The sequence below is a fragment of the Aegilops tauschii genome, chromosome 7 (genome assembly GCF_002575655.3).
Source record: "Aegilops tauschii subsp. strangulata cultivar AL8/78 chromosome 7, Aet v6.0, whole genome shotgun sequence".
Lineage (NCBI taxonomy): Eukaryota > Viridiplantae > Streptophyta > Magnoliopsida > Poales > Poaceae > Aegilops > Aegilops tauschii.
Window position 1 is genome coordinate 355273927 of NC_053041.3, and position 288358 is coordinate 355562284.

Below are 288358 nucleotides of genomic sequence, written 5' to 3' on the forward strand. Positions count from 1 at the left end.
TCTGCCTTCCATGGTTGTCGGACTCCATGCTAGCGTGGCACCAGTGCCACGCATCAATCGTTAGGTGTGTCTACCGCAATGCGTCAAATATTTAGTTGAGTTAAGGCGCAAGAATATATTGCCAGATAGGCCAAATAATATGGCCCGCATAACAAAGACATTAATGTGCCACATGGATAGACATGTTACATCGTAGTGTTGGATACTTCTTTTCGTAAGGTCCGTTAATTTCCTTCGTAAGGTGCGTTAATTTCCTTTGTAAGGGCATCTCCAACGGCAACTCGCAAAAAACCTCCCGCATCCGTCCGGGGACTAGTAGGACGGGGGGGGGGGGGGGGACTAGTCCGCGGACACAGAAGCGGGAGGACGCCATTCAACGCTAGTCGCATACATTTTGACAACAACTAAAATCAACTAGACGAAATTTGTGCAAACACGGCCATATTTCATATAAACATGGCGGATTTCATATAAAAAAGCCGGATTTTCATATAAACATGAGGTGTTTCAGTACATTTACATCAAAGGTGCTAGTCAGGCTCTTGAGGTATAATTAATACCTTATCTAAATCGCCACCCGCGGATCCCTTTGTCTTCCTCATGTCCAGCAGTCCGATCACCGGACTGCCGGGAGCCCCGGAGGTATATGCTTCAGCGCAAAGGAAAACTCGTTTCCCCACCACTCATCAGAGTGGAACCCCCGGCTGATGCTTCAGCGGGAGGGGAAGGCGGCGCCTCCACTTCCATGAAGCCCATGTGGGATCGACGGAGGTCCTCGAAAGAGAAGAACCGGGCGAGACACCGACTGTGTACGCCGGCGTCGCCTAGGCGGTGGCCTTCATGGGACCCAAGCGGCGTCGGACTCCCGTGTTCTACTTCTCCTGATGATAGCGGCGGAGGCGGAGGCGCCGGCCACCGACTCGTCACTCTCCGCGCACCCGGCTTCTGTCTCTGCCTGCATGGTGCGGTCGCAGGCACAGGAGGTGCGGTCACACGCACGGGAGGCACGGTCGCAAATATGGGAGGCGCGGTCATCGCGACAGCGATGACGCCCATGCCGTCGTGCCAGCGTGGAGCAACTCGCCACTCCTCATCGACTGGCCCTGGAGCGGTGAGTTGCTGAACCACGCGGCGACTTGGGGTGACAACTTTCTTCGACGGGTCAGGCGCGGGAGATGGAGTAGCGAGCTGCCTCGCTCGTAAACAGCGGGCTCGGCAGGCCACCCATCCGGCTTGTATGCTGGAGAAATGCTCTTCGAAAGCCATCGGAAGAGTGGAGAAAATGATGAAGGGGAAGATAGGAGTGGCGGAGGGGGTGCAATTCTCGCCCGACATCTGGCCTCGTATAAATAGAGGGCAGATGGGAGGAGCTCGGCCGGTGTTGTGTTTAATGACGGCCCGCTCATGAGCGGATGTGTGACCAGAGTAGGTTTCTCGGCTTCCACGGGGTTTAATAGAGACGTATAAATGCGGCGAGGAGGCGTGCAGCAGGCGGCGCCCTCGGTTGGCACACCGCTTCAGTGGCGAGGCTGTGAGAGATCGCGTCCGCCCTGAGCCGTCTTCAATGCGGAGCGACGCACTCTACAGCGACATGAATGCGAGCAGGTGGCGCTGAACGGCAGCGCGCGCGGGAGGGGGCAGGGGTTTTTGGTAGGCCAGGGCGGTCAGAAATGCTTGGGATCGGTCCAAACTCCCGCAAACCTCCCCCACTTTTGTCTCCGGTTTGCAGGAGAAATCGTGCCCGAACCGTCCCGCGGACCGATACAAGTCGGTGTTGGATAGCTTCCGCGGTTTGGACGGTTGCAGGAGGTTTATTGGTCCGCCTTGAAGATGCCCTGACATGCTAATTTGATAGGCATGTCTTTGCTCATAGTAAGGCGCCTTGAGATATTGTTGGTCGGGATCAAGGCAAATAGATAGGCGTGTTTCCCTAGCCAGGCACCTTACCTCTTTGATCGGTCAAACGAATCAGTATGACCAATGAGGTATGTACTATGATCCCTTCGTAGTAATTCTAACTAGGCCGGGATCGCGCCTTGGCGTGAGGGTGCCGGTCTAAACGACTTGTCCAAGCGAATAAAGATCAAACGCATGTTGTATAGGTAGGAAGGCAAGTTTAGCACACATCTATTCAAGAGAACAATTGATTTTCAGGTTCAAGAGAAAAAGAAACATTCAGTCTTGTACCAGAAGCAAGACATCATCGAGTTCAGCATGGTCATAAGATTACAATAGCTAATTGCATTTAGTCCGTCCCATAAGCAAGGCGGCATCGAGTTTGGTATGCGTCCCATAAGCAAGGCAACATCTTCATATGGACCATCCACTTGTGCATCATCATCATATGCTGGTGGTGGTGAGGACTGATGTGTCTTTCAGAATCTCCTGCAACAAAAATAGGAAGGTTATTCAGTATCGAAAAATATACAGCAGCGCAAGGAGCTTCCAAGAGAAGGATGACACGTGAGATTCAACAATCCATGTAACGAGAGTAGTTGGCATCATTTGTAGGACTGTTGTAATCACATATCACGTTCTAACTCAATTACATGGAAAGTTAGAAAGTGATATGTGATTACAAAAGAATACATGGATGATAAAAGCATTCTAGTACTTGCTTAATAAAAGCATTTCTCTTTTTGTCTACAATCTACCTGGGTCTAAGAATACAAAAGAAGTTTCTAAGTCCTAATTAAAGTTTCCCTTGAATGAGTATAGTCCTTAAGAAAAAGTTGCAGAAGTAATTGGTTAATAAAAGCATTTTAGTACCGTATACTCCCTACGTACCGAAATATAGGTCGCTGAGCACTTTGTTCCAACCATGCGACCATATGTAGTTGATGTGGAGCATCCTACGGACATCACCATGTCAAGAGTCCATTCGGCAAGTGACACATGCGACATCTACTTCACATACATAAAGATTAATCATCTCCTTTACACGTGTTCACTTGACCCCTTCGAGCATGGTATACTACTTGACATCCCTCCATGCATAGGTATTACCAGAGCTTCATTGACGACGACGAGGAGTTCAAGTGCAAGAGAACATCTACACCATCCAAGAAGGGAGAAGGAGGAGGAAGAGGGACCCCAAGACGCGAAGCACCGGAGACCTCGGACCACCTCGAGTGCCCGACCTCCTACGCCCCGGGTGCCCGGACCCCAGAGGGCGCGGCCCCTGACCACCCCGGGTGCCCCGGGCTCTCACCACCGGATGCCCGCACCCCAACCCCCCGGGTGCCCGGCCCCTCACCTGGGGCTACCCCGGGTGCCCGGCCTCCTCATCCCAGCGACCCCCGGGTGCCCGGACCCCTCCGGCGATGCCTGCGTGCATTAAGGGCCAAATGACCCATGTACCCATGTTTCTCCCCAAATCTTCCCTAGACTATAAGTAGACGTTCCCTAACTCAGAATTAGGGTTAGCTAAGATTAGAACTACACATCGGAGCTTAGCTCATGTACCTCCACTTGTGGGACTCCTCTTGAGAGAGAGAGAGAGAGAGACTCCATTGGAGTTCAAGGCCTCCTTTGGAGAAGATCCCTAGTGGATTCAAGACCCCATCTAGGGAAGGATCTATCTAGATCATCAAGACCTCATCTCCTTTGGATTTGGGATGAACTCTACCTTGTATCTTTGTTCCTCTTGTTGTTCATGTACCTTTGTGGATTTGAGTCTAGTGGATGTGTGATTGGACTTGTCCTTGAGTGATCCTCTTGTGATTTCCCCTTTTGTTTTTCGTGTTCTTCGTGGACCCCCCCTCCAATTCGTGAAAAATCTCCACTTAGGGTCTCCACCCTACAACATCTTGGTATCTAGAGCCACGTTGATCACGAATTTGGAGTCTCCCCCACCGTTTTCTAGCCTAATTTTGTGTGTTTTTGTCCCAATTCAAACATTCCCCACAAAAAGAGCCTCAAAAAATTTCTTGCATTTTGTTGGTACTTGTGAGTTTTTGTTGATTTTGATCCGTGGATCTAGTGTTTGGCAAGTGGATCTACCTCCCTTGGCGTTCCCTAGCCCCAATTTTTCCTTTTCCCCATCCAATTTTGGATCTTGAAATCAAGTTCTTCCGCACCTAGTTCGAGATCTGAAAATTTCGCTCAAAATAGAGTCTTCTCGGCGTACCCCAGGTACCCGGACCCCTTTTCCCCGGGCACCCGGACCCCCGGGCAACTTTCACCCAAACTCCCTGACCACCCCGGGCGCCCGCACCCCTTACCCCCGGGCACTCGGGCCCCCGGGCCACTTTTCCGCCCAACTTCCCTGACCACCCCGGGCACCCGCACCCTCCCACCCTCGGGTGCCCGCATCCCACTTTCAAAAATCGTTTTGACCATAACTAATTCATCCGGAGTCCGATTTTCGCGTTCTTTAGCTTGTTTTGTAGCTATTGACATCCCCCATCCCCAAAAAATCCTAACACCATCATTTGTAATCCTATTTTTTTCTATTTTTGACATCTTTGCATTGGCCCTCTGCCATAACTTTCGCACCACCACATAAAACTTTCGTAACCTAACCCATTTTGGTTCTTATTGCATTTGTGGTTGTTTGAGTTGTGATTTGAGTCTCCTAAGGTGTTTCGTCTACTTAGGGACGGTTACATCTTCATCCACCACTGGACACTTGTATCATTCCATCGACTACATCCACCACGAGCTTCCGCAAACGATGACGATCATCCATCCTTTGAGACCATCTTCAACCGGAACCAAGGCTGGTTACCCCCCCTCGACTTCATGAAAAAGTTAAGTGTGACGAAGGTATCCATTCCGTCATATACTTTTCCTTCCTTGCCATTACACTTTGATAGCCCCACCATCTTTGCAATTACCTCCATACCTATTGAGACTAGCTACCGAGTATTGCCGGGCTTCACGAAAACTTGTGCACCATACTAATCCGATATCATATTGTTGCATCATTTGATATATCATATAGTGTAATTGCTTGCTCCCGTGCATATCTTGTGATACTTGTCTCATGTATGTGGTTGAGGCTCAATAAACATAGTGGAAAGGAAGAGAAGAGCAAAAATAATACAAAAAAAACTTTTAAGCAAGAGAAAGAAATATCAAAAGCTTATTGATGCGGCACATCCTACGGTAATCCCCATGGACCTACCATCGTCTCAATAAGTGCCAAAGGGACCGATGACACAAGCACGAGCTAGAGCTCTTGAGACCAAGGTGACATCTCTCCTTAGTGATATTTCATATGACCCACTCGAGACATGGCTACTACCTAAGTCCGAAATGTTATGCATGATTAGGTACCAAGAAGGCCCCGTCAAGGACGCACATGAAGACGGACAAGTCCCCAAGTACAAGGATGAAGAGGAACGACAGAAAGAACCGAGAGCAGCTCCCAAGGCCCGGACATCCGGCCCCTGAAGACGCTTACACTTCCGCAGCCCAGCCGACGCAATGCTACAGGGCCCGGGCATCCGGCCCGACGACCCCAGACATTTGGCGCCTGGTCCGGAAATCCGGCCCTCCTTCACAGAACCGCACCAAAACGGCCCCGCCAGCCCGGACATCCGGCCCTCCACCCGGACATACGTCTCCTCGTGAAGGCCCGAACATCCGGCCAGACGCCCGAATGTCCGGCTCCTCCTGTCTGCGCACAGTGAAAGGACCGAGGCCCATGTACCCCTTCGCCCCCTAGACTATTTATACTCCCCCCACTTTCTATGGTTAGCATAGATTTAGCTCATTTGAGAGATAGAGCTTTGCTCATCCACTTGATACTTTCTCCTTCGGAGACCGTGGCCTCTATGGAGAAGATCCCCCAAATGGATTCAAGACCCCTCACAGGAAGACTCCTCAAGACCTCCTCACGGAGAAGAACTACCGCCTCTTGTATCGTCCTTTGTTGCGTTTGGATCTTGTATCACTCTTTATGTTCATTGATCTAGCACATGTGTGATTGTTCTCGTTGATTTGAGTGTCTTTCTGTAGCGCCCAAGATGCGATTCTATCCCAATCATGTGATGAATTCATGATTGGGGCACAATTGCATTTCGAGCGCATAGCAAGGTGGATATCATTACAACATACCATGTACTGAATAGATGAGAATACAAGATAAAGGCTTACACTCGCCACAAGCTACACCATGAATACATGAATACATCAACACATAGCAGTCATCATATAGAAGAGCAGGATCCGACTACGGATGAAATCAAACAAAAAAGAAGAACGACACCCACGTCAAAGCATCGCTCTCACGTCAAAGCTTCGCTTTACCTGTACCTTCAACTGTTGTTGTAGTAATCTATGAGCCACGAGGACTCAGCCATCCCATTACCATGGGTATCAAGACTAGCAAAGCTTAATGGGTATGGAGTGGTTAAGGGGTGAGGTTGCAGCAAGCATTAAGCATTTGTATGGTGGCTAACTTACGAGTACAAGAACAAAAAGAGAAACAACGCATAACGGTCGCAAACTAGTAATGATTAAGAAGTGATCCTGAACTACTTATGAGTCAAACAAAACCCCACCGTGTTCTCTTCTCGAACTCACTCGAAAAGAGACAGTCACGGTTACACACACGATTGGTGTGTTTTAATTCGGATCTTGTCGTGGAATTGTCACGGCAGATGTCCTAGAGTGAGGACTTAGTCGTGAGGCCAGCGCATCTATGTAGTAGCTTGAGAGGGGTTGATCGGAATCGAGAGATGCAACACAAGACAAGGGTTTAGACAGCTTCGGGCCCCGGGAAACATCATCCGGTAACAACCCTACATGCTGTTTGAGGCTAGGTCTCATCATCATCACGAGAGAGTCGCCGGTAAACCAGCTCTTTGTGTCTAGCCCTAGGGATTGTTTCTTCTTGCCTGTCCCCCCTTTGGGGAGCCTTGCCGCTCCTTATATATGTTGAAGGGGCGGGTTACATGACTAGTCCTAGTAGGATTAGGATTGCTCTATTACAATTGGAGTCCTAGCCTTACTTCCTTGGTAGGAGAATATTCCTTATGCCTTTCCTCATAAACCGGCCCACCATAACATGAGCCGGCCTTCTGGGCCTTGGGCCCAGTCTTCCGTCTGACCCGCCATTAGGGCCATCCTTGAATCGCTAGGCTCGTGAGTCGCCACTCCGGCGGGTTACCAATGAAAACGCCAAGCCCGGCCGGGTCATACTTCCGGTCGGGTCATACCGCGGGGTATATCCCTGACATTAGCCCCCAGTTTAATTTGGATTTATCCATGTTAAACTGATCCTGTAAAATAAACACAAGAACAAACTTGATAGGTTGTGCTCCGGGTTAAATATTTTCCTGAACCAGCACCTGATTATCTTTCAGTCCTTGTCATTTCCTCCTGGATGCATACTCAAGATCTTATAGCAAATCTCTTTTAACAGATATGTCCAAACCTTGCCAATGCAAAAAATCCAGGCACTTCTTCTAAAAAATCCGGGTCAAGGCCAGCTTTATAACTAATTTGCTGACATTGGCTCTTGTAGAGAAATATTATAAGAAATAATCCATTTGAGTCGGCCTTCAATGCTCTGACTTGACAAAAATATTGGTCTTGAAATATTCAACTGATATTCAGCCGGCTTAAAGATGTAGATCTTGCCGATTTATGATTGCCAAAATTGCCGGGTTATAAATAAATGATGCCGGGTCATGATTGTTGTAGACACCGGGTTAATCTGAGAATTTGCCAAACTTAGAATTTGAAGATTTTTTCTCCCTTATATGCATATCACCTATAACCCCCCAAATGTCGGGTTGTCATGCTTGCAGCAACGCGGGACTTGTAACTGCCTTATGCTTATGAAAACTTCAACCAGTGTAGCCCCCAAGGGCCGGGTCATTATGCAATAATGAGCAGGGACTTTATAAATATGATCATGTAGACTTTGAACAGCAACGTGTAGCCCCCCAGTGTCGGCTCAGTAAGATAATATTGAGCTGAGACTTTATATATACTTCATTGAAAATAACATCATATGATGTAACCCTCATCATGGGGCTTGAACCCACGTCCACAAGGTTAAGAGCTTTGTGCTTTACCAACTGAGCAATAAACCTTCAATATAATGGATTAAGACTTGTGTACCTTGAATTGTTGACATGAGCAATTGGTAGCCCCCAAGGGCCGGCTCATTACAATGTGACGAGTCGGGTCTTCAATAAAGTGAGCAAAAAAAATATGACTTTGCATTAGCCCCCAAGTGCCATGGTGCATGCTGGCAGTGACATGGGACTTGCATATTTGATGTAATCTCAATTTGAATAATGTAGCCCCCAAGCGCCGGGTCGTAAGCCTGCAGCAACTCGGGACTATTCCCTCCATTGTAAAAATAAATCATGTCCATTAATAAAATAATAACCATTGCGCTGAAGCGACTTTGAAGACCTCCATCATAATATTGGCTATTGATAACCATAATAAAAATCCAGCCATGTTGGCTATTAAAGATTTGAATAATATAATCCAATGATTTATAAGCGCATGATTCCAATGGCGCAATCCAAATATATACTGGCGACTTATAGTCGAAAGCCAGGCCGGGTTAATAAACACCGGATTATAACTGATCATGTACTGACAACTTGTAGTTGACAACCTAACCGGGTTGATAAACACCGGTTTGAAAACATCACAAATCTTATCAAAAGAAAGAGAAACTTAGCAAAAGGCAAATAAAACCGTTGTAGTCGAGGCTTTTCACGGGCTGCCAGGCCCCAAATTTGATTGAGAGGTGTAGCTATGGTTCGGGTTCGACCAAGCCCCCAAGTGATGCTGTGGCATTACGCCGATCAAGAGGTGTAGCTATGGTTCGGGTTCGACCAAGCCCCCCAAGTGATGCTGTGGCATTGCGCCGATCAAGAGGTGTAGCTATGGTTCGGGTTCGACCAAGCCCCCAAGTGATGCTGTGGCATTGCACCGATCAAGAGGTGTAGCTATGGTTCGGGTTCGACTAAGCCCCCAAGTGATGCTGTGGCATTGCGTCGATCAAGAGGTGTAGCTATGGTTCGGATACGACCAAGCCCCCAAGTGATCAATAATATGATAAGCCAATAAGGCAGGATAACCATGTTTGAACCGCGCATCATGGCAGCAGGTCCTCTTCGGCAACCTTTAACTTTTTGCAAGAGATAAATTCTTCTTGAACCGGGATTTTAAACCGGATATTGAGAGCTTCAAAACTTTGTGGGAGACATCTTTCACTTGAACCGGATTTTAAACCGGAATCTTTATTTTCAGCCGGAAATTTTCTGACGACATTTAAACTCGAACTTGCGAGAAGTCAATTCCTTTTTGAACCGGACATTGTTAAACCGGATTTGAGCGCTTCAGAGCTTTGTGGGAGATTAGATTTCCCTTGAACCGGATTGTAAACCGGATATTGAGAGCTTCAGTGAGACTGACTTCCCTTGAGCCAGATTTTAAACCGGAGTCATTTCTGATGACCCGGAACTTCTTCATTGAGCCGGGATTTTGTAACTGTCATATACTTTATAAACCGGAAATTTTCTGATGGCCTTTAAATCTTCATCAATATAACAGTAGCCTCCGGGACCGGGTTATCTTTTCCTGCATCGTCCTGGGGTTCTTAAATTTGCTGAAACTGGCAAGATTTGCTGAGTCATGTCATCGTAGCCCCCGAGTCTCAAAGGTGACTCGAGGAGTTGGCTTGAAACTCTCCGTATTTGACCGTGATGTAAACCGGCATAACTTGTATATCATTGGTGTTGATTGCACGATGTGAATCCACAGAAGGTTGAGGTGACTGCGGCGGGTTATAAATGATCCCGTATGAGCCATGTCAGCAACTCGGCCAATGGTTCCTTCCAACTGGCGATTTGAAGTTAACCAAATTGTAGTGGCGACGACTTGTGCGCCTGCCCATTGAACCACCCAGTGCAGATGGTGGTTGATGATAATTTGCCTTCATTTTATTGAAAGAAAACCGGGCTACCCAAGCTGTGACTTGCTCAAACAGCTCATGCAGATAGGTGCGGCCCGGTATGTTGATGTAGACCAGGCTGCGAGAGACGGACGACAAAGACGACCGCAACATCAGAGGCGACTCGGATAGATGGGTCGGCCACGACATTGTAAGTCGGTGCAGACGGGCAAGCCGATCAGGCGGTTCGGCCTCGTCATGTAGATATAAACTGGTCTGCAAAATGGTATCTCGTAGATATGTTCATCGAGCTTGATGATGTGGCCAGATGCTAGCGCATAATGGTGGCGCGAGCTATACATCCATGACACAGCCATAGCTTTTGCAGTGAACAATTGTCCTGCATAAACAATATCGCAGACCAAGGCAAAGATAAACTGCTTTTTGACAAAAAAATATGTGCTAATAAAATATATTTTAGATGGATATCACCTGACGCGTTTAGGCCATAAATAATCTGCCATGAAGTTGATGATCACTAGGTGAAACTGAAATCACCCACGGGTGAGTCAGCCACGGCGGTGTAAACCGGTGCAGTCTGGTGAACCGGCCGCGAGGATGGACGGGTGAGTTGTCTGCGGTGTTGTAAACCGGCGCGGACGCATGAACCGATCGCGAGGGCGGACGGACGAATCGTCCGTGGCGTTGTAAGGCGGCGCGGACGGGCGAGTCGGCCGACGCGTTACTGCAAACTGGACCGTGACACGCAGGTCCGTGAAAACCGCGCGGCACAACCAAACGTGCATCCGCGGTATAATACCACCCATGTTCTTTTTAATAGTCGCCCTGCATAAAAAATATTACAGGCCAGAATAATTGTTGCTTGATGAAAACAACGTGTTAACTACCATGGACTTTAGATGGATATCACCTGATTAGTCCGTATGACAGACGATCCGTATGTGGCATCCGTAGATAACCTTTCAATGCTGTTGCTTTTGTCCTTATTTCTATCCAAAGGATTTTTCGTTGATCCCCTCGAGGATCTCACGTGATGCTGTCATAGCTCTTCTCCTTTATATCTTGCTGATCTTTGACAAATACTTTATCCAGATGACCTCATGCATCAATACTGGTCTTCATCTCTGGATGTCAGTTCTCCACAAGTAATAATATCTGACGTCGTGGTAACTCGGCATGACCCCAATGCATGCGTTCTTATGATCCATTGTGTGTTCAACGCTTTTCCTGCTTGTTTTTCCTTCCTTGGCGAACTGTTGCATCAGGGGCGTCGCGGCTTCAGACGCGTCGGCGAGTTGCCACAGCGGATAGCATGGACAAAGCAAGCACCGTGATGGTAACCGTGGGCGGCGACTCGAAGTGAGACTGCAGGCGGCTCACAATAGAAACGAGTCCAGCTTGAGGCTGCAGCGGTAAGTTTGCGTGGACGACAGAGTCCGGGTCGTAGCAGAAGCCGTGCAGAGTCCGGGTCGTAGAAACGGCGGCTCGGACGGCAGAAACGAGCCGGCGCCGGAGTACAGCAGCAAAGGCATACTAGCGGGTCGACGCCGAAGCAAACCGGGCAGCCCAGCAGTAGATGGGAAGCCGGGTCAGGTGAGGCTTGATCGGCCGCAAACAAGATAACCACTGCGGCAGGCGGGTGGCTACGACCAAAGCAGTGGAGGCGAATCCAGCAGTGGTGCCAGGTCGTAGCAGCGGGTCGGAGGGCACAGGCGTGGGAGACTCGGCAAGGCGCAGCGGTGGCGGTTTGGCGACTCAGACCCGCAGTGCCGCAGAAGGAGCATCGGCTTAGAGGCCAGGCGCTGGACGAGGACGACGCCTGCATCCGAGCTCAGAGCAGGCCGGGACCAGCGAGTTGGCTAGCCGGCGTGGGAACCGGCCGCGGGGAGGAGATTGGCACGGCAGGGCGACTCGGCGGGTCGACTCGAGGCGACCAGGTGAGCGAAGCGAGGCCGTAGTAGCACAAAAAATCCTTCTCTGGGTCGTCGTTGACTTGACCCCCCTTTTTTTCCACCGTAACGAGGTACCTGGCTTTCCTCTTCCTGTACGTGTCGGAGCCCGTGTGAGACTAACAGCAGTCATATCTTCAATCTTTGAACAACTCCAAAGCCTTTCTTCTATTTAATCCTGGTGAGGAGTAGTACTAGTCTCATGTGAGGAGGTGAAGATCCATTGACTTTGGTCCATGTGCCCACTACTAATACAAGTAGTATTTTGCTAATTTAATCCCGATGAGCAGTATAGCTCTAGTCCTTCACGTGTACAGGTAACACTCCGAACCTGATCAGACACGGACAACAGATCCATCCAATCCTGTCGGTCTTGGAGTAGTGACGTGGCAGACAAATCACCTCGTGTAGATCTCGTCTCGGACTTGGCAGATTGAGACGACGTGATGACGACGCATATTATAAATTTCCCATCTTCCACATAACCGCGGGCACGGCTTTCGGAAAGATTAAACCCTGCAGGGGTGTCCCAACTTAGTCCATCAGAAACTCTCACGATCAGCGGAGGAAAATCCTCCATCCCGGAACAACCCGATCAAGCTCGGAATCCCGCTTCACAAGACATTTCGACAATGGTAAAACAAAACCAACAAGACCGCCCGATGTACCGACAATCCTGATAGGAGTCGACGTATCTCATTCTCAGGGAACACCAGATGGGCAAGACGTCGGGTTGGCTGAGACCCTGGTTGCCCAGTGGGTGCTGGACATCGCCTAGTTTGGAGCAGCACCATCAGCACTAGCCCCACCTGTAGTATGTTAAATTACTCCTCGGGTAGCGCTAACTCCCTATGTGCCAAATTCAATATCATGTTTATTATGTTGGGCAAACGTTAAAACCAATGTTGGGCCTTGCTGGAAAAGTTTTATTCAAAGCGAACTGTCAAGGGGGCCCATAAACCCCGACCGTGTTAGGAACGGAAAATGAATGGACATAACACCAGTATGATGGAAACTAGGGCAGCAAGAGTGGAACAAAACACCAGGCAAAAGGCCGAGCCTTGCACCCTTTACCAAGTATATAGATGCATTAATTAAATAAGAGATATTATGATATCCCATGATATCCATGTCCCAACACGGAACAACCTACAACTGCACCTGCAACTAGCAATGCTATAAAAGGGTCTAAGCAAGCGGTAACATACCCAAACAACAATTTGCTAGGGTGGTGGAAAAGGTTAGAGGCTTAACATGGCAATTTGGGAGGCTTGATAAACAAGTGGTAGGTAGTGCGACATAGCGTTAGCATCGAGACAACTAGCATAGCAAAGATAGTAGTGATATCCACGATAACGGTCATCTTGCCTGAAATCCCACTAGGAAGAAGACCGAATCATGAAGAAGACGAACGGGCGTTGTCGAACGAATCCTCACAATCACAACGAAACTGGAACTATCGAGAAGAAGCACAACCGGAAAGAAGTAAACAACATGGTAAACAAACATCACATAAGCATGGCATGATGCACAATCAAGTATGATGCAGGTCTGGTTTAATGGGTCATGGCATGGCAAAGTGCAAGAAACAATATTACAAATTAAGTGGAGCTCAATATGCAACGAGTTGCATATAGACGAAACACCACATTCATTTATTTAGTTCTCTCCCGTTTATATTACTCATCAATATTAAATGTTGGTTAACATGGCAAGAGATGAAGCATAATAAAACTACCTATCTAAGCAATTTTAAATGAGGCCGGAACAACAAACAACAATTCCGGAAAATCCCCATATGCAAATTTCGAATTTGGTACTGTTCTGCCCTAAATCATATTTTAAAGTTGTTAAACATGAAAATAAAGTGCAACAAGTTAATCTATGCATTTTTCTACCCCATTTACATATCAAGTTTATTTAATTCGGAGCTACGGTTATTTAGTTATGAAATAAACCATTTTAACATGTCATTTAGCAATCTTAATGCAAGCAACAATTTAAATGCTCTCAACAGGCATGAGGATGGCATATTGAAGATGATGCAAATTTTATGTAAAAGTTGACATAAGTGATATGGAGCACTTGTCGCCATGACGAAAAAAGGGGTGCCACGGCAACGACAACGGAAACGATGCCATGACAACGTTCCGGTGATCCGATAACTCGTTGAGTTGACGGTGCAAAAGAAGTGTGACGGGAGCGAGTCATGGAAGGATGGTGGGGGTGATCCCGGTTACCGGGTGTCCCATGTCGGTGGCATGGCAAACAAGGAACAACGTGCAACGAACAATTCGGACACGAGGATCGCATACATAACATCCATTCATCCACGGGTGGTCGTCTCGGCGGTATACCTTTGTAGCGTGCGTTTCAGGGCGGACCAAGTTCGGTGCAATGAAGAGGAAGTAGTGGTACACGGCTACGGAGGGGAACTTGACGAATCCAAGGTCTTCACGGGTCGTCATTGAACTTGTCGAATCCCACGACGACGGTAGTGGACGTCATGGAAGTAGTGGTACACGCAGTCTTGGTGATTCCGAAAACGGCGGTAGATGTACTCGGTGTCAATGTGGTCTTCGATCCAGCCGCACCTTCCAGTACGGCTACCTTGTTACGACTTCACTCCAGTCGCAAGCCTAGCCTTAGGCATCCCCCTCCGCCTTCCTTTTTCTGCCCATCGGAGTTATTTCCCAAGGACTTGCAAGAATGGATTTGGGAATGACAAATAATAGTTGGCGAGAGCCGGGTACTTGACGATTCCGGACCGAATATGTCTATTACTAACCGGTTGCGCGCGCAACTCGTATCATCACCGTCGCTACATCATCTGGATCAGCGCCAGCAGGCCCATATGGTCCCACCCATTTAGCCCTCTTTCCCTTTTCTCAATAGTATACGGTTTGAATACAGTCAAACCATATCTGCGCCATGCCTGCTCCCCCCGTACATATGTCGTACCCGCCCACGTGAGGCAGTCATCTACAGCACGACCCAGCTACCACATCCACCCCGAGTCATCCCAGATTTCAAATTTTGAAATCGCCTCAAGCAGAAGCCCCTCATCGCTGTGAAACATCCTGACCCTGAGGCAACCCGCCGGCCCGATCTGAACGCCGGCGGTGGCAATGGATTTTGGATCAGGGTCACTCACATAAGTCCTGTTCAGGTTTGTTTCCATCTCAAAATCTTTTCAGTTCATCCCGCTCTCGATATGGCCTTCAATCTCTCATGCGTTGGACGCCATGGACAGCTTTTCTGCACCTCCGTGCGCTGCAGAAGTGCGGGGTGTGTACCAGATCTGGGATGGCCGAGGATGAAGACGACGGGCTGCCCTGTCCTCCGAATATCCAGATCTGGGATGACATGATTCAGAAGCCGAATTTCCTGAGGACAATCCAGATTTCTCCACCGTCCCAGATGTTCAGCCCAAGGACACCACCGTCAGCCACCGTTCGCCCTCGTCTGATGGCCACAAACTTCCGCTTCGTGGCCATCAAGGTAATTTCTCTCCATCTCTAGGATGTTCACTAGGATATAATCTGGATAGGAGGGACAACTTGATTTTGATGTGCCCAAGCCCTGTAATTAGTCATGTCTTCGATCGATTCTTGTCCAATTTGGGGACACCAAACTATACCTTAGTAGCTGTATAATTGGGGTTTTGATTTTATCTGTATTGTCTGTTTATTTCAGCCACACGTGATCTGCTACTAGTCAGGCATGATGATAAACAGTGCAACAAGGAACTACGTAGAAATTGCCAGTCGAACTTCGGTAGCTGTTTTTTTACAGATATCTGTCACAATTGATAAAAGCCAGTAGCTTTACGGTTCTCAAAAGTCAAAACACATAATGTTTTTTAATGCAAATAGCCGATCAAAATTGTTTTATGCAGGGCATGTAATGGAAAGATACCTGACGTCCGTACTCCCTCACAAGGAAAGTTAATTGTGTTGGTTAAGCCAGAGACAGGTCAAGAGTTTGATTCGTTGCCCGAAGCTTGTACAATCTATGCTATTTATTTGCGACATGGACATGATCTCAATGTCTATATTTTGTATCTGTGTTATCTTATCATTTAAAAACATTACTTTTTTGGGGGACATTTTGTACTGCATGTACTACAACTGCAAGATGTTTGGTGCGTGGTCTGCTAATTAAATTGTGTTCATGTTGACTCCGCATGAGATGTATCATATATGATCAAGCAAACATCAGATCTTATACATTAGGAATTTTTTGTATCAACCCCAAGGATTATAGACAATATCAGTGTCGGAGCTTTCCCATAAAATTCAGAAGAACTTTTGGGAAACTTTAAGATCGATTTTCTCAAACTAAGTTCTCGTATGGTCAACATAAGTCCTTGGTGAGATTTTCATATCATAAGTATCCTGGGAAGAACTTTGGTAATACAGTGTCCGAGCTTTGCCATAAAATTCAGAAGAACTTTTGGGAAACTTTAACATGACACATAGTTTCTTTGGATTTTCCAAAGTTCTTTGGGTTTTCCGATAGTGTTCTCTACTTCCAGGAGCGACAACCACAGGTCAACCAATGAGCAAATCTCCCTTTCTCGTCAGCTACCAGCGGGAAGGCTAGGCTGGGTTGTGGGCTGCTGCTGCGCGCGGCTGGGCTGGGCTCTGAAGCTGCTGGGCTGCGCTACTGCTGCTCTCTTTCTTTTAATTTTCTTCAGACAGAAAAATAAAGACCGAAAAGCACAGGAATATGAGAGAGGGTTGAGAGAGATATGAGAATATCCCTGGAGTCCAGAATTTGTGCAGAATTTGAATAAATTGCTTTGGGAATTTTTAGAGGTAGAAAAATAATCCAAGTTTGAATTGAATGAAGTTCAAACTTGAGCCATTTTTTAACCCAACCATAACAAGTTCAATTGTGCTGGAATTTGTGAGAGAGGCTATAAGCATGGTGTAAGATTATAAGGAAAAAGAAGAACATTTTTCTAGACAGGAAAAATGCAGCATAAAAATAAATGGAATAAAGAAGAAAGGAGAAGTTTGGATGGGATAGAAACTTGGGTGAAATTGATGAATGGCTACTGGTATGTGCATGGCGAATAAAAGAGGTGGAGATAAGAAGAAGAGGGGTTCACACAAGAACACACAACAAAACTTCAATATGCAAACCAAGGCATGATGATCATGATGCAAAGCAATAAAATGACAAGAGACACATCAAAATCATGAAGCATTTAACAAAGCAAGATGATCATGGCAACAACAAGGATGGCATACTATAATCAATGATGAACATGATGCAAGAAGCAAAATATGACAATGGCACTCATCATGAACATGGCATAAACATATAGGAATGAAATATGCAAAATAATTATGCTAATGCAACAAACATAATAAACACACGTCTACAACTAAAATAAATGAAAGGGCAATTGAAGCGTCGGTCTCGGGGCATTACAAACATAGTGACCCATTTCATCTGCATGTCCGTTTTGTATCAGTCCGGACCCATTTTCGGCTTAAACTTGGGTCAGATTTGTGTCTGAAGTGAACACATACCAGAATTTTTTTGTGTCCTCCTTGTTTGGTTGTATCCGCTACATGTGAGTCCTGGCCTATCTGTCATCCAAATAAAAGGAATCCACTCACCAACGGTGGCGACCGCTCTCGTTGGGCCACTAGGCCATGCTGAGACGTTGATCCACGTCGCATGGCCCGGATCCCATGCGTATGCATGCAAGTCTTGGCTGATGCATGTGTGTCCTGCTTGGTTGCGTGTTCATGCCATGTACGACCGCACGACGCAAGTCACTCGTACCTTGTCGTCCATCTGTGTCTACACAGTCTCACTCGCCGTGTCTCCTATCTCGTGAAAATCATTCCCGAGTTTGTACGCCTCTCCACCGATCGAGCAACGGGTTGCCGCTGCGTTGCCCCATAGGGTAGCAGCGCCACCGCCCAGTGGTTCTCCCTGCGGCTGCACTGACCCATGTGCTGCCGCTGCATCGTCACTTCGGGTGATAGCGTCGCGGCACGTGGTCCATGCCACTGCCCCGAGGTCTTCCCCATCGTTGCATCGAGACGAGTACTGTCGTTGTGTCTCCCTACAGGCTGTGGCACCGCAGCCCGCGGTCCACTCCGTCGTCCCCGTGCGCCGATGTTTACGTGGTATGCATCGCATCGTCTCCCTAGGTGGGAAACGCCACCATCCGCGCTTGGTCTTCGTCACGCCAATGGTTTCTTCCTCTCCTACTTCGAGCACCGCCACTGTGCTTCTACAAGTGACTGACGTGGGCCTTCCCAGGCTATGTCTGGTTTCGCCGACCACATCTTCATCTTCATCCAGTACCAGCTCATTGCTAGTGTCACTGTCATATTCCCCACTTCCTCTACTTTGATAACTGTAGGCAACATTAGCACCTTCTACCCTGCATCACAACCGTCGTCGAGTCGTCCTCCGCTGGTTGCTCCAACATGGCGTGCAACTCGTGGTGGTCCCCGTCTACGCATGCCCAGTACGAGCAACAATGACGCGTGCCTTCGTCCATGATGTGTCCCTGGGCTTGGCAAACTTGGTGCGGCACCTTGTCAACACCGATTTCGTCTCTTCCATGCATGCCCGATGCTGGCAACACCGATGCGTGCCTTCGTCCATGACGTGTCCCCGGGCTTGGCAAACCCGGCGTGACGCCTCATCAATACCGACCTCTTTATAGTGCACCACGACACCCCCGACTACATGGTGCTTCCTTGCACCCACGGCTCCATGACGACTACCTCGACACCGGCCACCCCTGACTCGACATCGACCACGACGTCCCACACACGGCTACCTCGACCACAATTGCACCACACTACGCACTCGGCTACCTCGACATCGACACAAAGGGTTACCGCCTTGCTTGAGCAACCTCGTTTCACTCTAGCCACAACTTCTGCGATGCAGCGACCGTTACGACAATGTGTGTGTGTGTGGGGGGGGGGGGGGAGGGGGGATGAGCGTTGGCTTACAATGGATTCTTCTCTAGCCTCACCATCTCGGTGCTACCGTTGTGATTGGAGGGGGATGTTGCGTATCGTGATTGTTTCGAAAATATAGCATAGCGTAGGATTTATTCTCAAAGAAGGTCATGTACTCATTATATATACACCCTCAAGGCTCATCAGTAAATATCAATTGCACCAATCTCCTTTCCAATCTTCTTACACATTAGATCTTCTTCCGTATGAGACGGACATTGCATCTAGACATTCCATTCATTGAGTTCTCCAACATGCTGATGCTTCGGGGTGGCTTCATCAGACAAGCTGCCTCTAGTGACTCGCCACCAAAACAGTCATACTTTCGACACCACTTCTAATTGCCAAAGGTACCTATAGCCATCCCACATCTAGAACATACACTTTTGCTACTACAAAATGAGATATCTCTTATGACATGTCAACTGCGATACGTAAAACTGATTTTAGTCTCCAAAAGAGGGCTCTTGGTGATTTTGATTGTCATGTCGTCCGTCACTGAAGTGCCGTCACAGAAAATAAAATAGTGACAATACCACTTCTTTTTGCCATCTAAGATCGTATCTTTGGCGCCAATTCTAATTTGTCACCTAATCTATTTTGAATAATGACCAAGCTTGTCAAAATTTTATCAGACAATTTGCCACCGAATAGAATTTCCAGTGACAGTAAACTGCCACTAACGAATGATGCATCAGGTTCGACTGGTCAATGGTTCTAACATATGGGGCCACACGGTGTTGACGTGACTTCTTACATGTGGGTCCAACCATAGATTTTTCAATTATGGTGGACGCCACTAACAATTTGGTTCATCATATTTGACCGGTCAACGATGCTGACATATTGGCCCGGAAGGTGTTGACGTGGTTGCTTACATGTGGGTCCAGATGTAGATTTTTTTAGTGATGCTGGTCGTCACTGACAAATTGGTTCACACTAGTAGAAAAAGGGTCAAATGTGAAGCACATTAGTGCCGGTTTGATTTTGAGCTGGCACTAATGTGTCCATTAGTGCCGGATCCAACGGCTAGGCGGGCGAAGATCATTAGTACCGGTTCATGAGCAACCTTTTGTACCGGTTCGTGTCACGAACCGGTACTAATGATGCTGCGTCAGGCTGTGGTCAGGCTGGGGCCCCACGGGCACCTTTACCGGTTCGTGCCATGAACCGGTACTATAGTTTCTTAGTAAGCTGTTTTTTAGTCCCACCTCGCGAAGAGAGAGGCACTAGGAGCGGTTTATAAGCCTTGAGTGCAGAGACGATGAAGGAGAGGCGCAATGCTCATCTGCACGTTGCTTAGCTTTAAGCCTTGAGGAATAGTGTAGACTGCACGGAGCTATGTGCAGTGCAGTTTGCACTATTCTGAAAGGCTTGAATCTAATTAACGAGCATTGTGCCTCTTTTTATCTTTAATAAATTATTACAACTCCGGACTTCTTGTGTTACGGCAAAAACTGGACGCACTTCGTGTACAAACTGGACAATCTCTTTCGAAGTATCAGGCTTTCTGACGAGAACTCATCTGTTACATAGGCACTTCATTTTTTTTAACTTATTACAACTCCAGACTTTTTTGCGTTCCGTACACACCATTCAAAGCGACGTCATCAATTTCCAACACGTTCTGACATCATTTGCAGTTTTTCAGTCATTTGAACTCCAGCCTATTTTTGCATTCAGTATGCATCATTCAAAGCGACGTCATCAATTTCCAACACGTTCTGACATCATTTGCTGTTTTTCAGTCATTTACCGATTTGTTTAGAGAGCTAAATGACGGTGAAATTGAAAATCACTACAAAATGAACTCTGAAAATGTTGGAACTTGGCATGGTATCATCATTTCGCCCGCATAGCATGTGCAAAAGAGTAGAGAGGGTCACGACGAAAACTGGACGCACCTCATGTACAAACTGGACAATCTCTTTCGGAGTATCAGGGTTTCGTACGAGAACTCATCTGTTACACGGGCACTTCAATGTTTTTTAAACTTATTTGAACTCCAGCCTATTTTTGCATTCAGTATGCATCTTTCAAAGCGACGTCATCAATTTCCAACACGTTCTGACATCATTTGCTGTTTTTCAGTCATTTACCGATTTGTTTAGGGAGCTAAATGACGGTGAAATTGAAAATCACTACAAAATGAACTCTAAAAATGTTGGAACTTGGCATGGTATCATCATTTCGCCCGCATAGCATGTGCAAAAGAGTAGAGAGGGACACGGCGAAAACTGGACGCACCTCGTGTACAAACTGGACAATCTCTTTCGGAGTATCAGGGTTTCGGACGAGAACTCATCTGTTACACGGGCACTTCAATGTTTTTTAAACTTATTTGAACTCCAACCTATTTTTGCGTTCAGTATGCATCATTCAAAGCAACGTCATCCATTTCCAACACGTTCTGACAACATTTGCTGTTTTTCAGTCATTTACCGATTTGTTTAGAGAGCTAAATGACGGTGAAATTGAAAATCACTACAAAATGAACTCTGAAAATGTTGGAACTTGGCATGGTATCATCATTTCGCCCGCATAGCATGTGCAAAAGAGTAGAGAGGGTCACGGCGAAAACTGGACGCACCTCGTGTACAAACTGAACAATCTCTTTCGGAGTATCAGGGTTTTGGACGAGAACTCATCTGTTACACGGGCACTTCAATGTTTTTTAAACTTATTTGAACTCCAGCCTATTTTTGCGTTCAGTATGAATCTTTCAAAGCGACGTCATCAATTTCCAACATGTTCTGACATCATTTGCTGTTTTTCAGTCATTTACCGATTTGTTTAGGGAGCTAAATGACGGTGAAATTGAAAATCACTACATAATGAACTCTGAAACTGTTGGAACTTGGCATGGTATCATCATTTCGCCCGCATAGCATGTGCAAAAGAGTAGAGAGGGTCACGGCGAAAACTGGACGCACCTCGTGTATAAACTGGACAATCTCTTTCGGAGTATCAGGGTTTCGGACGAGAACTCATATGTTACACGGGCACTTCAATGTTTTTTAAACTTATTTGAAGTCCAGCCTATTTTTGCGTTCAGTACGCATCTTTCAAAGCGACGTCATCAATTTCCAACACGTTCTCACATCATTTGCTGTTTTGAAGTCATTTACCGATTTGTTTAGGGAGCTAAATGACGGTGAAATGTAAAATTACTACAAAATGAACTCTGAAAATGTTGGAACTTGGCATGGTATCATCATTTCGCCCGCATAGCATGTGCAAAAGAGTAGAGAGGGTCACAGCGAAAACTGGACGCACCTCGTGTACAAACTGGACAATCTCTTTCAGAGTATTAGGGTTTCAGACGAGAACTCATCTGTTACACGGGCACTTCAATGTTTTTTAAACTTATTTGAACTCCAGCCTATTTTTGCGTTCAGTATGCATCTTTCAAAGCGACGTCATCAATTTCCAACACGTTCTAACATCATTTGCTGTTTTTCAGTCATTTACCGATTTGTTTAGGGAGCTAAATGACGGTGAAACTGAAAATCACTACAAAATGAACTCTGAAAATGTTGGAACTTGGCATGGTATCATCATTTCGCCCGCATAGCATGTGCAAAAGAGTAGAGAGGGTCATGGCGAAAACTGGACGCACCTCGTGTACAAACTGGACAATCTCTTTCGGAGTATCAGGGTTTCGGACGAGAACTCATCTGTTACACGGGCACTTCAATGTTTTTTAAACTTATTTGAACTCCAGCCTATGTTTGCGTTCAGTATGCATCATTCCAAGCAACGTCATCCATTTCCAACACGTTTTGACATCATTTGCTGTTTTTCAGTCATTTACCGATTTGTTTAGAGAGCTAAATGACGGTGAAATTGAAAATCACTACAAAATGAACTCTGAAAATGTTGGAACTTGGCATGGTATCATCATTTCGCCTGCATAGCATGTGCAAAAGAGTAGAGAGGGTCACGGCGAAAACAGGACGCACCTCGTGTACAAACTGGACAATCTCTTTCGGAGTATCAGGGTTTCGGACGAGAACTCATCTCTTACATGGGCACTTCAATGTTTTTTAAACTTATTTGAACTCCAACCTATTTTTGCGTTCAATATGCATCATTCAAGGCGACGTCATCAATTACCAACACGTTCTGACATCATTTGCTGTTTTTCAGTCATTTACCGATTTGTTTAGAGAGCTAAATGACGGTGAAATTGGAAATCACTACAAAATGAACTCTGAAAATGTTGGAACTTGGCATGGTATCATCATTTCGCCCGCATAGCATGTGCAAAAGAGTAGAGAGGGTCACGGCGAAAACTAGACGCACCTCGTGTACAAACTGGACAATCTCTTTCAGAGTAACAGGGTTTCAGACGAGAACTCATCTGTTACACGGGCACTTCAATGTTTTTTAAACTTATTTGAACTCCAGCCTATTTTTGCGTTCAGTATGCATCATTCAAAGCGACGTCATCAATTTCCAACACGTTCTGACATCATTTGCTATTTTTCAGTCATTTACCGATTTGTTTAGGGAGCTAAATGACGGTGAAATTGAAAATCACTACAAAATGAACTCTGAAAATGTTGGAACTTGGCATGGTATCATCATTTCGCCCGCATAGCATGTGCAAAAGAGTAGAGAGGGTCACGGCGAAAACTGGACGCACCTCGTGTACAAACTGGACAATCTCTTTCAGAGTATCAGGGTTTCGGACGAGAACTCATCTGTTACACGGGCACTTCAATGTTTTTTAAACTTATTTGAACTCCAGCCTATTTTTGCATTCAGTATGAATCTTTCAAAGCGACGTCATCAATTTCCAACACGTTCTGACATCATTTGCTGTTTTTCAGTCATTTACCGATTTGTTTAGGGAGCTAAAGGATGGTGAAATTGAAAATCACTACAAAATGAACTCTGAAAATGTTGGAACTTGGCATGGTATCATCATTTCGCCCGCATAGCATGTGCAAAAGAGTAGAGAGGGTCACGGCGAAAACTGGACGCACCTCGTGTACAAACTGGACAATCTCTTTCGGAGTATCAGGGTTTCAGACGAGAACTCATATGTTACACGGGCACTTCAATGTTTTTTAAACTTATTTGAACTCCAGCCTATTTTAGCGTTCAGTATGCATCTTTCAAAGCGACGTCATCAATTTCCAACACGTTCTCACATCATTTGCTGTTTTTAAGTCATTTACCGATTTGTTTAGGGAGCTAAATGACGGTGAAATTTAAAATTACTACAAAATGAACTCTGAAAATGTTTGAACTTGGCATGGTATCATCATTTCGCCCGCATAGCATGTGCAAAAGAGTAGAGAGGGTCACGGCGAAAACTGGACGCACCTCGTGTACAAACTGGACAATCTTTTTCAGAGTAACAGGGTTTCAGACGAGAACTCATCTGTTACACGGGCACTTCAATGTTTTTTAAACTTATTTGAACTCCAGCCTATTTTTGCGTTCAGTATGCATCTTTCAAAGCGACGTCATCAATTTCCAACACGTTCTGACATCATTTGCTGTTTTTCAGTCATTTACCGATTTGTTTAGGGAGCTAAATGACGGTGAAATTGAAAATCACTACAAAATGAACTCTGAAAATGTTGGAACTTGGCATGGTATCATCATTTCGCCCGCATAGCATGTGCAAAAGAGTAGAGAGGGTCGCGGCGAAAACTGGACGCACCTCGTGTACAAACTGGACAATCTCTTTCGGAGTATCAGGGTTTCGGACGAGAACTCATCTGTTACACGGGCACTTCAATGTTTCTTGAACTTATTTGAACTCCAGCCTATTTGTGCGTTCAGTATGCATCATTGAAAGCAACGTCATCCATTTCCAACACGTTCTGACATCATTTGCTGTTTTTCATTCATTTACCGATTTGTTTAGAGAGCTAAATGACGGTGAAATTGAAAATCACTACAAAATGAACTCTGAAAATGTTGGAACTTGGCATGGTATAATCATTTCGCCCGCATAGCATGTGCAAAAGAGTAGAGAGGGTCACGGCGAAAACAGGACACACCACGTGTACAAACTGGACAATCTCTTTCGGAGTATCAGGGTTTCGGACGAGAACTCATCTCTTACACGGGCACTTCAATGTTTTTTAAACTTATTTGAACTCCAGCCTATTTTTGCGTTCAATATGCATCATTCAAGGCGACGTCATCAATTACCAACACGTTCTGACATCATTTCCTATTTTTCAGTCATTTACCGATTTGTTTAGAGAGCTAAATGACGGTGAAATTGGAAATCACTACAAAATGAACTCTGAAAATGTTGGAACTTGGCATGGAATCATCATTTCGCCCGCATAGCATGTGCAAAAGAGTAGAGAGGGTCACGGCAAAAACTGGACGCACCTCGTGTACAAACTGGACAATCTCTTTCGGAGTATCAGGGTTTCGGACGAGAACTCATATGTTACACGGGCACTTCAATGTTTTTTAAACTTATTTGAACTCCAGCCTATTTTTGTGTTCAGTATGCATCTTTCAAAGCGACGTCATCAATTTCCAACACGTTCTGACATCATTTGCTGTTTTGAAGTCATTTACCGATTTGTTTAGGGAGCTAAATGACGGTGAAATTGAAAATCACTACAAAATGAACTCTGAAATTGTTGGAACTTGGCATGGTATCATCATTTCGCCCGCATAGCATATGCAAAAGAGTAGAGAGGGTCACGGCGAAAATAGGACGCACCTCGTGTACAAACAGGACAATCTATTTCGGAGTATCAGGGTTTCGGACGAGAACTCATCTGTTACACGGGCACTTCAATGTTTTTTAAACTTATTTGAACTCCAGCCTATTTTTGCGTTCAGTATGCATCTTTCAAAGCGACGTCATCAATTTCCAATATTTTCTGACATCATTTGCTGTTTTTCAGTCATTTACCGATTTGTTTAGAGAGCTAAATGACGGTGAAATTGAAAATCACTAGAAAATGAACCCTGAAAATGTTGGAACTTGGCATGGTATCATCATTTCGCCCGCATAGCATGTGCAAAAGAGTAGAGAGGGTCACGGCGAAAACTGGACGCACCTCGTGTACAAACTGGACAATCTCTTTCGGAGTATCAGGGTTTCGGACGAGAACTCATCTGTTACACGGGCACTTCAATGTTTTTTAAACTTATTTGAAGTCCAGCCTATTTTTGCGTTTAGTATGCATCTTTCAAAGCGACGGCATCAATTTCCAACATGTTCTGACATCATTTGCTGTTTTTCCAGTCATTTACTGATTTGTTTACAGAGCTAAATGACGGTGAAATTGGAAATCGCTACAAAATGAACTCTGAAAATGTTGGAACTTGGCATGGTATCATCATTTCGCCCGCATAGCATGTGCAAAAGAGTAGAGAGGGTCACGGCGAAAACTGGACGCACCTCGTGTACAAACTGGACAATCTCTTTCGGAGTATCAGGGTTTCGGACGAGAACTCATCTGTTACACGGGCACTTCAATGTTTTTAAACTTATTTGAACTCCAGCCTATTTTTGCGTTCAGTATGCATCATTCAAAGCGACGTCATCAATTTCCAACACGTTCTGACATCATTTGCTGTTTTTCAGTCATTTACCGATTTGTTTAGAGAGCTAAATGACGATGAAATCGAAAATCACTACAAAATGAATAGCAGAAAATAAATAATGCAGAAAAGAAAAAAACTATATAATTTTTTTATATTCACAAAGAAACTAAATACAGCAAAAAAAATTACTCGGAAATAAATAGAAGAAAATTATATAAAAAATTGTTGGGGCGCTGCCCGCTGGGCCTGCCAACCCTAGGGTTTGCAAATACAGGCCCAGAAGGGCCAGCAGCCTCAACGGGCAGCGCGCCAAAGTTAGGCCCAGAAGCCTGCTATAGAGAGGTGTTCGAGACAGCAGCCGCGCCGGGGCTTTTAAACTGGTGCGGGCGCCCCTCGGCTAGCGAGGTGGGACTAAACTTGCCCGCACCGCTCCTGCGCCATCGCACACCTTTAGTACCGGGTCGTGGCTCCAACCGGTACTAAAGGGGGGCCTTTAGTACCGGTTGGAGCCACGAACCGGTACTAAAGGGGCAGTTTCCCGCCCCTTGGCCTGGCGAGAATTGGCCTTTAGTACCGGTTCGTGGCTCCAACCGGTACTAAAGGCCCCTCCTATGTATATGGCACTTACGAAAAATTTAGTTTCATCGACCACCACTTCTTCTCCAACTACTTCACGCGACATCGCCGCCGTCCTCGCCGCCCCCGCCGCCCGTCGTCGCCATCACCGCCGTCGCCCTCACCGCCCGTCGTCGCCGTCACCGCCGTCGCCCGTCGCCGCCGCCCCGTACCACGTCGCCGTCTCGATCGCGCCGTCACCCCCGGCCTGCCGCTCGTCGTCGCGCCGTCCCCGTCGCATCGCCGTCTCGCGCCGCCGCCCGTATGCCGCCGCCCCCCCGCTCGTACACACACACACAGACACACACACACATATTGTTTTTACTTATTTTCTGTTTTCTGTTGTTTAGATTAATGTTAGATAAATTACGTAGATAAGAATGTTAGAATGTTAATGTTAGATGAATTATATGGAAAAGATGTTAAATATTAATGTCAATTTTAGATGAATTAGCTAGATATTAATTAGGTATATATATGAGATTTGAACTAGTTGAATTAATATAACTAGTTTATTTTTAGTATGAAAATTAATAGAACAAGTTTATTTTTAGTAAGAAAATTTAGGTATATGAGATTATTTAAACTAGTTGAATTAATATAACTAGTTTATTTTTAGTAAATGCTTAGTTGAACTAGTTGAATTAGTAGAACTAGTTTATTTTTAGTAAGAAAATTTAGGTATATGAGATTTGATGATCTAATTAAAATATTACTATATATATAGCTACTTTATATATTTTAGTAAGAAAATTAATAGAACTAGTTTATTTTTAGTAAATTCTTAGTTGAATTAATAGAACTAGTTTATTTTTAGTAAGAAAATTTAGATATCTGAGATTTGATGATCTAATTAAAATATTACTATATGGAACTAGCTACTTTATTTTAGTAAGAAAATTAATAGAACACGTTTATTTTTATTAAATGCTTAGTTGAATTAATAAAATTAGTTGAACTAATAGAAGTAGTTGAATTAGTTGAATTAATAGAACTAGTAAGTGTTTAATGTTTCACCTATATGAACATAGGAAATGTCGTCTGCCGACAAAAAAGATTTCATTAAGTGCGAATTCTGTGAAGACCAGCGCGGCCTGTGCGACAGAAATTTCCTTGTTGATGATAGGCGCTTCAGCATCAAGCTGGATGAGACCTTCGAAGTGGATACAGTAAGTCACAACGACAAGTCTTTTTTCGTAATTAAGCATGACTTATATATGCTTCATTTGCTTCAACTTATAATTTTAAATTTTCACTATTCTACTAGCGCATCCCTTGCCATGCAAGAACTTTTGTCTTGGATAAGATAGGTTTCAGTGCTATGGAAACTATGGAGGTAAAGAGAGTTTACCTGAAGACCGAGCATGCTGGTTATACTTTCAACGTCAAATTATACAATGCAGACACGTACACCTATTTTGAATGCAAAACTTGGCAAGCACTATGCAAGGCTTATGCATTTGAGCCTGATATGGTTATCACCTTTGATATTCGTCCGGAAGATGATATTGAAGGTAATAGAGACATCTGGGTCGATGTGCAGACGCCTCCAGTTCTACCATTATGTGAGTTTCTCAACCATATTTATGTCTTTGATATTGTTTATTCAAAAATAGTTGACAACTAATTTCTATTGACAGCTTATTTCCATTCAAGCAAACATGTCCGGCGCTTGGTAGACAGGACCTACTACTGTCCCGGAGCTGAACTAAACTGCGAGGAGATAAGTCATTATGTTTCATGGCTTGAGGATCTTGATGATGTTAAGAGAAATCATTTTCTTGAATTTGAAAATCTTAGTACTCAAAACGTGCGACCAATAGTGATCGTATTGAACTACGGTCACATGTATTTAGGAAAGATGGTAAGATTTTTACTATTAGTCCTCAGTGCATCTTTTGCATACATTATTTTTCAAGCTAAACTTTCATTGCTAAGTATATTAATTACTATACGATGTTCTTCAACAGGGACTCCCGATGACAGTTGTGCCTCAGTGGATCGAGACTAAAGGTCGCATGTCAATTGTTAGCTTACGGCCAAGATATCCTACAGTGCACATGAGTGCATTCAGGATTTCTGAAAGCGATGAATGCTTAATGGTGAAAGATTGGAGCAAAATTGTTAACGATCGCAGAGAAGTACTAGGGGGCAGCAATCAGAAGCGCAGCCCACGATTAGGAGACAGGTTCATCTGCATGCTCCAATATGATGAATCAGGAGAGCTATGCATGTTCTATGCTATTTTACCTGAGAGAGAGCAGCAGGAGTGATTTAGCTAGTTATCATGCTCTTAGTACTTGTTGTCCTCTCATGCGTGTCCGTGTTCTTCGTCCTGAACTTAATCTCAAAGAGTGATTTGCTTTTGTGGTGTTATGAACGCTTATAATATGATGATGATGATGAGTTATTATATCATTTATGAAAGAAACCGCATATTAGTTTCAACTGGATGGATCCTAGCTAAGTGATCAAGTATATGCCATATCCATATTACTTAGATCACTTAGTGATCAAGTATATGGATATGGCATATACTTGATCACTAAGTGATCTAAGTAATATGGATATGGCATATACTTGATCACTTAGCTAGGAGTCACATGCATCCAGTCGAAACTAATCTGCGGTACTTTCACCTAATGATTTAACAACTCACTATAATGTAAAACAATCACTAAATTAAATTGAAAACACAAGACTAAAGGAAAAATAAAAATTAAAAGCAAAACACACCCAAACATTTAGTACCGGTTGGTGTTACCAACCGGTACTAATGTCCTACACGCACCCGGGCCTGGTTCGTGCCACGTGGTGGCACGTTAGCGCCGGTTCGTGCCAAACCGGTACTAAAGGGGGGGGGGCTTTAGTCTCCACTCCATAGTGCCGGTTGCAGAACCGACACTAAAGGCCCTTACGAACCGGTGATAAAGGCCGGTTCTGCACTAGTGTCATTAGGTTTCACCGACGAACAATGCTGATATATGGGCCTAAAACATGGTGAATGACTGCTTACATGATGTGGATGGCGTGGCTACTTACATGTGGGTCCAGATGTTGGTGTCAGCATTCATTTTTGTCACAGTTTGTAGACGCGATCAATTTGTTTAATATTGTAGTTTCAACCAAATTTAAATTTAGAAGTTTGAAATTTGAATTTGTACAAAACTTTGAATTCAATTTTTGCTCTCACAACTTTAATTAATACCCAAACTTGACAGTCCTCACATGAATTCATCACACATTACAATAATAAACTATGTGATAGAATACCACACACAAAACAAGATGACGCAGTTTAATGAGGATCGAGCTCCAACATGATGGTGGGTGGTTTTTGGAACCTGCTCAAGGGATGACGTACTAAGGAGGTAACTAAGCAATGAATCCACTTTCTTGTGTCATTTCTAAACCCAAGGTTTTCTCTTGTTGATCCTTTTTGAGAGCTTCAAGTTCTTCATGTTGCTTCCTTCTGACCCCTTCATTTTATACTTGTTGGATAACTAGTCTTGCAACCAATTTTCGGAAACCAAAGTTTTCTCTTTGAGGGCCTTCAGGACAATTTCAAGTTCTTCCAGCTGCTCTTCCGCATTCTCGACACGTTCAAGTTCTTCTCGCTGCTCCTTCGGGGCATTCTTGACAATTCAAATTTTGTCTTTCTGGGTTGCTAGGCTTGCATTCAAGTCAACCTTTGAGAATTAAAACGTTCCTTATAGGAAGGTTGGTTCAATATTTAGGTATGGCGAAATTACAAAATAGAGATGCATTTGTGGGAATATACATTGCAAGGCTAAGTAAAGAAAATTCAACAAAAAGGACACATCTGTGACATTATGGCCGGAATGAAAACATTTTCTGTCATGGATGTGACACTTCTATGACGATAATTGTGACAAAAACATGTATCATCATAGATGTGATGGGCTTCTACTTCCATGACAAAAAGATCATGACAGAAAATGGGATTTTTGTGCTGAGCGGGCGGTAGACGCACCTACATGACATTCTTTGGGCTGTCAATGATGTAAAAAATCATGGTAGAAGTGAGGGCGCGGAAAATTTCAGGGAGTTCCGAGTTATGGTGGGTGGTCGGGGCCGAGTGATGCAGTGTGGTTTGCACGTTTCTCTCGTACATGCGTGTGTGCGAGGCGTTTTCTTAATGAACCCGAGCGATCGACTGATCCCTAGCACTACATACTGAACACGGGCGATCGATCCCACATACATACTGAAGCTGATCGATCCCTTCACTGTTAACTGAACTCGAGTGATTCCTTCGCTGCTAACTGAACCTGACCGATTCCTTCGCTGCTAATTGAACCCGAGCGATCGATCACTACTGCTACTTACTGAAGCCGATCGATCGATGCATTGCATCAAGACCCATGCGTGGTGTAGCCGTCCGGTGTTGGGTTGCCTCTCGATGAACAATGCATGCTGTTGTCGTGTGCGTGATACACGTAAACACAAGTCGAGACGCATCGATCGAGCCGGTTGGTTATCTGTGGATGAACAGTTCCCGTTGCTATCGCGTGCTCGCACGCCCCGCACCGGCCGGTGGGGGTCGAATGAATAGGACCCTATGGTTGTAGGCGGTTGCCACTGGATGAACAGGACGCCGAGGAGGCCGTGCCATGGTATGCCACACCCCAGCCGGTTGGGGGTGGATAAACAGGACCCCGTGGAGGCTCGATGGACAGTAGCCGGTGGAGGCTGGAGGAAGTCGACAATGGATCAACAGTAGACTGTGGAGTCCCCTTGCGGTACGCCACACCCCTCCCGATGAACAGGACCTCGTTTCGACCGTAGGCGGTTGAGAGAAGTCTGTTTCCTCCGTTTTGCAGTATGCCACACCACTCCCGATGAACATGACCCCGTTTCGACTGTAGGCGGTCGAAGAGAGGTCCTTTTCATCCGTTTTGCAGTATGCCAGACCCCTCCCGATGAACAGGACTCCGTTTCGACCGTAGATGGTCGAACAGAAGTCCGTTTCCTCTATTTTGCGGTATGCCACACCCCAGTTGATGAGCAGGATCCCGTTTCGGCTGTTCCATCCAAGCCAGTTGGCTCCCGATGAACAGGACGCATTCCGACCCTGTCGCTTGGCTCCGGATGAACACGACGCTGTTTTCTCCTTTCGGACCCAACCGGTTGGCTGCCGATGAATAGGACACCATTGTTGTATGTGTTCGAGACCCCGCCCGTATGTACGTACGTGGCTGTCTTTTTGCAGCATGGCCATACGGACGTGTACATGATTTAGTCAGGACAACCTAAACTGCTATGTTAGGGGCTCTACTACGACACATGCCGCTCCTTACACGACCATGGTTCATCATTGCGGAGAGACCGATCGACCAGTATATACGTACACATTCGCGACTAGACAGACAACGCTACACACGCTTCGACCGGGTGGGTCCCAGCTATCAGGGAGGATAAGGAGGCACTTCCTTGCATGCGAAGATATAGCTGGCGAGTCCCAGCTGTCAGGGGGAGGAATAAATGTTTTTTCGCGTAATAAGGAGGTAGTTCCTTGCGTGGGAAGATGTAGGTGGTGGTTCCCATCAGTCAGGGTGAGGAAACCTTTTTCCCGTGTAATAAGGAGGCATTCCTTGCATGCGAAGATGTAGGTGGTGGGTCAGCCTCACCGCGTATAGTCCTCTTTCGGTGGCTGTCATTTGTTGACCACGTTAACCACACCACGCCGAGAGCACCAAGGCGGTGAACGGCAGCCAGGCATAGGAAGGGAACGACACAGAGCCGGGGAAGACCAGTGGATGCCCATGCAGAGGGGAGTACGAGTGTTGTCTGGTTCAGCTGTGGTGTGAGGCTGTCGTCGCCGAAGAATAATAGGAGGTGTCGGTGAGTAGAAGGATGGCCTGGCCAGTGGCGGGAGTAGGGTGGGGAGGTGAGTTCTGCCTGGCAGCACAGCCGACCATGGGAGGTGGGAGCATGCGTTCCTGCCGGCGCTAGTTTGGGAGGCTGATGCAAGAAGATCTGAGATTGAAGAAGCACAACTGTCGTTGGATGGACATCCAACGGCCACTGCTGTTAGAATCGTGTGTTGACTATAACTTGACAAAGCCTTCGTACGCGATAGCTTAGTAGGCCCACAAGTCAGCATCACATCTGTGGAGGGCAACATAGATCCCATTTGCTACTTTTTATAATTTACAACCCATTTTCTAATTCTTATGGAATTTATTGCAACCCATTTACTATTTGTTAGAAATGCAACCCATTTTCTACCTAGGACCAGGGTTAAAAATTTCAACCAAATTTCGCATATTTTGGTGGGGTCCAAACTACTTTTATCCAGAACTTTTGAGTCAGATTCAATTTAATTTCCAAATATATTTATATAAGCTTAAAATCCAATGTAATTTTGCACGCGTAAAAAACATCAAATGAAATTAAGAATCTCAAAATCCAAAAAAACAAAAGTTGAAACTAATTGCTGGTTTGCTGTGTTTTCTGTATTTACTGCCCATTTATTATTATTACTTAAGGCCTATTTTCTCGGCAAGCCAAATGCATCCCTCCTCGACTTGGAAGATTTGCAGCCCAGCAGGCCGGAGAAAAACAAGTTGGCCTGGGTTGGGTATTCTTAAAAAAAAGTACACGCGGGCTAACCATTTTCACATAGGAAAAACAATAGCTGGGCTGGTTATTTGGTCAACATAAAATAATTGCCTGGGCTAGATGGGCCACAGCCCCCGCACAACCCAGTTGATACCCTGCTCCGTCTCAATAACAAAAAAACATCGCTAAAAAACTACACGAGTTGCTGGGTCCCAGCCGTCAGCCGCTCCTTGTGCAATTCTCTCGTTTATTGATTACGTTGACAATGGTGTGGGACCCAGATGTCAGGAAACTTGGAGGAAGCCTTTTTTTCTTGTGTAGTAATAAGGAGGCACTTGCCTGTGTACGACCATGGCCCTGGTGGGTCCCTACTGTCATCCTCTCCATGTACATTTATCTCCTGATTCCTCCCGTTTGTTGATCATGTTGACAACGCAAGATGGCGGCGCCATGAAGAGCACAACAAGGCGAAGGACGATGGAGATAGCCTCGCGGGCCCTATGGATGGTCTGGTACAACAACCGCTGTTCATCTAGGGAGCCAAGATCATCAGCCCCTATGTCCGCGATGGCATTTTCATTCGCCTGTTCGCCGGCGATTTGTCCCTCCGCATGCCCACGCTCGTTGAGGAGATAGGTTGTAGCACTGGTCCTCATGCTCTTGCCGGAACGCCAGCATCGGCGGTATTGGTAGCTCTTCCGCCATTACGGCGTCGAAGAGCGACCACACCTGCTCTAGGGTGAACACGACATGAACCGACACGGGCGGTGGCGACGACTCCTGGTCGGAAGCCTCGTCCATCATCCGGTCATCGTCACTGAGCTGGGTGAGCTCGTTGGCGAGAAAACATCTGTCCGGCTCATAAGGCAGGCCTGCTAGTCGGCAGCAATTCTGGCCAAATCCTGCTAATGCTCCGTCGAGAGGCTCTCCCACATCGCTCTACAGCTCCTGGTCATAGCGGTGGACTGTGGGAATGCGGGCGCCAGAGTGTGTTTCTCGGCCGCCGCGCATGTTAAATGGCAGAAGACAAACGGACGGACAACGGGTTTAATGCGTAAAGGGCCGTCTCGGGCCATTGGGTCAAGTCAGTCCGGCATTCCATGGCACGAAGACCGGGACGCGGCGTGTGGGCGGTGGTCTCAGCGCTTCAATGCCAACGAGAATTAGAGGAATGACCTGGGACGCGCTTCAGGTGAGAGCCAGCGGAGAGGTGTGCGCGATGGTGCTGCCGGCCACAAGGTGTGGCAATAGGAGGTCTCGACGGAGCTGGTTTGGGTGGCTGGAGGAAGAAGACATGATTAATTGCAAAAAAAGAAGATAGATTAGAACGGAAGAACTATGCTGCGAAGCAGCTTACGACTACAATGATGGAGAATTTAAGTTATTTTGTAAATTTGTATTAATATACATGGTGATGTTGACTAAGTTGACCAAGATTTAAGTGGGTCCATCATGTAAGAGTCAGCTACTCGGCCGGCATGTGAGCGTCTCAAATAAGCAAACAGGTTCATGGGTGCTTACACAAAACATTGTTGTTGCTGTTGTTGCTGTTGGTGTTGTTGTTCTAGCGTCTGCCTCCTCCAAAGCAAGTCCCAAAGCCTTCCGCTTTGGTGTAAGAAGATCAGGATGGATCAGCGCGCCAGGGCAGAGGTCATCGCCGAGCCCACAAGCGTGTCAGAATGGCAGGCAGGTGAAGACCGCCTTTAGTCAGGATAAGCCTGGGCGCCTATTCCCCTTTGAATTGCCTCCCTGTGCCACCCTTTCCCGCTCATATTTTCAGGGAAGAGAACCAAGGCAAAACAAAGGGGGCAGGGCCTCCTCCATGTAAGGGGATCAAGTCATTCTCTCCCCATGCTCCCTGTACCTTGAGATCCAAGGGCTCCATTACACAACAATCCAACACAAGAAGGATTAGGGTATAACACCGAATGTGTTGGGGAACGTAGCATGCAATTTCAAAAAAAATTCCTACAATCACGCAAGATCTATCGAGGAGATGCATAGCAACGAGAGGCAGAGAGTGTGTCCATGTACCCTCGTAGACCGAAAGCGGAAGCGTTAGGTTAACGCGGTTGATGTAGTCGAATGTCTTCGCGATCCAACCGATCAAGTACCAAACGTACGACACCTCCGACTTCAGCAAACGTTTAGCTCGATGACGTCCCTCCAACTCTTGATCCAGCAGAGGGTCGAGGGAGAGTTTCGTCAGCACGACGATGTGGTGACGGTGATGGTGATGTGATCTGTGCAGGGCTTCGCCTAAGCACTACGTGAATATGACCGGAGGAGTAAACCTTGGAGGGAGACGCCGCACACGTCTTGGAACAATTGGTGTGTCTCCAAGGGGAGCCCTGCCCACGTATATAAAGGAGGGAGAGGAGGAGACGACCACCAGGGGCGCGCCAAGGAGAGGAGAGTCCTAATAGGACTCCTGTCGTAGTAGGATTCGGCCCCCTTTTTTTCCTTCTCATGGACGGGGAAAGAGGGAAGGGAGAGGGAAGAGGAGAAGGAAAGGGGGGCGCCCCCCCTCCCTTAGTCCAATTCGGACTCCCTATGGGAGGGAGGCGCGGCCACCCCTTATGGGCTGCCTCCCCTCTCCCCTATGGCCCATGTAGGCCCATTACTTTCCCCGGGGGGTTCCGGTAACCCCTCGGTACTCCGATAAATAAACCATTCTGGTGTCCAAATATTATCATCCAATATATCAATCTTTACCTCTTGACTATTTCAAGACTCCTCGTCATGTCCGTGATCTCATCCGGGACTCCAAATAATCTTCGGTCACCAAAACACATAACTCATAATACAAATCGTCATCGAACGTTAAGCGTGCGGTCCCTACGGGTTCGAGAACTATGTAGACATGACCGAGACACATCTTCGATCAATAACCAACAGCGGAACCTGGATGGTCATATTGGTTCCTACATATTATGCGAAGATCTTTATCAGTCAAACCGCAATTACAACATACGTCATTCCCTTTGTCATCGGTATGTTACTTGCCCGAGATTCGATCGTCGGTATCCTCATACCTAGTTCAATCTCGTTACCGGCAAGTCTCTTTCCTCTTCCGTAATGCATCATCCCGTAACTAACTCATTAGTCACATTGCTTGCAAGGCTTATAGCGATGTACATTACCGAGAGGGCCCAAAGATACCTCTCCGATACTCGGAGTGACAAATCCTAATCTTGATCTATGCCAACCCAACAAACACCTTCGGAGACACCTGTAGAGCATCTTTGTAATCACCCAGTTACGTTGTGACGTTTGATAGCACACAAGGTGTTCCTCCGGTATTCGGGAGTAATCTCATAGTCAGAGCAATATGTATAAGTCATGAAGAAAGCAATAGCAATAAAACTTAACGATCATTATGCTAAGCTAACGGATGGGTATTGTCCATCACATCATTCTCCTAATGATATGATCTTGTTCATCAAATGACAACACATGTCTATGGTTAGGAAACTTAACCATCTTTGATTAATGAGCTAGTCTAGTAGAAGCATACTAGGGACACTTTGTTTTGTCTATGTATTCACACATGTATCAAGTTTCCGGTTAATACAATTCTAGGATGAATAATAAACATTTATCATGATATAAGGAAATATAAATAACAACTTTATTATTGCCTCTAGGGCATATTTCCTTCAGTCCCCCACTTGCACTAGAGTCGATAATCTAGATTACATTGTAATGATTCTAACACCCATGGAGTCTTGGTGCTGATCATGTTTTGCTCGTGGAAGAGGCTTAGTCAACGGGTCTGCAACATTCAGATCCGTATGTATTTTGCAAATCTCTATGGCTCCTTCCTTGACTTGATCGCGGATGGAGTTGAAGCGTCTCTTGATGTGTTTGGTTCTCTTGTGAAATCTGGATTCCTTCGCTAAGGCAATTGCTCCAGTATTGTCACAAAAATTCATTGGACTCGATGCACTAGGTATTACACCTAGATCGGATATGAACTCCTTCATCCAGACTCCTTCATTTGCTGCTTCCGAAGCAGCTATGTACTCCACTTCACACGTAGACGACGTCACGATGCTCTGCTTGGAACTGCACCAACTGGCAGCTCCACCATTCAATATAAATACGTTCTGATTTGCGACTTAGAGTCATCCGGATGAGTGTCAAAGCTAGCATGGACGTAACCATTTACGACAAGCTCTTTGTCACCTCCATAAACGAGAAACATATCCTTAGTCCTTTTCAGGTATTTCAGGATGTTCTTGACCACTGTCCAGTGATCCACTCCTAGATTACTTTGGTACCTCCCTGCTAAACTTATAGCAAGGCACACATCAGGTCTGGTACACAAGATTGCATACATGATAGAACCTATGGTTGAGGCATAGGGAATGACTTTCATTTTCTCTCTATCTTCTGCAGTGGTCGGGCATTGAGTCTGACTCAACTTCACACTTGTAACACAGGCAAGAACCCTTTCTTTGACTGATCCATTTTGAACTTCAAAACTTTATCAAGGTATGTGCTTTGTGAAAGTCCAATTAAGTGTCTTGATCTATCTCTATAGATCTTGATGCCCAATATATAAGTAGCTTCACCAAGGTCTTTCATTGGAAAATTCTTATTCAAGTATCCTTTTATGCTATCCAGAAATTCTATATCATTTCCAATCAACAATATGTCATCCACATATAATATTAGAAATGCTACAGAGCTCCCACTTACTTTCTTGTAAATACAAGCTTCTCCAAAAGTCTGTGTAAAACCATATGCTTTGATCACACTATCAAAGCGTATATTCCAACTCTGAGAGGCTTGCACCAGTCCATAAATGGATCGCTGGAGCTTGCACACTTTGTTAACACCTTTAGGATCGACAAAACCTTCTGGTTGCATCATATACAACTCTTCTTTAAGAAATCCATTAAGGAATGCAGTTTTGACATCCATTTGCCAAATTTCATAATCATAAAATGCGGCAATTGCTAACATGATTCAGACAGACTTAAGCATCGCTACGGGTGAGAAAGTCTCATCATAGTCAACTCCTTGAACTTGTCGAAAACCTTTCGCAACAAGTTGAGCTTTGTAGACAGTAACATTACCGTCAGCGTCAGTCTTCTTGAAGATCCATTTATTTTCTATGGCTTGCCGATCATCGAGTAAGTCAACCAAAGTACATACTTTGTTCTCATACATGGATCCCATCTCAGATTTCATGGCCTCAAGCCATTTTGCGGAATCTGGGCTCATCATCGCTTCCTCATAGATCATAGGTTCGTCATGGTCTAGTAACATGACTTCCAGAACAGGATTACCGTACCACTCTGGTGCGGAATGTACTCTGGTTGACCTACAAGGTTCGGTAGTAACTTGATCTGAAGTTTCATGATCATCATCATTAACTTCCTCACTAATTGGTGTAGGCATCACTGGAACTGATTTCTGTGATGTACTACTTACCAATTCGAGAGAAGGTACAACTACCTCATCAAGTTCTACTTTCCTCCCACTCACTTCTTTCGAGAGAAACTCCTTCTCTAGAAAGGATCCATTCTTAGCAACAAAGATCTTGCCTTCGGATCTGTGATAGAAGGTATACCCAACAGTTTCTTTTGGGTATCCTATGAAGACACACTTCTCCGATTTGGGTTCGAGCTTATCAGGTTGAAGCTTTTTTACATAAGCATCGCAGCCCCAAACTTTAAGAAACGATAGCTTAGGTTTCTTGCTAAACCACTGTTCATATGGTCTCGTCTCAATGGATTTAGATGGTGCCCTATTTAACGTGAATGCAGCCGTCTCTAAAGCATAACCCCAAAATGATAGTGGTAAATCAGTAAGAGACATCATAGATCGCACCATATCTAATAAAGTACGGTTACGACATCCGGGCGCACCATTACGCTGTGGTGTTCTAGGTGGCGTGAGTTGTGAAACTATTCCACATTGTTTCAAATGAAGACCAAACTCATAACTCAAATATTCGCCTCCGCGATCAGATCATAGAAACTTTATTTTCTTGTTATGATGATTTTCCACTTCACTCTGAAATTCTTTGAACTTTTCAAATGTTTCAGACTTATGTTTCATTAAGTAGATGTACCCATATCTTCTCAAATCATCTGTGAAGGTCAGAAAATAACGATACCCATCGCGAGCCTCAACACTCATTGGACCGCATACATCAGTATGTATTATTTCCACTAAGTTAGTGGCTTGCTCCATTGTTCCAGAGAACGGAGTCTTAGTCATCTTGCCTATGAGGCATGGTTCGCAAGCATCAAGTGATTCATAATCAGGTGATTCCAAAAGCCCATACGCATGGAGTTTCTTCATGCGCTTTACACCAATATGAACTAAACGGCAGTGCCACAAATAAGTTGCACTGCCATTATTAACTTTGCATCTTTTGGCATCAATATTATGAATATGTGTATCACTACAATCGAGATTCAACAAAAATAGACCACTCATCAAGGGTGCATGACCATAAAAGATATTACTCATATAAATAGAACAACCATTATTTTCTGATTTAAATGAATAACCATCTCGCATCAAACAAGATCCAGATATAACGTTCATGCTCAATGCTAGCACCAAGTAACAAATATTTATGTCTAATACTAATCCCGAAGGTAGATGTAGAGGTAGCGTGCCGACGGCGATCGCATCGATATTGGAACCATTTCCGACGCGCATCGTCACCTCGTCCTTAGCCAATCTTCATTTAGTCCGTAGCCCCTGTTTCGAGTTGCAAATTTGAACAACAGAACCAGTATCAAATACCCAGGCGCTACTACGAGCATTAGTAAGGCACACATCAATAACATGTATATCAAATATACCTTTCACTTTGCCATCCTTCTTATCCGCTAAATACTTGGGGCAGTTCCTCTTCAAGTGACCAGTCCCTTTGCAGTAGAAGCACTTAGTTTCAGGCTTAGGTCCAGATTTGGGCTTCTTCCCGGGAGCAGCAACTGGCTTGCTATTCTTCTTGAAGTTCCCCTTCTTACCTTTGCCCTTTTTCTTGAAACTAGTGGTCTTGTTAACCATCAACACTTGATGCTCCTTCTTGATTTCTACCTCCGCAGCCTTAAGCATCGCGAAGAGCTCGGGAATTGTCTTTTCCGTCCCTTGCATATTATAGTTCATCATGAAGCCTTTATAGCTTGGTGGCAGTGATTGAAGAACTCTGTCAATGACACTATCATCCGGACGATTAACTCCTAGTTGAGTCAAGTGGTTATGGTACACAGACATTCTGAGTATGTGTTCACTGACAGAACTGTTCTCCTCCATCTTGCAACTACATAACTTGTTGGAGTCTTCATATCTCTCAACTCGGGCATTTGCTTGAAATATTAACTTCAACTCCTGGAACATCTCATATGCTCCATGACGTTCAAAACGTCTTTGAAGTCCCGATTCTAAGCCGTAAAGCATGGCACACTGACTATCGAGTAGTCATCAGATTTAGCTTACCAGACCTTCATAACGTCTGGAGTTGCTCCTGCAGTAGGCCTTGCGCCTAGCGGTGCTTCCAGGACGTAATTCTTCTTTGCAGCAATGAGGATAATCCTCAAGTTACGGACCCAGTCCGTGTAGTTGCTACCATCATCTTTCAACTTAGCTTTCTCTAGGAACGCATTAAAATTCAAGGGAATGGTAGCACGGGCCATTGATCTACAACAACATAGATATGCAAAAACTACCAGGACTCAGTTCATGATAAATTTAAGTTCAATTAATCATATTACTTAAGAACTCCCACTTAGATAGACATCCCTCTAGTCATCTAAATGATCACGTGATCCATATCAACTAAACCATGTCCGATCATCACGTGTGATGGAGTAGTTTTCAATGTTGAACATCTCTATGTTGATCATATCTACTATATGATTCATGTTCGACCTTTCGGTCTCAGTGTTCCGAGGCCATATCTGTACATGCTAGGCTCGTCAAGTTTAACCTGAGTATTCTGCACGTGCAAAACTGTCTTACACCCGTTGTATGTGAACGTAGAGCTTATCACACCCGATCATCAGGTGGTGTCTCGGCACGATGAACTATAGCAACGGTGCATACTCAGGGAGAACACTTATACCTTGAAATTTAGTGAGGGATCATCTTATAGTGCTACCGCCGTACTAAGAAAAATAAGATGCATAAAAGATAAACATCACATGCAATCAAAATATGTGACATGATATGGTCGTCATCATCTTGTGCATTTGATCTCCATCTCCAAAGCACCATCATGATCTCCATCGCCACCGGCCTGACACCTTGATCTCCATCGTAGCGTCGTTGTTGTCTCGCCAACTATTGCTTCTACAACTATCGCTACTGCATAGTGATAAAGTAAAGCAATTACATGCCGATTGCATTTCATACAATAAAGCGACAACCATAAGGCTCCCGCCAGTTGCTGATAACTTTTACAAAACATGATCATCTCATACAATAACTTATCTCACATCATGTCTTGACCATATGACATCACAACATGCCCTGCAAAAACAAGTTAGACGTCCTCTACTTTGTTGTTGCAAGTTTTACGTGTCTGCTACGGGCTTCTAGCAAGAACCGTTCTTACCTACGCATCAAAACCACAACGATTTTTCGTCAAGTGTGCTGTTTTAACCTTCAACAAGGACCAGCCGTAGTCAAATTCGATTCAACTAAAGTTGGAGAAACAAACACTTGCCAGCCACCTTTATGCAAAACAAGTTGCATGTCTGTCGGTGGAACCGGTCTCATGAACGTGGTCATGTAAGGTTGGTCCAGGCCGCTTCATCCAACAATACCGCCGAATCAAAATAATACATTGGTGGTAAGCAGTATGACTATTATAGCCCACAACTCTTTGTGTTCTACTCGTGCATATCATCTACGCATAGACCTGGCTCGGATGCCACTTCTGGGGAATGTAGCATGCAATTTCAAAAAAATTCCTACGATCACGCAAGATCTATTTAGGAGATGCATAGCAATGAGAGGGGGAGAGTGTGTCCATGTACCCTCGTAGACCGAAAGCGGAACCGTTAGGTTAAGCAGTTGATGTAGTCGAACGTCTTCGCGATTCAACTTATCAAGTACCGAACGTACGACACCTCCGAGTTTAGCACATGTTCAGCTCGATGATGTCCCTTGAACTCCTGATCCAGCAGAGGGTCGAGGGAGGGTTTCGTCAGCACGACGGCGTGGTGTTGGTGATGGTGATGTGATCCGCGCAGGGCTTCGTCTAAGCACTACGTGAATATGACTGGAGGAGTAAACCGTGGAGGGAGACGCCGCACACGGCTTGGAACAATTGGTGTGTCTTCAAGGGGTGCCCTGCCCACATATATAAAGGACGGAGAGGAGGAGGCCGACCACGAGGGGCGCGCCAAGGAGAGAGGAGTCCTACTAGGACTCCAGTCCTAGTAGGATTCGGCCCCCTTTTTTTCCTTCTCATGGAGGGGGAAAGAGGGAAGGGAGAGGGAAGAGGAGAAGGAAAGGGGGACGTGCCCCCTCCCCTAGTCCAATTCGGACTCCCTATGGGAGGGGGGCACTGCCACCCTTGTGGGCTGCCTCCACTCTCCCCTATGATCCATGTAGGCCCATTACTTTCCCCAGGGGTTCCTGTAACCCCTCTGTACTCCGATAAATATCCGAAACGTCCCGAAACCATTCCGGTGTCCAAATACTATCGTCCAATATATCAATCTTTACCTCTCGACTATTTCGAGACTCCTCGTCATGTCCGTGATCTCATCCGGGACTCCGAATAATCTTCGGTCACCAAAACACATAAATCATAATACAAATCATCAGCGAACGTTAAGCATGCGGACCCTACGGGTTCGAGAACTATGTAGACATGATCGAGACACATCTCCGATCAATAACCAACAGTGGAACCTGGATGCTCATATTGGTTCCTACATATTCTACGAAGATCTTTATCAGTAAAACCACTATAACAACATACGTCATTCCCTTTGTCATCGGTATGTTACTTGCCCGAGATTCGATCATCAGTATCCTCATCCCTAGTTCAATCTCGTTACCGGCAAGTCACTTTACTCGTTCCGTAATGCATCATATCGTAACCAACTCATTAGTCACATTTCGTGCAAGGCTTATAGTGATGTGCATTACCGAGAGGGCCCAGAGATACCTCTCCGATACTCGGAGTGACAAATCCTAATCTTGATCTATGCCAACCCAACAAACACCTTCGGAGACACATGTAGAGCATCTTTATAATCACCCAGTTATGTTGTGACGTTTGATAGCACACAAGGTGTTCCTCCGGTATTCGGGAGTTGCATAATCTCATAGTCAGAGGAATACATATAAGTCATGAAGAAAGCAATAGCAATAGAACTTAACGATCATTATGCTAAGCTAACGGACGGGTCTTGTCCATCACATCATTCTCCTAATGATGTGATCTCGTTCATCAAATGACAACACATGTCTATGGTTAGGAAACTTAACCATCTTTGATTAACGAGCTAGTCTAGTAGAGGCATACTAGGGACATTTAGTTTTGTCTATGTATTCACACATGTATCAAGTTTCCGGTTAATACAATTCTAGCACGAATAATAAACATTTATCATGATATAAGGAAATATAAATAACAACATTATTATTGCCTCTAGGGCATATTTCCTTCAGAACGGTGGCCCGAACATGGGTAGCTCGCGTGTCCCCATCGTGTCCGGTGCGAGTGAGCGTGATCTCGTCGTAGTCCAAGTCGGGTCATAGGTTGCCAAGCAAAGCCCCCCAGAGTTTGAACCCTAGTTCTTGGAGAGTTTCGTGGACGTAGATCCTAGACTCCGACATTTGGCGCGCCAGGTTGGGGGACTTCTCGTCTTCGTGCCTTCGACCTCGACATTAACATGGACAACGACGTTGCCACTCGCCAGGAACGCGCCGCATGCCGGGCTGATGCAAGGGTCCATGCGGAGCCAGCCGCCCATGGAGCCCCCGGGAGGCGCCCTCGCGCCGCCACCGAGCCCGTGGGAGAGCGAGTAGCCTCCTCCGTCCACCCGTCGGTAAACGAGCAGGCGCATAGCCGCTCCGCCACTGCCTCCTCGCTCACGCATCACGACCCTCCCGCTCCGCACGCTGTGCTACTCATGGCGCATGAGCTACTGTGCTATCGTCCCATCGGTGATGGCTACGATGCCTGGCTCGGGCGCATCACCGAGCTCGTCAACGCCGCGCGCGATGGCTAGGCGACCTCTAGCTCCCTGCCTGTTCCACTGTCATGCGCAGAGCGGGCAGGGCGCGACGTGCCTCCTCCCCCTCATCTGGGCCATGACGCGACCAAACGACACCACACAATGCGTGTTCCGGAGCTGTCCTACGGCTCGTCCACGCCGACCGACGTCGATGACAGCTGCCAGATCGTCCGCCGCGCACCGGGCTGCCACAAGGGTTAATGCGGCACCCGCCGCCTTTGGAGCCCCCGGGAGGCGTCCTCGTGCCACCACCGAGCCCGTGGGAGAGCGCGTGGCCTCCTCCGTCCACCCGTCGGTGAACGAGCAGGCGCGTAGCCGCTCCGCCACTGCCAGCTCGCTCGCGCATCGCGACCCTCCCGCTCCGCATGCCGCGCTACTCATGGCGCAGGAGCTACTGCGCTATCGTCCCACCGATGGCGGCTATGACGCCTGGCTCGGGCGCATCACCGAGCTCTTCGACGCCACACGCGATGGCCAGACGCCCTCTCGCTCCCTGCCTGCTCCGCCGTCACATGCCGAGCGGGCAGGGCGCGACACACCTCCTCCACCTCCTCTGGGCCGTGACGCGGCCGAACAGCGCCATGCAACACGCGCTCCAGAGCCGTCCCACGGCTCGTCCATGCCGGCCGGCGTCGATGGCAGCTGCTAGATCGTCCGCCGCATGCCCCCGGACGCGTGCGTGATCCTTGAGAAGCAGCACAACCGCTGGGACTGTGTCCTACATGATGTTGCCGCAGCTGGGGGCCAGAACCGCGCGGGCCTAGCTGGCGGCACTGTCACCAATGGGGGCTACCTGGCCCTCACCCCTGAGTTGCGTCGCGTGGTGTGGCCTAACAAGTTCAAGCCTGAGCTACCACCACGCTATGATGGCAGAGTTCCTCCTACTCTACACCATCAACATCTTGGACGTGAAGGGAGACGACCTAGTTCCCCATGGCCCTTTATACGTCTCCAACGTATCTATAATTTTTGATTGTTTCATGCTATCATGTCATCAATCTTGGATGTTTAATATTCATTTACTAGCAACTTTATATCATTTTATGGGACTAACTTATTGACATAGTGCTCAGTGTCAGTTCCTGTTTTTTGCTTGTTTTTTACTTCGTAGAAAATCAATACCAAACGGATTCCAAATGCCATGAAACTTTTTAGAGAATTTTTCCTGCCCAGAAGACACCCAGGAAGACCAAGAAGTTCACCAGAAGGGGCCTATGGGGCCCACTAGGCACCAGGGCATGCCAGGGCCCCCAGGCGCGCCCTGGTGGGTAGTGGAGCCCACAAGCACCCCCTCCACCGACCTTCGCCTCTATAAATAATCTAAAATCTGAAAACCCTAGGGGAGTCGAGAGAAACCAGTTTCCGCTGCCGCAAGTTCCAGAACCACAAGATCCAATCTAGAGGCCTTTTCCGGCACTCTGCCGGAGGGGTCAACGATCACAGAGGGGATCTTCATCATCCTTGTTGCCCCTCCGATGATGCGTGAGTAGTTTACCACAGATCTACAGGTCCGTAGCTAGTAGCTAGATGGCTTCTTCTCTCTTTTTGATCTTCAATACAATGTTCTCCTCGATGTTCTTGGAGATCTATTTGATGCAATGACTTTTTGCGGTGTGTTTGTTGGATCCGATGAATTGTGGGTTTATGATCAATTCTATCCATGAATATTATTTGAGTCTTTGCCGAAGTCTTTTATGCATGATTGTTATAGCCTCGTATTTCTTCTCCGAAATTTTGGTTTGGTTTGGCTAACTAGATTGATTTTTTTGCCATGGGAAGAGGTGATGGGTTTGATCTTGCGGTGCTCAATCTCAGTGACAGAAAGAGACATGACACACATGTATCGTTGCCATTAAGGATAAAAAGATGGGGTCTATTCCTACATGAATAGATCTTGTCTACATCATTCCATCATTCTTATTGCATTACTCCATTTTTCCATGAACTTAATACACTAGATGCATGCTGGATAGCGGTCGATGTGTGGAGTAATAGCAGTAGATGCAGAATTGTTTTGGTCTACTAATCTTGGACGTGATGCCTATATACATGATCATTGCCTTGGACATCGTCATGATTATTCGCTTTTCTATCAATTGCCCAACAATAATTTGTTTACCCACCGTATGCTATTTTCTCGAGAGAAGCCTCTAGTGAAAACTATGGCCCCCGGGTCTATTTTCCTATCATATAAAACCAAAAATACCTTCCTGCGTTTTCCTTTATTCATTTTATTTTGTGTTTTAGTTAGATCTATTTATCAAATCTCACAATTTAATCTATCTCAATACCGAGGAGGGATTGACAACCCCTCTTACGCGCTGGGTTCCAAGTTTTGTGGTTTGTGTGTAGGTGCCGTTTACATAATGTTGCTTGGTTCTCCTACTGGATTGATAACGTGATACGTCGACAACGTATCTATAATTTTTGATTGTTCCATGTTGTTATAATATCAATCTTGGATGTTTTATAATCATTTTATATCATTTTTTGGTACTAACCTATTGACATAGTGCCAAGTGCCAGTTGCTATTTTCTGCATGTTTTTTACATCGCAGGAAATCAATATCAGACGGAGTCCAAATGCAACGAAACTTCGCGGAGATTTTTTTGGACCAGAAGGAACATAATGGGCCCTGGCTGCGCCATGGGGGTGCCCCGAGGGGGGCACAACCCACCAGGGCGCGCCAGGAGGCCCAGGCGAGCCGTGGTGGGTTGTGCCCACCTCGGGTGCCCCTGGACCGCCTCTTTGCTCTATAAATACCCCAACATTCCCAAAACCCTAGGGGAGTCGACGAAATATTCATCCAGCCGCCGCAGAGTCCAGAACAACGAGATCAAATCTAGACACCATCTCGGATGGGGTTCACCACCTCCATTGGTGCCTCTCCGATGATGCGTGAGTAGTTCTTTGTAGACCTTTGGGTCCGTAGTTAGTAGCTATATGGCTTCATCTCTCTCTCTCTGAATTCTCAATACAATGGTCTCTTGGAGATCCATATGATGTAACTCTTTTGCGGTGTGTTTGTTGGGATCGATGAACTTTGAGTTTATGATCAGATTTATCTTTTTATATGCACGAAAGTATTTGAGTTTCTTTGATCCGTTTTATGCATGATCTCTTATAGCCTCGTATTTCTTCTCCGATATTTGGGTTTTGTTTGGCCAACTTGATCTATTTATATTGCAATGGGAAGAGGTGCTTTGCAGTGGGTTTGATCTTACGGTGCTTGATCCCAGTGACAGAAAGAGAACCGACACATATGTATCGTTGCTACTAAGGATAAAACGATGGGGTCTATCTCTACATAGATAGATCTTGTCTACATCATGTCATCATTCTTATTGCATTACTCCATTTTTCCATGAACTTAATACACTAGATGCATGCTGGATAGCGGTTGATGTGTGGAGTAATAGTAGTAGATGCAGGCAGGAGTTGGTCTACTAATCTTGGACGTGATGCCTATATAATGATCATTTCCTGGATATCGTCATGACTATTTGAAGTTCTATCAATTGCCCAACAGTAATTTGTTCACCCACCGTTTGCTATTTTTCTCGAGAGAAGTCACTAGTGAAACCTACGGCCCCCGGGTCTCTTTCTCATATATTTGCCTTTGTGATCTACTTTTTTTTCTTGCATTTATTTTCACATCTATTAAACCAAAAATACAAAAATACCTTGTTGCGTTTTATTTCTATTTATTTTATTTGGCGTTCGATCTATCAATCTACTACAATTTATCTCATGTCCGTCTGGCTATCTTGAGGCACCGTACCCCGGAAGGGATTGACAACCCCTTTAACACGTCGGGTTGCGAGGATCTGTTATCTGTGTGCAGGGGCTATTTACATTGTGTTGCTTGGTTCTCCTACTGGTTCGATAACCTTGGTTTCATATATGAGGGAAATACCTACCGCCACTGTGCTGCATCATCCCTTCCTCTTTGGGGAAATACCGACGTAGCTTCAAGCGACATCATAAGGAATTTCTGGCGCCGTTGCCGGGGAGGATCTTCAACATATACCAGGTTCCTAATCATAAATCTCATCTCCTCGCAATTTACATTATTTGCCATTTGCCTCTCGTTTTCCTCTCCCCCACTTCACAAAAATTTGCCATTTTATTCGCCTCTCTTTTTCATTCGCCGTTTTCTTGCCGGATCTGTTTTTGAGTGCAATCTTGTTGTTTAGTCATCGTGACTCAAGAGAACACCAAGTTGTGTGATTTCTCAAATACCAACAACAATGATTTAATCGGCACTCCGATTGCTCCTCCCGCCACTAGTGCGGAGTCTTGCGATATTAATACTGCTTTGCTGAATCTTGTTATGAAAGATCAATTTTCCGGTACTCCTAATGAGGATGCCTCATCCCATCTTAATATTTCGTGGAATTATGCGATATACAAAAGAAAAAATATGTGGACAATGATGTGGTGAAGATGAAATTATTTCCATTTTTTGTGTGGTTCTGCAAAAAATTGGTTCTCTTCTTTGCCTCGCAATAGTATTGATTCTTGGAATAAGTGCAAAGATGCTTTTATCACTAAGTATTTTCCGCCCGCGAAAATCATTTCCCTTAGAACCCAGATCATGATTTCAAGCAACTTGAACATGAGCATGTTGCACAATCTTGGGAAAGGATGAAAATGCTGCTAAAGAATTGCCCAACTCATGGGTTAAATCTTTGGATGATCATACAAATTTTTTATGCGGGATTGAATTTGTTTCTCGTAATCTTTTGGATTCCGTCGCGGGTGGTAATTTTATGGAAATTACTTTGGGTGAAGCCACCAAATTGCTTGATAATATCATGGCAAATTATTCGCAATGGCATACCGAAAGAGCTCCTACTAGTAAAAAAGTTATTTCGGTTGAAGAAATTTCTTCTTTGAGTGAAAAAAATTGATGCTCTTATGAAATTAGTTGATAGTAAAAGTGCTCCCATTGATTTTAATGATATGCCTTTGTCTACTTTTATTGAGCAAAATAGTGATGCCATAGATGTGAATTTTATCTCTCGAAATAATTTCAAGAACAATGCTTATAGAGGTAATTTTAATCCTAGGCATTTTCCTAGTAATTCCTCTAATAATTATGGTAATTCCTATGGAATCAATCTTATAATAATAATAGGAACACCTCTGATCTTGAGAACAATATTAAAGAATTTATCAACACGCGAAAAGCTTTCAACACTTCCATAGAAGAAAAGTTGAGTAAGATTGATGATTTGTCTAGAAGTGTTGATAGAATTGCTCATGATGTGGAAAATCTCAAGATGCAAAGTTTTGTGCCTAAGGTTGATGAATCAATTAAAGCTCTTTATGTTTCTATGGATGAAAGTAAGAAAAGAACCGCTATGCTTAGAGCTAAAAGAGAATTTTTAGAAAAAGCATTTTCTAGTGATTTCTTTCATAAAAGTGATGAAGATCTTAAAATGATTGGCGTTTCTTCTATTGATTCCTTGTCTAGTAAAGTTAATATTGATGAAAAAGGGACGGGAGAAGAGTCAACTTTAGCTAGAAGGCGTCCCGATATTTCGGAGGGTGAAAATCTTGTTGAGAAAATTGATAAAAGTTGGTTTGAAGATATTAAAACTATAGCTAGTGATGTGCCCACTCTTTTGGATTACAAAGACTTTAATTATGATAGTTGCTTTTGATTGATTGTATTTCTTTGTTGCAATCCATGATAAATTCACCCCATGCTTATGAACAAAATAAAGCTTTTACTAAACATATTGTTGATGCTATGATGAAAGCTCTTGAAGAAAAATTGGAATTAGAAGTGTAAATTCCTAGAAAATTGCATGATGAAAGGGAACCTACTATCAAAGTCAAGATTAAAAATTATGAGTGTTTTGCTTTGTGTTACTTGGGTGCTAGTGTTTCTACAATTCCGAAATCTTTATGTGATGTGCTTGGTTTTACCGATCTTGAGGAATGTTCTTTAAATTTGCACTTGGCGGATTCTACTATTAAAAGGCCTATGGGAAGAATTAATGATGTTCTTATTCTTGCAAATAGGAATTATGTGCCCATAGATTTTTACTATTCTTGATATTGATTGCAATCTGTCTTGTCCAATTATTCTTGGTAGACCATTTTTAAGCACTATCAGTGCCGTGATTTATATGAAAGAAGGCAATATTAAGTTCCAATTTCCTTTGAGGAAGGGTATGGAACACTTTCCTAGAACAAGAATTAAGCCACCTTATGAATCAATCGTGAGGGCATCTTATGGATCTCGAACCAAAGATGACAAAACATAGATCCTTGCTTTATGCCTAGCTAAGGGCGTAAAACTATAGCGCTTGTTGGGAGGCAACCCAATGAATAAATTTACTTTTGCGTTTTTGCTTTCTGTTCTTGAGTGTTAGCACAATTATGCTACTGTTATGATTGTGTTTTTTGTGTCTTAATTAGTGTTTGTGCCAAGTAGAACCAATAGGATCTTCTTGGGTGATAGTTGTTTGATCTTGCTGAAAAAAACAGAAACTTTGCGCTCACGAAAACAATTCTCATTTTTTATCAGAAAGAGATTTTTCCCTGATTCTTTTTGCAGAAGATAAATATACAAATTACCCAGGTCGTCCGAGTTTTTCAGAATTTTTGGAGGTCCATAAGTTTTCGAAATAGTCAGCTACTACAGACTGTTCTGTTTTGACAGATTCTGTTTTCTTTGCGTTGTGTGCTTATTTTGATGACTATGGTTTTCTTTGATGAGTTTTTGCCATAGAAAAGTTGGAATACAGTAAATATAATGCAGAAACAAAACATGAATTGGTTTGGTACAGTACTTACAGTAGTGATTTGCTTTCTTTTACTAACGGATCTCACAAAGGTTTTGTTGAGTTTTGTGTGATTGAAGTTTTCAAGTTTTGGGTTATCTTACGATGGATGAAGGAATAAAGGATAGAAGAGCCTAAGCTTGGGGATGCCCTAGCATCCCAAGATATTATCCAAAAATGAGCAACCAACTAAGCTTGGGGATGCCCCCGAGTGGCATCCCCTCTTTCTTCTAACGACCATCGGTATTTTACTCGAAGCTATATTTTTATTCGTCACATGATATGTGTTTTGCTTGGAGCGTCTTGTATGATATGAGTCTTTGCTTGTTTTATTTTGTGTTTTAAGTCTTGATCCCTTGCTGGACACACCTATTTGGGAGAGCCAAAATTATGTCATGACTTGTTAGAATTGCTCTCTATGCTTCACTTAAATTTTTATGAGCTATGGACTTGCTCTAGTACTTCACTTATATCTTTTTGAGCATGGTGTGCTTTATTATTTTTGAAGAAATGATCTCTTGCTTCACTTAGATTTATTTGAGAGTTAGTAAAATTTTCAAGAAATTCTCTCTTGCTTCACTTAAATTACTTTGAGAGAAAGAAAAAAAATTACGCTCATGATCTTCACTTATATTTGTTTGAGCTTATGAAAAGCAACACATGAAAATTAGTCTCAAAGTGATAGATATCCAAGAAGGATACAATAAAAACTTTCATGAAGATCATTGGACAAAATAAACTTGATTCTTAGTAATAGTTTTGAGATATGATGATGTGATATGTGAGTTATGTTGATGAGTAATTATGCTTTAGTAAGAATATTGGTGTTAAGGTTTGTGATTCCCTATGCAAGCACGAAAGTCAATAATCATGCAATGAAATTATATCCTACTTGTGGTGCATTATTTGGTGTTATTTATGCTTAATGCTTGCTTATGAGATTATTCATTTCTTGGTTGGTCGCTTCTCGATCTTTTGCTAGCCTTCATTTTGCACCATGTATGATATCTACTTGTGCATCCAAAATCCTTTAAACCAGTTTTGCCATATGAGTCCACTATATCTACCTATATGCGGTATTCTTTTGCCATTCTAAGCAAATTTGCATGTGCCATCTCTAATTTTCAAAATAAACTTCTCTTTTGTGTGTTCGTTTCACTCGCGGAGCTGTGAGGGGTGGCTAATATTTTCCATGCTGGATGTGTTATTCTCACGATGAGTGTTTATTCACTTGTCATTGCACGAGAGTAAGACAAAGATTTTAGGGATGCCCAGTCCCGAAATGAAAAAATGAATTTACTTTATGTTGTAAAATAATAAATTCCTTGGAAAGTGTTAGTATGGAGGGCAACCGTGGATACGGCTAGCCATGGAAAGTGAAAGTATGGTGGAAAAAGGAATAAACTTTATTTTCTGTTCGGGAACCGCCTATGATATATCTATAAGGGAACTGTCGGGAACTCTAAGTCGTTTTCGTTGGTGGGATGGATACACCTCCCAAAATGTTGGCCTTTCTTTTACTTTATGCAATTTTTATTTTGAATTTGAGTCTCCATCTTCTATTACAAAAGCACCAACTAGGAGGCAATATGATCGTACTTAAGTATTGGGTGTAGCTAATATGCAAGTGTGTTTCATGAATGGATCAATGGTTGAGCATGATGGGCTAGGGATAACTTATTTTAGCATTGATATTTTGAAAGATATGGTTGCTTGTTGATATGCTTGAGTATTTAAATTATCATGTCAAAACTAGACTATTGCTTTGAATCACATAAAAGTCCAAATATCCATGCTATAAAGAAAAGAATATGATATGACATGTTAGGCAGCATTCCACATCAAAAATTGTAACAACCTGGTTTTGGCCCTTTCCTTTTACTTTTGATTTATTTGGTTCTTGCTCTGTTTTGCTTTTTGGAGTGGTTTTGTGGCCTTGTCACCTGGGAAATCACCCTCATTTCTTCTCACAAGTGACTCATCATCCTAAAATCTTGCCCAGACCATGTCATTTCCACTCTAGCCCAAACCCTAAAATCCTTTTCTTGGAGAAAATTCCTTTTCTATTAAAGGAATAATCTCAAGTGCCCTAGGTTGTGTAGTAACCTCTATTTCTGTCCATCCAAAAATTCCCAAATAATTCTCATAATTTTATTGGGCCATATCTTGCTCAAATATGTTAAAATCCTTCCTTGGCCAGTTCAAAAATATTCCTCCAATATTCATTCTTCCATTCTGTCCAAAGTGGCACTTTCTGAAGGAAGTGCCATTTATCTTATCTTGTTTGCTCCCAAACTTTTTGGGCATTATTTCATGTCAAAATAATTGCTCCATGACAAAATTCAACTTTATTTGCCTAGCCAATCTTCCTCAGCAAATTTTCAAAATTTCTGTCAGACAGAAGGCCTTGTGAAGGAAGTACTATCTAGGTGTATCCAAATGAGTTGAAATTTTGCACACTCCTTCATGTGCTCATATCATTATCCTCCTCCAAATTTCAGCCTCATCCAATCATCTATGTGAGCACAAGATCAAATATTTCATTCTATTAATATTTTCAGGTTGTGAAGCAAGTATAATTTGTATTGCTTCATTAATTCTGAGAAATTACCAGGTTATCATCCTACCCAAATAACTTCTCTCCACCAAATTTGGGATCATTTCATCAAGCCATGTTTCGTCCAAATTTTTTGCAAGTTTCTGGAGAGAGGGGATGTTTGTGAAACAAGTACCATTTTGGTGAACCCAATTGGTATGAAGTTTTTACAGCATCTCTATATGTCCAAATCATTATGCCTTGCCAAATTTCAGATCAAGTTGATACTCCATGTGAGTGAACCATCATGATCTTGATTCTGGACCATTTTGGTCAGTTGCAAAGCAACTATATTAAGCCTTGGTCCATTTATCCTAAAAACCTCCAGGATCATAGTTTTCCGTAGTTAATCATCCCGAACAACACCACTGGCTCCAATCCCTTTCCTGTTGATCAGTAGTGCTCTGCCAAGTTTGATGCAACAAACTTTAATCGCTTCCTAACTCAGATTCAGAGCCTCTTCTCTCACGTTTTCACTCCCCACAGTCTCCCGTTTGGAAGAACATCATGCTAGACAAGGTTTGCAATCCTCGCGTGACCTCCCTGTGCCTTGTCCCGTGGTGACCGCGCAGCTGGCATGGCTATTCGCGGGCTCTTTGTGTAGTGGCCGCGTCCAAACGTCGTTTGTGCTTCGGCACCTCTCCCACTCGTCGTCTTCGCGCGCGTGAGCATGTCCAGTGGCCTCACCTCATCGTCGCCTTCACCCTGGACCCTTTCCCCCCTCCGTCCGCTTCCTCGTTGGAGCTCGCCAACGCTCGCCCACGAGAGCACAGTGTCGACATGGCCTTAAATGCGCCCGTCTTCTTCCTCCCCGTGCTCCTTTGGCCTCCTCCTCGTGAGCTTCTCCCTGTTCCTCCTCTGTCGCCTAGCTCCGAGCTCATGCGCGTGTACACGCGTCCGCGGCGTTGGCCACACGTCCACGGCGCCGGCCACGCGTCTGCGGTGATGCTAGCTCGCCCCCTCCTCCCCTGCCTATATAAGGCCGTCCTGGGCACGTTTCTCCTCACCAGCGACCTCTACCCACTCCCCCACGACTCCCTGACCACTTCCCCGAGCTCGAGCCGCCCTCCACGACCACCATTGCCGCCATGGCCACCGGCCTCCTCCTCCTAAATTCTCCCGGAGCCGAGCCCCTGTCCTCCTTACTCCTCCACCAGAGCACCACCCAGCCACCCTAGAGCCTTCCCCGTAGCACACCGTTTCCTCTCCTTGGCTGGAGCGCCGTGCCCGCATTCGTCCGAGTCGCCGTCCGTCGGAGTTGAAGCCGCCGTCGCCTCAGTTCACCTCGCCGGTCGCCAAGGGGACCTATGGATGCGGCTCGACGCGCTGATCTCGCTGGTGTGCAGAACATCGCGGGAGATGGCCTACGTCGCCGGCAGTCGTCGTCAGGGTGAGCCCCTGCCTCGGCCGCGCGCAGGCTGGAGGTTGGAGGCGCTGACCTGGCCAGGCGGGCCCCGCTTCGCCCCGTCCCCACCAGTCAGCCGCACGGCATTGACCCCGTCCCCACCACCTGGCCTTAGACCCCGTGGGACCCGCGTGTCAGCGAGACTAGGCCCGGCCCCGCACCCTGCTGACTAGATTAAGTGGAGGCGTAAACTCGCGAGTACGTTATCACTTTCAGAAAGCGTATTTTCCCTCTCCTTCAGCCAAAGTACATTTTCCTTTTCTAAAAGCGTATTTCCACTCTGTTTCAGCCGGAATGTGTTTTCCCTGAAGCAAAGGCGTATTCTTTAAAGTACACTTTCTGTTTTCTGTCCAGGCCCAGATTGTGAAGTTTTTCTTTGCAAATAGGCCCCTGGTAGAAAACACTTGATAACTTTTTGCTCACAACTCCAAATGAGGTGATTCCAAAGCCCACTTCGTCTCGTCGAGCCCGTTCTGTTGGTATCATTTTCACCATGTTTTAGCATTCTGAAAATGACCATTTTACCCTTCTGCTTAATCAGCCCCCTCTGAGAGAGAACGTTTTCCAGCGATTCGTTCCGCGAGTTTTTCGCACTTCTTCCCGATGAATCCTTCTACCACAGGCAAGCCTCACCCTCCATTTGCATGATTGCAATGCAGTGATATGGTTTAAATTATTTTAACTTGTTTAAAATATTGTTTTATCTATTACGATCATCATCTCCTTCACTGAAACATGCTTCAAACCACTCACGTTTTGGAAAATCGAATGTTGTGATTTGTTCATGGCATTTCTCAGAGTTTTGTTTCGATCTTGCTTTGCCATGAAGTTGCTTGGAGTTGTAGGACTAATATTTTGAAGCTTATGTGTATGACATGTGGCCAATGGATTATTAGTGGCTATTGTGATTATTTTCATGTTGGTATCTGGTATTATCTTTTGGAGTATTATTTTGGATGTCATGTTGCCTTTGGATTATTAGTGGCCAGAATTATTTTCATCTTGATGAGAGTTGATATTATGTATTGGAGTATGATTTCAGAGGTGATGCTTGCATGTGGATCTTAGCTGGATAGTTGTTCTTGTCATTGGATTAGTAGTATCCTGGCACTTGGATTCATTATGCTAGTAGTGTCATGTTATCCTCGGAGTATTTTGATATGACTAGGTTATGCCTTAGATTATTTGTTGGACATTGTTATAACTTGGATCACAGGCTGATAGATGATATCAGAGTGTCTGTTATACTTTGGGGATAAATTCCGTCATTTCATTGGTCAGGTGCCACCGAACCGGGCTTTTCCAGTGCAACCACATTTACCTTTATGGGAAGGCCCTAATGCGATGCTATTGTCATGCCTCTCGTCGGTGCCTCCAACGAGGGAAGGTTATGGGCACGCGCTACCCTGCTCAGGTAGGCGGACATAAGCCTTGTGTGCCCGTAGTTGGATAGGTCCCTTTTTGTCCCCGTTTGGGACCGTTTTTGTTTTGCCATGACGGTGGCCGTTGATACCTTTGGTAGGCACGAGGACACCCAAGACTGAACCCAAAGGGGGTGTTGGTCGGAGTGGCTGGGAGAGTGTCATGGCAGTAGATCGGTTTTGTCAGAACGCCATTGGTCCACCCGAATGGGAGTGCGAGGCCATGGTTCTGTGGTGTGGGTAAAGTGTGCTACCTCTGCAGAGTGTGTGTGTTTAATCTATCGATAGCCGCGTCATTGGTCATGGGCATAAGTTTGTACTAGGTCACACCGTTCGATCAACACTCACATGACGGAATGACTTATAGGTGATTTATATGTTGATATATTGTGGGCAGTAACAGTTTGGCAGGATGTTGATGATGACGTTGGATGATCTCGAGGATGATCATTCATTTTGTGATGTGGTCACGAGGTGATCATGTGGATGTTTTGATCACGAGGTGATCAGGTGGATCACGAGGTGATCAAGATGGTATATTGCTTGGCCGGTTAGCCAAGAGTGAGATGGATATTGAGATTGGAGATGGTGGTTTATTAGTATTGTATTAGTTCCATATCATGCTTAGTAGTTGCTTTCGTATCATGGTAGCTGTTAATTAATTAACCTGTTTAATGCTATGTTGTTGTATTGCTTTGATGCTTTTGGTTGTTGTGAGCTTGCAAGTACATTCAATGTACTGACCTGGCATGTCATGCCAGATTGCAGGTGATGCCGTGATTGCTTGATTGTTTGTCGAGGTGTCCATTCGTGCGAGCTATATCGTGTCCCAGCCAGAGTCCCTGCGGAGTGGAGTTTACCACCTTCGTCGTTGTTCCGCTGCTAGAAGTATTCCACCACTACGAGTTGTTCCGCTGCTAGCATAGAGCAAGTGTAGTATCGCAGGTGTAGTGTTGCCGTGCTGATGTGATCCTTTGTAATAAGAGCTAATTTTTTCTATGTCAAGCAGTGCCGTATTCCAGAATACTTCATCTCGATCTTTGGGTAGGAATACGGGGCATTCCGGTTTCTCTGAGCCGGGGTGCCACAAAAATTCTGTTTTTATCACTTACCTACTCGAGGACGAGTAGGAGTTAAGCTTGGGGATGCTGATACGTCTCCAACGTATCTATATATTTTGATTGTTCCATGCTGTTATATTATCAATCTTGGATGTTTTATAATCATTTTGTAGTCATTTTATATCATTTTTTGGTACTAACCTATTGATATAGTGCCAAGTGCCAGTTGCTGTTTTCCGCATGTTTTTTACATCGCAGGAAATCAATATCAGGTGGAGTCCAAATGCAATAAAAATTCGCCAAGATTTTTTTGTGGACCAGAAGGAACATAATGGGCCCTGGCTGCGCCTGGGGGTGCCCCGAGGGGGGCACAGCCCACCAGGGCGCGCCTGGAGGCGCAAGCGCGCCTGGAGGCGCAGGCGCGCCCTGGTGCGTTTTGCCCACCTCGGGTGCCCCCCGAACCGCCTCTTTGCTCTATAAATACCCCAATATTCCCAAAACCCTAGGGGAGTCGACGAAATATTCATCTAGCCACCGCAGAGTCCAGAACCACCAGATCAATTCTAGACACCATCTCGGATGGGGGTCACCACCTCCGTTGGTGCCTCTCCGATGATGTGTGAGTAGTTCTTTGTAGACCTTCGGGTCCGTAGTTAGTAGCTAGATGGCTTCATCTCGCTCTCTCTCGCTGAATTCTCAATACAATGGTCTCATGGAGATCCATATGATGTAAGACTTTTGCGGTGTGTTTGTTGGGATCGATGAACTTTGAGTTTATGATCAGATCTATCTTTTTATATCCATGAAAGTATTGAGTTTCTTTGATCTCTTTTATGCATGATCTCTTATAGCCTCGTATTTCTTCTCTGATATTTGGGTTTTGTTTGGCCAACTTGATCTATTTATCTTGCAATGGGAAGAGGTGCTTTGTAGTGGGTTCGATCTTACAGTGCTTGATCCCAGTGACAGAAAGGGAACCAACACGTATGTATCGTTGTTACTAAGGATAAAACGATGGGGTCTACCTCTACATAGAGAGATCTTGTCTACATCATGTCATCATTCTTATTGCATTACTTTGTTTTTCCATGGACTTAATACACTAGATGCATGGTGGATAGCGGTCGATGTGTGGAGTAATAGTAGTAGATGCAGGCAGGAGTCGGTCTACTAATCTTGGACGTGATGCCTATATAATGATCATTGCCTGGATATCGTCATGAGTATTTGAATTTCTATCAATTGCCCAACAGTAATTTGTTCACCCACCGTTTGCTATTTTTCTCGAGAAAAGCCACTAGTGAAACCTACGGCCCCCGGGTCTCTTTCTCATATATTTTCCTTTGCAATCTACTCTTTTCTTGCATTTATCTTCAGATCTATTAAACCAAAAATACAAAAATACCTTGCTGCATTTTATTTCTATTTATTTTATTTAGCATTCGATCTATCAATCTACTACAATTTATCTCACGTCCGTTTGCCTATCTTGAGGCGCTGTACCCCGAAAGGGATTGACAACCCCTTGAACACGTCGGGTTGCGAGGATTGTTATCTGTGTGCAAGGGCTGTTTATGTTGTGTTGGTTGGTTCTCCTATTGGTTCGATAACCTTGGTTTCATATATGAGGGAAATACCTACCGCCGCTGTGCTGCATCATCCCTTCCTCTTTGGGGAAATACCGACGTAGCTTCAAGCGACATCATAACCTTGGTTTCATAATTGAGGTAAATACTTACCGTTGCTGTGTTGCATCATCACCTCCTCTTCGGGGAATTACCAACGTAGATACAAGCAATCAGGAAGAATTTTTGGCACCGTTGCCGGGGAGGATCAAGTCAATAGCTAGTCTCCCGTCAACTTGCCAATTTCTGGCGCCGTTGCCGGGGAGACATCATCAACATCTATTAGGTTCCTACGCACAAACTCTCATCTCCTTGCAATTTCTTTATTTGCCATTTGCCTCTAGTTTTCATATCCCCCACTTCTAAAATGTTTTTGCAAAAATACAAAAATATTTCTCGTTTGTTTTTTTTGTTTTGGTCATCTTGTCATCATGCCTAGCATGACTACCCCTCCTTTGTCAGCAGATTTTGAATATCTATACTTCAAACAGAAAGAAGGAGAAAATTTGAAAGATGCCTGGTATAAGCTAATGGATCTTACCGTATTTGCAATATTAAAGGAGATGCAATTTTTTTGCTTCAAAATGTTTATATAGGTTTAACCTTGCATCATAGACAACTTTTGGATTTTGCCGCTAAAGGGAATTTTGCTGAGATTGATGCTAATGCTGCTTATGAAATAATAGAGGGAATTTTGGGAGTCCCACCACCACAAAAAGGATTTACTTTTACTCAAGAAGGGATTCAAATGTTAGACAAATTGGGGGATATACAGAAAAATTTGGTTGAATACTTCTCAAAAATATTAGTGGAAACCTCAACCGCATGAATACTTTGATTACTTTGTGTAATAAGCGGTTGGATATTTTGGATCTCAAGACGGTCTCATTCCCTAAGAATATTGGGAAGCGTAAAGACCCTCTCGGGTTTGAGAAAACTGTTACAAAGATAACCAAAACTAAGGATGACAATACTTGAATCCGTGCCTTATGCCTACCTAGGGGCGTAAAACAATAGCGCTCATTGGGAGGCAACCCAATATTTATCCTTTAAATTTTTGTTTATGTTCTTTTCTTCAATAAACAAACAATTATGCCTCTGTTATGATTGTGCTTTTTATGTTTTACTTAGTGTTAGTGCAAGGTAATGCCTTTAGGATGGCTTGGGCGATAGTTGATTTGATCCCATTGGAAAACATAAACTTTTGCATCCAGTAGCTGAATTTTTTAAAATCACATAAGCGACAAAAATTCTAATTTTTTTACACAAGATTGATATGCGAATTGCCTTTGTTATCCTATTTTTTCCTAATTTCTGGAGTTATAGAAGTATGGTTAAAGACAGATTACTATAGACTATTCTGTTTTTGACAGATTCTGTTTTCATTGCATTGTGTGCTTATTTTGATGAATCGATGGATTGGATCGGGGGGGGGGGGGGTATAAGCCATGGTAAAGTTAGAATGGAGTAGGTATAATGCAATAATAAAATATGGATGGGTTTGCAATAGTACTTAAAGTGGTGATTGATAGGTCCATTTCACATCGTGTTTTGCTACTGTTATTTATAATGTTTTTATGCATAATAATGCTTTATGGAGTAATTCTCATGCCTTTTCTCTCATAATATGCAAGGTCTACACAAAGAGGGAGAATATCGACAGCTGGAATTGAAGACCTGAAAAAGCTATGTCAGAGGTACCTATTCTGCACATCTCCAAATGAGCTGAATTTTTTGAAGAATTATTTTGCAATATATAATAAATACTGGAGCAAATAACTACCAGAGGGGGGCTGCCTGGTGCCCACAAGACACCAAGTTGCGCCAGGCCCCCCAGGCACGCCTGGTGGGTGGTGGGCAACCCATCCCACCTCTGGTGCCCATCTTCTGGTATGTAAGGTCTTTTGACCTTGAAAAAAAATAAGGAGAGGACTTTCGGGACGGAGTGCCGCCATCTCGAGGCGGAACTTGGGCAGGAGCACTTTTGCCCTCCGGCGGAGCGATTCCGCTAGGGGAACTTCCCTCCCGGAGGCGGAAATCGAAGCCATCGTCATCACCAACAACCCTCTCATCTTTGGGAGGCTAATCTCCATCAACATCTTCAACAGGACCATCTCATCTCAATCCCTAGTTCATCTCTTATGTGCAATCTTTGTACGAAACCTCAAATTGGTACCTGTGGGTGACTAGTAGTGTTGATTACATCTTGTAGTTGATTACTATATGGTTTATTTGGTGGAAGATTATATGTTCAGATCCATTATGCTATTTAATACCCCTCTGATCTTGAGCATGAATATCATTTGCGAGTAGTTACCATTGTTCTTGAGGCCATGGGAGAAGTCATGTTGCAAGTAATCATGTGAATTTGATATGTGTTCGATATTTTGATGATATGTATGTTGTGATTCCCTAAGTGGTGTTATATGAACATCAGCTACATGACATTTCACCATCTTTGGGCCTAAGGGAATGCATTGTGGAGTAGTTATTAGATGATTGGCTGCTAGAGTGACAGAAGCTTAAACCCTAGTTTATGCACTATTTCGTAAGGGGCTGATTTGGATCCATATGTTTAATGCTATATGGTTAGATTTTATATTAATACTTCTCTCGTAATTACGGATGCTTGTGAGGGGGTCAATCATAAGTGGGAGGCTTGTTCAAGTAAGAACAACACCCAAGCACCGGTCTACCCACATATCAAATTATCAAAGTAGCGAACGCGAATCAAACCAACATGATGAAAATGACTAGATGAAATTCCCGTGTGCCCTCAAGAGTGCTTTGCTTAATATAAGAGACCGTTTTGGCCTACCTTTGCTACAAAAAGGATTGGGTTACCTTGCTGCACTTTATTTACCGCTACCGTTACTTGTCATTTACAAATTATCTTGCTATCAAACTACGTGTTACCGATAATTCCAGTGCTTGCAGAAAATACCTTGCTGAAAACCAGTTGTCATTTCCTTACGCTCCTCGCTAGGTTCAACACTCTTACTTATCAAAAGAACTATGATTGATCCCCTATACTTGTGGGTCATCAAGACTCTTTTCTGGCGCCGTTGTTGGGGAGTGAAGCGCTCTTGGTAAGTGGAAGTCGGCAAGGAAAAATTTATACTACGTGCTGAAATTTATTGTCACTTGTTACTATGGAAAACAATCCTTTGAGGGGTTTGTTCGGGGTATCTTCACCTCGACCGGACACACAAGGAGTTGCCCCTCAACGTACCGCACCTACTGAAAATATTAGTTATGAAATTCCTTCGGGTATGATAGAACAACTGCTAGCTAATCCTTATGGAGGAGATGGAACGGAACGTCCTGATATGCACTTGATCCATGTGGATGGAATTTGTGGATTATTTAAGATTGCAGGTTTACCCGGAGATAAAGTTAAGAAGAAGGTTTTCCCTTCATATGTGAAGGGAAAATCATTGACATGGTATAGGCTATGTGATGATATTGGATCTTGGAACTGGAATCGATTGAAATTGGAATTTCACCAAAAAATTATCCTATGCATCTAGTTCATCGTGATCAGATTATATATATAATTTTTGGCCTCGTGAAGGAGAAAGTATCGCTCTAGCTTCACTATTAGGGAAAACCTTATACAGAGAACCTTACCAGGAGCGCGATTTAAAATAAGGTGGCACTACTACTTAGCAGTAGGGCGTGTAAAGCGGGCACGCTACATGTAATATTGAGATGTAGCGCGCTCTCACTGGCCAGGCGCTACTGCTATGTGGGCCACACAGCCACACAGCCACCCCAGGTCTAGCTTTAGTAGCAGCACAGTCTGCGTAAACGCGCTACAACTAAAGTTTTAGCTGTAGCACTTTTTGGCTTCCTGCGCTACTGCTAAAACAACCTTATCCTATACCCCGTCCGTCCCGCCCGTTTCCCTCTCCCTCAGCACACACTCTCACTCCAAGACACTCTCTAGTAGCCGTCCACATCACCATCGCCCGCCCGCCGCCGCCCGCGCGCCACCAACCCCCGCCGTCGCCGGTGCTGCAGCACTCGACCGTCACCATCGCCCGCCGCCGTCGCCCATCGCCGACGCGCGACCGGCAGTGTGGCACATCTTCCTCCCCCTCCTCCCTCCCTCCTTCCTCTCCCCTCCTCTCCCTCCCTCCCTCCATCCCTTCTCTGTTCTTGTTCTTGTAGAATGTAGGTAATTTGAATGTAGTTATACAAATTTAGTAACAGAAATTTTACGTATTTTGAATAGAAATTGTTCAGGTATACAAAAATTTCAATATAGAAATGTACCACAATGCCATATGAAAAATTTAGTAACAGAAATTTTTAGTAAGAAACATTAGTTATGCTTCTTAACCAAATGAAATATCCGGGTTATAAGATATATTGAATTTTTAGTAAATGTAGGTCTTTTGAATCAGGATAATATTGTTTAGTTGATAGCTTATAGGATTTATATTTTGTTTTTGCAGAAATCAAGGAGCCCCTGCATCATCCCTGTCGTCGTCCCGGTCACCGACCCCCTTCGACCTTGAGGTGAGAGCAGCCAAATCCCCATGTCGTTGATGTCGATGCTGATGATGTAGCCAAATAGGATATGTGCTTTTGCCCAAATGGCCTATGTTTGCAGGGAACACCTCAGAGTGGCCTATGTTTTACTAGAGTGTTGATTAATTTCCATTCCGGCAAATTTCAGGCCCTTGATATGTCCTTCTTAGCAAAGGTCATCCTGGATTTTTCCGTGAATTTTAGCATGGCTTGTGCTAGAATGTAGGAAATATCGAGTGCCTTGGATTTGCCGGAAAGAGCATTAAACGACATTTTGGGTTGACTTTAAGTCTGTTGGAACTCCATACATGATAGTGAAAAAATAGTGAGGAAGTGTCCACCATATATGAGAGAAGAAGGATGCCGACTATTGTCGTGGGGGTCGCTCTTCCTCTTCTTTCTCGTGATAGACCTTTTGGTAACGCATGGGAATGAAGAGAAGAGTGACCATCACCGACGGTCGCAAATATACACCACGTGAGACTCCCTCATATACACCACGTGAGATGAGAGTTTTCAAGGAAGACTCGACAGACCAAAAGTCAACCCGTGATGAGTATTCAGAAGTTTAATCTTGCAATTTTGAACACACGAGATGTCTGATGACGATAGGATCCCAGAGTGCGATTACTGCTACGATGACCGGGGTTTGTGCGACAGGTATCCTCACCTGCAAAATGATAGTTTTTTCACCGTGAAGCTAGACAAGACCTTTGATGTTTGTACGGTACGCAAGGACAAGCATTTCATCGTAATTAATATCATCACTTGTGCTTCTTTTGGCCAACGTGTAATTTCTGGATTTTTTTTCAATTCGATTACTACATGCCGTGCCATGCAAGACCATATGTATTGCAGAATCTCGGTTTAAAAGACTTTGAGAATACGAAGACGAGGAGGGCTCACTTAAGAACTAAACATGGTTATATGTTTCTGGTTAAGCTGTTCAATATGGACAGTCACTCCCATTTCGGTTGCTCTAATTGGGAAGCTCTCTACAAGGCATATGGATTTGACGAGGCTATGCAAATAACGTTTGATATTCGTCCCAAAGATGATGATGATAATATCGATATCTGGTTGGATGTGGATATGCCTCCAGTTTTGCTTAAATGTGAGTTTGTCAAACTAATTTGTTAAGTTAAGTAATTTATATTGTTAATTTAAAAATATTTGGTGTTCATCGGTACTAAACATCTTTATTTATATTTGTTAGCTTATTTCTTATCTTCCAAAAATACTCGGAAGGCTGTAGACAGGACATACTATAGCTATGACTCCGAGCTTAATTGTGAGGAGAAAGGTTATCCTATCTCATTCATAGATGATGTTGAGGCCTTTAAAACCAATCATTCTATCCTCCCAAATTTTACCGGATACGTGCCACTAGTCCATAAATTGCATGATGGTAACTTCATTGCCAAAAGCTTGGTAAGATTTTGTTAATGATGGTAACTTTATTGCATACATTCTTTTTAAGTATATAAACTACATTGCTAACTATATATGTTACTATTACGGTTTTAGTAGAGGCTCCCGAAGGAGGTTGTGCCTTACATGCTGTTTACCGAAGGTTATATGCATATGGTTAGCTTACGACCAACTCCTTCGAAGGCTTACTATACTACATACTCAATTTCTTCAAATGATGGAAGGCTCAAAATCAATGAATGGAGCAAAGTGATGAATGCGCACACACAACTAATTGGAGACAACATGAATGTGTGCAAGCCAGAAGTTGGAGATAGGTTTATCTCCATTCTCCATTATGGCGATGGACCGATTTATCTCTATTATGATATTTTACCTAGGAGAGAGGAGTAGGTCCTAGGTATTAAGAACAATTAGTTAGTGTTGATTATGGCTATGATGATGATGAGAAGTTGTTATTATGTGCTACAATGTGTTAGAGTTGATGAGGAGGAGGAGGAGTTGTGATTATGACTAGTGACCAAGTGGTTATATGATGTCTCATGGACGAAAATGATGATGATGAGTTGTTATATGACAATGATGTATTATGATGATAAGTTGTTAATGATATTATGATGATGATGATGATGAGTTATTATATCATTGGGTGAAAGAACCGCGAATTAGTTTCAAGTGGATGGATCCAAAGTGACCAAGTCACGCTAATCCATGACTTGGTCACTTTGGATCCATCCACTTGAAACTAATCCACGGTTCTTTCACCCCGTGACGTAATAACTCATTATGATGTAAAAAATAATCTCTAAATTGCCAATGTATGAAAACTTGTATAATGGTGTATGAATACGACATAAATCAAAAAAGAAATAGAATACGTAACAATAGCAGTAGCGCGGGTAGAGAGGCGCGCTGCTAGTAACTACCAGTAGCGCGCTTGCTACTGCTAAGTAGGTATATCAGTAGCGCAGGTAAACCGACGCTACTGCTACCCTTTAGCTGTAGCGTCGTAGCAGTAGCGCGGTCCCCCGCGCTACTACTAGACCTAAAACCGGCGCTACTGCTAGGCTTTTCCCTAGTAGTGCTTGGGGGAGGCTTAAGTCAATGTTATATTCATGCCCCAATCATGAGCTGTCGAGAGAAACTATTATTCGGAATTTTTATGCTCGGCTTTCTCGTGATGATCAATCCATGCTCGATACTTCTTGTACTGGTTCTTTTATGAAGAAGAGTATTGAATTCAGGTGGTATCTTTTAGAAAGAATTAAACGCAACTCTGAAGATTGGGAACTCGATGAAGGTAAAGAGTGAGGTATTAAGCTTGAGTTTGATTATGTTAATTTTTTTATGAATACCGATGCTTTTCACAAGTTTAGCCTAAATATGGACTTGACTCTGAGATAGTAGCCTCTTTTTGTGAATCATTTGCTAGTCATGTTGATCTCCCTAAGGAGAAGTGGTTCAAATATCATCCCCCTATCAAAGAAAAAATTAAAGAACGGTAAAAGCTAAAGATAAAACTATTATTTACAATTTTGAGCCAGTTGTGCCTATTGCTTATATTGAAAAAACACCATTCGTGTTAGGATAAAGGAACATGCTAAGGTATCAACTGTGGTTCGTAAAAGTAATATTAAAGCACCTAAACCCTTTGAACAAATTAAAGTGGAACCTAGTGTTGCTATGGTTAAAGATCTCTTGGTAGAAAATATTGATGGGCATGTTATTTACTGATGTGATGAAGCTGCTAGAATTGCCAAACCCGCTGAAAAAGATAAACATAGACCTGTAGTTGGCATGCCTATTGTCTTAGTTAGAATAGAAGATCATTGCTATCATGGTCTATTTGATTTAGGTGCTAGTGTGAGTGCTATTCCTTCTACCTTATACCAAGAAATTATGAATGATATAGCACCCGCTAAAATAGAAGACATTGATGTTACTATCACTACAAAAAAACACATCCATGACATTTTGGCGCGAACGAAAAGTTTTTTTGTCATGGTTATGACACTTCTATGATGATAATTGTGACAAAACCACGTATCATCATAGATGTGGTGGGTTCCTACTTCTATGACAAAAAATCATGACAGAAAATGGACTTTTCATCCTGGGCGGGCCGGGGACGCACCTGCATGACATTCTTTGGGCCGTCCATGACATAAAAAATCGTGGTAGAAGTGAGGGCGAGGAAATTTTCACGGATTTCCCGGTTACGGTGGGTTGGTCGGGGCCGAGCGATGCACTGAGTTTGCGCTTTTCTCTCGTATACGCGCGTGGTGCGAGCCATGTCTCTATAACTTAACCCTAGCGAGAGGCGTTCACTTACTGAACCCGAGCGATCGCGTGTTGCCACGTATTGAAGCCGATCGATCGATCCCTTCGCTGCTAACTGAACCCGACCAGCTCCTTCATTGCTAACTGAACTTGATCGATCGCTGCTGCTGCTTACTGAAGCCGATCGAACCCCCGTGCGAGACATAGCTAGCCGGTTGGGTTGCCTCTGGATGAACAGTGCCCGTTGCTTCCGCACGCGCGATACGTAGAACGAGTCGAGAAGTGGTGAGTCGAGCCGGTTGGGTTGGCTCTGGACGAACGGTTCCTGGTGGGGGTTGGATGAACAGGACCCCGACCGTGTGTAGGAGGTTGCCACTGGATGAACAGGACCCCGTGGTAGTACACGGTTGCCGCTGGATGAACATGACCCTGTGGTAGTACGCGGTTGCGCTAGATGAACAGGACCCCGAGGAGGCTGCCACACACCCAGCCGGTTGGGGTGGATGAAGAGGACCCCGTCGAGGCTGGATGAATAGTAGCCCGTGGATGAATAGTGGCTGGTGGAGGCTGGAGGAAGTTGACGGTGGATGAAAAGTAGCCCATGGACTCCCATTCTGCGGTATGCCACACTCCACTGCGATAAACAGGACCCCCTTTCGAACATAGGCGGTTGAGAGAAGTCGGTTTCCTCCGTTTTGCGGTACGCGAGACCCCTCCCAATGAACAGGACCCCGTTTCGACCATAGGCGGTTGGAGAGAAGTCTGTTTCTTCCGTTTTGCGGTACCCAAGACCCCTCCTAATGAACAGGACCCCGTTTCGACCATAGGTGGTCGAAGAGAATTCTGTTTCCTCTGTTTTGCGGGACGCGAGATGCCGAATCGATGAACATGCCTCGGTTTGGGCTGTTCCGTCCAAGTCGGTTGGCTCCCGATGAACAGGACGCATTCCGACCTAGTCGCTTGCCTCCCGATGAACACGACACGATTTCCTCCATTCCGACCAAGCCGGTTGTCTGCCAATGAATAGGATGCCGTCGCTGTACGCGTTCGAGACCCCGCCTGTATGTACGTATGTAGACGTATTTACTTTCTTGCAGCATGGTTGTACGTACGTTTACACGATTTATACAGGACTACCTCAATTGCTATGTCACACGTGCTGCTCCTTGCTTGGCCACGGTTCATCCTTGCAGACAGATCGATCGACCAGTGTGTACGTACACGTTCGCGACCAGAGAGACAACCCTACGTACAGTTTGACCGGGTGGGTCCCAGCTGTCAGGGAGGATAAGGAGGCACTTCCTTGCGTGCAAAGGTATAACTAATGGGTCCCAACTGTCAGGGGGAGGAATCTTTTTTTTGCCCATAATAAGGACGCACTTCCTTGCGTGCGAAGATGTAGCTGGCGGGTCCCAGCTGTCAGGGGGAGAAAACACTATTTTTCAGGGTAAAAAGGATGCAGTTGCATGCATGCGTCCATGAGCGTGGTGCGTCCCCACTGTCAGCCTCTCCACGTACAATCATCTTCTGATGACTCTCGTTTGTTGACCATGTTGACCACACTGTGTCGAGCGCATCAAGGCCAGTGACGACGGCGAGGCCCCACAGTGGAACGACCACTGGTGCAGAGACGTGCTATACAAACGGTTTTTACCCCCTTTCCGCGACGGAGTTTTAAACCGTCGCCTAGTGAGTGTGTGCGATAGGCCGGTCCTTCCCACATGACCCAGAAACCGTCGGGGATAGGCCCTCCGGCCACACAGGCGTGGCGAAATGAGTTCGTGTGTGATCGGGCGAGGCATCGAAACCCAATCATTTCCGTTCGTATGTAAATCCCACACGGTGAATCCCAGAAAAATATTTCGTTCATATGTATATCACACACAATTTTTTGTATGGAAACGTTTGTGCAAGGTGGCCTAACGCAAACAGTTCTCTGCTGGAAGCCATGTGTGATTGTTAGTTGATCCAACATGCCTACTTTCTAGAAACCGTGTGGGTTGTTTGTGTTCATTGCCCTTGGTGCTGTCTGAGTAACTGTCTGCAATAGAAAACCCCAATAAGCTGGGTAATTAGCCTATTATTGATAATCCTTGTAGTAATCAAATTGACATTTCTTATAGAACACACCAGATATTTCATATCCATATAACGGCAACCAAGATTTCATAATCGAATTACATCAGATAGCTTCAGCACTTAGTTACGCCATTACACAACAACACCAAGTTTCACATGCAACATCAGAAACCTTTAGAAAGTAGCATCATACACGGTAAATAGACAGATGAATCTCATCTGGGAAACTATAGAAGCGGAAGGCAAATATTGAGCCTTTAGTGATGTTGAATGTCCTTGCAACTTTAGGCCAGTGGCTATGGTTAATTGCCCGCCGAACCTTTGTCCTCTTCAGGAAGACTTCACTATTGTACCGTGGGTGTTGAATGAATACCTTCCTCACCTCTTGACCATGAAGGTGGTTTGAGGGGTAATCATCTGTGAACTGCTTTGAAAAGTTCTGAAAACAAAGGTATGCATAAATCGCTGTTATAAATTTTGAAATGGCGCAATGGGTAAAAACAAGGTAAAAGAGTTAGTACCATCCTATAGCTGACTGATGTCTTCTTTATTGTGCAAACACAGATCTTGCTATTATTCGTCGTAAGTTTCTTCATCCTAACAATCTTTCTGAGTTTCTTGACTTGACTGATATTCATGGACATCTCATTTCCCCATATGCAAAATGGGTTGAACAGTGGGTCTAAGCCTCTGACAGCAGGACGTACATGTGCAAGACCAAATTGTAAAAACCTAAATATTAGAATGATTCCTGCAACTGCACAATATTGTGCTATTAGCGAAAGGACCATGCATGAGAAAACCTCGATGGTAAACCGCAGTGTTTCCCATTGTTTCCCTGCAACACATATAAGGAAGATCTTGATCAGGTTAATTGAGAGTTGACATACTATCAGTAGAATTTGTATTGAGTACAACCAAATTCGATTTACTTCTCACATGCATAACAATACAAAATTGTACCCACAACGAATGAAAATTAAATTACAGAATTGAACCGAACAGTTAAATGGACAGCAGACCAAATGAACCAAAACAGTTAACTGAGCACGACATTGCAGAATAGAAACATGTACTAGAAGATAAGACAGTTTACAAAACAAAGAATGCTTGAGAACAGTACTATGAAATGTAGCAATTGTTGGACCAAACTGTTAACTGAACATTACATTTTAGAGGACCAAACTGTTAACTGAACATCAGATTGCATATTAACATTACAGAGGAAAAATCACTAGAAGGCACTGGCGGTGGCCTCGAGAAAACAACACGATCTGTATTTTAAAGTAGACAACAACGTGGCGGTGTCGACGGTGGCCTCGAAGACGAGGTGCTCCTCCAAGATCTGGCGGTCGGCACGCATGGCAGCCATAGCGACCTCGTGCGCACATGCGGCCGCGATTTGCTTCTCCGCTGCCAGATGCTACTAAGCTCCACGTTATACTGCGTGCAAAATTGCTGTGGGCGGCACTTAATTGGAGGACGGGGCTAGTGATTTTGGCGGAAGGTGTCGCGCCGTCGGTCGGGGCGTGTGGGATAGGGAAGGAGGAGGATGGTGTGGGTGGGGTGTGGATTACCTGACCATATCGATGAGGCCACACAGCAAGAAGAAGGGTCAGCGGCGAGGAGGCGGCGTTGCAAGAAGAAGGGTCGCCGGCGAGGAGGCAGCACTGCAAGAAGAAGGGTCGCCGGCGAGGAGGCGGCGCTGCAAGAAGAAGGGTCGCCGGCGAGGAGGTTGCGCTGTCAGTAAGCAGCAGTGAAGGTTTGAACTTGGAAAGCAAGGATGAAAAGTGGAAGTGTGACTTTTGGTGGGAGGGAGGGGGCAGGGAGATAAATATTTCCGCGGTGGCAGAAAAATTTCGCTCGGTGCCATGAGAAACTGGCGAGCAAGTGTGGTTCAAGTGCGGGCGGTGGACTGTAGACGAAGAAGCTTCCTGCGTAAGGCAGACAAGACGGTGCGCCAAGATATTTTATATCGCATCCCACATGATTCTTGCTAGTAAATTGTTTGTGGTATACCTGATTTTTTCATTATGTTTTGAAAGACAAAATGGTGTTACAGAGGGAAAGGATGGTGTTTGAATTGCTAGAACATTTATGTACAGTGAACATGCAACTACATGAGTGTTGTGTTTAAATTTGGAAGTATTCCAGGTTCTTTTGGCATTTTTACGCATTAATTGAGTTTCTAGGCATTTAATGTGCATAATTCAAATATGAACTACAAGCACATGCTCCAATGCACCAAAGTTTGTTGAAAAATCACATGTGTGCCTTTGGGTGAATTTATAGGTCCCATGCAAGAATGGGAATGAAATTCAAACATCTGGGCGTCGTGGCTCGACCGGGAACATTGAGAAACTTGGTTTTTAAAGTCCTATAAATTCAAAACTCACCTAAAAATCATGAAACTTGGCATGGTGTCATTTCATGGCACCAACATGTTGTGGTAAAAAAATTGGCCGCATTTGGACAAGTTTTGGTATAAGCTTCTTGTAAACTTGAGCTTCTCTTGAGAAGACTCATGGTTCCCGAGGGGGGACGTACCTTTATGTGCGAAATGATATTCGCTGCCACCCCCTTGATTTTTTTATAGAGAAAGCATAGAAATATGAGTGCCGTGTTAAAATTTGGAATTATTCTGGGTTCATTTGGCCTTTTTTATACATTAATTGAATTTCTAGGCATTTAATGTCATAATTCAAATTTGACTACAAGCACATGCTCCAGTGCACCAAAGTTGGTTAGAAAATCACATGTGTGTCCTTGGGTGAATTTCTAGGTCCCATGCAAGAAATGGGAATGAAATTCAAACATCTGGGCGTCGTGGCTCGGCTGGAAATATTGAGAAACTTGCTTTTTTAATTCCTGTAAATCAAAAACACGCCTGAAAATCATGAAACTTGGCATGGTGTCATGACATGGCACCAACATGCTGTGGTAAATTTTTTGGCTGAATTGGGACAAGCTTTGGTATAAGCTTCTTGCAAACCGAAGCTTCTCTCAAGAAGGCTCGTGGTTACGAGAGGGAACGTGTCACCTCCGCATGCGAAACGACCTACACTGCCTTCTCCTGTCTTATTTTTTTACACGGGCAACTTAGACTAAATAGGAGTTTCGTGCTAAATTTTGGAATTATTCCAGGTTTGTTTGGCCTTTTTTATACATTAATTGAATTTCTGGGCATTTAATGTGCATAATTAAAATTAGAACTACAAGCACATGCTCCAGTGCACCAAAGTTGGTTGAAAAATCACATGTCTGTCCTCGGGTGAATTTATAGGTCCCATGCAAGAAATGGGAATGGAATTCAAACATCTGGGCGTCGTGGCTCGTCTGGAAATATGGAGAAACTTGGTTTTTTAATTCCTGTAAATCCAAAACACGCCTGAAAATCATGAAACTTGGCATGGTGTCATGACATGGCACCAACATGCTGTGGTAACTTTTTTGGCCGAATTGGGACAAGCTTTGGTATAAGCTTCTTGCAAACTGGAGCTTCTCTCAAGAAGGCTCGTGGTTCCGAGAGGGAACGTGTCACCTCCATGTGCGAAATGACATACATTGCCTTCTCCCACCTTGATTTTTTTACACAGGCAGCTTAGACCAAATAGGATTTTCATGCTAAATTTTGGAATTATTCCGGGTTCATTTGGCCTTTTTTATACATTAATTAATTCTCGAGGCATTTAATGCACATAATTCAAATTTGAAGTACAAGCGCATGCTCCAGTGCGCAAAAGTTAGTTGGAAAATCATTTATGTGTACGTGGGCGAATTTTTAGGTCCCATGGAAGAAGTGGGAATGAAATTCAAACATCTGGGCGTGTTGGCTCGGCCGGAAACATAGAGAAACTTGGTTTTAAAATTCCATAAATTCAAAACTCGCCTGAAAATCATGAAACTTGGCATGCTGTCATGACATGGCACCAACATGTTGTGGTAATTTTTTTGTCCGATTTACAAAGGCGCACACATTAACAATCAACAAAGTCATTTTGGAACAAGTGCTGTCACGTTACGAATCGGAAACGCAAGTATTATTGAAATCGTGGGCGTTCTACTTACCATTTACGTGTCACCACGCATCCCTTTTTTATTGGCTAGGAGGTGCCGTGCGGGGTAGCTATTTGAGTATGGGAGGCGTGCGATCAGACCGCTATGCGTGCTCATCGGGAGGAGAGCCCTTTGACCTCTATCCGCCTCCCACCTCCCTCCCAAAGTCTCCATTAATGGCGCCCGAGCCCCTGTTTCATGGCGTGGCTATGTCTCACTTGACTGAGATTTAAGAGAGAAAAAGGAAATCTGAAAAGATAGTTTTGCACGGATCTTGATGTAAGATCCGACGAACCTATATAGCATCGACTGCGACTTATAGCAAGATTGATGAATATAAGGATGATGATAGTGGATAATAATTGCCTTACATATTTAGGAAGATAATTAAAAAGCCACATGCGGCAACGCACGAAATACACAAGGGCAAAAGAAGAAGGAAGACAACGATCTGGCTCGCTGATCTCTACTTTCTGGGTGCGTTGCTGCAGGCTGCGGGAACTAGTCTCCGTGGCGAGCGGCGAGGAGCTCTTTCGTGTCCTCAAGACGCTACTTGAGAGCATCCACGGATTCCTCCACCAGCCTTCGGTGCTCGATGCGGAGCATGGCATTCTCGTCCATAAGTTTCTGGACGTTGATGCTGGTCCTCTGCAACAAGGCAGTGGTCTCCTCATGCTGCTTCGTCATTACGCCGTTCTTCACCCTCAACAGGTCGCGCTCGGTGCGGAGCTTCGCCTTGTCCTCCCTTAGTCCCCAAATGACGTTGGTAGCATTTTCAAACGAGGCATTCATCTCGTCCTTCTGCTTCATCCAGTCGGAGATCCGACCCATCAGGTCATCGAGCATAGCGTGCATGCGCTTGTGAGAGTCCTCGCCTGCCCGCGAGACATTTTCCCAGGCCACCGCATTTTCCCAGGACATCTCTGCTGCATTTGTAGCATGATGGGACATCTATGCTTATTCCGCGGTGCAACCGGACCAGTCTGCTGCGTCGACGGTGCGGTGGGACCTCTGTGCTACTTCGGCGGTGCGGCGGGACCTCTGTGCTGCTACAGCCGCGCGGCGTGACATGTCGGCTGCTTTCGCGGTGAGGCGGGACATCTCTCGTGCTTTCGCTTCCATGCTTGCCTCTCCTTGGTAGCAATCTCTTGACCCAGAACTCATGCTGGCCATGGCAGACGGAAGGGAATGATGATGAATGACTTGTTTGTTTTTGTGGATGAGGAGTTGAGGAGGAATGTGCAGTCATCTTTGAGTATTACTATTTATAACTAAGTACTAATACGCTCCTAAGTGGGAAACCGTTTAGGTTTTGATCGGTGTGAACAGGTTTGCAATTAAATATAGGGTGGTAGTAATTTGGAATGTGATGGGACACATGCTCAAAATTTATTGACGGTTCTATAATTTCTAAGTGCGGCGCTATTCCCGGACGGTGCAACGTGGGCATGCTTTCTCAGCCACTTACGTGGCATTTGCACCATAGGGTGCACCGCAATAGGCGATGTCAGCACACGTCTTGTTCCAACAACCGTGCGCACTCATTATTACCATCGCGCATGCTTCTTTTAATTAGAATGTGTGCCCGTCTAGCGCACACACATTGATCTACCTAACTGTTTCTGTTTGTTGTGGCTAATCACAAAAAGTTCATCCGTGTGAAGTGTATGCCGTCAATCGCAGACACATTGCTCTGGCTGACCGTTTCTGTTGTGTTTCCTAATCGCAAACAGTTCATCTGTCTGAAGTGTATGCCCTCAATCGCACACACCTTCATCTGGCTGCCCGTTTCTGTTGTTCCGCCTCATCACTAGCAGTTAACGCGACTGAACTCTATGTCGTATATCGCACACGCCTTCATTTGGCCGCCCGTTTCTGTTCTTCTTCCTCATCGCAAATAGTTCATTGAACTGAACTGTACGCCCCGCATCACACACACAACTAAAATCCGAACATGTTTGATGTATCCGCCATCGCAAACGTTTTGCATCTTTTTTGACGATTTTTACATCACCGTTTGCAATTAATGCATCGCACACAGTTTTGTCGAAGGGTCTCTGATTGTAGTGTCGCATTAGCAGCATCCTGCAGTAGTGGACCCGGAGATGGGGAAGACGCGGCAGTGGAGTCATAGAGGAGACGAGTTGGAAACTTGACTGGTTCGGGTGCGGGGTGGGCCTACACTCGGCAGATAATAATAGGAGGTGCGGAGGAGTGGAGGGATGGCCTGGCAGTCAGTGGGGTAGCGTTTCGCTGCGAGGTGCGCGAAACAGCGCCGCTGGACGCGAGAGGCTGGAGCAGACGGTCCCGGCAGCCCTAGAGGAAGAATACGAGAGATTGAAGAAGAATGCCGGCCATTGGATGTAAATCCAACGTCTTGTTTGGGCTTTGACCTTTGTATTTTTTTTGCGAAAGTGCTTAGTCTTTGACCTACTGGCCCACATGTCACCCAGTCCATTTGGTTTTTAAGTCCATTTGCTGGGTTGGGTGAAACAATGATGTAGCGTCTATGCAGCCCGTTTATATATGATGTTAGAATTTAAAGCCCATTTGCATTTTTTTGTAATCCACGGACTTGCTGGGCGGGGTGAAAATATCATTTGCCGGATGGAGAAATGTTAGAAAAATATAAACACATGATTGCACGTCTATTACTAATTGGCCAGTAAAATCTTTGCAAGCTTATGTACGCAATCACCAGGAGTTAACTTGCCAATTTCTATGTAAACAATTATTATTATTATTTTGTAAGAACTTTTGATTTATGAAATAAAATATCATTTTAATTTCATGAGTTAATAGGATGTGGCGTATTATTATTATTATTTGGGCTAGATGTAGGACAATTGAGTTGGTTCTAGGGAAAAGTACTAGGAGAAAACTCAGATTACATCGAAAAAGAAAGTGGGAGAAAATTCAGATATAGGATTAATAAAAATGAAAAATAAAGGAAGTGGGAAGGTCTATACAATGGTTGTATGAATGACCGGTTTAATGGAACCTTATGTTGTTTCTATTATATATATATATATATATGTAATAAACTAAGATATAAATATAAATATAAGTATATGTATATATATATATATACTATTATAGAAGGGAGAACATAGTTTCAGTTTTGCATTCTTATAGAAAAATAGAACTGAGCTGTGCGTTATCTTGAAAAAACAAACATAACTTGGGCTGCTGATGTTATAGACAAGCTAGGCTGGGAGGCCCAGAGGCCACTTGATACGTCCCAGGCCCCCAAAAAGTATAAACCTGCTGGATCAACTGTGTTTTCATGACATGGGCCGCACGTGTTTAACAAAATAACCTACGCCATGGACCTGGTGGGCCCGGATTGTCAGCCTGTTGACGAACAGTCGTCTCCTGATTCCTCCCTTTTTGTTGACCATGTTGGGCACGACAAACGGCGGTGCCGCAGCGAGAGCACCAAGCCGGAGGACGACATCGAGACCTCGGACCGGAACGAACTGGAGCCGGGGAAGACACAGGCGGAGGGGAGTACGAGGGTTGACTTGTTGGAGTGCAGGGTGGGTCGGTGGAGCTGCCACCGCCGGAGAATGTGTGGGAGTAGAGGAGCGGCCTGGCCAGCGCCATAGGCTAGGATGGGTCACCGAGGCGTGCGTAACAGCGCCGCCAGCCGCTGTAGGAAGAGGATGAAAGATTGAACAAAATAAACAAATACGAATGGATAGGTGGTTGGTCCTAGATGTCCGTGTACGAGACCTGCTGGGTCCACCTGAGAAGAGGAATATGTTGGGAGGAAGGAGATTCAAAGCATGGAAGCCCAGTGAACTAGTTACATACATAAGCAAATAGCCACTAAAAAAATCAAATAGGTTCATGGGTTCTTAGACGAAATATTTCAGACAAAACAGATAATTACGACACACAGGCTATTGCATGAAACACTTAGATGATAAAGGTGCTTAAACAGATAAAATACATCATCTAGACCTTCATGTCACGCTTGATCATGACGCTGTGGCTGTCCGTGTACTCGTCGGTTACGGGAAGCAGGCACGCCCTCATGTCCAAGATCCGCCTATACATGTCGTAGCATGCGTATGCGTCCTTGGCCGCGTAGGTTATGTAGGCTAGATTCAGAGGTACCTCCCATGTGTTCAGGTCCTTGGTATCGGCGTCTTCTTTCATGTTGGCGTAGCAGGGGTCGATGATGGTCGCGATGAGGTCAACCATGGAGTCCTTCTCCTGCCCGTTGCCGATGATCTTGTATTGCTTCTGTATGTCGACAAGCTTGTTGCACCAGATGACCGAATCGTAAAGCACAGTCGCATTCTTCCTGCTCTCCACTGTATCGAAGGTACAGACGGCGGTGCCGATGAAACGGGTGAATGCTGCAGAACCTCTGATGGCCCTACAGCAGTCATAGACGAGAACCTCGTCCCGCACACATACCTGGGCGACAGCGATCCACTGGTCCCTGTCAAGAGATGCACAAGGTCTAGTCCCACGTGAAGGAAATATGTCCTAGAGGCAATAATAAAGTTGTTATTTTATATTTCGTTATTCATGATAAAGGTTTATTATTCATCCTAGAATTGTATTGATCGGAAACCTAAATACATGTGTGAATACATAAACAAACACCATGTCCCTAGTGAGCCTCTACTTGACTAGCTCATTGATCAAAGATGGTTAAGGTTTCCTAACGAGTAAAGAGAATTGCCGGTAACAAGATTGAACTAGGTATGAAGATACCGACGATCGAATCTCGGGCAAGTAACATACCGATGGACAAAGGGAACTACGTATGTAGTCATAACAGTTTGACCGTAAAGATCTTCGTAGTATATGTAGGAGCCAATATATCCATGTTCCGCTATTGGTTATTGACCGGAGAGGTGTGTCGGTCATGTCTACATAGTTCTCGAACCTGTAGGATCCGCACGCTTAACGTTCGATGACGATATAGTATTATATGAGTTATGTGATTTGGTGACCGAATGATGTTCGGAGTCCCGGATGCGATCAAGTAGATGACGAGGATTCTCTAAATGGTCGAGAGGTAAAGATTGACATATAGGACGATAGTATTCCAACACCGGAAGTGTTTCGGGGGGTACCAGGTACTTATCGGGTCACCGGAAGGGGTTCCGAGCACCCCCGACAAAAGATATGGGCCTTATGGGCAAAGAGGGGAAATGCACCAGCCACAAGGGGCTGGTGCGCCCCCCATATGGGCCGGCCAAGGAGGAGAAGGAAAGAGGGGAAGGGAAAGGAAAGAGAGGAATAGGATTCCCCTTCCTTCACTCTTCCCCTCTCTTTCCTTCCCCTCCGATCTATATGGAAGGGGGCGCGCGGCTTAAGAGGAGCCCAAGTAGGATTCGGTCCTACTTGGGGCGCCTCCTGGCCTTTCCCCTCCCCCTCCCACCCATATATATATGTGGGGGGGGGGGCGCCTAGCACACCCCAGACAATTTTTTAGCTATGTGCGGCGCCCCCCTCCGCCGTTTACACCCCCGGTCATATTTTCGTAGTGCTTAGGCGAAGCCATGTGAGGATCACTTCACCATCACCGTCACCACGCCGTCGTGCTGACGGAACTCATCTGCTACCTTGATGCCTTGCTGGATCAAGAAGGCGAGGGACGTCACCGAGCTGAACATGTGCAGAACGCGGAGGTGCCGTGCGTTTAGTACTTGATCGGTTGAAGCGCGAAGAAGTTCGATTACATCAACCACGTTGAGAAATGCTTCCACTTACGGTCTACGAGGGTACGTAGACACACTCTCCCCCTCATTGCTATGCATCTCCATGGATAGATCATTGCGTGTGCGTAGAAATTTTTTGTTTTCCATGCAACGATTCCCAACAGTGGCATCCGAGCCAGGTCATGCGTAGATGATATGCACGAATAGAACACAAAGAGTTGTGGGCTGTGATTGTCATACTGCTTACCACCAATGTCTTAGTTTGATTCGGCGGTATTGTTGGATGGAGTGGCCCAGACCAACCTTACATGACCACGTTCATGAGACCGGTTCCACCGATAGACATGCAACTAGTTTTGCATAAAGGTGGCCGGCGGGTGTCTGTTTCTCCTACTTTAGTTGAATCAAATTTGACTGTGGCCGGTCCTTGTTGAAGGTTAAAACAGCAAACTTGATAAATCACCGTTGTGTTTTTACGTGTAGGTAAGAACGGTTCTTGCTAGAAGCCAGTAGCAGCCACGTAAAACTTGCAACAACAAAGTAGGGGACGTCTAACTTGTTTTGCAGGGCATGTTGTGATGTGATATGGTCAAGACATGATGTCATATATGTTGTTGTATGAGATGATCATGTTTTGTAAAAGTTATCGGCAACCGGCAGGAGCCTTATGGTTGTCTCTTTATTGTATGAAATGCAAACGCCATGTAATTGCTTTACTTTATCACTATGCATTAGCGATAGTTGTTGAAGCAATAGTTGGCGAGACGACCACGACGCTACGATGGAGATCAAGGTGTCGAGCCAGTGAAGATGGAGATCATGACGATGCTTTGGAGATGGAGGTCAAAAGCATAAGATGATGATGGCCATATCATGTCACATATTTTGATTGCATGTGATGTTTATCTTTTATGCATCTTATTTTGCTTAGTACGTAGCATTATAAGATGATCCCTTAATTAATATTTCAAGGTATAAGTGTTCTCCCTAAGTATGCACCGTTGCGACAGTTCGTCGTGTTGAGACACCACGTGATGATCGGGTGTGATAGACTCTACGTTCACATACAACGGGTGCAAGACAGTTTTGCACATGCGGAATACTCGGGTTAAACTTGACGAGCCTCGCATGTACAGACATGGGCTCAGAACACTGGAGACTGAAAGGTTGAACGTGAGTCATATAGTAGATATGATCAACATAGAGATGTTCACCATTGATGACTACTCCATCTCACGTGATGATCGGACATGGTTTAGTTGATTTGGATCACATATCATTTAGATGACTTGAGGGATGTCTATCTAAGTGGGAGTTCTTAAGTAATTTGGTTAATTGAACTCAATTTATCATGAACTTAGTCCTGATAGTATTTGCAAAATTATGTTGTAGATCAATAGCTTGCGATGTAGCTCCCCGTTTATTTTTTGATATGTTCCTAGAGAAAAATAAGTTGAAAGATGTTAGTAGCAATGATGCGGACTGGGTCCGTGATCTGAGGATTATCCTCATTGCTGCACAGAAGAACTATGTCCTTGATGCACCGCTAGGTGACAGACCGATTGCAGGAGCAGATGCAGGCATTATGAACCTTTGGCAAGCTCGATATGATGACTACTTGATAGTTTAGTGCGCCATGCTTTACGACTTAGAACCGGGACTTCAAATTTTTTTTGAACGCCACGGAGCATATGAGATGTTCCAAGAGCTGAAATTGGTATTTCAGACTCATGCCTGTGTCGAGAGGTATGAGACCTCTGACAAGTACTTTGCCTACAAGATGGAGGAGAATAGCTCAGCTAGTGAGCATGTGCTCAGAATGTCTGGGCACTACAATCGCTTGAATCAAGTGGGAGTTAATCTTCCATATAAGATAATGATTGACCGAGTTCTCTAGTCACTATCACCAAGCTACTAGAACTTCGTGATGAACTATAATGTGCAAGGGATAACAGGAAACATTCCCGAGCTCTTCGCGTTGCTGAAATCGGTGAAAGGTAGAAATCAAGAAAGAGCACCAAGTGTTGATGGTTAACAAGACCCCTAGTTTCAAGAAAAATGGCAAAGGAAAAGAAAGGGAAATTCAATAAGAATGACAAGCAAGTTGCCACTCCTGTGAAGAAGCCCAAAGCTAGCCCAAAGCCTGAAACTGAGTGCTTCTACTGCAAAGGGAATGGTCACTGGAAGCGGAACTACTCCAAATACTTGGCAGATAAGAAGGATGGCAAAGTGAACAAAGGTACATTTGATATACATGTTATTGATGTGTACTTTACTAGTGTTGATAGTAACCCCAGGGTATTTGATACCAGTTCAGTTGCTAAGATTAGTAATTCAAAACAGGATTTGCAAAATGAACCTAGACTAGTTAAGGGCGAGGTGACGATGTGTGTTGGAAGTGATTCCAAGGTTGATAAGATCACCATCGCACACTCGCTCTACCTTCGGGATTAGTGTTGGACCTAAATAAATGTTATTTGGTGTTTGCGTTGAGCATGAATATGATTGGATCATGTTTATTGCGATACAGTTATTCATTTAAGTCAGAGAATAATTGTTGTTCTATTTACATGAATAAAACCTTCTATGGTCATACACCCAATGTAAATGGTTTATTGAATCTCGATCATAGTGATACACATATTCATAATATTGATGCCAAAAGATGCAAAGTTGATAATGATAGTGCAGCATACTTGTGGCACTGTCGTTTAGGTCATATTGGTGTAAAGCGCATGAAGAAACTCCATGCAGATGGACTTTTGGAATAACTTGATTATGAATCATTTGAGACTTGCGAACCATGCCTCATGGGCAAGATGACTAAAACTCCATTCTCCGGAACAATGGAGCGAGGCAATGACTTATTGGAAATAATACATACCGATCTTTGCGGTCCAATGAGTGTTGAAGCTCGCCACACCTATCGTTATTTTCTGACCTTCACGGATGATTTGAGCATATATGGGTATATCTACTTAATGAAACACAAGTCTGAACCATTTGTAAAGTTCAAAGAATTTCAGAGTGAAGTGGAGAATCATCGTAACAAGAAAATAAAGTTTCTACGATCTGATCGCGGAGGCGAATATTTGAGTTCCAAGTTTGGCCTTCATTTAAAACAATATGGAATAGTTTCACAACTCACGCCACCTGGAACACCACAGCGTAATGGTGTGTTTGAAGGTCGTAACCGTACTTTATTAGATATGGTTTGATCTATGATGTCTCTTACCAATTTACCACTATCGTTTTGGGGTTATGCATTAGAGACAGCCGCATTCACGTTAAATAGGGCACCATCTAAATCTATTGAGACGACACCGTATGAACTGTGGTTTGGCAAGAAACCTAAGCTGTCGTTTCTTAAAGTTTGGGGTTGCGACACTTATGTCAAAAGGCTTTAGCCTGATAAGCTCGAACCCAAATCGGAGAAGTGCGTCTTCATAGGATAACCTAAGGAAACAATTGGGTACACCTTCTACCACAGATATGAAGGCAAGATCTTTGTTGCCAAGAATTCAACATTTCTAGAGAAGGAGTTTCTCTTGAAAGAAGTGAGTGGGAGGAAAGTAGAACTTGATGAGGTAATTGTACCTTCTCTCAATTCGGAAAGTAGCACATCAGAGAAATCCGTTCCCGTGATGCCTACACCAACTAGAGAGGAAGCTAATGATGATGATCATGAAACTTCAGATCGAGTTACTACTGAACTTCCTAGATCAACAAGAGCACAATCTGCACCAGAGTGATACGGTAATCCTGTTCTAGAAGTCATGTTACTAGACCAAGGCAAACCTACTAACTATGAAGAAGCTATGATGAGCCCAGATTCTGATAGATGGCTTGAGGCCATGAAATCTGAGATAGGATCCATGTATGTGAACAAAGTGTGGACTTTGGTGGATTTGCCTGATGATCGACAATCCATAGAAAATAAATGGATCTTCAAGAAGAAGACTGACGCTGATGGTAATGTTACTGTCTACAAAGCTCGACTTGTCGGAAAAAGTTTTTGACAAGTTCAAGGGGTTGACTATGATGAGACTTTCTCACCCGTAGCGATGCTTAAGTCTGTCCGAATCATGTTAGAAATTGCCACATTTTATGATTATAAAATCTGGCAAATGGACGTCGAAATTGCATTCCTTAATGGATTTCTTAAAGAAGGGTTGTATATGATGCAACCAGAAGGTTTTGTCGATCCTAAAGGTGCTAACAAAGTGTGCAAGCTCCAGCGATCCATCTATGGACTGGTGCAAGCTCCAGCGATCCATCTATGGACTGGTGCAAGCATCTCAGAGTTGGAATATACGCTTTGATGAGGTGATCAAAGCATGTGGTTTTATACAACCTTTCGGTGAAGCCTGTATTTACAAGAAAGTGAGTGGGAGCTCTGTAGCATTTCTAATATTATATGTGGATGACATATTATTGATTGGAAATGATATAGAATTTCTGGATAGCATAAAAGGATATACTTGAATAAGAATTTTTTCAATGAAAGACCTCGGTGAGGCTGTTTCCATATTGGGCATCAAGATCTGTAGGGATTGATCGAGGCGCTTAATAGGACTTTCACAACGCACATACCTTGACAAAGTTTTGAAGAAGTTCAAAATGGATCAATCAAAGAAAGGTTTCTTGCCTGTGTTACAAGGTGTGAAGCTGAGTAAGACTCAAAACCCGACCACGGCAGAAGATAGAGAGAGAATGAAAGTCATTCCCTATGCCTTAGCCATAGGTTCTATAAAATATGCCATGCTGTGTACCAGACCTAATGTGTGCCTTGACATGAGTTTGGCAAGAGGTACAATAGTGATCTAGGAGTAGATCACTAGACAACGTTCAAAATTATCCTTAGAGGACTAAGGTAATATTTCTCGGTTATGGAGGTGATAAAGAGTCATCGTAAAGAGTTACATTGATGCAAGCTTTGACACCGATTCAGATGACTCTGAGTCTCAATCTGGATACATATTGAAAGTGGGAGCAATTAGCTAGAGTAGCTCCATGCAGAACATTGTAGACATAGAAATTTGCAAAATACATACGGATCTGAATGTGACAGACCCGTTGACTAAACTTCTCTCACAAGCAAAACATGATCACACCTTAATACTCCTTGGGTGTTAATCACATGGCGATGTGAACTAGATTATTAACTCTAGTAAACTCTTTGGGTATTGGTCACATGGCGATGTGAACTACGGGTGTTAAATCACATGGTGATGTGAACTAGATTATTGACTCTAATGCAAGTGGGAGACTGAAGGAAATATGCCCTAGATGCAATAATAAAGTTGTTATTTTATATTTCCTTATTCATGATAAAGGTTTATTATTCATGCTAGAATTGTATTGATCAGAAACCTAAATACATGTGTGAATACATAAAAAAACACCATGTCCCTAGTGAGCCTCTACTTGACTAGCTCCTTGATCAAAGATGGTTAAGGTTTCCTAACCATGGACATGAGTTGTCATTTGATAACGGGATCACATCATTAGGAGAATGATGTGATGGACAAGACCCATGTGTTCGCTTAGCATCATGATCGTTCAGTTTTATTGCTATTGCTTTCTTCATGTCAAATACATATTCCTTCGACTATGAGATTATGCAACTCCCGGATACCGGAGGAATGCCTTGTGTGCTATCAAACATCACAACGTAACTGGGTGATTATAAAGATGCTCTACAGGTATCTCCGAAGATGTTTGTTGAGTTGGCATAGATCGAGATTAGGATTTGTCACTCCGAGTATCAGAGAGGTATCTCTGGGCCCTCGGTAATACACATCATAAGCTTGCAAGCAAACGACTAAGGAGTTAGTCATGAGGTGATGTATAACGGAACAAGTAAAGAGACTTGCTGATAACGAGATTGAACTAGGATGAAGATACCGATGATCGAATCTCGGGCAAGTAACATACCGATGGACAAAGGGAATTGCGTATGTTGTCATAACGGTTCGACTGATAAAGATCTTCGTAGAATATGTAGGAGCCAATATGGGCATCCAGGTTCCACTATTGGTTATTAACCGGAGAGGTGTCTCGGTTATGTCTACATAGTTCTCGAACCCGTAGGGTCCGCACGCTTAACATTCGATGACGATATAGTATTATATAAGTTATGTGATTTGGTGACCGAATGTTGTTTGGAGTCCCGGATCAGATCACAGACACGACAAGGAGTCTCGAAATGGTCGGAGGTAAAGATTGATATATAGGATGATGGTATTCGGACACCGGAAGTGTTTCGGGGGGTACCAGGCACTTATCGGGTCACCGGAAGGGGTTCCGGGCACCCCCGGCAAAACATATGGGCCTTATGGGCCAAGAGGGGAAACACACCAGCCACAAGGGGCTGGTGCGCCCCCCATATGGGTCGGCCAAGGAGGAGAAGGAAAGAGGGGAAGGGAAAGGAAATAGAGGAATAGTATTCCCATTCCTTCCCTCTCCCCCTCTCTTTCCTTCCCCTTTGATATCTATGGCAGGGGGCGTGTGGCTTGGGAGGAGCCCAAGTAGAATTCGGTCCTACTTGGGGCGCCTCTTGGCCTCTCCCCTCCCCCTACCACCTATATATATGTGGGGGTGGGGCTCCTAGCACACCCTAGACAATTGTTTAGCCGTGTGCGGCGCCCCCTCCACCGTTTACACCCCAGGTCATATTTTCGTAGTGCTTAGGCGAAGCCCTACGAGGATCACTTCACCATCACCGTCACCACGCCTTCGTGCTGATGGAACTCATCTACTACCTCGACGTTTTGCTGAATCAAGAAGGCGAGGGACGTCACCGAGCTGAACGTGTGCAGAACGCGGAGGTGTCGTGCGTTCGGTACTTGATCGGTTGAAGCGCAAAGAAGTTCGACTACATCAAGCGCGTTGAGAAACGCTTCCGCTTACGGCCTACGAGGGTATGTAGACACACTCTCCCCCTCGTCGCTATGCATCTCCATGCATAGATAATTGTGTGTGCATAGAATTTTTTTGTTTTACATGCAATGATTCCCAACACCGCGACCTCGTGCTTTCTCCTCCTATAGGTACTGATTGAACTTGCTGAGGCAGAGCTTCACCGAGTCCGGATCGTTGGTGTACATCACATTCAACTTGGTGCTGCCATGGGTCTGAACGGCGAACTCATGGTGAACTCCTTGCTGAAGTCCATATCCAATAGGCTCACCCCTCGGATCAGCATTGGAGTCTCTTCTCACGCAGAGTTGATGTGGCAGTTCTCATTTTGTGGGGATTGGGGACAGGGGGAGATGAAGACGATTGGTGTGTGCTGGGGTACTGGGGGCGGCACCATGGCAGCATTAGTTCATTTTTCCAACTACAAGTGAACGAATGGGTAGGTGATACGTCTCCAACGTATCTATAATTTTTGATTGTTCCATGCTATATTATATTCTGTTTTGGATGTTGAATGGGCTTTATTATACACTTTTATATTATTTTTGGGACTAACCTATTAACCGGACGCCCAACCCGAATTGCTGTTTTTTTGCTTATTTCAGTGTTTTGAAGGAAAAGGATATCAAACGGAGTCCAAACGGAATGAAACCTTCAGGAACGTGATTTTCAGAACAAACGTGATCCAGAGGACTTGGAGTGGACGTCAAGCAATCAACGAGGAGGCCACGAGGCAGGGGCGCGCCTACCCCCTGGGCGCGCCCTCCACCCTCGTGGACCCCTCGTAGCTCTCCTGACCGACCTCCTTCGCCTATATATACTCATATACCCTGGAAACATCAGAGACGGATCCAAAACCCTATTTACACCGCCGCAACCTTCTGTACCCGTGAGATCCCATCTTGGGGCCTTTTCCGGCGCTCTGCCGGAGGGGTCATTGATTACGGAGGGCTTCTACATCAACACCATAGCCTCTCCGATGATGTGTGAGTAGTTTACCTCAGACCTTCGGGTCCATAGTTATTAGCTAGATGGCTTCTTCTGTCTCTTTGGATCTCAATACAAAGTTCTCCTCGATCTTCTTGGAGTTCTATTCGATGTAACTCTTCTTTTGCGGTGTGTTTGTCAAGATCCCATGAATTGTGGGTTTATGATCAAGATTATCTATGAACAATATTTGAATCTCCTCTGAATTCTTTTCTGTATGATTGGTTATCTTTGCACGTCTCTTCGAATTATCAGTTTGGTTTGACCTACTAGATTGATCTTTCTTGCAATGGGAGAAGTGCTTAGCTTTGGGTTCAATCTTGCGGTGCTCGATCCCAGTGACAGTAGGGGAAATGACACGTATTGTATTGTTGCCATCGAGGATAAAAAGATGGGGTTTATATCATATTGCATGAGTTTATCCCTCTACATCATGTCATCTTGCTTAAAGCGTTACTCTGTTCTTATGAACTTAATACTCTAGATGCATGCTGGATAGCGGTCGATGTGTGGAGTAATAGTAGTAGATGCAAGCAGGAGTCGGTCTACTTGTCACCGACGTGATGCCTATATACATGATCATACCTAGATATTCTCATAACTATGCTCAATTCTATCAATTGCTCGACAGTAATTTGTTTACCCACCGTAATACTTATGCTATCTTGAGAGAAGCCACTAGTGAAACCTATGGCCCCCGGGTCTATTTTCCATCATATTAATCTCCCGTCAACAAGCTATTTCTGGCGCCGTTTATTTTGCTTTCTTTAATTTTAGTCTTTATCATAAAAATACCAAAAATATTATCTTATCATCTCTATCAGATCTCACTTTTGCAAGTGGCCGTGAAGGGATTGACAACCCCATTATCGCGTTGGTTGCAAAGTTCTTATTTGTTTGTGTAGGTGCGTGGGACTTGAGCGTGGCCTCCTACTGGATTGATACCTTGGTTCTCAAAAAAACTGAGGGAAATACTTACGCTACTTTACTGCATCACCCTTTCCTCTTCAAGGGAAAACCAACACAGTGCTCAAGAGGTAGCAAGAAGGATTTCTGGCGCCGTTGCCGGGGAGGCCTACACCAAGTCAAGTCAAGATTTGACTCCCAGCAATGAGCCATTTCTGGCGCCGTTGCTGGGGAGTCTACGCACAAGTCAAGACATACCAAGTACCCATCACAAACTCTTATCCCTTGCATTACATTATTTGCCATTTGCCTCTCGTTTTCCTCTCCCCCACTTCACCCTTGCCGTTTTATTCACCCTTCTTTTGTTCGTCTTTTCGCTTGCCTTAATGTCGTACTTGGCTCGTTTGCTCGTTTGGTTGGAATAGTTGTGTATTTATTGCTAAACAGAGAACCTAAGATCTATGGATCCTCATCCGCTTGCTAATCTTTTTAAGAGATCTAATTATGATGAACCAATTGTTAGTGAGTTTTGTGCACTAGATTATCTTTATGAAGTTTTTCTTGAAATTTGTGAATCTGAAAATTGTGATGAAGTACTTTATGAAGAGATTCACGATAGCTCCTTGAATAAAAAGCATGATTGCAACGATTTTACTATAAATTCTCTTGATGTCAACTGTGCTAATAATATGCAAAACCCTAAGCTTGGGGATGCTAGTTTTGCTATGTCTACTACTTGTTGCAATGATCATGATTGGGGTGATTCTTCTAATAATCTTGAAAAATTATTTAAGCACCATGATGAATATGAGATTGATATTAGTGTATGCAATAGTATTGAAAGTGGGTTTGGAAGAGTGTCAACTTTAGATCCCACATATTTGGAGAATGTTCAATCTTATGAATTTTTTGATAAAAGTGGGTTTGGAGAGGTCATGACTTTAGTTAATGATAATCCCACTATTTTGGAAGAGTGTCAAATTCGCATGCATGTGGATCGTGTTGAGAATATGTTATGTGATAGCTATTTTCTTGAATTTGCCTATGATCCTACATGTAATTATTATGAGAGAGAAAAATATGGTTGTAGAAATTTTTATCTTACTAAACTACCTCTCGTCATGTTGAGATTGCTATCGTCTCTTTCTTCTTCCTTGCATATGCTAATTTTTGCTTGCTATGATAATTTGTTTGCTTATAAAATGCCTATGCATAGGAAGTATGTTAGACTTAGATGTGTTTATCACGTGTTCTATGATGCTCTCTTTGTGCTTTAATTCTTGTCTTTGATGTGAGCATCATTAAAATTATCAATGCCTAGCTAAAAGGCTTTAAAGAAAAGCGCTTGTTGGGAGACAACCCAATATATTTCCTTTCTGTTTTTGAATAAATCTTTGATTTAGCCTCTGGTTAGATTTGTCTTTGTGTTTTAATTAGTGTTTGTGCCAAGTAAAACCTAAAGGATCTTCTTGGATGATAGTTATTTGATCTTGCTGAAAATTCCAGAAACTTTCTGTTCACGAAAACAATTGTTAAAACTCACCAGAACGTGATAAAATACTGATTCCAATTGCAGCGGATCAATAAACAAATTATTTAGGTCGTCCTATTTTGGTAGATTTTTCTGAGTTCCAGAAGTTTGCGTTAGTTACAGATTACTACAGATTGTTCTGTTTTTGACAGATTCTGTTTTTCGTGTGTTGTTTGCTTATTTTGATGAATCTATGGCTAGTAAAAGAGTTTATAAACCATAGAGAAGTTGGAATACAGTAGGTTTAACACCAATATAAATAAAGAATGAGTTCATTACAGTACCTTGAAGTGGTGTTTTGCTTTCTTTCGCTAACGGAGCTCACGAGATTTTCTGTTAAGTTTTGTGTTGTGAAGTTTTCAAGTTTTGGGTAAGGATTTGATGGATTATGGAACAAGGAGTGGCAAGAGCCTAATATTGGGGATGCCCAAGGCACCCAAGGTAAATCCAAGGACACCAAAAAGCCAAATCTTGGGGATGCCCCGGAAGGCATCCCCTCTTTCGTCTTCGTCCATCGGTAACTTTACTTGGAGCTATATTTTTGTTCACCACATGATATGTGTTTTGCTTGGAGCGTCTTGTATGATTTGAGTCTTTGTTTTTAGTTTACCACAATCTTCCTCGCTGGATACACTTTTGAGAGAGACACACATGATTCGGAATTTATTAGAATACTCTATGTGCTTCACTTATATCTTTTGAGCTATATAGTTTTTGCTCTAGTGCTTCACTTATATCTTTTAGAGCACGGTGGTGGTTTTGTTTTATAGAAACTATTGTTCTCTCATGCTTCACTTATATCATTTTGAGAGTCCTACAAAACAGCATGGTAATTTGCTTAAATTGTGAAATTAGTCCTAATATGATAGGCATCCAAGATTAGTAAAAACTTTCTTATAAGTGTGTTGAATACTAAGAAAAGTTTCATGCTTGATGATTGTTTTGAGATATGGAGGTAGTAATATTAAAGTTGTGCTAGTTGAGTAATTGTGAATTTGAAGAAATACTTGTGTTGAAGTTTGCAAGTCCCGTAGCATGCACGCATGGTAAACATTGTGTAACAAATTTTAAACATGAGGTGTTCTTTGATTGTCCTCCTTATGAGTGGCGGTCGGGGACGAGAGATGGTCTTTTCATACCAATCTATCCCCCTAGGAGCATGCGCGTAGTGCTTGGTTTTTTATGACTTGTAGATTTTTGCAATAAGTATGTGAGTTCTTTATGACTAATGTTGAGTCCATGGATTATACGCAATCTCACCCTTCCATCATTGCTAGCCTCTTCGGTACCGTGCATTGCCCTTTGTCACCTTGAGAGTTGGTGCAAACTTCGCCGGTGCATCCAAACCCCGTGATACGATACGCTCTATCACACATAAACCTCCTTATATCTTCCTCAAAACAGCCACCATACCTACCTATTATGGCATTTCCATAGCCATTTCGAGATATATTGCCATGCAACTTTCCACCGTTCCGTTTATCATGACACGTTTCATCATTGTCATATTGCCTTGCATGATCATGTAGTTGACATCGTATTTGTGGCAAAGCCACCATGCATATTATTTCATACATGTCACTCTTGATTCATTCCCCATCCCGGTACACCGCCGGAGGCATTCATATAGAGTCATACTTTGTTCTAGTATCGAGTTGTAATCATTGAGTTGTAAATAAATAGAAGTGTGATGATCATCATTCATAGAGCATTGTCCCAAATAAAAAAAGGAGAAAGGCCAAATAAAAAAAGGAAAGGCCCAAAAAGAGAAGGGACAATGCTACTATCCTTTTTCCACACTTGTGCTTCAAAGTAGCACCATGATCTTTGTGATAGAGAGTCTCTTGTTTTGTCACTTTCATATACTAGTGGGAATTTTTCATTATAGAACTTGGCTTGTATATTCCAACAATGGGCTTCCTCAAATGCCCTAGGTCTTCGTGAGCAAGCAAGTTGGATGCACACCCACTTAGTTTCTTTTGTTGAGCTTTCATACATTTATAGCTCTAGTGCATCCGTTGCATGTCAATCCCTACTCCTTGCATTGACATCAATCGATGAGCATCTCCCTAGCTCGTTGATTAGCCGCGTCAATCTGAGACTTTCTCCTTTTTTGTCTTCTCCACCTAAGCCCTATCATCATATTCTGTTCCACCCATAGTGCTATATCCATGGCTCACGCTCATATATTGCGTGAAAGTTGAAAAAAGTTTGAGATTACTAAAGTATGAAACAATTGCTTGGCTTGTCATCGGGGTTGTGCATGATGAGAGCATTCTTGTGTGACAAAAATGGAGCATGACCAAACTATATGATTTTGTAGGGATGAACTTTCTTTGGCCATGTTATTTCGAGAAGACATAATTGCTTAGTTAGTATGCTTGAAGTATTATTACTTTTATATCAATATTAAACTTTTATCTTGAATCTTTCGGATCTGAATATTCATACCACAAATAAGAGAATTACATTGAAAATTATGCTAAGTAGCATTCCACATCAAAAATTCCGTTTTTATCATTTACCTACTCGAGGACGAGCAGGAATTAAGCTTGGGGATGCTTGATATGTCTCCAACGTATCTATAATTTTTTATTGTTCCATGCTATATTATATTCTGTTTTGGGTGTTTAATGGGCTTTATTATACACTTTTATATTATTTTTGGGACTAATCTATTAACCGGAGGCCCAGCCCGAATTGCTGTTTTTTGCTTATTTCAGTGTTTTGAAGGAAAAGGATATCAAACGGAGTCCAAATGGAACGAAACCTTCGGGAACGTGATTTTCGGAACAAACGTGATCCAGAGGACTTGGAGTGGACGTGAAGCAATCAACGAGGAGGCCACGAGGCAGGGGGCGTGCCTACCCCCTGGGCGCGCCCTCCACCCTCGTGGGCCCCTCGTAGCTCTCTTGACCGACCTCCTTCGCCTATATATACTCATATACCCTAGAAACATCAGAGACGGAGCCAAAACCCCATTTACACCGCCGCAACCTTCTGTATCCGTGAGATCCCATCTTGGGGCCTTTTCCGGCGCTCCGCGGAGGGGGCATTGATCACAGAGCGCTTCTACATCAACACCATAGCCTCTCCGATGATGTGTGAGTAGTTTACCTCAGACCTTTGGGTCCATAGTTATTAGCTAGATGGCTTCTTCTCTCTCTTTGGATCTCAATACAAAGTTCTCCTCGATCTTCTTGGAGTTCTATTCGATGTAACTCTTCTTTTGCGGTGTGTTTGTCGAGATCCGATTAATTGTGGGTTTATGATCAAGATTATCTATGAAATATTTGAATCTCGTCTCAATTCTTTTATGTATGATTGGTTATCTTTGCAAGTCTCTTCGAATTATCAGTTTGGTTTGGCCTACTAGATTGACCTTTCTTGCAATGGGAGAAGTGCTTAGCTCTGGGTTCAATCTTGCGGTGCTCGATCCCAGTGACAGTAGGGGAAACGACACGTATTGTATTGTTGCCATCGAGGATAAAAAGATGGGGTTTATATCATATTGCATGAGTTTATCCCTCTACATCATGTCATCTTGCTTAAAGCATTACTCTGTTCTTATGAACTTAATACTCTAGATGCATGCTGGATAGCGGTCGATGTGTGGAGTAATAGTAGTAGATGCAGGCATGAGTCGGTCTACTTGTCACGGACGTGATGCCTATATACATGATCATACCTAGATATTCTCATAACTATGCTCAATTCTATCAATTGCTCGACAGTAATTTGTTTACCCACCGTAATACTTATGCTATCTTGAGAGAAGCCACTAGTGAAACCTATGGCCCCCGGGTCTATTTTCCATCATATTAATCTCCCGTCAACAAGCTATTTCTGGCGCCGTTTATTCTGCTTTCTTTACTTTTAGTCTTTATCATAAAAATACCAAAAATATTATCTTATCATCTCTATCAGATCTCACTTTTGCAAGTGGCCGTGAAGGGATTGACAACCCCTTTATCGCGTTGGTTGCAAGGTTCTTATTTGTTTGTGTAGGTGCATGGGACTTGAGCGTGGCCTCCTACTGGATTGATACCTTGGTTCTCAAAAACTGAGGGAAATACTTACGCTACTTTACTGCATCACCCTTTCCTCTTCAAGGGAAAACCAACGCAGTGCTCAAGAGGTAGCAGTAGGCGGTGGCAACAGTTCATTTTTCAGCTCTTGGGGAACTTCATTCAATAGTAAACTGAGTGTGTACAGGCAACAACAGTTACTACCTCTCCCTCACCCGCTGCACGCCAGGCAGAACATGCACCCTCGGCGCATTCAAACGCCTCCATTAAATCCGCATGGAAGCCGAGAAACCTATTCCGGGCACACATCGGTTCTCGACTGAGTCTGTATTATTACTGTAATAGCAAGTGTTAGTGGTCACTTTACTTAAATTTTATTAGCTTTAATTAAAATTTATTCTTAAAACAAGCAAAGCATTGGATTGTTCTATCACTGCCACAGGATCAACATGCACATCAATTAGAATTATTATTCTCAGGACGCACACGATCAACTCATTTGCCACACTTTCACAATACTACCAAGTTTGAACAGCTTGTTATGGTTGCTGTCCTCTGCATCATCATGCCATGTTTCCCAACTTGCAAGATTCAGAACCAACCAATAATATTCAAATAATAAGTACAACAAAGATGCCTACACATCTCAATGATTCCTAGCTTGCAAGATTCAGAACCAACCCATTAGAGCCTTTGGATAAAGTGAATCTCGGGATTAAATCCATCTTGGCTAGCCGTGTCATACAACCCAAGAACTTGGTGAATGCTTTGGACCATCACATTGAGTATTCCTGTTTGCACAGATAAGAAAAAGCATGATTACTATAATAGTTGCACAAGTTGAAGCAACTTTATTTCCAAAGCGAGAAAAGATTGCGATAGAATAGCTATTTAAAAAATACAACGTTAGCACAGTATGACAAAACACAATCATGTTGATAAAGGACAATACTGACCTATGTGAGATGACTTTGGGAGATCAAGTTATTTTTCATGTCCCCGTATCTTGCCATGAAGGTGATTCGTTGACATCCATTAACACCTCAGTGTGGCAGGAGAAGGAGGAGCGTCGACTCATTTCAACCACTTTTTTGTGCAGTTCAACTAAAATTATGGGGCCCACCAGTTAGAGAGGGGCCCCGCGCCACCTCAACGATAGGCGTGATGGACTCAACTAGTTCAGTGTAGCTATGTGATTGATGCAGTACACATGGACTTGCTTCTAACGGATAGGCCTTCTGCAAGTTATCTACATTGGAAATGAAATGGTAGATAAGACAGTAGCTCCATTTTAAATGTATTATCACTTCATTTTATCAGTGGCAGTAGCAGTGCCAAAAGATTGCCTCAAATTATTAGTGGCATTGAATTAAGATGCAAAAACAATATCATTATTGCTTTCTCATAGCAGTGCCAAAACAGTAGCACAAGATCACTAGCTGGATGCAGAGTGAATATCAACCAAAAAGGAACATCCCGGTTATGGGAACTATAACTAAGAGAGGAGCCCTACGCCGCCACAACTCGATGTGGTGAACCTGCAGATCCACTCGGATGATTCAATTCGTGCGACTTTTTCTGCAGTTCACTTGAAATGAAGCAAAGATTGCATCATGCAGCTAGCAAGAATTACTTGCTCTCATGAGCTGGCAGGTTCTTCTTTAGTAGTTGCACTAAAATTGAGCAACATTAAGGTTGGCTATCCTGCTCATGCAAGGTGCAACTATAATTTTCTTATCCTTTTGTGTAGTTCCACTAAAATAAAGTGCCATTGTGGTGACAGTGACGGCTCTTCTTGCAAAGGCTAATAAAATGTTGCGCGAGATTACCAACAGAGCTTGACGGAAATGTTGGAAAATCCAATCATTATTTTGTGCAGTTCCACCAAAATTGAGAGACGTTTCCCACATGACATTTTAGTTGAACTGCACAAGACACTCAAAAAAAGTATTTTGTGCAGTTCACCAAAAGGTCACAATGGCAACGAGGTGAAATGGATATCCCTATCCACACAAAAATATAGAAAGAAAACATTTACTGGTTAATAACAAGATACAAAACATTCACGAAATGAAAAGAAGCATCTTGATTATGTTCTTGGCAATCGCACAAGGACAGTAGAAAATTTAAATTGGTAGCATTTCTTCATGTTACCGGAAGCATTACAATCAACAATGACATTCGTCAAATATGGGATTACTTTAATGGTGGCATTGCTTGTTTAGCAGATACAGTAGATCAACATCAGCTAAAGAGTTGGTTTAAGGGCATGGGACAGTGAGGACACAAGGACACTCAGCAGCGTAAAGAAGCAACTTACTTATCATACTGGAAAAAATAGTAGGAGTACCATTTGTAACATAGTTTAATTGCATCATATTACTGGAGGCATTAGATTAACAATAACATTGGTTAGACATGTCCTTACGGTAACAATGTGATTGCTTCATTTTACATGCGCCCTTACATTAACAACAACAAAAAGTTGGTATAAGGACATGTGACAGTGGACGCATCAGCACAATGTACGTACAAGGAGGCATAAAGTGGTGATGCCGAGTTTGTTCATACTCTGTGAGGGCAGCAAATCTAATCCTGGAGACCTTTTACTATATGAGGTCAGCAAATCTAATCGTGGACATACTCTGTTGACATGTCCACCAGCCGCCACTTTCTATCCTTTTTAACCAATAATAGATCTGTTCCTTATCCAGTTTGTACTGCCTTTTCCCTTTATTTCCCTTTTCAACCAAGAGATCAGTTGGGTATCCAGTCTCTACTACTTCCACTTGTTATTTCCTCTTTGAATCAAGTCCTAGATTCATGCTACAACTTCCCCCCTTTCTTCGCTGTTTGAACCAAGTCCTAGATTCGACTGCATGAAGTAGCTTTACCTCTAATAATACCAAAAGTTTAGGTGGCTTTGGAAGAGCTGATGGAAATAGAAAAATATCCACATACAACCTCGTGGGGTGCTAGGGCAGTAGAGCAAGGCCGCTTTCGAAGGAACTTATACGTGAGGGTCGTCGGGATGTGGCTAGCAAGGCGGCGACAGCTTGGATCTACCCACAATACGGCAGGGAGGAAGAAGGGTTCTGAGGACCTCTCGAACCGGCGCTGTGTCGGAGAGAACGTGACGGGCAGAGGATCGAGACCCGCTAGCAGCTGTGGGTTTCTTCCCTCGCCGCCGATGACCGAGTGAACAATGTACCTAGTACCCTACACAGCCTATCCGAATGGATCCGGCCGGATCTGTGACTAGTAGTGAGCAAGAGGGAGTCGCTACCGCTATCTTGTTTAGATCTAGAGAGGATGAGAAAATGAAGAGAGCAACTCGAGTAAAGCAAGCGCTCAGGCTCCTGCTATATATATAGTGGAGTGATTATGTTTTTCTCTCCACAACAAGCGTTTCAATTTGTGTATGTGGCATTAAATAAAAGAAACTCTCTATTTAATGTGACTAACTGCACGTCGCACTTTGTACTGTACTGTACTACTCCTACTTACTAGTACTAGTAGTATTGTTCACTTGTGCTCCTCGGCCCACCATCCATTGAGCAACCCCATGGGTGAATAATCATATAGGGCTCATTTGGTTTGGAGGATTTCCTAACGTATGAATTAGACTAGTATAGGAATTTTATAGGATGGCACTTGCTCTCCTAAGGAATTGACTCCCCTCGTTCCTACGCGCAAAATGAGCTTTGAGTGGATGTATAATTTCCTCCAAAAACACATGAAATGAATAGTATTCCTACGAAATTCTTGTACACATTTCCTACAAACCGAATGCATCTGTAGGAAATTTTCCCTCGGGATCCTTGTTCCTATGTGTTTCCTATGAAAATCCTCCAAATGAAATATGCCATATAGTACTAGAACTATTTATATAGAACGAACAAGCTTGAACTATTCTGCCTTGATGCCGCCTGCAGGGGCGTGGTGCCCTTCTGCACCCTGCCCACGTCGCAGGTTGTGGCGGGGGCACGCGCCGGACCCCTCCATGCCCGCACACCCCCAGAGCGCCCGGGGGACTCGATGGCGTCAACACGGCCCGCAACGCCACTCATCCTACCTCGACCGTGCCGCCCCCAGGCGAGGCAAGCTCGGGCGGTCCATCCTGGGGCCGCGCCGGGATGCCGCCCCGCGGTCATCAAGGCCTGGCGCCGGGCCTGGTGGCCCAAGGCGCAGGGCACCCAGGCGATGGCCCTGGCGCAGCAACTTCAGACGCCTACGTGGCCCCCATGATGGACCTGATGTACACGCCGAGGGAAGGCCCCGCCTGTTCCCCGAGCCGGGCTCGGTAGCGGGGACGCAAGAGGCTGAGGCTTTCCATGAGCCACCCGGAAGCTTCACCGACCCCTTCAACTACAAGAGCCGTTGGGTACAGCCGATATCTCAGGAGCATTCTTACGCTAACCATGGACCGCGGGTGAACCAGGCCACAGCAGCGGCCAGAGACCCCAGGGCGATGGCCCCGCTCCAGGCATGAGAAGTGCATTGGGGGCTGCGCAGGAGGAGCCTGGAGCCAGGGTGTCATAGCCCTAGCTTAGCTTTGCTTATCCTTGCATGATCATCATGTCTAAATTTCTTTTAAATATGAAATGGGGGTTGAAAAAACCATAGCATCAAATTAAATCAAATAGGCTCAAGTAAAATCTTTTTCAATGAACCCAAAATGCCCTTAAAAATGTTCATAATTTATGGAACAAGGTGAAAACCTAAACCAAAAATGGTGGACATTTTTCCAGGACATAAATGGGCTTTGAATTAATCCAATATTTATTTGAATTGGAGCTTTAAAATTCTATATATATTTTTACAGCTCCAAATATTTTGAAACTTGCTGAGGGTCTCTGAAATAATTCAGTTAGTGCCCATAAAAAGTTTCAAAAGTTTACAAAATGGTTTAGTGCCAAACTAAATCAAAAACAATTACAGAAATAGAAAACAGAAATGGAAAAGAGAGAGGGAGAGAGGAAACCTTACCTGTGCAGCCCACCTGGAGCCCAAGTGGCTGGCCCAGCCCACCTGGCAACTTGCCAGTCATCTTCAACCTCTGCTAGTAGGCAGAGGGAGAGACTTCGCACGGGGCCGAGCGTGCCACCTCCTGCTTCGCGCTGGTTAGCCTCCCCCGACTCCACCTGCACGCCCAGGAGATGAGGACGGCCCCTCTCACTTTCCCCTCCGTCCTCTGCCTCGCCCCCTTCCTCTGGCCTCTCTTCCTCACGCCGCCGAGCACACCCGAGACCGCCGCTCGCTGTAGCCATGGCCACCGGGCACCCCATGCCTTGCCGACGCGCCCAGAAGCTCCGCCACTTCGTCCTCGACCCCCTCGCTGAGCTACGCAACACTGGACGCCCTGAAGCCTCGCCAACACCACCGTTCCCCTCGTCGGTCACCGTGGATCCTCGCCATCGATTCGGGAGCTACATGACCTCCCCGAGCACTCTAAGCGTCTCTGCGAGATCACCGTGAGCCCCATGTCGTTTCCCCCTTCTTCCCCTCTCCGCGCCCGCCCTCTAGCTGGCCACCGCGCGAGTCCCGAGCGCCACCGGCCGCCATGGCCGATGAGCACGAGCTGTCCTACTCCCCTGGCTGGCTAGATGTTGCGCGCGTGCTCCTGCTCGACGTAGCTCCCACCTGTGCCACCCCGTTCGCTCGCTGCGAGCTGCAGCGCTGCGCCCGCTTGAACCCGAACTCCGGCCGCCACCTCGCTCGCCAACGCCGATGCCACAGCTCACCCCAGCTCCTCTCGCTTGCTCCATCAGATGCACGCGAACCACAGCAACCCGTAGCCGCAAACCACGCGTGAAATGGTGCCCTGTAGCGAGAGAACTGTGAACCTCCGCCGTCGGGCTGTTCGTCCCCAGCCAAAGTCCGGCGATGATGACGTGGCACCTCATTAGTGCCTAATCACCATGCTATTTAACCCCCTGACCCACTTACATATGGGCCCCATGCCCTTAATTAACCATAGCTTAATTCCCGTTTAGTTTTAACTAATCACAGTGGCCCCGCGCGTCAGCGTTGACCTTGCTGACGTGGCCCTTGGCCGACCCCACCCGTGAGTGACCCGAGCCAGCAATGTGACACTAACAAGTGGGTCCCATTGGTCAGGTTTGACCAGGATGACCTCTGTTGACTTGCTGACGTCGTGCTGATGCAGTGCTGACGCCACAATTGTTTTCTCGCTATTTAATAAATCAGAAATGATTTATGAATTTCAAAAAATACCTAAAACTTCTAAAAATCATAGTAATTAAACCAATTTATATATGAAAAATTATCAGAAAAATCCAATCTATCCATCTGTACCATTTCCATACATGTTTGAACAAATTTTACCTACTGAGTTTGAGAGTTTGAGCCATAACCGAGTAGGAAACCCTCATGAGATTTAGGTGCAAATTGAGAACGACGATGCTTATTAAGAATATAGCACTTTGAGCCGAATACTCGAAAGTATCCAACTTGGGGTTTTTTACCGGTGAGAAGCTCTTATGCCGTCTTGCCGAGTAGCTTGTGAAGATATAGACGATTTGTTGCATGACAAGCTGTCTCAAGCGCTTCCGCTCAAAAGTGTTTTGGCGTCTTGTACTCATCAAGCATCGTTCTTGCCATCTCAATAAGAGTCCGGTTCTTCCTCTCAACAACTCCATTTTGTTGAGGCGTGGTCGTAGCCGAGAACTCATGTGAAATCCCTTCTTCATTAAGAAAGGTGTCCACATTTGTGTTCTTGAACTCCGTTCCATTGTCACTGCAAACCTTCTTGATCTTCACTTCAAATTGATTTTGGGCCTTCCTAGCGAAGTTCTTGAAGATCTTTTGGACCTGCGATTTATCATCAAGAAAGCACACCCACGTAAATCTTGAAAAATCATCGACTATGACTAAACCAAACGAGTTTCCACCGAGACTTTTATAGGCATATGGACCAAAGAGATCCATATGTAGTAGCTCGAGCGGTCTTCTCGTGGTCATGATGTTCTTCACGGGGTGGCTTCCTCCAACCTGTTTTCCTGCTTGACAAGCACTGCACAATCTATTCTTGTCAAATATAACATCTTTCACTCCAAGGATATGATCACCTTTAATAAGCTTATCAAGATATCGCATGCCCACATGACCTAACCTCCTATGCCACAACCAGCCTTTAGAAGATTTAGCAATTAAGCAAGTTCTAGGTTGAGCCTTTTTAGTGAAATCAACAATGTATAGATCACCTCTACGTATACCGGTAAAGACCATATTATGATTATCTCTTCAAAACACTTGGCAATCTACCTTAGTAAATAGAACATTGAAACCAAAGTCAGCTAATCTAGATACGGAAAGTAAATTATAGCCAAGAGATTCAATGAGCATAACATTTTGTACGGAGCTATCATGTGAGATGGCCACCTTACCAAGGCCAACCACCTTACCCTTTGAGTTATCACCAAAAGTGACATATTTTCGAGGGCCGTCATTTTCAGCAAGCTCACGAAACATATCCTTGTCTCCGGTCATGTGATCGGTACATCCACTATCAAGAACCCATTCCTTTCCTCCAGCCATGTAGCCGCGAAGATTTGCCATAAGACCAAAGTGTCTCATAGACTCATCGAGATCAAAGTCACTATCATCATCCTCATCATAGTATCCATGTTCAACATCGTCTTGTGATTGATCATTTCCTAGAGAGAGTGATTCATTAGATATATGATCATGGAAATGTTCATCTTTATGAATTCTAATGACTTTCGAGATGATATTGCTAATGATTCCAACATCTCCTTTGGCACTCATAACGTCACGAAGGTCAAATAGACAATCACCAAACTTAGGATCACTGGAATTTATCTTACATAAGGCAATTGACTTATGAAGAATCACATCTAGATTTTGCAAGGAATAGTTTGGAAATTGTTCCTCAAGAAATCTCCATATGGTGTAAGCACAATCAAGAGTAGGCAATCAAACAATCAAATTTCTAGGCAAACCTCTAGTGATAAGATTGGCAGTTCTAAGGTTGCGGATCATGTCAATAGACTCATTAGGGGTAGGATGCAAGGGGTCAACAAGGGGCGCACATGGGCTAATAATGTACTTGTTCAGGTGATATTCATTGAAAGTCTCAAGCATCTCATTTTTCCATTCATGAGAGAACTCTCCATCATGTATAGGCACTCTACGTCTAAGACTCCCCAACATAGACTCATCCATCTTTCTCCAATGGTGATTAAACCAAAGCAATGGAGACCAATGCTTTGATACCAATTGAAAGGACCAAGAAGAGGTGTCTAGAGGGGGGTGATTAGACCTTCAACAAAAAAAGTAGCAGTTTTTAAATTCTTGAAGTTAAGGTGGAGTTTTAGCACAAGTTTAAACATTCACAATACATTTCAAGCAAGCATGGCAAAAGTATATGAGCAGCGGAAAGTAAGGCATGCAACTTGCAAGAAATTAAAGGGATGGGATTGGAGTTTGCAAATGCAATTGGAGACATGGATATTTTTGGCGTGGTTCCGATAGGTGGTACTATCGTACATCCACGTTGGCGGAGACTTCAACCCACGAAGGGTAACGGTTGTGCGAGTCCACGGAGGGCTCCACCCATGAAGGGTCCACGAAGAAGCAACCTTGTCTATCCCACCATGGCCATCGCGCACGAATGACTTGCCGCACTTGGTTAGATCTTCATGAAGTAGGCGATCTCCTTGCCCTTACAAACTCCTTGGTTCAACTCCACAATCTTGACGGAGGCTGCCAAGTGACACCTAACCAATCTAGGAGACACCACTCTCCAAAAGGTAATAGATGGTGTGTTGATGATGAACTCCTTGCTCTTGTGCTTCAAATGATAGTCTCCCCAACACTCAACTCTCTCTCTCACAGATTTGGATATGGTGGAAAGATGATTTGAGTAGAAAGCAACTTGGGGAAGGCTAGAGATCAAGATTCTTGTGGTTGGATTGGAATGTATTGGTCTCAACACATGAGTAGGTGGTTCTCTCTCAGAAAATGAGTAGTGGAAGTGTAGGCACGTTCTGATGGATCTCGCCGTGAATGGAGGATGGGTGGAGGGGTACATATAGCCTCCACACAAAATCTAACTGTTACACACAATTTACCAAACTCGATGGGACCGAATAGTGAGACTCGGTCAAACCAATATGATTCAAAATGTGAATGTCAGGATTTTCGGTGTGACCGACATGATCAACTCAATGGGACCGATGTGCTAGGGTTAGTGTAAAACCTCAACTCGGTTTGACCGATTACACAAACTAGGTGAAAATGATTTTGGTAATGAGCAATCAGAGAGTAGGTCAAGCAAACTCGGTGGGACCGACTGCATATCTCGGTGGGACCAAAACGATTGCAACATGCAACAGAGAGTTTGCAAGCCCATCTCGGTGAGACCGAGATCCCATCGGTGAGACCGAACTGATTAGGGTTTTTGGCAGTGGCGATGTCAAGTGAACTCGGTGGCGCCGGATAGATCAAATCGGTGGGGCCGAGTTTGACTTTAGGTTTAGGACATATGTGGAAATGAGAAAGTGGTTGAGGGCTTTGGAGCATATCACTAAGCACTTTGAGCAAGCAAGCCATTAAGCAAGACCTCATCCCCTTTTAATAGTATTAGCTTTCCTATGGACTCAATGTGATCTTGGATCACTAAAATGAAAATGTAGTGTCTTGAGCTCTTTCCAATCTTTGTCCTTAGCATCTTGAGGGGGTTCCACATCCTCTAGTCCATGCCACGTCTTTGTTGAATTCTCTGAAATATACTACATAAAGTATAGTCCAACAAGAGATATGTTGACATTAATTACCAAAATCACCCAGGGGGCACTTGTGCTTTCAGCTGCCCGTCGACACTGTCCCCCAATGACTATGCTCAAGCCTGGAGAAAGCACTTAGCTCTGCGCTGGTGAGAAGACAAGCTTGGTGCCGGACGCGGCCGTTTGCTTTCGCCCCTTTTTCTCTAACTCGATTCACCGCCTTTTGGACTGAGATTTGAAGTTCCTTGTGTTTATCAAAAACGGGGGGAGTTTTCTCTTGATTTGTGTCGGTTTCTTGCTTTCTGGCTACAGGTTTACTATGGGGTTCACGCCTGCTACCCCCCTGCGAGCACCCTGCAAACGGGGGCTGGGCGTGGTATGTGCGCGCCAAGCACGCTTGGGCCAGTCCGGGTGACGACAAGCCCCCCTGGGGTCAAGGATGCAACCGCCGCATGATCACCGTGCGCATACCTTGCCATAGTCTAGCATTCGCTCCTCGCGAGGCTCTCTTGGACGGGCCAGCAGGCTTGTCGGGAGACTTAGAACCTCGTGAGCCCCGGAGGGCTTACCTTTGGAGGAAGGTGCGACCAGGACGTCAGGACTCGCTCAAGACCTACGGAACCAAGATATGTTGCAACAACTACCCCGCCCGGGAGCCCGCAGGCCCGTGACGGCACATCCCAAACCCTGTCTTTAAAAGGCATATAACCATTTCATACATTATAAGGGGGCCCCCTTCAAAAAGTGCTTTCACTCCCTGCGGGGCCATGCCCAAAGGTTTTTGCATACAGGTTAAGGCAAAAGGAAATGCAGGTCTAGCCGAAGGCGCTGCCTTCGGCACCATCCTCGTTGTCTTCATCCATGCCACCTGAGCTGTCGCTGGCATCGTCTTCATTAGCGTCGTCCGCATCGCCTTCTCCGACCGCGATCACGATCGCGTCGTCCTCAGGAGCGAACTCTGCGACCAAGGCGTCCACGTGGTCGTCCACCCAGTCCGCCAGGTTGTCCTGGATAACCCTGGGCAGGGGGGCTATGGCGGCATCGAAGTCAAAATGGGGGTCGAGATTGAGGAGGTGACTGAAGACGCATGAGAACGCACGCCCGAGAAGGTCGCGGCTTCTCTCTTCAACGAGCTCGCGAGCCCTCATGGGCCCGGTCTTCCATGTGGGTCACGATCTCGGTGAAGAAGCGGAGGTGGCTGGCATAGTCACCCTCGTGCGGGTGAGGGGCGCTCTCCTCCCAGATAGTGCTCAAGGCTCAATTGGCCCTCACCCTGAGAGCTTGGAGCATCGAGGTATGCTCGCGCTGCAGCGTCAGACGGCGGCACACTTCGTCCGCGTTCTTCTTTGCGAGAGATGTGGCGCCATCAATCTGCTGCTGCAGTGAAAGCAGGTCGGCGCGAGTGGAGGCCAAGTCAGCCTGGGCAGTGGCCTAAACTTCCTTGGCGGCCCTCTCGCGCTGCTCAGCCTCGCCCAGCTTTGTCTTGAGGGTGGCGGTCCTGCCATTGACCTCGACTTCCAGGAGCTCTAGCTTCAGGAGGTGCTCGTCGGCGAGAGCCGCGCGAGCCTTCACCACCCTCCGATCGACCTCCTCCTGGATCTTGGCCTCCCGCCTGGTGATGGCATCCTCAGCCATGGCCACCTGGCGCTCCCTCACCTCCAGCCGCTCAAGCTCTAGGCTGCGTTCCAAGGCCTCCAACGCCAGTGTTTCATCGCGTTTCTGGATCTCCTTCTCTTTGAATGGTGCCCCGCTTAGTGATGCAGCCAGGGCGGCCCTGTGCGCTTTGATCTGCTGCTCAAGGGCGGCGTTCGATGCTCGGAGTTCTCACTCCCGCCCCTCGGCTGCCTCACGACGGTGCTTGGCGGCCCTGGCCTCCTCCAGGGCACGGGCACAAGCCTCGTGAGAAGTCGCAAGGGACACCGCGACACTTGCGCTGGCACGCTCATGCTGAAGATGCCCGAGGTTGATGGCGACCTTCAAATGGTGCCACTCGTGCACCAAGCGAAGATCCTCCGTTCAAGGCGTGCGTCGACGTCGACAAGCTCTTCTCCAAGCCGAGTCAGCGCACCCATGCCTTTCGGAGAAGCTCATGGCGGACAGTGTCGCGCCTGCGCGCGAGCTCCCGCGTGCGGCCAAGCCCGCCCTCCGCGCCGGGGATGCCGGACGAGCATGGAGTGGCTTCCTGCTCCTGGCAGGGGACTGGAGGCCGGCGCCTTCCCTGCCGCTCTCCGGGCCTCGGCAAAGGTGCTAGGCGGTGCCGTCTTGCTACTCGAAGACAAAGCTGACGTTGGGGCAACCCAGCTGCCGGCGACGACCAATGGAGGAGCCCTTGGCATGCCTTCTACACCCCAGGTCGGGCTGTGAAAGAAGGATGCTGGAAACGCAGGCTCACGGCCCCCCATCGGCACGTCCGCCTCTGGGACTTGCCCCGTTCCTCGCACGGGAGTCCAGTGCAGGGGGCTTGAAATCAAGAGCGAGCCAAGTACTGGTGGGGGTCGCTTCTCAGGAGAATTCGCCACCGCAGCCGAGGGGATCCTGAGGAGCCATTCTTAGGGAAGGACGCGACACGCAGGAAATCATCAAGATTAGGTACTTACTCGTCTATGGCTATGTATTTCCTCTGTTTCAGCGGCCGGTAGGCGTCACCACTACAGGTCGGAGACCCTTTCCTCTTGCGGAGCGCTTCGAGGCTCAGGCGAAGCCGTCCGAGGCCCGGGGCGTGGCCGTCAGCATCAGGGGCACTCTGCGGGGACCCTGGGGCGGCAGCCGCAGGGGCGCCAGGCTGCACCAGTTCACCAGCTGCCACCTTAGGACCGCTCGCCCAAGCTTCTTGAGCTGTCTCCTCAGGAGCGTCGGACTGCGCCAGCCCTTCAGCGGCCACCTCAGGGGCGACCGCCAGAGCTTCAGGGGCGGCTGCCCCGGGAGCACCTGTTGATGCCAGCTCCCCAGCAGTAACCCTAGTGGAACTCGGTGGCGTTCGCCACCCTGCACCCACATCTGGGGTGCGCGCCGCAGGGTCGGTGAGCAAGGGAGCCACGAAGATGGGGTTCTCGCGAGGTCCTTCATGGCCTATCGGGTGCAGCCCACACTCATCAAAAAGGGGCGTCTGCCTCACAAAGTCCTCCTTATTCAAGCATTGGTACAGGAGGCAGCCCTCCTCCGGAAGTGCGGCTAGCGCTGGGTCACTCGTCAGAAGCTCGAGCACCGTGTAGAGCGTCATGGAAGGAAGCGCAGGCACCTGGACCCTCATGGGGTCCCTGCTGCCGTTGAAGGCCCACATTTGACGAGAATGACGCTGAAGTGGAGCGATGCGACACCGAATGAACTCCTTCACCACCATTGGCGCCGTCACCCCAAGCTTCTTCAACCTGATCAGCCGGTGCCAGACGTGGTCAAGCCAATGGTCGACGAGCTTCGCGAGCCCCCAGCCGGAGCTGGGTACAGCTGGCACCCGTGGAAGCAGAAGCAAGGAGTTGAGCATGCTGGCGTCCACATACACCCACCGCTTCCGAAACCCCCTCGGGTCTGGAAAGAGCTCGAAGTCGATGCCCGAGCCAGCCGCCGCCGCTATGGCCTGGAAGGCCACGCAACCCAGCACTAGCGGGCGTCGACCAGATGAAGCGAGAAGAAATGGCGAAACAGGGATACGGAAGGGGCGATGCCCACCATAGCCTCGCAAAGGAAAGCAAAGACGGCGAGGAGGATGATGGATTGGGGATCCAGATGCAGCGCCTGGACTTGGTAATGCAAGATTATGGCATTGAAGAAACCAGAGAAATCGGGGGATCAGGCCAGCTAGGAGGGCGTGAAGATGGATGGGGATCTCGGTGGCTTCCATGTCGATCATGGCCCGGGAAGCGGGCCAAGCCACTGTTGCCTTCCACTCGTTGGAATCGGCGGCGAGGGCCGGGCGGACCTTGGCCAACCCTTCTTGATAAACCACTGACGAATGCTTAAGAGTAGGCTCCAAGACCGGCTGAGATTCGGCCAGGGCGCACGATTTCCCCTTCTTATTCTTCGACCGCGGAGCCATGGCGGCGGGAGAGGGCCAGCGCTGGTGACGAATCTAGGAGAAGATACGTGTCTTCTCAGGAAGGTGGAGGGGTCAAGGGCGAGCATAGCAAGCGATAAAGATGGAGCTGCGATGGCAACGGGTGGCCGCCGTGCCTGGCAGATATCAAGGCTGCGTGGGGAAGTGGGGGCGCCCATGTCCCGTCAAGCGCTACGTGTCAAGCAAGGCCGCAGGCGATTGGGGCCCGCGGCACACCGCACTTGCCCTTTGGCTTCGCCTCAAAGCCAAGTCTGAGCCGCCTTGGGCCTGGGGTCTATTGTTGGTGTTCTGGGAACAGGGGTACCCAGATTTGCTTGCCTGCGGCCCAAGGCATGGCTCCATCGATGGCCTGGTATGGCCCAGCTTCAACATCAACAACTCAAGACCCTCGCGAGGGGCCAAGCCTCGCGAGCCGGACGGCATCAAGACCTCCACGAGGGGCAGCCTCCTCAGGCTGGCTCCCGAGGAGCGGAGATCTCTATGCAAGGCTCACCTCGTGAGGTCCAGATGATGTGAGCCATGACGACCAAGGCCAGGCGGGTGCCAGCGGAGTGTACCAGTTTCCTCTTTGGTGCTAAGGAGGCCAGCGCCGGCGTGGAGTCCCGAGGAATCAGCCAATGGTTTCCATTCCGGTGCAACAAGACTAAGACCGCCAGGATGGCAGGACAGAGGTCATTGCCGATCCCGCCATGGCATCACGACCAGAGGCTTTTGCAGGCGAAGACTACTTTTGTTAGGATAGCATGTACTAGCTGTCCCCCATTGAATTTGACTGTTGTGAGATCCCTTCCCGCCTACATTTGGGAAGAGGACCAAGGCCAGTATAAATAGGACCTAGCCACCACCATGGAGAGGGACGGATCATTCAGATCATCCTCACACCCACCAGCTCATCGAGCACAAGAACACTATCGGATTACGGGTTCCAGCAAAACCCTTGAGGTTCGAACACTGGGGTGCTCGCCCTTGACCCCTCCACCTTCAAGGATATCAAGGCTGCATGGGGAAGTGGGGGCGCCCACGTGCCGTCAAGCGCCATGTGTCAAGCAAGGTCGCAGGCGATTGGGGCCCGTGGCGCTCCGCACTTGCCCTTTGGCTTCGTCTCGAAGCCAAGTCCGAGCCGCCTTGGGACTGGGGGCTACTGTCGGCGTTCTAGGAACGGGGGTACCCAGACTTGCCTGCCTGCAGCCCACGGCGTGGCTCCATCGACGGCCTGGTACGACCCAGCTTCAACATCAACAACTCAAGACCCTCGCGAGGGGCCAAGCCTCACGAGGCGGACGACATCAAGACCTCCACGAGGGGCAGCCTCCTCAGGCTGGCTCCCGAGGAGCGGAGGTCTCTATGCAAGGCTCACATCGTGAGGTGCAGATGATGTGAGCCATGACAACCAAGGCAAGGCGGGTGCCAGCGGAGTGTACCAGTTTCCTGTTTGGTGCTATGGAGGCAAGCGTAGGCGCGGAGTCCCGAGGAATCAGCCAAAGGTTTCCATTCTGGTGCAACAAGACTAAGACTGCCTGGATGGCAGGACGGAGGTCATCGCCGATCCCACCATGGCATCACGACCAGAGGCTTTTACAGGCGAAGACTACTTTTGTCAGGATAGCATGTACTAGCTGTTCCCCCTCGAATTTGGCTGTTGTGGGATCCCTTCCCGCCTACATTTGGGAAGAGGACCAAGGCCACTATAAATAGGACCTAGCCACCACCGTGGAGAGGGACGGATCATCCAGATCATCCTCACACCCACCAGCTCATCGAGCACAAGAACACTGCCAGATTACGGTTTCCGGCAAAACCTTGAGGTTCGAACACTGGGGTGTGCACGAAGATCTCTCCTCCCTCTAGCTCGCACGCATCATGATCTCACGGCCTAGCTCGACGAACCCAAAGAACAAGGGGATACAAGGTTTATACTGGTTCGGGCCACCATTGTGGTCTAATACCCTACTCCAGTGTGGTGTGGTGGATTGCCTCGGGCTGAAGATGAACAGTTACAAGGGAAGAACAACCTCCTGAGGAGAGGTGCTCTTGTGCTTGGTGAGCTTGTGGATGAGGATGATCTGAATCCGTCTAGTCACCTCCTACTGCGGTGGCTAGTCCTATTTACAGAGGCCCTGGTCCTCTTCCCAAATATTGAGCGGGAAGGGATCCCACAACGGCCAAATTCGGAGGGAGACAACTAGTACAAGTTATCCTGACAAAAGTAGTCTTCGCCTGCCAAAGGCTCTAGTGGTGAAGCCATCTTGGGCTCCACGATGACCTCTGTCCTGCCGTCCTTCTGGTCTTGGTCTTGTTGCACCGATATGGAAACCTTTGCTTGATGCCCCGGGACTCCTCGCCTGCGCTTGCCCCTTTAGCACCAAAGAGGAAACGAGGACACTGTGCGCGCTGGCGCCCGCCTGGCCTTGGTCGTCATGGCTTATGTCATAGGAACCTCACGAGGTTCCCCTTGCCTTGATCTCTCCGCCCCTCGCGAGCCAGCCTGGTGAGGCTGCCCCCGCGAAGGTCTTGTGTCGTCCGCCTCGTGAGGCTTGGCCCCTCGCGAGGGTCTTGAGTGTTTGCTGGTGAAGATGGGCCGTACGGGGCCGCTGGTGGAGCGATGCCGTGGGCTGCGGGCAGGCAAAACTGGGGAATCCCCGTTCCTAGAACACCGACAGTAGCCCCCGGGCCCAAGGCACGCTAGGACTTGGCTTCGAGGCGAATCCAAGGGGCAAGTGCGGAGCGCCGCGGGCCCCAACATCCTGCGGGCCCGCTTGATGCATGGCGACTGATTGGACGTGGGCGTCTCCGCTTCCCCACGCTGCCTCGGCAACTGCCGGTCTGACAAAAGATGGGCGCGGGCAACGCTTGCCTTCATTGCTTTCCTTAGCTTTGCTCCAGATCCCCTTTCTTGCTCCTTGCTTCCGAAATCTCTAGATTTGCTTCAATCCCCTTCCGAGCTTCCGACCAATGGCGCCCCAAAAGGCCAAGGCCGTTTCGCCGCCTGCCTGGTACGAGCCGGCTCTAGATGTGCCCAATCTCTCAGAGAAGAACCTCGCCGCCACGCGCCTGCTGACTGCGGGGGAGAACAACAAGAAGGGAAGACCGAGTTCCGGGCTGGCTCTGCCGAGCCGGAGGCTTCGAAGAGCACATTCTACCCCTTCTTCATGAGCAGCGTCGTCGTGGGCCTAGTTCCCCTCTTCTCTGACTTCTACTATGCCGTCTTCCGTCATTACAGGTTGCAGGCCCTCCATCTCCATCCCAACTCCGTTCTTCTCTTGTCGATTTTTGCCTTCTACTGTGAGGCGTATGGGGGGGGGGTGATGCCATCCGTGGCACTGCTGCGCCACTTCTTCTTCCTCCGAATCAACGACGGTCACACCTCTGGGTGTGCCAACTTCGTCGCAGCCGGCAAGGCCAACGCGATCTCGAAGGCCGGAAAGAAGGCTGATGGCTTCAGGAGCAAGTGGGTCATGATGGATGCTAAGTGAGTCCACCCACGATTGAAGCTGCCGACGGAGATCCCCCAATCTGACGAGGGGTGGTCCCGCGCGAAGCTTACTGACGACCGGGCGAAGTCAGTGCTGTAGAAGATGACCGCCGACCTGAAGGCGGGCAACGCGAAGGCGGCGAAGCTGACAGGGGCCATGCTCCTGAGGGAATTCCTAATGTTGCGGGTGGCTCCGCTCCACGCACGGTCGCGCCCCTTGTGGCTGCTTGGGGGCGAAGAAGACAAGCTTTGCTTGAGTCCGGAGGCCTTGTCTGACGAAGAGCTAGCTGTGGCTCTCCGCCTCTTGGTCGGGGACGACCAACAGTATCCGCCGAGTGCCGTCGTTCCCTTGTTCCTTCACGAGGACGGGGTGCAGGCCGCGGCCGCCATGCCCACCTTTGATGGGCACGGGCTGGTGCCGCCGGTGCCCTCTTGGGCCCCAGTGGTAACGGCGCCTGTGGATGTATCTTCCGGCGAGTCCCGTGAGGAGGGGAGGGAGGAGGAGGAAGATGAGGAGCGCGACTCGGAGGCGACCCGCGAGGAGACAGGAGAAACCTCTCCCCCACGCAAGGCCGACATCCTCCGCTCCCTGCCTGACGATGATGATGATGCCGATGCCCGCCTAGAGAGCGAAGAACCGCCCACAGCTGGGGTCGCCACGGAGTTCAGGGCTATCCCCCACAAGGGGTCGCCGACCACTGTTCCGACGAGGGCCAGGTCAGCACTGATCTCCCAAGACGACGGTCCAGCCTGGACACCGCCTGGAGCTGCCTCCGACCCATCTGCTGCCCTCTCTTCTGCTCCTAGAGCCTGCGCGCCTGCGCCTCTGGCTGCGAGGCTCTCAGGCGTCAAGCTTAATAAGCGGAGGGACTACGCCGCGGTAGACCAGTGAGTGTTCTTGTCCTGCCTTGTTCTTGCTTCTGCTGCTTATCCTTGACGCTTCCCCGTTGTGTAATTAGGCCCACGCCCGCGGTGAAGAAGAGGAAGGAGGAAGAGGTGGTACTGCTCGGGACCAGACGGCCTACGGCGGCCGCACCTCTCTTCATGGATAAGGGCAGCAACGGCGCTCGCGCTTCTCCGACCCGATCATCCTCGCGAGGCTCGGGGGAGCATCCTCAGGAGGGGTCAGCCCCCGTGGCCCCGCTGGCTCCGGAGGTGCCAACGCCCGGCTCGGTCGCCGAGGTCCCCCAAGCTCAGGAGCTTCTGGCCTCCCAGGCCATGGTGACGACGTCGCCTCTTCCCCCTTATGCTGCACTGCTATCTCTGGGTCCTTCCGCCTCCCCTGATGCTATGGAGCGCGCTCTTTCTACGATGACCCTGCTGTGGGAGGACCTTCGGGCGGTGAACCTCGCTTGGTGGCCGGGCGCCCTGAGCTGGTCTCTGGCTGGCTCCATTCCGACATGGTCGTCCGGGCGGCACTGAGCCAGGCTGCTGTGGACTCCGAGAAGGACATGGAGGTGGTCACCCAAGCCGCGGCGGCCCGTGAGGTGGCACTGAAGGATGCCGGAGCCGCCCAAGACCGTTGCCGGTCGCTGGAGGCCGAGCTGGAGACCATGCGGAGGGAGCGTGCGAAAGAAGCCCGAAGCCGCAAGGCGGAGGAGGAGAAGATGAAGGCCCGAGAGGACGCCGTCAGGGATCGCGACGCCGAGCTGGAGCAGTCGGCGAAGGCACAGGACACGGAGCGTAGCCGGCTGGAGGAGCTGGAGCAGAAGCTGAAGGCGGAAAAGGCCAAGCTTGAAGCCAAGGCAAAGGTCCTGGCTGAGGACCGCGTGGCCTTTAGTCTCCTCGAGGAGAGGTCTCGCACGGTGCTGCGATCGCTCTACGAGAACGGCTTGGAGGAACCGCTGGCCGCTGGCAATGATGGCCCACCCAGCTGCTTCCCTACCAGGTCGAGGCGCTTGAGGAAGTCGTGAGCGGCATCGGCCCCATGGCAGAGGGAGAAGCCCGCATTCTTTCCTCAGCCGCATTGACGCGCGTCTTCAGCCACCTCCATCTTCATGATCCCGCCGCCAACCTCGACGAGCTGCTGGAGCCTGTGGATGACGAGCGCTGCGCAGCTGCCGCCAAGGCCGTGAAGGGTCAGGTGGAGGCCCTGCTGAAGAAGTTCCGCACCTTCGCTCCCGCGCCCTCGACCAGTGGTGCTACTGATCCCGCAACTCTGGCTAGTGGTACAAGTGAAGGTGACGCCGTTGAAGAAGAAGCATCCCTTGCGGGTGACGGTGGCGACGTCCGTGGGTGACGAGATGACTTGCTGGCGAATCCTTTCCGGTTTAGTTTATGCAAAATGCACCATGCCTCGTGGAGGCATTTAAACTTGCGTTTGGTACTGGGAGAACAATATGTCTTGTATTATTTGCTTGAGATTTTGCGGTTTCCTTCCCATTTGCTTTACGTTCTACGTCGGCAGGGCCCGACCCCGCGCATACCTCAGCCGCCGTTGGGTCGCCCGGATCACCAGGACGAGACCAAGGAGTGAGGGGCTACGTGGCCAGTTAGGCTCCTGAGTAGCGATGCTCAGGAGTCCCCCTTGACGCGCAAACATCTTATGGAAAGGAAATGCAGGAGTAGGTCTAGTGTTCTACGTTGGCAGGGCCCGACCCCGTGCATACCTCAGCCGCCATTGGGCCGCCCGGATCGCCAGGACGGGACCAAGGAGTGAGGGCTACGTGGCCAGTTAGGCTCCTGAGTCGCGATGCTCAGGAGTCCCCCTTGACGTCCAAACGACCTTCATACCTTGGCTCCGCTCGGGAGGGTGCGTGACGACCAGGTCCGAGAGACCTGGTAGGGCGGCGTACGCTTGGGCGTGACCCGAGCGTAGCCCCCGTGCACAGCCCCCTTGCGTGACTCTCCCGAGGGGAGGTGTTGCGATGAGGCCAGACACTGCGCTCAAGGGCTCCCTGAGGTTGATACGGCCATGGGGCCGCCCTTAGTTGTTTATCACCAGTGCGGAGCATAGCGCTTCCGCACTTGCACGGGCATAGCCGCTCCTTGGCAGTGTCGACTGCCAGCGCGGAGCATGGTGCTTCCACTGGCATGTGGAAGGGGACTCCCTACTGCGGAGAGCCCCCGGGGCGTGTACAGCCCCGCCCTGACATGTGGCTTGCATAGCAGGGCTAGACGAGGTGTGTCTGGGCACCCGTGGGCCAATGCGGGACTCACGAGGCCCTACGTCAAGGCGGGTTGCGCCTGGTCTTGGTTCTTGATGGCTGTGGTGTTCCTGCGGGATGGTTAGGCAACCTGCGCCGAATGAATTTCCTGAGGTTATCGCACGAGAAGGCCAAGAACCAACGACCCAGGAGGTGACGTGAACGGGGCCGGCCCGCCAGACAGAGCTCGGCCGTTGGATTTATCGACGCTGCAGGGACGGGCCCGAGCACAGACGCCGTGCCTAGCCTTCTTATGCAAAGGATCCTGAAGAAAGACGATCGACGCGTGGCTCCCGCGGTGGGTGACAATCAAGTAGGTGATAACCATAGATAGATCATGCATGGAAAGTGAACTAGCTTAGGTAAATGCAAGAATGATACATGCCACTGGGTCAGACCCGAGCGGCTTGGGGATGGTGCAGCCCGAGGGGCGCCCCCAGCAAAGTAAGCTAAAAATGCGATAGGGTACATATCGCAGGGACAGGCCCGTGCGACCTGGGAACAATGCATCCCAAGGGGCACTCCCAGTCAAATAAACTTGGAAAATGTCACCTTGTTCCGTTGTCGAAGGGGTTTTGGGGTAGCTGAAGATGCATGGCGTAGGGGTTGCTCCTCACGAGCCAACGGGGCCCTGAGCCTCGGGGGGCTCTGGGGGTCCAGGCGGTTCCTCGAGGACCATCTCCATCTCCGCCAGGATTGCGTGATGCCTGGCCTCCTGAGCCGCCAGGACGCTCCGCAGGTTGTGCTGGTAGGCGGCCGCCATGCTCGGCAGGCCGAATGGCATGCGAACATAGCTGTGAGGTGGGCCCTCTCAACGTCCCACGTGCGATGGCCAGAAGAGCTCCTGAGATGCGGCCCGGTTGAGCCCTGGAATGTCGATGCAGATGCGCAGCCCGCCATCCTCGCCTGGATGGGGAGCTGCGCCAGGTGGGCGGCGGTCACCGTGCATGGCTCTTGCTTCTTGAAGCTCTTGGGTAGTCTTGGTGATGAACTCCTGAGCACATGGCGCTCCTCGCCCAGTGTCCTCCTGAGGGAAACGTGCCGCGAAGCACGCCTCCATGTGGTGCCCGAGCGCCTCCCTCGTGATGTTGGCTAGGTCTGAGGCCCTCCAGAAGAGAGCCCCCGAGCCCTGCCCAAGGAGGGCGCCGGGCGCGCCTTCCTATGCGCGGGAGGGAGGCGCCCCATCTGAGGGCGCAGGTCTTGAGGTGGTGCTGCTGGTGACGCCGCTCTCCTGAGGCCCTGTACGGAGCAGCTGCTTCTTCTCCTTGGGGATGGCCTCAGGAGGGTATAGGATTCCTTCGTTGTCGGGGTCTTCGATTGCTGCGGCCTGGAAGGCGCGCTCAAGGGAGCACACCGCATCCTTCTCCTCACAGGCGACTGTGATGATACCACCAGTTCCTGGCATCTTGAGGAGGTTGTAGCCGTGGTGGGTCACTGCCATGAACTTGGCCAACGCTGGGTACCTGAGGATTGCGTTGTATGGCAGACGAATGTGGGCGACGTCAAAGTCGATGAGCTCGGTGTGGTAGTTGTCGCGCCCACCGAAGGTGACAGGGAGGGACCTGCCCGATTGGGGTGGTGGAACCATTGGTCACTCCTGAGAAGGGCTTGGTCGGTTGCAGCTGATCATAGGGTACTTGAAGGCGAGCTGAAAGCAGAGCTTGTCCTCGTACTCTGCTATGTTATTGGAGACCTTCTTGCCCTGCTGGAAGCAGAGCTACACGGTGTAGTAGAGCTTGTCCGGGGTGGGCGATGTCACGACCGGATTTTTGGGATAATAATTTCCCAGAAAAACGGCCTTTGCGCTCACCAGCCCCAGGATTACTGTTAGCTGATGAGGCACCAACTTGATACAAGAAAATCCAAGCAAGGTACAAAAATATGTAGTACAAGACCATTGGGGTCCAGGAGTACAACATTTGGTTTCTAATGGTTGAGGGCGGAAGCGGTTGGATACATCTGCGTCCATGGGACTCCATTTCCCACAAGAACAGCTGACCAGGATAACTCCTATCTTCGCGAGGCTGCTACCGTCAATATGTAGGTTCCGAGGCTGTCACCGCGATGCTTATCTCCATGCGCGAAAATCTGGCCAAGACAATAGCTAGGGACAAGCCAGTGAGTACGTTTGAATGTACTCGCAAATGTTAAGAACACGGGTATAATATAACAGGAGGTAATCATACTCCGAAACATTTATGATGATAAGTCTGCCATGAAGTAAACAAAAGTCTGTGATGCACGCATGCAGAGAAAATATGGACGTGCAATACGGAAGTAAAAGAAATGCACTGAGCGAGGGTCTAAATGACACCTCGAGGGGAAACTGCAAGAATAATAATGCCGGTGCCAAACGAGGGTCTGAATGATTCCTCGAGAGGAAAATGCAAGAATATTAATGCCGCAGTCGGGCGTCGGAGCGACACCACATAAAGGGCTTATAAAAGAAATAAGAAAGACAGTGCGTGCCACAGTCGGACGTCTGAGCGACATCACATAAAGGGCTTATAAAAGAATAAATAAATAACAAGCATGCCGCAGTCGGGCGTCTGAGCGACACCACATAAAGGGCTTATAAAAGAATAATCACAGTGAAAATCCAGGAGGTAGAACCATCCCAGGGGTACTCAATAAAATACGTAATGTAAATGGTTAGTCCATAATAATAACAAAATTACAACATGGTCCTCAGATGTCACAGGTCATAAACACAAATCTAGTCTAGCCGTTTCTCCATCCGAAGACCGTCACTGAGTTCTAGCTAAATCGTTCTCCATCCGACTACCGTTACTAGATTCAACTCAGACTGTGGTCTTTACCCAAGAACATGGCTATCCAACTGGATATATCCTCTGCAGAGGGAGTACTATTTTCCCACAAGTAACGGATTTATTTAGTCCATCGGGACTAATTCCGCCTACGGCCTTTTAATTGAAAACACACCTGACCTGCACACACCAGCTTAACTCACCGGTGTCTGGAATCACCCACAACACCTGCCAAGCAAAACTCTAAGTGGGGAGGCTACAACCTTGACGTAGCATGGGATCAAAATTTCTATTCGCGCGCTCTAAGGGGGTGCCCCCCTCTCGGTCCCAACCGGAAAACACCCATGCCCCCGGACCAAGTGGCATGCCTACCGAAGGCCTCCGGTATCTTCCACTATGGCCTCTCTGTACGGTGTGTGCTTTGGTAAGGGGTTGACAACTTACTGAACCATACCCCATCTGCGACAGGGACAAGTGGTGCTACCAACAAATAGGCAAGCTACTGACCAAGACTCGACCTATGACCGACTCAGGTGGTCCAAGTATCCTCCAACAATATTACCCTTAGTGGAATAAATCACTACTCATCAAGCCTCACCATGCCATACCGGACATACTCGTCCCGACGAGGGACTAGGGACAAGCTCGTGTCTACCCAAGACCACGACTTTCCCGGCTTCCTACCGGCATGCATGGGGAGCTCACGAGGATGATCCAAAACACTAGCGTATCCATTGCTGACCACAAGATATCTCCAAAAGCACTCATGCACGAGACTTTATCGCATACTCCAAGCCAAATGGTGTTGTAATCGCATCAGAACACCACAACAAAATATTATGCCAGAGTTCAGAAATGCTTGCCTTCAAGAGTATGCAAAGGATACACTTTTTTGAAAGCTCTCCCTCTCCTCCAAAAATTCCTATTATGCAAAATATTCAAATAACAAATGTTTCAAACACAGTACAAAAAGTTGTCTCAAATATTTTTGAAATAAATCTTAAAATAAACTATACGAAATTTGAGAGAGGTAGGAAAAAGAATCAACTCATTTGGAGTTTTATTTTAAAAGTTATAGCTAGTCAAAGTCTGGTCAAATCTCTGTTTTAATAAAATCAGAAAAAGGAAAACGCTTCGGGGAAAAAATACGCTTTCAAGGCAGAGGTGACGTACTCCGGACCTTTGCGCTTTCACTTAAACAGAGAGAACGGCCGCGCGGGTCACTGACAGTGGGTCCAAGGGGCCCACTGGTCAGGTTTGACCGTTCTTCCCTCCCTCCTCTCTCTCTCTGCTCGAACGGCGGCGGCCTCCGGCGTTCGCCGTCGACGAACGGCGGCTCCTCGAGGGCATCTGAGGGCAGGGATGGACTGGCCAGACCGAGGCGGTCCTCTAGGTGGTCGCTGGGTCGTCGGGGGTGGAGGGAATCGTCGGCGGCGAGCTCTACGGCGGAGGGCCTACGGTGGTGAAGTGGTTTTTGGGCTCCGGTGGTCTCCGATCAAGGCTGAGGTGCTGGGCAGCTCCGCTAGAGCAAGAGGAAGCTACTGGTGGCGTTGGATGGGCGGGGGAGGGCCTGGCTGCGGCGAATGGCCCTGGATTGCGGCGGCGACCGAGCTGGCCGGAGACGAGGAAGAAAGACTCTCCCCGACGATTGCTGGCTAAGGGGAAACCATGGGAGTGGCCTGGGGTTGCCTGAGTGCTCAGAGGAGCCCGGGGCCTCCTTTTATAGCGTGACGGGGCTGGCTCCGCGTCGGGGATAAGATCGACGACGAGTCGCCGTTGCTATAGCTGCAGGGCATCGTGGCGGCGACGAGCGCGTGCCGACGAGCATGAGGATAAGCACGGGCTGTTCACAGGGGCAGCTGGCGCGCTGGTGTGGTTTGGGCGGTGCCGAACATGGCAGAGGCCGCTGCCGACGCCGGCGTGCCGCCAAGGGCTCTGCCAGCGGCGCTGCAGGGCGCCAGAGATGGCGTGGAGAGGGGGCGAGCTAGTGCGCGGTTCAACGGTGGAGCAGGGGCCAGGGACGGGTCGCGTCGAGTGCGGCAGTGCGGCGCGGCGACTCAGTGCGCGCGCGTGCAAAACGTGCGCTCTAGGCGCACCCAGAGCACGCACAGAACCCGCTCGACGAAATGCCAGGGTGGTCTAGAGCGCGAGGGTGGAGCTGGCAATGAACAGGACAGGGGTAAGGGTGGCTAGGAGCTCAGTGGACATGGTTGCTGGGTCATTGGAGCAAGTTCACAGTGCAAACTAGGAAACATGCCCAAAACTGACTGTGCACACCAAGTGTTCGACAGAATGCCAAATGCACTTAGGCAACTCTTGGAGTGGCCAAAAATCTCCAGATCAGGGTCTCTTTAGATGCAGAAGATGATGGCAAGATTACTTGGGCAAAACCAGAAACTTGTTAGTGTAAGCTTTGCAAAACTCCAGTTTTGGACAGAAAGAAAAAGGGTTTATTGCATGCACTTCAAAACCTCCAATGAGTCCACTCTTCTGGACTTAAGGGTTTTGAAGGGAGGGCTACAAGTAGGAAAAAGCTCAGGGTCATTAGGGCAAAATAAAATAAGGTTGCAGTACAAATCAACAAATTGGACCAGAATGCAAAGAGGGTGATTCACTCAAATTTTTCAAAGAACATTACTGGGTTTTTGCATAGAGTTGAATTATAAGCATCCACTGACATCTCCAAACACTTGGAAGAATTTTTGAAGAAATATTTAAATGGGTTGTAGTGCAAAAGTGCCTACTGGACCAGATTGGATAAGTTGGTGTAGAGCTCAAAATCTCCAATGGCCAAAAGGTACTTTTGCATAAAAGTGATGTGGAAACATCACATGACATCCCCAAATCTTGGTGGAAATTTTAAATGCATTTGTCAAGTGGTTGTAGTGCAAAACAGGCTCCAAAATCAAAAGAAATCACTTTAAAAGAATACAGTTCTGAGAAAACAAATCTTGCAATTTAAATCCACTGATAAAGAATTGTTTTATCATAGAGAGTATATAAGTCCAATAAAACTTTTACTTGAGGTAAAACCCATAATGTCAAAAGGGGTAAATCAAGACAAATGGAAAAGTTTTATTTCCTGGCAAAATTTTTAATAAATAAAACAAGGTCAAAATTTTGGGGTGTCATAGGCGAGATGAGCACTGCTCCAGCCCCTGCGCCCTGGCGTGAGAACGCGCCATCGAAGTACATGACCCAGCCGTCCGGCGCTTCGCTCCCTGGAGAGAGGGATTGGTTCTCGTCTGGTTCGAGCTCTGGGGCGTCGGTCCATTCCGCCACAAAGTCTGCGAGCGCAACCCCTTTGATGACCCTGGTCGTGCTAAACTCCAAGTCAAACGCCTGCAGCTCGATGTTCCATTCAGCGACTCGCCCGGCAACATTGGGGCTCCTGAGCACTCTTTCCAGTGGGTAAGCCGAGACAACCTTAATGGGGTAACCTTCGAAGTAGTGGCGCAGCTTACGCGAGGCCACCAGGAGCGCGAGTAGGATCTTTTGAGGCATGGGGTATCGTGCCCTCGCATCCCGCAGCACTGTGCTGACGAAGTACACCGGGTGCTCGACGAGGGCGGGAGAGCTGACAAAGTCTTCAGCTTCCGGGGGCTAAGGTGTCTCTTCGAGGGCTTTGGCTTCAGGGGCTTGGTGGTCCGCTGAATCAGCTGCTGCTTCAGGAGCTTCGCCTTGGTGTCACGCCGCTTCATCCGGCCAGGTGGTTCCACCTGGCGGGCTCTCGATCTGGTGTTCTTCTTTGAGGGCCACCAGCGCTGCACTGGCAGAGTGGGGTGTGGCAGACAGGTAGAGCTCCAAGGGCTTGAGGGGTCGAGGTGCCACCATCACTGGCGGGCTGGTCAGGTATCTCTTGAGGTCTTGAAACGCTTGGTCGGCCTCCGGAGTCCACTCAAATGGGCCCTTTTTCTTCACCAGCTTGAAGAACGATAGGGCACGCTCTCCCAGCTTGGAGATAAAGCGGCCCAACGCAGTCACACGACCACTAAGCTTCTGCATCTCCTTGAGGGTCTGTGGTGGGGTCATGTCTTCGATTGCCTTGACCTTCTCTGGGTTCGCCTCGATCCCTCTGTGGGATACGAGGAAACCCAGCAGCTTGCCGGAAGGGACACTGAACACGCACTTCTCTGGGTTGAGCCGTAAGTTCACCTGGCGTAGGCTCATGAAAGTCTCCTCTAGATCTTGGATCAAGGTTCTCGCCTCCCAAGACTTCACCATGATATCGTCGACGTAGGCCTTCGCGTTTCTCCCGAGCTGCCGCCCTAAGGCGATGTGCATCAGCCGCTGGAAGGTCACTCCCGCGTTGCGCAGTCCGAAAGGCATGCAAGTATAGCAGTACACCCCACACGGGGTCAGGAAGGCGGTCTTCTCCACATCTTCTACCGCCATCTTGATCTGGTGGTAGCCCGAGAACGCATCTAAGAAGCACAGCAAATCGCACTCGGCGGTGGAGTCGACGATCTGGTCGATGCGTGGAAGCGGGAATGGATCTTGGGGGCAGGCCTTGTTGAGGTTGGTGAAGTCGACACACATGCGCTCCTTCCCGCCTTTCTTCGGCACAACAACGGGGTTTGCCAGCCACTCGGGGTACCGAACTTCGCGAATGGCACCCGCCGCCTCCAGCTTGCGGGTTTCTTGGACGATGAAGGCCTGCTTCTCCGTGGACTGTCGTCTCGCCCGCTGCTTCACATGGCGTACATTGGGGCACACCTTTAAGTGATGCTGAATCATCTCTCTCGGCACCCCCACCAACTGCTTGGGTTCCCATGCGAACATCTCCTTGTTTGCGCGCAAGAACTTCACCAACGCTTCCTCTTGGTCTGGGTCGAGGTCGGCACCTATGGTAAAGGTGGCTCCTGAGGACCCGTCCTCAACGAACGGCACCTGCTTGGTTTCTGCCTTGTCTTGGGTGAACACCTGCTTCTTCTTGGTTGGTGCGGCTCCCTTGGCCTCGGAGGCGCCCGCGCCGGCGGGCTGCGCCGCCGCGGCGGTCTTGAAAGCAAGCTTGAGCGCCAGCAGAGCCTCCTTGGTGTCCCCCTCGACAGTGAGGACGCCCTTGCTCCCAGGCGTCTTCATGAGGTTGTAAGCCGGATGGGTTGCTGCCATAAACTGGGCCAGAGCTGGGTACCCGAGGATGGCATTGTACGGGAGGTCGATGCGGGCGATGTCAAAGTCGACCAGCTCGGTGCGGTAGTTGTCGCGCGTGCTGAAGGTGACATGAAGGCGGATCTATCCCAGGGAGTGGGCGGTGCCGCCGCCAACTCCTGAGAAAGACTTGCTGAGGCGGAGCCGCTCGAGCGGTATGTGAAGAAGGCTGAAGGCCTCCACGGAGAGCACGTTGAGGCTGGCGCCGCCATCGATGAGGGTCTTGGTGACGGCCACGTTGCAGATGGTGGGCGTGCAAAGCATTGGGAGCATACCCGAGCTGGCGGTGGTGACGGGGTGGTCCTCTGAGTCGAAGGTGAGGTCGGCCTCGGGCGCGGCCCAGCCCGGCGGAGCCCCCGGGCGCTTGGAGGTGGCGCCAATCTGGCGAAGGAACGGCTTGATGTGATGGTCCGAGGGCGGTGCTTGCAAGCCGCCGAGGAGGGCCGCGACCACGTGGTGCGCTAGTGCCGCATAGTGCGCAGCGAAGAGACCGCACAACTCCTCCCAAGATGCCACCGTGGATCCGGGAGGTTGAGCAGCCAGGCACGCGGTGCACCAGTGAGGGCCATGGGAAACCAGTTGGCCATGACCTTGTCGTCGCCCCCGGCCTTAAGGACGGCCTCCTCATACGCCAGCAGGAAAGCCGACGGGTCCGCCGCGCCGTCGTAGCGCGGCGGCATCTCCGGCTTGAACTTTGGTGGCCACTGCACCCGCCGCAAGGCGGGAGCAAGGGCTCGGAGCCCCCTGGCCCTGTCGCTGGCATGGGTCGTCGGAGCGGGAAGCACTGCGCTTGCCATGAGAGCGGAGCGCAGCGGCGGCGTAGAGCAGATCAACGGAAGGAAAACTCCGGAGCACCCCTACCTGGCGCGCCAAATGTCGGATTTCGGGTTCCGGCAAAACCCTTAAGGTTCGAACTCTGGGGTGCGCGCAAAGATCTCTCCCTCATCGATCACGCCCCCACACGCTTCACGATCTCTAGGCTAGGCACGACGAACTCACAACACACGAGACACAAGATTTATACTGGTTCGGGCCACCGTTGTGGTGTAACACCCTACTCCAGTGTGGTGGTGGTGGATTGCCTCTTGGGCTGAGGATGAACAGTACAAGGGAAAGAATAGCCTCCTGAGGAGAGGTGTTCTTGTGCTTTGTGTGGGTGAAGATTGCTCAAGGTCAGTTCGAGCTGCCTCCTTCTGTGGTGGCTAGTCCTATTTACAGAGGCCCCAGTCCTCTTCCCAAATATTGAGCGGGAAGGGATCCCACAACGGCCAATTTGAAAGGGGATAGCTAGTACAGCTTATCCTGACAAAAGTAGTCTTCGCCTGCCAAAGGCTCTGGTGGTGACGCTGTCTTGGGCTCCACGGTGACCTCCGTCCTGCCGTCCTGCTGGTCTTGGTCTCATTGCACCGATATGGAAACCTTTGCCTGATGCCTCGAAATTCCTCGTCTGCGCTTGCCTCCTTAGAACCAAAGTGGAAACAAGGACACTGCGCGCGCTGGTGCCCGCCTGGCTTCGGTCGTCATGGCTCACGTCATGAGAACCTCGCGAGGTTTGCCTTGCCTTGATCTCTCCGCCCCTCGCGAGCCAGCCTGGTGAGGCCGCTCCCGAGGAGGTCTTGAGTCATCCGCCTTGCGAGGCTTGGCCCCTCGCGAGGGTCTTGAGTGCTCGTTGGTGAAGATGGGCCGTACGGGCCCGCTTGCAGAGCCACGCCGTGGGTCGCAGGCAGGCAAGTCTGGGGACTCCCGTTCCCAGAACGCTGACATGTGCCAGTGCCCCGGCGAGACCGTTCGCAAGTTCATCCAATGCTTCAGCCACGTGCGCAACTCGATCCCAAAGGCCTCCGACGCCGTGATCGTCTCTGCCTTCACCAACGGCGTCACGGATGTGAAGATGTGCGAGAAGCTATCCATCAATGGCGAGCTCGACCTGTGGTGGAGCTGCTTGTCCTCGCCGACCGTTGTGCCAAGGCTGAAGAGGGCCGCCTTTTCCTCCACAACGATCCCGACACTGAGCCTGGTGCGGTGAAGTCCAAGGGCAAGAGCGCCAAGTGCAAGGGCCCTGCCGTGCTCGCGGCGGCGATGGACTACAAGCGCGGCCGCGACCATGATGAGGCCAAGAAGGCGACCATCATTTTTGCGCCTACCACAACATGAACTCCCACAGCACCGAAGACTGCCACAAGATCAAGCTTCTTAGCGAGGGCCGCACTGAGCGTCACGACAGCCCCAAGGAGAGCGGCAAGGGCCGTAGCGGCAACAATGGAGGCGGCCGCTGGGGCGACAACAACAACAACGACACCAGCGACAACAACCGTCACGGCTGGCAGAACCAGCCGTGGCAAGCCGACCCTGAGGCCAATGCCGCCCCGCCACGCGCCAGCGACCACCCCCTCGCCAAGCATGCTGGGGGCTACCAAGAGCCCCGCAGTGTGGCCTACATCCTCGGCGGAGCCCATGCCCCTCTGTAACCGCCACTTGAAGAAGTTCTCTCCTGAGGTGAACGTGGTCCTCCCGTTGCCCGAGTCAACCAGCCGCCTCAAGTGGTCCGAGTTCCCCATCGCCTTCGATGCCAACGACCACCCCAAGTCCACGAAGGCTGTGGCCACCGTTCCCCTACTGTGTACTCCTACGATCAGCAACGTGGCCATCACCAAGACGCTCATCGACGGCGGCGCAGGCCTCAATGTACTCTCTGTGGAGATATTCAAGACGGTTCAAGTGCCCTATGATCACCTGATGTCGACCAGGCCCTTCTCGGGCATCACTGACGGCTCCACCTTTTCCCTGGGGCAGGTGCGCCTTCTCGTCACCTTCCGTACTCGCAAGAACTACCGCACGGACTTCATCTTCTTCAACGTGGCTCACACTGCCCTACAACGCCATCTTGGTCTACCCAGCACTCTCCAAGTTCATGGTCGTGACCCACCATGCCTACGGCCGCGTCAAGATGCCCAGCTACAGCGGCACCCTCACCATCTGCTGCGACAAGGACGTGGTGCACACTCTCGAGCACACCTACAAGGCTACTGCCACCGCATATCCGGCCGATGAGGACATGTCGTGGCCTGCCGAGCCAACACCCACAAAGAAGAAGCCCCTGCTCTCCCAGGAGCGGGCCGAGACCAAGAAGGCGCCACTGGATGGGAGCGATGCAGGCCTCTGATACGTCTCCGTCGTATCTATAATTTTTGATTGTTTCATGCCAATATTCTACAACTTTCATATACTTTTGGCAACTTTTTATACTATTTTTGGGACTAACATATTGATCCAGTGCCCAGTGCTAGTTCCTGTTTGTTGCATGTTTTTTGTTTCACAGAAAATCCATATCAAACGGAGTCCAAATGCGATAAAAACTTACGAAGATTGTTTTTGAAATATATGTGAATTTTGGGAAGTGGAATCAACGCGAGATGATGCCCGAGGGGGGCCACAAGCGTGAGGGGCGTGCCCCAGGGGGTAGGGCGCGCCCTGGGCCCTTTTGGCCACTCTGTAAGGCGGTTGGTGCCCTTCTTTCACCGAAAGAAAGCTAATATCCGGATTAAAATCATGTTAAAATTTCAGCCCAATCGGAGTTACGAATCTCCGAGAATTTAAGAAACGGTGAAAGGGCAGAATCTAGGAGCGCATATACAGAAGGAAATAGAGAGAGAGAGAGATCCAATCTCGGAGGGGCTCCCGCCCCTGCGCCGCCATGGAGGCCATGGACTAGAGGGGAAACCCTTCTCCCATATAGGGGGAAGGTCAAGGAATAAGAAGAAGGAGGGGGACTCTCTCCCCCTCTCTCCCGGTGGCGCCGGAACGTGGCCGGGGCCATCATCGTGACAGCGATCTACACCAACAACTTTGCCGCTGTCATCACCAACTCTCTCCCCCTCTATGCAGCGGTGTAACACCTCTTCTCCCCATTGTAATCTCTACTTAAACATGGTGCTCAATGCTACATATTATTTCCCAATGATGTATGGCTATCCTATGATGTTTGAGTAGATCCGTTGTCCTATGGGTTCATTGATGATCGTGATTGGTTTGTATGTTTTATTATTGGTGCTGTCCTATGGTGCTCTCTGTGTCGCGCAAGCGTGAGGGATCCCCGCTGTAGGGTTTGCAATATGTTCATGGTTTTCTTATTGTCTGTGTTGCGTGAGTGATAGAAACACAAACACGGATAAGTGGGTTATGGCGTATGGGAATAAAGAGGACTTGATACTTTAATGCTATGGTTGGGTTTTACCTTAATGATCTTTAGTAGTTACGGATGTTTTCTAGAGTTCCAATCATAAGTTCATATGATCCAAGAAGAGAAAGTATGTTAGCTTATGCCTCTCCCTCATATAAAATTGCAGTAATGATTATCGGTCTAGTTATCAATTGCCTAGGGACAAATAACTTTCTTGTGACAAAAAGCTCTCTACTAAAACTAACTTAGTTGTGTCTTTATCTAAACAGCCCCTAGATTTTATTTACGTGCTCTTTATTATCTTGCAAACGTATCCAACAACACCTACAAAGTACTTATAGTTTCATACTTGTTCTAGGTAAAGCGAACATTAAGCGTGCGTAGAGTTGTATCGGTGGTCGATAGAACTTGAGGGAATATTTGTTCTACCTTTAGCTCCTCGTTGGGTTCGACACTCTTACTTATCGAAAGGGATACAATTGATTCCCTATACTTGTGGGTTATCAGCGCCCCCCCCCCGGCCGTCAGTGGTGACCCTTCCCGCAAATACGAAGGTGAGCTTATCACCTTCCTCCGGGCAAGCTCTGATATGTTGGCTTGGATAGCATCAGGCATGCCCGGTGTACCGAGGGAGGTGATGGAACACCACTTAGCTGCGTCCTAGAGTGCGTGGCCCGTCAAGTAGAAGGTACATCATCTGGCGCCCGAGAAGCAAGAGGTCATCACCCAAGAAGTCAAGAAGCTCCAAGATGACGGAATCACCCGCGAAGTCCTCCACCCCGAGTGGATCGCCAACTCCTCCACCATCGCCAAGCCACAAAGTGACATGCACATGTGTGTTGACTTCGCAGCCCTCAACAAGGCTCTCCCTGGGAGCCCCTTCCCTCCTCCGCGAATCGACCAGACCATGCGCTCGCCCTACTTCATGCGCATGCCTTTCGGCCTGGGGGATGCTGGGGCCAACTTCGCGATGCTAATGCGCACGAGCCTGGAGTCCCGCATCAAAATAAATGCGGAGGTGGTTAACACCCATCTCCCGGCCTGGCGCGGCCCCACTCATGACGGAGGAGGGTGTTCTAGTACAAAACACATGGAAAACCCGACATCTCCATAAGTTCTATTTGTGAACCCACAGATACGAGCGACATGGACCTGTACACGCTCCGGAGCTCTCTCTACTAGCACTGCTACCAGCACGCAGGAGCTCCTTCCCAGACTCCGTCGCTGGAGGAAACCCCATGCTCAGCGCTAGCGGATTACTTACTTGAGGGCCGCTGGCCATCACATCCTCAAGCTGACCCGTGTCAGGCACGGCATCATGTATCTTTCTATTATGTAATGAATCTACTTCATGCATTAGTAAAGTTTATTTCCTACAGAATCCTATGTACTTGCAACTAAGTGCGCCTCAGAAGCGGAACACGCATTCGCGATCTCCCCCATGTGTATCATGTGAGTGGGGGCTGGGCACGGTGCCTGTGCTCGGGTCAGTCCCAGCAGCACTGCAAAACCCAAGCGACTGAGTTCTGGCTCGCGTGCCTGCTCCCGTGCACGTCACCTCACCAGGCCCTTGGTGCTCTTGTCTCCTCTCGTAACACCCATAGGCGATCTCGTGAGCGCCCCCCACTGCATTACTTGCAAAAACTTGGCAATCCCACTGATGTAGGATACCAAAGGCCTCATGAGCTCTCCCTCAGGATGCCCCGCGAGTGGCGCCACACGGGCGGAAGGCTTCGCGAGCGACCACGCTTCATTAGCCACGCCCTGCGTAGGACTCCCCCCGAGCTACATGCCTCGAAAGAGTTAAGTTTAAAGTGCCGCTCGAGCCTTTGTTGACACCCCTCAAGTTCTCTTCTTCCCATTTCCCTCTAGAGGCATCTTGATTTCCTTGGCACAAGCCGCTTGCGTTTCAAGGGGGGACCCCGAGCATCACGCCTCAGGGGATCCTACTAGCCCTAAGATCCCTACACCATCTAGCCTTGCTGAGTGCACGCTCCAGGCATACTAGCGACAGTCGTAGCCTACTTAGTGGCTGGGCCCCAGCGACGCAGGGCACACAGGCAATGTAAAAAGGAAAGAAGGACCTCGAGAGGAAACGAAAACGCATAAAACATCAAGTACTTAAACCAAAGTGACAAGCAATGTTTTCATACCCCCACGGAGCCGCGTCTACTTTATTACAGACATGAATCAAGAAGGATCTAGGCGGGCGAGGAGCCACCATTCTCGCCCTCGCCATCATCGTTAGGGGCCTCGCTGTCGCCGCCGCTGACCTCGACCTCGAAGGCGTATCGCCGGACGAAGCCAGCCACGTGTCCCCTCACCGCCTCCTCGAGGCCTCCACGGATCTCTACCGGGACGGGAGTCACCACCTACCTGAAGTCGAAGCAGCTGTCAAGGCGGAGAAGATTGCTGAAGAGCAGCCTCGTCGCTTGAGTCAGCAGGTCGCGGCACGCCTCCTCGTCGGCGGCGTCCACGTGCAGCACTGCTTCGCGAGGTCATCGACTTCGGCCTGGAGCTCGTCCCGCTTTGCAACAAGTCTCCTCTGCTCATTGTGAGTAGCTTGGGTAGCCACTAGGTCATGCTCCTCTGACAGCAGGCGCTTCCACTCTGCCTCCTACTCAGACGCAGATGACACGAGCTCGCGCTCTCGGGTCTTGGCGTTCACATCGTAGGTGGCGACCGCCTCCACGCATTTCAGGACCTCCTCCTCGCGCCTCGGGAGCTCTGCCTCGCAGGACACAAGCCGGCCCTCGCGGGCATTCGCGGCCTCCTCTCGTGTTTTGAGCTGGTGCTCACGGGAGGTAGCCTGTTCCTGGAGCATCTTCTCATAGGCCTCGGCCTCCTCCCGGTGCCGCTTGGCCTCCTAGGAGTCCTCGAGGGCCCATGCGAGGGGACTCCTTGGCATCCTTGGCGAGCTGGTCGCTTTCCGCTTGCACTTCCTCGCCCCGCTGTCGGTCGAGCTCCGTCGCCGCCTGATGCTGGCTCTGCTCCTCCGCCAGGCGCCGTCGCTCTTCCATGCACAGCTCCGCCTCCTCCCTGAGCTAGCCCTCGAGGGCATCGAGAGCCACCCTGGCTGTTGACGGCCCCGCCCTAGGGCGGTGAGCAACTCTTCCGCAACACTAGGGCGCGACCAGTTCGGGCCTCCTCGTTCCCCGCCAGCACCACCGTGCAGGAGGGCACGATCTCAAGCCCCTTCGGCAGCTCCACACTCACGCCCCCGGTAGGGCTCATGCTCGCTGTTTGGCGCCGGGCGCTCAGGATGGCCGCCTGAGCGAGCGGTGTCGCCGCACGTGCCGGATCTGCATCAGGCGCTTTGGGGGCTAGGTGCCCAGGCCCAGAGATGGTTCCCGCAATGGTGGTGAGGACCTCCCCCGCAGTAGGCGCGACGTGCTGAGAAGAAGTTGACACCTCGCCCCCTTTCTCCACCATGTCGACCCCCATGGCGGAGGCCGCCACGGGGGGCACCACCTCAGGGGTCTTGGGAGGCGCCGTACCATTCAGAGGGCGGGGGGGGGTCTCCTTTGTGCGCCCCTTGACGAGCGCCTCCCGGCCACTTTTCGCCTCGCTCTCGGGGCGGAATACGACCTCCTCGCGCCCTATGTGAGTTTCACTAGCGGGCGCGTCGGCACGGCGGGTGGAGCGGCCTTATAGGGAGGGGAGGGCCTCTGAACCTCAGCCTTCTTATTCTTTATCTTCTCCTTTCCTTGGCAGCCAGCTCGGAGTCCCTGTGGGGGCTGAGAGTCATCAGGGCCACCGTGGGCAGGAATCGGGAATCAAAACACAGAGGCGGAGGAACTTACTCGTCCTTTGGGTTCCAGCTCCGCCTCTTCCGCACCCTGACAGCGCTGCTAGTGCCACTGCCTCCCTCGCGAAGCCTGCCCGGGCTGCCGCCCGAGGGCATGGCACGGGGCCCGTCGGCGTCGGCAAGTGCGACACTCTCCTCCACCCATACCTCGAGAGGCTCGCCAGCCTCCACGGCGCCCTCTCCTTTGCCTCTCACCTGCATAGCCCTGGTAGGCACAAGCGGAACGCGTCCTCGTCATGATTGCCATCCTCGCCCAGCCAGAGCCGGCGGCGTGCCGGCGGGGACGATTCCTTGCTCCTCTCCTCTTCGGAGTGTGCGGCGTCGCGGTCGCTTGAGGCGAACTCCGCCTCTGGGGAATCCCCGCAAAGCTCCTTGAGCTCCTCGAGATATGTCCGGATTAGCCCGCACTGGTTGAATCGGGGCATCACCATGACAAGCTCATCCTTGTTTGCCTAGCGATGCACTGGGTGCGTGTCATATGGTATCTCATCCGCCTCCCTAGGAACAAGACCTCACAGGCTTTGGTCACCACTCCAGCCGGAAGGCGTCCCTGTCTGATATGTCTCCAACGTATCTATAATTTTTTATTGTTCCATGATATTATATTATCTCTTTTGGATGTTTAATGGGCTTTACTAAACACTTTTATATTATTTTTGGGACTAACCTATTAACCGGAGGCCTAGCCCAAATTGCTCTTTTCTTGCCTATTTCAGTGTTTCCAGGAAAAGGAATATCAAACGGAGTCCAAACGGAATGAAACCTTCAGGAGAGTTATTTTTGGAACGGAAGCAATCCAGGAGACTTGGAGTAGACATCAGGGAAGCTTCGAGGTGGCCACGAGGCAGGGAGGTGCGCCTGCCCCCCTGGGCGTGCCCCCCACCCTCGTGGGGCCTCGTGGCTCCCCTGACCGACTTCTTTCGCCTATATATGTCCATATACCCTAAAACATCAGGGAACAGAATAGATCGGGAGTTCTGCCGCCACAAGCTTCTGTAGCCACCAAAAACCAATTGGGACCCTGTTCCGGCACCCTACCGGAGGGGGCATCCCTCACCGGTGGCCATCTTCATCATCCCGGCGCTCTTCATGACGAGGAGGGGGTACTTCACCCTCGGGGCTGAGGGTATGTACCAGTAGCTATGTGTTTGATCTCTCAACCTCTCTCTCTCGTGTTCTTGATTTGGCACGATCTTGATGTATCACAAGCTTTGCTATTATAGTTGGATCTTATGATGTTTCTCCCCCTCTATTCTCTTGTAATGGATTGAATTTTCGCTTTGAAGTTATCTTATCGGATTGAGTCTTTAAGGATTTGAGAACACTTGATGTATATCTTGCATGTGCTTATCTGTGGTGACAATGAGATATTCACGTGATCTACTTGATGTATGTTTTGGTGATCAACTTGCGGGTTCCGTAACATTGTGAACTTATGCATAGGGGTTGGCACACGTTTTCGTCTTGACTCTCCGGTAGAAACTTTGGGGCACTCTTTGAAGTACTTTGTGTTGGTTTGAATAGATGAATCTAAGATTGTGTGGTGCATATCATATAATCATACCCACGGATATTTGAGGTGACATTGGAGTATCTAGATGACATTAGGGTTTTGGTTGATATGTGTCTTAAGGTGTTATTCTAGTACGAACTCTTGAATGATCGATCCGAAAGAATAACTTTGAGGTGGTTTCGTACCCTACAATGATCTCTACGTTTGTTCTCCGCTATTAGTGACTTTGGAGTGACTCTTTGTTGCATGTTGAGGGATAGTTATATGATCCAATTATGTTATTATTGTTGAGTGAACTTGCACTAGTGAAAGTATGAACCCTAGGCCTTGTTTTGAAGCATTGCAATACCATTTGGGCTCACTTTTATCATTAGTTACCTTGCTGTTTTTATATTTTCAGATTACAAAAACATATATCTACCATCCATATTGCACTGGTATCACCATCTCTTCGCCGAACTAGTGCACCTATACAATTTACCATTGTATTGGGTGTGTTGGGGACACAAGAGCCTCTTTGTTATTTGGTTGCAGGGTTGCTTGAGAGAGACCATCTTCATCCTACGCCTCCCACGGATTGATAAACCTTAGGTCATCCACTTGAGGGAAATTTGCTACCGTCCTACAAACCTCTGCACTTGGAGGCCCAACAACGTCTACAAGGAGAAGGTTGCGTAGTAGACATCAAGCTCTTTTCTGGCGCCATTGCCGGGGAGGTGAGTGCTTGAAGGTATATCTTTAGATCTTGCAATCAAATCTTTTAGTTTCTTGTTTTGTCACTAGTTTAGTTTATAAAAGAAAACTACAAAAAAATGGAATTGAGAGTGCCTCATATGCTTCATCTTTTTAATGTCTTTCGTGAAAATAAGGATTCTGATAATTGTGCTCAAGTGCTAGAAGAAGAATGCATTAGAATGTTTGGCACTAAATATTTGAATGATGAGCATGATTGCAATGTTGTTAGTATGAATTCCTTGAATATCCAAGATGCTAATGATATGCAAAGCGACAAGCTTGGGGAAGCTATGTTAGATGAAGATGATATTTTTTGTCCCCCAAGTTTTGATGAGCAAATTTATTATGATGAAAGCATGTCTCCTATTTATGATGATTATATTGACGAAAGTGGATTTGGAGAGGTCATGACTTTATTTAGTGATGAATCCACTATTTCGGAAGAGGTTCCAATTGATTATGATAACAAAGTTGCTATTTATGATGATTATTGTGATGACATGTATGCTATTAAGAATAATGATAACCATGAAACTTGTCATCATGATTTTAGTTTTCAATTGGATTATGCTTCACATGATAGTTATTTTGTGGAGTTTGCTCCCACTATTCCGAATTAGAAGAATTTTGCTTATGTGGAGAGTAATAAATTTTCTATGCTTGTAGATCATCAAAAGAATGCTTTATGTGATGGTTATATAGTTCAATTCATTCATGATGCTACTGAAAATTATTATGAGGGGGGAATATATGCTTGTTGGAATTGCAATAATATCAAGTTTCCTCTCTATGTGCTTAAAGTTTTGAAGTTATGCTTGTTTTGCCTTCCTATGCTAGTTGATTATTGTTCCCATAAGTTGTTTGCTCACAAAATCCCTATGCATAGGAAGTGGGTTAGACTTAATGTGCTAGTCATATTCTTCATGATGCTTTCTTTATGTTTCAATTCTTATCTTTTAGGTGAGCATCATTGAAATCATCATGCCTAGCTAGGGGCGTTAAACGTTAGCGCATGTTGGGAGGCAACCCAATTTTATTTTTGTTTCTTGCTTTTTGGTTCTGTTCAGTAATAAATATTTTATCTAGCCTCTGGTTAGATGTGGTTTTGTGTTCTAATTAGTGTTTGTGCCAAGTAGAACCTTTGGGAAGACATGGGTGAAGTCTTTTTGATCTTGCTGTAAGATGGGGTATCCATCCCTCTCTTCGTGGCTGGGTGAAGCTTTCTGCAAGATGTCATGGTGCTTCTCCATGCATCCCGGCCATCCGCTGGTTTCTCCAGGGTGCCCGTCAACCGTCCTCCAGCCAATAGTGAAGTTTGAAGTCCATCTTGAGCTTGATGTCATGGGGTTTCCATCATCTTGACTCTCGCATCTCCCTTATGTAAACTACATCGTCCCAGGCATCGATAACAAGGGAGAAGGGTTCATCCTACCTCATGATACTACTCAAGAACATAACTTAACAAAATTCTCCTACTGCATGCATGGTGGGGAGGTATAACTCTAATGCAATAAAATCATAGGTATTGTAAAAACATGATCAAATGAGTTGTCTGGCTGATGGTCTTCGAAAGCTAGCGACTCATAATAGCAGGCTTCGCACTCCGGAAATTCTACCGAGTCAAACAATAGCACAAATAAGTATAGCACAATATAACATAACAGCAAGTTGAAGTAAAACACCCAAGCACTCAAACCAAAACCAAAGAAAAACTCGGAGAAAGCAAATCAAGGTTTTCATCATATCAAGCAACAACTAAGAAATAGTTTTACACAACTAAAACTTTTCTGAACAGAACCTAAGCATTGGTTTTGCTAATTAACAGAAGGGAAAACAACATACAAACTAGGAGCAAAAAGAATCACATCAAAAGCTATTATAGAACTCCTATTATGCCTAAAACAATCCTAGCAAAGAAAATAAAAAAAAATCTACTGTAAATAAAGTTCATCCTCTATAGCTACAGAAACTAATCTAATATAAACTCTAACATAATAAAAAAATAATTTACTAACTAGAATAGTAGGAAAACAGTAGCTAGCTAAATAAACAAGAAAAACTTGATTTCGACTAAAACTACTTTTTTATAAAGACTAAAATACCCAAACAAGTTCCTACTGCTAGGCATGGTCAAAACTAACCAGTAGAAAAAAGAATCACTAAAAATAATAATCCTAACTCAATTTATGGCAGAAAAACTAATCTGTCTAAATCTAATATAAAACTATTTCTAATAATTTAAACATGGCTAAACATATTTTCTACAGAAATTACAACAAATTTTCAAACTAACAAAAAAGAATCAACTAAAAATATTAAAAAAACTAAGAGAAACCGATTTTACAAGATTGGAACTATTCTGTTAAAAACAGAAACGAAATAAAAACTAAAAAAAACTAACGGGCGCTACTGGGTTGATGGGGTGTGTGATCTGAAACTAAACAGCGCTCGGGCGGAAATCAACAAAAACCGGCGCGGCTAATAACTAAACCGACCGATTCGATCTAATCAAATAAACCGTAAACTAAACCGGAGAAAAACCGAACTACTAAAATTAAACCTAACCCTTCGCTACGATCTAATCTACGGCGTACATGCGAGATCTAATGGTGGAGGGGAGTCCGGTGGCTTACAGCGGCGGTCGACGGCGAGGTGGGCTCGGGCGTTGGTGGCGGGGGTGCTCCGGTGGTCCGGGGCGGCGGCGAAGTCGTCGGGCGGGTGCGGCAGCTCGAGGGCAGGTCGGGGATGGAGTCAGTGGAGCTCGGGGGCGACTGGGGCGATCGAGGCAACGGCGGCGGCTCCCTGGTTAGCTGCAGCTCCGGCGAGCGGCGGTCAAGCTTGGGGGCGACGGCTCAGGCGGTTCCTGGGCGATGAGAGGATGTCAGGGAGGTGCGAGATGAAGTGGCGGTGCGGGTGGAGTAGCTTGGATGGGCAAGGGGTGCTCACCGACGGGGTAAGTGACGGCAAATCGAGGTGGCGGCGGCGAGATGCGAACGGAGAGGGCGACAGCTCTGGTGGGTTTCAGGCGTAGGGTTTAAGGGGTTCGAGAGAGGAGGGGCTTGGCCTTTTATAGGGCGTAGTCTTGGGCGAGGGGGCGTCTCGGGATCACGATCCCGAGAGGATCGGAACCGCGGCGGCGTCGGGCGTGCTCCGGGCGGTGTTTGCGTGCGTGAGAGGAAAGAGAAGGGGTGGGGCCAGCGCGTCGGTGAGAGAGAGAGAGAGAGGGGGGAAGGCGCGACGGGCGCTGGGGGCAGGCCGGCTCGGGCACTGGCGGGCTGCGCCTGGCCCGCTGGTGTGGGCTGCGCTCGGCGCTGGCTAGGCCGGTTGGCCTGGCTCGCGCCTGAGGCTTTTTTTGGAATTAGAGAAGAAAGAAAAAAATATATAGAAAAAATATATTATTTTTATATAGGACATATATATATCAAAATTCTCAGGGGAATTAATCCTACAACGTGGACATTTTTTCAGGGGCAAAATTCAAACTAAAAAAACATTTTCTGGAAATCCCAAATAAAAATCAAATTTGAATTCAAACTTTTTGGCAATATTTTTCTTCTGACATTTTTGGAGTGTCATGTTTACTCCTCTCATACTTTTGCTCAAGTATTTGTCAGGCATTGTTTGAAATAAATTCAACTGCCAATTTGAATCCAAATTCCAACAAACTCAAAAGCCTCTGAAATAATTAAATGTCACTCAATTCAAGCAATATGCATAGATGCTTAGCTGTAATTGTAAAAGATTCCAAATTGAAAATTTGGGATGTTACATGATTTGCGTAGTGGATACCATCAAATTCGTATGAAATTGGGAGATGAATCAAAAACAACATTTAAAATTAAGTTTGGATTATATGAGTGGTTAGTCATGCCTTTTGGGTTAACTAATGCGCCTAGTACTTTCATGAGCTTAATGAACGAATTTTTACGTGCTTTCATTGGATGATTTGTGGTAGTTTACTTTGATGATATACTGATTTATAGAAGATCTTTGGAGGAACATTTGGAACATTTATGTGCTGTTTTTATTGCTCTATGTGATGCACGTTTGTTTGGCAACCTTGGGAAGTGCACCTTTTGCACCGACTGAGTATCTTTTCTTGGCTATGTTGTTACTCCATAGGTAATTGAAGTTGATAAAGCCAAGATTGAAGCTATTGAGAGCTGGCAGCAGCCCAAAACGGTCACACAAGTGAGGAGTTTCCTTGGCCTCACTGGTTTCTATAGGCGTTTTGTGAGAGATTTCAGCACCATTGCTGCACCTCTCAATGAGCTTACAAAGAAGGATGTGCCTTTTGTTTGGGGTACAACACAGGAAGAAGCCTTCACGGTATTGAAATATAAGTTGACACATGCTCCTTTACTCCAACTTCCTGATTTTAATAAGACTTTTGAGCTTGAATGTGATGCTAGTGGAATTGGATTAGGAGGTGTGTTATTACGAGATGGCAAACCTGTTGCATACTTTTCCGAAAAATTGAGTGGGCCGTCGATGTGTTGAGTGATAGTAGTAGATGCAGGCAGGAGTCAGTCTACTAATCTTGGACGTGATGCCTATATTCTTGATCATTTAGTTAGATATCATCATAATTATTTGTTCTTCTATCAATTGCCCAATAGTAATTTCTTTACCCACCGTGTGCTATTTTCTCTAGAGAAGCCACTAGTGAAATCTATGGCCCCTGGGTCTATCTTTTATCATATTTGCTTTCCGATATATTTGTTGCCGCATTTGTTTTAGATCTATTATTCCAAAAACCCAAAAATACCTTGCTGCGCTTTTTCCTTACTTATTTTATTTTGTGTTTTTGCGAGATCTATTTACCCAAACTCATACAAACGATTCAATTCTTTGTTGAAATGCTTAGACCTGTCTTTTTGCGTATGCGTTTGACTGATATTCTGAAAATGTCTCCTTATGCTAAGTATATGAAAGATATTGTTACTAATAAAAGAAAGATACCGAAAGCTAAAATTTCCACCATGCTTGCTAATTATACTTTTAAGGGTGGAATACCAAAGAAACTAGGAGATCCAGGAGTACCAACTATACCATGCTCCATTAAAAGAAACTATGTTAAAACTGCTTTATGTGATTTGGGAGCCGGCGTTAGTGTTATGCCTTTCTCTTTATATCATAGACTTGAATTGAATGAGTTGACTCCTACTGAAATCTTGTTGCAAATGGCTGATAAATGAACTGCTATACCCATCGGTATTTGTGAGGATGTGCCTCTTGTGGTTGCAAACGTTACTATCTTAACAGACTTTGTTGTTCTTGATATTCCCGAGGACGACAGTATGTTGATCATCCTTGGTAGACCCTTTTTGAATACTGCAGGGGCTGTTATTGATTGCAACAAGGGCAATGTCACTTTTCATGTTAATGGTAATGAGCATACGGTATACTTTCTGAAGAAACAACCTCAAGTTCATAGTATCAATTCTATTGGAAAATTTTCAACTATTACTATTGGAGGTTTTGAATTCCCCCTCCCTACTATCAAAAAGAAATATGATATTCTTATTGTTGGGGACATGCATATACCCGTTGAGGTAACCTAGTGTTATTCGAAAATTCTCAGGTTTCATGTTATTCGAAAGAAGTTTGTTAATAAGGCTTGATCAACCTTGTTAATGGATTCCTTTCGATGAGCATGAGATGGATGAATTTAGAAAGCACAACTTTCTGTACCTACTCTTTACTTTCTGTTATTTAGATTAAATAAAGAAAAGATAGTATTATTTGTCCGTGCAATAAAAAAATGTCTTGAAAATAAAAGTTCTCCAAATGCCCTGAAATTTAAGTATGATTTTCTATAGAATATTTGAGAATTTTTGGCACACACCAGGGGGCTGCACCAGTGGACCACAAGGGTGGAGGGCGTGCCCTACCCCCTGGGCATGCCCCCTGCCTTGTGGATCCCAAATGGATCTCCCTCACTTATTCCAGCACCCATCCACTTCGTCTTCCTCCAGAAAAAATCATCCCGTTGCTCAAACCAGTGTTCTTGCTCATCTTGCTGCCATTTTCGATCTCCTTGTGCAAAGCTCCATTTGCAAAGCTGTTGTCGGTGTACTAAAGTTTGGGCCCTTTAGCACCCCATACTTGTGCACGAGCAGTCGTAGCCACACCCGCGGCGAGGCTTGAAAAGGGCGATCAAGGATAAAAACAAGATCATTAGAGAAGCGGCCAAGCCAGAGACCAGAGAACAGAGGATGAGCTGGGGCCCCGGCAAGATCCTTACCGGGACAGCTTGCGAGACCCCGACAAGATCCTTGCCGGGACGACTTACAAAGCACTAACAAGAGCACCACCCTTGTGAATGAGAGCTCTGACACCATCGACAACGTTAAGGCCAAGACCCAAGGGCGCACGCGTAGTGCCATGCAGATCTTTGTGAAGGCCAGAAGACAAAGTTCCTAGCAAGATCCTTGTCGAGGACGTCTGCGAGGCCCCGGCAAGACCCTTGCCGGGGACATCGGCAAGACTCCGCCACCCCGTCACCACTCCAGCACAGTGGCCGGCCTGCCAGCCTGGCAAACACCTGCGTGGTGGCATGCAGATCTTCGTGAAGATCGTGCCACCTCTCCAGCGCAATAGCTGGCCAGCCAACTTGGCACTGCATGCCTCGACGGCATGGACGCGTGTCGAGACGGAGCGGGGCGGCGACGGACGGGACGGGTTCTATTCCCGTCCCCGATAAAGCTGAAGGACACGTAAGCAACGCATTTAATGCGTTTGTCATAAGACACCGATGATAAACATAGACATTGTAGCTACTTTACACCTCCTGTGTGCCACTATGGCAACCCCTTGGACATATAAAAGGAGTCCCAAGGCATACTGGAGGAGGATTTCGGACTTTTGAACCTCTCGGCCCAGCTTGCATGCGTAGTAGCTAGCCGAAGCTGAAGAACACAGAATATACACTCAAGCAGGACTAGGGTTTTACGCTTCTCAGTGGCCCGAACCTGGGTAAAAATCCGTCGTGTTGATCATTAGATCTGCCCTTTGCACTACCCCTCTTCCCTGCCAAACCGTAGAAGGGATCCACGTGATCCCGTAGGTGTCGTTTCCGCCGACATCTTTGGCGTGCCAGGTAGGGGGGAAGAGTTCTACAAACCCGATCTAGCGGTTAGCACGTCATTTCCTCGATCACCATGGCTCCCAAGAAGAAGGGGATCACGACGATCGGTTCCTCTGGAGCCGAACCGCCCGTACCAGCGCGAACGGGCGACGAGGTAGTTGCGGATGGTGGCGGAGGCACGGATCACGACCATCCACGACACTCCGGCAACCGAAGCTAGGCGAGCGGCATCGTTCGTGCCCAAGACGACGAGCCGCGCGCCACGGGGTTGTGCTGCCTACGGGCGGCGCGGCGACCTCCAAGACACCCCCGCCGATGCCCGCACTGTGGTCCTCCTAGGCCGTGTGCGACGAGCAGCGCCGCGACGTTGGTGACCCCGTGAGCCGCCGTGGCAAGAGCCCTCTGCATCATTCTCGAGATGCGTAGGGACGACATGCACGCCAAGATGCTGTGCCAGACGGCGCACGGCCGTGGAACTGTGACGGCACTCCTTCTAACATGGTTAGGAGTCCGAGCACCTCCCATTCCTCGCGCTTGTCAATGCCACCAACGCCAGTAGAAGCGTTAGCGCGAGTGCAGCTACTCCTCGACTTCCCTCCTGTTGCAAAGAAGCAAGAAGAGTGGAGAGCTGCTATCTAGAGCATTATTTTACGACGACATGTACCTAGGGTAGGGTCATAGGCCTGACCTAGACACCCTTCCCAAGGACATTACCTTAAATTCAGAGGCACTCAAAGGATAACATCATCCACTCGACCAGAGGCATTCCACTCGGAAGACCCAATTTCATTCGACTATGAAGTACACACTCGACCGCAACAAGAATCACTCGACGGCTAGAAGATCTAAAGTCACTCTTGACGGCAACGGTCAGGCGTTTACTCTATAGGCTTAATGGTCATTCGTGTATCTTTATTACTAGCGTTACCAGTAACGCCCTATCTTTATGTACCTTAAACCCTGTGTAACTGAGGGCCGGAGGGGCCTGGCGAACTCTATATAAGCCACCCCCCTCCTCAGGGACAAGGGTTCGCACCCCCTGTTAGTCCACACATATAATCCAATCGACTGAGCTCCCGAGCACTGAGACGTAGGGCTGTTACTTCCAGTGTCAAGGGCCTGAACTCGTAAATCTTGTGTGTACAACTTCACCATAGCTAGGATCTTGCCTCCTCATACCTACCCCCCATTCTACTGTCAGTCTTAGAACCACGACAGTTGGCGCCCACCGTGGGGCAGGTGTCTTAGCGACTTTCTGGTGAGGTTGCAGTTTTTCGGATTCCCATCATCATGGTTTCCGGCGGCGGATTGGCGGAGGGCCGCGAGATCCGTCTCGGTGCACTTGTCTTCGTCGCCGACGACTCCGCCTGGCTCCAGAAGGCTCCACTCGACGTCGAGACACTCCCCGTCCGCGGGGCGACGCACTTTCACGTGTGCGTTCACGATGTCCTTCTGCGGCAGCCGTCGACCCAGTATCAGTCGGCTCCCGTGGTTTCTTCGCTCCCCGCTGTTCGCCGCCGTAAGCGATCTGGTCGCTCGCGGCTTCAGTGGTGGGTAAAACACGCGGTGGCACGCCATTCGGCCACCCCCCAAGTCACGGCAATCGAGCCCGATGAATCACTCTACGGCCTGTTCGACTGGCTCCATCGAGACCTTATCCGAGTGCGACAGCAGCGATCCTGTGGCAGAAGTCTTAATGGTCGACACGCCACACAACCCGCCTGGTTTCTGCCGCAATGATGGCGGCGGTGATCCGTCGCGCGTTCACGAAGAGTACCACCCCGAAACCCTTTCTTCACAGTAGAGGGAGGAGCTTCACCACCGCAACATGGAGGCGCTCCACACGCCCATTGTTGGGGAGACCTCTGAGGCTCAGGCCTTGGAGGAGGCGCGCCTGGCCAATTTGGCTGAGCGCACTCGACTGGAGAACCTTCAGCACGCACTCGACGAGCGTGCTCAGTAGCGGATCCCTGAGTCCAGCCGACGGCATCGACAACTTTTTCCGCCTCAGCATCAAGTATACCGCACTCCGATTCAGAATCTTACAGCTGCTGCCCGTATAGCAGAGTCCATTCAGCCGTCTCAGTTGGAGGCTGGAAGAGGTTTGATGCAGATTAGGGCCCTGCTCAGGGCAGTGGGAGAGCAGAATACAGCAGTATCTCAGTCGCGTAACAGAATCCATAGCAGGTCTGTAATGGCTGATACAGTTCAGTCGGCACATAGCCCAAGATCGCCCCTGAGGCGTGAGGGACGTGGGCATCGCCAAGAGCAGTATGTGGGTCGGAATCACGAGCAGTATGATCACCGACTCGGCCGTGATGATCACCGTCGAGTGCCTTCCCCTCCTCCGAGGAGTGGATCATATGTGCCCCGGCAATATGATGACAGGCGCCCACACAGTGGTGAGCGGAGAATTCCAGTCGACCCTAGAGAGCCAGGTTTTGATGCAAGATCAATTCTCGTTCAAGGTCTGGTTGACAGAAACAGAGCTCACAGAGAAGGACTCGGCAGAGATCGTCCGACTGGAAGCAGAGTGCATGTCTCAGGTCCCGAGTGTCTTAGCAGAGCCATCAGAGCGGCCGAGATCCCTCCCAACTTTAGGTTGGCGACTGGGGTTAGTAAGTTTACCGGTGAGTCCAAGCCTGACACTTGGCTGGAGGATTACCGAGTGGCTGTTCAGATCGGTGGTGGAAATGATGAGGTAGCCAAGAAGCACCCTCCTTTGATGTTAGAGGGTTCAGCCAGAGCTTGGTTGAATCAGTTGGCCCCAGGCAGTATATTCAGCTGGGAAGAGCTAGACCGAGTGTTTGTCAGGACCTTTGTGGGTACTTGCAAACGACCAGCAGGGTTGGCAGAATTGCAACATTGTGTACAAAAGTCGAATGAGACATTGAGAGATTACATTCAGAGGTGGACTACTTTGCATCACACTGTGGAAAATGTATCTCAGCATCAAGCAGTTTGCGCCTTCAAGGAGGGCGTCCGGTATCGGGAGCTTAACCTGAAATTCGGTCGGACATGAGACATGACTCTGACCCGAATGATGGAAATAGCCACTCGGTGCGCCAACAGAGAAGAAGAAGATCAGCTCCGTAGTGGGAAAGGTAAACTAGTCGGCCAGGACACTGGAGGTGGTAATTCCAATTGGAAACAGAAGCGCAAAGCTTTACCCGCTGGGCCTGGTGAGACTGCAACCGTGGTTTAAGGAAAGTTCAAGGGAAAAATCTAAGGGGCCCTGGACCCCCAAGAAGGTAAAAGATCAAGCCGGAAATGATGTGTTGGATTTTCCATGTCACATTCACACCAAGAAAGATGAAGAGGGAAACCTGATTTATCCCAAGCATACCACTCGACAGTGTCGACTCCTTATCCAGCAGTTCCGAGAGAAACAGCTGAGTGAGAAAGAAAAGGAGTCTGATAAGGATGAGGACAAAGAGGAGGATGATGGTTTCCCCAATGTCAATTCTACTTTGGTGATTTTTGCTGATGTTGAAAGCAAAAGTCGACTGAAGGTCATCAACAGAGAAGTGAATATGGTTGCTCCGGCAACGACAACATACATGAAGTGGTCACAAACAGCTATCACATTCGACCAATCTAATCATCCTGCATGCGTTGCCACTCCATGGAGGCAAGCGTTGGTAGTCGACCCAGTTGTTGGAGGCACTCGACTAACCAAAGTGTTGATGGATGGTGGTAGCGGCCTGGATATTCTTTACACTGAAACCTTGAAGGGGATGGGCATTCCGATGTCCAAGCTTAGCGAGAGCAACATGAGTTTCCATGGTGTTATCCCTGGCAAGAAAGCCGAATCACTCGGCCAGATCACTCTTGACGTGGTTTTTGGTGATTCAAAGAATTACCATAAGGAAAAGTTGACATTTGAAGTAGTGGATTTCCAGAGTGCTTATCATTCTAACCTGGGTAGGCCTGCATATGCACGTTTTATGGCTCGACCATGTTACGTGTACTTCAAATTGAAGATGTCTGGTCCCAGAGGAGTGATCACGGTCATTGGCAATCGGCAGAAGGCAGAAGATTGCCTCCAGAAAGGTTCAACAATTGCCGATGCACAAATGGCAGCAGTTGAAATGCAAGAATACCAGAAGAATGCAGATCCAAGTGATTTGTTGCGAGCCAACAAGCCTGCCACAGATTCTGCATTTCAGTCGTCAGGTGAAACAAAGTCGGTTCATATTCATCCGACCGATCCCAATGCTGCTCCTACTCATATCTCAACAACACTCGACAGCAAATAGGAAGAAGCGCTCATCCAGTTCCTCCGTGAGAACTGGGGCATCTTTGCATGGAAACCTTCTGACATGCCCGGTGTACCCAGGGGACTGGCTGAGCATCGTTTGTGAGTCGATCCAAAAGCAAAACCCGTTAAAGAGCATCTCCGTTGGTCCGCCGTGGAGAAGAGAAAGGCAATCGGCGAGGAGGTGGCTCGGCTGCTTGCAGCCGAGTTCATCCGCGAGATTTACCACTCCGAGTGGCTGGCTAATGTTGTCATGGTCCCCAAGAACGACGATTCACTTCGTATGTGTATTGATTTCAAGCATATCAATCGGGCCTGCCCGAAAGATCATTTCCCTCTCCCCCGCATCGACCAGATTGTCGACTCAACTGCAGGGTGTGAGCATTTGTCTTTTCTGGACGCATATTCTGGGTATCATCAGATCTGACTGTATGGACCCGATGAAATAAAAACAACTTTCATCACCCCATTCGGGTGCTTCTGCTATGTCACCATGCCATTCGGTCTCAAGAATGCTGGTGTCATATTTATGAGGATGATTCAGAATTGCCTGCTCACTCAAATCAGTCGGAATGTGGAAGCATATATGGATGACACTGTGGTCAAGTCGCGTAAAGGTTCCGACCTGCTGACTGACCTCGCTGAAACCTTTGCCAACCTGAGAAGGTATGATATTAAGCTTAATCCATCGAAGTGCACATTCGGAGTTCCAGGTGGAAAGTTACTCGGTTTCCTTGTTTCCGAACGAGGGATCGACGCAAACCCAGAGAAAGTTGGTTCCATACTCCGAATGAAACGCCATGTGCATGTGCATGACGTTCAGAAGCTTACTGGTTGTTTGGCCGCCTTGAGTCGATTCATCTCTCGCCTCGTTGAAAAGGCATTGCCTCTTTACCGACTGATGAAGAAATCTGATAAGTTCGAGTGGACTCCTGAAGCTGACACAGCGTTTGCAGAGCTCACAGCCGGTTCTCGCTGCCCCAATCAGCAAAGAGCCTTTACTGCTTTATATTGCAGCCACTGGACAAGTTGTCAGTACAGTACTCATGGTCGAGCGGGAAGAAGAAGGAAAAGCCTATAAAGTTCAGCGCCAAGTATACTATATCTATGAAGTCTTGACTCCATCCAAGCAGAGATATCCGCATTACCAGAAGCTTGTTTATGGAATCTACATGACCACGAAGAAGGTTGCACATTATTTCTCAGATCATTCCATTACAGTCGTCAGCGATGCACCATTGTCAGAAATTATGAACAACAGAGATGCAACCGGTCGAGTGGCAAAATGGGCGATTGAACTCCTTCCATTGGATATCAAGTTTGAGGCAAAGAAAGCTATCAAGTCCCAAGCAATAGCCGATTTCCTCGCCGAGTGGGTTGAGCAGCAACAACTGACTCAGATTCACTCAGAGCATTGGACCATGTGCTTTGATGGATCCAAGATGCTGAATGGTTCTGGTGCTGGGGTGGTATTGGTATCCCCCTGAGGTGACAGGCTCAACTATGTTCTCCAGATTCATTTTGATTCCTCCAATAATGAAGCTGAATATGAAGCACTTCTGTACGGGTTACATATGGCCATTTCACTCAGCGTCCATCGCCTGATGGTCTACGGTGACTCAGATTTGTTGGTTAATCAAGTAATGAAGGAGTGGGACATCAGGAGCCCGCCTATGACTAGCTATGGTAATGCAGTTAGAAAGTTAGAAAAGAAGTTTGAGGGGTTAGAGCTTCATCATATACCCCGACTGAAAAATCAAGCAGCTAATGATTTGGCAAATATAGGTTCCAAGCGTGAGCCTATTCCCAGTAATGTGTTCTTGGAGCATCTTCACACGCCGTCAGTTCAAGAGGATCCCTTCATGGAAGAGCCCCCACAACCTAAGAGCCCTATTGATCCGACTGAAGTTGAAATCCCAGCCGTGGTCGACTTGATCATGGAAGTTTTGTTCGTCATACCCGATTGGACAGTGCTGTACATTGCATATATTCTCAGGAAAGAGCTCCCAGAGGATGAAGAAGAGGCCCGCCAGATTGTCCGTCGATCTAAAGCTTTCATAGTAATGGGTGGACAGCTTTACAGAGAAAGTGTTACTGGAGTCGCTCAGAGGTGCATTACACCGGAAGAAGGTCGAGTGATCCTCAATGACATCCACTCGGGGACCTGTGGTCACCATGCGTCCTCTCGGACCATTGTGGCCAAAGCATATCGAGCGGGATTTTATTGGCCACGAGCGAATGAAATGGCAAAAGACATAGTCGACAAATGTGAAGGTTGTCAGTTCTACTCCAACATGTCCCACAAGCCTGCATCAGCCCTGAAGACCATTCCACTCATCTGGCCTTTTGCTGTTTGGGGATTAGATATGGTTGGCCCTCTGAGTACCGGCAGGAGTGGCTTTACTCATGTGCTTGTAGCGGTCGACAAGTTCACCAAATGGATTGAGGCTAAACCAATCAAAAACCTCGAAGAAAGTACTGCTGTCAGCTTCATCAGAGAGTTAACATTCAGATATGGAATTCCACATAGCATCATCACAGATAATGGATCGAACTTCGATTCCGATGAGTTCAGAGCTTTCTGCGCTTCCCAAGGTACTTGGGTCGACTATGCTTCAGTCGCCCATCCCCAGTCGAATGGGCAAGCTGAAAGAGCAAACGGATTGATTCTCAAAGGGCTGAAACCCCGATTGATGCGTGACTTGACGCATGCGGCAGGCGCTTGGGTCGATGAACTTCCATCAGTGCTTTGGGGATTGAGGACAACTACTAATCGGTCGACTAGTCGAACTCCATTCTTCTTGGTCTATGGGGCTGAAGCTGTACTTCCGAGTGACTTACTTCACAATGCACCCCGAGTCGAACTTTTCTCATAAGATGAAGCAGAACAGGCTCGGCAAGATGCAGTTGATCTCCTGGAAGAGGAAAGAGAGATGGCCCTGATCCGGTCGACCATTTATCAGCAAGACCTGCGTCGATTCCACGCCAGAAAGGTGAGAGGACGAGCATTTCAAGAGGGGGACTTGGTTCTTCGAGTGGATCAGCAGCAACCACACAAGCTCGCTCCTGCTTGGGAAGGCCCGTTCATCATCACCAAAGTGCTCCACAACGGAGCATATCGCCTCTACAATGTGGAGCACAATAAAGATGAGCCACACGCTTGGAATGCGGAGCTGCTCCGCCCCTTTTATACTTAAGAATTCAGACTGTTGAGATGTAATAAGAAATACCTCCTAGTTTGATTATCAAAGACACAATTTTACAGTCTCCTAAATGATTGTTGTTCCTTTTTATGTGTTCTAAATCCCCCAGTGGGTGCCTTAGCTGCGAATCCACTTAGCCTAAGTTCCAAAAAAGAAAATCCTACCGAGTGAAGAGCAAGCCTCTCACTCGGGGGCTTAGCAGCGAATCCGTTTCGCCTAAGTTTAAAAAATCCTACCGAGTGGTGAGCAAGCCTCTCACTCGGGGGCTTAGCTGTAGTCCCGTACTCGCCTAAGTTTAAAAAATCCCACCGAGTGAAGAGCAATCCTCTCACTCGGGGGCTTAGCTGCAGTCTCGTACTCGCCTAAGTTTAAAAAATCCTACGAGTGAAGAGTAAACCTCTCACTCGGAGGCGTAGCTGCAGTCTCGTACTTGCCTAAGTTTAAAAAATCCTACCGAGTGGTGAGCAAACCTCTCACTCGGGGGCTTAGCTGCAGTCTTGTACTCGCCTAAGTTTACAAAATCTTACCGAGTGGTGAGCAAACCTCTCACTCGGGGGCTTAGGGTGCAGTCTCATACTCCCCTAAGTTTAAAAAATCCTACCGGGTGGTGAGCAAACCTCTCACTCGGGGGCTTAGCTGCAGTCTCGTACTCGCCTAAGTTTAAAAAATCCTACCGGGTGAAGAGAAAACCTCTCACTCAGGGGCTTAGCTACAGTCTCGTACTCGCCTAAGTTTAAAAAATCCTACCGAGTGAAGAGCTGAAAGTGCGTTATATCGACTAGAGGGGGGTGAATAGGCGATTTTTATGAATTCTTCACTGAGGAATTTGCGAGTGAGGAAATTCCTAAGCGAAGAACTAATTGCAGCGGAATAAGTACTCAGATGTAAACATAACGGAACACAAGCATGGTCATCATGATGAAATGAAGACAAGCACAGAGTACAGAAAACGTAAACACAGGATAACACAGGATGAAGACAAACAGACTGAAGAAATTGAACTGAGGAAATAGAGAAAGTCTTCAGTCAAAGTCTTCAAACAGATATGAACAATCACACAACAACTGTAATGAGGAAATGAAAGAGTAGACCAAATAGAACTATTAGGCTTTGTGAAGACAACGATTTGGTAGACCAGTTCCAACTGCTGTGACAGTTGTACGTCTGGTTGGAGCGGCTAGGTATTTAAACCTGAGGACACACAGTCCCGGACACACAGTCCTCACCGTATTCTCCTTGAGCTAAGGTCACACATACCTCGCCCAATCACTCGTGGTAAGTCTTCAGGTGACTTCCAAACCTTCACAAACTCGGTCACTCGGCGATCCACAATTTCCTCTTGGACGCTCTAGACTATGACGCCTAACCGTCTGGAAGATGCACAGTCTTCAAAGGTAACAAGCGTCAGATCCACGCAGGATCAATCTCTTCAGTGATGCTCCATCACTTTGGGTTTCTAGGTGTTTGGGTTTGGGTTTCCTCACTTGATGATTTTCGCTCAAAGTCCTCGGAGGATGGGATGCTCTCAAATGACAAGTGTCAGTTTCTCTCGGAGCAGCCAACCAGCTAGTGGTTGAAGGGGGCACCTATTTATAGACTAGGGAGTAGCCCGACATGATAAGACATAAATGCCCTTCAATGATATGACCATTAGGTGGGTAGATATTTCATGACAGCTGGCATGTAGCACAACAACGGTCGAATATTTGAGACTCAAATTCCTCAGGGCTATCATGTTCCTCACTATGTAGGCAATCCGCACTGTCAAATTCCTAACTCCTTAGTCAGAACAAATTCCTCAGCGACCAGAAGAACTTCGTCTCTGTCACTGAAGAAATTGACTGAACTGTATGAGATTTCCAATGGCTTAACTCGAAAGGATTGGTAGGTGCAGGATTTTGAGTTGAGCATCACTTGGAAATTTTTCCTTACTATTTCCTCGACCCCCTTTAATAGTACGGTGTTTCCTATGACTCAAGAAAGAGAAAATGAAACTACTAAAACAAAAGTCTTCACGCTTCATGTTCCTCGAATGAAAGCCAAGTCTTCAAGGTCACGCCAATTTCTTCACTTTCAAAGTCTTCAGAAAGTCTTCAGTCAGAGAAATTCATTTTTAGGGGTCGACTTTCACTGTAAATATCAAACTCCTCATAGACTTATAGACCTATGTACACTCACAAACACATTAGTCCCTTAACCAATAAGTCTTCAATACACCAAAATCACTAAGGGGCACTAGATGCAGTTACAATCTCCCCCTTTTTGGTGATTGATGACAATATAGGTCAAGTTTTCAACGGGGATAAACATATGAAGTGTAAATATTGATATTGAGGAATTTGATTGCGAGATATAGAAGAACTCCCCCTGAAGATGTGCATAGTGAGGAATTTGCTTTTGAAGCATTGCACACTTGAAGAGTAGAATCATGGAGATCTCCCCCTATATCTTGTAATTCATACACGCATTTGACATATAATATGAAGAATTTGAAATGCATGATGAAATATGGTGACTGATGTGATTCAGCATGCCTGCATTAACATTAACGAGGAATAAGCATGCAAAAAATCTCAGCAAAAGTATCAGACCACCATAAAGTTTAAGTTTACAACTCGATCGAATAAAGTCTCAGAAGAACGAGAGTTGTAACTTAGCAAAAAAACGCCCATATAGATAGACCCGCTGGAAGACTAACTCAAATTTCTCCCACTTTGTCATCGAATGACCAAAATGATTGAAAAATGAGGACTAACGTGCCCGAAGAATATCAAGTTGATGGAGGAGCGCCAGCGTTGTTGGGGTCGGTTGTTGAAGTAGGGCCTGCCGCAGTGTCGTCCAAGTCTTCATGCTCATCAGTTTCGTGTGATGAAGAATATGAGTTGGCCACCAAGGAAGGAACCTTGACCTTCTTGAATTTCTTAGGTGGAGGAGCAGACCAGTCAAAATCCTCCTTGAGACCCATTTGCTTCAGATCTTCTTCACCATACAGATGTGACAGAATAGCCCAGGTGCGACCGAAGACTTCATGGAGGTAGAAATGGTTTTTCTTCACAGCATTGTGCGTAGAAGTCATGTTGTGAAGAATCGAACCAAACTGATGCTTAACCCATTTGTGGTTTCGATCCACCTTCTGGTGAAGACTAAGAAGCAGCTCACAGTCAGTCATCACTCTTGGAGCTGTGGCTTCAGGATTTGGCTTGGATGCATTGGCAGCAGAATCATGTAAGTGCATCTAGTGCCCCTTAGTGATTTTGGTGTATTGAAGACTTATAGGTTAAGGGACTAATGTGTTTATGAGTGTACACAGGTCTATAAGTCTATGAGGAGTTTGATATTTGAAGAGAAAGTCGACCCCTAAAAATGAAGTTCTTCGACTGAAGACTTTGGATTTCTGAAGACTTTCTGAAGACTTTGAAAGTGAAGAAATTGGTGTGACCTTGAAGACTTGGTATTCATTTGAGGAACATGAAGCGTGAAGACTTTTATTTTCGTAGTTTCATTTTCTCTTTCTTGAGTCATAGGAAACACCGTACTGTTAAAGGGGGTCGAGGAAATACTAAGGAAAAATTTCCATGTGATGCTCAACTCAAAATCCTACACCTACCAATCCCTTCGAGTGAAGCCATTGGAAATCTCATACAGTTCAGTCATATTCTTCAGTGAAAGAGACAAAGTTCGTCTGGTCTCTGAGGAATTTGTTCTGACTGAGGAGTTAGGAATTCGCCAGTGCGGATTGCCTACACAGTGAGGAACATGATAGCCCTGAGGAATTTGATACTCAAATTTCTGACCGTTGTTGTGCTATGCGCCAGCTGTCCCAAAATATCTACCCACCTAACGGTCATATCATTGAAGGGCATTTATGTCTTATCATGTCGGGCTGCTCCCTAGGCTATAAATAGCCGCCCCCTACAACCACTAGCTAGTTGGCTGCTCCGAGAGAAACTGACATTTGTCATTTGAGAGCATCCCATCCTCCGAGGACTTTGAGCAAAAATCATCAAGTGAGGAAAACCCAGATCTTGGGCACAAATACTCCACTTTTCACGAAAGACATAGATTCACCAATGATTGGTTGGACTAAATACTAAGTGCTAAAGGTTTCATGTGATGCTGACCTCAATGAACCAGACCTCGAGAATTCGTTCATCCCTTCGCTCCGCATCACTGAAGAGATTGATCCTGCGCGGATCCGACGGTTGTTACCTTTGAAGACTGTGCTTCTTCCAGACGGTTAGGCGTCATGGTCTAGAGCATCCAAGAGGAATTGTGGATCGCCGAGTGACCGAGTTTGTGAAGGTTCAGAAGTCACATGAAGACTTACCACGAGTGGTTGGACGAGGTCTGTGTGACCTTAGTTCAAGGAGAGTACGGTGAGGACTGTGTGTTCGGGACTGTGTGTCCTCAGGTTTAAATACCTAGGCGCTCCAACCAGATGTACAACTGAGACAGCAATTGGAACTGGTCTACCAAATCATTGTCTTCACCAAGCTTACTGGTTCTATTTCCTCAACTCTTTCATTTCCTCATTACTGTGTTGTGTGCTTGTCATATCTGTGTTTGAAGACTTTGACAGAAGACTTTCTCAATTTCCTCAATCAATTTCTTCAGTCTGTTTGTCTTCATCCTGTGCTATCCTGTGTTTACGCTTTCTGTACTATGTGTTTGTCTTCATTTCATCATGATGACCATGCCTATGTTCTGCTATGCTTACTCTTGAGTACTTATTCCGCTGCAAGTAGTTCTTCGCTAAGGAATTTCCTCACCCGCAAATTCCTCAGTGAAGAATTCATAAAAGTCGCCTATTCACCCCCCTCTAGTCGATATAACGCACTTTCAATTGGTATCAGAGCAAGGTACTCCCTTGTTCTCTGTGATTTTGGTTTAACCGCCTGGAGTTTTAGTTATGTCGACCGCAGGTATGAAGAAAGTGACATGCCCCATCTTTGACGGTCATGATTATCCCAAGTGGAAGGCCATGATGAGGAAGCGCCTCATGGCACTGAACAGCGAGCTGTGGACCGTCACTGAGATTGGTCTGACCGATCTATGCAAGATGGCGGACACTCATGATATTCGCAAGTACACTCGACTTGACATCATGGCGAAGGATATCATCTGTTCCTGCCTATCCAGAGATGAATTCAGGCGCATTATGCATCTTTGCAATGCGAAGCTTATCTGGGACCGAATTTCAAGGAATCACTCAAAACGATGACTTTCGAACCTGAACCATCATCTTCTGCACCATGCCTCATGGCAAAAGGTGCCAAGGTAACCGAACGTTCCTCATTCGAGTCTAGTGATGATGAATCTGATGATGATTTTGGACCTAGCTATACCAAGCTTGTTTGTATTGCCACTAAACAACAAAAGGCCTTGGAAAAGGTTCAAAACATGCTAGATAAAAGTGATGATATGTTGGGTGAAGAAATGGATCGCACTAAAACCTTGACTGAAAATCTTCAGAGACTTTACCTAGATTTGACAACCTTCAAGGTCATCATAACACTCTCTTATCTGATCATGAGAAGCTTTCTTATGAATTTCTTCAAAGAAAGCAAGATCTTGAGAAGCTAAGAGTGAGTTATGAAGATCTTCAGAAGGAGCGCGATTCATTAATTGCTCAACAAATCAGCGCTGCTCAGGAAGAATTTGTTCCTCCATGTTTGAAATGCATTGAACGTGAATCTGCTAAATCTTCACCCGAATGTTCAAATGCTTCTAATGCTACAAATTCTTCAACTATCTCTGTTATCACTAATTCCTCATCTGAGGACATTGCTAGTATCACTGACGATGCAGTGCTGAAGAAATTGTACACGACAGGCATGTACAAAAGCCTCAAAGGGCATCAGACTCTTTGTGATGTGCTTAAAAAGCAGATCCTCAACAGGAACCCTAGGAAAAAGGGTATTGCCTTTGAGAGGAAACTCAATGCTGATGGTACATATTGGAAGCCTGAGCAGTACCCCAAAACCTCATGGGTTGCAGCAAAGGGACCTCCAGTTGATCCATCTAATTTATCTGGCTTTACATGTGAATCTTCTCATTCTTCTGACGAGTCATTCTTCTGAGTAGTACATATTGGAAGCCTGACCAAATTCTTCATATGGATCCAAGTCCTCATACGGATCGAATTCCTCACGTGGATCATATTCCTCAAAAGGATCAAAGTCCTCATATGAACATCATCGTGCTAACAACTCTGTTTCGCAGGGAATAGCTAAGGGCTATGAATATGAGCATTATTCTTCTAATCATTATGTTCATAAGTCCTCGAAGAATTTCTCTGCTTATTCATATGCTTACCCTAACTCCTCTTATGTGAAACGAAATGGATTGGCTTCTATGCCACCTTTCTCGTATGGAGCTCGCAGAGTGATGAACTCTTTGCCACCCCTTCAGATGTGGGTGGTGAAGAAAAAGGACTAATCTCCTATGCAGGGTTAGGTCTCCAAACGTGCTCAAACATCTGAAGAATTTGCTGGAGACCTGAAAAGTGCCTGAAAGGACGCAGGCTAATCATGAAGAAATGAACTTTCATTTCTCACGTCCTCATACTGTTTTAACTGTTGCATTGCTTGACGAAATTGGTCTGATGATTTGTGATGTCATATTCTTCACTGATGAAGTATATGAAGTTCGTAAGCTGCACTAATTCATCTGCAGGATGATCAACCCAAAGCCACTGAGTGGGTCCTCGATAGTGGATGTACAAATCACATGACTGGTGACAAGAATCTATTGATGGATGCTCCCTTATCACCATTGCATCTGAAGCATATCATCTTCGCTGACAAAGGCAAAAGTCAGGTATTGGGTCTAGGTAAGGTTGCGATCACAAAGGATCGACACATGGACAAAGTCATGCTTGTCGAGTCCTTAGGATACAACCTCATGTCTGTCTCAATGCTTTGTGATCTTGATATGGTTGTTGTCTTTGGCAAGTATCGTTGTGTTGTGGTTATGGAAGCTGACAATTCCAAAGTCTTCGAAGGCTTTAGGAGAGGAGACTTGTATATTGTTGATTTCTCTACAGGACCGCAACCAGCCGTGTGCCTACTTGCAAAAGCTTCAGAAGGCTGGCTATGGCATCGACGACTTGGTCATGTAGGCATGAGGAATTTGCACACGCTTGCGAAGAAGAAGCACGTCATTGGCATTGAGAATGTCAAATTCCTAAAGGATCACTTATGCGGAGCCTGTGAAGCTGGAAAGATGAACAAGGCTAAGCATCCAGCAAAGACTATCATGACCACTACTCGACCATTTGAATTGCTTCATATGGATCTCTTCGGTCCTAACCATTACTCAACAGTCACAAATGATGCATCTCTCTATGGCTTTGTTATTGTTGATGATTACTCTCGTTACACTTGGGTACATATTGTCACTTACAAACATGAAGTGCAGGAAGTCTTCAAACAATTTTCCTCGAGGGCTTCAACCAACTTCGGTGTGAAAATCAAGCACATCAGAAGTGACAATGGAACTGAGTTCAAGAATTCTGGTCTTGATGACTATCTTGATGAACTTGGTATTACTCATGAGTTATCTGCTCCTTACACTCCTCAGCAAAATGGCATCGTGGAGCGCAAGAACAGAACTCTTGTTGAGATGGCTCACACTATGCTTGATGAGTACAAGACGCCTCGTCACTTCTGGATTGAGGCAATTTATACTGCGTGCCACATCATCAACAGGGTATATCTTCACAAATTCTTCAAGAAGACTGCGTATGAACTCCTCACTGACAAGAAACCCAATGTGAGTTATTTCAAAGTCTTCGGTGCTAAATGTTGGATTAGAGATCCTCATCACAATGCTAAATTTGCACCAAAAGCACATGAAGGTTTTATGCTTGGTTACGGAAAGGACTCGCACACCTACAGAGTCTTCAACAACGTTCTTCACAAGGTTGTTGAAACTGTAGATGTGCGGTTCGATGAAACTAATGGCTCGCAAAGAGAGCACCTACCCTCTATGATAGATGAACCAGCACCTGAGGAAACTATCAAGTTCAAGGCTACTGAGGATGTCATTCCTACCGAAGAATCTGCTGAAGAATTCATTCCAGAACGTGAAGGACGTCGAGCTAATGCACCTGAAGAAAATGCTGAAGAAAATGGTGCTGAAGAAAATGCTGATCAAATTCCTCGACGACAACCAGCTCATCCTCGCATTGCAAAAGAAGTGCAAGTTGAAAAGATCATCGATGGCATTGAAGCACCAGGTCCTCTCACACGCTCAAAAGCTTCACATTTATCTAACTTTTGTGGGCACTATGCTTTTGTCTCTATCACAGAGCCCACTAAGGTAGATGAAGCATTTCTGGAGCCTGAGTGGATTCAGGCCATGCAAGAAGAATTACATCAATTCGAGCTCAACAACGTCTGGGAACTGATTAAATGTCCAGATCCTCGCAAGCACAATATCATTGGCACAAAGTGGATCTACTGCAACAAGCAAGATGAAAATGGCCTTGTGGTGAGGAATAAGGAACGTCTTGTAGCTCAAGGCTACACATAGGTTGAAGGAATTGACTTCGATGAAACTTCTGCACCTGTTGCTAGACTTGAAGCTATTCGCATATTACTTGCTTATGCTAACCATCATGATATCACTTTATATAAAATGGATGTGAAAAGTGCATTCCTCAATGGTAAGCTTGAGGAAGAAGTATATGTTGCTCAACCCCCTAGGTTTTGAAGATCCAAAGCATCCTGACAAAGTCTTCAGACTCAATAAGGCCCTCTATGGCCTCAAGCAGGCCCTGTCACGCCCACGATGCGGCTATATCTCCCACGTGTCGAGGCACGACTTAGAGGCATAACCGCATAGTGGTTTTGTCGCAAGAAGGGTCATCTTCACACAATCCCATGTAATGAACCAGAATGGGATAAAGAGTTGGCTTACAATCGCCACTTCACACAATACATAAATATAATTCATACATCATCCAAAATACACACATAGACCGACTACGGTCAAGATCCAAATGAAAATAAGATAACCCCAAATGCTAGATCCCCGATCGTCCTAACTGGGCTCCACTACTGATCATCAGGAAAAGACACATAGTAACGACCACGTTCCTCATCGAACTCCAACTTGAGATCGATCCCATCATCTGCACTGGCATCGTCGGCACCTGCAACTGTTTTGGTAGAATCTGTGAGTCACGAGGACTCAGCAATCTCACACCCACGAGATCAAGACTATTTAAGCTTATAGGAAAGGATGGTGTAATGAGGTGGAGCTGCAGCGGCAATAAGCATATATGGTGGCTAACATACGCAAAAGAGAGCGAGAAGAGAAGCAACGGAACGGTCGTCATCTAGCAATGACCAAGAAGTGATCCTGAACTCCTACTTACGTCAGACATAACTCAGACCGTGTTCACTTCCCGGACTCCGCCGAGAAGAGACCATCACGGCTACACACGCAGTTGATGTATTTTAACTGGGTCAAGTGACAAGTTCTCTACAACCGGACATTAACAAATTCCCATCTGCCTCATAACCGCGGGCACGGCTTTCGAAAGATATTACCCTGCAGGGGTGTCCCAACTTAGCCCATCATAAGCTCTCGCGATCAACGAAGGATAAACCTTCTCCCGGAAAGACCCGATCAGTCTCAGAATCCCGGTTTACAAGACATTTTGACAATGGTAAAACAAGACCAGCAAAGCCCCCGATGTGCCGACAAATCCCGATAGGATCTGCACATATCTCGTTCTCAGGGCACAACGGATGAGCGAAGCGTACAGGTACCAACATAACCCAAGTTGCCAAGGGACGGTCCCGCACGGTGCTCTAGATTGGACCAGCACTCAGAGGAACACTGGCCCGGGGTTAAAATAAGATGACCCTCGGGCTCGCGAAAACCCGGGGGAAAAGGCTTAGGTGGCAAATGGTAAAACCAAGGTTGGGCCTTGCTGGAGGAGTTTTATTCAAGGCGAACTGTCAAGGGGGTCCCATAAATCACCCGACCGCGTAAGGAACGCAAACTCAAGGAACATAATCCCGGTATAACAGAAACTAGGGCGGCAAGAGTGGAACAAAACACCAGGCATAAGGCCGAGCCTTCCACCCTTTACCAAAATATATAGATGCATTAATTAAATAAGAGATATTGTGATATCCCAACATATCCATGTTCCAACATGGAACCAACTTCAACTTCACCTGCAACTAGCAACGCTATAAGAGGGGCTGAGCAAAAGCGGTAACTTAGCCAAACAACGGTTTGCTAGGAAAGGATGGTTAGAGGCTGACATGGCAATATGGGAGGCATGATATAACAAGTGATAGGTAGCACAGCATGGCAATAGAACGAACAATTAGCAAAGCAAAGATAGAAGTGATTTCGAGGGGTGGTCATCTTGCCTGCAAGGTTCTCAGAGCTGTCGAAAGCTTGATCCTCGTAAGCGTACTCAACAGGTTCCTCGCTCACGAACTCGTCTCCCGACTCTACCCAAGACAAGAACACAAGCAACGGAACCAAAATCAATCACGAGAAATGCCCAAGCAACATGATGCAATACATGAATGATATGCAAGATATGATATGCGATGCATATGCGTGCTCCGGAAGGAAAAAGATGAACAATGCAGTAACTTGGCAAACCAAGCATGCCACTGGAAATATGAGATGATTTCGGTCGAAATCGATATAAAGATCACCGGAAACGGATGCACGGTTTGCAAATGGCAAGCAAAACAAGAATGACACGAATCTGCGATTAACAGCATGATAGCACTTAGAATGCAACAAGTAACAATGCTACAGCACTCCAACATAGCAACAAAGCATATGAAAGTAATCTACAGGAGATGGTTGACAAAAGATGAACACTGAGCCACGGCTAGTTCACAACATATCAAGCTGAAACAGGCATGGCAAAAGTGCAAAAGATAACAGGTTCACAGACTTGGTGAAATTACTGGACATGGCAGAAAACAGCATCAGGTAGCAATGTTCAGAGCACGAAATCAACTTGCTACAGGAAGTTAACATGGAAAAACAAGGCACGCCCGTATTCTACTAAATGCATATGACAAAAGTCCCTTACTGAGCATAAGCTAAAAAGGACCAGAAGATATGATGGCAAGCATGTAAACATAGCAAGTTTCGTTAACAAGTTTCAGACTTGGCAGAAAACAGAGCATGGCAGAAATAATAATGTGAAGGCATCTTGGTGAGCTTGATGCACTCACTACAAAGAAATGCATGACAAAACTAGCATACCTACAGCAAGACGGCATGTTTATGAAGCTATCCATGGCAAGAACAAATGCATAGCATGTAATGGATCAACTACAATAAGCTTGGCAAAATTGCATATCATGTTAAGAATCTGCCAGAAATATTTTATAGCAAAAGTAGAGCAAGATTGAGTCATGCTATGGCACTCCATAATTGCAAACAAAGGCAGGAATGGATCAATTACAACAATATCTACAAAACACATGCCAAATATCCTTACTGAACATCTCCAAAATATGCATGGATCTCTCTGTAGCATCAAGTTTACATGGCAACAAAATAACAGCAGACAAAGACTTAGAGAAATCACTAAGTCCCTGAAATCAGAAACATTACGGAGCCTAATTTGCATGCTTGTGCTAGTCACCACAGAGATCACAAAAATACATGGCATACACCACTGGAAAGATGGCATGGCATACAACAAAACACATGTAGAGCTCATGCCCATAAGATGCACAGATTAAATGATACAAAAATGACAAATCTCCAAGTTCTGATAAGAACCAGCAGATAACAGCAACTAGCCCTCTTGCAACAGAGATTTGGGCATCAAGATGACCTCTAATGAACATCGTGCAATTGAACAAAATGTAGAGCATCACGAGACGAACAATTTGACATATTACACACGCGAAACGGAGCTATGTACAGAGAGTTATGCACTGTTGAACAGGGACACATGCTGTAAGAAACAAAAGACTTGGAGAAAAATTAGGGATCGGGAAAAGTCAACGCGCTCGTTCTCACCAGATCCAGATCAAGGACCGGCCTCGAGGGCGCTCGCCGGGGCGGCGGTGCGGCTCGCCGGCGGGAGGAGAGGAGAGGCCGGAGAGGAGGCGAGGCGACGGTGGGGAGGGGCGCCGGGCGACGGGGCGGCGTCCGCGGCGGCGAACGGCGGCGGGGTGAGCTCGGGCGACGGCCGGAGTTGCGCCGACGGGCAACGGCGAGGCGGCGGGCCGGCCGGCGACGGCGAGGCGGCGGAGGCGCGGTGGAGCTGCGGGGAGGCTCGGGCGCAGGGCGGGCCGCGCGGGTCCGCTACGGGCCCGGCGGGCCGACGGTGGGTGGCGGCGGAGCGGGACAGGTGGCGTGACGCCAGTGGCGGCGATATGTCCGGTGACGTACGAACGTGTCCGGCGGCGGCGGGGAAAACACTAGGGTTTCATCTGTGATCTATTTCGGGAGGGGAGGCAATTATATAGGTAGAGGGAGCTAGGAGAGTCCACATGAGGTGCGGTTTTCGCCCACACGATCGTGATCGAATGACCTAGAGCATGAAAGAGAGTTTGGTGGGTTTTGGGCTGGTTTTGAGGGGGGTTTTCTGCAACACACAAATGGACTTTGCGGATGCCCGGTTAACCGTTGGAGTACCAAACGACCTCCAAATGGAACGAAACTTGACCGGTGGTCTCCCGGTGGTATACTAGGGCCACTTGACAAGCCTCGGTCCATTCCGAGAACGAAAGAAAACAAGAGGGGTGCGCCGGAGGAGATGGGAGCGCCGGATTGCAAAACGGACAACGGGGAAAATTTTCGGATGCATGAGACGAACACGTATGCAAATGCAATGCACATGATGACATGATATGAAATGCATGACATGAACAAAATGCTAAACAACAAACAAAACCCGACCACGGAGGGAATATCATAACACATAGCCGAAAATGGCAAGAGTCGGAGTTACAAATATGGAAAGTTACATCCGGGGTGTTACAACACTCCACCACTACGAGAGGATCTCGTCCCGAGATCTAGGACTGAAAGAACTCAGGATATTTGGAACGGAGATGGTCCTCGCGTTCCCAGGTGGCTTCCCAGTCGGAATGGTGCGACCACTTCACTTTCAGGAATTTGATTGACTTCTTGCGAGTCTTGCGCTCAGTTTCTTCAAGAATAGCAACGGGGTGCTCATGATAAGACAGATCTTCTTGGAGGTCAAACTCTTCGAAGTTGATAGTGCGCTCAGGCGTCTTGAAGCAATTGCGGAGCTGTGACACGTGGAACACATCGTGCACGTTCGCGAAGTTGGAAGGAAGCTCAAGTTGATAAGCGAGGTCGCCTCTTTTGCCAATGATCTTGAAAGGACCCACGTATCTAGGGGCAAGCTTCCCTTTGATACCGAAGCGACGAGTGCCTTTCATTGGAGAGACGCGGAGGTAGACATGGTCTCCGATCTCGAAAGCCACATCACGGTGCTTACTATCATAGTAACTCTTCTGAGGCGATTGCGCGGCTTTGAGATTATCACGGATGACTTTACACATTTCTTCAGCTTCAGTGATTAAGTCATTGCCAAGAAGTTGGCGTTTACCAGTCTCTGACCAATTAAGAGGAGTACGGCACTTTCTGCCATAGAGAATCTCGAATGGGGCCTTGCCCGAACTTGCTTGGAAGCTGTTGTTGTAGGAGAATTCGGCATATGGAAGACAATCTTCCCATTTCATGCCAAAGGAAATGACACAAGCCCTGAGCATATCTTCAAGAATTTGGTTGACTCGCTCGACTTGGCCACTAGTTTGAGGATGGAAAGCTGTGCTGAAGCGAATGTTTGTGCCCATGGCCTTCTTAAAGGAGTCCCAGAACTTAGAGGTGAAGATGCTTCCATGATCTGAAGAAATCAATTGTGGAATGCCGTGCAAGGAGACAATTCTGGAGGTGTATAGCTCTGCCAACTGAGCTGCTGTGATGGATTCTTTGATTGGAAGGAAATGAGCCACTTTAGAAAGCTTGTCGATGACAACGAAGATAGCATCATTTCCACGCTTGGACTTTGGAAAACCAGTCACGAAGTCCATTTCGATATAATCAAACTTCCATTCTGGGATAGCAAGAGGTTGGAGGAGACCAGCTGGTCGTTGGTGTTCTGCTTTCACTCTTCGACAGACATCACATTCATTCACGAATTGAGCAATTTCTCGCTTCATTCGAGTCCACCAATACGACTGCTTGAGGTCATGATACATCTTCGTACTTCCAGGATGAATGGAAAGGAGAGAAATGTGCGCCTCGTTCATTATGACTTTCCTTAGATCACCTTTAGGAACCACAATCCGGTCCTCGAAGAACAAAGTGTCTCTGTCATCAATGCGATAGCACTTGTATTTGGAAAGACCCTTGTCGATACCACGTTTCACCTTCTTCACCATGGCATCAAGGAGTTGTGCCTCACGAATCTGATCTTCCAAAGTAGGAGAGACTATGAGGTTCGCAAGGAAACCTTGAGGAACAACTTGGAGATTCAGCTTGCGGAAAGCTTCACAAAGATCCGGTTGGAAAGGCTTGAGAATTAAGCTGTTGCAATAAGCCTTCCTACTTAAAGCATCTGCAATGACATTGGCCTTGCCTGGAGTATATTCAATACTCGGATTGTACTCTTGAATCATTTCGACCCATCGAGTCTGCCTGAGGTTGAGGTTGGGCTGAGGGAAGATATACTTGAGACTCTTGTGATCGGTGAAAATGTCCACTTGTCTTCCCAACAAGAGATGTCTCCACGTTATTAATGCATGGACAACTGCCGCCAACTCAAGATCGTGAGTGGGGTAGTTCTTCTCGTTGGGCTTCAACTGATAAGAGGTATAGGCCACAACTTTCTTCTCTTGCATTAACACAGCACCGAGACCTTGGAGAGAAGCGTCACAGAAAACTTCAAATGGCTTGGATTCATCAGGAGGAGTTAAGACAGGAGCTGTGACTAGTTTCTCTTTGAGAGTGTTCAAAGCAATGTCACACTCAGGAGACCAGACATACTTCACATGCTTCTGGAGGAGGTTGGAAAGAGGCTTTGCAATCTTAGAGAAATTCTCAACGAATCTTCGGCAATAGCTTGCAAGACCAAGAAAACTGCGGAGCTGCTTGACATTCTGAGGAGGTTCCCAATTCACAATTGCGGACACCTTCTCGGGGTTAACAGCGATGCCCTTGGCAGAGATGATGTGACCAAGGAAAAGAACTTCATCGAGCCAAAACTCACATTTGGAGAACTTCGCATAGAATTGATACTCTCTGAGCTTGTCGAGCACCAATCGCAAATGTTTGGCATGATCCTTCTTATTCTTGGAGAAGACCAATATATCATCGAGATACACCAGGACGAATTCATTGGTATAGGGGTTGAAGATGAAATTCATCATCCGAGAGAATACTGGAGGAGCATTGACAAGGCCGAAAGACACGACAGTATATTCATAAGAACCAAAGCTTGTTCTGAATGCTGTCTTGGGAATATCTTCTTCACGAATGCGAATCTGATGATAACCCATACGAAGGTCAAGCTTGGAGAATACTTTAGCACCTTTGAGTTGCTCGAATAGCTCATTGATGTTAGGAAGTGGATACTTGTTCTTGATTGTCTTCTTGTTCAATGGACAGTAGTCGACACAAAGTCGGTCCGTGCCATCCTTCTTGTTGACAAAAAGAACACCACAACCCCATGGAGATGAACTCGGTCTGATCAAACCCAGACGCTCTTGTTCATCGAGCTGTTTCTTCAAGTCCTTCAGCTCGTTGGGTCCAAGCTTGTATGGATGCGTGCAAACGGGTTCGGTGCCAGGCTCTAGTTCGATAACGAACTCAACTGGCCGGTGAGGAGGCATACCCGGAAGCTCTTCTGGAAAGACATCTTGATACTCACAAACGACTGGAATTTGCGAGATGGCATTCAATTCGCCCTTCTCATTGAGAGAAAAAAACGAATGGTTTCATCATGAGCGGCATAAATGATAACATCCTCAGAAGAGTGTGTCAATTGAATTTCCCTGGCAACACAATCAAGTTGAGCCTTGTGCTTAGAAAGCCAGTCCATCCCGAGAATTAGATCAATATCCGAGTCGCCAAGAACAACTGGAGAAGACAGAAATTTATAGTTTCCCATCTTGATGGAAACATCCGGAACTATCGAGTTGGCTCTCATTGACTTTCCCGGAGAAACAACACCCAATGGTTTATCCAGATAATACCAAGTGAATTCATGCTTGGCAAAAAACGGTCTTGACATGAAACAAAGCGATGCACCAGTATCAAATAAGACTTTTGCAGGAATATCATTAACAGGAAGATTACCCATTATCACATCAATAGATTCCTCCGCTTGAGCTGCATTCATCATGTTCTCCTTTGCAGACATTGGATTATGCTTGACCACTGCATTGCTGGAAGATCTGACAGGAGGAGGAGGAGGCAGGCGCCTTTGGTTGAAGCACTTGTTAGCATAGTGACCTTTCTGCTGACACTTGTTGCAAGTCACCTCTGAGAGTGGACGGTGATAAGGAGCATTGGACTTTTGAGCTTGATTCTGAGACTTGTTCTGATAGCCCGAGTTGGAAGAGTTGGAAGAACCATGGCCACCTTTGTTCTTCTGCTGGTAAGGCTGACGAAACGGATGAGGAGGAGGCAACCAGAACTTCTGTTGCTTAGCTGCCACAAGTGAGGAAGAAGAAGACTGAACTGCGTCTCTGACTCTCTTCTTAGAAGCCTCACACTTGAGCTGAGCAGCCTCTTGCTTCAGTGCCATGTTGTAGAATTGGTCAAACTGAGTAGGCTCAACAAGAACGAGAGCTAACTGCAGATCCTCTCTAAGGCCACCTCTGAAGTGATAGATCATGCTCTTTTCATCAGGAACGTCTTGTTTAGCGAAGCGAGCAAGTTTCTGAAACTGGATGTTGTATTGATACACAGACATGTTGCCTTGCTTGAGATTGCGGAACTCCTCACGCTTGCTCTCAACAACACTTTGTGGAATGTGGTGCGCTTTGAAGTCCCGACAGAAGTCAGTCCAAGTGATCACACGACCTCCTCTGGAATCTTTGTATTGCTGAAACCAATCAGCGGCTTGGTCCTTGAGCTGAAAAGAAGCGAACTTGACATAGTCCTCAGGCCTGATATTGCTACATTCAAAATGCTTGTTGATGTCCACGAGCCAATCATCGGCATCCGTGGCCTCGGCACAGTTGCTGAAAGACTTCGGCTGATTTGCGAGAAACTGGTTGAGTGTAGCAAAGTGAGGCTGATTGTTGCCTTGACCTTGATTGCCTTGATTGCCTTGCCCTTGGGTGCGTTCTTGCAAGAGTTGCAGAATCATCTCAGCATTGGCGTTGGTGGCTGCCATGATAGCTTGCCATGCCTCCGGAGGCGGAGGTGGTGGCGGAGGGTTCGCTTGACTCCCTTCATTGCGATCCGGATTCTGACGCGTTGGCGGAGCCATCCTGAAGAGGGTGACATCCGTTAACATCTTGATAGACAAATAGATAAGTAGAATCAACGGATAGAAATTGCAACATATAGTCTTCACAATAAACATTCGAACGAAGCTGAACGAATGAATTCCGTAGTAAATCATCACACTTCCATTAGTTGAGAAGCCACTTGAAAAAGATATGGAATCAACATATGACTTCGAAGCAACTCGAATACCACAATTCAAAACAAAACAAAGTATTGGCTTGCAGAATAAGCCGGAACAAACATATGATAGGGATTTCGTCCGAAGTTTTCGTGGTAGGGCCCACACGGGCTCAATCGTACAGCACCATCATGTACAAGGCTGTGCACATGACATACGAAGCGTCCCCGAGTCGGCATAGCCAAGGACTCTTTAAGACACTACGAGACCACTGTAAATCCAACCGTGTACAGGCGGACCACTAGACGTCGAACCCCAATCTCATATCATGCGTCTGTCGGAAAGATATCCTAAGGCTACTTGAATTCCCACTTATAAACTCCCGAAACTTTCTGGTTATGCAATCTGGTGTTGGGGATACAGGGGACACAAAATATATCACCCAAACTAGCAATCCCTAGATCTAGCTGTATCCATCTGTCAACACATAACCGAGAAACCTTCGGAAATCGTTTACCTGAACCTTCGAAAAACATCCGTTATACGAGTTATGGCAATACTCCCGAACTCCCGCCCCAGTACTGAGTGGCGTCGAGGTGATCTCACCAACAACTGCATAAAAGAGATTTCGATGTCGGCGAAACTCAGGTATTCCAGAACTGCAACGATAAAATTGTGACGACAACACCTTGGAGCTCAACTCCCCGGGACACTGCCACAACCCCTAAATGTCAGGAGGCACCAAGAACAATGTTCTCGTCACAAAACCATCGGATCGATTCCAAGATACCCGCGTGATCCTAAAAAATTTTTTAGTGAAATTTGAGGAGAGAATAGTCAAAACTTCTACGTCAGGAGACCTCACCAGAGCGACGAAGGGACTGAGGAGTAAAAAGAATCCTACTCTCCGATATATATAATCCCAAGACTCAAAACATTTTTGTTCTAGACTCAACAATGCCAGCGATTCGATCAAGCAGGGGGCTCCTAAGTTGGGGATGGCTCTGATTACCAACTTGTCACGCCCACGATGCGGCTATATCTCCCACGTGTCGAGGCATGACTTAGAGGCATAACCGCATAGTGGTTTGTCGCAAGAAGGGTCATCTTCACACAATCCCATGTAATGAACAAGAATGGGATAAAGAGTTGGCTTACAATCGCCACTTCACACAATACATAAATATAATTCATACATCATCCAAAATACACACATAGGCCGACTACGGTCAAGATCCAAATGAAAATAAGATAACCCCAAATGCTAGATCCCCGATCGTCCCAACTGGGCTCCAGTACTGATCATCAGGAAAAGACACATAGTAACGACCACGTTCCTCATCGAACTCCCACTTGAGATCGGTCCCATCATCTGCACTAGCATCGTCGGCACCTGCAACTGTTTTGGTAGAATCTGTGAGTCACGAGGACTCAGCAATCTCACACCCGCGAGATCAAGACTATTTAAGCTTATAGGAAAGGATGGTGTAATGAGGTGGAGCTGCAGCGGCAATAAGCATATATGGTGGCTAACATACGCAAAAGAGAGCGAGAAGAGAAGCAACGGAACGGTCGTCATCTAGCAATGACCAAGAAGTGATCCTGAACTCCTACTTACGTCAGACATAACTCAGACCGTGTTCACTTCCCGGACTCCGCCGAGAAGAGACCATCACGGCTACACACGCAGTTGATGTATTTTAACTGGGTCAAGTGACAAGTTCTCTACAACCGGACATTAACAAATTCCCATCTGCCTCATAACCGCGGGCACGGCTTTCGAAAGATATTACCCTGCAGGGGTGTCCCAACTTAGCCCATCATAATATCTCACGGTCAACGAAGGATAAACCTTCTCCCGGAAAGACCCGATCAGTCTCGGAATCCCGGTTTACAAGACATTTCGACAATGGTAAAACAAGACCAGCAAAGCCCCCGAATGTGCCCACAAATCCCGATAGGAGCTGCACATATCTCGTTCTCAGGGAACAACGGATGAGCGAAGCGTACAGGTACCAACATAACACAAGTTGCCAAGGGACGGTCCCGCACGGTGCTCTAGTTTTGAATAGCACTCCGACGAACACTGGCCCGGGGTTAAAATAAGATGACCCTCGGGCTCGCGAAAACCTGGGGGAAAAGGCTTAGGTGGCAAATGGTAAAACCAAGGTTGGGCCTTGCTGGAGGAGTTTTATCCAAGGCGAACTGTCAAGGGGGTCCCATAAATCACCCGACCGCGTAAGGAACGCAAACTCAAAGAACATAATCCCGGTATAACAGAAACTAGGGCGGCAAGAGTGGAACAAAACACCAGGCGTAAGGCCGAGCCTTCCACCCTTTACCAAAATATATAGATGCATTAATTAAATAAGAGATATTGTGATATCCCAACATATCCATGTTCCAACATCGAACCAACTTCAACTTCACCTGCAACTAGCAACGCTATAAGAGGGGCTGAGCAAAAGCGGTAACTTAGCCAAACAACGGTTTGCTAGGAAAGGATGGTTAGAGGATGACATGGCAATATGGGAGGCATGATATAACAAGTGATAGGTAGCGCAGCATGGCAATAGAACGAACAACTAGCAAAGCAAAGATAGAAGTGATTTCGAGGGGTAGTCATCTTGCCTACAAGGTTCTCAGAGCTGTCGAAAGCTTGATCCTCGTAAGCGTACTCAACAGGTTCCTCGTTCACGAACTCGTCTCCCGGATCTACCCAAGACAAGAACACAAGCAACGGAAACCACAATCAATCACGAGAAATGCACAAGCAACATGATGCAATACATGAATGATATGCAAGATATGATATGCGATGCATATGCGTGCTCCGGAAGGAAAAAGATGAACAAGGCAGTAACTTGGAAAACCAAGCATGCCACTGGAAAGATGAGATGATTTCGGTCGAAATCGATATAAAGATCACCGGAAACGGATGCACGGTTTGCAAATGGCAAGCAAAACAAGAATGACACGAATCTGTGATTAACAGCATGATAGCACTTAGAATGCAACAAGTAACAATGCTACAGCACTCCAACATAGCAACAAAGCATATGAAAGTAATCTACAGGAGATGGTTGACAAAAGATGAACACTGAGCCACGGCTAGTTCACAACATATCAAGCTCAAACAAGCATGGCAAAAGTGCAAAAGATAACAGGTTCACAGACTTGGTGAAATTACTGGACATGGCAGAAAACAGCATCAGGTAGCAATGTTCAGAGCACGAAATCAACATGCTAAATATCCTTACTGAACATCTCCAAAATATGCATGGATCTCTCTGTAGCATCAAGTTTACATGGCAACAAAATAACAGCAGACAAAGACTTGGAGAAATCACTGTCCCTGAAATCAGAAACATTACGGAGCCTAATTTGCATGCTTGTGCTAGTCACCACAGAGATCACAAAAATACATGTCATAGACCACTGGAAAGATGGCATGGCATACAACAAAACATATCTAGAGCTCATGCCCATAAGATGCACAGATTAAATGATACAAAAATGACAACTCTCCAAGTTCTGATAAGAACCAGCAGATAACAGCAACTAGCCCTCTTGCAACAGAGATTTGGGCATCAAGATGACCTCTAATGAACATTGTGCAATTGAACAAAATGTAGAGCATCACGAGACGAACAATTTGACATATTACACACGCGAAACAGAGCTATGTACAGAGAGTTATGCACTCTTGAACAGGGACACATGCTATAAGAAATAAAAGACTTAGAGAAAAATTAGGGATCGGGAAAAGTCAACGCGCTCGTTCTCACCAGATCCAGATCGAGATCCGGCCTCGAGGGCGCTCGTCGGGGCGGCGGTGCGGCTCACCGGCGGGAGGAGAGGAGAGGCCGGAGAGGAGGCCCGGCGACGGCGAGGCGGCGGAGGCGCGGTGGAGCTGCGGGGGGGCTCGGGCGCGGGGCGGGCCGCGCGGGTCCGCTACGGGCCCGGCGGGCCGGCGGTGGGTGGCGGCGGAGCGGGACAGGTGGCGCGACGCCAGTGGCTGCGGCCGGCGGCGGCGATATGTCCGGTGACGTACGGACGTGTCCGGCGGCGGCGGGGAAAACGCTAGGGTTTCATCTGTGATCTATTTCGGGAGGGGAGGCAATTATATAGGTAGAGGGAGCTAGGAGAGTCCAAATAAGGTGCGGTTTTCGCCCACACGATCGTGATCGAACGACCTAAAGCATGGAAGAGAGTTTGGTGGGTTTTGGGCTGGTTTTGAGGGGGGTTTTGCTGCAACACACAAATGGACTTTGCGGATGCCCGGTTAACCGTTGGAGTACCAAACGACCTCCAAATGGAACGAAACTTGACCGGTGGTGTCCCGGTGGTATACTAGGGCCACTTGACAAGTCTCGGTCCATTCTAAGAACGTTTGACACCCGCACACGAAAGTAAACAAGAGGGGTGCGCCGGAGGAGATGGGAGCGCCGGATTGCAAAACGGACAACGGGGAAAATGTTCGGATGCATGAGACGAACACGTATGCAAATGCAATGCACATGATGACATGATATGAAATGCATGACATGAACAAAATACAAAACAACAAACAAAACCCGACCACGGAGGGAATATCATAACACATAGCCGAAAATGGCAAGAGTCGGAGTTACAAATATGGAAAGTTACATCCGGGGTGTTACAGGCCCCTCGGGCATGGTATGATACTTTGAAGGAATTCCTCATGAAGAAAGTCTTCAAACCCGGTTCACTCGACCCACTCTTTTCACTAAATCTTATGATGGTGAATTGTTTGTGTGCCAAAATATATGTTGATGATATTATCTTTGGCTGTACTGACCAACGTTATAGTGATGAATTTGCCTATATGATGAGTGAAGAATATCAAATGTCTATGATGGGAGAACTGAAATTCTTCTTAGGTCTTCAAATTTGTCAACAGCGCAATGGCATATTCATATCTCAGGAGAAATACCTCAAGGATGTACTGAGGAAATTCGGCATGCAAGATTGCAAAGGCGTCAAAATTCCGATGCCCACAAATGGCCATCTGTGCACTGATGAAAATAGTATTGACTTCGATCAAAAGGTATACCGCTCCATGATTGGTTCTTTATTGTATTTATGTGCATCTAGGCCAGATATTATGCTTAGTGTTTGCATGTGTGCCTGATTTCAAGCTACACCAAAGGAATCACACCATAAGGCTGTGAAGCATATTCTTCGATATCTAGCTCACACACCAACACTTGGATTATGGTACCCCAAGGGCTCGGCTTTTGATCTCATTGGATATTCTGACTCTGACTATGCTGGTGATCGTGTGGACCGCAAGTCAACATATGGTACATGTCATTTCCTCGGACAATCTTTGGTCTGTTGGTCCTCGAAGAAACAGAACTGCGTATCACTGTCTACTACTGAAGCTGAGTACATTGCTGCTGGTTCTTGCTGTGCTCAATTGCTGTGGATGAAGCACACTCCCAAGGACTACGGCGTCAGCATGAAGAATGTGCCTCTCTACTGTGAAAATCAGAGTGCCATCAAGATTGCTCACAACCCAGTTCAGCACTCGAAGACAAAGCACATTCAGATTCGTCATCATTTTCTTCGTGATCATGTGTTGAAGGGCGACATTTCTATTGAGCATGTGAAGACTGAAGAACAGCTAGCCGATATCTTCACAAAGCCCTTGGATGAGAAGAGATTTAGCAAGTTGCGGTGTGAGCTAAATATCTTAGAATCTTCGAATGTTCTTTGAAAAGGACACTCATCCTAACACTTATGCAAAATTGATGACTTAGATGTGCAACACATGAAGAAACTTTTGCTTCAGTCAATGAAGAATAACACTCTAAGTGTGAAGAAATTAACGAAGAATTTGATTCTCAGAACCCTACGACAATTGTACGCGGTGTCTGAAATCATCATTCTTATACGGTGGGTCACGCCACCACCAAAAGTTGAAAATCTTCATTTTGAGTTTTTCCTCAGTGAAATTCCTCAGTTGCTCATTTTCTTCAACTTTGCATTGTCTTCACTGTTTCCGTCGTTTTTCTTTATATATATATATATATATATATACATATATATATATATATATATGTTTATGTCCTCTACAACATTCACTTATGGCTAATTCTTCAAGTTGGTTTTTCTGCTAAGTGAATGTGATCGGACCCTTTGCCCTCTATGCTATACTCAACCCAATCTATTCACAAATTCTTCATGTGCGTTCTATTTGAAACTCGTTCAAAATCTTCATTGTGTCCTTGTCAGCTGAAGAATTTGCGAACGGAACTTTTAACTTATCTTATCCAAATTTTCGGCTTTGCCGCTCAAACCGTTCTGCATCCCACGAAGTACTTATCTATTCACCCACGATCTAACACGATCTCCACTTCTCAGTACGTGGGTGACACATGTCAAGCGAATGAGAAGGGTCAGGCGCACGTTCATCCAAAATCATCGGGCAAACAGTTTTTCACCGTGGCTATAAATAACCCCTCTCCCCTTCCTCACTTCCTTTACTCCGCTCGACCTCTCTCCAGATCGAGCTTCTCAAACCCTAGCACCGCCGCTACTTCATCGTCACCGATGAGGAAGAGCTTCACTGCCTCGACCTCGTCGCTGCCGTAGTCGCGCCGGCCGCGGAAATCTTCACTCCGCCGCCGCCGTAGCCGTCTTCCTCCGCCGAGTTAGGGCGTGGAAGATCTGCACAGACAAACTTCTCATCTCTACCTCACAGTTCGTCGTGTTCTTCGTCCAGGGTAATTAAAAGTTACTTTTACTGCCCTCTTTGATTCAAATGATTTCTACAAAATCTTCAAAGGTGTTTATTCTTCAAATTCTTCACACACTAAACACCTCACATGTCATCTGTTCTTGATTCATTTCTCTAAGCAATAATTTTTCTTGAAGATTCCTCAATTGTGTGGATCTTCGATCTATACAACTCTGGAACCTAAGACAAAGAACGCTTAGTGAAATTCTTCAAGACTCATTTGGTCAAATTCCTCAAACTTGTTCTTTTTGAAAAACCTTCTGAGAACGCATATGACCTCTCCAAATTCCTCGCAACTATACTCTGTTCACAGGTACTCATGTCCGCTGCTGAATTTCTAGGTTCTCATCAACTTAACTCATTTGCAGTGTTCCTTGAAGAAAAGTTGCATACTTCTTCAGAGAATTCAATTGTTCAAATTCCTCATCTGAAGAAAATGGTTGATGGAAGGAAGCCACAGAAAGGAGGAAAGAGGCATGAGGTCAACACTGCATTTGAAATCCGTGAGGACATCTATGCTGGGTACTGCACACCCCCCGAGGAAGATAAAAATCAGCGCAAGGTGCGCATTCAGAAGATAGAGAGGAGATGGGCAAGAGAGTGGAGGGAGTACAGGTATGTGACTCCCAAGTACATGAAGAAATTCGCACTCAATCCTCCATGCCCAAGACCTCCGTTGGCACCTGGCCAAGAAGCTGATCCCACTAGCCTCAAGCGTGGTGAGGATTATCCTGATGAATGGGCCAAGCGCCAGGCCAAGCTGGCTAGACAAGCCAGAGAAGCAGTGAGGAAATTCAATGAAGACTCTGCTGCTGCTACTGCCGCTGAGGCCTCTGTCAAGCCGAAGAAATCCATGGCAAAGAAGCCTGCGCGTAAGCCAAGTGCTTCACCTTCAATGCCCTCAAGGCCAAGTTCCTCAGCAATGCCCTAACGGCCAGAATCCTCAAAGCCCTCACGGCCAATTCCTCACGCTGCTCCTGCTCCTCCAAAATCCTCAGCTCCTCCACATAAGTCCTTAGCTGCTCCGACCAAATCCTCAGCACCTGTGCATCTTGCCACATGCCAAAGGACTACAGGGATCTCTATTGCCTTAGGAGCTTCAGCTAGTTCCTCAGTTGCTCCAAATTCTTCAACAGGACCCTCTCTGCTGAAGACAAAGACCACTGCTGGACGAGGTTCTCGCCCAAGTCCTCACAAGAAGCAGGTCGCCTTCCAAGTGCCGTCTGAAGAAGACGAAGCTGATGATGAAGAACTTGCTGAAATCATCAGAGATAGGGAAGTCAGGGCCGCTAGAACCAAGGGCACAAATGTGCCTCTGCTTTTGGATCCAAAGTTGATCCTTGATTACATTGATCTCTGGCACAAGGACCCAAACACTCCTATGCCTGACTTCAAGCTGACTCCTGGCCAAAATCATATGCTGGCTGCCTTCATCCAAGAAGAGAAATGGAAATTTGAGAAGGCTAGGCAGATCAAGAAAGCGCAGTACAGGAAGGAGAAATTCCTGAAGAACAACGTTGTCTCTATGACAACTGATGATCTTGTGAAGATCCATTCTGAAATCAAAGTCCTCAGCGATGATTTCAATGCTTACTATGCTGATTGGCAAGGAGCCAAGGTCAGGTTTGTTAAACTGACTGAGAAGTTCACCTCCAATGTTGCAGCCCCATCGCAACAAGAAATTCCTCAGACTGAAGCATCTGCTCAGCCAACTCAAGAACATGCCAGCACTGCTGATGACATTCAGGCTGCTGAAGAAAATGTGAGTTGCAGGGCTGATGACTGCATTCCAGCCGCTGATAAAATTGCCAGGGCATCCACAAGTGGTGCGCCTGAAGAAAATGAAGAGGTCAGGGCAACTGCATTAGTTGTGCCTGAAGAAAATCAACCACATTCCTCTGCATCAGATGTGAAGAACACCAAGGCTGCAGAGCGTGCAACAGTGAAGAAAAGGAAAGCATAAGCTTCATCGAATTCTTCAGCTTCGAAGAAGATGAAGAAATTGACCAGCTCAGTTGCAAACCCCATTGATGTTGTTCCGATCTCAACCATGCCATCAAAGGACCTTGTTCCTTTTGATGAAGAATATGTGATCCCTAGCGGATCTGATGAAGAAAATCCTTATGCTGCTTCGTCAGAGCAGATGGATGAAGAAATTGAAGTGGATGAAATCCCTTCAACTCCAGCTGTTTCCTCGCCTATGCCTCAGTTTACTGCTGAAGAGGCCGACATTGAAGAAATACAAGATGGAGACGAGGACATTGGTTGTACCACACCAGTGATGAATGATGACTTTTGGGAAAGTCAGCACCCCAACTCTCCACTCTTCACACCTTTACAGCAAATTCCTTAGTCCCCTGTTGCTATTGAAGTACAAATGGGATCTGAAGAACCTCGTGCAACCCCATCTGTCCATGAAGAAATTCCAGCCACTAGTGCTGAAGAAAATGTACATGAAGAATTGAAGACCCAGGCTGTCACTGGAGTAGAAGTTGAAATTCCTCAGCCTGAAGAACCTGAGATTGCGATTCCTGAGGTGATAATGCAATTGACTGACACTCCTCAGCCCAAGCCAAAGGATCCATTCTCAAAGAAGCAGAAATTCAAGGGTGATGATTTCTTTGGCGATCACGTGTTCTTCACTGACTACAATCCCTATGATTCTGCTCATCTTAGAAGGAAGCGCTTCTGGACCGCCAGCCAGGCCAACTTCTATTCTTCACTGCTCTTCAACAAGGACAAAGTCTTCGACCATGAGCATATTCCTCATGTGGACATGGAATCACTGCCATGCTTCACTCCTGTCCTCAGTGTGCTTCATGACACAGGCCTCCTCAACTTTTGCATAGACATAGTTGATTGGAATGAAGAACTCATTCTTCAATTCTACGCAACTTTGCAGATCACAGGAGATCCTGACGATGTGAACTCCTGGGTTTTGGACTGGATGACTGAAAATACTCACTGTAAGGCACCGGCCACTGAATTACTTCACGCCCTGCCCATCAGTTCTCCACCTGAAGGAGCTCGTTGCATGTACCAAGAACCTGAGCTTACTGATCACTATATGCAAGTGCTGATGAAGCCATTGAAACCAGGTCAAGCCTCAAGGACAAAATTCCTCGTGAAGGAATTGCAGTATGTACCAAGGACAGTCTATCGCATTCTGACGAAACTATGAGTCCAATCAAAGGCCACGACTCATCTGATGAGGAAATTGTTGGCATCATGAAGAATCTAGTTTTCAACATCATTCATGGCATTCCTGTCAATTATCACGATTTCTTCATGAGGACTCTGGCAAATGTTGCACTTTCACCGTTTGAGCTGAAGCCTTATTCACCGTGGATTGTGAGATTCATCAGAACAAGGTCTTCACTCAACTACAAAGCTGATTTTTAGAATCACCTCAGCTACTTGCCCCCGAGTAAAGTCCTCAAGCGGACCTATTCCTCAGCTGACGAAAAGGGCAAGGCACCAGCTGTTATAGATGAAGGCATTCGTCCATTGGATGATCAATTTCGCAAGGCTGCATCTTATTCCACCAATGATGACTCTGCCACTCATGATTCTCCTGCCCATGCCTCCAAGCCAAATCCTCAAGCTACTGCTCCTCGTGTGATGACTGACCGTGAACTTATGCTAAGTCTTCACCAGAAGGTGGATCAAAACCATAAATGGGTTAAGCGTCAGTTTAGTTCAATTCTTCACAACATGACTAATACACATAATGCAGTGAAGAAAAACCATTACTACCTCCATGAAGTCTTTGGTCGCACCTGGGCTGTTCTGTCTCACATTTAGAGCGAAGAAGATCTGAAGAACATGGGTCTCAAGGAGGACTTTGACTGGTCTGCACCTCCACCGAAGAAATACAAGAAGGTCAAGGTTCCTTCCTTGGTGGCCAGCTCCTATTCTTCATCGCGTGAAACTAATGAGCATGAAGACTTGGACGACACTGCGGCAGGCCCTACATCAACAAACGACCCGAACAACGTTGGCGCTCCTTCATCAACTTGATATTCTTCAGGGGCGTTAGTCCTCATTTTCGAACCTTTTGGTCATTCGATGACAAAGGGGGAGAAATTTGAGTTAGTCTTCAAGCGGGTCTATCTTTTATGAGCGTTTTTTTCTAAGTTACAACTCTCGTTCTTCTGATGACTTTGTTGGATCGAGTTGTAAACTTAAAACTCTACGGTGGCTTGATATTTTTGTTGTTTCTTATGCATGCTTATTCCTCGTTAATGTTATTGCACGCATGCTGAATTACATCAGTCATCATATTTCATCATGCATTTCAAATTCTTCATATATTATGTCAAATGCGTGTATGAATTACAAGATATAGGGGGAGATCTCCATGATTCTACTCTTCAAGTGTGCATTGCTTCAAAAGCAAATTCCTCACTATGCACATCTTCAGGGGGAGTTCTTCTATATCTTGCAATCAAATTCCTCAATATCAGTATTTACAGTTCATATGTTTATACCCGTTGAAAACTTAACCTATATTGTCATCAATCATCAAAAAGGGGGAGATTGTAAGTGCATCTAGTGCACCTTAGTGATTTTGGTGTATTGAAGACTTATAGGTTAAGGGACTAATGTGTTTATGAGTGTACACAGGTCTATAAGTCTATGAGGAGTTTGATATTTATAGAGAAAGTCGACCCCTAAAAATGAAGTTCTTCGACTGAAGACTTTGGATTTCTGAAGACTTTCTGAAGACTCTGAAAGTGAAGAAATTGGTGTGACCTTGAAGACTTGGTATTCATTTGAGGAACATGAAGCATGGAGACTTTTATTTTCGTAGTTTCATTTTCTCTTTCTTGAGTCATAGGAAACACCGTACTGCTAAAGGGGGTCGAGGAAATACTAAGGAAAAATTTCCATGTGATGCTCAACTCAAAATCCTACACCTACCAATCCCTTCGAGTGAAGCCATTGGAAATCTCATACAGTTCAGTCATATTCTTCAGTGAAAGAGACGAAGTTCTTCTGGTCTCTGAGGAATTTGTTCTGACTCAGGAGTTAGGAATTCGCCAGTGCGGATTTCCTACACAGTGAGGAACATGATAGCCCTGAGGAATTTGATACTCAAATTTCCGACCGTTGTTGTGCTATGCGCCAGCTGTCCCAAAATATCTACCCACCTAATGGTCATATCATTGAAGGGCATTTATGTCTTATCATGTCGGGCTGCTCCCTAGGCTATAAATAGCCGCCCCCTACAACCACTAGGTGGTTGGCTGCTCCGAGAGAAGCTAACATTTGTCATTTGAGAGCATCCCATCCTCCGAGGACTTTGAGCGAAAATCATCAAGTGAGGAAAACCCAAACCCAAACACCTACAAACCCAAAGTGATTGAGCATCACTGAAGAGATTGATCCTGCGTGGATTGGACGCTTGTTACCTTTGAAGATTGTGCTTCTTCCAGACGGTTAGGCGTCATGGTCTAGAGCATCCAAGAGGAATTGTGGATCACCGGGTGACCGAGTTTGTGAAGGTTCGGAAGTCACCTGAAGACTTACCACGAGTGATTGGACGAGGTCTGTGTGAACTTAGTTCAAGGAGAATACGGTGAGGACTGTGTGTCCGGGACTGTGTGTCCTCAGGTTTAAATACCTAGCCGCTCCAACCAGATGTACAACTGAGACAACAGTTGGAACTGGTCTACCAAATCATTGTCTTCACCAAGCTTACTGGTTCTATTTCCTCAACTCTTTCATTTCCTCATTACTGTGTTGTGTGCTTGTCATATCTGTGTTTGAAGACTTTCTCAATTTCCTCAGTCAATTTCTTCAGTCTGTTTGTCTTCATCCTATGCTATCCTGTGTTTACGCTTTCTGTACTCTGTGTTTGTCTTCATGTCATCATGATGACCATGCCTATGTTCTGCTATGCTTACTCTTGAGTACTTATTCCGCTGCAAGTAGTTCTTCGCTAAGGAATTTCCTCACGCGCAAATTCCTCAGTGAAGAATTCTTAAAAATCGCCTATTCACCCCCCCTCTAGTCGATATAACGCACTTTCAAATCATGAGTGGCAGAGTCATCATTGGTGGAATAAGATGCAGCTTTGCAAAATTGACCATCCAATGGACGAATGCCTTCATCAATAACAGCAGCAGCCTTGCCCTTTTCATCAGCTGAGGAAAACGTCCGTTTGAGGACTTCAATTGGGGGCAAGTAGCTGAGGTGATTCTGAAAATCAGCCTTGTACTTGAGTGAAGACCTTATTCTGAGGAATCTCATAATCCAGGGTGCGTAAGGCTTCAACTCAAACGGAGAGAGTGCAACATTTGCCAAAGTCCTCATGAAGAAATCGTGATAATTGATAGGAATGCCATGTATGATGTTGAATAACAGATTCTTCATGATGCCAACAATTTCCTCATCAGACGAGTCGTGGCCTTTGATTGGACTCATAGTCTTCGTTAGAACGTGATAGACTGTTCTTGGCACATATAGCAATTCCTTCACGAGGAATTTGGTCCTTGGGGCTTGACCGGGATTCAGAGGCTTCATTAGCACTTTCATGTAATGGGCAGTGAGCTCAGGCTCTTGGTATAGACAACGAGCACCTTCAATGGGAGGCCTAACTGGCAGGGCATGAAGTAATTCAGAGGCTGGTGCTTTGTAATGAGTATTTTCGGTCATCCAGTCCAACACCCAAGAGTTGATGTCATCAACATTGCCTGTGATGTGCAGGGTTGCATAGAATTGAAGAATGAGCTCTTCATTCCAATCGCAAATATTCATGCAAAAGTTGAGCAGTCCTGCATCATGAAGCACACTGAGGACTGGGGTGAAGCAAGGCAGTGATTCCATGTCCACGCGAGGAATATGCTCGTGGTCAAAGACTTTGTCCTTGTTGAAGAGCAGTGAAGAATAAAAATTTGCTTGGCTGGCAGTCCAGAAGCGCTTCCTTCTAAGACGAGCACAGTCATATGGGTTATAATCAGTGAAGAAAACATGCTCGCCAAAGAAGTCATCAGCCTTGAATTTCCGCTTCTTCGAGAAGGGATCCTTTGGCTTGGGCTGAGGAGTATCGGTCAATTGCATCACCACCTTAGGAATCGCAATCTCAGGATCCACATGCTGAGGAATTTTAGGTTCTTCTTCAGTGACAGCCTGGGTCTTCAATGTTCATTAACATTTTCTTCAGCACTAGTTGCTGGAATCTCTTCATGGACAGACGGGGTTGCACGAGGTTCTTCAGATCCCATTTGTACTTCAGTATTGACAGGGACTAAGGAATTTGTTGAAGTGGTGTGAACAGAGGAGAGTTAGGTTGCTGACTTTCCCAAAAGTCATCATTCAGCACAGGTGTTGTACACCCAATGTTCACATCTTCTTCTTCACTCTTTTCCTCAACGCCGGCCTCTTCAGCAGTGAACTGAGGCATGGGCGATGATACTATTGGGGTTGAAGGGATTGCATCCTCTTCAATTTCTTCATCCAACTACTCCGACGAAGCAGCAGAAGGAATCTCTTCATCTGATTCACTTGGAATCACATATTCTTCATCAAAAGGAACAAGGTCCTTTGATGGCATGGATGAGACCGGAATAGCATCAATTGGATTCGCAAAAGAGCTAGTCAATGGCTTCATCTTCTTCGGAGCTGAAGACTCTAATGAAGTTGATGCTTTCCTTTTCTTCACCGCTGCACGCTCTGCAGCCTTGGTTTTCTTCACATCTGATGCAGACGGAAGGATCGGAGTTGGAGTACGTGTAGGAGGAGCAGAGGAATTTGGTTCAATTACTTCAGGCACAACTAATGCAGTTGCCCTGACTTCTTGAGTTTCTTCAAGCGCAACACTAGTGGTTGCCCTGGCAATTTCTTCAGCGGCTGGAATGCAGTCATCAGCCCTGGTACTCTGTGTTTCTTCAGCAGCCTGAATGTCATCAGCGGTGCTGGCATGTTCTTTAGTCGGCTGAGCTGAAGCCTCAGCCTGAGGATTTTCTTGTTGCGTTGGGGCTGCAACATTGGAAGTGAACTTTTTAGTCAAATTCACAAATCTGACTTTAGCTCGAAGCCAGTCAGCGCGGTATACATCAAATTCATCACTGAGCTTCTTGATCTCATATTGAATAGTGACAAGTTCTTCAGTTGTCATAGAGACAACGTTTTTCTTAAGGAAACGCTCCTTCTTATACTGCGCTTTCTTCAACTGTCTGGCTTTTTCAAATTTCCATTTTTCTTCTTGATGAAAGCAATCAGCATATGACTCTGGCCAGGAGTCAGCTTGAAATCAGGCATTGGAGTGTTTGGGTCCTTGTGTCAGAGATCAATGTAATCAAGGATCAACTTTGGATCCAAAAGTAGAGGCACATTTGTGCCTTTGGCTCTAGCGGCCTTGAGCTGCCTGTCTCTTATGATTTCAGCAAGTTCTTCATCATCAGCTTCGTCTTCATCAGACGACACTTGAAAGGCGACCTGCTTCTTGTGAGGACTTGGTCGAGCGCCTCGTCCAGCAGTGGCTTTTTTCTTCAGCAGAGAGGGTCCAGTTGAAGAATTTTCTGGAGCTGAAGACTAGCAGAAGCTCCTGAGGCGATCGAGATGCCTGTTGTCCTTTGGCACATGGCGAGATGCACAAGTGCTGAGGATTTTGTTGGAGGAGCTGAGGACTTTGGCGGAGGAGCTGGAGCAGCTTGAGGAGTTGGCCGTGAGGGTTTGAAGAATTTGGCTGTGAGGGCAATGCTGAGGAACTTGGCCGTGAGGGCATTGAGGATGAAGCACTTGGCTTATGAGCAGGCTTCTTTGCCATGGCCTTCTTTGGCTTGACAGTAGAGGCCTCAGTAGTGGTAGCAGCAGCAGCAGAGTCTTCATCGAATTTCCTCACTGCTTCCTAAGCCATTTTGGCTAGCTTGGCCCGGCGCTTGGCCCATTCATTAGGATAGTCCTCACCACGCTTGAGGCTGGTGGGATCAGCTTCTTGGCCAGGTGCCAATGGAGGTCTTGGGCATGGAGGATTTAGAGCGAATTTCTTCATATACTTGGGAGTAACATACCTGTACTCCCTCCATTCCCTTGCCCATCTCCTCTCTATCCTTTGTATGCGCACCTTGCGCTGATTGTTGTCCTTCTTGCCAAACTTGGCCTCATCAGGAGTGCAATAGTCCTTGTATATGTCATCAGGGATCTCGAAAGCAGTATTGACCTCAGGCCTCTTTCCTCCCTTTTGTGGCTTTTTACCGTCAGCCATTTTCTTCAGCTGAGGAATATGAACAACTGAATTTTCTGAAGAGGTGTGCAACTTTTCTTCGAGGAACGCTGCAAATGAGTTAAGTTGATGAGAATCTAGTGACTCAGCAGCGGACATGAGTACCAGTGAACAGAGTATAGTTGCGAGGAATTTGGAGAGGTCATATGCGTTGTCAGAAGTTTTTTAAAAAGAACAAGTTTGAGGAATTTGACTAGATGAGTCTTGAAGAATCTCACTAAGCGTTCTTTGTCTTGGGTATCCAGAGTTGTACAGATTGAAAATCCACACAATTGAGGAATCTTGAAGAAAAATGTTGCTTAGGGAAACAGATCAAGAACAGATGACATGTGAGGTGTTTAGTGTGAAGATTTGAAGAATAAACACCTTTGATGATTTTGTAGAAAACATTTGAATCAAATAGGGTAGTAAAAGTAACTTTTAATTACCCTGGACGAAGAACACGACGAACTGGGAAGTGTAGATGTGAAGTTCGTGAGTTCAGATCTTCCACGCCCTAACTCGGCAGAGGAAGACAGCTACGGCGGCGGCGGAGTGAAGAAATCCGCAGCCGACGCGAATACGACGGCGACGAGGTCGAGGCAGTGAAGCTCTTCCTCACCGGCGACGATGGAAGTAGCGACGGCGCTAGGGTTTGAGAAGCTCGAGTGCGAGAGAGATTGGGCGGAGTAAAAACGAAGTGAGGAAGGGGAGGGGTATATATAGCCGAGGTGAAAAACTATTCGCCCGAAGAAATTGGATGAACGTGCCCCTGACCCTTCTTATTCGCTTGACATGTGTCACCCACGTACTGAGAGGTGGTGATCGTGTGAGATTGTGGGTGAATAGATATGTATTATCGTGGAATGCGGGATGGTTTGAGCAGCAAAAGCCGAAAATTGAGATAAGATAAGTTTTAAAGGTCCGTTCGCAAATTCTTCCGCTGACAAGGACACACTGAAGATTTTGAATGAGTTTCAAATAGAATGCACATGAAGAATTTGTGAATAGACTGGGTTGAGTTTAGCATAGAGGGGGAAGGGTCCGATCACATTCACTTAGTAGAAAAGGCAACTTGAAGAAATAGCAATAAGTGAATGCTGTAGAGGACATAAACTCATATATATATAGCCAATGAAGAAAAACGACGGAAATAGTGAAGACAATGCAAAGTTGAAGAAAAAGAGCAACTGAGGAATTTCAAAACTAAGGAAAAAACTCAAATTGAAGATTTTCAACATTTGGTGGTGGCGTAACCCACCGTGTAAGAATGATGATTTCAGACACCGCGTACAATTGTCGTAGGGTTCTGAGAATCAAATTCTTCATTAATTTCTTCACACTTAGAGTGTTAGTCTTCATTGATTGAAGAAAAACGTTTCTTCGCGTGATGCACATCTAAGTCATCAATTTTGCATAAGTGTTAGGATGAGTGTCCTTTTCAAAGAACATTCGAAGATTCTAGGATATTTAACTCACACCTCAACTTGCTAAATCTCTTCTCATCCAAGGGCTTTGTGAAGATATCGGCTAGCTGTTCTTCAGTCCGTACATGCTCAATAGAGATGTCGCCCTTCCACACATGATCACGAAGAAAATGATGACGAATTTGAATGTGCTTTGTCTTCAAGTGCTGAACTGGGTTGTGAGCAATCTTGATTGCACTCTCATTGTCACAGTAGAGTGGCACATTCTTCATGTTGACACCGTAGTCCTTGAGAGTTTGCTTCATCCACAGCAATTGAGCACAGCAAGAACCAGCAACAATGTACTCAGCTTCAGTAGTCGACAGTGATATGCAGTTCTGTTTCTTCGAGGACGAACAGACCAAAGATCGTCCGAGGAAATGGCATGTGCCTGATGTTGACTTGCGGTCCACACGATCACCAACATAGTCAGAGTCTGAATATCCAATGAGATCAAAAGTCGAGCCCTTGGGGTACCATAATCCAAGTGTTGGTGTGTGAGCTAGATATCGAAGAATATGCTTCACAGCCTTATGGTGTGATTCCTTCGGTGTAGCTTGAAATCGGGCACACATGCAAACACTAAGCATAATATCTGGCCTAGATGCACATAAATACAATAAAGAACCAATCATGGAGCGGTACACCTTTTGATCAAAGTCAATACCATTTTCATCACTGCATAGATGGCCATTTGTGGGCATTGGAATTTTGACCCCTTTGCAATCTTGCATGCCGAATTTCCTCAGTACAACTTTGAGGTATTTCTCCTGAGATATGAATATGTGATACGTCTCCAACGTATCTATAATTTTTGATTGTCCTATGCTATATTATATTCTGTTTTGGATGTTTAATGGGCTTTATTATACACTTTTATATTATTTTTGGGACTACCCTATTAACCGCAGGCCCAACCCGAATTGTTGTTTTTTGCCTATTTCAGTGTTTCGCAGAAAAAGAATATCAAACGGAGTCCAAACGGAATGAAACCTTCGGGAACGTGATTTTCGGAACGAACGTGATCCAGAGGACTTGGAGTCTACCAAGGTAATCAACGAGGAGAGCACAGGGCAGGGGGGTGCGCCTAACCCCCAGGGGCGCCCTCCACCCTCATGGGGCCCACGTTGCTCCACCCACGTACTTCTTCCTCCTATATATACCTACGTACCCCCAAACTATCAGATACGGAGCCAAAAACCTATTTCCACCACCGCAACCTTCTGTACCCGTGAGATCCCATCTTGGGGCCTTTTCCGGTGCTCCACCGGAGGGGGCAGTGATAACGGAGGGCTTCTACATCAACACCATAGCCTCTCCGATGATGTGTGAGTAGTTTACCTCAGACCTTCGGGCCCATAGTTATTAGCTAGATGGCTTATTCTCTCTCCTTGGATCTCAATACAAAGTTCTCCTCAATCTTCTTGAAGATCTATTCGATGTAATTTTCTTTTGCCGTGTGTTTGTCGAGATCCGATGAATTGTGGGTTTATGATCAAGATTATCTATGAACAATATTTGAATCTCCTCTGAAGTCTTTTATGTATGATTGGTTATCTTTGCAAGTCTCTTCGAATTATCAGTTTGGTTTGGCCTACTAGATTGACCTTTCTTGCAATGGGAGAAGTGCTTAGCTTTGGGTTCAATCCTGCGGTGCTCGATCCCAGTGACAGAAAGGGAAACGACACGTATTGTATTGTTGCCATCGAGGATAAAAAGATGGGGTTTATATCATATTGCATGAGTTTATCCCTCTACATCATGTCATCTTACTTAAAGCATTACTCTGTTCTTATGAACTTAATACTCTAGATGCATGCTGGATAGCGGTCGATGTGTGGAGTAATAGTAGTAGATGCAGAATCGTTTCGGTCTACTTGTCGCGGAGGTGATGCCTATATACATGACCATACCTAGATATTCTCATAACTATGCTCAATTCTATCAATTGCTCGATAGTAATTCATTTACCCACCGTAATATTTATGCTATCTTGAGAGAAGCCACTAGTGAAACCTATGGCCCCCGGGTCTATTTTCCATCATATTAATCTTCCAACACTTAGTTATTTCTATTGCCTTTTATTTTACTTTGCATCTTTATGTCTCTTTATCATAAAAATACCAAAAATATTATCTTATCATATCTGTCAGATCTCACTCTCGTAAGTGACCGTTGAGGGATTGACAACCCCTTTATCGTGTTGGTTGCGAGGTTCTTATTTGTTTGTGTAGGTGTGAGGGACTCGTGCGTGATCTCCTACTGGATTGATACCTTGGTTCTCAAAAACTGAGGGAAATACTTACGCTACTTTACTGCATCACCCTTTCCTCTTCAAGGGAAAACCAACGCAGTGCTCAAGAGGTAGCAAGAAGGATTTCTGGCACCGTTGCCGGGGAGATTCGCGCCAAGTCAAGTCAAGTCAAGACATACCAAGTACCCATCACAAACTCTTATCCCTCGCATTACATTATTTGCCATTTGCCTCTCATTTTCCTCTCCCCCACTTCACCCTTGCTATTTTATTCGCCCTCTCTTTTCCGTTCACCTCTTTTTCGCTTGCTTCTTGTTTGCTTGTGTGTTGGATTGCTTGCTTGTCACGATGGCTGTACCTAAATTTGGTGATCTTCACCTTAAAAGGTTAGAAGAGATCGAAAGCAACGTCATGAGCTTTATGACTTTACAATTTGAGCATAATAATTTCTTTAGGAACGAGCTTAAGGAAAAAAAGCTTTATGGGATATATGAATAAAGAGCTCGATGATATGTCTAAGGAATTTTATGGTTTGAAATCTCAGATTGCTCATCTCGAAAAATTAATAGCTGAAATCTCGGATAAGCAGGCCACCTTAGTTAATAAGATGGCCGCTAAACCGGAAATTTTTCATGATAATAAAGATGAAGATCTAAAAGTTATTGATGTGTCTCCTATTAAATCTTTGTTTTGCAATATGAATCTTGATAATGATACGACTGAATATGAGCCACCTTTACCTAGAAGGCGTTCCAAAAATTTGGAGTCTTTAGATCTTGATGCAAAAGTTGGTAAAAGTGAGATTGAAGAGATCAAAACTCTAGATATTAATGAACCAACTATTTTGGATTTCAAGGAATTTAATTATGATAATTGCTCTTTGATAGATTGTATTTCCTTGTTGCAATCCGTGCTAAATTCTCCTCATGCTTATAGCAAAATAAAGCTTTTACTAAACATATCGTGGATGCTTTGATGCAATCTTATGAAGAAAGACTTGAGTTGGAAGTTTCTATCCCTAGAAAACTTTATGATGAATGGGAACCTATTATTAAAATTAAAATTAAAGATCAAGAATGTTATGCTTTGTGTGATTTGGGTGCTAGTGTTTCCATGATTCCAAAAACTTTATGCGATTTGCTAGGTTTCCGTGATTTTGATGATTGTTCTTTAAACTTGCACCTTGCGAATTCCACTATTAAGAAACCTATGAGAAGAATTAATGATGTTCTTATTGTTGCAAATAGGAACTATGTGCCCGTAGATTTCATTGTTCTTGATATAGATTGCAATCCTTCATGTCCTATTATTCTTGGTAGACCTTTCCTTAGAACGATTGGTGCAATTATTGATATGAAGGAAGAGAATATTAGATTCCAATTTCCGTTAAGGAAAGGCATGGAACACTTCCCTAGAAGGAAAATAAAATTACCTTATGAATCTATATGAGAGCCACTTCTGGATTGCCTACCAAAGATGGCAATACCTAGATCTATCCTTGCTTTTATGCCTAGCTAGGGGCATTAAACGATAGCGCTTGTTGGGAGGCAACCCAATTTTATTTTAGTTTTTTGCTCTTTGCTTCTTTTTAGGATTAAATATTTGATCTAGCCTCTGGTTAAATTTGTTTTTATGTTTTAATTAGTGTTTGTGCCAAGTTAAACCTATAGGATCTTTTTGGATGATAGTTATTTGATCTTGCTGAAAATTCCAGAAACTTTCTGTTCACGAAAACAATTGTTAAAAATCACCAGAACGTGATAAAATACTGAGTCCAATTGCAGAAGATCACTAAACAAATTGTCTAGGTCGTCCTATTTTGGTAGATGTTTCTGAGATCCAGAAGTTTGCGTTAGTTACAGATTACTACAGACTGTTCTGTTTTTGACAGATTCTGTTTTCCGTGTGTTGTTTGCTTATTTTGATGAATCTATGGCTAATAAAATAGTTTATAACCATAGAGAAGTTGGAATACAGTAGGTTTAACACCCATATAAATAAAGAATGAGTTCATTACAGTACCTTGAAGTGGTGTTTTGTTTTCTTTCGCTAACGGAGCTCACGAGATTTTCTGCTAAGTTTTGTGTTGTGAAGTTTTCAAGTTTTGGGTAAAAGATTTGATGGATTATGGAACAAGGAGTGGCAAGAGCCTAAGCTTGGGGATGCCCATGGCACCGCAACATAATCTAAGGACACGAAAAGCCAAAGCTTGGGGATGCCCCGGAAGGTATCCCCTCTTTCGTCTTCGTCCATCGGTAACTTTACTTGGAGCTATATTTTTATTCACCACATGATATGTGTTTTGCTTGGAGCATCTTGTATGATTTGAGTCTTTTCTTTTTAGTTTACCACAATCATCCTTGCTGTACACACCTTTTGAGAGAGACACACATGATTCGGAATTTATTAGAATATTCTATGTGCTTCACTTATATCTTTTGAGCTATATAGTTTTTGCTCTAGTGCTTCACTTATATCTTTTAGAGCACGGTGGTGGATTTGTTTTATAGAAAATATTTTTCTCTCATGCTTCACTTATATTATTTTGAGAGTCCTACAAAACAGCATGGTAATTTGCTTAAATTGAGAAATTATTCCTAAAGTAATAGGCATCCAAGATTAGTAAAATATTTCTTATGAGTGTGTTGAATACTATGAGAAGTTTGATGCTTGATAATTGTTTTGAGATATGAAGATGGTGATATTAGAGTCATGCTAGTTGAGTAGTTGTGGATTTGAGGAATACTTGTGTTAAAGTTTGTGATTCCCGTAGCATGCACGTATGGTGAACCGTTATGTGATGAAGTCGGAGCATGATTTATTTATTGATTGTCTTCCTTATGAGTGGCGGTCGGGGACGAGCGATGGTCTTTTCCTACCAATCTATCCCCTAGGAGCATGCGCGTAATACTTTGCTTTGATAACTTGTCGATTTTTGCTATAAGTATATGAGTTCTTTATGACTAATGTTGAGTCCATGGACTATACGCACTCTCTTCCTTCCACCATTGCTAGCCTCTCTAATACCACGCACTTTTCGCCGGTATCATACACCCACCATATACCTTCCTCAAAACAGTCACCATACCTACCTATTATGGCATTTCCATAGCCATTCCGAGATATATTGCCATGCAACTTACCACCGTTCCGTTTACTATGACACACTCCATTATTGTCATATTGCTTCGCATGATCATGTAGTTGACATCGTCTTTGTGGCAAAGCCACCGTTCATAATTCTTTCATACATGTCACTCTTGATTCATTGCATATCCCCGTACACCGCCAGAAGCATTCACATAGAGTCATATTTTGTTCTAAGTATTGAGTTGTAAGTAAATAAAAGTGTGATGATCATCATTATTAGAGCATTGTCCCAAGTGAGGAAAGGATGATGGAGAATATGATTCCCCCACAAGTCGGGATGAGACTCCCGACGAAAAAAAAGAGGCCATAAAAAAAAGAAAAAAGGCCCAAATAAAAAAAAGAAAAAAAATGAGAGAAAAAGAGAGAAGGGACAATGTTACTATCCTTTTACCACACTTGTGCTTCAAAGTAGCACCATGATCTTCATGATAGAGAGTCTCCTATGATATCACTTCCATATGCTAGTGGGAATTTTTCATTATAGAACTTGGCTTGTATATTCCAATGATGGGCTTCCTCAAAATGCCCTAGGTCTTCGTGAGCAAGCAAGTTGGATGCACACCCACTTAGTTTCTTCTGTTGAGCTTTCATATACTTATAGCTCTAGTGCATCCGTTGCATGGCAATCCCTACTCACTCAAATTGATATCTATTGATGGGCATCTCCATAGCCCGTTGATACGCCTAGTTGATGTGAGATTATCTTCTCCTTTTTTTGTCTTCTCCACAACCACCATTCTATTCCACATATAGTGCTATATCCATGGCTCACGCTCCTGTATTGCGTGAAGATTGAAAAAGTTTGAGAACACCAAAAGTATGAAACAATTGCCTGGCTTGTCATCGGGCTTGTGCATGATTTAAATACTTTGTGTGGTGAAGATAGAGCATAGCCAGACTATATGATTTTGTAGGGATAACTTTCTTTGGCCATGTTATTTTGAGAAGACATCATTGCTTAGTTAGTATGCTTGAAGTATTATTATTTTTTATGTCAATATTAAACTTTTATCTTGAATCTTTCGGATCTGAACATTCATACCGCAAATAAGAGAATTACATTGGAAATTATGCTAAGTAGCATTCCACATCAAAAATTCTGTTTTTATCATTTACCTACTCGAGGACAAGCAGGAATTAAGCTTGGGGATGCTTGATACGTCTCCGACGTATCTATAATTTTTTATTGTTCCATGCTATATTATATTCTTTTTTGGATGTTTAACGGGCTTTATTATACACTTTTATATTATTTTTGGGACTAACCTATTAACCGGAGGCCCAGCCCGAATTGCTGTTTTTGCCTATTTCAGTGTTTCGTAGAAAAAGAATATCAAACGGAGTCCCAACGGAATGAAACCTTCGGGAACATGATTTTCGGAATGAACGTGATCCAGAGGACTTGGAGTCTACGCAAACTAATCAACGAGGAGAGCACGAGGCAGGGGGCACGCCTACCCCCCTGGCGCGCCCTCCACCCTCATGGGGCCCACGTTGCTCCACCGACGTACTTCTTCCTCCTATATATACCTACGTACCCCCAAACTATCAGATACGGAGCCAAAAACCTATTTCCACCGCCGCAACCTTCTGTACCCGTGAGATCCCATCTTGGGGCCTTTTCCGGCGCTCCACCGGAGGGGGCATTGATCACGGAGGGCTTCTACATCAACACCATAGCCTCTCCGATGATGTGTGAGTAGTTTACCTCAGACCTTCGGGTCCATAGTTATTAGCTAGATGGCTTCTTCTCTCTCTTTGGATCTCAATACAAAGTTCTCCTCGATCTTCTTGGAGATCTATTCGATGTAATCTTCTTTTGCGGTGTGTTTGTCGAGATCCGATGAATTGTGGGTTTATGATCAATATTATCTATGAACAATACTTGAATCTCCTCTGGATTCTTTTATGTATGATTGGTTATCTTTGCAAGTCTCTTCGAATCATCAGTTTGGTTTGGCCTACTAGATTGATCTTTCTTGCAATGGGAGAAGTGCTTAGCTTTGGGTTCAATCCTGCGGTGCTCGATCCCAGTGACAGAAAGGGAAACGACACGTATTGTATTGTTGCCATCGAGGATAAAAATATGGGGTTTATATCATATTACATGAGTTTATCCCTCTACATCATGTCATCTTACTTAAAGCATTACTCTATTCTTATGAACTTAATACTCTAGATGCATGCTGGATAGCGGTCGATGTGTGGAGTAAGAGTAGTAGATGCAAAATCGTTTCGGTCTACTTGTCGCGGACGTGATGCCTATATACATGATCATACCTAAATATTCTCATAACTATGCTCAATTCTATCAATTGCTCGACAGTAATTCGTTTACCCACCGTAATATTTATGCTATCTTGAGGGAAGCCACTAGTGAAACCTATGGCCCCCGGGTCTATTTTCCATCATATTAATCTTCCAACACTTAGTTATTTCTATTGCCTTTTATATTACTTTGCATCTTTATTTCTCTTTATCATAAAAATACCAAAAACATTATCTTATCATATCTATCAGATCTCACTCTCGTAAGTGACCGTTGAGGGATTGACAACCCATTTATCACGTTGGCTGCGAGGTTCTTATTTGTTTGTCTAGGTGTGAGGGACTCGTGCGTGATCTCCTACTGGATTGATACCTTGGTTCTCAAAAACTGAGGGAAATACTTACGCTACTTTACTGCATCACCCTTTCCTCTTCAAGGGAAAACCAACGCAGTGCTCAAGAGGTAGCAATATGCCATTGCGTTGTTGACGAATTTGAAGACCTAAGAAGAATTTATTCTCCCATCATAGACATTTGATATTCTTCACTCATCATATAGGCAAATTCATCACTGTAACGCTGGTCAGTACAGCCAAAAATGATATCATCAACATAAATTTGGCACACAAACAATTCACCATCATAAGATTTAGTGAAAAGAGTTGGGTCAAGTGAACCGGGTTTGAAGCCTTTCTTCATGAGGAATTCCTTCAAAGTATTATACCACGCCCGAGGGGCCTGCTTGAGGCCATAGAGCGTCTTATTGAGTCTGAAGACTTTGTCAGGATGCTTTGGATCTTCAAAACCTGGGGGTTGAGCAACATATACTTCTTCCTCAAGCTTACCATTGAGGAATGCACTTTTCACATCAATTTGATATAAAGTGATATCATGATGGTTAGCATAAGCAAGTAATATGCGAATAGCCTCAAGTCTAGCAACATGTGCAAAAGTTTCATCGAAATCAATTCCTTCAACCTGTGTGTAGCCTTGAGCTACAAGCCGTGCCTTATTCCTCACCACAAGGCCATTTTCATCTTGCTTGTTGCGGTAGATCCACTTTGTGCCAATGATATTGTGCTTGCGAGGATCTGGACGATTGACCAGTTCCCAGACATTGTTGAGCTTGAACTGATGTAATTCTTCTTGCATAGCTAGAATCCACTCAGGCTCCAGAAATGCTTCATCTACCTTAGTGGGCTCTGTGATAGAGACGAAAGTAAAGTGCCCACAAAAGTTAGACAAATGTGAAGCTCTTGAGCGTGTGAGAGGACCTGGAATGTTGATGCCGCTGATGATTTTCTCAATCTGCACTTCGTTTGCAACGCGAGGATGAGCGGGTTGTCGTTGAGGAATTTGATCAGCATTTTCTTCAGCATCATTTTCTTCAGGTGCTTCAGCATGATGTTCTTCACGTTCTGGAATGATTTCTTCAATAGATTCTTCGGTAGGAATGACATCCTCAGTAGCCTTGAACTTGATAGTTTCCTCAGGTGACTGTTCATCTAACACAGAAGGTAGGTGCTCCCTTTGCGAGCCATTAGTTTCATCAAACCGCACATCTACAGTTTCAACAACCTTGTGGTGAACGTTGTGGAAGAATCTATAGGTGTGCGAGTCCTTTCCGTAACCAAGCATAAAACCTTCATGTGCTTTCGGTGCAAAATTAGAATTGTGATGAGGATCTCTAATCCAACATTTAGCACCAAAGACTTTGAAATAACTCACATTGGGTTTCTTGTCAGTGAGAAGTTCATAGGCAGTCTTCTTGAAGAATTTGTGAAGATATACCCTGTTGATGATGTGGCACGCAGTATCAATTGCCTCAATCCAGAAACGACAAGGCGTCTTGTACTCATCAAGCATAGTGCGAGCCATCTCAACAAGAGTCCTGTTCTTGCGCTCCACGACACCATTCTGCTCAGGAGTATAAGGAGCAGATAACTCATGAGTAATACCAAGTTCATCAAGATAGTCATCAAGACCAGAATTCTTGAACTCAGTTCCATTGTCACTTCTGATGTGCTTGATCTTCACACCAAAGTTGGTTGAAGCCCTCGAGGAAAATCGTTTGAAGACTTCCTGCCCTCATGTTTGTAAGTGACAATATGCACCCATGTGTAACGAGAGTAATCATCAACAATAACAAAGCCATATAGAGATGCATCATTTGTAACTGCAGAATAATGATTAGGACCAAAGAGATCCATGTGAAGAAATTCAAATGGTCGAGTGGTAGTCATGATAGTCTTCGCTGGATGTTTGGCCTTGGTCATCTTCCCAGCTTCGCAGGCTCCGCATAAGTGATCCTTGAGGAATTTGACATTCTCAATGCCAATGACATGAGCGTGTGCAGATTTCTCATGCCAGCATGACCAAGTCGTCGATGCCATAGCTAGCCTTATGAAGCTTTTGCAAGTAGACATACAGCTGGTTGAGTTCTTGTAGAGAAATCAACAATATACAAGTCTCCTCTCCTAAAGCCTTCGAAGACTTTGGAATTGTCAGCATCCATGATCACAACACAACGATACTTGCTAAAGACAACAACCATATCAAGATCACAAAGCATTGAGATAGACATGAGGTTGTATCCTAAGGACTCGACAAGCATGACTTTTGTCCATGTGTCGGTCCTTTGAGATCGCAACCTTACCTAGACCCAATACCTGACTTTTGCCTTTGTCAGCAAAGATGATATGCTTCAGATGCGAGGGAGATAAGGGAACATCCACCAATAGATTGTTGTCACCAGTCACGTGATTTGTACATCCACTATCGAGGACCCACTCATTGGCTTTGGGTTGATTATCCTGCAGACGAATTAGTGCAACTAACGAACTCATATACTTCATCAGTGAAGAATATGACATCAATTTAATCAGAACAATTTCATCAAGCAATAGAACAAATTAAGCAGTATGAGGACGTGAGAAATGAAAGTTCATTTCTTCATGATTAGCCTGCGTCCTTTCAGGCATTTTCAGGTCTCCAGTAAATTCTTCAGACGTTTAAGCACGTCTGGAGACCTGACTCTGCATAAAACATTAGTTCTTTTTCTTCACCGCCCACATCTGAAGGGGTGACAAAGAGTTCATCACTCTGCGAGCTCCATATGAGAAAGGTGGCATAGAAGCCAGTCCACTTCGTTTCACATAAGAGGAGTTAGGATAAGCATATGAATAAGCAGAGAAATTCTTCGAGGACTTATGAACATAATGATTAGAAGAATAATGCTCATATTCATAGCCCTTAGCTCTTCCCTGCGAAACAGAGGTGTTAGCACGATGATGATCATATGAGGACTTTGATCCTTTTGAGGAATTTGAGCCACGTGAGGAATTTGGTCCGTATGAGGATTTGGATCCATATGAAGAATTTGGTCCATATGAAGACTTTGATCTGGGTTCCTATTCTTCACAGGTGGCGTCATGATGACATTCACCTGAAGACTTTCAAGGCACCTGTTGGGAACCCAGATTTTCTTCACAGGGGAACCGTTTCTGCAGTTAGTGTCAACATATCTAGCAAATACTTCACCATTCTGATTTTTGAACAGTTTATAGTTGGACTCAAATGACTCATCAGAAGAATGAGGAGATTCACATGTAAAGCCAGATAAAGTAGATGGATCTACTGGAGGTCCCTTTGCAGCAACCCATGAGGTTTTAGGGTATTGCTCAGGCTTCCAATATGTTCCATCAGCATTGATTTTCCTCTCAAAGGCAATACCCTTTTTGCTAGGGTTCCTGTTGAGGATCTGCTTTTTAAGCACATCACAAAGAGTCTGATGCCCTTTGAGGCTTTTGTACATGCCTGTCATGTACAATTCCTTCAGCCCTACATCATGAGTGATACTAGCAATGTCCTCATATGAGGAATTAGTGATAGCAGAGATAGTTGAAGAATTGTAACATTAGAAGCATTTGAACATGCAGGTGAAGAATTAGCAGATTCACGTTCAATGCACTTCAAACATGGAGGAACAAATTGTTCCTGAGCAGCGCTGATTTGTTGAGCATGTAATGAATCGCGCTCCTTCTGAAGGTCTTCATAACTCACCCTTAGCTTTTCAAGATCTTGCTTTGTTTGAAGAAATTCATGAGAAAGCTTCTCATGATCAGACAAGAGAGTGTTATGATGACCTTGAAGGTTGTCAAACCTAGACTGAAGTCTCTGAAGATTTTCAGTCAAGGTTTTAGTGCGATCCATTTCTTCACCCAACATATCATCACTTTTGTCTAGCATGTTTTGAACCTTTTCAAAAGCCTTTTGTTGTTTCACAGCAATCTTAGCAAGTTTAGAGTAGCTGGGCTTGAGGTTTTCATCAGATTCATCCACACTTGATTCAGAGGAGGTATATTTGAGTACCTTGGCACCCTTTGCCATGAAGCAATAGGTGGGAGCGTAGTCATCATTGCCTTCATCAGCCTTGTTGGCGAAGCCATTTTCTTCAGAGTTGAAGATAGACTTGCTGACGAATGTAGTAGCGATTGCTAGACTCGCCACATCAGACTCGGACTCCTCAGATACCTCCTCTTCCTCATGTTCCTTAGATTCAGCCTCTGAGTCCATTTCCTTGCCAATGAATGCCCGAGCCTTCTTGGAGCTGCTCTTCTTGTGAGATGAGGACTTTGAGGATTTTGATGATGAAGACTTTGAAGATTTCTTCTTCTTCTTCGCATCATCAGAACTGTCATCCTTGTATTTCTTCTTCTTTGATTCCTTTTCCCACTGAGGACAATTTTGAATGTAGTGACCAGGTTTCTTGCATTTGTGGCATAGCCTCTTCTTGTAGTCACTGGATGAGGAATCATTGCTCCTTGAGGATTTTCCAAAGCGACCACGTCTTGAGAACTTCTGAAATTTCTTCACGAGCAGTGCTAGTTCCTGGCTCAGTTCTTCGGGATCACCAAGGCTGCTGCCAGAATCTTCATCTTCAGACTCAGAAACTGCCTTGGCCTTCAGGGCACGTGATCTGCCATAGCTCGAACCATAGAGATCTCTCTTCTCAGCAAGCTGGAACTCATGAGTGTTTAGCCTCTCGAGGATATCAACGGGATCAAGTGACTTGTAATCTCCACATTCTTGTATCATCAGTGCCAGAGTATCAAATGAGGAATCAAGCGACCTCAGCAGTTTCTTCACCACCTCATGGTCAGTGATGTCAGTGGCACCAAGTGCTTGAAGCTCATTTGAGATGTCAGTGAGGCGATCAAAGGTTTGTTGAAAATTTTCATTGTCGAGTCTTTTGAAGCGGTTGAAGAGATTGCGAAGAACGTCAACTCGAGAGTCACACTATGTTGAGACTCCTTCGTTGACTTTGGATAGCCTATCCCAGGTAAGCTTAGAAGTTTCCAAAGCACTCACTCTACCATACTGTCCTTTGCTTAGATGGCCACATATGATGTTCTTCGCTTGAGAATCAAGTTGCTTGAATCTCTTCACATCAGCAGCATTCAGAGAAGGTGTGACTGAGGGAACACCATTTTCCACAACATACCAGAGATCGTTATCAATTGCCTCAAGATGCATTCACATCTTATTCTTCCAATAGGGGTAGTCCGTCCCATCGAAGGTAGGACACCCAGCAGAGATCTTGATCATACCTGCAGTCGACATAACTAAAACTCCAGGCGGTTAAACCAAAATCACACAGAACAAGGGAGTACCTTGCTCTGATACCAATTAAAAGTGCGTTATATCAACTAGAGGGGGGTGAATAGGCATTTTTTATGAATTCTTCACTGAGGAATTTGCGGATGAGGAAATTCCTAAGTGAAGAACTACTTGCAGCGGAATAAGTACTCAGATGTAAACATAACGGAACACAAGCATGGTCATCATGATGAAATGAAGACAAGCACAGAGTACAGAAAGCGTAAACACATGATAACACAGGATGAAGACAAACAGACTGAAGAAATTGAACTGAGGAAATAGAGAAAGTCTTCAGTCAAAGTCTTCAAACAGATATGGAGAAGCACACAACAACTGTAATGAGGAAATGAAAGAGTTGAGGAAATAGAATAAGTAGGCTTGCTGAAGACAATGATTTGGTAGACCTGTTCCAACTGCTGTGACAGTTGTACGTCTGGTTGGAGCGGCTAGGTATTTAAACCTGAGGACACACAGTCCTCACCGTATTCTCCTTGAGCTAAGGTCACATAGACCTCGCCTAATCACTCGTGGTAAGTCTTCAAGTGACTTCCAAACCTTCACAAACTCGGTCACTCGGTGATCCACAATTTCCTCTTGGACGCTCTAGACCATGACGCCAAACCGTCTGGAAGATGAACAGTCTTGAAAGGTAACAAGCATCGGATCCACGCAGGATCAATCTCTTCAGTGATGCTCAATCACTTTGGGTTTGTAGGTGTTTGGGTTTGGGTTTACTCACTTGATGATTTTCGCTCAAAGTCCTCGGAGGATGGGATGCTCTCAAATGACAAGTGTCAGTTTCTCTCGGAGCAGCCAACCAGCTAGTGGTTGAAGGGGGCGGCTATTTATAGCCTAGGGAGCAGCCCGACATGATAAGACATAAATGCCCTTCAATGATATGACCGTTAGGTGGGTAGATATTTTGGGACAGCTGGCACGTAGCACATCAACGGTCGGATATTTCAGGCTCAAATTCCTCAGGGCTATCATGTTCCTCACTGTGTAGGCAATCCGCACTGGCGAATTCCTAACTCCTCAGTCAGAACAAATTCCTCAGCAACCAGAAGAACTTCGTCTCTGTCACTGAAGAAATTGACTGAACTGTATGAGATTTCCAATGGCTTCAGTCGAAGGGATTGGTAGGTGTACGAAAACAAAAGTCTTCACGCTTCATGTTCCTCGAATGAAATCCAAGTCTTCAAGGTCACACCAATTTCTTCACTTTCAAAGTCTTCAGAAATCCAAAGTCTTCAGTCGAAGACATTCATTTTTAGGGGTCGACTTTCATTGTAAATATCAAACTCCTCATAGACTTATAGACCTGTGTACACTCACAAACACATTAGTCCCTTAACCTATAAGTCTTCAATACACCAAAATCACTAAGGGGCACTAGATGCACTTACAAGAGCAAACCTCTCACTCGGGGGGCTTAGCTGCAGTCTCGTACTCGCCTAAGTTTAAAAAATCCTACCGTGTGAAGAGCAAACCTCTCACTCGGGGGCTTAGCTGCAGTCTCGCACTCGCCTAAGTTTAAAAAATCCTACCGAGTGGTGAGCAAACCTCTCACTCAGGGGCTTAGCTGCAGTCCTGCACTCGCCTAATTTTAAAATTCCCACCGAGCGAAGAGCAAACCTCTCACTCAGGGGCTTAACTTCGCGCTCCACGCTGATCCGCAAGGACGACGAGGTGCAGGTCGTCTACGACACTCTCCTCAGAAGGTGCGCCACAAGTACAATGTGTGCTCCATGCCGATCCACAAGGACGACGAGGTGCAGGTCGTCTGCGACCCTCTCGTCAGGAGCTGCGCCACAAGTACAATGTGCGCTCCATCCCGATCCGCAAGGACGACGAGGTGTAGGTCGTCTGCGACTCTCTCCTCAGGAGCTGCGCCACAAGTACAATGTGCTCTCCATCCCGATCCACAAGAATGACGAGGTGCAGGTCGCCTGCTACCTTTTCTTCAAAAGTGGCATCGCAAGTACAAAAATCCGTTCCGAGTGAAGAAACCAGTTCCACTCGGAGGCAAAGGCAAGCATATCCAAAGAAAAATTAAGTCTAGATAAATCCCATAAGGTTCCGAACCGCAGATAAAAGTACTCGGGCGTCAGGCCCGAAGAAGTTTTAACGGTTACAAAATCACTCGGCTTTCCGAGGCGAATTTAATCGGAGCATAAAGTTTGTTCACTTTGCTGGAGGAGGGCTGGCAGGCTCAACGAATTCACCCAAGTCGATTCCATCTGCAATGCGAGTAGATGCTTCAATAAAGGTCTCCATGAAGGACTGGAAGTCAAGCTTCTTCGTGTTGGCCACCTTGATCGCTGCTAGTTTCTCTTCCCTGGCCTCCTTGCAATGGACACGAACCAGAGACAGAGCCACGTCGACACCACATCGGGTGGATGACTTCTTCCATTCTTGCACTCGACCAGGGATCTCGTTAAGTCGAGTCATCAGAGACTCGAGATCGTTTTGGAAAGTCACCTTTGGCCAGAGCGCTGTGTCAATCCGCGATACCGCCGCCTTCAATCACGCGAGATAGTCCATGGCACTTGCGAGGCGGGATTCCAGTCGGAGTATGTCCATGGCAGCTTCATCTTTGACGGGGGAATTGATGGGATCCAGACTTGTTTCAATTCGTCCAGTCTCTTCCTCGAAGTTTTGACAGAATTCTGCACACACAATAAAGCAATGAGCCAACAGTTATACGATGAGTCGACGGCAGAAAGACAGTCAGGCAAAGGAAGGCACCTTCAAGCATAAGGAACAATTTCTTGGCGAATCCCCCCAGATAAGCTTCCAGCTCATCTCTCTTCCGAATGAGATCCCCAACTTTGTTAGTTAAATCCACCTTGTCCTTCTTCAGCTGCACGACTTCTTTGTTGGCCTCGTCAATGGCAGTCTTCAGTTTGGTGTTTTCCTCCTCTAACTTGCCGACTGAAGCCAGCTTCTTGTACGCAAGTTCAGTTTTCTCTCGCCACATCTTCTGAGCTGCGGCAAGATCAAGGTCCTTCTGATCCAGCGCCTGCTTCATTTTTTCTAAAGTAATAACATTCTTCAGACGAGCCTGGAGTTGTCTGTTCTCACTATGCACATCTGCTCGAGTAGTGTCACTCGGTTCAACGGATGAAAAAGGAAGATGTCAAAGTAAATAGTCGACAAGTCGTTACCTCCCATGGCCTTTGCTTCATCCTGTGCCTTCTTCAAGTTCTCCTTGGCTAAAGACAAGTCGAGATTGAGTTGGATCTATTGCTTCTGCAAATCAGCAAACTGACTCCCGAAGTCACAAGATTTCTGCAGTTAATAAACAAGACATGTCAACCGATTGAGACAGAGATCAGTTGCTTCCGAGCGAAAGAGATTCAGGTTCAAATTATTACAGCAAAAGAGTTCTAAGACTACTGTCGAATCAAACATTCAACAATAGTCTCGGGGACTACACCTAGTGGGTGCACTTGGCATGCCCCCACTGGTTCTACTTTTCACTCGACGAGAGCTCAACGAAAAAAAGAGGATGTGTGCCAATACTTGTTCTCAGACCATCGTCGACTGCCCGCAGTCAACCGCGGTCTCGGGGACTACACCCAGTGGGTGCACTTGGCGTGCCCCCACTGGTCCGAATCCCACTCGGCACGATCAGTCTGCACCGAGTGGAAGGACTGAACAGTCATATTTTTTGATACAGACCCCCGCCGAATCAAACATTCGACGGCGGTCTCGGGGACTACACCCAGTGGGTGCACTCAGCGTGCCCCCACTAATTCAAAGACACGACATGGTCGACTCAAGTGATAAAAAAATTACTCAGCAAAAGTTGAAAACACCCAGTGGGTGTACGGATGTAAGATGCAGACTCATCCACGGACATCTTACGGATAGCAAAGCAGCAGTTTTCAAGTAGCATATCCTAACAGAACAAGCGTCAAGCTAAAGGTTCAGTCGGAAGTCAACTAACCTGGACATTAGTTTGGAGAGCTGAGCTGGCGTCATATGCAGCCTGACTAGTGTCACGCACTACCTTCATTTGCTCCATCATAAGACCCGCCTGGCGTTTCCTTGGCAGCGTTCACTGGGTCCTCTGGAGCAGGATGAGCAGCAAAGAGCGAAGTCGGTGCAGTAGTCACAACAGCTTGAGGATCCGAAGCATGAAGCTGCACAGACGAAGCAGGGATTTGTACAGTCGACGCTGAAGGACGCTCACTCGACACAAGATCGGCGAATGTAGCAAAAGCCTGATTGAGGTCTCCAGACTGCTGGGCCACTGGTTCTGACACTGGTGTCTTTTGAGCCGCTTCACTGGCTGGGTCCTTCCTGTTAGAAGTCCTGCCCCTCCTGCTTTTGGGCCTCTCAGACATGTCTTTGTCGTCGTCCGGGAGATCAATAACATGTGGCGGCACTGCAAAAGGCTCAACCGCAATAGTTCAGTCGACCAAAAAGTCAGATGGCAAAATGAAAGCAAGATAGCAGAACCATACGCGCTCTAGATGTGACCGCATCCTCCATGCCCTCATCGTCGTCTTTGTAAACAGAAGTCCCAGAAGTAGCAGCACTGCAAATCTCAAAGACTCGCTCAGCCAAACAAGAAAATGGATCGACAACAGGTACAAGATTCCCCGAGCAAAAGGAGAAAGCGAAATACTAACGCAATGGCAACTGGAATGTCAACCTTAATCTTGGGCAGGGCCTTCCGAGGCTTTGACGGCGCAACCTTGGGCTGCTTGGGAGCCTTTTCAGTCAGCACTGGAGATGATGTCCAAGTGCGCTTTGAGGCTCGACCAGTCGGCGCCGTCGCTTTGCTGCGGATACTTGCTGGGTCATTCTTCTCCTTGGAACCCCTTTCAATACGAGGTGGGGAGTCGACTTCTTCGCCACCGCTTGAGTCGTCACTCTCCTCGTCATCGTCATCATCAGATTGCCAGTCCATGCTTTCATCTCCACTTCCTTCTCCTTCCTGGTCCCGCCCCTGCTCTCCGTTCGGCATTGAGTACGTCTCCGTATAGATCTGCGAAGCAAAGGAGGTATACAAAGAATGGTCAACTCAACAAACAACTACAAATCATAATGAAAGGTACTCGGAAATCAAGATGCCTTGCACCCATAGCACCACTGTCCCCTCGGCAACATCCTCTGGATGGATCCGAGTGGAATCTTCAATTCCCCAGTACATCCACATGGAGTGGTCACGGGCCTGGAGAGGCTAAATATGTCGACTGAGGAATACTTCAAGCAGATCCATTCCAGTCACGCCCTCTCGGATCAGCCGGACTACTCACTCCATCAACATGTTCACCTCCACCTTCTGTGCTGCAGTCACCTTCAAAGAATTGGGTTTCTGAACTCGCTCTAGAGAAAAAGAAGAAAGGCCGGTCGACTGACCAGGGGTCGGCTTGTCTTTGCAGTAGAACCAAGTCGACTGCCACCCCCTAACCGAGTCAGGGAGAGTCATAGGAGGAAAAGCACTCTTTCCCCTCATCTGGATACCTAAACCCCCACACATTTGGATCACCTGGGTTTTCTCATCACTCGGATTAGCTTTCTTCACAGTCTGCGAGCGGCAGGTGAAAATGTGCTTAAACAGGCCCCAGTGCAGTCGGCAACCCAATAAATTCTCACACATGGAGACAAAGGCAGCAAGGTACGTGATTGTGTTGGGAGAAAAATGGTGGAGTTGAGCCCCAAAGAAATTCAGAAAAGCACGGAAAAAGGGATGTGGAGGCTAACCGCGGTCAACGTGAGTAGCGAGGAGGACGCATTCACCCTCCTGCGGCTGTGGCTCGGTCTCGTCCTCCGGAAGCCTCCAAGAGCCATGATCAATCAGCCCACTCTCGGCCAGATCTTGCAGGTCGTCCAGCTCAATCGTGGACTGGATCCAATCGCCCTGGATCCAGCCGTGCGGCAGAGTAGATCTTGACGATGAGCCACCCCGATTGGTCTTCTTTCCCTTTCCCTTCGCCGCCCCCTTCTTCGCGCGCTCTAGCGCCGCCATCTTGTCCTTCGCCATCGCAGCAGGATACGCACGGGCGGGCGGCAGCGTCGAGGGTGGACGCGGATGTGGTGGAGAAACGGAGGAGGAAGAAGGGGAAATGAGGCACACTGTGCAAAATCCATCGGCCCCGACGCCTTATATGGATTCGTTTCCGAGTGACTGACCTCTGGGCCCAGGCAATCCTGTCAAATCCCGCAACTGTTGCGCGCTCAGTACGTGGCGAAAAAGGTGGCACAGAGATCGAGGCGTCCCTGCCTAATCCTTCCCGTTTACTGCGGACCTCCCCGTCTCGCGCGCTTCCCAAACTTCAAATCCCGTGAGATCCGGGGATGGCAGAGCAGACAATCACACTGAAGATTTTTATCGTATCAACACTCGAAGCTTATCAGTAAAGTTCACTCGACAAATTAAGAATGGATCAAGGCGACTGAAAAAGAAGTTGAAGTCATCACGTGGTTCGTTGATCCCAGGAAAACGCTACTGAAGCGTAAAAACTGAGTCAGAATTATTTTCAACTCCTCTTCCACTCAAACCCTGAACCATTCGGGGGCTAATGACGACGACATGTACCTAGGGTAGGGTCATAGGCCTGACCTAGACACCCTTCCCAAGGACATTACCTTAAAGTCAGAGGCACTCAAAGGATAACACCGTACACTCGACCAGAGGCATTCCACTCGGAAGACCCAATTTCATTCGATTATGAAGTACACACTCCACCGCAACAAGAATCACTCGACGGCTAGAAGATCTAAAGTCACTCTTGACGGCAACGGTCAGGCATTTACTCTATTGGCTTAATGGTCATTCATGTATCTTTATTACTAGCATTACCAGTAATGCCCTATCTTTATATACCTTAAACCCTGTGTAACTGAGGGCCGGAGGTGCCTGGCGAACTCTATATAAGCCACCCCCTCCTCAGGGACAAGGGTTCGCACCCCCTGTTACTCCACACATATAATCCAATCGACCGAGCTCCCGAGCACCGAGACGTAGGGCTGTTACTTCCACTGTGAAGGGCCTGAACTCGTAAATCTTGTGTGTACAACTTCACCATAGCTAGGATCTTTCCTCCTCATACCTACCCCCATTCTACTGTCAGTCTTAGAACCACGACATTATTGGCTACGCCAACAAAGATCAATGCTAGGAGGCAGGCCCCTCGCGGCGTCGGCCCACCGAGCCGGCGCGTGCCAACGGCAGGGGGGGGAGGCTCCTCAACCACGGTGCACTCCCCTCCACCACGACAACAACGGTTGCCAACTCGTCGGGTCGACGCCCATGATGATGGATCCAAGGCTTCGTCCGATCCACGAGCTCGTTGCGACCAACGTCAAGTTCTTCGGGAGCAGGTTGGAACGCCCAAGATGCGGCTATATCTCCCACGCGTCAAGGCATGACTTAGAGGCATAACCACATTCTGGAATGGTCGCAAGAAGGGTCATTTTCGCACAATCCCATGTAAATGAACAAGGAAGTAAAATAGTTGGCTTACAATCGCCACGTCACACAATGATCAAATCATTCATACATCAATCAAGCTTCACACAAAGTCCGACTACGGACGGAACCAAATGAAAAGAAGATAACCCTTCCAACTATGCCCGATCGACCCTACTGGCACCACTACTGATCATCCAGAAACGAAACGTAGTAACGTCCAAGGTCCTCGTCGAACTCCCACTTGAGTTCCGTAGCATCACCTGTATTAGTCTCGTCGGTACCTGCAGCTGTGTTTGTATTATCTGGTGAGTCACGAGGACCCAGCAATCTCAAAACCCGTGATATCAAGACTATTTAAGCTTAAAGGTAAGATGTGGGTATATGGTGGAGTTGCAGCAAGCAGTAAGCAAATACGGTGGCTAACATACGAGTACAAGAGTAAGATGAGAAACTACGCAACGGACGCAGAGCTAAAAGTGATCAAGAAGTGATCCTGAACTACTTACGTTCATACATAACCCAACCGAGTTCACTTCCCAAACCTCGTCAAAAAGAGACCATCACGGTTACACACACGGTTGGCGCATTTTAATTAAGTCAAGTGTCAAGTTATCTACAACCGGATATTAACGAATTCCCATCTGCCACATAACCGCGGGCATGGCTCTCGAAAGTTTAAACCCTGCAGGGGTGTCCCAACTTAGCCCATGACAAGCTCACGATCCGCGGAGACAATCCTCCATCGCGGGACCCTCCGATCAGACTCGGAATCTCGGTGCACAAGACATTTCGACAATGGTAAAACTAGTCCAGCAAGACCTCCCGACGTGCCGACACCCTGATAGTAGCCGCACGTATCTCGTCTCAGGCCACGACGGATTGGCTAAGTTTTCGGCTGGCACACCCGTTGGTGGCCCCGGCTACTGCTAGTTTGGCCCAACACTCATGAGGCGCACTGGCCCGGGGGTTGATTAAGGATCCTCGGGTTAATTACTCCCTATGCAGATTTTAGTTGTTATTAGGCAAATGGTAAGACCAAGGTTGGGCCTTGCTGGAAGAGTTTTATTCAAAGCAAAATGTCAAGAGGGGCCCATAAACCCTCACCGTGTTAGGGGCGCAAAATCAAGGAACATAACACCGGTATGACGGAAACTAGGGCGGCAAGAGTGGAACAAAACACCGAGCAAAAGGCCAAGCCTTCCACCCTTTGCCAAGTATATATAGATGCTTTAATTTTATAAGAGATATTGTGATATCCCAACATATCCATGTTCCAACATGGAACAACCTGCACTGCACCTGCAACTAGCAACGCTATAAGAGGGGCTGAGCAAAAGCGCTAACATAGCCAAACAACGGTTTGATAGGAAGGTGGGTTACGGGATTGGCATGGCAATAAGGGAGGCTTGATAAACAAGTGGTAGGTGGCGCGACATAGCGATAGAACGACAACCAGGAAGCAAAGAAAGAAGTGATATCGGGGGTAGTGATCATCTTGCCAGCAATGTTCTCAGGGTTGTCGAAAGCTTGCTCCTCGTAAAAGTACTCGACAGGATCCTCGTTCACGAACTCGTCTCCCGGCTCTACCCAAAGCAAGAACACAAGCAACGAAACAACAATCAATCACGGTGCAATGTGCAAGCAACATGATGCATGACATGGCATGGAATGCAAGGTATGATGTGCAATGCATATGGGCACTCCGGAAGGGAAAAGATGATCATGGCATTAACTTGGCAAACCAAGCATGCCACTGGGTATATTGAGAGATTTTGGTCGAAATTGATATAAAGATCACCAGAAACGGGTGCACGGTTTGCAAATGACAAGCAATCCAAGATATGATGCAATCTGCTCTTAACAACAACATAGCACTTAAGATGCATCATGCAAATATGCTACAGCACCCCAACAAAAAAACAAAATGCATGGCAGTGAAGCACAGGTGAAGCTTTACAAATCATGAACACTGAGCTACTGCTAGAACTCAATAGAACAAGCTCAAAACTACATGGCAAAAATGCAAATGCTAACTGGTTCACAGACGGTGAAAATACTGAACTTGGCATAAACAGCATCAGGTAGCAATGTTTAGAGCTAGTAAACTACATGCTACAGGAACATAGCATGGCAAAGTTGAGCACGGCATGCTAGTACTAAATGCACTTAACAAAACTCCCTTACTGAACATGATCCAAAAACCCACACAAAATATGGTAGCATCAAGGCAAACATGGCAAATGATATGACTGTTTACAGACTAAGAAGAATTCATGTCATGGCATAAACAAATTCATGATGGCAACTCTGCAAGCTTGTGGCACTCATCACAGTGCACTAAATGACATGATATAAAATCTAGCATGAAGTAGGCATGTTAAAGTGCATGTTAATGTGCAAAACTAATCCATAGCATATTTGAATAACATTACACATAAAAGACAAAACAACATCATGATGTAAAATGACATCTTCATGAACTTGCTGAAATGCAAAAACTAATGGCACCACTGGATTGGTGGGATTTTTCTACCCCGAAAACATATATAATATGTTGGGATCTCCATATGAAAATCCCCTTAAATGCACAATCAAAGAACCTGCCTAAAAAGGAATTATACAGAAATGGAAAAAATACCAAAATGGATATGTCCCGATCTGGACTTGCTAGATAAGGAAAGGCCCAAAGTAGAAAGGCCCAAAATGGACAAGCTGCCCGATTGGGTTTAAAACAGAGGCGTGCGGATGACACGTGGGCCCGTGGGTCCCATGTGTCATGTGAGAGGGTGTGTGTGCGCGGTTGTGTGGCTGGCAGGTGGGCCTGGCGGTGCGTGAGGCTGACCAGTGGGGCCCGTGGGGTCCCACACGGTGAAACAAGAGAAGCAGGGGAGGGCGACGGCGCGGCCAGAGGCGGCGGAGGGAAGTGGGTATTTATTCTTGATTGTCTTCTTGTTCAATGGACGGTAAACAAAGCAAAGTCGGTCCGTGCCATCTTTCTTTTGGACAAAAAGAACACCACAACCCCACGGAGATGAACTCGGTCTGATCGGACCCAGACGCTCTTGTTCATCGAGTTGTTTCTTCAATTCTTTCAGCTCTATTGGCCCAAACTTGTAGGGCGCTTGCAAACGGGTTCTGTACCGGGGTCAAGATCAATAACGAACTCGACTGGCCGGTGAGGAGGCATACCGGGAAGCTCTTCTGGAAAGACATCTTGATACTCACAAACAACTGGGATCTGAGAAATAGCGTCTAGCTCGCCCTTCTCATTGAGAGAGAACAACCGAATGGTTTCATCACAAGCGGCATAGATGATCACATCCTTAGAAGGGTGCGTCAATTTAATCTCCCTGGCAGCACAATCAAGAAAGGCCTTGTGCTGAGAAAGCCAATCCATGCCAAGAATGACATCAATATCGGAATTGCCGAGAACAATTGGGGAAGCCAGGAGTTTACAATTACCCATCTTGATGGTAACATCCGGAACCATTAAGCGAAAATTCATCATAAGGCCCGTGGAAGCAATTGTCAAAGGTCTAGGCAACTGATCCAGGAAGAATTCATGCTTCGAAACAAACGGCTTTGATATGAAAGAATGCGATGCACCAGAATCAAACAAAACTTTTAAAGGAATATCATTAACTGGGAGATTACCCATGATCACTTCTGAAGAATCCTCTGCTTGAGGTGCGTTAACCGTGTTAACTCTCGCTATCTTGGGAATGTGTCTGACCACTTCATTGCTTGAGGAACTCACAGGAGGAGGTGGCGGAAGGCGCTTCTGGGTGCACTTGTTTGAGTAATGCCCTTTCAAACGACACTGTGACAAGTGACCTCTGAAAGTGGACGGAAAGGTGGAGGAGGAGGAGCACCTGTCCTCGGAGTCTGAGACTTCTTCTGATAGCCTCGGTTGGGTGGGTGGGAAGATCCACGACCACCTGAGTTCTTCTACTGGTAGGGCTGACAAAACGGAGGAGGTGGAGGAAGCCATAACTTTTGTTGCTTAGCTGCCACTTGAGAGGAAGAAGACGAGTGAACTGCATCCCTGATTCTCTTCTTTGAAGCCTCACACTTGAGCTGAGCAGCTTCTTGCCTGAGGGCCATGTTGTAGAACTGATCGAACTGAGTAGGTTCAACAAGAATGAGAGCTAACTGCAGATCCTCTCTGAGGCCACCCCTGAAGTGATAGATCATGCTCTTTTCATCAGGAACGTCTTGCCTTGCGAAGCGAGTAAGCTTCTGAAACTAGATTTTGTATTGATACACGGACATGCTTCCTTGCTTGAGATTGTGGAATTCCTCACGCTTGCTCTCGACAACACTTGTTGGAATATGATGATCTCAAAAGTCCCACAGAAGTTAGTCCAGGTAATCACTCGACACCCTCTGGAATCTTTGTACTGCTGATACCAATCAGTTGCTTGGTCCTTGAGATGAAAAGAAGCGAACTTGACATAGTCCTCAGGCCTGACACTGCTGCATTTAAAATGCTTGTTGATGTCCAGGAGCCAATCATCAGTGTCCATGGCCTCGGCACAAGCACTGAAAGAATTTGGCTGATTTGCAAGAAACTGGTTGAGGGTAGCAAACTGAGGCTGATTGTTGAATTGCCCTTGACCTTGATTTCCTTGGTTACCTTGGCCTTGGTTGCACTCTTGCAAGAGCTGCAAAAGCATCTGGGTATTGGTGTTGGTGGCCGCCATCACAGCTTTCCTTGCCTCCGGAGGCGGAGGAGGAGGCAGAGGTGGAGGGTTCGACTGATCTCCATCATTACGGTCCGGATTCAGACGCGTTGGAGGAGCCATCTGGAAGAGGGTGACATGCGTTAGAACCATGATAGACAAGGTGAATCAACGGATAGAAATGTGCAAATAAGTCTTCATAATAACATTCGAACAAAGATTGAACGAATGAATTCAAAAGTTAACATTACATGACCATTAAGGTGAGAAGCCACTTAGACAAAGGTTGATGAGAGAAACAACAAGGTACGACTGGAACAAATAAATGGTAAGGATCACCTAATCCCATACCAATTATCTATCAGAAGAATAACTAAGAGCTACTAGAATTCCCACCTAATAACTCCCGAAACTTTCTGGTTATGCAATCTGGTGTTGGGGATACAGGGAGGCACAATATATATCACAGAACTAACAAGCCCTACGCTCCAACTGTATCCATCCGTCAACACATAACCAAGAAAACTCCGGAAATCGTGTACCTCGACCTTCGAAAAGCATTTGATATACAAGCTGTGGCAATACTCCCGAACTCCCTCCCCAGTACTGGGTGGCGTCGAGGTTATCTCACCACTAACTGCATATAAGAGATTTTCGATGTCGGCGACTTCAGGTAAAACGGAACTGCAACGATAAAATTGTGACGACAACACCTCGGAGCTCAACTCCCCGGAACACTGCCACAACCCCTAAATGTCAGGAGGCACCAAGAACAATGTTTTCGTCACAAGAATATCGGAATGATCCCAAAATACCCCCGTGATCCGTTTTTTTCGTGAAAATGAGGAGAGGAAAGTCAAAACATCTATGTTAGGACTCCTCACGAGAGCGATGAAGGGGCTTGAGGAATAAAAATAATCCTACTCTACAATATATATAATCCTAAGACTCAAAACAGTTTTGTTCTAGACTCAACACCGTCAGCGGTTCGATCAAGCAGGGGGCTCCTAAGTCGGGATGGCTCTGATTACCAACTTGTAATGCCCAAGATTCGGCTATATCTCCCACGTGTCGAGGCACGACTTATAGGCATAACCGCATTCTGGAATGGTCGCAAGAAGGGTCATCTTCACACAATCCCATGTAAATGAACAAGGAAGTAAAATAGTTGGCTTACAATCGCCACATCACACAATGATCAAATCATTCATACATCAATCAAACTTCACACAAAGTCCGACTACGGACGGAACGAAATAAAAAGGAGATAACCCTTCCAACTATGCCCGATCGAACCTACTGGGCACCACTACTGATCATCCGGAAACGAAGCGTAGTAACATACAAGGTCCTCGTTGAACTCCCACTTGAGTTCAGTAGCATCACCTGTATTAGTCTCGTCGGTACCTGCAGCTGTGTTTGTAGTATCTGGTGAGTCACGAGGACTCAGCCTCAAAACCCGCGATATCAAGACTATTTAAGCTTAAAGGTAAGATGTGGGTATACGGTGAAGTTGCAGCAAGCACTAAGCAAATATGGTGGCTAACATACGAGTACAAGAGTAAGATGAGAAACTACGCAACGGACGCAGAGCTAAAAGTGATCAAGAAGTGATCCTGAACTACTTACGTTCATACATAACCCAACCGTGTTCAGTTCCCGAACCTCGTCGAAAAGAGATCATCACGGTTACGCACGCGGTTGGCGCATTTTAATTAAGTCAAGTGTCATGTTCTCTCCAACCAGATATTAACAAATTCCCATCTGCCACATAACCGCGGTCACGGCTCTAGAAAGTTTAAACCCTGCAAGGGTGTCCCAACTTAGCCCATGACAAGCTCATGATCCGCGAAGACAATCCTCCATCGCGGGACCCTCCGATCAGACTCGGAATCCCGGTGCAGAATACATTTCGACAATGGGAAAACTAGTCCAGCTTGACCTCCTGACGTGCCGACACCCTGATAGTAGCCACGCGTATCTCGTCTCAGGCCACGACGGATTGGCTAAATTTCTGGCTGGCACACTTGTTGGTGGCCCCAGCTACTTCTAGTTTGGACCAACACTCATGACGAGCACTAACCCAGGGGTTGATTAAGAATCCTCGGGTTAATTACTCCCTATGCAGATTTTAGTTGTTATTAGGCAAATGGTAAGACCAAGGTTGGGCCTTGCTGGAAGAGTTTTATTCAAAGCGAACTGTCAAGAGGGGCTAATAAACCCACACCCTTTTAGGGACGCAAAATCAAGGAACATAACGCCGGTATTATGGAAACTAGGGCGGCAAGAGTGGAACAAAACACCGAGCAAGAGGCCAAGCCTTCCACCCTTTGCCAAGTATATATAGATGCATTAATTCAATAAGAGATATTGTGATATTCCATCATATCCATGTTCCAACATGGAACAACCTGCACTACACCTGCAACTAGCAACGCTATAAGAGGGGCTGAGCAAAAGCGGTAACATAGCCAAACAACAGTTTGCGAGGAAGGTGGGTTAGGGGCTTGACTTGGAAATAAGGGAGGCTTGATAAACAAGTGGTATGTGGCGAGACATAGTAATAGAATGAACAACTAGCAAGCAAAGATAGAAGTGATATCGGGGGTAGTGATCATCTTGCCTGCAATGTTCTCAGGGTTGTCGAAAGCTTGCTCCTCGTAAACGTACTCGACAGGATCCTCTTTCATGAACTCTTCTCCCGGCTCTACCCAAAACAAGAACACAAGCAATGAAGCAACAATCAATCAGGGTGCAATGCGCAAGCAACATGATGCAAGACATGACATGGAATGCAAGGTATGATGTGCAATGCATATGGGCACTCCAGAAGGGAAAAGATGACCATGGAATTAACTTAGCAAACCAAGCATGCCACTGGATACACTGAGAGATTTTGGTCGAAATCGATATAAAGATCACCGGAAACGGGTGCACGGTTTGCAAATGACAAGCAAAACAAGATATGATGCAATCTGCTCTTAAAAGCAACATAGCACTTAAGATGCATCATGAAAATATGCTACAGCGCTCCAACATAAAAACAAAACACATGGCCGTGAAGTACATGTGAAGCTCTACAAATCATGAACACTGAGCTACTACTAGAACTCACTAGAACAAGCTCAAAACTACATTGCAAAAATGCAAATGCTAACTGGTTCACAGACTTAGTGAACTACATGCTACAGGAACATATCATGGCAAACTTGAGCATGGCATGCTAGTACTAAATGCACTTAACAAAACTCCCTTAATGAACTTGATCCAAAAACCCACAGAAAAGATGGTAGCATCAAGGCAAACAAGGCAAATGATCTGACTGTTTACAGACTAAGAAGAATTCATGTCATGGCATAAACAGATTCATGATGACAACTTTGCAAGCTTGTGGAACTCATCACAGTGCACTAAATGACATGAAATAAATTCTAGCATGAAGTAGGCATGTTAAAGAGCATGTTCATGTGCAAAACTAATCCATAGCGTGTTTGAATAAAATTACACATAAAAGACAAAATAGCATCATGATGTAAAATGACATGTTCATGAACTTGCTGAAATAGAAAAACTAATGGCACCACTGGATTGGTGGGATTTTTCTACCCCAAAAACATATATAATATGTTGGGGTCCCCATATGAAAATCCCCTCAGATGCACAATCAAAGAACCTGCCTAAAAAGGAATTATACAGAAATGGGAAAAAACCCAAAATGGATATGTCCCGATCTGGATTTGCCAGATAAGTAAAGGCCCAAAGTAGAAAGGCCCAAATTGGACAAGCTCCCCGATTGGGTTTAAAACACAGGCGTGCGGATGACAGGTGGGCCCGTGGGTCCCACGTGTCATGTGAGAGGGTGCGTGTGCTGGTGTGTGGCTGGATGGTGGGCCTGGCGGTGCATGAGGCTGACCATTTGGGCCCGCGGGGTCCCACACGGTGAAACAGGGGAAGCAGGGGAGGGCGACGGCGCGGCCAGAGGCGGCGGAGGGCTCGTCGGAGTAGCTCCGGTGGCCTAGCGGAGCGGCGAAAGGACGTTGTGGGGTCGCAGGAGGATCCCGCGCTCCTGGGTGCCACTAGCCACACCAGACGACGACGGAGTCGACGCCGGCGACAAGCTACAGCGGCGGCGACGACGTGGACGTACGCGGCGAGGCGGATGACTACGTGAGCAGCTAAACATGTGGAACTGGCCTACGCGACACGGCGACGACGATGGACATGTGCAGAGGCACTATGGAGGTCGGGGCACTCGCCGGAGACGAGGCCCGACAGCGGCGACAGAGCACGCAAACGAGGGGGTAAAGGGACGGGGAGACGCGCGTGCTCACCAGGAGCTCGGAGGTGAGCTCCGTTGGTCAGGAGGTGGACGAAGATGGCGATGGCGGCGATCGAACAACTACGGGTGGCCGGACTTGATGGCGAGGAAGAAGTCACAGCAGCAGGGGTTCTCGGCTCCACGTAGACGGCGACGGGGACGTAGTCGACGTCGGGGAAGACGATGGACAAGGTTGGCGAGGCGGAGGACGACGAGGAGCATGTCGGCAACGAGCCCGTGCTCCCATATGCGCTCGGGAGGCGGCGAACTCGGCGGATCTACTGGCGAAACTCACCTGGCGGCGGCGGCCGATGGGAGAGGGGAACCCTAGGATTTCCCTGGACAAGGAGGAGGCTATAAAGGGGGGCCAGGGCGACGGAACGGAGCGACGGTGCACTCGGGCTCGCGGTCCCCATGGCGACGGCGTGAGGAGGATGAAAAGGTGGGTGTGGGGGAATAGGGAGACGCTGATGGCTGGGGCCGGCTTGGCCACATGGACACGAAGCACAGGGGGGTGAGCGGGTGCGTGGGTGAAAAAGGGGCGAAGCATCATACGGGCGGGCTGGTGCGCGCGCTGGCGGGCTGCGGGGCTGGGCTGGATGGGCCGCGGCTCGGATGAGGGCATGCGCTGCTGCTGCTCGACTGCTCTGCTACTGCTGCTGCTGCCTTCTTTTCTTTTTCCTCAACCAGAAAAAGAAAAGGAAAAGTTCAGGGAAAATTGAGAGGAGTTTGAGAACAATTAATATATGCTCAAGCTCCTGGAATTATGCCCTATTTAATAAAATTGGTTTGGAGATTTTTAAAGGATGTAAAATAATTCAGGTTTGAATTACATTCAAACTTGAACCATTTTAAACCCTAACCAAAACAACTTAGATAAGGTTAAGATTTGACAGAGAGGTCTTGGGAATGGTAGTAGAATTTTGGGGAAAAGATGAACATTAATGTAGTGAGGTTATATGATCTTTCAAAAATGAAAGAAAGGAAAGGATAGAAGGTGGTGATGATGCTTGGACTCACAAAGAGCATGCAACAACATATCATGCATGAATATCATGGAAATGCAAGTTGACATAAGCACAACACAACATGATATGAACATGATGCAACAAGAGATGGCAAAAGGGATATAATACGAATAGCAAGACAAAGCAATATGAAACAATCAAACACCCCAAAATGAAACCAACAGGGAGGAGAACACTTGAGATTGAACATGACAAGGTTGGATACAATGCCAATTAAGGAATTTTTACATCTGGGGTGTTACAACTCTCCTCCACTACAAGAGGATCTCGTCCCGAGATCTAGGACTGGAAGAACTTAGGATATTCGGAACGGAGGTGATCCTCGCGCTCCCATGGAGCTTCTCGGTTGGAATGGTGAGACCACTTAACTTTGAGGAATTTGATCGACTTGTTGCGAGTGTTGCGCTCAGTTTCTTCAAGAATGGCAACATGATGCTCACGATAAGACAAGTCTTCTTGGAGGTCAATCTCTTCGAGGTTGATAGTGCGCTCGGGCGTCTTGAAGCACTTGCGAAGCTGTGACACATGAAACACATTGTGCACATTTGAGAAATTGGACAGGAGCTCAAGTTGATAGGCGAGGTCGCCTCTTTTGCCAATGATCTTGAAAGGACCCACATATCTAGGGGCTAGCTTCCCTTTGATACCGAAGCATTGAGTGCCTTTCATTTGGAGAGACGCGGAGATAGACATGGTCTCCGATCTGGAAAGCCAAGTCACGGTGCTTGCTATCATAGTAACTCTTCTGGCGCGATTGCGCGGCTTTGAGAGTTTCACGGATGACTTTACACATTTCTTCAGCTTCTGTGATCAAGTCATTGCCAAGAAGTTGGCGTTCACCAATCTCGGACCAGTTGAGAGGAGTACGACACTTTCTGCCATACTGAATTTCAAATGGGGCCTTGCCCGAACTTGCTTGGAAGTTGTTGTTGTAGGAGAACTCGGCATATGGGAGGACATCTTCCCACTCCATACCGAAAGAGATGACACAAGCTCTGAGCATGACTTCAAGGATTGGTTGATTCTCTCGACATGGCCACTTGTTTGAGGATGGAAAGCCGTGTTGAAATGAATGTTGGTGCCCATGGCCTTCTAGAAAGAGTCCCGGAACTTGGATGTGAAAATGCTTCCGCGGTCTGAAGAGATCAATTGCGGAATTCCGAGCAATGAGACAATTCTGGAGATGTACAGCTCTGCCAGCTAAGCTGCCGTGATAGATTCTTTGACTGGAAGGAAATGAGCCACTTTTGTAAGCTTGTCGATGACAACGAAGATAGCATCATTCCCACGCTTGGACCTGGGAAAGCCAGTGACAAAGTCCATTTAGATATGATCAAACTTCCATTCTGGAATATCAAGAGGTTGGAGGAGACCAATTGGTCGTTAATGTTCTGCTTTCACCCTTGGATAAACATCACATTCATTCACGAATTGAGCAATCTCTCGCTTCATGCGAGTCCACCAATATGACTGCTTGAGGTCATGGTACATCTTCGAAGCGCCTGGGTGGATAGAAAAAAGAGAATTGTGCGCTTTGTTCATTATGACCTTCCTTATATCACCTTTAGGAACCACAATCAGGCCCTCGAAGAATAAGGTGTCCTTGTCATCAATGCGATAGCACTTGTATTTGGAAAGGCCTTTGGCAATACCATGTTTCACCTTCTTCACCATAGTATCAAGGAGTTGTGCCTCACGAATTTGGTCTTCCAAAGTTGGAGTGACTAGAAGGTTGGCAAGAAAACCTTGCGGAACAACTTGGAGGTCGAGCTTGCGGAAAGCTTCACAAAGATCAGGTTGGAATGGCTTTAGAATTAGGCTGTTGCAATATGCCTTGCTGCTCAATGCATCTGCAATCACATTAGCCTTGCCTGGAGTGTACTCAATTCTTGGATTGTACTCTTGAATCATTTTGACCCAATGGGTTGGAGGTTGAGGTTGGGTTGAGTGAAGATATATTTGAGGCTCTTATGATCAGTGAAAATGTCCACTTGCCTTCCCAACAAGAGATGTCTCCAAGTTATTAATGCATGGAAAAATGCCGCCAACTCAAGATCGTGAGTGGGGTAGTTCCTTTCATTTGGCTTCAACTGACCAGAAGTATAGGCCACAACTTTCGTATCTTGCATTAACACAAAACTTAGACCTTGCAACGAGGCATCACAGAAAACTTCGAATGGCTTGGACTCATCAGGAGGAGTTAGGACACGAGCTGAGACGAGTTTCTCTTTGAGAGTGTTGAAAGCAACGTCACACTCACGAGACCAGGAGTACTTGAAATGCTTCTGGAGTAGGTTGGATAGAGGCTTAGCAATCTTTGAGAAGTTCTCAACAAATCTTCGGCAATAGCTTGCAAGCCCAAGGAAACTGCGGACCTGCTGGACGTTCTGAGGAGGCTCCCAATTCGCAATTGCAAAAACCTTCTTGGATTAACAGCAATGCCCTTGGCGGAGATGATGTGACCAAGGTAAAGAACATCATCAAGCCAAAACTCACATTTGGAGAACTTTGTATAGAATTGATACTCTCTGAGCTTGTCGAGCACCAATCGCAAATGCTTGGAGTAACCCTTCTAATTCTTGGAGAACACCAAGATATCATCGAGATACACTAGGACATATTCATTGGTGTAGGGGTTGAAGATGAAGTTCATCATGCGAGAGAATGTTGGAGGGGCATTTGCAAGCCCGAAAGACATGACAGTATATTCATAAGAACCAAAGCTTGTTCTGAATGCTGTCTTTGGGATATCTTCTTCACGGATGTGAATCTGGTGATAACCCATACGGAGGTCAAGCTTGGAAAACACCTTTGCACCTTTGAGTTGCTCGAATAACTCGTTGATGTTGGGAAGTGGGTATTTATTCTTGATTGTCTTCTTGTTCAATGGACGGTAATCAAAGCAAAGTCGGTCCGTGCCATCTTTCTTTTAGACAAAAAGAACACCACAACCCCACAGAGATGAACTCGGTCTGATCAGACCCAGACGCTCTTGTTCATCGAGCTGTTTCTTCAATTCTTTCAGCTCTTTTGGCCCAAGCTCGTAGGGGCGTTTGCAAACGGGTTCTATACCGGGGTCAAGATCAATAACGAACTCGACTGGCCGGTGAGGAGGCATACCGGGAAGCTCTTCTGGAAAGACATCTTGATACTCACAAACAACTGGGATCTTAGAAATAGCGTCTAGCTCGCCCTTCTCATTGAGAGAGAACAACCGAATGGTTTCATCACGACCAGCATAGATGATCACATCCTTAGAAGGGTGCGTCAATTTAATCTCCCTGGCAGCACAACAAGAAAGGCCTTGTGCTGAGAAAGCCAATCCATGCCAAGAATGACATCAATATTGGAATTGCCGAGAACAATTGGGGAAGCCAGGAATTTATAATTGCCCATCTTGATGGTAACATCCGGAACCATTAAGCGAGAATTCATCATAAGGCCCGGGGAAGCAATTGTCAAAGTTCTAGGCAATTGATCTAGGAAGAATTCATGCTTCGAAACAAACGACTTTGATATGAAAGAATGCGATGCACCAGAATCAAACAAAACTTTTGCAGGAATATCATTAACTGGGAGATTACCCATGATCACTTCTAAAGAATCCTCTGGTTGAGTTGTGTTAACCATGTTAACTTTCGCCGTCTTGGGACTGTGTCTGACCACTTCATTGCTTGAAGACCTCACATGAGGAGGAGGCGGAAGGCGCTTCATGGTGCACTTGTTTGAGTAATGCCCTTTCAAACCACACCTATGACAAGTGACCTCTGAAAGCGGACAGAAAGGTGGAGGAGGAGGACCACCTGTCCTCAGAGTCTGAGACTTGTTCTGATAGCCTGGGTTGGGTGGGTGGGAATATCCACGACCACCTGAGCTCTTCTGCTGGTAGGGCTGACGAAACGGAGGAGGTGGAGGAAGCCAGAACTTCTGTTGCGTAGCTGCCACTTAAGAGGAAGAAGATGAGTGAACTGCATCCCTGATTCTCTTCTTTGAAGCCTCACACTTGAGCTGAGCAGCTTCTTGCCTGAGGGCCATGTTGTAGAACTGATCGAACTGAGTAGGCTCAACAAGAACGAGAGCTAACTGCAGATCCTCTCTGAGGCCACCCCTGAAGTGATAGATCATGCTCTTTTCATCAGGAACATCTTGCTTGCGAAGCGAGCAAGCTTCTGAAACTGGATGTTGTATTGATACACAGACATGCTTCCTTGCTTGAGATTGCAGAATTCCTCATGCTTGCTCTCGACAACACTTGTTGGAATATGATGAGCTCGAAAGTCCCTGCAGAAGTCAGTCCAGGTAATCACTCGACCCCCTCTAGAATCTTCGTACTGCTGATACCAATCAGCTGCTTGGTCCTTGAGCTAAAAAGATGCGAACTTGACATAGTCCTCAGGCCTGACATTGATGCATTTAAAATGCTTGTTGATGTCCACGAGCCAATCATCAGCGTCCATGGCCTTGGCACAAGCGCTGAAAGACTTTGGCTGATTTGCAAGAAACTGGTTGAGGGTAGCAAACTGAGGCTGATTGTTGAATTGCCCTTGACCTTGATTTCCTTGGTAGCCTTGGCCTTGGTTGCGCTCTTGCAAGAGCTGCAAAAGCATTCGAGTATTGGCGTTGGTGGCCGCCATCACAGCTTGCCATGCCTCCGGAGGCGGTGGAGGAGGCGGAGGTGGATGGTTCGACTGATCTCGATCGTTACGGTCCAGATTCAGACGCGTTAGAGGAGCCATCCTGAAGAGGGTGACATCCGTTAGAACCATGATAGACAAGCTGAGTCAACGGATAGAAATGTGCAAAGAAGTCTTCACAATAACAATCGAACAAAGATTGAACGAATGAATTCCCAAGTTAACATTACACGACCATTAAGGTGAGAAGCCACTTAGACAAAGGTTGATGAAAGAAACAACAAGGTACGACTGGAACAAATAAATGGTAAGGATCACCCAATCCCATACCAATTATCTGTCGGAAGAATAACTAAGAGCTACTAGAATTCCCACCTAATAACTCCTGAAACTTTCTGGTTATGCAATCTGGTGTTGGGGATACAGGGAGGCACAATATATATCACACAACTAACAAGCCCTACGCTCCAACTGTTTCCATCCGTCAACACATAACCAAGAAAACTCCGGAAATCGTGTACCTCGACCTTCGAAAAGCGTCCGATATACGAGCTGTGGCAATACTCATGAACTCCCTCCCCAGTACTGGGTGGCGTCGAGGTTATCTCACCACTAACTGCATATAAGAGATTTTCGATGTCGGCGAGCTCAGGTAAAACGGAACTGCAACGATAAAATTGTGATGACAACACCTCGGAGCTCAACTCCCCGGGACACTGCCACAACCCCTAAATGTCTGGAGGCACCAAGAACAATGTTCTCGTCACAAGAATATCGGAATGATCCCTAGATACCCGCATGATCCTATTTTTTTAGTGAAAATGAGGAGAGGAAAGTCAAAACATTTACGTCAGGAGTCCTCACCAGAGCGACGAATGGGGTTAAGGAGTAAAAAAATCCCACTCTTCGATATATATAATCCTAAGACACGAAATTGTTTTGTTCTAGACTCAACAACGTTAGCGTTTCGATCAAGCAGGGGGCTCCTAAGTCGGGATGGCTCTGATTACCAACTTGTAACGCCTAAGATGCGGCTATATCTCCCACATGTCGAGGCACGACTTAGAGGCATAACCGCATTCTGGAATGGTCGCAAGAAGGGTCATCTTCACACAATCCCATGTAAATGAACAAGGAAGTAAAATAGTTGGCTTACAATCGCCACGTCACACAATGATCAAATCATTCATACATCAATCAAACTTCACACAAAGTCCGACTACGGACGGAACCAAATGAAAAGAAGCTAACCCTTCCAACTATGCCCGATCGACCCTACTGGGCACCACTACTGATTATCCGAAAACGAAACATAGTAATGTCCAAGGTCATTGTCGAACTCCCACTTGAGTTCAGTAGCATCACCTGTATTAGTCTCGTCGGTACCTGCAGCTGTGTTTGTAGTATCTGGTGAGTCACGAGGACTCAGCAATCTCAAAACCCGCGATATCAACACTATTTAAGATTCAAGGTAAGATGTGGGTATATGGTGGAGTTGCAGCAAGCACTAAGCAAATATGGTGGCTAACATACGAGTACAAGAGTAAGATGAGAAACTATGCAACGGACGCAGAGCTAAAAGTGATTAAGAAGTGATCCTGAACTACTTACGTTCATACATAACCCAACCGTGTTCACTTCCTGAACCTCGTCGAAAAGAGACCATAACGGTTACACACGCGGTTGGCGCATTTTAATTAAGTCAAGTGTCAAGCTATCTACAACCGGATATTAAAAAATTCCCATCTGCCACATAACCGCGGGTACGGCTCTCGAAAGTTTAAACCCTCCAAGGGTGTCCCAACTTAGCCCATGACAAGCTCACGATACGCGGAGACAATCCTCCATCGCGGGACCCTCCGATCAGACTCGGAATCCCAGTGCACAAGACATTTGGACAATGGTAAAACTAGTCCAGCAAGACCTCCTGATGTGCCGACACCCTGATAGTAGCCACGCGTATCTCGTCTTAGTCAACGACGGATTGGCTAAGTTTCCGGGTGGCACACCCGTTGGTGGCCCCGGCTACTGCTAGTTTGGACCAACACTCATGAGGAGCACTGGCCCGGGGGTTGATTAAGAATCCTCGGGTTAATTACTCCCTATGCAGATTTTAGTTGTTATTAGGAAAATGGTAAGACCAATGTTGGAACTTGCTGGAAGAGTTTTATTCAAAGCGAATTGTCAAGAGGGGCCCATAAACCCTCATCGTGTTAGAGACGCAAAATCAAGGAACATAACACCGGTATGACGGAAACTAGGGCAGCAAGTGTGGAACAGAACACCGAGCAAAAGGCCAAGCCTTCCACCCTTTGCCAAGTATATATAGATGCATTAATTTAATAAGAGATATTGTGATATCCTAACATATCCATGTTCCAACATGGAATAACCTACACTGCACCTGCAAGTAGCAACGCTATAACAGAGGCTAAGAAAAAGTGGTAACATAGCCAAAAAATGGTTTGCTAGGAAGGTGGGTTAGGAGCTTGACATGGCAGTAAGGGAGGCTTGATAAACAAGTGGTAGGTGGCGCGACCTAGCAATAGAACGAACAACTAGCAAGTAAAGATAGAAGTGATATCGGGGGTGGTGATCATCTTGCCTGCAATGTTCTCAGGGTTCTCGAAAGCTTGCTCCTCGTAAACGTACTCGGCAGGATCCTCATTCATGAACTCGTCTCCCGGCTCTACCCAAAGCAAGAACGCAAGCAATGAAACAACAATCAATCACAGTGCAATGCGCAAGCAACATGATGCAAGACATGGCGTGGAATGCAAGGTATGATGTGCAATGCATATGGGCACTCCGGAAGGGAAAAGATGATCATGGCATTAACTTGGAAAACCAAGCATGCCACTGGATAGATTGAGAGATTTTGGTCGAAATCGATATAAAGATCACCGGAAACGGGTGCACGGTTTGCAAATGACAAGCAAAACAATATATGATGCAATCTGCCCCTAACAGCAACATAGCACTTAAGATGCATCATGAAAATATGCTACAGCACTCCAACATAAAAACAAAACACATGGCAGTGGAGTACAGGTGAGGATCTACAAATCATGCACACTGAGCTACTGCTAGAACTCACTACAACAAGCTCAAAACTGCATGGCAAAAATGCAAATGCTAACTGGTTCACTGACTTAGAAGAATTCATGTCATGGCATAAACAGATTCATGATGGCAACTTTGCAATCTTGTGGCACTCATCACAGTGCACTAAATGACATGAAATAAAATCTAGCATGAAGTAGGCATGTTAAAGAGCATGTTCATGTGCAAAACTAATCCATAGCATATTTTAATAAAATTACACAAAAGACAAAACAACATCATGATGTAAAATGACATGTTCATGAACTTGCTGAAATGCAATAACTAATGGCACCATGGGATTGGTGGGATTTTTCTACCCCAAAAACATATATAATATGTTGGGGTCTCCATATGAAAACCCCCTCAAATGCACAATCAAACAACCTGCCTAAAAAGGAATTATACATAAATGGGAAAAAACCGAAAATGGATATGTCCCGATCTGGACTTGCCAGATAAGGAAAGGCCCAAAATGGAAAAGCTCCCCGATTTGGTTTAAAACAGAGGCGCGCGGATGACAGGTGGGCCCGTGGGTCCCACGTGTCATGTGAGAGGGTGCGTGTGCGGGTGTGTGGCTGGCAGGTGGGCCTGGCGGTGCGTGAGGCTGACCAGTGGGGCCCGCGGGGTCCCACAGGGTGAAACAGGGGAAGCAGGGGAGGGCGACAGCGCGGCCAGAGGCGGCGGAGGGCTCGCTGGAGTAGCTCCGGTGGCCCAGCGGAGTGGCGGAAGGGCGTTGTAGGGTCGCAGGAGGATCCTGCGCCCCTGGGTGCCTCTAGCCGCACCGGACGACGACGTAGTTGACGCCGGTGACTAGCTACAGAGGCGGTGATGACGTGGGCGTACGCGGCGAGGCGGATGACTACGCGAGGTGCTGAACATGTGGAACCAGCCTATGTGACACAGCAACGACGATGGACGCGCGCAGAGGCGCTACGGAGGTCGGGGCACTCGCCGGAGACAAGGCCCGACGGCGGCGAGCTCGGGCGAACATGACAACCGGAGACAGAGCATGCAAACGAGGGGGAAAAGGGGATGGGGAGACGCGCGTGCTCACGAGGAGCTCGGAGGTGAGCTCCGTTTGTCGCGAGGTGGACGGAGACGGCGATGGCGGCGATCGAATAGCTACAGGTGGCCGGACTTGACGGTGAGGAAGAAGTCACTGCAGCAGGGGTTCTCGGCTCCACCTAGACGGCGACGGGGACGTAGTCGACATCGGGGAAGACGATTGACAAGGTTGGCGAGGCGGAGGACGACGAGGAGCACGCTGGCGACGAGCCCGTGCTCCCAGATGCGCTCAGGAGGCGGCGAACTCGGCGGATCTGGTGGCCAAACTCACCTGGCGGCGAACTCGGCTGGCTGGATGGGTTGCGGCTCGGATGGGGGCATGCGCTGCTGCTGCTGCTGCTTTCTTTTCTTTTTCCTCAACCAGAAAAAGAAAAAGAAAAGCTCAGGGAAAATGGAGAGGAGTTTGAGAACAATGAATATATGCTCAAGCTCCTGGAATTATGCCCTATTTAATAAAATTGGTTTGGAGATTTCGAAAGGAAGTAAAATAATTCAAGTTTGAATTAAATTCAAACTTGAACCATTTTAAACCCTAACCAAAACAACTTAGATAAGGTTAAGATTTGACAGAGAGGTGTTGGGAATAGTGGTAAAATTTTGTGGAAAAGATGAACATTAATGGAGTGAGGATATATGATCTTTCAAAAATGAAAGAAAGTAAAGGATAGAAGGTGGTGATGATGCTTGGAACCACATAGAGCATGCAACAACATATCATGCATGAATATCATGGAAATGCAAGTTGACATAAGCACAACACAACATGGTATGAACATGATGCAACATGAGATGGCAAAAGGGATATAATAAGAATAGCAAGACAAAGCAATATGAAACAATCAAAAACCCCAAAATGAAACCAACAGGGAGGAGAACACTTGAGATTGAACATGACAAGGTTGGATACAATGCCAACTATGGAAGTTTTGCATCTGGGGTGTTACACGGGTTGAAGAAGACGCTCGAACTACCATCGAGCGGCGACGGGAAGCACGCCATCAGTCTGATACTGCGTACAGGCCTCCGCCGGGAGATTCTGGTGACCTACCTTACGAGGTAGGTTGTCCAGCTTTTACCCGTGAGCTGCGGCAGTTCCAGTGGCCCAATACCCGCACGTTTAAACCAGAGGTCCCGGAGAAGTACGATGGCAGGACTCATCCATCCGAGTTCCTGAGCATGTACACCACCGTGATGCAAGCAGCCGGGGCTCGGAACGGCAAGGTGCTCGCCAACTACTTCCCATTGGTGCTCAAGCCCAACGTCCGGTCATGGTTGATGCACCTGCGAGTAGATTCCATCTCCTCTTGGTCGGACCTGTGCCACGAGTTTGTTGGCACCTTTACCGGAGGCCATCAAGCTCCTGGCCAGGCAAGTGATTTGCACCTCATCCCCCAGAAGGATGGTGAATCCTTGCGCAAGTACATACAGAGATTCAGCCGTGTGCAGTACAACAGCCCAGATGTTCATCCTACCGCTGTCATCAGAGTGTTCATAAGAACGTGCGCAACCGCAAGATGCGTGAAGAGCTGGCCATGAACAAGGTTAGGGATGTTGCCGAACTGTATGTTTTGGCCGACAGATGTGCTCGTGCTGAAGAAGGATGGAAGTACCCCGACGAAGATGCCGGCACGGGAAGCAATTCTGGAGACGAAGACGTCGTCGCCCCAGCAACGAAGGGCCGGCGGTGCAATAGGAAGCGCAGGGGCAAGACTGTGCTTGCCGTCGAGGAATTCGGCAACCCCGGCACCACCAAGAAGGCCAAGGTTGACAACCCCGGCAAGGAAGTTGCCGGGTGTGCCGCCTGCCAGGACTTGGTGGCTGCCGACAAGTCGGAGGGCTCCGACAAGCAATAATGCAAGATCCATCGCACCTAGGGCCATGACCTCCAAAACTGTCGGCAAGTTGAGCAGCTTGTGGAGAGGCAGAAAGCTGAGTACGAAAGACGAGACAAGGAGAAGGGCCAAGATGGTGCTGAGGGGTCCGGAAAGAAGCGTGATGGCCGAGGGGGGCGCCACGGCAAGGAAAAGCAACAAGAGGGGCCTGCTTGAGGCCGTGACAAGAAAGAGGGGGATGATGACCATGAAGAGGACGACGAGTCCAGTGACCAAGAATTTCAAAAGGCCACAGAAGCCATGTGCATCAATGGTGGCGCCTCGTTGCATTCTTCTCACCGCCAACTTAAACAGTGGGCGCGCAAGATCAATGCGACAGAGCTATCGATCGATGCCCAGAAGCCACTGAAATGGTCCAGTACGCCTATCATTTTCGACGCCGAGGATCACCCTGATCGCACAACCGCGGTCGGGTGCTTGCCATTTTTGGTTTCGCCAACAATTCGCAACCTCAAGGTGAGAAAAATGCTAGTGGACGGTGCGGCCGGTCTGAACTTGATCTTGCCCCAAGTGATTAAGAGGTTGCAAATCCCCAAAGGAGATCTCGAGGAGACGTGCACATTTCAAGGGATCAATCCAGGGAGAAGCCAGCCCAAGGGTAAGATCACACCACCAGTTACATTCGGTGGTGAGATGAACTACAGGACAGAGAAGATCGTTTTTGAAGTAGCTAAGATCCCGTTGCCGTATAACGGGATCCTTGGCCGTCCAGCACTGGCCAAGTTTATGGCAGCATCACACTACGCCTACAACACGCTGAAGATGCCCGGCCCGATGAGCATCATCACTGTCAGTTCCGACAAGAAGGATGCGCTCATATGTGCCGACCAGCTCTACCGGGAGGCGGTGGTGGCACCTATCGCCAAGGCACTTGCTCCTGCCACTGGAGCCCCCGAGGGGAAGAATACCAGCAAGACCTCAGTCACCGGCAAGACCTCAGTCACTGGCAAGGCCTGTGGCCCCGGCCAAGCCTCTTGCACCCACTCTGGCAAACGCGCCTCCTCGGAGTGTTGCGTTCCCGTTGAGGACGTGCCAGAGAGCTCCACCGGCAAGAGCAAGAAATCCAAGGCTGCACCACCAGAACCAAGAAGGTTCCCGTCAAGGAAGACGGCATGGTCGGAGCTTTCACTATAAGCTCCACCCTCGACAGCAAATAGGAAAGCGCGCTCGTCACCTTCCTGCGGGCGAATGTTGATGTGTTTGCATGGCAAACATCTGACATCCCCGGCGTTCCAGGGAGGTGATTGAGCACCACCTTGTTGTCTGTCCTCATGCGCGGCCCGTCAAGCAGAAGGTCAGGAAGCAAGCTTTGGAGCGGCAAGAGTTGATCGTCGAGGAGATTAGGAAGTTGGAAGCTGCAGGCTTGGTCAGAGGAGTGCTCCACCCAACATGGTTGGCCAATCCGGTGGTGGTGCGCAAGGCAAATGGGACGTGGAGGTTGTGCATTGATTATACAGATAACAATAAAGCTTGCCCAAAGGATCCTTTCCCTTTGCCGCGCATTGACCAGATTGTGGACTCCACTGCCGGGTGCGACCTGCTGTCGTTCCTTGACGCCTCTTCAGGATACCACCAAATCTTTATGACGAAGGAAGACGGAGAGAAGACCGCCTTTATCACCCCATGTGGTACGTATTTTTTATACAAATGCCTTTCGGGTTGAAAAGCGTTGGTTCGACATTTTCAAGAGCGGTTCAGATTGTTTTTGTGCCCCAGCTCCATAGAAATATGGAGGCTTACATGGAGGACATAGTGGTCAAAACCAAGGATAGGGAAACACTTGTGCATGATTTGGAAGAAACATTTGCAAATTTGCGCAAGATCAGCCTCAAGTTCAACCCTGAGAAGTGTGTGTTTGGTGTCCCATCTGGCAAACTTCTCGGGTTCTTTGTGTCTCAACGTGGGATCGAGGCGAACCCCAACAAGATTAAGGCAATCAAGTAGATTGAGGCACAAAGGCGAGTCAAAGATGTGCGTCGGCTTGCTGGCTGCGTTGCTGCTTTGAGTAGGTTCATCTCCAAATCTGCTGAGCGCGCCCTCCCCTTTTTAAGATTTTGAAAAAGGCAGGGCCAATGAAGTGGACCCCGGAGGCCGAGGCTGCGCTGCGTGATTTGAAGAGGTACCTCTCCTCTACACCAATACTAGTTGCGCCAAAACCGCAAGAGCCGTTGCTGCTATACTAGCGGCAACGAATCAAGTGGTTAGCGCTGTGCTAGTGGCGCAAAGGGAAGTTGATGAAGAGGCAGTAGCAGTGGCAAGATAGTCGGGTGACGAGCCAGAGCTCCCCCTGGCAGGGTCTAGTGCCGGCAGGGCAGGACCCCCGGCAGAGTCTGGCACTGGCAAGACAGGAGCCCCGACAGAGTCTGGCCCCGGCAAGGCAGGATCTGCACAAGCAAGCGAAGTGATACAGAGGAAGAAGATGACGTAGCACCCAGTTTACTTTGTCAGCTCCCTCTTGCAGGGGGCTAGATCAAGATACTCTGGTGTGCAAAAGTTGCTCTTCGGCCTTCTCATGGCCTCGAGGAAGCTGCGCCATTATTTTCAAGCACATGAGATCACCGTCATCACTCGCTTCCCGTTGCAACTGATCTTGCACAACCAAGATGCAACCGGAAGGATTGTGGAATGGGCGTTGGAACTGTCAAGCTTTGGTCTCAGGTTTGAAAGCACTTCAACAATCGAGAGCAGGGTCTTGGCGGAGTTCATTGCAGAATGGACCTCAACGCCTGACGAAGAAATTCAAGAGAACACTCTCCCCGGCAAGGAAACAAGCCGCAATTGGATTATGTACTTTGACGGGGCTTTCTCGCTGCAAGGCGCCGGTGCTGGTGTGCTGCTTGTCGCGCCCACCGGAGAGCACCTCAAGTACGTAGTCCGAATGCACTTTCCCCGGGAAAGATCGATTAACAACACCACGGAGTATGAGGGGATGCTTGCTGGTCTCAGGATCGCGGCAGACGTTGGGAGCAGAAAGTTAATCGTCCGTGGGATTTCCAACTCGTAGTGAAGCAAGTGAACAAGGATTGTCAGAGCTTGCTAATGGAAGCTCATGTAGATGAAGTGAGGAAGTTGGAAGAACGTTTTGACGGTCTACAAGCAGAGCATGTTCCCCGAACGGAGAACAGCATTGCTGACGACCTATCAAAACGTGTTGCCCTCAAGTTACCTGTGTAACCAAGGACCTTTGTGCTCCAATTGACTCAGCCATCCGCTGAACCGTTAGCAGGACAGAATAAGCGAAGAAAATCATGCCCCAACAAGTACTTTCCCGCCGAGCTCCCAGGAGCCGCCGGCAAGGATGTTGCCGGGGACGCCAAGCTTGCTGGGGAGTGACAGGCTCCGGCAGGGCCTCAACCCCTTGCCGTAGAGACAACCGCTCCCACGGCAAAAGATATGCATCTAGTCCTTGCCGTCGAGCCTCAGTCTCCGGCATGGGCGCAGCACACCGTTCGGTTCCTCCAAACAGGGGAACTCCCCGAGGAACAGGAAGAAGCAGAGAAAGTAGCCCATCGGTCTGGCATGTACCAATTTGTGGACGACGTCCTATACAGGAAAAGACCGAACGGTGTGAAATTGAAGTGCATTCCCCGGGAGGACGGACTAGAGCTGTTGGCAGAGATACACAGAGGCATATGTGGCTCTCACATAGGATCGAGAGCCCTTGCCGGCAAGGCATTCCAACAAGGTTTCTTTTGGCCCACTGCTCTCCAGGATGCAACTGCACAAGTAACCAAGTGTGAAGCGTGTTAGTTCTATTCGAAGAAACTCCATCAACCAGCTCAAGCTCTTTAGACAATCCCTCTTTCCTGGCCATTTTTGGTCTGGGGGCTCGAGATACTGGGCCCCTTTCCCCGTGTTGTCGGGGGCTTTGAGTACTTGTACGTTGCGATCGACAAGTTCACAAAATGGCCAGAAGTGGAAGCAGTGAGAAAGGTGACAACACAATAAGCCGTCAAGTTCTTCAAAGGACTAGTTTGCCGTTTTGGTGTGCCAAACAGAGTCATCACCGACAACGGAACATAGTTCACAAGCTGCACCTTCACGCAATACATCCAAGACCTCGACAGCAAGATATGTTTTGCTTCTGTTGCACATCCACGAAGCAACGGCCAGGCAGAAAGGGCGAATGCTGAAGTGTTACGGGGCCTCAGGACGAGGACTTTTGACAGGCTGCACAAGTGCGGAAGACACTAGATTGCCGAGTTGCCGGTGATACTTTGGTCTATCAGAACAATGCCAAATCGAGCCACCGGCCAGACACCCTTCTCCCTCATATACGGGGCAGAAGCAGTTCTCCCCGTAGAACTCACATACGGGTCACCTCGAGTGCTCGCTTATGATGAGCTTGCGCAAGAGCAGTTGCGGCAAGATGACGCTATGCTCCTTGAGGAAGATCGTCTTCAGGCTGCTGTGCAAGCTGCGTGCTACCAGCAAGCCTTGCGCCGCTACCATAGCCGCAAGGTTCATGCCCGAAGCTTTGAGGAAGGCGACCTTGTTCTTCGGTGCGTTCAGTTGTCCAAGAATTCCAGCAAGTTGACGCCAAAGTGGGAAGGCCCTTATCGGGTAATACGAGTCACCAGGCCCAGCGCAGTCCGCCTGTGTCGGTGCAACAAACCCGGGGTCTGTTGCCCAACTGTGCCTAGGCACAAGATCAAGATTGAAGCACCACCTCAAGTCAAAGATTGAAGAATCAAGAGATTTGAAGAACCAACATGCAGCTTAGAGGGACCAAGATCAAGTCATAGGAGCAAGATATCGGCGAGAGAAGGGTCTCCCTTGCCGGGCAGGCGAGCCCGGCAAGGGGCAAGGCCACCACCAGAAGCAAGCAACCAAGACTCCCAGGCAGAGCCTGCCGGGGCTCGCGGGAGCTGAACCACCCCGCCAACCACTCAGGCACGACCCACATCATCAATTAGTGCGGTGTCAAGCCGCAAGATGGTTAAGTGGCAGCCATTCGCCACATGGCAGCCATTTCTTACAGAAGAAACCCACAAACGACACCCGCCCTGCAACGTATCAAGGGAACAAGCGCGGAGCTGGCAGGATAGCCTGGCAGGCCTTGCCGGGTAACCAGTGATGTGACACTAAGCGGCGCATTTAATGCACCCTGTCAGCCTGCAGAGTTAGGTATGATAGCACTGTTTGCTATCAAATCAGTGGATAATGACCACTTTGCCACTGTGGTGACCCCTTAATCTATAAAAGGAGGCCCATGGCACTCGTAGGAGGGGTTAGAAGGTTGGAAAGTTGAAGAACCCAAGCCACCATACGTGCGTAGCCACTACGGCCCTGAGGCAAACCTTGCCGGGCAAGTGTACTACACATCACCACACTCATTCCACCATCAATCCACCAAAGCAGGAGTAGGGTCTTACGCCTCGTGGTGGCCTGAACCTGGGTAAATTGCTTGTGTGCTCTCTGCCGTGCTGCCGTGTGCTGATCTGCTCTTTGTGCAACGCGACGTCCCTCCGTCAAACCAGCAAGAGGCCGCCTGATCCCATAGGTGGCCGCGGATATCCCGTGACATCTTTGGCGCGCCAGGTAGGGGGCTAGCTTGCGCGAACTTGAAAGCGTACGCAGCGTGTCATCTTCATCGCCACCTTCATCTTCGACGACGCCATCGACCATGGCGCCCAAGAAGAAGAAGTCCGGCCCTTCGGCCCATCCATCCACCTCGAAGGCTCCACCGCCCGTAACCTCTGATGCTGCGGGGGATGCGAAGACGAGCGAGGACGTGAGTGCTACTGGGGGCGTGGCGGGAGCAGGTGGCGCTATCACCGCTCCCCCTGCGGCCGACACGGGGGCTGGAGATGTTGGAGGAGAACAACATCAGCAGCGTCTCGACAGTCACGCTCCACAATGTGTGGACGAGGGGGTGACCCCGCTCGCGCCCCCTCCTCCCACCAGTGGGCGCAGCCATAGCAACGGCGCTCGGTCTAGGGTGAGCCATCGTCCTCCAACCGCCCCCGCCACGGGGGCGGTCATGACGCATGTGCCTCCTCCTGTGCGAGCCGACCAGACCGCTGCGCCCAATGGAGCCACTGACCATCGAGCACCACCGCCACGTGGCCCTGCTGCCCAAGTGGACGATCCACAGATGTGTGGATGTGGCACTACCGCCGTCGCCGCCGCTGGCACCGTCAGGAGTCAGGCGACGGTACGGTCGACGTCATCAACATCTATGCCAAGCACAACCACAAAGGCCATGGCACGAGCTCAGCTACTACCGAGGTTTCCACCAGCAGCCGAGCAGATGGATGAATGGCGTGCCACCATCCAGAGAGCTCGGTTTCGCTGAGGCTGGGGACTCGCGACGAGCCGGACCGCCATGACCTCCCCAAGCGACAGCAACCGCCTGCACTACTAGCCGAATTGAGGGGGCTGTCCCCACGGCGCAGTGCCCACCACGGCAGCCGACGCGGGTGCAGCAGAATCAAGACCCTGACGACGTCTCGGTGGCCTCTTTCGACCCTCGAGCACGTCCAGGCCAACGCCGAGACCCGGAGAATAGGCAGCGGGTAGACGCGCGTGTCGTCATGGATCGGTGCTACCTCTTGAGCATGCGCTGGTTTTCCCTTGATGAGGAAAGGGTGATGTAGCAAAGTAGCGTAAGTATTTCCCTCAGTTTTTGAGAACCGAGGTATCAATCCAGTAGGAGACTACACGCAAATCCCTCGTACCTGCACAAACAATTAAGAACCTTGCAACCAACGCGATAAAGGGGTTGTCAATCCCTTCACGGCCACTTGCAAAAGTGAGATCTGATAGAGATAAAAAGATAAATATTTTTGGTATTTTTTATGGTATAGATTGGAAAGTGAAGATTGCAAAATAAAATAGATCAGAAACTTATATGATGGAAAATAGACCCGGGGGCCACAGGTTTCACTAGTGGCTTCTCTCAAGATAGCAAATTCTACGGTGGGTGAACAAATTATTGTCGAGCAATTGATAGAAAAACCCATAGTTATGAGAATATCTAGGCATGATCATGTATATAGGCATCACGTCCGTGACAAGTAGACCAAAACGATTCTGCATCTACTACTATTACTCCACACATCGACCGCTATCCAGCATGCATCTAGAGTATTAAGTTCATAAGAACAGAGTAATGCATTAGGCAAGATGACATGATGTAGAGGGGTAAACTCAAGCAATATGATATAAACCCCATCTTTTTATCCTCGATGGCAACAATACAATATGTGCCTTGCTGCCCCTGCTGTCACTGGGAAAGGACACCGCAAGATTGAACCCAAAGCTAAGAACTTCTCCCATTGCAAGAAAGATCAATCTAGTAGGCCAAACCAAACTGATAATTCGAAGAGACTTACAAATATCAAATCATACATATAAGAATTCAGAGAAGAATCAAATATTTTTCATAGATTATCTTGATCATCAACCCACAATTCATCGGATCTCGACAGACACACCGCAAAAAGTATTACATCGAATAGATCTCCAAGAGAATCGAGGGGAACTTTGTATTGAGATCCAAAGAGAGAGAAGAAGCCATCTAGCTAATAACTATGGACCCGAAGGTCTGTGGTAAACTACTCACACATCATCGGAGAGGCTATGGTGTTGATGTAGAAGCCCTCTATGATCAATTCCCCCTCCGGCGGAGCGCTGGAAAAGGCCCCAAGATGGGATCTCACGGGTACAGACGGTTGCGGCGGTGGAAAAAGTGTTTCGTCGTGCTCTTGGATGTTTTTAGGGTATAAGAGTATATATAGGTGAAGGAAGTAGGTCGGTGGAGCCACGAGGGGCCCACGAGGGTGGGGGCGCGCCCTCCTACCTCATGGACGCCTCGTTGCTTCCTTGACATCCACTCCAAGTCTCCTGGATTGCGTTTGTTCCAAAAATGATCCTCGCGAAGGTTTCATTCCGTTTGGACTCTGTTTGATATTCCTTTTCTGCGAAACACTGAAATAGGCAAGAAAAACTGCAATTTGCACTGGGCCTCCGGTTAGTAGGTTTGTCCCAAAAGTAATATAAAAGTGCATAATAAAGCCCATTAAACATCCAAAACATATAATATAATAGCATGGAACAATCAAAAATTATAGATACGTTGGAGACGTATCAATCGGCGCCCCGACGACCTCCACCAGACCGACGGGTGCGGTGGCTTCAACATCCACGAGCCTGTGCTCGGTGTTGGAGGGTGCCTACATTTCGAGGTCGGCTACCATGCCTTTACATGAGAGCTCCTGCAAGTCCATTGGCCGTTCGTTCGAACGTTCAAGCCAGAGATACCTGAGAAGTACGACGGAGGCTGAACCGGGCAAAGTTCCTCAGCATCTACACCATCGTTGTTCAGGCTGCCGGGGGAAGAGACGAGAAGGTGTTCGCCAACTACTTCCCTTTGGACCTCAAGTCCAATGTGAGGTCTTGGCTGTTGCACCTGCCGGAGAACTCCATTTCGTCATGGGCAGATCTGTGCCACGAGTTCATCGGTGCCTCCACCGGTGGCCACCAAGAGCCCGGCAGGCCCAGCGACCTGCAGTTTCTCCAGCAGAAGGTTCGGGCACACCTAGTACCCAAGAGATAAGGCGGTGATGACTGTAGAAGGTTCGGTAACACCTAGTACCGGCAAGAAGGCCAAGGCTGAGGCCCCGGCAAGGAAGTTGCCGCGTGCGCTTCTTGCCAGGAAGCCGCTGCCGCTGAAAAAGTTGGGAAAGGTGATGGGCCGTACTGGAGACAAAAGGACACGACCTTCAGGAGTGTTACCAAGTTGAACAGCTTGTCAAGGAACAGAGGGCAGAGTATGATAAGCGTGATAAGGAGAAAGGACATAATACTGCTGGCGGCAAGGGCCGAGGCGATGGACCAAATCGCCCCGGCAAACCCTTTCGGAACCAAGGAAAACCCGCCAGGGGCCAAGAAAAGGAAATATGTGATGATGTGAGTGATGAAGGGAATGAAGAGGAAACCAGTGAGTAGGAATTTCAGACGGCCACTGACGCCCTATGCATTGATGGAGGTGCATCTTTGCACACCTCTCATCGCCAACTCAAGCGATGGGCACGAGAGGTCAATGCTGTGGAACCAGCGCTAGAGGCCCGGAAGCCGCTCAAGTGGTCCCGCACGCCCATCATCTTTGATGAGGAGGACCACACTGGCCGCACCACTGCGGTAGGGTGTTTGCCATTTTTGGTCTCCCCAACAATTTGCAACCTCAAGGTCACAAAGATGTTAGTGGATGGCGGGGCTAGGTTGAATCTGATTTCCCCGACAGTTATCAACAAGCTTTAGATAGGAGAAGAAGAGCTAGAGGTTACCGGCATGTTTCAAGGAGTCAATCCCGACAGGAGCCGTCCCAAGGGGAAGATTACGTTGCCGTGACGTTTGGGGGAGAACTGAACTACCGTACTGAGAAGATTGTGTTTGATGTGGTTGATCTCCCCCTGCCGTACAATGGGATTTTGGGACGCCCGGCCCTGGCTAACTTCATGGTAGCATCTCACTATGCTTATAACACCTTGAAGATGCCTGGGCCACTCGGAGTCATCACTATCCCATCAGATGAGAAGGATGCAATTATCTGCGTGGATAATACGTACCGGGATGCAGTCGCGACAGATGTTGCGGCAGCAGCAGCTCCCACCAAGGAAAGCAAAGGAAAGAAGAAGGATTGTAGGGCCTCCGGCAAGGAGTTCGGGAAGCGTGCCCCCTCCGAGTGCACGGCGCCCGTTGACGACGTGCCGGAGTGTTCCGACAGCAAGAGATCCAAGGTTGTTGCGCCCCAAGTGAAGAAGGTCCCGGCAGGGCTGGCTAGCATTGGTGGTACTTTCACTATCAGTGCCACCCTTGATTGCAAATAGGAAAGCGCGCTCGTTGCCTTCCTGCGGGCGAATATCGATGTGTTTGCCTGGAAACCATCTGATATCCCCGATGTTCCCAGGGAGGTAATCGAGCACCACCTTGCTATCTGCCCACACGCCCGACCCGTCAAGCAGAAAGTACGGAAGCAGGCCTTGGAGCGGCAGTAGTTCATTGCCGAGGAAATCAAGAAGCTAGAGGCAGCTGGTTTGGTCAGAGGAGTACTACACCCTACGTGGTTGGCGAACCCAGTGGTGGTCTGGAAGGCGAATGGGAAATGGAGGCTCTGCATTGATTTCACAGATCTCAACAAGGCTTGCCCGAAGGACCCATTTCCCTTGCCGTGCATCGACCAAATTGTGGATTCCACTTCAGGTTGTGATTTGCTCTCCTTTCTGGATGCATACTCCGGATATCACCAGATCTTCATGTCCAAAGAAGATGAGGAGAAGACATCATTCATCACTCCATGTGGTACGTATTGCTTTGTCCGTATGCCTTTTGGATTAAAGAGTGCGGGGTCCATTTTTGCAAGAGCAGTTCAGATTGGTTTTGAGCCACAGTTGCACAGAAACATAGAAGCCTATGTGGATAACATCGTGGTCAAAACCAAGGATAAGGCCACCCTTATCCAGGATTTGGACGAGACATTTGCTAATCTGGGCAATATTAACTTGAAGCTTAATCCGAAGAAGTGTGTATTTGGTGTTCCCAAGCTACTTGGATTCTTCGTATCCCACCGGGGGATTGAAGCCAACCCTGACAAGATCAAGGCCATTGAGCAGATCCAAGCACCAAGGACAGTTAAGGATGTAAGGCACCTACCGGGATGCGTTGTCACGCTAAGCAGATTCATTTCCAAGTCTACCGAGCGTGCCATGCCGTTCTTCAAAATTTTGAAGAAAGCAGTGCCCATGAAGTGGACCCCGGAACCAGATGCAGCTCTGCAAGAATTGAAGGCCTACATATCGTCTGTGCCTACCTTGGTTGCACCCAAACCCCAAGATCCATTATTGCTTTACTTGGAGGCAACCAATCAAGTAGTCAGTGCGGCCTTGGTAGCACAGCGAGAGGTGGACGAGGTAGAAAGTGGCCAGATCAAGGCAGAGTCAGAAAAGGATCAGAACAGCAGTGAGCACGACAGCGAGAGCAACCCCAAGGACGCGGCAAGGAAGGAAGTGGTGCAGCGCCCAGTATACTTCGTCAGCTCTTTGTTACAAGGGGCTAGATCGAGGTATTCTGGTGTGCAAAAGTTGATCTTTGGCCTTGTCATGGCCTCATGAAAACTGCGCCACTACTTCCAAGCCGATGAGTTTACGGTTGTCACTAGTTTTCCGTTGCAAAGGATACTCCGAAACCCTGAGGCCACCGGCAGAATAGTGGAGTGGGCTTTGGAGTTATCCAGCTTTGTTTTGAAGTTTGAGAGCACATCAACTATTCAGAGCAGGGCACTAGCAGAGTTTATTGCAGAATGGACGCCAACCCCTGATGAGGAAGTGACAGAAACAGCTCTCCCCGGCAAGGAATCACCCCAAGAATGGATTATGTATTTTGATGGTGCTTTTTCACTCCAAGGTGTAGGGGCTGGAGTGCTTCTTGTTGCCCCCTCCCGGGAGCACCTGAAGTACATCGTCCAAATGCACTTTTCCCGGGAAGAAGCCACCAACAATACAGCTGAGTATGAAGGGCTCCTTTCTGGGCTCAGGATTGCAGCAGAATTGGGAATCAAGAAGTTGATCGTTCGAGGAGGTTCATAGCTTGTGGTGAGACAAGTCAACAAGGATTATCAAATCCCATTGATGGAAGCATACGTCGAGGAAGTGAGGAGATTGGAGGAGCACTTTGATGGGATGCAAATAGAGCACGTACCCCGTGCGGAAAACAGCATAGCTGACCACCTGTCAAAGTGTGCTGCGCAGAAGCTTCCTGTGGAACCAGAAACTTTTGTTCTCCGTCTCTCTCAGCCTTCCATATCACCAGCCACAATGGCCCTGAAAAGCAGAAAGTTGGACTACGGTAAGCCTCTCCCGGTCGAGCCATCCGCCCCCGGCAGAGACCCTACCGGAAACAACTCCTCACAGCCTGCCAGACCACCCCCTCCAGCCGGGCCTATGAACCTCGCGAACGAGGCTGGTGCTCCCGCAAGAGAGGAGGTGCCGCTAGTCCTCCTTGTCGAGCCCCAGGCTCCAACTTGGGCAAGGCACATCGTCCGCTTCCTCCGAACCGGAAAACTTCCCGGCGACCAAGATGAAGCTGAGAAAGTAGCCCGGAGGGCCAGTATGTATCAGTTTGTCGATGACACTCTGTACAGAAGGAGGCCCAATGGTGTGAAATTGAAGTGTGTCTGTCGGGTGGATGGAAAGGAACTGCTGGCTGAGATTCACAGAGGAATGTGCGGCTCACACATTGGATCAAGGGCATTAGTTGGGGAAGCATTCCGGCAAGGATTCGATTGGCCCACAGCCCTCCAAGATGCAGTTGAGCTTGTCACGACATGTGAAGCCTGCCAGTTCCATTCCAAGAGAACACACCTGTCTGCCCAAGCCCTTCAGACAATCCCTTTATCATGCCCATTTTCGGTCTGGTGGCTCGATATCCTCGGCCCCTTCCCCCGAGAAATCGGGGGCTTTGAATTCTTGTTCGTTGCCATCGACAAGTTTACAAAGTGGCCGGAAGTGACTGCCGTGATAAAGGTGACTGCTCAGTCAGCTATCAAGTTCTTGAAAGAATTGGTGTGTCGTTTCGGAGTTCCAGCAAGGATCATCACTGACAACGGCACCCAGTTCACGAGCCACGCCTTCATGCAATACGTTCGTGCCCTCAAATGCAAGATCTCATTTGCCTCTGTGGCACCCCCCCAGAGCAATGGACAAGCTAAGAGGGCGAACGGTGAAGTGCTTCGTTGACTCAAGACAAGAACTTTCGATACGTTGCAAAAGCACGGCAGGCGGTGGATCGAGGATCTGCCGGTAGTTCTCTGGTCCCTCAGAACGACACCTAACGGAGCTACCGGGCAAACTACCTTCTCCCTGGTCTATGGGGCAGAAGCAGTTATCCCCATGGAACTCATATACGGGTCCCCTCGAGTGCTTCCTATGATGAAGTAGCGCAAGATCAACATCGGCGTGACGACGCTAAGCTACTCCAGGAGAACCGTCTTCGGGCTACTACGCGTGCTGCACGCTACCAGCAAGCCCTGCGCTGCTATCATAGTCGTAGGGTTCATGCCCGGTGTTTTGAGGAAGGTGACCTTGTCCTTAGGCGCGTTCAGTCGGCCAAGGGTACAGACAAGCTATCACCAAAGTGGGAAGGCCCTTACCGGGTGGTACGAGTCACCGGACCCGGCGCAGTCTGTCTGGAGACCGGAGATGGCACTCAGCTGCAAAACTCATGGAATATTGAGCATCTTCGTAAGTACTACCCGTAAGCCGCGAGGCTGCCAGTCACACCCTTTTGTACAAGCCTTGCCTCAGCTGCATGTAAACCCTTGTACAAAGCCGGGGCGATGACCCCGTGCAAGAGAAAATAAAGAAGCACTGTAGGGGGGCCCAACTAAGATTGCATGCATGCACGAGCACACCCAGATCACTGCATAAGCATTTCATGAGCATTTGCATATGCATATAAATAGGATTGCATCCTGCATTCACTCTCATCTGCATGGAGTTGCAGGTTCCTACCGTGAACTTGGCTTCGACAAAGGATGAGAAGGTTGCACGACACAGTGATCCCCGGCAAAGACAAATAGATAAGTTTACCTCTTGTCCATTAGTGTTCTGTAAAGCTATAACTTCGCATGAGAAAACCTCGCCTCTCTCTTGAAACTTAGGTGCTCCCATCCATGACTCGAACGTTGCTTCGGTCAGGATGGTCGTAGTGGCCTTTGATAAAAGGATTTGGCGGGGGGCTAGCCCCTCTGTCTGTTCCCCGACAGACATAGCTCTCCGGCAGAAAAACAGGGTGCCGGCAGGATATCCTGCGGGGAAAAACTTGTTTATTTACATTAAAGAGGCACTCCCCCTCTGCATGGACATACACATGCATGGGCTCCTGGCAAGGTTCATCTTTTTCATTCATATGCTGATACAAGTACAAGCATTACAGAACACAAAGATGCAATCGAGATATTACATTATTTGAATTAAAATTTGGCAATTGCTGGCTAGTTTAAGATTAAAAAAAGATAAGTGCCCCGTTACGCCTTTGCCCCTGTCCATCCCCTGCAGGAAGAGGTCGAAGGAGCCGGAAGCAGGCACAACTGGGATTTGGCGCCTCCCCAGGATCAAGACGGTGCCGCTCCCCTGCAAGGAGGAAGGAACCGGAGGGCCGGCGTGGATGGTGACGCTGCCGGAGGATGATGTCTACTACACAACCTTCTTCTTGTAGACGTTGTTGGGCCTCCAAGTGCAGAGGTTTGTAGGACAGTAGCAAATTTCCCTCAAGTGGATGACCTAATGTTTATCAATCCGTGGGAGGCGTAGGATGAAGATGGTCTCTCTCAAACAACCCTACAACCAAATAACAAAGAGTCTCTTGCGTCCCCAACACACCCAATACAATGGTAAATTGTATAGGTGCACTAGTTCGGCAAAGAGATGGTGATACAAGTGCAATATGGATGATAGATATGAGTATCTGTAATCTGAAAATATAAAAACAGCAAGGTAGCAAGCGATAAAAGTGAGCGTAAATGGTATTGCAATGCTAGGAAACAAGGCCTAGGGTTCATAATTTCACTAGTGCAAGTTCTCTCAACAATAATAACATAATTGGATCATATAACTAGCCCTCAACATGCAACAAAGAGTCACTCCAAAGTCACTAATAGCGGAGAACAAATGAAGAGATTATTGTAGGGTACGAAACCACCTCAAAGTTATCCTTTCTGATCGATCTATTCAAGAGTCCATAGTAAAATAACACGAGGCTATTATTTCCGTTCGATCTATCATAGAGTTCGTACTAGAATAACACCTTAAGAGACAAATCAACCAAAACCCTAATGTCACCTAGATACTCCAATGTCACCTCAAGTATCCACGGGTATGATTATACGATACGCATCACACAATCTCAGATTCATATATTCAAACCAACACAAAGTACTTCAAAGAGTGCCCCAAAGTTTCTACCGGAAAGTCAAGACGAAAACGTGTGCAAACCCCTATGCATAAGTTCACAAGGTCACTGAACCCGCAAGTTGATCACCAAAACATACATCAAGTAGATCACGTGAATATCCCATTGTCACCATAGATAAGCACATGCAAGACATACATCAAGTGTTCTCAAATCCTTAAAGACTCAATCCGATAAGATAACTTCAAAGGGAAAACTCAATCCATTACAAGAGAGTAGAGGGGGAGAAACATCATAAGATCCAACTATAATAGCAAAGCTCGTGATACATCAAGATCGTGCCAAATCAAGAAAATGAGAGAGAGAGAGAGATCAAACACATAGCTACTGGTACATACCCTCAGCCCCGAGGGTGAACTACTCCCTCCTCGTCATGGAGAGCGCCGGGATGATGAAGATGGCCACCGGTGAGGGTTCCCCCCTCCGGCAGGGTACCGGAACGGGTCTTGATTAGTTTTCGGTGGCTACAGAGGCTTGTGGCGGCCGAACTCCCGATCTAGGTTATGTTCTGGGGGTTTCTGTATATATATAAGAGGTTTTGGCGTCGGGAACAAGTCAGGGTGGTCTCCGGGCTGTCCACGAGGCAGGGGGCGCGCCTAGGGGGTGGGCGCGCCCCCCACCCTCGTGGGCAGCCCGAGACTCTTCTGGTCCATCTCCGATGCTCCGTGGGCTTCTTCTGGTCCAAAAATGATCTCCGTCAAGTTTCAGGTCAATTGGACTCCGTTTGGTTTTCCTTTTTTGCAATACTCAAAAACAAGGGAAAAAACATAAACTGGCACCGGGCTCTGGGTTAATAGGTTAGTCCCAAAAATCATAAAAAAGTGTATAATAAAGCCCATTAAACATCCTAGAAGGATAATATAATAGCATGAATACTTCATAAATTATAGATACGTTGGAGACGTATCAGAGGACCAGATGGGAGACACGGAGTCACCGGCAAACACAACTCATCGGAACGGTCGTCCCTGTTCTTGGCACGTCGTGGGTTGCCGCTACTGTCTGCATCACTACCACCCGAAGGCCTCGGCACGACCACCATGCCGGACACCATGCTCTCTAAGCCCTTCCTCAGAGAGCATGGTCATCCCCGGGAGCCCTGGTGTTGGAAGCTACCGCACGACTTGAAGACGCTTGAGGAAGCAAGGAGCCTCCCAGATCGACGGGACGACCGCACCCAGGAGGAGCCAGATTTGCCCCCATTAACGGCAAATCCTTCCTACGGCTCCTCCCCGATACCGCCGGAAGAAGAAGAATGAGGACCGGTGCACTACCACACGTCGTGCCCTCTTCAAGCTGCGACATGGTGTCGGCCGCGTCCCCTCCCACTAAGATCAAAGCTACGGGCGACGCAGCGGCGAACACGCCGGGGTTCCCACCCCGGCATCGGCGTCGCGCCGCCCGAACCTTCCTCCCAGATCCAAGGGAGACCCCAAGCAGAAGCCCGGGGGCTGGCCCTAGGCTCCTCTCTTCAGTATCACTAGCGGAAGCAGTAAACAAGAGAAGAAGCAGAGGAATGCAGAAATGGATGGCTTTGCCCTACTCCGGCCCTCCCTTTTATAGGCCAGGAGGGGAGGGGCAGCTGCTCCATCAACGGGTGACCACCGCCCTCCTCCACCAATTCAAAGCAGGCGGGCCCTTTCCAAGATGCTCTCCCGCGCCACGCGCCTCCGTTACCTACCCCACGTGATGCATGCAACATACGTGGCCAAAGGATAAGGGCGCGCGGTGGGAAGAGTAAATTGGAAGTTTCTACCCCGTGCATTAAAGTCATTCACGGGCCATCACTGGAGCAGCCCCACCACTATTGGCTTTACACTGCGCACGGGGAAATCAGAAACCGCCCCAAAGATCAAGACTATTGAAGCTGCAACGGAAAACCTCAAGGGGCCAACCCCTTCAACGATCCTGCCTATGCACTTATTAGGCCCTACCCCGACGACACTCAGCAGCGCGTTCGGGGCAGGCCCGGGGGCTTCTGTCGTTGCAAGAAACCCTGGGTTTGTTGCCCAACTGTGCACATGCGCAAGATCAAGATTGAAGCACCAGCTTAAGTCAGAGATTGAAGAACCAACATGCAGTTCAGAGGGACCAAGATCAAGCCATAGGAGTAAGATATCGGCGAGAGACGTGTCTCCCTTGCCGGGCAGGTGAGCCCGGCAAGGGGCGAGGCCACCACCAGAAGTAAGCAACCGAGACTCCCCGGGAGAGCCTGCCGGGGCTCGCGAGAGTTGAACCACCCCGCCAACCACTCAGGCACGACCCACGTCGTCAATCAGTGCGGTGTCAAGCCGCAAGATGGTTAAGTGACAGCCATTCGCCACATGGCAGCCATTTCCTACAGAAGAAACCCACAGACGACACCCGTCCTGCAACGTGTCAAGGGAACAGGCGCGAAGCTAGCAGGATAGCCTGGCAGGCCTTGCCGGGCAACCAGTGATGTGACACTAAGCGGCGCATTTAATGCACCCTATCAGCCCGGAGAGTTAGGTATGATAGCACTGTTTGATATCATATCAGTGGATAATGACCACTTTGCCACTGTGGTGACCCCTTAATCTATAAAAGGAGGCCCATGGCACTCGTAGGAGGGGTTAGAAGGTTGGACAGTTGAAGAACCCAAGCCACCATACGTGCATAGCCACTACGACCCTAAGGAAAACCTTGTCGGCAAGTGTACTACGCATCACCACACTCATTCCACCATCAATCCACCAAAGCAGGAGTAGGGTCTTATGCCTCGCGGCGGCCCGAACCTGGGTAAATTGCTTGTGTGCTCTCTGCCATGCTGCCGTGCGCTGATCTGCTCTTTGTGGAATGTGACATCCCCCGCCGAACCAGCAAGGGGCCGCCCGGTCCCATAGGTGGCCTCAGATATCGCACGATAGCCAGGAGACTAAAAATGGTATCCCAGTGAGTAACTCCTGGAACATCGAACATCTTCATAAGTTTTACCCGTAAGGCGCGGTTTCCGAGCCCCCCGGCAGACCATCTTTTGTACGATCCTTGCCAGCAAGGCATGTAACCCTTTGTACAAAGCCAGGCGCAGACCCTGAGCAACAGATGAATAAACGAAGTGCTGGCGCCCTAAGAATTAGCATGCGTGTTAGGTTGAGCTTCTCTCTAGTAGGTTCGATAGTGCTTGGCGGCAACTAGCCCCTAGCATAGAGGTCGAGTGTGTGTCTTTTTGTCCCTTCTAGTACTTTTTGGTTCGCAGGCGGCACGAGCGCTTCAGCGGAACTTTTTGGAGGAAAGGAGACGAACTTTTTCTCCCTTCTAGTCCTTCTAGTCCTGATTGATCTTTATGATAAATCTTGTACCATGGACCTAGAAGATTTTAGTGATGCATGCAAAATCCCACAATGTGGTATTCTTAGTGAGCCTCGCAAAATAGAATACAATGATTTCCTTGCTAGCATCACTGTAGGAGAAACTAGAAATATCACACAAGCCTCCATGGGGAGCATTCATTTTCCTGCCATACATTATTTTCCTCTCTTCATAGGCAGATGCCTTAATGGTAAACATGATCATAGCCACCTTGTGCATCGGATCTTAGTGTCATCAAGTGTGCAGTGTTGGGTGATAAGCGATATAATTTAGGGGATATTATTGCGAGGAGGTTACACCTTAATGCTAAAGATGGAGATCTCTTTGGTGTAATTTATGCCACCCGTTTAGCTAATTATCTTTAGGTACCCATAAGGGAGAATGACATTGAGTTACAACCTGCTTTTCTTGATTATAATGCTTTAGTATGCTATCAGTTTCTTGTGAGGAACGAACAGTCCCTCCTGTACCAACTACTCTTTGACCGACAGCGCGCTGTCCATACTAGTCTTCCTGCTCCTGCCTTCTTCAACTTTCAGGTCTGAGGGAGATATTTTATAACCAGAGAGGTGGCGAATGAGTATGAGAGAGAGGTGGAGGCCGCTCGCCTCCATGCTGCAGCCCTTCAGACAGTGGCTGTCGCATCCCAGTACAACCCCGACTACAACTTTGGATATCCGCCAGGCTAGCCGTGACCTTAGACCAACTTAGGCCAAAATCCTAAGCTTGGGGAGTACGTATTTCTCACCGATATTACATTCATGTTCACACACTCATTCCAGTTATGGGTGTTCATACTTTTTCATTATATTATCCATGCTATTTTAATTTCTGTTTCCCACTTTCTTCTTGTGTGTTTGAAAAACTTTATGAAAAACCAAAAAAATAGTTTTAGCTTCTTTTTAGTTTCCTTTCCATGTTTATTTAGTTGTAGTATTAAAAGAAAACCCAAAAAGGATTTCTTGTTCTTCTTTTGCTTGTTGGGAGCTTTCCTGTGTAAATAGTTTTTCTCATTCTTGTTTTTACTTTCTTCAGAAAAACAAAAACTCCAAAAACATTTCAGTGTGTTTCTTTGAAATTCTTTTCTTTTTCTTTGGGTGGAGAGGATAAGACCATGATGAAAATGTTGAGTGGCTCTCATATGCATTATTGTTAATCTAACAAAGAGCCCACATTACCTTGTCTTCTCATTTGAATAAATGTTTGCAGATTCCAGCTTAGTCCAATGCACGTGCACTATTATTATTATTCATATCGTTCGGTCGTGCAAGTGAAAGGCAATAATGACGATATATGATGAAATGATTGAGATGAGGAAAGCTGGTATGAACTCAACCTATTTTGTTTTTGTAAATACGACTAGTTCATAGTTCTTAATTCAGCCCATTATGAATGAAACATGTTTGCAATGAAAATTAGAGATTATAGTTACTCATGCCATGGTTAATTAGCTAGGAGTTTATAATGGTTTACCTTGCGTGCCAACATGCTTTTAAAATGGTTGTGATGTAGTATGATAGGATGATATCCTCCTTTGAATGATTCGAGTGGCTTGACTTGGCACATGTTCACGCATGTAGTTGAACATAGCCTCCACGATATTTATGTTCATGGTGATTTATATCCAACTAATGCTTGCACTCAATGTTGGTTAATCTCAATGCATGTTTATGACCGTTGTCGCTCTCTAGTTGGTCGCTCCTCAATCTTTTGCTAGCCTTCACTTGTACTAAGCGGGAATACTGCTTGTGCATCCACTTCCATAAACCCAAATCGTTCCATATGAGTCCACCATACCTACCTATATGCGGTATTTACCTGCCGTTCCAAGTAAATTGGCATGTGCCAAACTCTAAACCTTCAAATGATTATCTGTTTTGTATGCCCTAATCACTCATGTAGTGACTGGGGGTTGTCAGTATCTTCCATGCTAGGTGGGTTATTCTCACGATGAGTGTTTATTCACTTGTCATTCACGAGAAAATGGCTAGCATTTGGGATGCCTAGTTCCATGCTCAAATCGAATCAAAATTTATTTCAATTTTCAAACAAAACCGCCCAGGATTGTAGTTAGTTTGGACGGTACCCGTTGTTTCGGACCAGCCATGGAATGTGCGTGTTGGTGGAGGGGGGAGTAAAAGCTTCACCATTTTGTTTGGGAACCTCCTATAATGTATCTAGTATGGAAGATACCGAGATCTCTTGGTTGTTATGTTGACAATGAAAGCATACCGCTCAAAATTATATTCATCTCTATTTTAAAAGCTCGAGCTCTGGCACCTCTACAAATCCCTGCTTGTCTCTGCGAAGGGCCTATCTATTTACTTTTATGTTGAGTCATCATCCTCTTATAAAAAGCACCAGTTAGAGAGCACCACTGTCATTTGTATGCATTGTTATTAGCGGATATTGAGTATGACTGTGATTGGATCTCTTTTAGCATGAATTACAATGTCTAGTTAGTCCTTGATCTTCAGGGGTGCTATGCATTTATGTTTTGTGGTCTCAGAAAGGGCTAGCGACATACCATTCTATTATATGATATCATGATTGTTTTGAAAAAGTGTTGTCATCCGAGATTTATTATTATTGCTTGCCAGTTGATTATGCCATTGATATGAGTAAATGTGAGACCTAAATGTTATTGTGAATAGTTCATAATCTTTGCTGAAAACCTGAATGCTGGCTATACATATTTGCAACAACAAGATCAAACAGAGCTTGTAAAAGTTTTTCTTTATCACTTTCAGTTTGGCAACTGAATTGCTTGAGGACAAGCAATGGGTTAATCTTGGGGGAGTTGATACATCTCCATCGTATCTACTTTTCCAAACACTTTTGCCCTTGTTTTCGACTCTAACTTGCATGATTTGAATGGAACTAACCCGGACTGACGTTGTTTTCAGCAGAATTGCCTTGGTATTATTTTTGTGTAGAAATAAATGTTCTCGAAATGACCTAAAAATCAATGGAGAATATTTTTGGAATATATAAAAATATTGACGAAAGAATCAACCGGAGGGGACCCACCTGCTGACCACAAGGGTGGAGGGCGCGCCCCTACCTTGTGGGTCCCCTGGACCTCCACCAACCTCAACTCCAACTCCATATATTCACGTTCGGGGAGGAAATATATCAGAGAGAAGGATTCATTGCGTTTTACGATATGGAGCCACCGACACCTCCCGTTCTTCATCGGGAGGGCAGATCTGGAGTCCGTTCGGGGCTCCGGAGAGGGGAAATCATCGCCATCATCATCACCAACCTTCCTCCATCACCAATTTCATGATGCTCAAAGCCGTGCATGAGTAATTCCACCATAGGCTTGCTGGACGGTGATGGGTTGGATGAGATTTATCATGTAATCGAGTTAGTTTTGTTAGGGTTTGATCCCTAGTATCCACTATCTTCTAAGATTGATGTTGCTATGACTTTGCTATGCTTAATGCTTGTAACTAGGGCTCGGGTGCCATGATTTTAGATCTGAACCTATTATGTTTTCATGAATATATTTGTGTTCTTGATCCTATCTTTCAAGTTGTAGACATGTATTACGAGTTATGATCCGCATACCCCAAGGTGACAATAGTTCGTATTCTTTCCGGTGATTATACCGTAGTTTGAGGAGTTCATGTATTCACTAAGTGCTAATTCTTTGGTCCGGATCTCTATTAAAAGGAGGCCTTAATATCCCTTAGTTTCCATTAGAACCCCGCTACCACAGGAGGGTAGGACAAAACATGTCATGCAAGTTCTTTTCCATAAGCATGTATGACTATATTCGGAATACATGCCTACATTATATTGATGAATTGGAGCTAGTTCTGTGTCACCCTAGGTTATAACTGTTGCATGATGAATGCCATCCAATATAATTATCCATCATTGATCCATTGCCTACAAGCTTTTCACATATTGATCTTTGCTACGTTACTTTGTCGTTGCAACTGTTACAATTGCTACAAAACTGCTACTGTTACTTTTGCCACCGTTACCATTACTTCCATAGTACTTTGCTACTAAATATTTTGCTGCAGATATTAAGTCTTTCAGGTGTGGTTGAATTGACAACTCAGCTGCTAATACTTGAGAATATTCTTTGGCTCCCCTTGTGTCGAATCAATAAATTTGGGTTGAATACTCTACCCTCAAAAACTGTTGCGATCCCCTATACTTGTGAGTTATCAGTCGCTACCAAACCGTGCGCCATACCATACCAATCCCTAGGAGACGAAGGAGATTATGCGTCAAGTATAGGAGCTACTCGACAAAGGTTATATTTGTGAATCTCTTAGTCCTTGTGTTGTTCCTATTATACTGGTGCCAAAAGAGGATGGTACATCGCATATGTGTGTTGATTGTAGAGGCATTAATAATATTACGATTCGTTATCTTCATCCTATTCCTAGGCTAGATGATATGCTTGATGAATTGAGTGGCTCTACAATATTCTCACAGTTGATTTGCGTAGTGGATACCATCAAATTCGTATGAAATTGGGAGATGAATGGAAAAAAACATTTAAAATTAAGTTTGGATTATATGAGTGGTTAGGCATGCCTTTCGGGTTAACTAATGCACCTAGTACTTTCATGAGATTAATGAACGAAGTTTTACGTGCTTTCATTGGACGATTTGTGTAGTTTACTTTGATGATATACTGATTTATAGCAGATCTTTGGAGGAACATTTGGAACATTTACGTGATGTTTTTATTGCTCTACGTGATGCACGTTTGTTTGGTAACCTTGGGAAGTGCACCTTTTGCACCGACCGAGTATCTTTCTTGGCTATGTTGTTACTCCACAGGGAATTGAAGTTGATAAAGCCAGGATTGAAGCTATTGAAAGTTGGCCGCAGCCCAAAATGGTCACACAAGTGAGGAGTTTCCTTGGTCTTGGTTTCTATAGGCATTTTGTGAGGGAATTCAGCACCATTGCTGCACCTCTCGATGAGCTTACAAAGAAGGACGTGCCTTTTGTTTGGGGCACAACACAGGACGAAGCCTTCATGGTATTGAAAGATAAGTTCACACATGCTCCTTTACTTCAACTTCCTTATTTTAATAAGACTTTTGAGCTTGAATGTTATGCTTGTGGAATTGGATTAGGAGGTGTGTTATTACAAGATGGCAAACCTGTTGCATACTTCTCTGAAAAATTGAGTGGGTTGTCGATGTGTGGAGTAATAGTAGTAGATGCAAGCAGGAGTTGGTCTACAAATCTTGGAAGTGATGCCTATATTCATGATCACTGCCTTGGATATCGTCATAATTATTTGTTCTTCTATCAATTTCCCAACTATGTTTTCCCACCATGTTCTATTTTCTCTAGAGAAGCCACTAGTGAAATCTACGGCCCCCGGGTCTATCTTTTATCATAATTGCTTTCCGATTTTTTTCCTGCATTTGTTTTCAGATCTATTATTACAAAAACCCAAAAATACCTTGCTACGATTTTTCTTTACTTATTTTATTTTGTGTTTTTGCGAGATCTATTTACCCAAACTCGTACAAACCAATCAATCTTTTTCCCGAGGAGGGATTGACAACCCCTCTTACGCGTCGGGTTACAAGTATTTGTTCTTTGTGTGCAGGTACCATTTACATAGTGTTGCTTGGTTCTCCTACTGGATTGATATGTTGGTTTCAAAACTGAGGAAATATTTACCGTAGCTGCGCTGCATCATTCCTTCCTCTTTGGGGAAATACCGACGTAGTCTAGCCACGTCAAAGGAATTTCTGGGGGGAAATTTTGTTTTTGCCACTCAAGATTTTGCAAATTTTCCTTATGCCACTCTAGATTTTGACATTTCACTTTTGCCACTCTTAGTTTTTGATAATTATCACAATTGCCATTCCTGTTAAAAAACAAAATTTTCATAGTGGTAATTTTGATAATTGTCAAAAGCTAAGAGTGGCAAATATGAAATAAAATTATTTTGCTTTTTCCACAGAATGACAATTGTGATGATTGTCAAAAGCTAGGAGTGGCAAAAGTGAAATGTGAAAATCTAGAGTGGCATAAGAAAAATTGGCAAAATCTAGAGTGGCGAAACAAAAATTTCCGAATTTCTGGCGCCGTTGCCGCGGAGATATCGTCAACATCTATCAGGTTCCTAATCACAAACCTCATATCCTTGCAATTTACATTATTTGCCATTTGCCTCTCGTTTTCATCTCCCCCACTTCTCAAAAAATTGCTTATTTATTCGCCTTCTTTTTCATTCGCCTTTTTTCGTTAGATCTCTTGTTTGCTTGAACTTATCATCATGAGTGACTTTGGTATGGCAGAAACAGATGATGGCCTGACCCCTAAAATTGGCGATTTGGCAATCTGGATGCTAAAACTTTTGTTTTGGGGCAAGGGAATGTTATAGTATAAGAAACTATCCAAGAATTCTTCAATTGTGTTGGAACTTTGACTTGTGATGATGCTCCTATACTTAAAAGAACTAAAACTTATGTGGAAGCTATTTCAGCGCTAGTTCTGAAAGTTCAGGATAGATTTATCCATACTCATCCTACCTTGCAAAGATTGTTTTATGAGCTACCCGTTATAAAGGATCCGAAAGCTAAAAAGTTAGGTACCCTTGTTCTTATGAATGAATTTGATCATATAGTACATGAAGCTAGAGAAAATTTTGATTTTTATGGTATGAACCATGAAAAACCGGTAATAGATGAGATCCTTTCACTGGTGCGCGTCGGTGCTATACAAACGGTTTTTAACCCCTTTCCGCGACAAAATTTGGAATCGTCGGCAAGTGAGTGTGGGCGATAGGGGGGTCCTTCCCACACGACCTAGAAACCGTCGGGGATAGGGCCCCTACAGTACTCCTACTCGTTTCTTCTCGCATTGCCATCGCAATCGGTATTCTTTGGTGCTAGGTTTACGATGCGTGGCCCATAACAAACGGTTCAAACGTGTATGATGCGCGACCCATCACAAACGGTTCACTGTTAAGAAGCTTAGCTAATCGCCATAGGAGTGTCGGACAGGATTACGAAACGTCGGACCGTCGTAACATCGTCGTACACGACAACTATCGCACATGCTATTCTGTGGTGCAACGTTTACGATGCATATTTCATCAGAAACAATTTAGTTTGCCCGCACCGTTTGTGATATTGTCTGGAATCGCACACGCTTTGCAAACGGCAACTGTGTGCATGCTTGCACACGTTTCCTCTCTGTGAACCGTCTCGGATTATGGTGCATATCGCAAACGTTTGTGTTTTACCAACCGTGTGTGCCGTAACAACCTGGAGAGCGTAATTTCATCATAATTTAATTGCTGCTTTTTCAAATTGTACCGGATTTGGATTTGAATTTGAATTTGAATGTATGCTACAGCTTTATTCATATCCATCAGGTTCAAACAACCAATGCATTATTCGATTCATAGGTACATATGTTCAAGAATTACATAAGAACCAAATAAAGAAGGATGAACCACAGTTGTATACTTGTACTATTAAGGACGGTAAAGAAAGAGGCGAAATATATTCTGGTTGGTGAACAAGGTGAAGCGGAATGCCCATATTGTGCCCTCCTCCATGCAGAAGGCACACACGACTCTAGTCCAACCCCTTGTGATGGCCGACCGCCCATCCTTCACGGTCTTCATGAAAACATCTAGATAATCATCGTGTTCTGGTAGAAATACTTTAACCTTTGCATGCCCACCAATCATGTAGTTTGAGAGGTAATCTTGAGTAAACTGCTTTGGCAACCACTGCAAAGGAAAAAGATTCAGACATTGTCATCTAACACAACTCATTATGGGCAGTAAAAAGAAGGCTGCAGAGTTCTTACTTACCATCCTGCAGTTCGCTGTTGTCTTGGATAAAGTGTAAACAAATAGTTTAATTGCCATCTTTGGACCCATTTTACTAACAATCTTTATCAGCTTCTCACTTGATGCTGGTTCATCGATATCTCATTGCCCCATACGCAGAAAGGGTCGAAGCGCGGATCTTTACCAATGACATATGTACCTAAAAGCACCAAGTTAATATTAGATGCTAAAAAACAATTGCACAATGATGTAGTACAACACTCTTTTATAATATGTCTATATACATCTGTATGTGGTAGTCCATTTGAGGAACGGAGGGAGTATCTTTTAACATCTAATATACTCACATATTAGATGAATTAACATCATATATTATGGTCGGAAGGAGTTTAGTGCATTCTTACAAATTATCGACTGATTAACTGCTGTTGTATCCATGGGTTACAGTTAGTTTGAGCTAGTTTGGGCTCAAATAGCCCTAAAGTATATCTAAACAAGAGGGATAGTTTGAGCTAGTTGCATCTATAACCCACCCAAAAAACTATCGAACCCAAGAGGTGCTAATTGGAGCTAGTTCTCCTAGTGCATTTATTGTCAATCTAACCCTGCCATCCAAACAACTCTTTGGATGGAGTTAGTTCAGGGTTAGTCATGGGCTAGAAACTAACTCTAACCTCTAGCTAAGTTGAGTATCCAAACAGGGTTGTGTTGTTGTTTTTGTTGTTGTTGCTGCTGCTGCTCTTCTACGTATATCTAGACATCATTAGAACATTAATGTAACACTCTTCCTTGTTGCTATGTAGCCTAGGATTGCATATTTAGACATTAAGTACAGTGCATGTTGCTATGTGGCCTCAGATATATTACATATGGCCCTAGTTAACCTAACCATAAATGGGTTGCATATATATTCAGTTAAAAGTCTGATTCACCGATTAGTCCCTTCTCAACCGTCAGCCTATATGGTACCAGCTACTGATATCCTGAACAGTGAGCAGATATAAGCCATGGGATGAAACTAACCTCGATGGAAAACAACAGTCGTTCCCAAAATTGTCTTGTGTAGGTACATCGAGAAGCATGTTAAGCACAACAGGCTAAACATCAACCAAAATTATCCATGGCAGACAAAATAATCTCCAAAAGATAGCTTCAGTGTGCAGGTTTAAGCACGCTAGTAAACCAAAACAAGTGGAAAGGTGTGCTAACTGCAACAGGCCTAACATTTAACAACAAGCAAACATAGTCATTCAAACTGGTATTGTGCCGGTCTAAGTACACTGGTTATTGTTAAATAAAATGGAAAGGCGTATTAACTACAAGATGCAGCAACCAAATGTAGTCATTCATAGTGGTATTGTTGAAACTGGTACTGATGAAATTGAACTACACAGTTCATACTTGCACATATAGAACATCACGTTGTGAATAACTGGAATAAACAAGGCATACTACGAACAACCAAAGATAGCATTTGAAACTGGACATATGCTAACTACAAACAACCGAACAATCAAAAAACTTTAAAAGAGGCATATGCTAGCTATAACAGGCTTAACAACAAGCAAATATATGCATTCCTATCGGTATGTTTAAAACTGGATTGATGAAATGTACTGCATGGTAAATAATTGCACATATAGAGCATCACATTATGAACAACTGAAATAAACAAGGCATACTGCAAACAACCATATATAGCAATTAAAACTGGACATATTCTCACTACACTACAAAAGGGACTCGACAAAACAAATCATGGGTTTCCCCCTGTGAAGAGGCATGGCAAAACAAATCATGGGTTTCCTCACTTGTCACAGATGGGCTCGTTCCCGTGGGAAGAGCACGGACCCTGGATGCGCTCCATGTTGTCGCAGATGGGCTCCTTCCCCTTGGAAGAGCACGGCTGTAGGGTGCCCTCCCTGATGTCGCAGACGGGCGCTTTCCCCTTGGAAGAGCAGATGGGCTCTTTCCCCTTGGAACAGCCAGAAAGGGTGCCCTCCTCGTGTTCGCCGTTGATGAGGTCTGACTTAGAAGCTGTGGATCCCAAGCCAGTGTCGCAGAACGAGTCCTTCAGAAATGACAAAAGGGGCTCGATGGCGATGTAGAATGGAAAATTGTTGACAGCGAGCCAGAGGAGATCAGCGGCGGGGCCATGGATGAGATTGACGGCAGTAGAACCTGAGGGGTTGGGGGTGGGCCACTTAACCTGTGACATAGCCCGCCTCAGGTCGTCGCTGTCGATGACCTCGATGTCATAGCCGGCGGCTGAGACATGCCCGCATACTCTAGCCCGCTGCTTGGGTGCCTAGCGCCAGTAATGGTCGTCAGCTTCCTCGGCGACATCAGGCGAAGAGACCGCTATACACCTCTTTTGGGCCAGTCGCTCCTCGAGCTCCACGGGAAGCGTAGTCGGGCTTAGGCTGCGACGCTCTGGAGTGGGGGATGGGGATGGGGATCTGTGGGAAAGGGGGCGTTTGGCAGGCGTCATCTAAGAAACTCAGGGGGGCTGGGTATGGAGATCGGTGGGTAAGCTGCACGGGCAAACCAGCAGATGTTGACAATGGAGGCCTTACGGCGGCGGCGGCGGGGACCTTGCTAGGGTTTCAAGCGAGGGAGGGTGTGTGTGTGTGTGTGCACGCCCGAGGAGGTTTTGGTGTGTGTGTGTGTGTGTGTGTGTGTGTGTGTTGTGTGTGTGTGTGGAGGGGGCGCGGGGTGTTTGAGGAAATGACGCGGGTACTGAAAATTTTACTACGCGGGAGTGAAATGCCGGACTATTGAAAATTTTGATGATAATGCATCGCACACGGTCCCGAGATAACAACCGTGTGTTATGAAACAGAAAACCCTCGAGGCGGGCAGATATTTTCTAGGGATGCAAGCGGGATTGGGAACAAGAAACATCGCACACAGTCTGGAGATAACAACCGTGTGTTATGAAACAGAAAAACCCTCGAGGCGTGTAGATATTTTCTAGGGATGCAGACGGGATTGGGAACAAGAAACATCGCACACGGTCCGGAGATAACAACTGTGTGTTATGAAACAGAAAAACCCTCGAGGCGGGCAGCTATTTTTGACAGGGGGAGCCTCATGGAGCCCAATGTACTGTGCGGATGTGTGCGTGACAGGGGCACCGACGTGGCACACAGTTAGTTTGAGTGAACGTGTCTGTTGCGTCATCCGACTTGTCTAATGTTCATAAATTTGGCGAAGAATGACACGGGAGAGGGTCAGAACACGAACACACTTGCATGTGGGGCAAATTTATGTATCAAAAGGGTGGTTTGATTTTCAAATACCAAATGCAACTTTGATGTGGCACCTCTCTCGCAAAGCGCACGGTATTGCTTGCCCCCACCCCCCTCGTGTCGGCATGAAGGGAATCCTAAGCTATGAATGCATGCCCCCTCCCCCCCAACCGAGGTTCACCTAGCAAAGTGCGAAGTAGCTAGCAGCCCTTCTCCTCCCTCGTGTCGGCCCGAAGGGAATCCTAAGCTATGAATGCATGCCCCCCCAACCGAGGTTCATTCACCTAGCAAAGTGCGAAGTAGCTAGCAGCCCCCCTCCCTCGTGTCGGCACGAAGGAAATCCTAAGCTATGAATGCATGCCCCCCAACCGAGGTTCACCCTACCAAAGTGCAAAGTAGCTAGCAGGCCCCCTCCCTCGTGTCGGCACGAAGGGAATCCTAAGCTATGAATGCATGCCCCCCTAACCGAGGTTCAACCTAGCAAAGTGTGACGAATCTAGCAGCCCCCCTCCCTTGTGTCGACACGAAGGGAATCCTAAGTGAATGCATGCCCCCCCAACCAAGGTTCACCTAGTAAAGTGTGAAGTAGCTAGCAGCCCCCATCCCTTGTCTCGGCACGAAGGGAATCCTAAGCTATGAATGCATGCCCCTCAACCAAGGTTCACCTAGCAAAGTGCGAAGTAGCTAGCAACCCCCCCCCTCGTGTCGGCACAATGGGAATCCTAAGCTATGAATGCATGCCCCCTCCCCCCCAACCGAGGTTCACCTAGCAAAGTGTGAAGTAGCTAGCAGCCCCCCTCGTGTCGCCATGAAGGGAATCCTAAGCTATGAATGCATGCCCCCCAACCGAGGTTCACCTAGCAAAGTGCGAAGTAGCAACCCCCCCAACACGCACACACACACACACTTTCAGTCGGCAGGCCAGAGAGGCATATCTCACCAAGATGGATCGTAAAACGGGCCAAGAATAATCCACCTTGGTCGTACAAGCTCTCTCTTGTTGTTGGTCAAAGTGATGGCCGTCCATGCGACCCTGGAGATGGGCCAGCTCGCCAATAATCACGCAAATAATTGATGAAGGCGACACTTGATAAGCGATATGGTAACGGAGTAATCACCAGTCAGTTTGATATCATCAACATACAACAACAGAATAGCACGTCCTCGAGGATAAACTGATACGAACATGGCCGAATCATGATCACTCCGAGCAAACCCTGCCTGCATAACATAACCACTGTGCTGAACTTCAAAAACCGACGCTATCGGGGCTTGTTGAGACCATAGATCACTTTGAGGTCATTCGTAACCTGAGCAATAACCAATGCTACTACAGGAATAACGGAAATAACCGATGCTACAGCAGAAACTACAGCTATACGTGGCGGCCCCACACGCAGCTTTGTTTAACAAGCATCACCCTTCCTTTCTTTTCAAATGCTTCCTGAGTCAATCAGCAGCTTATTCGATTCCTATTCTTATTAAACATCTGATATAGATGGTGGGAACAATGAAGCAGATTCTTCATCTATAGGTTGCAATCCGTATCATTTCTTTTCTCGATCTCCTGCTTGTGTTTCACCTCGCACCTAAGCATCACGTTCCTAGGGACAGAGACATCTGCGCTCTAAGGCAATCATAGTACTACCAGCATGGTTACATCGTTCTGCGGGCAAGCTTGAACTTCAAAGTCACCTGATTTGGCACCAGCCAAAGGAGTAGGAACAGCAGCTGGGGAAGCACCATTACCATCCATGGGATGCTTTGTGAACGCCCCCCTCTGTACAATACCGATACCTGTCAGATTCCAATGCTGATGAATCTCTTTCTTTTTCCACTCTTTCCTCGTCACGCAAGATGCTTTTCTGGAACAAACCTAGTAGTTATTTGTCCTGCTGATCTTGGGTGAACTGATGACACTTATGCTCCAAGACCAAGAGTTTTCACAGCCAAAGCTATTGAAGCTGCTCCCTCCCATGAATCACAGCTTTCTGGACGCACTGCTTGAACACCATGGAGCAACATAGAGAAAAAACTCCTAACCCAGTTGATCGAGCTGAACCCACCCACCGCCGGGCAGGTGCATCAGCCTCTTCTTTCTAGTTTCCGACAGGGCTAACCGCACTAGCCTCTGACCTCTACTCCAAAACCTGAACTTCACAGATCCGAAGCCTAAACCTTCACTACTTCCATCACTTCACAGAGCAGGTCTTGTTTTCAAACTTGCTTTCGGGTTAAGTGCAGAAAATCAATTCAATATTCCTGTCATTGAGGATCTATTAGATGAGCTACATGGTGCACAATTGTTTTCCAAACTTGATTTGAGATCAGGTTATCATCAGATAAGAATGAGAAGAGAAGACATTCATAAATTTTAGGACATGTTTTTTTCATTATGAATACTTAGTGATGCCATTTGGACTCACTAATGCACCTGCTACCTTCCAATCTTTAATGAATCATGTTTTTGCTCCGGAAATACCTTTTGGTATTCTTTGATGATATTCTGATATATATAGCAAGACCAAACAAGCTCATCGCAAGCATCTAAAGTTAGTCTTGGACATTCTAAGGTCATAAAAAGTATATGCTAAGATTAGCAAATGCAGTTTTCCTGTCCCTCAAGTGGAGTATTTAGGGCATGTTATCTAAGGATAGGGTCTATCTACAGACCCCCACAAATAGTTGCCATCAAAGAATGGCCAGCACCTAAGACTATCACTCAGTTGAGGAGTTTTCTTGGTATGGCTACAGAAAAAGAAGATTTGTCAAGAATTATGGGATCAATTCTAGGCCACTTCATGAATGTCTAAAAAAAGATTCATTCCAATGGTCAGATGCTCAAATTGAGGCCTTCACAACATTGAAGAATTGTCTGGTCACTGCTCCTTTTATGGCTTCGCCTGATTTGACCCTACCATTTACTTTTTAAACAGATGCATCAGGTCAAGGTATTGGTTCTGTCCTCATGCGACAAGGCAGACCAATTGCTTATTTCAGTAAAACCCTTGGACCCAAAAATGCAGCTATGTCAACTTATGATAAGGAGAAGCTTTAGCTATTTATGAATCCTTGAAGAGATGCCGCCACTACTTTCTTGGGTCCCAATTCTTTTATTGATCAAAAATGATCAACAGAGCCTTAAATACATCACAGAACAAAAAGTCTCTGAGGGCATCCAGCACAAGCTTATGTGAAAATTGCTTGAATTCAATTACAAGATTGAATAAAAAACAAGGTTGTAGATGCTTTGAGCAGAAGAGATTCTCTTATGATGGCAGTCACTGCAGTTACTCCTGCTTGGGCTTCAACTGTAGAAACCAGCTACACTAATGATGATCACTGCAAATCTCCGCTTGAGAAGCTCACTGTATCAGCCAATGCAGCACCCCCTTATACTCTTCATTCTGGCATTTTGAGATATAAAGGAAGAATATATGTGGGATCAAATGCTGTTCTTAAACACCAAATCATTGATTCACTTCACAACTCTCCTATAGGAGGCCATTCAGGCATTGTGGCTACTTATCAAAGGGTAAAAAAGCTATTTTATTGGCGCCAGGCCAGGAGATTGAAACTTTTCTACATGAGTGTGCAGTTTACCAAAGAGTCAAGGGAGAGCATTACCACTAACCTGGTCTCCTAGATCCACTGCCAGTACCTACTTCTGCTTGGACTGACATCTCCTTGGATTTCTTTGAGGGTCTTCCCAAATCATTGGGCAAAGAAGTCATATTGTTGGTGGTGGACAGGTTCACTAAATATTCTCATTTCATTCCCCTTGCTCACCCTTATACAGTACAATCAGTCTCTCATGCTTTCATGGATAATGTTTTTAAGTGGAACGGATTGCCAAAGTCAATAGTCTCTAATAGAAACTGGATATTCACAAGTAACATGTGGTAGGCCTTCTTCAAAGCATTGCAGGTCAAATTGAGGTTTAGCTCTGCCTATCACCCACAATCATATGGCCAGACAGAACGTGTGAATCAGTGTGTGGAAAATTACTTGCGTTGCATGGTTTTTCAGCAACCAAGGAAGTGGGCTAGTTTGGATCAAGCAAATGCCACTTGGGTGGATGCCGACTTCATCAAAGGTCTCTTTCGGAGTTCTATACAGCTCCTAGTCGTGGTTGGTGCCCTAATTCCAACACTTGACAATGCTTTGGGGGAGGTATTGTCATATCTGAAGATTACTGTACCTAACTCTCGATTGAATTCAGAGTGCTGCCTTTACTTCATCAGCCGTGAACGGAGCCAAGAGGCTTGCGTTCATTTCTTCAGTTACTTGCTTGTTTACTTTCCCCAGTAGCCCAGGGTCGGGAGCTAGGACTTCTGAGGTGAACAGTCCCTCAAAGTAACCCTTTATCAGAGATGCTAACTGGTAATTACCTTCAATCCTTCTACCATTTGAGTCATTCAGAAACTTTATTATGTTCTTTTTTTTCTCCGTTGCAAAATGATGTGATGAAAGAAGCTCGTATTTCGGTCTCCGTGGCAGAGCCAATTAGCCATTCCTCTTTGCAGCAATTAATCCGAGTGCAAACTCTCTCAATTAAGTGTTGGAAGCAGTCGCTCCTATCCACTCCTACCAGGGAGGGGAGCCCCAAGTATTTGTCAGTGAGCGATTCGGTGACAATATTCAGCAGGTTGCATACCTCTTGTCTGTCCCCCCTATCTGTCTAAGGGTCCTTGGTAAAACTCTCTTCATTGAAGGCAGTACGTGGGTATCCATCTTATCCATGGTCTGCGGATCATCCACATGACCAAAACAAAGGGTACGAAAGCAGTGAAACCGATATATCTGTTGAAGGCGATCCCACCGGTCCTATTTATTAAGTTGCAATGGCGAGTATCTTTGGACCCCAAAGAGTTGTATAAGTTGGAAAATGGAGATTTGCCTGTGGCATTGGCCGTTGGGCAGCTAGCTATTGCATTTGAAGGCTCCACAGAAAGAACCCGCAGGTACTATTACGACATGTGGCTTCGAATCCAGTTTGTTAGTCGTTTGCATCTCGGTTAACAAAAATAAGCTTGAATCCCTCCATTCGTGGATCAATCAGCTAAACTTGTAAAAACAATTCCTCGGTAAAAAGTTAGCAGAAGGTCGTTCTTTCTTACTCGAAGTTGCACTCATGTGCTGCCGTTTTAGAGCTAGGCGATATTCTGTGTGCAAACCAGTATCGTATCTGTTCGATATGGACCATTCTATAAGTATAGTCATTTCAGTCTTCCTCAAAGGATCTCCGATCTATTGTGCAACCTTCCCTTTGAAACCCACCCCACACGAATACTTCTACCCCTTATCACACCTCCAATGCCCACAGGCATCTGTCTCTAGCACAAATCTTTTACTGAAATCAGGGAGAACGAACACATGGGCCTCAATTAAAGCTTGCTTGAGAACATCAAAGGATTTCTTTGGCTTGTCCACACAAATGGTACTCCTTTCTTTAACAAGTTCATGAGAGGTCTCCTAATTATGTATATACAGGATGAGTCACATCTTGAGCGGAGCCATGCGGAGCACAAAAAGTGAAGAGAAAGGATTTGTTCACCACTTTAAGCCAAAAGATAGAAATGAAAGTTGTTCCCATAGAATGAGATTAGATCCTACAAGTGAGCTATTTTTACCGAAGCTTACAAGAAGCAAAGTTGAAACAGGAGCTTTCCCACCACGGCATCAACGAGATAGGGAGCTGTACAATTTCACCCGTGGGTGGGGCTGGCTACGCTTGCTAGATTGGATCAAATATACGTGTCCTACGCTAGGCGGAATCGTTGTTTCACTCCTCCAAGCGTTCCTTGCCAATGGGTAAAGCCTTTATCTATCACTTCAGTCGGAGACATATTAATTACCTTTTTTATCCTGGGACCCTTGAAAGCTCGCTTCCCATCCTGAACTGAGGGAAACCGGTGCCTGAGAGATCCGTTATCTGCAGTCTCTGAGCTTGATTGCACATCTTTTCCTGCTCATACATGTGTTTTTGCACGCTTGAGACCTCCTCTTTCGCTTGGCTATTTGAGGAAAGATATCTTACGAGGTGGGTTGGACAACGTACGTACTGAGCCTGCTGCTACCAGTGTGAAGATGAGCATCTATCTTTCTTTTCAGGATTTAGTGTGTGTGTGCTATTCTCAAGGGAACGTGCAAATCACCCAATCATATCAGGATGGATCCAATGGGTGTGATTTTTGTCTGTATTGATCACTTACCCACGCTATAAGAAGAACAGTGTCATGGAAGAGTTTGGGGTCCAAAGCCACACCTTCTTTCCCCCATAGGAACAGAGGTCAGGAGCTGCCGGCAGGGCGCTGCATTCAATCTGACTGATGGCTCAAGATAAGTACGAGACGTACTTGAGATAGATAATTTATGTATTTTGCTATTTCGAATACCTAAACTGCTGCTAACAAGAATAAGTACAGAGAGATTGGATCTCCCTGGCATAGTCCCTGAGAAGGTTTGAATTCCTCAAGACGCTTCCCATTGAAAAGAACTGAGAAGGTAACTGAAGTCACTAACCTCATCACCATAGAAATCCCACCTTCGCTGGAAAAAAGTGGTCTAGATAGCCGTCCGGGCCAGGGACCTTTCATGGTTCATCTTAAAAAGGTCACACTTCAGAATCAGTAAAGGGAGCAATCAATTGCTCATTCATTGCCTGAGATACTTTCCGAGGAACTGTCGACAGAACGAACATCCTCCATTCTTTCGGTACCTTCAGCAGTATAGAGATGTTTAAAGAACTCATGCGTCATCCCACTCATTTCCTCTGAAGGGACAATGAAGGATTGTCTGAAGTAGGACCTATTCGTAGCTCATTTCAAATGGGCCAAAGAAACTAGGGCCACAGAGACCCCCCTATGTCATGAAAAGAGAAACTTTCGGTAGTCACAAAACCCTATTTTAATAAATAAGTCATTAGATCCCGTATCAGCTATAGCAGTGAAGTTCTCATAAGCTTTCATCATGTCGAGCTTTAGTGCACACACCTGATCATCTTGTGCCTCTTATATAGTTTCTAGTTTAGGAGTCCGAGCTGGAAGAACAAAAGGTGGAGCTCCGCCCTAGTGTTACCCTTTGCCTCGCTCTTTAGAGGCATGAGTGGTCACAACTCGGCGTAGTCTAGCAGTTCTATTTGGCGCACTAATTGTGTATAGCCAAGTTGAAGAAGGCATTCTAGGAGCTAAAGGCATCTCACTCATCTCTCATTCGCTCGATGCTTAAGTACCGGTTTGCTTCTACGTCTACGGTTGAACTTGAAGGCCTCGGATTCCGAAACCTGTAGAGCTTGCACGGTGAAGAACAAGTACGTACTTCATATGAAGAAATGGTAGTCGGACTCCTCTGGTTTTCTCCACAGTAGGAGTAAGCATAATCCTAAAGCCGGCCCAATGGGCTATATTTCTGTAGAGTACTCAAAAAGTATGCTTTTGTCGGAGGGAGATTGCCGGGTCTATGTAGAATAGAGAAGCAGCAAAAGAAAATAAATTGAGTAGCCAAAGGCCTCGTGCACAGTATGGAAGGAAGAGAAAAAATGCATGGTATGCAATGTATGATGATGAACATATGGAGTTAGTTCGGTGGGTTGGTTGGGGAGTCGGGCCGGGGGGAGAAACTTGTCCCTTCTTGATGGCGAGTATATGCTTCGATCAATTCTTGTGCTCCCTATGCGCGTGTTCTTGATCATCGAACAAGTTACAAAATAAGTTTATGCGCTCCTATCCTTGTTCTTGTGAGTCCTTGTGAAGCTACATTGGTGATGGTTGGTGGTAGGTGCGGATTACCACCGAGCTCTGGATGCTACTCTATATTAGGGATATTATTACTGTGCTTTTTTGCTATGGTTAGGCATGATTACTAATCAGTTGAGCAGTTCTTTTGAATGTACCAATTTTATTTTTTTCATTTATTTGTTTCCCCCCATTTGAAACAGGGCTCAAGTCGCTTCCTGAGATGCATTTCACACCTGACTCACCTCCCACGCCTAAAATGTCTCTAGGTAAACGTTTTTCTGCTTATCTAGTAATTCGATGAATCTGCGGCCACTAATGCCATTCAGAGACTCTTGGCCATTTCGGCTTTCGCACCATATGATCCCTGCTCATCTGCCCACAACAAAACGGAATCTTTTTATTTTCACTTGTGGTGTTCCCTCCGTTTCTTGTTATATGCTGCTATAGGGCTATAGGAATATAGATTCAAACTAGATTGTATGATAAAACTGATTATTGATTCAATTCTTCTACTCGCAGCGTCTGTTCTATTAACTTGTAACTGCCTACTGATTACAGTATCGAGTGTCCTGGTGATGCAGATGCTATATATATAGTCTTCTCAAACTCTGAGTGCACTGATCTGTTAAGTTGTAACTGTACCTTCTAGTTTTTTAATCTCAGCAATCGTTGATCATCTCATCCATTTGATCGTTTGAACACTACACTGGAATTAATATCTTTGCGGAATCGTTGATCATACTTCGTGTGTACTAATTGAAATTAGTTGTGCATGTCTGTGCTACTGCTACCCCAGGACAAGCGAAGTGCCCCCGTCGACTATGGAGGAGCTTTCGACATCCGTGCCGCGCGATCAGTCGGGATCGGTGGCCTTCAGTTCCTGCCGGATTTCCCTTGTGACATTAGTCCTTGCAGCAGTAGCTGCAGCCTTGATCACGTTGTTGTTCTGATACATGTTTGTCTGACCTCGCTCTTGAACTTGTGCATGTCTGCTTCGTCTTTCTTGATCGGTTCCTGGTGTTGCATACAATGAAGTGGTGTCATGTGACACTGGGCATAATCTCTGAAAACTCTTGACTGGTTCGGTATGGTTTTGTTTATTCAACACCAATTGCCCTAGCTTTCTTTTTCTGAAGGAGAGAAGAGAGTAGCTAGATTTATTTTTCTATTGTGATTTATTTCAAAATGGTTCGTACTTTTCGATCTTTGGGCTTATTAAGCTTAAGAATCTTACTTAATAGGAGAAAATAGCCTCCTAAACATATGGCTAGCAACTAGTTCACCAGGAGTACGCAAGAAAGGCAAAAAGCACTACGAATTATTGATTTAGGAATGGGAATGGGCTAGAACCCTGGGTTCTTCCTTATATGATTAATGGTCTTTTCATTCTAATACTCTATCCAAGAGTTCTCAGTATTTAGCAAAGTTGTTCCTATCTAACGGATAAAAACTAGATCAAATGACAAAGACATTGTTTGTGGAGAAAGAGGTGGCTTTTCCCGGATGAAATGAAACATTTGATTTGTGTGACAGGAGGAAGATTTCCCACTCCTTAGCCATAAAGATATGTGGCCATGAAAAAGGGAGGGGATCCAGTGGAACAGGATTGGTCGGGCGGTAGAGTCGTGGAAACACTTGTTGATTCCTATTTTGGACCCTAGCTCCATGGAACAATATGCTACTGCGGAAACATGGAAGAATTGCAATCTTAGATCAGAACACTATGTGTGGAAAGCTTGATAAGGGTCAGTTACTTGTACATTTGATTAGTATGAGCCACTCACATCATTTTTTAAGGATATGTGGGAGTAGGACCCTACAATAAAGAGCAGATAGCCCACATGAATCATGGGAATAACAATACGAGGCCTTTGACGAGTAAAGGAGAAATGCAAGATTTGGATCCGCGATTTCAACAAGTAGTTTGTGCTTCGTCGGCAGGGGAGACTATAGGCCATGAAAACCCACCCTTGGTATCTCTACCTGTGGATTGAGAGTCAAGAAGTGTGAATTTCGTAAGTCCCGCTGGCACACGATTTCGATTACTTTTCTTTTTTCCCGTTTCGGAGATCCGGTAATGGAATGCTAAATCGATATCTGGGGTCGAGCTAGGGTACTTATCCTCCCGTCTATAAATCAATGACCAATAAAAGACCAAAGCGGTGATAAATCAAGGGGCAGACAGGAGCAGCATCGTAGCTAGGAACAGGTGTTGCACCATAGCTAGTAGGAAGAAGTATAGCATAGCTACATTCCCCATAGGGTTGGCGCCCCTCTTCTCCAATACAAATTAATTCATAGCAAGGGCTAAGCTATCTTAAAACCTACTATCAGTCTGTTTATAGAACTCAATACTACTATCCATGAGATCATCATAACAAAAACTAGAATTGCCCAGCGAAATAAGAATAGAAATAAATCCAGGGTAACTTGTATCATGAGATGGGTCGCGAAATAAGAATAGAAATAAATCCAGGGTAACTTGTATCATGAGATGGGTCCATTCCAATTGGAATTCCGTACGGCTAAGACTCTTTTTAAACGAGTTGAAGTCCAGTCTTGTCACTTTCCCATCATCCCTTTCCGCATCGTCCTTCTTTATTGGGGGCTCCCAACACCTCAGCCACACATCTTTTTCGTTCACTCCCCATTTTATTCTCTAAGGAACCCTCTCCTTAATGAGCATAGATTGATGAAGATGGCTTTTGTACGGGTCAATCTGTATATCCTTTCTGGCATAGTTTTGTAAAAGATCGGTAGGTGATCCGTCCTTTCTCCTCTGCCGTGGTTCATGCATTCTTCCTTTTTGGAAAGCGGATAGGGATCGGGTGAATTAGAGAATAGACAGACGTTTGTTGGCATTTCAGCCTTTCTTCTCCTTTCAGGGCCTATCCGAAAGAGAATCCAGTACCTCTTGGTCCTATATATCAGAATAGGACGCGCAACAATGGAACAACAGGAGCAAGACCGCTCCAAACTAAATCACAGTAGAAGTTATGGCCACTCAGGCTGGACCAAAACAGCAAGCGGAAGGTCTCCGAAAGTCCTACATTAGCACCAAGCCATCCCCCAAGGGAGGGTATAACGGAGTGTGGTAAAATCCAGTTGCTAACGCTCCCGGCTGTGGGTTCTTCACAATTAGCAGGGCTTCTATTCTAGTACAGAGATCACCACTTATTATGCCAGGGTCTCCTTTTTCGATTTGGTTACTGTCTTATTCAGCAATGTTTTCTCGGCAATCTCCGCTTATTAGGGTGGCCTCTAACAGGTCGGGAGAGTACTAAAAATCTGGCTCATATGCCTCGCAAGATTGAACATCTGCGAAAGTCATCTCGAAGCTCTGACTCTCGAGAGAAAGTCTTTCCTACCAGTGACTTATTTTACTGAATAAGAATGCCTACTGTACTAGCTTCTTTCTTGACTCCATTAACTCAGTTTACAGAAAGGAATCCGTCCAGTCCAGTAAGAAGGAATAGAGAAGAAGATAGTCACTCATCAACTCCTACTTTGGTTATTGAGACTTGCCCGCGTATCTGACCTATGTGTACCTATTCCCTAGCCTAAGTAGCTTACCCACTGTCCTAATAACTGTCTGTCAATCCGGCAGCTTGCCCTACTTCCTATCGACGCTACTGTCCTAAGTCTCCTACTCATATACACAAGGTCAAAGACTTTGCAGGGCAACAAACTGATTTCGGAATTGCTTAACTGTTGAGAGCTAATATCGGAGAGTAGTAAGCCAGCCCACCACAAGATGAATGAGTGCTCCTCTCCTATGCCGACTTACTAGCCAGGTTTTGCCTTTGATCTAGAAGAGGAGGGAGAATCTGGTTGATTTTCCAGGGAATGATTATATAGATTTCAAGGAGGATATTGTTACCTTCATCAGATTGATTGATAACTGGTCGTCGATTGACAACTACTGCTTTTTCCAGTGAGAAAGGAATGAGGAAGGGGATCTCAACAAGCCATTGATATATAGCCTACAGCCGAGTCCACAAAGAAGACGGTTTCAAAGCTCGAAGAGCATATTTGTGAGGCTGATCCCTAAGTGCAGAGTTTCATGTGACGAACGACGAAACTCCATTTCTTCAAACACAACCATGTGTCACCGACAAACGTTTGACTTTGACTGTGTTTTTTTTGGGCTATGAAGATTCTACTTATACCCAATGATGGAACACTTTGAAAACATGTTCAACGGGGTCTTAAGAAAGGCAAATTTCAGGCCTGTAGTTTTTGAGATCATCTCGCTAATCGAAAGATGAAGGATAGCGAACACTAGATGGCTAGTGGCCTTATGCAAACAAAGAAGAGGGATGCCTAACCAATTGATCCTAAAAGATCTTATTTGAGATAGGTCAGATGGGACTTAGTGGCCAACGTTAGGGATGGTAGAGTCAGTATGGGATGTGGAATTCCTGGAAACGTTCTTATCCGCGCTCACTCATAATGTGAACCTGGTCCTTAGTTTCCTCCAACTGATTCCTGTTTTTTTAGCCATTTTCAGTAAGTCCTTCATAGCTAAAATTGCTTTGACTCCAAGGGTTACCTTGGTACCTTTATTCGGATATGCTTCTTTTCAGACAGGAGGGGCAGATTGACATTCAGGCAATGGCACATGGATTCTATTGAGAAGGGCTGGCTGCTCTCGCCGACGGGGTAGGGGAATGAGATGCTGTGAGATGGGAGTTATTGATGGATTGGGAGGGGAGCAGATGCATGGGCTAGTTCAATCTTTTTGCTCCTGCCTTCCTAGCCTTATGGACAGAAGTCCTCTGGCCTAGTCCTGAAACTCTTCCCGCAGCCTTCCTTGCCCTTATTGCCCGGCATACCTCGGAAGGCATACCATGGAACCAATTCATTCATGTGCCCTCTTCGAGATGAAGCTTTGCCTTACTTTGCTTGCTGGCTCTAAGCCCACCTCCTTTACTACACTACACCCTCTCACCGCCCCTATTCAGCCTGAAAGGCTTCTAAGTTCCCCGAAACCTTACTTATTCAGGGCAAGATTCGGAACTTAGGGTCACTGCCTTTCATCCGCCTTTCTGTCATATGCTTAGAACCTATCCATAGAAATGGAATTTAAAACTTAGGAATAGTTTCGAGGAGAGCCGAGAGGACACGTTCAAGGAGTAGTGTAAAGTAGCAGACACAGGGGCACTCCCGCTTAGGCATTAGGCATTAGGCACTAGAAAGGACATCATTCTCGGCGTCCCTTCCTCCCCGGAAAAAGGCTCTCTTGTATCATTTGCTTCCCCACCCGGCCTCTATTCTAGATTCACCGTCTTCGGATGCATCAGTTTATTATGCTTATGCCTAATCTTAATACTGGCTAGTTACTTCAATTACCTTACCCACCGCCCACCTTTTAAGGAGGTTTCAGAGCACCCAGTCACAGCTTGTCACAAGAAAGGATTGATGGTCGAGTCCCCATGCACGAAGTCAGTGGATTCGAGTGAACTGATCGTACTACAAATCAACATACTTGAGGAAGCTTCTTACTAAACCAAAGAAAGGGCAGCTCCAGTTGTGTTGTCGATTCCCTTCTGCCGAGAGCTTTCAAACTCTGGGATGGGAGTCCCTTCCAAGACTTGACCAAAAGCTCCCCACAATTTCTTGATCTGAAGCAGTTCAGAGGCCTTCTTCTAGTTACGATTTGCCCTCGTCTGTCACTATAGATGTTCTAGCTTTAGTCTTTACTGTCATTTCGAGTTATGCATTTGGAATGCTCCCCTTCCAAGCAAACTAAACTAACCTTGGTAAGTGCTAGCCAGGTGAAAGTGCTTTTCGCTAGTAGTTTTGGTGTTCTCTTCCCTTTAATCCAATTGAATCAATCAATCAGAAGAACAAGAACAAGAAGGCACTGTACTTTTAATAGGCCCTACTTCCGAGACCTCTATCTCTATTTATTTTCATTCTTCCCTTTGGTCAGATACTAGAATATAGTATTTTTATTGGACATCCTCCTCACTATTGAAATTAGGGGAAACCGGATCAGTAAACTATTGCATCTAAGGGAACAGAGCAGTAGATCCCGGATTAAGAAAGATACAGAAATATGGAACTTCACTGCCTTACTTGGAAAGCTAAGTAGGTTATTGACCCACTAATCTTACCTTCCCTCAAACCTTCCATTGAAAAGAGCAGATCCCAGAAAAAAGGATAGTGGATGATCGATTCACCATTGATAGCATTAACCCTAAAAGGAGGGATGAAGCACATGCCACCACATCCACTAAAGAGAAGGAAAAGAGAAAAGAGAGGCGCCAGGTCCAAGAAGGTATGGAAAAGGCATTAGAGGTTTTATTCGCTCAAGGTTTTGAACAACAAGTCAGGTAAACCACCAGTTAATACCAACCACGGTTGACTTGATTTTTGATAGATTGAAATGCTTTCAAATTCAGCATGGTTGTGAGATTAATCGTACCCACCCGGCTAGGTCACCTACGAGACTCGCTAATATACTACTTTCTTTCAGGCAATGAAAAACATATGGTTTCTAGTACCTCACTAACCACTGCTCGCGAGAAGCTTGGGGGGAGTCTAGAAGCACGGCGGGAGTCTAGATAGAAGGGTTTTCAATAATGGTGGTTCGTTGCCTCGCCATAATAAGTGCCTTAGTACTTTCGAGTCTAAGGGGCATGAGTTAGAGGCACAATATTGTTTCTATACAGTCAACTAGCAGCCCTAGCTAATTGAGCATCAATCACTATTTCTCTATGTCATAACTAGTACCTCCCTTGTGGCGAAACCAATGGTTCACTTGATTTCTAAAGAATAGCTTTCGTCATACGGCAGGGCCCAGGATATATATGCCCTTCTCTTCATTGCTTTCCTGAAATGCGTAAGTAATCACCTTCGAAATGGTACCAAAAGGCCGGCTCAAATCGTCTATTACAGCCTGGTAGAAGTATTCTTCGACTACTTCTTCGTTCAACTAGCGTGCTTAGATAAAATACAACGGTACCTATATCGCTCGCTGTTGAAATTGTAGTTTAGGTGGACTGTATGTCTTTACGTCTTCTCTGGCCGATTGGGGTCTCCAAAGTAAGCAAAGAAAGGACTATTGACAGCCATCTTATGTTGTTTGTCGGGATTCATTCTAACCAGAGTGAGCTCACGGATCACCTTCGAACGAAAGTGAACTCTCTTCCTCCGATCTCTATAATGGGTCTAGTAACTGCTTTAGCTACTCGTCTCACAATTAAGTTGGTGGGTGCTTGGTCCATCTTCTTATTCCAAAGCTCAGAGATGAATTCAATCTTATCTTACTGGGGCTTTCCCCTTCGGTTTGAAGAAGACCGCGCATGCTTATTCTCAAACCGGTAAACACTTTGGTATTCTACCCTGCATCAAAGAATAGGCCTCAACACTTTGAGTGTGAAATCCAGCTACTCTGCTATCGCCTCCTGCGCGAACAGCTTTCGAGTAAGAAAGTTCAAATGCATTTTTAGACCTATTCAAGGAATTGAATGGAATAGAAAAAAAAGAGTGGTATGGAGACTTGATATTATACCAATACTTTAAAGTAGTACAGAGGATACTTCATATTGTACCAATACACATTCAAATCACTATCACCAATTTCTTACAGGATTCAGACTTTAATCAATAAAAGTGCGTACTATTTATTACCACCAGGAATTGAAAAAGAGTATTATGTGGATCTGGTGCGACTACGGAAAATGGAGCATTGGCACAACTGATCTTCACAGGAGAGCGGTATGCTTAAAGCCAAGAGTGCGGCTTAAGCACCACCTTACCTTAAGAGTAGTCAAAGCTATAAGCTGGTATATCACCCTACATCAATTTTTAAGCTGGTTTGCCTCCACCATTGGATTTGGTTGCAGCTCGCACCGACACCTCGCAGTTTGTGTACAAGGTTGGTAGTCACACTGCTTACCTCCTATTATATGTCGATGACATCATCCTTATAGCCTCCAGTGATGCTTTCCTTTGCCACATTATCGGTCTTCTTCATGAAGCTCGACAAGAACCTATTTTATGTTTTCTTCTGTATCGGGCCAAAGGGCATGACTCTGACATGACTCTCAATGCCGCTATTCCATCATCAGATAGCTCGGTTGCAGCTCCGGTTCCAGGTTTCGATTCCATTCGTTTCATAATTTATTATAAGTGATGTTATGTTACATTTTGACTGAGGATTGAATAAGTTGGGTCATGAGAATGGAAGTTGAGTCATGTTGATACTAGATCCATGTCTTGATTATTTGACTTTTCCATTCAAATGCACAATACTAGGCATTCCATTCCAAAGATTCATTACTGTGATTTTTTTATATTTAATTGAATTGAACTACCGAGATCTGGAATAGGTGGATATGTTGCAGAGGAAACGTACAAGGTATATATACTTTTTAGTTAGATAATTCCTCAATGACCAGGTGGTTGCACCATGTAAAACCGATTAGAGATCAGAGGATACAGATCTAGTTCCTTGCTTAGCAGAGGCAGAGCGGAGTTTGGATAGTCATGAGGTATGTCGAGGAATGATGGTGATTACACAAATAGATAATTCTGTGTTACGAAATGAAAGAGGCTGATAGTAAAACAATCAATAGTAACTAGTACCTTGCTCTGAGAGGGTGAGATGAGTAGGGTGCAACATCCTACTATTGATGATATTACCTTCCCTGGAAGGTATTCCCGCAGAGAGAAATCTTTAATTGAACTTATCATCCTGCATGTCTTCTACTTCTCCTCCTCCGCTTATTGATATTACAATCGTATCTTATGCATTCTCTCCTGACGACTCGGCTTCGGATCAAGGCCCCAGAGGGAGAGTATCATTATTGAGTTGACTAACTCCAACCTCGGTATAAAATTCTTTATCAGCGAGTTCGCTTTTCCAGAGTCTCAATTTGTATGATAGATCTACTGCGGAGCCGTTTACCAATGTGGAAGTAGTAAGTTTTGACTGACCCAATACAGCACCCTTTCTACTACTATTATCCCTCTTTTTCCATGTATCGGGTCGGGGTATCGAAAAGCAAAAGTTCTATCTCCCCTGTCCATAGATTTAAGGATAGCGAGGCATACCAACGCCATGCCAACAAGAGGAACCATCTGGACTTAAAACAACCGACCTACCCCCTGCCACTTCTTCCTCTAAATCAAGTTGATAGATTTCTGTACGAGTTTTCAAGTGCCATCTCCAGTCTAAGCGGTTGAGTTCAGTGATTGTATTGAACAAAAGCCCCCTCCCGGGGTAGGTACGTGACTGTGTCTCTTCCAAAGTGTGATCATCTTCTCCAGTCTCCCGTTTCCACCTATTTTAAATGGCCAGCCTGTGCGGCATCAATTGAATTTGAATTCTAAAAATAAAGTAGACTTCGGTGAAGCTACCTATTCTCTGGTATCTGCTTCGGCCATCTCATCTAGTTTTGGCCTTCTTTGTGAGCAGCTCCTAACTCGCTCGACGGGGTATGATCGCTACTATTGATAGGTCAATCGGAAAAGAATAAGTTCCAGGACTGAACAGAAAGAAAGTACTCTAACACTTTCTTCACCATTCTTTTCTATGAGGAGCTCTATTTTGCTAATACAAATGTAATGCTACCTCCCTACGGCGATTCATAACTAGAAGAACTCGTTGGCACAACCGGACCTTATTAAAGGCCTCGGCCGTCTGGTCGACTGAAAAATCATATCTTGGAGTTCTAGTATGGGTCGTCGGCCCTTTCTCCTCCTCAGTAGGTGCAAACCCTGGTTCTGTAAATGATTATAACTGACTTGGAGCTAGATAAGCAAACCTCCTGTTTGAGTATGATGGATGTTACACCAACTGCTAGATACAAGAAAAAGCTTTCCAGCTAAGCTAGGAGTCAGAACAAACTCATGAAGTTATCCTTCTTCTTAGATCTCAAGATTCAAGTGGAATTTTATCACCCTGGATTTTGGCTTTAATTTCCACTTTATACTTGAGTTAAGCAAGGCACCAACATGGGAGAGAAGATAGCCCCTCGGGATCGCTTACTACCCAGCCTGCTTGATTTATTTATGAGGTATCCAGATGGCACTGCACCGGCGAGGGAAAGGGAAGCTGATGAAAGGTAAGGGAAAAGTCCATTTAATGAATAGGTTCACTAGAGACTGTACTATCTCTAGACCCCCTCTCTATACTCCCTCATAATATATGGATCCCCCGGATAATATTGATCTTCCAACAACTGACATATCTTATCTAAACTCCCAGAAACCTGGGCATGGCTTTTTTGAACTTAGTTGATTTCGCAAGAAGCAACTTGAAAAGCACAAAGACTACATCTAAACAAACCTTATGTCTTCGTTTGGCTCATTCTTGCTTATCTCACCCTATTTCCTTACTTTAGCTTAGAAGTAGGCATATGGGAAGTTACACAAAGATGACTTATCGGTTTGCCTAAGCTTACTCGATTCCATTCTTTCCAATATCATATGCGCCTAGTGAAATGCATCTATCTCCTCTCCTCCCCTTCTTTCTTTTTATCCATTTTATATACCTAGTTGAAGGCTACTTCAGATTATAGGGCGGGCTTTTCTACCCATTGACAGGGACCGATCACTGTGTTTGACCGCTCTTGGTATTCAGACCTTGGGATTTTTTGCTAGGGGCTGATCCATTCTTTAAGAGCTCTATACATAAAGAGAAGGCGTATTCACTTAAAGGACTGTGAAATCTACCCTATGCCCCGAAAAGTCTAGGCACCTAAATAAAGTCAAGATGGGATCCCTGACCAATAGATTAAGCTATCCAATGAGTTAGGAACCTTTTTCTTCCCCCTTCTCTTCTCCGCTTTGCTCTGTTACTCCTTTTGCAGATGGTTGGTCACCACTCTTAGGCTTTTTTTTCTCTGCTTGTGGTGGGTCTCCAATCTTGATCTGGTGCTGACTTAATAGGGAAACCTACCTAGAAAATGCCCCCTTTTCTGGTCCGGTTAACAAAGCCTGTAAACCAAGAGCGAAATGAAGAGCTAAAATGTCACCTTTACCCTTATCATATTTATTTCTTACTTGTAAACTAGACCGCGTCATTCCTTTTTTCTTTCTTTGGTAAGGAAGGGACGGTTATTCCCACAGGTTGATCTTGATAAAATGTGCGGCGGTAAGCAACTAATAATCTCGACGCAGGACTACCGTTCCCATAGGTTCCTCCTCCAAAACCTTCTTAGGTGAAAAAGACTGGAAGGGCTTATTCCCACTTCTGATTACTGAGAACCTTCTACCGGGAAAGATTTCTTTCTATGCCTAGTGGTTTTTGAAATGTAAATGGGAAAGGCAGAGATAATTTACTCAAATTCCACTATGTTATGTATACAATGATCGGGTTGCGTCTGGTATGATCGGGGTGCTTTATCTAAACTAGGCAGGATAACTTGGCTAACTTTCCTACTCTGATATCATCTCTGAACGGCAGGTACCCTCAACGGCCGTAACGAAGGAATGAATCTATTAAGTGGGAAAGATCCCTCGTGGCAGATATATCCACGAGGATTCCAAGTGTTCTAATTCATCTCGTTACAGACCCACATCAAACATGCAACTGCTTGTCGCATACTCCTGCTACTCCGACCTACGCTTCTCACATCGCATCCTTGGTCCTTAAACGACAGTATATTCTTTTTTCCGGGTTCTATGAGCGTGAATGGAGACACTTCCCCCTTCTTCGACATATGAATATGCCTCGCCTCGAAGATAAAGAAATCCTGAGTAAGGAGAGAGATTCTCCACATGAATGAATGACCCGTCAGGTTTGAACTGACTTAGGTTGGACCAGGACCCACCTATCTCCACCAAGAAGGAATCGCTTTGGTTACGCGGTTCAGTTGGTGATAAAAGCCAACATAATCTGCGGGCCGGTAGGCCAGCCAACTAACTCTTCAAATGAAGAACTTATTTCCCCATACCTATCTCTATGAAACTTCCTTCATAGTTAGGAGAGGTTTTTTTTAGCTTTTTGTCTCTTTTACCGCAGGAAGTTCCCCAAAAGTATGAAAGGCTGGAGGGCTTTGTACCAACCATTCTAGTGTGGTTGGATTCTGTTCAACAGCCCAAGGTCTTTCCGCACATTTTTCGTTCTTTCCACTGCTTGAAGTGATTGCGACAACAACGAAGAAACGGTGAATCCCAACTACGGATATATAAGAACCAAAACAGCTCAGAGCATTCCATCCGGCGTAAGCATCTGGATAATCTGGAATGCGCCGTGGCATACCCGAAAGCCCTAAGAAATGCATGGGAAAGAAGGTCAGATTAACCCCGAAAAAAGTGATCCAAAAATGGATTTGGCCTAAAGTTTCAGGATATATCCGGCCAAAGATTTTACCCACCCAATAGTAAAATCCAGCAAATAAAGCAAAAACGGCTCCCATAGAAAGTACATAATGGAAATGTGCAACCACATAATAAGTATCATGTAGAGCAATGTCTAGCCCAGAGTTTGCTAGAACTATTCCAGTGAGCCCTCCTATGGTGAACAAAAAGATGAACCCTACAACAAATAACATGGGTGTTTTGTATTGTATCGAACCTCCCCACATGGTAGCGAACCAACTAAAGATTTTGATTCCTGTGGGCATAATGTCGGAGTAATGGGCCACGGGTAGCCTAACCCGAGTCCCTGAACCTTTCAAGACATTGGGGCCGGCTGCGCCCCTCAGGACTTCAAGATGAAGTGCTGCCTTCTGATGGCCGGCTGGCCCAAGCGGCCGGCTGCCAGAAGGCGGCTAAGCTCTGGAAGGCGGCACCAAGGCTGGCCGACTCCTTGCGGGTGGCCTCCAGAGAGGCCGGCTTCTAGCAGGCGGCCCACGACGCCCTCAGAGTTTGCGCCCCCATTAAGAAGACAAGACGGGGTGAGGCTACAGTGTAGCCCATCACCCCCGTATCCAGGACCGGGCGTGGCCACAGTGCTCCGTACGGGCAGAGATCTCCGCCCGGCGCGGCACTATTGCCACTCCACCCCTAACATCACTACTGGCAGGCAGAGCCCTATCCCCACAACGGCCTGTCGGTACGGCCTGCAGGTGGCAGGCCCTACCAGGCAGCGAGAGCCCGGAAGACGGTGGAAGTCAGACCAGCCAGACCTGAGGGAGGCCAGCTTCCAGCAGGCGGCCTATTCCTCCCTCGGGGCCCGTGCACCATTAACCAGATGAGACGAGGTGTGGCTACAGTGATCTCCCACCAGGCAGCGGGACTGTAGCCACGCTCCCCCGACCAAGCCCGCGTCATTAGCATCACGGCTACAGTAATCAGCAGTCGGCAAGACCCGCGAGCAGCGGGAGCGGCCTGTCGGCTCCGTACCAGAACAGTTGGCGGGGCCCACCAGGCGGCGGGCCCCAGCTGCCGGCGGAGAAGCCGACGACCAGAGACACTGACAGCCGGGTCTTACACCTGGCCAGATTACCATTGTACCCCTGGGGGGTAGGCCTATATAAACCCCCCAGGGCACCCATGGAAAGGGTTCCCAACCTGTTAGAACTAGACTCATATCTAGAGGAAGGAGAGAGCATGCCTGCCTTCTTCTACTTCTAGCATACAGCTCGAGGAGCACCATTGTACTCACTAGTGCCTTAGTGATCATGCGGAGACCCCGCAGATCAGGATTAGGGGTGTTATCTCCTAGGAGAGCCCCAAACCTGGGTAAAGTGCGCCGGCGTTCGTGTCTACGCCTCATCCCGCTTCCAGGCACCGGCGACGTTCTACTCGCTCCCACCATGATAAGCCATCCATTGGCATATGTCGCGCCCAACCCCCGACATTTGGCACCCACCGTGGGGCGAGGTGCACCGTCTCCCGAAGGCCTGTTCTGGACGGGAACCATGTTCCTTCCTGGCGAGTGCAGCCAGCCCGGCACGCCAGACGGTGTCTGCGCCGACGCGCTGCACGATGCGGAGGTCGCCTGTGCGGCGAGCTTCCTCGCCGATCTTGTTGGGGAGATCCGCCTCTCCGACGAGCCCGCATCTGACGCGGGCACAGAGGGCCCCAAGTGCCGCCTCATCAGACTCCTCGAAAAGCTCCACGTCGCCAGCGAGCTTGCTATGGACTTGGAGTCGGTTGGCTCCACAGACCCAATGCTTGTCGACTCTGACACGGCGTTGCTTGACGCGTTCCCCACCAACGTGGTGGTCTACGACGAGCTGCTTCCTCATGCGGATAGCGACGGCAGCACCGTCACGGAGGTGCTCGTCATTGGCCACGGCGAGCACTCTGCCGGAGGTGGCCAGGATCCGTTGCAGGCGGCGATGCATGACCCGACTGCGCCCATCCCGGAAGACGCCGACGCCGAGACACTGGAGGCACGCCGTGTCCAGCTCGTCGAAAGCGCCAACCGGCTGGCCAGCACGAGACGCCTTTCGGAGGCCTACCAGCATGAGATGGACCGTGCCGTCAATGGCACGCCGGCTCCTGGTGGGCCTGGCCGCATTGGCTTGATCCGGCAGCGTGGCGCGACCATCGCCAGCATGTTCGGGACAGATCATCCTGTCTACACCATGCCCGCAGAGAACATACGAGCCGCCCAGGCGGCAGCAGACTAGCTAGACAAGCTCAAGGGCGATGAGCGTCGCCACATGACGGAGCGCGTCCAGCAGCTCCTTGACGCGGCTGCTGAGTAGCAAGAGGCCGGGTGCCGCGCTGATGCGCCCAACCGGCGAAACGACGACCCACCTCCTCGCCGAGACCAGGGCGCGACATCCCGGACGCCGACTGGTGGCGTCCGCGGTAGAAGAGACAAGCAGCCGGCTACCAGCCACAGCCGGACTTGCATCACCATCGAGCACGACCAAGACGGCCGCCCAAGAGCAGTGGAACGACGGGACGACTGTCCGCCTCCTCCTCCCCCTCGCAGGGAGAGGCGCACTTCCCCGTTGTCGGTGTCAAAACCAGCGGATCTCGAGTAGGGGTCCCGAACTGTGCGTCTAGGATCAATGGTAACAGGAGACGGGGGACACGATGTTTACCCAGGTTCGAGCCCTCTCTATGGAGGTAATACCCTACGTCCTGCTTGATTGATCTTGATGAATATGAGTGTTACAAGAGTTGATCTACCACGAGATCGTAATGGCTAAACCCTAGAAGTCTAGCCTATGTGAATATGGTAATGAGTCTCCCTATCCGGACTATGCTCTCCGGTTTATATAAGCACCGGAGAGATCTAGGGTTACATGGGGTCGGTTACATCAGAGGGAATCTACATAGTCGGTTGCCAAGCTTGTCTTCCACGCCAAGTAGCATCCAATCCGGATATGGGCTCAATCTTCGGTCTTCATGTCTTCACAGCCCATCAGTCTGGCCTACGGATAACTGGCCGGATGCCCGAGGACCCCTTAGTCCAGGACTCCCTCAGTAGCCCCCGAACCAGGCTTCAACGACGAGGTGTTCGGCGCGCACATTGTCTTCGGCGTTGCAAGGCGGGTTCCCTCTCCAAGTAATATATTCGGCCATTAATCAATATCGCTCCCCTCGGCTTCTATGCACTAATAACTTCGTCTTCCACGTGTCGAGCGAATGCGGAGAGTCAAGGTATTTTTGTGAATAACACCTCCTCCACGCAAGGTAGAACGCCTATTTAAGGATACTGGATCTCAGATCCAGGCGATACCGCACCGAGAAAATCCCCTGAAACTGCCAGGAGAAACCATTCCATCATGGCTAGTATCCCCAGCTCCTCCTCCCGCTCCAGCCCAAAGAGAAGCGAGTGGGAGAAGTGCTCTGTGACTCATAGTCAACTAGCAAAGTTGCAAACGCAGGGATTTCTCCCTCCCGCGGATCTGGTCCCTGTCCGAGCAGGGTCTGCCTCCTTCAATGGTGTGACTCAGGCGGAGGACTTCCCTAATCCATCCGGGGCGAGCGAGTGTGCTTCGTCCCCTACCTTCTAAGAGGCACTGGATTTCCCGTCCATCCGTTCCTCCGAGGGCTTCTAGAATATTATGGCCTCCAGCTGCACAACTTCACTCCTGCCTCTATCCTGCACATCGCAGGTTACGTCACTCTATGTGAGTTATTTCTGGGTGTCGAAGCCCATTTCAAACTGTGGAGAAAATTGTTCTATCTTGTCTCGCGCAACCACGAGGGTTCAATATTTGAAGTGGGCGGAGCCGAAGTGTGGTGCATCGCCGATACCGGATACCTATTCGGCACACCAAGGAGGGCAGCAAAGGAATGGCCTTCCGAATGGTTCTACATTGAGGACGTTGCACTTCCCGACCCAGTTCGAAAGGGTCTCCCTGACTTTGCAAGCGTCCCGCTAAAGAAACGCCATAGTTGGCGTCCCCGGAGCCTTGAAGAGGATGACAGTGCGGAGGTTCGTCAGCTCCTGCGCAAGATAAAGATGCTCGCCCAGTCCGGATTAACAATGGTTGAGGTAGTGGCGGTCTTCCTAGTGCGAGGGGTTCAGCCGCTTCAATATAGAGGGCTCCCGATGTGGCACCACAACGATGAGGACGACGCCTCCCGCTGTGGTCGGAAAGGTCCGGACACCCCTATCGCTCTAGCCAAGATACTGGCTGAGCTGTTCAAAGGGGAGGAGGAGGAATTTCTTCGCATCAATCACAGAGATGGATATTCTATGTATAATCCGCCCAGTTGGGTAAGCCCCAATCCTTCTGCTCTGCTCATTCTGCCTCCCGGATTACCTTTGATAAATTTCTAATCCGCTTATAACAGCATTGGCGAAAAATCACCGAGGGGTTTCACAGCCCTGCCCCACAGCCTGGGAATCACAACCGGGAGCTGGATCCTGGGTTCGAAGAGGATCCGGATATATTCGTGGTACTCGCGGAAGGGGTGTTTTACCAGGCGAGCTATGATGGCACGGAAGTGGCCATTATCACCGATTACCCTAGTCTTCTTCCTGCTTCCCACGTAAGTCGTCAAGAGTAAATCTCATATGCAAGAGCTTCCTCGCAGTGCCTCACCCATCGCACTATCTCGTGCTCCACAGGGGAGGCGTTCGGCGCGTCACACTACTCCGGGGGCGGCTCCAAAAAGAGCGGCTCCGGCGCTGAGCAAGGCCTCCAAAAGGAAGGTCGGTGAAGACACGACCGGTTCCTCGTCAAAGAGGTAAGGATTTGAAGGTGTACTTTAGTAGTCACATCCAATTGTAACTTGCACGTTTGTTTGGTACCAAGAAAAAGGTTCACCGGACTAAGCCCGAGGGTCCGGCCAGCCGTACTCCCAGCGCCCGGGTTTTAGACCCCGTTGTAGAGCCGAGGGCTCGGAGAATATGTCTGTTACCAACTCGGAAGTGGAGAGCGCCATGAATCATCGGCGCTGTAGGGCTATTTTACGAGACCCGGAGTTCTCAGAAGAGGCATTCCATGCCTTCAGTTTGGCTGATGCGTATATCCGAGCTGCTTGAAACGGGCTTAGTAGAGCCACCAAGCAGCATTTAACAGACGAGCGGGTAAGTTTTCTTTGTCCGAATAGGATAGCCATATGCTAGTTGCCCCCGGGACTGAAAGCAGTTGGTACAACTGATATAAGGACCATTGTATCACCAGGTTCTTACAGAGAAGAACAACCTGCTAACCCAAGAGCTGGAACAGTGTCGGGCGCAGCTAAATGCTGCTACCGCCGAACTGGAAAATTTGAAGAAGCTGTCCACTAGTAGCGTTCCCCTCCATCGAGGAACAGTAGATGTATACCAACTGTGCTAATACTGCCACTGATCGCATAATAGGGTCGCCTGATCAACTTGAGAGAAGTTGAAGATCGCCCAAGAGGGAGAAAGAGAGGCAAAGAGGCAACACGCCGCAGGCGAGCGTGTGCTGACCCGCGTCAGGGACGATAAAAACAAGCTACAGGATTCCAACACTAAGTTGGGTGAAGAGTTGAAAGATGTGCGGGCCCAGCTAGCCGACTCCGTAAAGGAGAACAAGAAGTTGCGGGGCGGCATGTTCAGTATGTTTCCGAACTTGTTTTTTTTAGTAGTTCGGAGATAAATGGAACTGATATAGCTATGCTTGCAGGTATATTGACGGGCCGTCCTGAAGAGGAGGTGTCCAGATCAGCAAGTGATCTGCTGCAAAGACTGCCGCAACTGCACGAGCATGCTCGGCTAGCCATGCGGAGTGTCGCCAAGGCCTTATGGCCATCCGCCTCCCCTCCAGGAAGTATGGAGGAGCTTGTAGAGCTGTTCAAGGAAGCACGGCGGCGTATCCGATTATGGAAGATATCGGCCTGCCGAGAGGGTGCGCGAGAAGCCTGGGCGATGGTGAAGACGCGATATACCAAGCTGAATCCTAATCACAAGGCCTGGGTTGGACCGTTGGGGCCGAATGGGGAAGAAATTCCCGTTAGTTTAGTATATGACCAAGTAGAGGTGGTCGCCAATTATTCCCAACAGGATTGCAAGTTAGACTGCCTGTTAGATGGTATAGAGGCGGAAGTGTTTGAGTCGAAGTGACTATGTACTTTCGTCACCATGTGGAATTCTAGCTGAACTGTATATCATTTGTCATGGCAGACCTTTTCGCTTCAACCTCCGGACCCGAAGGTGCGGAGTGTTTCCAAATACCATCACGGCCGAATAGGCCGGGGTATGCGTGGAAAACTAAGCGTAGGGGTCATAGTTGCTTTAACAAACAAGTTGTATCCGGCTAGTTATGTTATATTACATTGAGATTGTAAGAAACATCTTCCAGGGAGAATAGTTCCGTTAAGGATTCCTTTCCCTGGGTGTGCATGCATTAGTAGACATGTCCGAATTGTGATGTGAAAATCACAGTGTCTATAGCTTCTGGGGGTTCACGATAGCGTGATTGCGAAAAATATTTTTCATCCATCGACCGAATATTCCCTTAAGAACGCTAGCTTTTGGCTTAACCCAGTCTGAGGTACACATCCGGATGACCCGGCAGTAACAATCGCAGAGGTGCTCCCTTTACCACCTAGCCGAACAATCGGGAACGTAGGGGTAAGCACAGGAGCCAGGCAACCCAGCTTGGCCAAAACTTAAGTCATATCAATGCATATAATGGTTAAGAAAAGACATACGGGAAAAACGCGCATGTGTGATGAGCTTGATGCTCGGAAAATAGTATTAACAAGCTTCTGTGAAAGAAGCCCCCAGGTATAATGAGCGTACATATGTAAAAATGTGTACGTCAACAGTGTTCGGTCAAGCCGAATGAGAGCTTTAAAGCGAAAAGAATTGTGTAAAAGGGAGAAAAAGTAATGGGAACTATAGGCGAGAAGGAGACTAACAAAGAGTTTGGTGCTAGGCATAGAACCTTCGGAGTCTGGCCGTGTTCCAGGGGTTCGGCTCTAGGCGATTGTCTGATGCGTCACGAAGACGGTACGCTCCTCCGGTAAGAACTTCGTCAATTATGAAGGGACCCTCCCATTTGGGCTTGAGTTTGTCCTTTTTCTTCTCCGGCAAGCGCAGAACGAGTTCGCCAACATTGTAAGTCTTGGCCCGTACTTCTCTGCTTTGATATCTTCGAGCCTGCTGTTGATAAAATGTTGAACGGGCTTTAGCGACGTCGCGCTCCTCCTCCAGGGCGTCTAGGCTGTCCGGCCGATCCAGCTCGGCCTCTTTCTCTTCGTACATACGCACTCGAGGTGATTCATGTATAATGTCGTAGGGCAAAACAGCCTCTGCACCACTACACCATGAAGAAAGGTGTGTATCCGGTAGTACGGTTGGGCGTGGTCCGCGGCCCCCAGAGTACGGAGTCAAGCTCCTCGACCCAGTGTTTGTCTGATTCTTTCAAAGACCGCACTAGCCTGGGTTTGATGCCGCTCATAATAAGACCATTAGCTTGCTCGACTTGACCGTTTGTTTGCGGGTGGTAGACAGAGGCGTAATCGAGCTTAATGCCCAGATTAGCACACCAGGTTTCCACCTCATCAGCTGTGAAATTGGAACCATTATCAGTGATGATGTTGTGCGGTACACCATAACGGTGCACCACATAGGATATAAATGCGATAACCGGTCCGGACTCGGCCGTTTTAACTGGTCTAGCCTCTATTCACTTGGTGAATTTGTCCACCATGACCAGCAGATATTTTTTCTCATGGCTTCCCCCTTTAAGGGGTCCAACCATGTCTAAGCCCCAGACCGCGAAGGGCCATATAATGGGGATTGTTTGTAGGGCGGTTGGGGGCATATGGCTTTGGTTGGCGAAGAGTTGGCATCCAACGCAGCGCTGGACGAGGTCCTGTGCGTCTGCCCGGGCCATAGGCCAATAAAATCCTGTCCGGAAGGCCTTGCTGACAAGTGCCCGGGCTGCGGCGTGGTGCCCACCGAGACCGGCGTGAATTTCTGCCAAGATTTGCCGCCCCTCCTCCTCGGAGATACACCTTTGAAGGACTCCGGTAGTGTTTCTCTTGTAGAGCTCTCCCTCGTGAACTTTGTAGGCCTTTGAACACCGGACGATGCGGCGAGCCTCGTTCTGATCTTCTGGGAGCTCCTTCCTATTGAAGTAGGCCAAGAATGGTTCGGTCCACGGGGCAATTACTGCCATGATGAGGTGGGCCGATGGTGTTATTTTGGTGGTTGAGCCTCCGATGATATCGGCGTGTTCGCTATCTGTGTTTTTGTTCGGAACGGGACTGTCGTTGCTGTCTCCCCCTTGCCACACCACGGAAGGCTTAAAGAGATTTTCAAGGAAGATATTAGGTGGGACGGGGTCGCGCTTAGCGCCGATGCGAGCAAGGACGTCTGCCGCCTGATTACTTTCGCAGGCGACGTGATGAAATTCAAGCCCCTCGAACCGAGCCGACATCTTCAAGACGGCATTGCGATAAGCTGCCATCTTTGGATCTTTGGCATCAAAGTCTCCATTAATTTGGGATATTGCAAGGTTTGAGTCCCCGCGCACCTCCAGGCGTTGTAGGCACATTGATACGGCCATCCGAAGGCCATGTAACAAGGCCTCGTATTCGGCTGCGTTGTTGGAGTCTGTGTATAATATTTGGAGTACGTACTGGCCGATATCTCCTGTGGGGGGACATTAATACGACGCCCGCCCCAAGCCCTGCCAACATTTTGGAGCCGTCAAAGTGCATCACCCAGTTGGAATATGCACCGTACTTAGGGAGTTTGGCCTCTGTCCATTCGGCGACGAAGTCAGCCAGTACCTGGGATTTGATGGCTCGACATGGTTTGTACGTGATGTCGAATGGCAGGAGCTCAATGGCCCATTGGAAATCCGGCCTGTTGCATCCTGGTTGTTGATTATATCATTGCGGGGCACTTCGGAAGCCACCATGATCGAACACTCCTGAAAGTAGTGTCACAATTTTCGAGATGCCATGAAGACTTCATAAGCTACCTTTTGATAGTGAGGGTACCGGGATTTGCATGGTGTGAGGACGGTGGATACGTAGTATACCGGCTTTTGGAGCGGAAATTTGTGTCCGTCCTGTTCTCATTCGACGACAAGTACGGCGCTCACCACTTGGTGTGTTGCCGATATATATAGGAGCATTTGTTCGCCGATGTTTGGCGCGGCCAGGATTGGGTTGCTTGCCAAAAGGGCTTTGATTTCTTCCAGTCCGGTTGTCGCTGCGTCTGTCCATTCGAAGTTATCGGTGCACCGCAGAAGGTGATAAAGGGGCGGCGCCTTTTCCCCCAACCTGGAGATAAAGTGGCTTAAAGCTGCCACGCACCCGGCGAGTTTTTGGACCTGTTTGAGTTTGGTTGGCCTGGCCAACTGTGACATAGCTCTGATATTGGTTGGATTTGCTTCAATTCCTCTGTTGGAAACGATGAAGCCCAGTAATTTACCGGCGGGGATGCCGAAGACGCACTTTTCCAAGTTAAGCTTGATGTCGTATGTGCGGAGGTTGTTGAATGTGAGACACAAGTCGTCTATTAGTGTTTCAACCTGTCTAGTTTTGATGACGACGTCGTCCACGTAGGCCTCCACTGTTTTGCCGATCTGTTTCTCGAGGCATGTTTGGATCATGCGCTAGTAGGTGGGGCCGGCGTTCTTGAGCCCGAAAGGCATGGTGTTGAAGCAAAATGGCCCGTATGGCGTAATGAATGATGTTGCGGCTTGATCGGACTCCTTCATTTTGATTTGATGGTATCCGGAATATGCATCAAGGAAGCACAGCGAGTCGTGTCCTGCAGTAGCGTCAATGATTTGATCAATGCAGGGAAGAGGGAAGGGATCCTTAGGGCAAGCCTTGTTAAGGTCTTTGAAGTCGACGCGTAGGCGCCAGGATTTATCCTTCTTTGGTACCATTACTAAGTTTGCCAGCCAGTCCGGATTTTTAATATCTTTGATGAATCCGGCCTCGATGAGTTTGGCTAGCTCCTCACCCATAGCTTGTCGTTTGGGTTCGGAAAAGCGTCGCAGTGTTTGCTTGACCGGCTTATATCCCTTTAGTATGTTGAGGCTGTGTTCGGCCAATTCTCGCGGGATTCCTGGCATATCTGAGGGGTGCCAGGCGAATATATCCCAGTTTTCGCGCAAGAAGTCTCATAGTGCGGCGTCTACTGTGGGGCTGAGTTGTGCTCCGATGGAAGCTGTGTTCTTCGGGTCTGTTGGATGGACCTGAAATTTGACTGTTTCTTCTGCTGGCTTGAAGGAAGTAGATTTGGGTCATTTGTCCAGGATAACATCATCTCTATCCACAGTGGAGCGTAGTGCGGTTAGTTCTTCAGCCGCAAGGGCCTCAGACAATGCCTCGAGGGCCAAGGATGCGGTTTTATTCTCGGCATGGGGTGCTATATCCGGATCGCTGATGAGGGTGATTATTCCATTAGGCCCGGGCATTTTTAGCTTCATATACCCATAATGAGGTATGGCTTGAAAGCGCATGAAGGCCTCTCGCCCTAACAGGGCATGGTATCCACTGTTGAAAGGGGCCACCTGGAATCGGACCGATAATTCTCCGGCGTGCGAATACCACATCAAGTGTATTTTTTCCTGAACACCGCGCTTCCCGACTGGGAATGATACCTCAAAAGGTTGTGCTGCTTTTCTCGATGCGGCTCCTGTCTATTTCCATCTTGTGGAGCGTGTCCTCGTAAATGAGGTTTGGTCCGCTGCCGCCGTCCATGAGGACTTTTGTAAGTCGAAAACCGTCCACGATGGGACTAAGGACTAATGCAGCTAGCGCTCGGACTGTTCTGTATTTAGGTTCGTCACTGGCGTTAAAGGTTATGGCCGTGTCATTCCAGGGGTCAATTGCGGCGACCTGGCAAACTTCGGTGAGATCGCGCAGTGCCCTTTTACGCTTATTGTTTGAAGTGAATGTCTCAAAGACTGTCAGTACTCTATTGTCGTCATTTGTTGGAGGGTGTTGTTCTGGGGTGTCCATGATAAGGATGTCCTCGCCGCTCTTGGCTACCTGCCGAAGTATCCAACATGCTCTCAGGCTGTGGGTTGCCACGGTATCTGGCGTCGTGTGTATTTTACATGGGCCATTGAGCCATCCCTCTAGAACGGTGCCGTGCAGCGTAATGGGTTTATATTTTTTGACTGTTCGGCTGGGCGTGCCACGGGGGTGCGTCCTCTTCGCCTGTAGGATGAGTTGGGTTGGGACCGACGGTTCCCAGTGAGCTGCCTGAGTTTTCCAGGCGCTTTCCATCGCGCTGTACTTTTGTACGATAGTTGCTAAGTCAGCGAATTTTACTATGCGGCGGCGATTGATGGCGTTGAGGATACCTTCGTCCGCGCAGTTGTTGCGGAATGCCGCTATCACGTCTTCGTCGCGGCAATCTTTTACCTTATTTTTGACAAGGAGGAATCTGGCCCAGAAGTGGTGGACCGTTTCCTGAGACTTTTGTTTGATGCTCATGAGAGCGTCTATGTCCGGGTGGGTGGGTGGAACGAAATCCGAACCCTGACCCGATTTGGATCCGGAGTTTGAAGATCTACCGGACCTGGCAGTTCGGGCTCCGGGATATCGACTGATTTTTTAGGCTCATCGTCCGACTCCATGTTCGGGGGACGGGACATGCCTTTTTGCCGGAGAATATCCGGCCCTTCAAGATCGGAGGTCCGAACATAGTTCGTCTTCAATATAGTAGAAGAGTTGCTCCGCTCCTCGACTACCGCTATCTGATGGGTGATCGGCGGAGTTTTAATTTCTCTCTAGTCAGGCTTAAGCCCAACCCGATCATAGTATGTAGCGACCCCCAAGGCGGCCATGCGATCCAGGAGTTCGTTCAACGACAATAACTCCATTGGATCCATGCGGGTGGAGTATTTGGGATCGACGCGGAGGCGATTTTCGATGACTTGAGAGGTCATCGTCGGCTTAAGGGCCGACCCGGCGGTCATGACGAAGCCGCCCAGCCGGAGGGTTTGGCCTGGGGCCAGGGCTCCTCCGGAGATGATATTATCCTTGAAAACAAGGCGAGCCATCAACCCTCTTGGCGACGGCACAGCACATATCTCAATGAAAGCACCAATGTCGGTGTCAAAACCAGCGGATCTCGGGTAGGGGGTCCCGAACTGTGCGTCTAGGATCGATGGTAACAGGAGACGGGGGACACGATGTTTACCCAGGTTCAGGCCCTCTCTATGGAGGTAATACCCTACTTCCTGCTTGATTGATCTTGATGAATATGAGTGTTACATGAGTTGATCTACCACGAGATTGTAATGGCTAAACCCTAGAAGTCTAGCCTATGTGAATATGGTAATGAATCTCCCTATCCGGACTATGCTCTCCGGTTTATATAGGCACCGGAGAGATCTAGGGTTACATGGGGTCGGTTACATCAGAGGGAATCTACATAGTCGGTTGCCAAGCTTGTCTTCCATGCCAAGTAGCATCCAATCCGGATACGGGCTCAATCTTCGGTCTTCATGTCTTCACAGCCCATCAGTCCGGCCCACGGATAACAGGCCGGACGCCCGAGGACCCCTTAGTCCAGGACTCCCTCACCCGTCGCCTGTTGATCACCCGGCACTCGGCGACCGCCTTGGCCTCCGAGAAGGAGTCGGTGAGAACGATCCCCGCCATCGGATCGACCGCCTCAACCGATCCCTGGCGCTAGAAGCAGAAGACGAGCTGGGTCCGCCTTGTTTCGGCCCCCGCATTTGAGATGAGCCCTTTCCCAAAGGGTTCACTCTCCCGAGAGATACGCCCAAGTACACCGGCTCTGTAAAATCGAAAGATTGGCTGGTCGACTACTCCACAGCCGTCAACATCGCGAACGGCAACAAGCGCGTTGCCGTGAAGTACGTTCCGCTCATGCTCCAGGGCACAGCCCAGACGTGGCTGAATAGCCTGAAGCCCCGCAGCATCAACAACTGGGTTGATTTCATCGAAGCCTTCATTCGCAACTTCACCAGCACGTACAAGCGGCCACCCAAGCGTCGCCAACTGTCATTATGCGTCCAAGGCCCCAACGAGTCGACTCGCGACTACCTCACGCGCTGGGTCGAGCTATGAAACTCTTGCGAGGGCGTGCACGAGGTGCAGGCCATCGAGTACTTCACTGCCGGGTGCCGAGAAGGCACCCTCCTCAAGCATCGGCTTCTCTGCGATGAGCCGGCGACCCTCGATGAACTGCTGATCATAGCAGACAAGTACGCCATGGCTGACTCCTCCATGAAGGCGGAAATCCAAGACGCATCTGGCAAAGTGGCTCCTCAAGCTCCTCGGACTACGGCTGGCGACACCAGTCAGCGTCAGCAACCGAATAACAACAAGCGCAAGGCCACGCAGCCGGCTTCCACAAGCAGGCAGGTGGCGACAGTCGAAGACCAACAGCCAGAAGGGCAGCCTCCACCCAAGCGTCAGAAGGGCGGCAAGCCCAACTAGCTACCTGCTTTCTCATACGAGCAGACTCTCGATGCACCCTACAAGTTTCACAGCGGCGCAAAGCTGTCCAACCACACCACTCGGAAATGCCACTGGCTCACCAGGATCGCCAAGGGTGACGGACTCCTGCCTCCTATGCCTGCCGGCCCGTCGCCGCCTCCTCCCCAGCAGCCGGCGGCTTGGCCTGTCGGCACAATACAAGATGAATACCCTGAAGAGCATGGAGCTTATGTCGTGTTTACCAGTGTGGCCAACGACAAGCACGGCAGACGGCAGCGACAACAAGAAGTAAATGCAGCAGCTTCAGAGACCCTCGAGTTCATGCATTGGTCTGAGAAGCCTATTAGTTGGAGTAGAGCTGATCACCCGGAGGTGATGCCCTCTCCTGGTTCTTATGCTTTGGTCTTAGGTGCCACCTTCGCAACAGAGAGGCGGGCTGCTCGCTTCTCCCGAGTCCTGATAGATGGTGGCAACAGCATCAACATCCTGTACCGAGATACTATGGAGAAGTTAGGAATCAAACAGAGGCAGCTTCAACCCAGTCGGACCGTATTCCATGGCATAGTTCCTGGCCTTTCCTGCTCACCAATCGGCAAGACCCAGATAGATGTCCTCTTCGGAGACAAAAATCACTTTTGTCGTGAGCCAGTATGGTTTGAGGTGGTGGACCTTGAGAGCCCCTATCATGCGCTACTTGGCCGACCTGCTCTGGCCAAGTTCATGGCCGTCCCCCACTATGCTTACCTCAAGATGAAGATGCCGAGCTCCAAGGGAATCCTGACCATAGCAGGGGACTACAACAAATCATCCGCCTGTGCTGCAGACAGCAGTCGGCTAGCCGCGGCTGAAAAGTGGCTCCTTGACCAGGTTGTGGCAATGGCAAGCAGGCAGCCGGAAATTTTGCCCAACCCCAAGGAGTCGGAAGCTGAGGGCTCGTTCAAGCCGGCCAAAGAAACAAAGAAGATACCCTTGGACCCGGAGCACCCGAAGAGGCACGCTGTCATAGGTGCAAACCTTGACAGCAAATAGGAAAGCGAGCTCGTCGATTTCCTCCATGAGAATCGGGACATCTTTGCATGGTCTCCCAAGGGCATGCCGGGTGTTCCGACGGATTTCGCCGAGCACAAGCTACATGTCCGACCTGATGCCAAGCTAGTCAGGCAGCCCTTGCGCCGCCTGTCAGAAGAAAAGAGAAGAGTTGTTGGAGAAGAGATAGCCCGGCTTCTAGCAGCTGGCTTCATCATGGAAGTTTTCTTTCCAGAATGGTTAGCCAACCCAGTCCTTGTACTGAAAAAGAATAAGCAGTGGCGCATGTGCATCTATTATACCAGCCTCAACAAAGCATGCCCCAAAGACCCATTTGCTTTGCCAAGAATCGACCAAGTGATAGACTCCACAGGTGGATGCGAGCCGTTGAGCTTTTTGGATGCATACTCAGGGTATCATCAGATCAAGCTAAACCCATCCGACAGGCTGAAGACTGCCTTCATCACGCCATTCGGAGCCTTTTGCTACCTGACCATGACGTTCGGCTTGAGAAATGCCGGCGCCACGTTTCAGCGTTACATGCAGAAGTGTCTCCGCAAGCAGCTCGGCAGAAACGCCCATGTCTATGTGGACGACGTTGTGGTGAAGACGGAGAAGCGCGAAATGCTGCTGGAAGACCTCGAGGAAACCTTTGAGAACTTG